The sequence below is a fragment of the Camelus bactrianus genome, chromosome 13 (assembly GCF_048773025.1).
Source record: "Camelus bactrianus isolate YW-2024 breed Bactrian camel chromosome 13, ASM4877302v1, whole genome shotgun sequence".
NCBI classification, from domain to species: domain Eukaryota; kingdom Metazoa; phylum Chordata; class Mammalia; order Artiodactyla; family Camelidae; genus Camelus; species Camelus bactrianus.
The window spans coordinates 62,572,037-62,859,300 of record NC_133551.1 but is presented as its reverse complement, the minus strand read 5'-3'; the positions used below and the strand labels follow the sequence as shown (position 1 = coordinate 62,859,300).

The window sequence follows — 287,264 nt, the reverse complement described above, 5'->3', positions numbered from 1 at the left end:
TCAGTCAGCAGCCAGTGTGGCATATGGTTTGTCACGTGTGCTTTCTCATCTCCAATGGCTTCTAAAACAGGCCTTTCTCTGGTCAGACTCTTTCTCAAGGACCCTGGAGTCAGGCTGCTTTTGTGAGGTCAAGATCCACCTCCCCTAGCCTGACCTGGCTCCCCAGTGGGAGCAGAGGGCCTGGCACAGTGCTGAGCACAAGGCACTTCAGTCACCTTGTCAGCTGATGGATAGAGCGATTGGGTGACACAGAGAGCCCACAGGACACAGCCCTTGTTGTGAAACGGCTCGTGGTTCCAGAGCAGGGAAAATTCCTTCCTGCCCACCTTGGGAGGGATGGGCTGCCTGAGGGTTGAGGAGGCTGTAGGGACAAATGTAGGTGTGGTAGGTGGTCACAGAATTTTCCAGTCCCTTCCCTTCTAGCCCTGTGACCGTCTCCACAGCCAGCTACCAGTCACACTATACACTAGAGTTCACAGCACGCTCTCACATAACGTGAGCCTGTTCTCAAACCTCACAGCGATACTTTGCAGGGAGGTGTGGATGGGAGGCAGCTTCAGATCCCAGCTCCGCCACTTACTAACCTTATGACTTTGGGAAATTTACTAAACCTCCCTGGATCTGGGCTTCCTTAATCTGTAAAATGGGGATAAGAATGGTCCCTCCATCATAGTGTGGTGGGAATTGGATGATGGTTTTTACCTTTGGAAGAACTAAAAATGAAAAAAAAGAATATTAAAAAATTAGGAATGCCTTACATAAAGATTATCTAGTCTGTTGCCCATTGGGTATATGACTTACCCAAAGTCACTCAGCTCATAGGTGGCAGAGCTGGGGCTCACACTCGGTTCTCCTGGTCCTGGTTCAGGGAGAGTACCAGGAGGTGCTTATTATATATTCCACTTGGTCTGAATAGAATTGGAGAAGGGAATCAGGCTGTCCTGCACTTTTATCATGCTTCTCAGGGACAGAAGAGGGCTTCAAGCTGGGGAGTGGTCCAGCACACAGAGCAGCAGTGTGGGATCTGGGCGGGTGGAAGGTAGCAGGGACCCCCTCTGATGTACTTGCATCCTTTCCAGCCCCCATGCCTGCCTAAGGTCTCCTCCCTGCCAGTCTTCTGCCGCTTCCTGTAACTTTCCAGGCTCCGAGTGATTTCCCAAGATGAATGCACCACACCTCAAATAAGCTGTTTGCCTAAATGATAGGATGCTCTTGGTTCATCCGATGAATGAATATTTATGAAGTCTCTACAGGGCAGACAACCCTATAATCAGGGCTGGAGGCTGGTGGTGCTGGACAAAAAAAGATCTGGGCCCGCAAGTATCTTCCAATATAGCAGTGGGCCCAGGAAGCAGTACTGGATGGATGTATTTCTGTCCCCTCCTCCGACTTCCTGGTTCACACACACTATGGTTCTTTTAAAATCACTGTCAGTCCCTCCACTTAACTCTGCACACAGTTTGGCTTCTTTCAGTCCCCAGGGGCTATCTGGCTGGGTGGGTTTAGAGACAGTCAAGAACAGACAGCTATTTAACATTCCCTGGGAGAGAGAGGAATGATCATGGGTTGTCCCGGGCAGTGAGTGCCAACTGGCTCTGTGTCATATTAATACCTGGGAGTGGTAGACTCAGAGAAGAGAACAGGGCCACCTCCACGCCCCTGGCTCTCAGGCCCGACCCAGAAAGCAGCTGGAGTTCTGGGAGGGCAAGACATCAGGCAGAAGGCTAGGATGCTTTTGGCTTCATACTGGACTCTTCTTGAGCCTTTGGTCTTCTTTGTTCTAAGTCATCACCTCCATAGGATGTGACAGATTTGAGAATGTGCTACTTTCAAGGCCTCTTGGGCCTGTATTGTTTTTCTTCTCTCCCTTAAAAAGAAATGAGTCATTTTATTATTAAACAAGTAATACACTTCTAAACAATTTGAAAAAGGGGACATGTAAAAAGAATTTTTAAAAACCATATTTAGACCCACCACCCAAAGTCAACCACAATACTGGTATATTTTACTTGAGTCCTTTTTACGGTATCATTTCAAAATACTTTTGCAGATACTCACTAAATATATATAAAACAGATAAACAACAAGTTTTTTCTGTATAGCACAGGGAACTATATTCAGTATTTTTGGTAACCTATAATGCAAAAGAATATGAAAAGGAATATACGTATGCATATGGATGACTGAAACATTATGCTGTATACCAGAAATTGACACAACATTGTAAACTGACTATGCTACAATAAAAAAAATACTTTGACGTTATGCTAAGTGAAATGAGCCAATTACAAAGTAACAAATACTGCACGATTCCACCTATATGTGGTATCTAAAGTAATCAAACTCAGAAGGACGTAGAAAGAAGACCAGTGGGTGCCAGGGACTGGAGAAAGGGGGAATGGGGAGTTGTTGTTCAGTGCATTATGGAGTTTCAGTTGTGCAACATGGAACGTTCTAGAAATCTATTATACAGCAAGGTGACTATAGCTAAGAATATTGTACTATACCCTTAAAAATTGTTGAGAGTACATTTATGTTATATATATTTTTCACAATAAAAAAATACTTTGTTCTTACATGATGGTTCTATACATGCTGTTTTTTATCCTGCCTTATTCACTTAATGTAAAATATTCAAGTAAATCCAAATTCTTTATGACCAATTTTTTAATGGCCACATAATATTTACTAGGTAGCAATTCTGTAATTTACTTAATAGTCTCCTTTTGGATATTTAGGTTGTTTCTTTAGTGAATAAACACAGATGCACTGAGCATCTATCTCATCTATAAAGGTTTTTCTCTCTTAAGATTCCTTGGGATAGTCTCCCTAAAGAGAAGACAGAATCAAAGGATGTGAACATACCCATGGCCCTTGATAGGCATTGCCACATTGTTTTCCAAAAGAGTTGTACTAATTTCCACTCTGACTAGCCATGAATGAGAATGGCATTTCACCACACCTTCGGCAACACCGGGGGTTATCCTTTTCTCAAATCTGGGCTGATTTGGTAGGCAAATATTTGCACCTTGTCTTAATTTTCATTCCTTTGATAATTAATGAGAAGGACCATCTTTCCAGGTGTTGGTGGATTGTTCATTCCTGTCTCCTAACCATTTCTTTCTTTCATACCTTTAGTTTTTGGAGTCTTCAGGGTTTTTCTTATGGAGTTGCATAAGATAGTCCTCCCAGGACTGAGTTTTTGATACATTCCACAGCCCTGCTTCCAGCCTGGGATAGTACATGCGCCATCTTTCCTCCAGTCTTTGGTGCCTCAGTGTGCCTCTCCCAACTCCTGCACCCTCTTCTTACTGGAGCTCAGCTAAGGCTCCACTTTCTCTCATAAGCCCACCCTGCTGGCTCCAATCTCTGTTTTTCTTTTCCTTTCCACTTCATTTATCACCATCAGGTTTTCACAATGTGGTCATGTTGTCAAAATCATTTGCATAGGTCTCTAGTGTTTCTCGGTGTCTTCCCTCCCCAGGGAGTGTGAGTCTCCCCTGCACTAGCCAATGCTTGGCACATTGAAGATGTGCAAATAAATGCACGTTGGATGGGCTTGGCAGAGACCTGCCGGCTCTAAAGCTCTCAAATTTCCTGCATCCTCTGCCCATGACACAGCAGGCCCATGCTTCCACTTCAGGAAAAGCACAGTGGTTTGGTGACAAGTGGGCTTGGGTTCGAATTCCAGCTCCTCCACTGGCTTAATGTAACTAAATTACTTGTACTTGGTGGGTTCCTGTTCCCTCCACTGGCAAATGGGATGATGGTTTCTACCTTACTTGGTGATATAAGGATTAAATAACAATAATTTGAAACAGGGTTTTGAACACCGCTTGGTATAAAATAAACACACACACACAAAGGAATTACTATTATTTCTTCACCACTAATGCATGTCTCTCTCCTCCTTCGGGAAACTTGGTCTCTCTGAGATGCCATCCTTACTAGTTTCCTACTGCTGCTGTGACAAGTTACCACACACTCAGTGTCTTAAAACACAAGTGTATTCTCTTGCAGTTCTGGAAGTCAGAAGTCCAAAATCAGTTTCACTGGCCTTAAGCAAGATGTCAGCAGGGCCACGCCCCCAGGGCCTCTAGGGGAGTATATGTTCCTTTCCGCATTCTGGCTTCTGGAGGCTGTCTGTGCGCCCCGTCTCAGGGCCTCTTCTCCACCTCAGAGCGTACCACTGCAACCTCTCCCTCTGTCCTCCTATCTCGTCTCTCATGTCTTTGACTATCTTGCCTCTCTTATAAGAATGCATGTGATTACACTGGGCCCACCCAGATAATCCTTCCATCTCAAGGTCCTTAATCACATCTATAAAGTCTCTCTTACCTTGTAGGGTAGCATATTCACAAATTCTGGGGATTAAAACTGGACATTTGGGGAAGGGACCATTATTCAGCTCACTATACCGCCCTCACAGCACAAACCTGCTTGATTTGTCCTCCCACACCTTGTGTACTTGGCTGTTTTGCTTCCGGCCAAGAAAAGACTAGAAGGAAAAATGAATGATCACTGAATGAGCCCTGTGGTAGCTGCTCTGATTCACCTGGGCATAGAGATTCTCATACTTACACAAGGAAATCAAGGCTCAGAGAGGCTCAGTGTTTGCCCAGGATCACACAGCAAACACCAGATAGTGCCAGAGTTAGAGCCCACCAGGGCTGCCTGGCTCTGGGGCACCACCTGGCTCCCTTCACCTCCCGACAAGTTTCCTCTTGTTTGAGGTTGTTCTATATTCATTTAAACTCAGTTCAACAAGCCAGTCTTGAGCGCCCGTCTTGGGCAAGACAGCATACAATAGACAAGAAGGTTTCCTGTAATTTGTGTAAAATTTGTCATCTGACCTTGACCTTACTTGACTTTTCCAACGTTCATTTCCTCCCGAGGAGGAGGCCATAGACAAAATGAAAGCCATGAGCAAGCACTTCGAAGAGGAGGAAACCCAAGTGGCTAAGAAAGGTCATGGAAAGAGGCTTCACCTCAATTACTAATCAAGGACATGCAAATTAGACCAACAATGAGAACCTCCACAGATCTCTTTGCCTCACCAAGTAGAGTCTGACCTTTGGGATGACGTGGCTTTGGGCTTTTATCTCTTGGTCAGCCCTACCTATCCTGAACCAGATGTGTATTCCACAAACTGTTGTCAACCTCAAATCCATCATCCCCAGATGATCTCAGAAAATGCCTGAGAGTTGCTATTGCATATTCATGGAAACCAGTACCTTCAAAAAGTATGGAGTATGTAGAGGGATGAAGTGTGTGGTAGGAAATGAAGTCATCTCTAGCCAATCCTGCCCATTTCCAAGGGAAACCTTTTTCTGCAGACAGGGACCCCGTCTGACAGAATTGTCTTCTTTATTTATCTGTTTACTCATTTATCATTTATTCACTTATCATCTCTATGAAGACCAGGGCCTCCTCCAATACCATGTTCACTGTATTGCCTGGTACCTAGTAGATGGTCAAGAAAAGTTTGTCAAATGGAATGAATGGATTGCTTCACTCTGGGTTTGGTTTTCTTATCTGGAAAGTGATGGGGCTGAACTTAGTGACTGACCCATTCATTCATTCAAAAAATATAGATTCAGCCCTTCTATGCTAGGTCCTTGCTGGATGCCAGGTATATGGTATTGGACAAAACAGATGACAGTCCCTGCCACCCTGGAGCTTACATGCCACCATGCAGGCAGACATCCACTAATTTTACACAATTAATATTAAAGAAACAGTTGTGGTAAATGCTCTGAAGGAAAAAAAAAACAGAGTCTTCTAAATTTAAAGTATCCTATCCCCTTATTAGAACTGTCAATCCTCAAATTTGCCTATTGGATGGTCAAGCAAATAGAGGTCTTTATGGCCAAGAGCTGCAGATCAGTTGAAGCAACTCAAATCCCAGGAGGCCAGTGGTCTCCCAGACTCCACCAAGGATTCCTTTCTCTTGGGGCTGCGGCCCCTCCAGCTCCACTATCAAAAGGCCAAGTCTCACCCCTGTCCAAACACCTTCAACAGTTCTCTGCTTCTTACAAGACAGCATCCAAACTCCTTAAACCAAAGGTCTTCTGTGATCTGACCCCAGTTCTTCTGGTCAGCCTCATCTGTCCCACATCCGTATTCCAACGATGCTGGGCTGACCCCAGCACTGCCACTCTCTACCGTGTGGCTCAGGCCTCTGCTCTGTCATCTGTGAGATGATTGGTTTGGACTAAGATGATCTTTAAGTTTTGTAATATAAAATAGTATAATTCTGAGATTATTTTCCAAACACATTCTTCTCTTTCCTACCTCATACTTTTGCCCAAGCTGTGCTGTCTGGAGTGTCCTCAGTTACCACCTGTGTGTTTATTTGATGATATTCTAGACTTGTTTCCTTTAAGAAGGGGCTCAAATACCACTCTCTCTAAGAAATCCAAAGAAATTCATTTCCTTTCTTTTTTTCCTGGACTTCAGGTTTTTGAATATTTATTTACTTTTTATTGAACTATAGTTGATTTACAATATTGTGTTTCAGGTGTACAGCAAACTGATTCAGAAATATATATATATGTTCTTTTTCAGATTCTTTTCCATTGTAGGTTATTCCAAGATACTGGATATAATTACCTGTGCTATACAGTAAATCCTTATTGTTTATCTATTCTATATATAGTAGTGTGTATCTGTTAACCCCAAACTCCTAATTTACCCCTTCCCCCCTTTTCCCCTTTGGTAACTTGTAAGCTTGTTTTCCGTGTCTGCGAGTCTGTTTCTGTTTTGTAAATAAGTTCATTTGTCTTATTTTTTAGATTCCACATATAAGTGATATCATATAATATTTATATTTCTCTGTCCAACTTACTTCACTTAGTATGATAATCTCTAGGTCCATCCATGTTACTGCAAATGGCAATATTTCATTCTTTTTATGGCTGAGTAATATTACATTGTGTGTGTGTGTATATATATATATATATATACATATATATATATATATATGCCACTTCTTCTTTATCCTTTCATCTGTCGATGAACACTTAGTTTTCTTCCATGTCTTGGCTATTGTAAATATGCTGCTATGAATATTGGGGTGCATGTATCTTTTCAAACTAGAGTTTTCATATTTTCTGGATATATGCCCAGAAATGGGATTGCTGGATCATATGGTAAGTCTATTTTTAGTTTTTTGAGGAACCTCCATACTGTTTTCCATAGTGGCTGCACCAATTTACATTCCCGCCAACAGTGTAAGAGGGTTTCCTTTTCTCCACATCCTCTCCAGCGTGTATTATTTGTAGACTTTTGATGATGGCTATTCTGACTGGTGTGAAGAAATTCATTTTCTATGTTTTTAGAATAATGTGCTTGGACCTTTATAAGGGTACTTATTACATTCCACCATGTGTAGCTGTGTGTTGACACTACAGCCTAGTGTTGGAGTGTGGGCTCTGAAATAAGATAAACCAAGGATCATAATCCCAGCTTTGCCACCTACTAGCTGTGAAAACTTGGAAAGTCTCTTAACTCCCTGAGCCTCAGTTTCCTCATCTGTGAAATGGGGTCATAACCTCCTACCAACAGTGTTGAACAAACTAAATGTGAAAATAAACAGAAAGCATTTCCCAGTGGCTAGCAAACTGAAAAGGCTACACACATGGACATTTTCCCCTGTTTCCCTCTAAGTCCCTTTATGACAGGAACAACATCTTATCCATCCCTGTATCTCCCAGAGAACTCAGAGAAAATAAGGAAGTGAAATAACCAGTGATTGCACACTTACTACATGCCAGCATTGTGCTGTATTCACATTGTTCCTTTAATCCTCACAACAACTGCATAAAGTGGGTATTATAATTATCTCCATCTTACAAATGAGGGAAGTGAGGCTCAGAGAAGTAAAGTGACTTACCAAGGCCATGCAGATAATATTTGGCAGAGCTGGGGTCTGAGCCCAGACTGTGTGCCTTCACAGGCCAAAGTGACTAAGTAATTCAACCACAGTTGTTCAGCACAGCTTAGCAGGTCCCTTAGAAACTACTCTCAAAGTGTATGGCAGTTGTCAGTTTAATTATGTTTCCCTCATGTTTCCTTGAGCACAGGGTCTGTGTCTTACTTCTCTTCATATCCCTGATACACCCAAGTATCTACAGGTGTGCCTTGGGCATGGACATGGATGGATGAAAGAATAAATGGATGGATGGATGAGTAGCTAGGTGTATGGATGGATGGACGGATCGATGGATGGATGGGTGGGTGGATGGGTGGTTGAGTCAATGGATGGGTGGGTGGGTGGATGGATGGATGCACAGGGAGATAAAACAATGAGTGGAAGGTCACAAGAGCCCCCAGATGAAATGCTCACATGCCAAGCATTCCTTTTTAATAGCTCTATGCTCCCTTTCCCAGAGACAGCCTTAAGGCCAGGCTCAGAGTGGAAAAAACTATGGGAGACAAATGGAGAAGAAAACACACCCCATGTGACCACCAAGCTTCTCTCAAAAAGTGTCGTCAAGATGGATGCAACAGTGGTTAGAGTCCAGCCACAACAGTCATGCCAGCCTCTTGGGTGCCACCATGGTGAAGCAGACTACCCAGGTGCCCATCAAGCACGAGGCCAGAGTTTAATTCATACTTTAGCTCTTTCCTCCTCCTTTCCCTCCACCAGCACCCACTGCCCTACCCCAATTCTTGAGTATAAGGAAAGAGGCCATGGGCTGGATTTTGCCATCAGAGCCACCAAACCCCCAGAGAGGGCGAGGCTCTGAAACTGGCTTTGGCCCAAGAAGTGGGTCAAAAGCCACTGCCTCATTACCGAAACAGTAGCAAAGTCCTGATTAAGCAAAGTCCTTAATCACCACGCTGAGCTGATAGCATCTCTGCCTCCCCATGATAGATACCCCGGGAGGAAGGGAGGAAACTGAGGGCGATGTGAACATCTCTCTCCAGCCCACACTCACTTGGAGGAATCAAGGAGATGGTTCATTCAAATACTTAGCTCAGAACCTGACCCATAGTAAGTGCTCAACAGATGGGGGCTGCAATTATCTGTGCTATCAATTGTCTCTAAAGATGATTAACTGCTCCTGAGGTGGCACTTCACTCTGGTTACATCTAGAAAGGATTTGAAGTCCATGGTTTTGAATCCGAGTCCATGTCACACCCTAGAGAGGTGAAAATAAAGATAAAAAGGAAAGACTGGGTCTGGTGCCAGGCAGTCTATGGATTTCTGAGCAGCTACTGAAGCCATGCAAGTTGCTGTATTTATTGCTATTATCTTGACTGCCACGCTTGAGTTTTCAGATGTGAAGTCAAGAGAACCTGCAAGCTTCTGTGAGTCTCTTATACTTCCAGAGCCTCAGTTTCCATCTCTGTCAAAGTCCTCCCTGTTGACTTGTTGAATGATTCGGTGAGTGCTGGCGTCCCCAAGCCTGGCATTGACTGAGAATCTCAGGAATAATGATACAAATATAAATCCCTGTATTTCCAGCAAGCCCTCAGGCAAATCTAATGCAGTGGATGGCAGCCCTGCTTTGGGGAACCGTGGAGTTGAGGTTTGTAAATGAGTTCAGCCCAGCTCTTGGCATGAGTGAGTGCTCAGTATGTAAGAACTATTGCTGTTACCAACAGCCTCTGTTATTCCTATTATCTGTTGACTGACTTTATAATTAAGTCTAAATCCATCCAGTGCTCGCCATGTCTACTATATGCCGCCTGGACTCCTGCACTTGGTTTCCTCACTTCCACACTTAGTCCCCCCCAAAGTCTAGTCCCCACCAAGCAGCCACAGCAGTCTTGTTTTTCAAATGGCTACAGTCGGATCTGGACCCTTAAAACAAAATCCAAACCCCTCCCCATGACTTGCAAGATCTTTACCTGTCTTTCCACCTCTAACTTGATCTCTCACTCAGTTCCAGCCACACCAGCCTTCTTGCTGTTTCTCAAACAGACCAAACTTGTTCTCACCTCAGGACCTTTACACTTGCTGTTTCCTCTGCTAGATCTAGTCTAAGCCTGGCCCATTCTCATTACTCAAGCCTCAGTTCAAATGTCACCTCCTCAAAGAAGGCTTTAATGACCACCCTTTCAAACATTGCCCCCAACATATTGCATTGTTTTCTTCATAGCACTGTCTGAAATGAACATTTTCATTTACTTTAATTTTCATCAGTTTATAGCCTGATCATTCCAGTGAGGAAGAGACTTTGTCTATTTTGTTCATTTCTATATTCTCAGTGCCTAGAGAAAATGCCTGGAAAATATTTATATATATCATAAATATCTTGCTGAATGAATGAAGTTATAATTAGTGTTGTTATTGTTAATATATTAAAATGTCTGTGGTAGACTAAGAGTAAAAGCCTAGTTTCAAACAGTAAGCCGAGATTCTCCTTTTTCTACAATTTCATTTCTAAAAGCATACACACCCAAGCACAATTATCCATACCCAAATATATATGTAAAAGTCTACAAGGGGATACACCAAAAAGTTGAATTTTCCTGTTTACAGTCAAGATGCACTTACTTTAAAATCAGAAATAATCTATAAAAAATTTCTATTTCCGAAAAACATGTTAAAAAACTTTTTTAACAAAGAGAGCCATCAACAGGAAAAGAAAGCTTACTGTACCTAGGACCTGGGCTTATCCTCTATAAATATCACATTTCATTTCATTTCCAAATTTCTCCCCGCCAAGGGGATGTTGAGCTGCCCCAAGGCAGCGTCTGTCCTGGCATTCAGCTCGAAGAGGAATAAAGCATAGAAATCTCACGATAAGGGGCGTTATGCAAGTTGGTGAATAGCATCCTCAGCTTCACCAGGGACACCGGCACATTCTTTAGTGGCTGTTCATCACACCCACCCTCTATAAAAACCGAGGTAGAACATTATATCACGGCTTAGCAAAGATATGTGTGCAAATAGCAAAGCTAAAGTAACTTGGGTACGTTGCTTAACACATGGCGCTCTCAGGCACTCCTGTAATGCTCACAGCAGCAGCGGGTTACGCTGCGTTCTAAACACTTTATACACATTAACTGCTTTAATCCTCATAGTAACCCCATGAGAGAGATCCTGTTATATGGTTATCCTCATCCTCATTTTGCTGGAAAGTTCAGCAACGTGCCTAAGCTTGCACAGATAGCAGATAGTAAAGATGGGGTCCAAACCCAGGTGGGCTGGCTCTGGCATCCTGCTATCTGTACCGCTAAGCAATAGCACCCCAAAAAGTAGGGGCTTCTGGAGCAGTTACACTCCCAGTGGTTCCTCCTCTCCCTGTCCACCCAGATATTTTGATGCTCAACCACTTTAATCATTCTAGATGGCTAAGTCCCGTATGGTACTGTTCTTTATTGAAGCATGGCTGAAGACACCTGGTACAGCAGGGTAGGGTGGCAATGTGGGTTTGGGGGACAGACTGCCTAGGGTTTGAACCCCAGTTCTAGCACCTTTCACGGTGTAACAGTTGACTTAACTGCTCTGTGCCTCAGTTCTCCCACCTAGAAAATGGGAGAACTCACACCTACCTCTAATTGGGGTTGTGGAGATTAAACGAAGTCATCACATGAATGTGCCTGTTCTAATACTGAGGAGGCATGGGATAAAGACGAGTTCTTCTCTGGGAGCAAGTCCAGCAGCCATCCATTCATTCGGCTTCGTCCTCCATGGGGAATAATCAGAATGCCTACATCATAGGGTGGTTCTAGAGATTTAATACAATAATGTACATACAGAGCTTAGCACAGTACCTGGTACATCCTCAGTACTTAACAAACGTTAGGTACCATCACCGTCATCATTGTGGTGCTGGCGTAACAAGGTGGGTAAGAATAGGGGCTCTCCAGAGTCACCCCACCTGGATGCTGGGGCGAATTACTTCACCTTCTAAGCCTCGGTTTCCTCATCTGAAAAATGGGATGGTAATAGAACTAAACGTGACAATATGTGTCATGCTTTGGCACACTGCCCTGCCTGCGATCAAGCCCTTAAATACTACACTCTCTAATGTATGCATACCCAGTCCCTGCTTGGTCCTACGCACCCGTTCTTTTAGGGCAGGAGTTGGACTGAGTCTCCACATGAGGGTCCTTGGCTTGTAGACCACCTGGCCCATGGCTGCCACACACTCCACAATAGAATGACGGGCTGTCCCCAGGAAAGCTAGCCTAGGCTCTGGCTGAGAGGGAGGGGGAGGAGAATCTGGCTTGAAGCTTGGGAATGAGCACATCCTGATGATTCTGTGCTTGGCAGACAGTGTTGGAAAGCTGAGGCCCACCTTCAGGGCAGGGCCCTGGCCCAAGGCCCAGAGGAAGCCCTTGGTCTTGCCGGCGCCCCGAGCATGCACCGGCTTTTTGCCGGGACAGAGTTCCCTTTGTAAGAAGACGGCAGCAGATGGCTACTCCTGGGTGGCGAGTTACTCACTGAAGGGCAGCCATTGACTTAGTAAATGGAGAATCTCCAGGCCGAGCCAGCTGGGCTGCAGGGCTGGTCTCCAGGCACAGGCACCTCAGGGAGTGTTACTGCACCAAGTGGGGGAACCCAGGGCCTCACAGCTCGGACCCCTCTGCCCCAAGATGCCTGGCCCTCACACAGAGCCTGAGGAGGGATAAGCCAGAAGCAGTATGGGGTCAGATCACAGCCATTATCCCTACAGTGGGGTTTGGAAACTTGGAGGAAGGGAGGGTCCTCAGAAATCCCCTCAGGTCCTCAAGTGAGCAAGTCGCAAGTGTATCTAGTCCTCACCATAATTCTCCAGGCAGGAATCATTATCTTCCCCTAGACGATGAGGAGCTGAGCTCAGAGAGGTGGAGGCTGAGTGGTCCAAGGGTACCCACCGACCCCGAAGCCCTTCTTGCTACCCAGCTGGGAGCTCCTGCTGGTGTTGACAGAAGGGAAAGAGTAAGAGTGATGAAGCCACTGTTTCATCCCACTGAACATTTCGTGAGCATTTACTCCATGACACGTGCTGGGCCGAGCTTCGTATGCACATTGTCTCATTCAATTCCAGCATGCCCCTCTCGATGTGGGTATACTGTGCCTCTAACAGATGAGAACACTGAGCCCCGTGGAGGGTTCTCATCCTGGGGCACACAGTTACTAAATCAGAATCAGAATTTGGACCCAAATTCCTCTGACCCCAATGCCAGGATCCTTTCTATCCGTTTTAAACTCTTCCACGTGCCATAGAACCTGGGAGAATGTACTTCACAGTCGGGGTGGTGGGTACACTGGTTGAGGATGGGGTGGGGTCGGGGTGCCCAGGGAGGGTGATAAGGAATAAGGGCCAGAGGAAGCAGGCTAAATGATGAATTATGACCGTATGTTGATTGAAGCAGGTTGATACCATCGCAAGCCTTTTTAAAACCCATTTTATTAAAGTATAATATATTTACAAACAGAAAAGAGTACATTACAGAAACATGTACCAATCATGAATTTTCACAGACTAAACACTCCCATTAGCATCTCGAAGAAGAATCAGAATATTTCTGGTGACCCAGATCCCTCGTGCTCCTGTCCTGACCACATCTAACCTCATCAACTAATCATGTCTGTTTTGTTCTTTACCTAAATGGAATCATATGTCAGGTATTCTTTGCTATCTGGCTTCTTTTCATACAATTTTATGTTTCTGTACAGCAAGTGTGTCCTTCAACATTTTATTTTAAACATTTTCAAACATCCAGCAAAGTTGAAAGAATTTTACAGTGACTCCCACAAATCTACCATCTGTCCTCTGCTATCAACACTTCACTGCCTTTGCTTTTCCTTCCTAAAAAGGTATCCCTCTAGCCATTCATTAATATGGCTATTTTATTATGCATGTCAAACAAAATTGCAGAATTCAGTACACTTTCCCTAAATACTTCTGCATGCATGTCATTAAGGAGTTTAATATTAGTTCACAGTGTTTATTCTTTTGATGTAAAATGTATATACAAGGAAATGCACAAATCTTGAGTGCATAGTTATTGAGATCTGATAAATGCAAACCCATGTGGAACCCCAAACCCTGTGAAGACATAGAACATTCCCATTACCCCAGAAAGTTCCCTCCTGCCCCATCCAAGTTGATACTCACGTTCACTACCTCTCACCCCCAACAACCCCATGTCCCTCGGCAAACACTGTTCTGATATTTTTCTTTTTCTTGGTGGGGAGAGGTAATTATGTTTATTTATATACTTTTAAAAATGTAGGAACCCAGGACTTTGTGCATGCTGAGCACGCACTCTACCACTGAGCTATACCTTCCTCTCCCGTGAGAGATTAGTTTTGCCTATTTCAGTTTATCTAAATGGAATCACACAGTATGCACTCTTTTATGTAAGGCTGCTTTCACTCAGAGCAGTGTTTTTGAGATTCATCCACGCTGTCATACATCAGTAACTTGTTCCTTTTCCTTGGGTCTTATTCTATCGGTAGGATTGCACTACACTTTGTTTACCTAACAGGGTGTCCTGTTGATGGACCCCTAGGCTGCTCCCAGCTTGGAACTATTGTGAAAAAGATGCTATGAACACTCTCAGACAAGCTTGTTTGGAAACCTATGCTTTTATTTCTCTTGAGTAAGTACTTGGGAGTGTAAGTCTTAAGAAATGGGTCACAGGGTAGGTGTGTGTTTTGTTTTTATAAAAAAAATTGACATCCTTTTCCAAAGTGGTGGTATCACTTTATACTGCAATCAACAAGGAATGAGTGTTCCAATTGCTCCACAGTCTTGTCAACATTTGGTGTTGTCAGTGTCTTTAATGTTTCCGATAGGTGTATGTTAGCATCTCGTGGTGGTTTTAATTTGTATTTCCATGAAAAGGCGGATACAGCTGCTTGCCAAGGCTCACAGCTTAGCAAGCAGAGAACCTGCTCTCTTGGACAGATTACATCCTGCCCAACGGTACATGGCATCCCTGCTTCAGGTTTTCCTATCTTACGGGCAAAGTGAAAAAGAGCCAGCCATTGAAGTACTGTCTTTATTTTAAAGACAAATAACATTTATAGTAGTAGAGAATGGCCTCTTCAGTCAGATTGCCCGGAATGGACTCGCATGTCAGCCTCACCACGTACCAGCTGGGGCGTGATGGGCAAATCCCTTAACATTTCTAATTCATTCCCTCAAATCTACTCATAGTTTGGTTGTGAAGATTAGTGAGGTAATGCACGCAATATGCCCAGCACAGTGCCTGACACCCAGTAAACACTAGTAAATCTTAGTTGCTTTGTTATCGTTGTGTCTGACTGGAAAACTTAGATATGATTATTGCAGAAAATCTAGAAAATAAATAAAAGTAGAAATTAAAGTCACCCTAAACCCACCACTCAAAGATAACTGGTATTAGCACTTGGTGCATTTCTTTTAGATTTTTTTTTTTTTTTTGAGTTTGAATATACTAAAATTTATTGAGACGAATCTTTGCCAGGCACTAGGCTAAGTATCTGAGTACTTCAATACATAATTTAAATTAAACCCTACAACCACCATTTTTTTTTTGTATTTCTTATATAAAATTTTAAAAAAATACAACCAGCAACATAGTGTAGATGCAGTTTCACATTTTCTTTACTATAGTTAACTCTGCATCATTAATGTCTTCCCACGCCATTGCATGTTCTTTAAATGTTCTACTCTTAAAGACTGTGTAATGTTCCAGCAACAGACGTACCACATTTGGAATGTGTCCTTCATGTATAAGGTGATAAAGCAGTAGGTTTGGAATCAGTGACTCTAGATACAGCCTTGACCACATGGAATGTTTGCTTAGGAAGTTTTTGAAACCATTGATAAACATTGCCAAATCGGAGCACCATGTTAAAAACCTATCTTTTCACTTTTCCCTGAACATACAAGCATAAGGTAATAAAAAATGGAAAAAAAAAAAAGTTGTGAAAAGAGACAATATATGAACGTGAAAAAATAAAAAATCAAAGCTCCTCCTCCCTCCCCTTATAATCCTACTAGTAAAGGGCAATCACTTTGATGTGCATGCTTCCAGACCTTTTCCCCAGGATGTATACAACCATAGACATTAGTGTTCTGGCCCAAGGGTGGGGGGCTTTGGAGCCTGCCCAAGCCCCGTTCCAGTCCTGGCTCTGCCATGTGTCACTGTGTGACCTTGGGCAAGTTAACTAGCCTCTCTGGACCTTGTTTTAAAAAGTCCCAGGCATTTGTTTCTGCAGGGATTTTCAAACCTCTCCAGGGCCCTCAACCTCCTCAACCCGGGATAGAATAAGGAGCGTGGAGGAAAGCCCACTCCTGACATTTGAGAGTTACCTGAGCCCCTTGGACCAGACTTCCCTGCTGAACTGCTTCCTCCAAATCCCTGCACCACGGGCAAGGTTGGAGCCCCTGAGGATCGCAGCAGGTAAATTCACCTGGGCAAACGGGGGAACTGTACAAATCGCTTAGGTACATGGGTGGCTCATGCCGAGTTCACCCAATCCTCACCCAGGTGGGTGTGGTTACCTGGGGACAGGTGGGTGTCTGGGCCTCACGTACCACTTGGAGACCCCAATCATAGTCACCCCGGGAAATGCCACTTAGTGCTTCCCTCAAAACAGCATCACCTTCTGCAGCCCAGGGGGTCAAGCTGTAGTTTTCACGATGGGAGGGGGTGACAGCTCACTGGACTTTTAAATAAATGTGGAATAAGTCACAGTGAGTGACCCTCACCTCACTTAGGTCTTCACCAAGAATTGCCAAATACCACCTTCAACTTACTCCTCTGGGAGCCCAGTCTCATCGGTGTTTTTATTACCTCTCAGAGTGGACCTTATCCAGAAACACAGGGAAAATCAATGGTGTGATTATTTAAACTAAAATCACAGGACATGCTCTGTTTTGTCTGGAGATTCTACAAAGCTGCCTCCTCCAGGAGGAGGGACCTGGGCCACTTGTTTGGTTTATTTACTTACCTACACACATCTGGCCCACTACGTCGCACTGTGATTCATTTCGGGAGTGAGAGATCAGATGGGACAGCATCCAAGGAGGAACGAGGCCGGGAACGGATGTAAGAATCCTGGAATCACCTTCCCGGTAACCTCGGAAGCAGGCTTCTCCTGTTTCCCATTCATACACCCTCTCCTTTATGATGAGTTTCCTCCCCAGAAACCTCATTAACCCTGAGACTTTCTGAACATTTTCCAAAGGCAAATAGGACTGGTCTTTTGGAGGGATGGGTGACAGGTCAAGTCTCCAGGAAAACCCCACAGGCTTAGGATGTAGCTTGGAACCCAGCGCAAGTGATATAACCTCCTCAAGCCTCAGTATCCTCACCTGCAAAATAAGTTTCCTCTTGGAGTGTTGCAGAGGTTCAGTGAAATGACTCTGTGCATTGGGCTTCCCTCCAGGCCTTTGCACATGCTGCTCCCTCTCCCTGAGACACAGTTCCCCTCTACCCACCGCAGCCCCTACCCCTCCACTTGATTGACACCAACAGTCCTTCCACCTGAGTTAAATGTTATTTCTTCGGAGAACACTCACAGCCTAGTCAGGCGCCCAGTGAAGAGCACCCACAATTCCTCCTACTTTTCCTCTGCAGCCTCATCACAGCTGTGATTTCAGTAACTCTGCTGTTTAAGTGACGCCCACCTCCTTGGCCCAGACTGGGAGCCCCGCAGAGGAGGGCTGGGACTGCGTGGCTCATGCCTCTGTCCCCAGTCCCTGCACAGGTCTGAGCCTCTGTTGGCTCTGAGGAGACACCAGCGTCCCTTTTGGAACCACGGCCTGTGGATCTGAAACCTCTAACACCAACCTGGAAGCCCTTAGGCTTGGCATCTTGTGGGATCAAGTTTGGGCTGAGGCCAAGAAGACTGTGGCAGAGGACTTGGGGTTCAGGCTGGGGTGCCTCGTGGCTCTGGGACCCAGGCTGAGCTCCCCTAGAACTTGGGGTTCAGTTGGTTCCCTGATTCTGTGGCCAGATTAGGGGTGGGCAGGCCCAGACAAGCCAGTTCTGAAGCATAGGCCGCTGGGGCGGGCCAACCCTGGGCCTCACCCACGCCGCCCTGTCCCCAGCGCACACACAGGCTGCTACATGCCTGGCGAAACTCAGAAGGCTGCCTCCCCCCAGCAGTTACACCTCATGTCCATTTTGAGAGAAAGGGAAGCATTTGGCAGAGAGAGTAGTTCCATCAGCCTCCTGCACCGAAGGGCAAACACACAGACACACAGGCTAATCATAAGCACGTACACTCACACACACTCCACTCAGAAGAAACTCTGGAGCAAGGTCTAGCCCTCTGGTGTGGTTTTTCACCAGCCCAAATATTTCTCCTTCTTGGGTTATGAGCTGAGGCGGGTGGGTGTCCTGATAAGCATGCCCAAGTGCCACAGGGACCTGGTGGTCTGTGTGCCCTGGGGAGTGACACTGAGAATAAGAAAAATGCCTAAAGCAGCAGGCTCCTCCAAAGCTGCCTTTCATCAAAGCCTCACTCTGTGCCAGGCACTATGTATGGCTCCGGGGATACAGCAATGAACCAAGGAGGTAAGAAGCTCTGCCCTTATGCAGCTCGTGGTTGGAGAAGACAGCTGATAAAAGCAATAGAGAGGTAATATCTAGAGCAGGTTAGAAGGTGACAAGTGCTGTGAAGGAAAATAAAACAGGAAAAAACGCGGAGCTGGGCAGGGGACTCTGAGATTCTAAACAGTGTGATCAGGAAACGCCTCCCCGAGAAGGTGACCCTGCATCATCTCATGCAACCTTCTTAACAAGCTCTTGAAGTTATTACTATTATTGTCCCCATTTTAGGGGTGAAGGAACTGAGGCTTAGTGGAGAAATGGACTTGCTCAGGGACTGTCTGCCTGTGAGGGCAGAACCGGGATTTGAACCCAGGCCTCCCTGATGTCAGAGCCCTAACCTGCCCTGAGATCCTGCCTCCCCAGTCCCAGCCTGCCCTGCCCCTCGGAGTGCAAGCCTGCAGGACCCGGAGCTGTGTTCAAAACTCCATCTGCTGGATTACCTGAAGAGGGCCTGGCATTCCTGCCCGGCATGTGCCTCCAAGTCAGACCTGTTTGGGCTGGACAGCCGGCCCCTGAAAAAGGTCTTTTGTGCTTTCTCAAAGGGCCTCACAAGAGGGTTAAACGCCCTCACATTAGTGCTAATTTGGGGCTGACTTTCCTATTCAGCCAGTGACAAAGCCGGGTGTTTGCACAAGGGCCTGAGGAATGGGACCACACGCACTGCCAGGGAGCAGGCTCCCTGCCCGCCGCCGCCCTGCCCTCCCAGGCACCTGTTTCTCTCGGCTGAGATTCCCAGTCTTCTGCACCCCCATCCGAATAAGCCTCTGCCCCGGCGGCTTTCCCGTGGAAGCCCTCTGGGGAGGAACAGAAACTCCATTTACAAAAGAGCCCATTGGACCCTGACTCAGTTATGAACCACTGTCGTGAACCCAAAATCCAAAAACGTAATAATGAAAAATGGAAAAAACCTAAATGCCCTTCAAAAGGCAAAACGGTTAAATAAATGAGAGGACACAGACACTGCACAGATAGTAACAAGAGTGGAGCAGTTCTGCGGGTACAGAAACACAGAAAGTGCCCTCCTCACTGCTGCACCAGGAAGAGAGAAAACTGCAAAATAATATATATAGAGTAAGGTCTTATATAGGTTAATTGAAAAACAGCCCTGAGGCTCTGTGGCTCAATGGATAGCACATTGGACTTCTAAAACACAGCCCCAAGTAGGTGCCTCTGACCTTTGATGTGATTGCAAACACCTCTGAGTCTGATTAAGAAGATTTTAAAATCATTCCACTTTGGTCAGAAAAAATAATAAAAATATGTTATAAATACTTAAACATGGAGCCTGAAACGAACATCAAACAGGTTAACGGGGAAAGAGCAATTGGCTGGGGGTGGGGATGGAGACATGAAGGCTGGTTTTCAATGTTTCGTTGTGTTTTCTTCTGAATTATTTTGGAAATTTTTAAAATAGTGGGAATATATGTGTATAGACATGTATTTATGTATGAATGTATCATGTGTGTGTGAGAGAGAAATACTTTTAATGAAGAATTCCCATTTTGGAATACACAACCAATCCTCATTAATCATGATTAGTTATGTCCTATCAAATTGCCAGAATGAGCCAATTCTGAACTGCTGCTCCTACAGGAAATACAGGGGAAAGTTCCCACGAGCTTCTGATCACATTTTCATCCGCTGATCAACATATTATCTTATTTTGATGTGTTTCTGTTTAAATGCATCTTATTTAATACAAATTGTGGACTCCCTAACCTTGACTCCCCAGCTCTGAGCCTGTAACTGGTGGCTGAGAGCACATGTGTTCTCCGTAAGGTGGGTCACCACCTTTCTGCTTTGGGAAACTGGACAGCACTTCAGCCCTACGCTTGGGGGCCAATTCAAACAGTGAAATCAGCAAGAAAAAGCACACCAAAAAAATGTGAAAAGCTTTTCACTAAATCGAGCACAAAAAGAACCCGGTGCTGACAGGTAGCAAGTGCTCCCAAAATGGCCCCTGTTACTATCACCATCACTGCCCATGATCTTGCCTCTGGGCACTGGGGGTTCCACTGAGGTTTGGAGAAGGGCTGTTTGCACCAGAGCTCCAGGCTGGCATCTTTTTCACATACTCTTTGTCCCATCCTTCTCTTCTCAGGCTGCGCCTACAAAAGCAGACAACAATCCGCATACTGGAAAATTGAAGCCAATAAAATTGCTTCATGACACCAGGCCGAAGGGGAGCTTTTCCCCCTTTGAAATGAAGGCCGTCTCCTCTCTCATCACTTCAGGTACGGCCCTGGGGCTCCGTGTTCTCAGCTCTCTCCTTGGGATTCCCATGAGACTGCTCAGCAACGATCCCTCTGGCTTATAGTTAACAGTCAAAAAAAGCCTCAGGCTCGGGACCAGGATGGCAACTCACCAGGGCTGGGCTGCCACTTACTCATCAACATTCCCTGTGCTCAGCACAGGGCCTGGCACAGATCTGTGCCCTGTGAAAGGTGATCAGCTGGAAAAATAGGGACCAAGAGTGAACTGAACTTCCCACCCTAAATCTCCTCCAACGCCATGTAGAAGGCAATGAACGTGGAAGAGTAGATACAGGAGTACAGTGTTACAGTTATGAGCTCAGTAAGTATCTCATGTTACTAACACTGTCATCTTAGTCTAGTGGAGCTAAACTTCCTAAATGGCCCTAAACAAATGTTTTCACTGTAATAAAACCACGAATAGCCTGGGAAAATAATGGGAACTTGAATTTTTAATTTTAAGAGACTTTTAATACTGGAGAGAATAAATCAAATCAAAAAAGAAAGAAACCATGAGCAGAGTTAGCACTTAAAATTTATTTGTGCAGGGGCAGGGAAAGGGAGGAACACCGGACAACGGGACGACCAAACACACTATCAGGTGAACCGACACATGAGTGAAATGGAACCACGGCGGCTCCCGCATCTCTGACCACCGCTGGAAAGGGAGCAAAATGAAACGAGCTGGCTTCGCAGAGCAGGTGTACCTGCTATGTGGCTGGCTCTGTGCTGTGCCTTTTGAGTGTGTTAACTAACCGAATCCTCACAGCAATCCTAGGAGATGAGCAGTGCTGCCCCCATCTTACGATGAGCAAACTGAGGCCCCAGAGAAGCAGAGCAACTTTCCCAACATCACAGGGCTCGTTAGCAGGGCAGCTGGACTTGACCCCACACAGCTGGCTCTGGAAGCTGCCCTCCAGCCACTGTGAGACACTGTCCCTCTGGGCTGTGATTGCTCTTGTCCCTCAGAGGCACTCCCAGGAGGCGACACCCTGCAGGGTGGTGTGAGGGTGGGGCTGTGCCCTGCTCAGGATGGTGCCCAGATCCCGCTGCCCAAATCACTGGATCCGGACTCCTTTGCTGCCACTTTCCAATTTCTCCACAGTCTGGTTCCAGCAGACCTTTCCAGTCTTATCTCCTTCCACCTCCTTTCCTGCACCGAATGCTGCACCCCTGCCCAGCTGCTCCCTGGTCACACCTGTGCGCTGTGCGTTCCTGACTCTACGTCTTTCCCACTGCTGTTCCTGCCGTGGCTCAGAATTTCTCCTGCCCCTGTCTATCGTGATCCGCCCCATGTCTCCAAGCTAAGCTTCAATGCCACCTTGCCTTCCCTGGTTGTCCCTGCTGGAATGCATCACACCCTGCCTGCCTCTGGGCATCAATAGCTATCTCTAGATCCTCCCCAACCCCTGCCCTCTCCCCCTCCCCCCGACATTCCCACCCTAAGAAATTCTCCTTAACCAGCAGCCTGGGTTGCATCTTCACACCCCTCCCTACCCTCCCCATCCCAGACCTTAGGAGGCTGGAGAGCAGGGAGCTTTGTCCGGCTTATGCCCTTGTCCCCACAGCCTGGCACAGCACCTAGCATAGTAGACAAACGTCCTTCTGGCCCCTTGGATACTGAGTATATTGGCAGTAAAAGTCAGTGACAGTTTAAAAGTCAACTGTTTCATAAGTCCATATTCAGCCACTAGCAGATAATAGCCTGCTGATGTCCCAAAGTCTTTAAATTTCAGGACTCCTTAAAGTTCCCTCAATATGCACCACTTTTCATCACACATCTGTGCCTTTGCCATGCTGTTCTACTATTTGGAGCGCTCTTTCCCATCTCAGTTGCTCCAAGAATCCAATCTCTGCAAATTTGGTTCAATGTCCCCTTCTCGCAGAATCCTTCCCTGACCACTCAGCGCCCTCCTTCGCCCCGGAGCTAGCCACTTCTTCTCTCGAGTTGTCTCTGCGCTTCACACCTCTCTGGGTGGTTACTAAGCTTACTGCTGTACTGCAGTGGATTTGTCTGTGTGTCTGTCCCCTGACAGCTCTTTGAGGCCACGGACATGTCATATCATCTCTACAGCCCCAGGATCAAACATGATTATTTTCAAGCATATTTAGGGAAAGACATCTTTCTCCAAAAAGAAAAGCTATGTGTGTTTCAGTGTAAAACAGATACAAGAGAAATAGTTCCTGCCAGAGTCCAGGGAGGGGGCCGGGCCCTGCCCATGTAGTCATCTCAGACCCTGCCTGAAGCCCTCCCTGGAGCACCTGGGCTTCTACAGAAGCTTGAAAACTACTGACTCAGCACAATGCCAGGAGCAAGGTTGCTGGCTCAACGAATACTTTTTTTTTTTTTGGTGGGGGGAGGTAATTAGGTTTATTTATTTAGTTAGTTATTTTTTAATGGCAGTACTGGGGATTGAACCCAGGACTTTGTGCATGCTAAGCACACACTCTACCACTGAGCCACTCTCTCCCCTTGCCAACAGATACTTTTTAAATGATTTGAAGATCAAATACCTTAAGGATCCCCAAAAGAACAAATTCCTTAGAGTGGAATTTCAGATACCTTGACTGGAATGGGGGACATAGTGGGGCTTCAGGTCAGGAATCAGGGGTTCAAGACAGCCCTGTCACTCTCTGGCTGGGCAGGGACCCCACCTCTCTGGACCTCATTTTTCTCATCCATAAAATGAGGAGAATACTACCTCGCCAGGACAGGGCTATAATATTCCTGGTGGTGGTGGTGGGGGACCGTATGCCCCTCTCTTCCCTATGATCACATCATTTGTGTCCACCTATAGTTTTACAGTTGACATTGATTGGCTGTGGACTGTCTCTGAGACTCAGTTTGCTCATCCGCCAAATAGGGATAAACAGTAGTTCATAGGGTAGAGAAGCCTTATAATGTAGGGGGCAAATATGTGGTTAGGCCCAGACTATCCTGCTTTGAGGCCTGGCTCCCTCACATTCCAGCCCTGTGCCTTTAAGCAGGTTAGGTTACTTAATATCTTTGAGCCTGTTTCTCATTTGTAAAAAGGGGGTAATAATAGAACTCACCTCATAGGATTGGATACATTCATTCACATGAGGTGCCTGAAAATAGTAACTGCTACAGACATACAAGCAACTATACCAGCCCGTGGGGCTGTAATGAGGATTATATCAGATCACACTGAAAATGTGCCCAGCCCAGAGCCTGGTATATGGTACGAGGTCAATTGACAGAGGCTTTTATTTAATATGAATTTAGCTCAGATTCAGCATATTACATGAGCGCTTGGGGAAAAAAACCAAATCTGGGCAGAAACTCCATGGCTTTCGATCTCACTCTGCAATCTCCTGTGAAAGGGGCCTGGATGGCTGCCCCACCATGTGGTTCTGGGTGTGTCCTGCTGCCTGACTCAGAGAAAGGCGCCCCCTCCCACCTGTTCCCCACCCGTCTCCCCCGGCACCCTGTTTCTGCCCGTCCATGCGGTGATCAGACTTGACCCTGGAGAGCAGCAAAGATCCTATCACTGCCCCAGGGCGGGGGGTGGCAGGAGGAGTTATAATTATGGGTTTCATTGAAATTGTGGATATGATGGGTACTGCTTTCTGCGGCTGCTCTAAGGGCTCTGTCGGGCCCCTCCCCCGCTCCTCCCGCCCAAGTGGCCCCAGAAGCCGACACTCCCAGGCCAGCAACTGCCTACTTACTATGTGTGCTAAGTGCTTTGTGTGAAGTATCTCATTTAATACTCACAAAGGGCATTATTTTCCCCATTTTACAGATGAGGAAACCGAGGCTCAGGGAGACAAAGAGACTTGCCCTAAAGAAGGTGGCCAAGACAGGCTCCAAGGTCTTTCTGGCTCTAGGGCCCACGATCTTAACCCCTACCTCAGTTTGCATCCCAAATGGTACGAAAGTCTAGTTGTAACTGGAGAGTTAGGAAACTGGGCTCTGGAGCCCAAGAGCCCTGGGTTTGATTCTTGGCTCTGACCTGTGTGATTCTGGACAGTCACATCACCTGTCTGAGCCTGGTTTCCTCCCAGGTTCGCTGTTAGGACTAGCTGAGAAAGTGTATGTAAGTGTGTGTAAGTGCCTGAAATAGGTAAGTGTTCCATAAGGAGTGGATACCATTCATTCCCTACTGCTGTTGTTGTCAGGCTGCGCGGATGAAGCTGTTGACAGATACAGACATCAGGGCTTTTAGGAAGCCTCTTGTTATTGGACATGCTGCATGTGACATTTCCAATTTCATCCAGATCCTGAGTCATGAAAAAGTGGACTGAGTCATGGGGTTCCCATTTTGCTTATATTAAGCCATCAAGCTGTGGGAAGTATAGGAAGCAACAGGATGCTGAATGGAAAGCAAATGCAAGGGATCTCCTGATTTGCTGTGTCAGTGGCATCCAGTGAACCTCTCTGTTCCTGAGTTTCTATTTAGATGGCTGCGTTGATCTTTTGCCAGGAGGTAGTGACCACAGGGTAGAGCCTAGAGCTCTCAGAGGGAGAGCGGTTTTAGAAGTCCTGGGTGGTTTTTCCTCGTTTCCCTTTTCCTGTCTCTTGTTTCCATGACAGATGCCCGGGAGGGGAAGATACGCAACTGGAGGACAGAAGGGAGGGGAATGCTATTTACTGATCTGGGAGCACCTCTCCAAGACTAAGCTCGGAGTCTAATCCTCACCTGTGACCCACTTCCCTCTGTGGCCCAGAGCAAGTATCACTCTTGCTGGTGGTGACTGTGCTATGATCACCTCCCTCCAAGTTACTCACCTCGCCCAGTGAGGCAGTAAGGAAACACCGCGCCCGGCATTGGGCACTCCCATGGCCCAGGCAGGGCTCCATTAATCCGAGAACTGAACCCTGGTTCCCATCTGCCAGGGCCCAGCCCAGCTCTGCTGGGGCTTCTTCTGTAATTTATGAGCTTCTCCACTTTGCCTGTTATTATGTTCCTCTTATTAATAAGCGGGCTTAGGACATTCAGGACTTCCTTAATTAATGCTTCCTCCTTCCTGAGCATTCTATCTTAGGATTTTTATAGGTCATTTACAGCCTTGCGAAGTTTGACATTGTACCAGGCGACTCAGTTTTTCCCCTGAAAAGGACAAGGTGCGGGTGGAGGAGCAGAAATGTCCAGCTCCTTCCAGCGGACAGACAGGGAGCTACTTCAGCTCAGGCCCTGGTGGACTCTTACTTCTGAGGACCACCAGCCCACCACCTCCTGTCCCCAGAGGGCAAGCACCACACATAACTAGGATGAAACTGGGGAGATTGTGTACATATGTTTCTTTTAAAACTCAGAGGCCTCAAACTTGATCTCCAAAGAGAAAAGGGTCCTATCTGGTTCACTGCTCTTTGGAGCTTCCTGGTTTCTGAGTGAGGTCTGCAGGGCAGCTTTTCACTTTTGAGCCACTTTTCCCTCAATTTCTGTCTGGTTGTGGTGGGCGGGGGAGGGTTGGAGGTGAGGAGACCCAGTCCCAGTGAACAAACACGCCTTTCTCTTCATTCCGTGGTGTTTGACACACTGGCACGCTTAATAAAACAGGTGGCAGGCACGGCGAACCCAGGTGCTGACTCAGCCGGCCACATCCCTTTCATCTTGGGCCTCGACTGTTTAACAGCCACGCTCAACAAGAGGAGATGGAGGAGTTTATCTCCTTAATATGCCACCCTGAAGCTGCTTGTGCTTAACCGTATTCATCTCCCAGGATGCTGGTGGGATCACTTCTGGTTATATTAATAACTCACCTGGTGTGCCTGAGAACTATTAATATGGTCATTTAAAGAAAACAACAACGAAGACAAAGCACTGATACTTTTTCTTTTGATGCGGCAGGGAAGAAAGTTTATAAACCACAGAATCTGGTGTGCAATTCCATTTTTTTTGTAGGAAAAAAAAATTCACTTATGGACAGAAAAGTTGTTTGGAAGGTTTAAAAGATTAGGCAATTGAATGATGGTGTAATGTGGTATTTAAACTTTTTAGTTATTTGTTACCTTTGGTAATTTTGAAAAATTTCCCCAACAAACATATATTACATTTGAAATAAAAAAAAAAAATGTAAACCCACAAACCCCAGGATATCCACGGTTAATCAAACCCAGGCTTAGCTTAAACTATCTCTGGGATTCAGACAAAAAAATCTAGATGTCAGCAGCTAATTTCCACTTTTATATTTCCTTCTTCAGTTCAGGTCCCTGCCCCTCAAGCCCAGGGGGTTGAAGCTAATGAGAAATTATTCTTCATCATTTGTGTTTGACTCTGTAGCACATTTTTTCCCTAGACCTGACTTTTTCCCATAATGAGAGCTGTCACAGAAGTACGCAGGGGTGGGAACGGCTGTCTTTCCACAGCCCTAAAATGTTTGGTTTCCCCTAGCCTCTGCTTTATCCTGAAAGGCAGGGGATTAGAACTACTGTACGGTTCTCAGAGGGGTTATAAAAATGTTCTGTTTAAACCTGGGTTGAGGCAACCGGAACCTTGAGTGTGGGGCCAGCCTTCCCTCTCCCCGCCATTCTGGGGCTGTGTTCTCTGCAGGAGACTGGAGCTAGCAAGGCCTCGGAGAGGGGCTTCTGTTACTAGATCTCTTCAGCCTTCTCGAAAATGGCCTGCCTCTCTCCTCACCAGGGGTTAAGCCTGGAAAGTCTCGGCATCATCCCACTTAAAGGAAGGAGAGGAGTTTATTGAAAAAAAAAAAAAAAAAGAGCTAGAAGTTCAGGAGATGACAACAGGCCATTTGGGAGTAAAACATTTGTGGTTGATGAAACCTGAAAGCTGACTTTGAAACCCCAGATGATGGTTCCCATGGGATGGGGAGAGATACCCTGGGCCCCCAGGCCCCCAGGTCCCCAGGCAGGGGTCAGCTCTGCAGGGCATTGCTCCTCGGATGTTCTCCTGTGCCTCCCTTTCACCCACCGGCACCAAGAACCACCGACTGCGAGGAGGGCCTTCCAAGTGGCCCGGTGCTCCCATGGGCCTGCTGCCCTGTTTCAGATAAGAGGCTCCCACAGCTTCAGAGGGAGGCAGCCTCCCAGGAAATTATATTCACCCCAAGGAAGGCTTGTGTGAGGAGGAGGGCTGGGTGAGAGTATTCGAATGAATAGCAGGTCCACAGTGGGCACTCAGAAAAATGAGTGAGTCTTATTAATTGAAGTAAGTCAGAGAAAGACAAATATCATATGATATCATTTATATGTGGAATCTAAAAAAAGATACACATTTTATTTACAAACCAGAAATAGATTCACAGACATAGAAAATAAACTATGGTTAGCAAAGGGGAAAGGTAGGGGGAGGGATAATAAGTAATATAAAAATAGTAATAAAATGTTACTACATATAAAATAGATAAACAACAAGGACCTACTGTAGAGCACAGGGAACTATATTCAATTTCTCATTATAAGCTATAATGGAAAAGAAAATAAAAAATACATATATACATACATATATATATATATATAATCTGAATTGCTTTGCTATACACCAGAAACGAACACTGTAAATAAAAAATAAAATCAATAAAAATAAATACCAAATACCTTCAATAAAAAATAAAATCTAATAAAAACGAGTGAATCTTGGAAAACTGTAGTTAAGAACGTGAACTTTGGAGCTGGTGGATCTGGGTCACATCCTAGTGCTGCCACTAACAGCTGAGTGGCATTGAGCCCAGGAGATCCAAGTGCCCACCACGTCGGGCTGTTGAGGGGATTAAGTGGAAAGCTCTTGCACGCTGTAGAAATGGAAGCTTAAAACAATAACTGCACAGCATGAGGGAACTGGGGGAGTGTTATAACTGCTCTGTGTCTTGACTGTGATGGAGGACACATGACATTTTGCATTCATCAAAACCCCTACAGAATGGACACCACAAAGAGTGAAGTGTACTTTATGTAAATTTTTAAAAAAAATTTTTAAAAATTTTATCTCGAAGATTCCTCCCGGTTTTGACATTCTATCCATCTCCTCACCTGTAGGGTGGACCTATTGTTGGAAAGGAATGATAAAATTGATAGGATTTTGCATCATCATTGGGAAAAAAAGGATGTGTGTGCTCTCATAGCTTCATTCAGTCACCTCAGTGTCTTAGTACCAATCTGCCTCTGGTTCCTTCAGAATTTACCAGGGCAAGGATGACCAAGGATGGCTACTCAGAGCCTCATGTGGTCAGAGCTGCACTGTCCAGTATGGTAGCCCTGTCACGTGCAACTGTGGGGACTTGAAATGTGGCTACTGTAATGGTGGAACTGAATTTTAAGATTTATTTTTCATTAATTTACATTTAAATGTGGAAACTGAATCAGTGTGAAGTATTTTCTTGTTAAAGACAATTTTATTGTTTCGGTAGGACTTCATTTTATTTTTAATGTATTGTATCATTAATTTTAAAAACTGAGATATAATTCCTATACCATTAGAGTCACCATTTTAAAGTATACAACTCAGTGACTGTTTGTATATTCACAAGTTTATGCAGCTATCACCACTGATTCTAGAACATTTCATCACCACAAAAAGAAATCCCATACTTACGAGCAGTCATTCCGCCATCCCCCAACTCCCAGCCCCTGACAACCACAATCTACCTTCTGTATCTATGTATTTGCCTATTCTGGACATTTCATACAAATGGAATCATACAAAATATGATTTTTCGTGTCTGATTTCTTTCCCTTAGCATATGTTTTCATACGATTTCCTTGTGTTGTATTTCATTCCTCTTTATGGCTGAATAATAGTCCACTGTATAAATGTACCAACTTTTGTTTATCTGTTCACCAGTTGATGGACATTTAGGTTGTTTCCACTTTTTGGCTACTAGCTCTTGAAAATGTAGCATCCAATTTGAGATGTGTTGTAAGTGTAAAACATATGCCAGATTTCAAAGACTTGTATAAAAAAAAGAAATAAGATCACTTACGAATACTTTATTTATACTGACAACACATTGAAATAACATTTTTTATATATTGGGTTAAGTAATATATATCATTTTTTAAAAAAGAGAGCCTCAGAACAAGGCAGGGGAGGTATGAACTGTTGAGGGGGAGGCAGGGGCCTGTCCCCCAGGATCTGGCCCTTCAGAGCCCCCTGCCCAGTCATGGGTCTGAAATGAGGAATGGGGTTCAGCCCCACACCAGGAGCTGCCCTCTTGGAGTCACTCTGCCTTGGCACCGAGGGGAGCTGCAGAGAGGACAAGTCCAGGCAGGAGCTGGTGGATGATCGTCCCCTGGGAGGGGATCTAGCATGGGAATTATGGGACAAAAGGGTTAATTGCAGAGGCCAGTGACAACAATGGCTTCTCTTGGCTCCTGGCCTGTGCCGGGTTGCAGAGTGGCTCAAGTCCCCACAGGAACCTGGGTTCCTGTTCTCGCCTGGGAACAAGGGCAGCGATGGCCAAGGCTTCTTTCCTCTGGGCACCAGCAGGCTGGCTCCTGAGCAGCAGCCATTGGGAGGCTGGAGCCCAGGCCCTGCTCTGTCACTACCTTGCTGTGTGTCCTTGAGCAAGTCCCTTCCACTCTCTGGGCCTTGTCAGATGAGGGAACTGGGTTAGATGATCTAGAAGGTGTTTTCCAGCTTTAGCATTTTAGGGTTCTGAAAAAAGAGTCCTGAGTTAGACAGACATGTGCTTAATCCTGGCTTTATCCTTACTGGCTGTGTAACTTCTCTGCTTTCCTCACCTCCCCATCTTTAAAGGTTTAAATCAGACAGTCATTGCAGACACTTAATGCTCACTATGTATCAAACACTGTCTTAAGTGCTTTGCACAGAGGAGTTTATTTAATCTTCCCACCAAACTCTCTAAGGCAGGCCTTATTAGTTCCACTGCTCAAATTCAGAGCAAGGGTTTTGAACCCAGAGTGCCCAGCTCAAAAGTCTTGTTTCCTTATATACGCACCAGCATGGATAAGGAGGCATAATAAATCCTCAATAAAGGTTGGAAGGGAGAGGGAGGCAGAATTCCAAGACTATTAAAAATACCTCTGGTGGAAACACTAGAAAGCTCCCCACTAAACAGCTGCGGAGATAGGGACACCAAGCCCAGAAGGATGAGGTGATGCTTCCTGGGCCACCACCGAAATGGTGACAGCGTGAAACCCGAGTATCCTGGCTCAGAGCTCCCCTAGGTATTTGAAACTGGAGTAGATCTCAAGTTACGCATACAAATCTGCTGGCAGGTAAGTAGCCCCAGCCCAGGCTGATCTCAGAACTTATCACCGGGCTGATTAATATAGGGATATCAGGGCAGTGCTTCCGGAAGTCCTTTGCCTTCCTCTGTGCCTAGTCTCTGAATTTCATCCGGGTACAATTCTTAGTTGTTAGGTTTTGCATTTAATAAGAATTGGCTGTTCGGGGTACTTGAAGTCATTCTGTCTTCTGAGACTCAGTTCAGACACTTCCTGCTTGTTTATTGTGAGCAGAACATGTACTAGGCATGGGAGCTACACGGAGAAGAAGGAACTACCTCCCTGCTCTCCCCTCCGGGAGTTCCCGGTTGAATCAGACAGACAGGAGAAATCCTCTTGCTCAAGAATAATGGCTTATACATGGACAAAAATGATAAAATCCAGTGTTGGTGATGGTACAGGAAAACAGCCACTCTCACTCCTTGCTGGTAGGAAAGGAACTCGGTACAACTTTCTGGAGGGCTGTTTGGTAACCGGAATCAAAAAATCATAAAATTGTGCCTACCCTAAAAGCCCCTGCATTTCCACTTCTTGAAATTGGCCACAAGGAAATAATTATGGCTGGGCACAAAGATTTAGTCATAGTTACACTCATACAGCACTGTTTATAATAATGAAATGCTGGATATAACCTGACTGTCCGTCAATGGGGGACTGATAAATGAGGCCGGGTCTTCCATACAAAGGTCATCATGGGATATGTGAGGTTGGAAAGAGAGTCCCATTGTTGGCTAATGGAAAGAAAAAAGAAGGTTACAAACAGCATCTATGGTGTGATGGCATTTTGGGGTAAGAGCACACATTATAAGAGCTAACATTTGTTGAGTCACTTTTAGGCATTATTTCAACCCTAATGACATAGATGTTCTCTTTGAAAAAATTATTAAAATAATTGTTTTAGTATCATAGGTGCTCTTTTTTATTATCATTTTACAATTGAGGAAATGAGGCCCAGAGAGTTAAAGAGACTGGCCCACATATATATAGCTAGGATTGGAGTCCAGTTGGAGAGGCTGCACATTTAATCACAGGGCAATGGCCTTCCTCTAAGCAGAGTACAGGGTAGGGAAGAACAACAGTGATTCTCTTTGTGTGGAAAATTATCAGTATTTAATTATTTTCTTCACTATATTTATCTGTATTTTCATTATTCCCCCCTCTCAATGACCATGGGTTGCTTCTGAGAAAAGAAAAATCATTATTTTATTTCAAATAACACTGGCCTGTTGAATTCTACAGATCGAAAGGACCAAAAGCTTGACCTGGAGAGAGGGTGTTTCCCTGGCAAGTCCTCCACCTGCCAAAGGGCTATTTCAAGCTAAGGGCAGAAAACCCTAAGGTCTGATCATTAGAACTCCCATGGGGGGACCTTATCCACAGCCAGTCCCCTCAGGCAGGATCCCAAAGCACAAGGTTCCAGCTGGTGGGTTTTAGTCTTCCTATCAGCCCCTGAATTCCAAGGCCTGGACTTCACCTGCAATTCAAAGGTGGGCACACAGGTCACAGTGGCCCCACTCATCAGGCCCCAATCCATTTCAGAAAGAGTTAGGCAAGAAGACCAAAGCAGGTGGCAAAGTTTCTTAAAAAACAAAGGAGAGATTCTTTTTTGTCTCAAATCAGCTAGGGATTCCCTAGGGTTACCACCCTCAGGGGAGTTAGCTGACTCTTTTTTCACTCCTTGGGCTGACTGGCTGCTGTGATAAGTGTTCTTAATGAAATTATCTGTCACAACTGCTCGCAGAGGACTATATCCTGCGTTTCCACCTTCCAAAAAAAGAGAGGGGTGGGGAGCAGGCCAACAAACTGATAGGGGGTGGGCGGGAGGAGGAGGAGGAGGCGGCAGGGATTTATAATCATAGTAAAAACAGCAAAATGATGAAAATAATAAAAACAACAAACATTTACTGAGAACTTACACATGCTGCATTATCGCATTGCATGAATCCTCTTTTAAAAGCCAAGAGGTAGGCACTAGTATTACACTAATCTTGAAGGTGGGAGAACCCATGCTGGGTGATATTAAATAACTTGCCCAAGGTCATGCCAAGTAGCTGACAAATGGTGAAGTCAGTGAATGGTGAAAACCCAAGTCTTCCTCTTGCTAAGGGCCCCCTTCCTGGAGCTGTGGGAGCCCCTCAAAGCCTTTACATTTCCCAGGAAACACACACACACACACACACACACACACACACACACACACACACTTCACATACACTTTTCAATTTCAGGGAATCTGATGTTTTCAAGTCTCTTGGCCAGAAAGATCTCACATTTCTCCTGGATTCATGGATGCCACTTTGGGGGCAGTCCAGCCTAATGGCATCGAGATCGGGCAGTCCTGGGTTTGCATTCTGTTTCCAGCACTCCAGGTTTCTGTGACTTTAGGCCTCAGTATTCTCAGTGTAAAATGGAGACTGATAATACTAAGACATACACACAGGCACACAATCACACAGTGACCACGAAGTTTGGAAACAAAGACACTATTAATTTGCACTATTAATTTGTATTATAATATAATATAGTTGTAAGATAACTAAACCAGTTACATTTGTTTCTCATGTTTTTCTGTTTTCAGACTTAATAGCTACTCTGTATTTATCTCATGGGGTTATGTGTGTATGTGTGTGTGCATACACATACATGTGTAAGCACATGCATATATATAATTAAATATGTGTAAGGAATTTAGCATACACAGTAGGTGCTTAATACACAATAACTGTTGTTGCTCTTTATTTTTATGAATCTGGACTCAACTCAATCTCTCGAACGTTTGCTGAGTACTTGCTGTGGGAAGCAAACAGACACGTACGTGACTAATTCTCACGGAAGGCTGTCTGTGCTAAGCAGTGTGTGCCAGGACAGACAAAGTGCTTTGAGAGAATAATGGACAAAGGAGTGGATTCTGGCCAGGGAGATCTAAGTGCACTTGTAAGAATTTTGTTTTTAGATTAAATTTACAATACAAGGAAATGCACAGATCTTAAATGTATAATTCAATTAATTTTGACAAATGTATACACTCATATAACCACCGCTGGAATCAAGATATAGAATATTTTCACACCCCAAAGAGCCCGTTTGTGTCCCTTCCAATCAGTCCCTACTCTCCAAAGGCAACCATCACTCTGACTGTTTTTTCATAACAGATTAGTTTTGTCTATTTTTGATCTTCGTATAAATGGAATCGTTCATAATGTCCTCTTTTTGTGTCTGGCTTCTTTCATTTAATATAGGTGGTAGGTTCCGAACTGAGCCTCAAAGCATTGATGGGAGTGAATAGGTAACAGTGGGGGCAGGAGAAGAAAGCTGACGCAAAAAAGAATAGCTTTAGAAAAGGCAGGAAGGGAGACACACATCAAGTGTATTTGGGGAGGTGATGTGACTAGAATAAGGGGTACTCAATGGCGAATCATGAGTAAGAAGGATGAAAAGGTAGGTTGAAGTTTTGTTTTCCAGGGTTTTAAATGCCAGGTCAAGGCACATGGACTTTATCCTGAAGGAAGCAGGGAGTCACCTAGGATTCCTGGACAGAAAGGTGGACTGATGAGGTCTGAATTTTGAGATCATACATATACAGCAGGTAGCATAAAATGGAGTAGGAAGAGTCTGGTGGCCAGGAGACCAGTGATTTGATCACTCATTCATTCATGCAAGCATTCATTCATTCACAGTCTCCCAACTTTTTAACCAAACAGCCTGTTCATTCATTCATTCATTCACCCAAAAAGTATTTATCTGGTATTGGGCTTTGGACTTTGATTATTCCCCATTACATTCTATCCCTGGCTTTGGTCCCTGGGATAGGAAGTAAATAAAAGTTTGGTAAACCCTATTTGTTGGTTGTTTCAAATTCTACTCCTCCTCATCCCCAATTCTGGAAAATCCTTGACTTTTCCTTGGAAGTACCATCCTCATCAAATCCTGTAAGAAAATCTTCATCCCCATTGATTATGTTATTTCCTGAAGCCCCTACTGAGCAGAGAGTGCCTTATTGTGAATGTGAAATTAGCCCAGAGAAATAGGAAGGTCAGTTTTATACTTTGGTGGAGGGCTGGGGGTAGCATTTCTCTGTGTTGCACAGTGGATCACTGGTTCTACAGGTTGTGATGGGTATATGGTAGAGATGAGGGGAGATGGTTTTTGGTCATCTCAGTTTGGGAAACCCTGGGTTGAAAAAACAAAATAGGGGGTTGAGGCTGAAGGAAATCTCTCTGTAGGGAGAGCTTTTGAGGCTCAGGGTAACAGCTAACGAATCCTCTGACATGACTTGAGAGAATTCAGAAGCAGGTTGTGCCCAGGAGAGTTATGGACTGCACAAGAAGGTAGAGCCAGAGCAGGGTAAAGCCTGCAGCTGTGAAGAAGAGGGAGCTCCTTCCTCAGGAAGGTACAGGGAAAGGAGGGAAGGAAGTGGACTTGAGCTGGGCTTAGCAGTTACACAGAAATAGGAAAAGGAAAGAAACTTCCCAGCTAGAAAAGGAACTGGCTCAGGGCTATTTTGGAGCCTGGAAAGGATATTCACATTGCAGAATTCTTACGGAAACTTTATCTTCAAAACTGGCTGCGGGGGATGATATAGCTCAGTGGTACAGTGCATGCTTAGCATGCAAGAGGTCCTGGGTTCTGTCCCCAGCACCTCCATTGGAAAAAAAAAAAACTGGCTGCGTCTGGACCTTGCATTTGCTGGACAGGAGGAAAAAGTCCATGATTACTGGCCACTGGACATGCCAGTGATTGGGAAACACTGCCCATCACAACATCTATCCCTAGAACCAGCCTCTTTCCCACAGACAGAGGAGAGAGGAGCCCCGAGCTCTGCCTCCTTCATGTTTGGCTCAGACAAGTCACCTCCCCTCAGTGGGCTCCAGCTCTTCTAGCCATAAAAGATGACCAGGTGGGTTTTCCAGAAAACAGAGTCTGAGTGTTCATGAAAGGTGGGCAGAGCTTCACCAACAAGGCTTCACTAAAATTTGCACATGAAATCACGGCGGCAGCTTTGTTCCAAAGTAACACTGGCCCTGGGTTCATGTCCCAGCCCCACCACTTACTCTGAGCGAATCACTTTACTTCTCTGGGCCTCCATTTTCCCACCTGAAAATTTAAAATCATATTTTCCCCCACAGTGAATGCAATGCTTTTTTAAAAGTAAGATAATGTGTATAAGATGTTTGGCACAATGTTGGGCAAGAAGCACTTCATAAAAGGTATCTCTGTTTGTTAGTTACCACCGATAAATTCCTCTAAAGCCCAATGAAGCCCAATGTCTCTGTAAAGGGAAATTTGTTACGTTAAAATGGTTAAGTGATGTTTTACTGTAGAGGGTAAAAACTGGTAGAACTAGTTGAAGTCAATTGCTTTTCATTTTCTGCAAATCCCACCCATCTCATCTCCCTCGGGGTTCAAACAGGGCCGGGCATAAGAATAACTCAGTGGGACTCACTGGGGAAGAACTCTTGTTCTTAGGGATGCTGAACACCTCCTCTATTTCTAGCATTTGTCTCCTGCTGGGGTGACTCAGACTGGTGGGCCAGGAAGGGGGGCAGTGTCAGAGGTCACCAGACCAAAAAAAAAAAAAAAAAAAAATGGAAAGAAAGACAGAAACCCTTCTATCTCCCTGGTGGGGCCTATTTTACAACAGATCAGAACATTCCCAGGCTCCAAAGGAAACATCCCTCCCTTGCCATAAACTAATCCATTCTGGTGGAGTGAAGGGTGACTCTTGCCCAAGGCACCAAAGGGTAAAATCCTGGGGTAGGATATCGGGGGGCTGGCTGGTTCCTTGTGATGCAGTTCATTGTGATATGGGCTTTGTTTTCTTCCCAGAGGCCTGGCTGTGGCTCCAGAAACATCTTGGGGTCTTTCAAACAGTTCCTTGGGTTGAGAAGGTTCAGCCTAGAGGCTGCTGGATGGGGTGGTTTTTGAAGGCGGTGTCAAGGTCCTGGGATTTGTGAAATGTCATCCTGGCAGATAAAAGCAGCTGGTACCAATTCTTCTTTCCTTCTGGGATACCTTCAAAGTCACAGTTCTTAAATAGCTAGAAGGAACCTAAGTGAACTTCAAACCCAAACCTTTCATTTCACAGTTGAAGAAACTGTAGCTCAGAGAAGGGAGTTAACTTGCTTAAGGTTGATACAGCCAATGAGTAGCAGACCTGGAACTCAGATCCCTGGATCTCTTGACTCTGGGTCTAGTATGCTCTCCCACTGCATAACAACAGCACTGGTAAAAACTGTGCCGGGCACTACAGTAAGTGCTTCAAATGCAGCTTCTCCTCATAACCACCACCCTATGAAGTAAATGCTATTATTCCCATTTTACAGATGAGGAAAGAGACTCAGGGAACAAGTTATGAAGCTCAGGGTAATAGCTAACAAAAAGCTGAGCCAGGTTTCAAACCTGGGTCTAGGGGGTCTAGAGACCTGAAGCTTGTCATCATTAACACTAAACTGTCTAAGGTAATATAAGTTTTTTAAGTTGAGAGCCTTAACTTTCAATACCCCCAAACCACCTCACGGGCTTCGGGGAACCCCCAGGGACTGGTGAGTGGGAGAGAGTGAAACATAAGCTCCCAAGCTTGTCCTATCCAGATGGGGCTGTCTGAGTTGTCCCTTAGTCCAAGGGCAGCCAAGTGAAATAATTGTGGCCCTATTCTGGGTCATCAGTCAATTCAGAGGCACCAGGAGTGTTGAAATAAGGCCAAAAAGCCAAAGCCACTGGCTAGAGAGTCAAGTCACTGTCATCTGCCTATCAAGACTCTTAATCTCCTTGGGGGTTTCCCCAGAAACCATCAATGGGTAATACTGTGGTTATCTGCACATGACCTAGGAGGGTACAAATGACTGAGTTTATTGTGAAAGGGGAAGAGGTTGAGGCTGAAGGAAGTATCTCTGTAGGGAGAGCTGTCGAGGCGTGACTCAGATTTCAAAGGGGCCTGGGCAGAGAGGAACACTCACACTTATGTTCCCTGTGAGGCTGAGGAACCCAGTGACTAACTTCCATTACCAAGCACTGGGCTGGGTGTCCTGGGTGGCAGAAGCAAAGGAACTGACAAGACAGGAATTCACTGTTTCCCTGGGAAGGCAAGATAGGCCTATCCCTAATGATAACAACAACCGCTCCCACTATCAAGGCTTAGGGTACAAGAGTAGTGTTAAGTGCTTTGCATGTGTTAACTCACTTAAAACCCTACAAGGTAGGAGTTAAAGATGAAGAAACTGAGGCTTACAGAGATCAAAGGACTTCCCAAGGTCACACAAGTAGTAAATGGCAGAGTCAAGATTCGAACTCAAGTAGTTCATCTCCAGCATGTAAGCTCTCAGCTAGATGTGCTTGACGATGTGCGCCTGTGCGCACGCGCGTGTGTGCGCGTGTATGTGTGCATGCGTGTGTGTGCGTGTGCTGAGGCAAGTGCTCTGCAGTACAGAGTCCTGCATCATCTGGCAACAGAAAGCTCAGGGGTTGAGCTTTTGAACCAAACACCCTGGGTCTGTGTGACCTGATGAAGGTCCTTCCCCTCTCTAAGCCTGTTTCCACGTCTACAAAATAGAGGTGACGACTGTACCTAAACTTTTGGGCAGTTTTAAGGACGGGGCAGGTAAAGTGCTTAGTACAGTCTGGCATATGGTTAAGTGCTCAGAAAATGAGAGCTACAATTGTAATTTTTAATGATTAAGTAAATCTCCATATTCATTGATGAATAAACGAATAATGCATGAACACAGATAGCTAGGTTGTGAAGAGGAAGAGACTCCAGAGCAATTGGAGATTGGATGGTGGGGGTGATAGAGCCAAATAAATGAGCCTAGTCTGGGAAGGAAAGCCGGCCACAGAATAGCACATGCCCAGGCAGCACAGGCAGCCTGTCCAGAGCGCAGACCGAAAGGTGAGCAGGGGCCAGTGAGGAGGGCTGAACTGATGGTGACCTCTGAGTGGCTGCCTTCCTGAGGGAAGAACCGGAGAAGCCTGATCTTGGTGCAAGACGTGGTTCTTAGACCCCTTCAGGCCACAGTTTCTAAATCATTCCCTTTTCCCTTCCCCAAGGATTGACCACCTAACCCCAAATAGAGGGCCTTAAAAGTCTTCTGGGCAGGACAGCCATGGATTCAGAAAAACACTCACCTGAAGGTCCAAGGTCCAAGGTCAAGCACCTTACCTCTGACCACAAGGCCTCTGCCCTCCCAGAAGGTACGGAGCCCAGAAAGCCCTAGCAAATCCGTTCCCCTTCACCACACCCCTCCCTCCAGCGAGATCAGATCTAAACAAACACCAGAGGCAGCCTTAGAAGGAAAACCCTTAAGGAATAGGAAAGAATCTTATACGTTAATTGTGCCTTCTTGAACCTCTGTGAGCCTGGAGCAGACCCCACCCGTCCCATCGGCTTCACCCTACCCCACCTCACTCTAACCTGGGAGGGCAGCCCTGAGCCCAGACACTCCTGTTCAGCACTGGGGTACCAGAACTCTCTCTGTCCAAGCCAGGCCTGGGACATTTTTCCTCTGAAGTTCCTCAAGGAAACCCTCACCTGAGCCCCTGTTTAAACCCTGCAGGTAGACGAAGGAGAGGGGAAGTGTATTTCCAGTCTGTTCACCACAGTGGTGGTAGGGATTAGCAAGTGTTTCTCGGTGAGGCTCTCTTTTATCTGGAAGTGGGCAGTATCTCGTTTAATGGCCCCTTTACAATGCAGGCTGGTGATGGCCCACAATAGCAGGTGGGCCGCTAGGGCCTCAGGTCCCTGGAAAGAGTGGGCCTCTGCGGCTGAGCCAGCTGAGTTCTGTTCTTTCCAGTGGGTCCTCTCCTTCCAGGATGGAGGCTACATTCTTCCTGGCACTCCTCTCTCCAGTCACCTCCTGTTCTGGCTGGTTCCTGGTAACAGAGAAAGAATCTCCAGACAGCACTCTGGCCGCTTCTTCCTTCTCAGCCCAGGGTAAGTCTTCTCTGAACTGTTACTGTTTAATAACTATAAATAGTTTCTTTTTCCCCCCTATTAACAGAAGAAATAATGTCGACAAGAGAAGCAAAAAGAATAAACTACAAATCACCCCTGATCCCACTACCCATGACACTCTCTGGGGTTATCTTTCCTGTTCCTTCTCTATTTGTACAAGTGAGTTTTAAAAATAGGAATAGACTAATTTACTAAAGGTAGAGTAAGTGAAAGATTTAAAAGTAGAGAATCAGACCTAGGTTCAAGACCAGCTCAGAGACCCCCTGGAAACAACCTTGGGTAAATCATTTCACTTCTAGGCCTCACTTTCCTCATTTGTAAAGTAAGGATAATAGTACTTACTTCACAGGGTCATTGTGAGGATTAAATGAGATTAAACACTGAGCCCAGTGAGTCCCACATACAGTAAGGACTCATTAAACACTAATAATTGCACTGTAAGCGTAGGAAGTAACTTCCATGATGCCAAGGGGCCTTCGGTAGCATCCTTTTGAACTGTGATTCAGTATCTAACTATATCCAGATATCTTAATTTACTTCACTGTGCCTCTGCTGAAGGGTATTTATATTATTTCTAATTTTTCAAGATTATAAACAATGCTCTGATGCATATCCTTGCAGGTAACTCTTTGCACACAGATTTTTTGCTTAGGCTAAATTCTTATGAGTGAAATTGCTAGATCAAAGGATGAGCTAAAATCTACAGCCAAAGTTTTGACTGATTCACACTCCCTCCAGCAAGGAGAGAGCCCGTTTCCCCTCACCCTTGCCAACACCAGGGTTTAGCATTTTCTTTTATCTTTATCAACTTGATAAATGAAAAGAAAAAACTGCATGTTTGTTTCCAGGGTTTTCAGAGACTTTCTCTTGGTTTTTTTAAGGGGAGCTTTCAGGATGACTTTAGACCCCATGACTCCTCGTGTTCAAGGAACCTCTAAGAAGGAATGTAGGTGGTGTTATTGGCAGAACTGTGATAAAAATCTAAAGTACAGAGTGTAAAAGGGCCTGGAGCCTGCCCACTCCTTAACCTGCCTCTTCACGAGCACAACTTCCAGGTCCTTTCATGCCTTCAAATCAGGGCCATATTCTCTAAGTAGGGTGTGTGGCCTTTCCTGCACGTTAAGTCCAGTGATGGGGCAGAGAAGAATATTCTGATGAAATACTTAGCACTTTAGGTGCATACCCAGAATAGTAATTATGGGACCCACAGGACCCATAATGGGTACCTACAGTGATGCTTTATCCCAAATCCGAGGTTCCAATCCAAACTCCTTTGCTTAAGGAGGGGTGCTTTCTCTAAATTTCAGTTTATTTATCACATGGGGCCAATAATACATTCTGCCCCCACCTCTCTGTGGCTTTAAACAGAAGAGATAAAGTATAGGAGGACACTTTGTAAACTGAAAAGTCCTTTACGCATAGAAGGGGCCGTTTTTAAGCAAGGCTGAGTGCTGTGACAAGCTGTGTATTGAGGCTGGAAACAGGTGCTGGGGGACCCTCTTCTAGGCTGGTGCTCACTGATACTACTACCTCTTCCTTGCCACTGGCTTTACACTGAGATCTTCTTTAATACTCTGGCTAACCCCACTGAGGGATGAAAGGAAACTGAAATTTACAGAACAAAGTCACTGGCCCAAAAGAATATGCTAATAAGGAGGGCAGGGATTCAAACTTTGGAGGTCTTCCCTAGGGCATGGGGGAAGAAGGCAACAGCTGATTTGCCCAGAATGTCTTGTGTAAATTATGTGTATTAATTCATTTTTCATTTATTCAACACATATTTACCTGGGACAGGTACCATGTGTGAAATTTATTTTTCCTTGTATAGTTTCTGCAGTCCAGAAGCTAATAAATCATTCCTACCTTGTAAGTGTTATCAATCAACCTATCTACTTTTCTTCCTTCCTGCCCTCTCACCTTCTACCTACCTACCCATCCATCCATCCATCCATTCCAGGCTTTGTTCCCAAAAGGTGCTCAGGAGGCTGAAAGGACTGTTTCCATGGCTTAGGGTCAGGCAGACCTTGATTTGATCCTATCTCTGTCACTAAGTAGATAGCCAAGTGACCTTAGATGGGTTACCTCACCTTTCTGAGCCTGCTCCTTTTCTGTAAAATGGGGATAATTATAATAACTACTTTACAGGACTCAAGAGAATTACATGATATGCATATAAAGCACCTAGAACTGTGCCTGGCATGTACTAAGGACACTGTGTTATCTCCTTTAATCCTCATAGTGATCATTTCACTGAGGAGGAAACTTAGGCAATGAGGGAGTGAAGTTGCTTGTCCAAAGTCTCAGGCAGTTGACTCCAGAGTTACTTCTTTAGTAACCTGGCCAACACTCCAGGAGTCAAGGCTGTCTGGGATGGATTATGTGATCCCATTTTACAGGGAGGAATGTGACAAAGCATCTAAAGAAAGTATCATAGAGTAAGTGCTCAATAAATGATAACAATTCTAATTAAGATCAGATCTGATGCCTAAGCTCACTGCCTAGAGCCTGAAACTTAGACAGCCCCCATTCTCCATTCATGCACCTCATTGGGAAGCTCTGAGCAAAGATTCTGAATTTTTACTATCTTTATCTCCACCTTGACTCCAGAAAGGATGTGGACACAATGATCATTTAGACAATGGGCATTTATTTTGGTTTAGTGACATTTAAACTGGGGTTGTGTATAGAACTTCTAATTACAAAAGCACAATCAATGCAGAAAATTTGGTTGGGGAGGAGAGGGGAGGGAAACAATTAAAATCCTGTCATTTCACCTGAGGCTTATGGGCACCAGATCCTCGGTGTGGGACTGGAGTGTTTCCCTCCTTCATAGCTTGGGGGGAGGGTAAGAGTTTGCTTGGTAAATGTTTTGGACACCTTAAAAAAATATCCTGTCATTTAGGCACCCGCAGAGAAGCACTGTTGACATTTGGGTACTTGTCCTTTCAATATTTTTATATAGATCGACAGATTTTCATTAAGTTTGGGGTAACCATGAAGTCTTAATGTGCCGGGAAAAGGAAGAGCTGTTAGCAGGGCCATCATGTCCAACAGTGCCAGTCCCTACTGTAAGCAGCACTGTGATTGTGCAGGGCGTAACCTTCACAGACATACAAAGCAGCCCTGGCTCTCAGTGCTTCCTTAACTCAGTGGTCCCAACCTTTACTCCTCCCCAACATACCAAGAATGCAACACTCTTTTGGACAGTGGCTCATGGGCAGCTGTGACCCTGAAAAGCAGAGGGAGGAATGAAAAATTGTGCCATCCTCCAGGGGCGCAGATCATAATGTCTGGAGGAAGCATGTTTCTTTTCCAGAAGTAATTTAGAAAAATCTAGCAAATCACCTAAGTGACTTAATATGCAACTCCACCCTTACAGTGACTCACTAATCTTGTCTCATAGAGAGGGAAACTGAGGCTCTGGGAATAGATTTACCCAGTCACACAGCTAGCAACTGGCCAGTGGTCAGGCAGAACTTGAACCTAAGACAAGCCCTAATTTAGTCTAGTTCTACAAGAATAGCTGCAGAAAGATAAGGGTTCAAATCTCAACTCTTTCACTTACTAGCTTTTGGTTGACAAATCACTTAACCCCCTGAGTCTCACTTTCTTCATCTGTAAAATGAGGTAACAGCTTCCTCACTGGGTTTAAATAAAAAATAAATGAGGGGGGATAAAAAGATTTTCCTAACAATTATTGAGTGTTATGTGCCAGGCACAGTACAATGCACTTCACATACATCATCTCATTTAATCCTCACAATAACCCTATGAGGAGGATACTATTTTTATAGCCATTTATAGGTGAGGAAACTGAGGCTCAAAGACCTTAAGGCATTTGCCCAACATCACATGGCCAGTAAGTGGCTGGGCTGGGATTTGAACCCACATCTGTCAGTCTCAGAGCAATGCTATCAGATAACATAGGTAATTCTTAGCACTGTGTCTGCAACATATAGACATGAAACAAATAGCAGCCATCATTATTTACTGTTATTACTGTGAATATAATTAGTATGTCACATATGATTGGCTGGTCTGTTTTCAATATCCTTTGCCAAGAAACCAAGAACTGGGCCAATCCAAGAAGGGGACGAGAACAGCCCGGCCCAGCCCGAGGGCTTGCCCACACTACACAGGAGTAGGAAAGGGGCAGGAGCGAATGTGCCTCCAGCTTAGGAGGCTTAGCTCCTGCTGGCAGGGTCTGGTGACCTTGTAAACTTATATCCTGCCTACCTATCCAGGACACTAGTCCCTCCATCCCATAGGGCACCTTCTGGAGCCTTCCGTGTGTGAAGACATAGAAACCCTCTGCCCCATGATTTGGGCCTCTGCTGATCTCTGCAGATGGGTGCGGGCAATTAAAGATGCAAGATCCAGAGGGAGAGGACCCATTTTAAAAAGCCCAGCGAGCACAGACACGCTGCCTGGAATCCCAGCCTCCACCTGAGCCCAGCCAGCATGAGTCACCCCCACAGCCCTTTACCTGTGGGTTGCAACACAGCTGACAGAAACTCCGCAGCCTTCCAGGAGGTGGGCACACAGCTACACAGACAAGTGTGCCATCCTTTGGGCTGTAGTGAGCTTTGCAGTTACAACTGGCACCAAATGGCCCTCCTGCCACCAGTCCCCTCTGTGACGTGGCTGGGTACCCAGGCTCCGCTCTCAGGTCAGATCCCAGCTCCAGCTCTACCACTTCCAGGACCTGCAGCTTGAGTGCCTTATTTAATCACTTCGTACCTCAGTTTCCTCATCTCTAAAACAAGGATGATAAAAGTGCCTGTCTCGCCGGGCTGCTGTCAGGATTAGATGAGATGATGTATGCAGAGACTTAGCACAATGCCAGACACTTGCGGTGCACTGAGCGCCCAGCACGTGCCAGACACTGTGGTAGGCACTGGAGACTCCACAGGGAACAAGACACACACAAGGTCTCTGCTCTTGTGGGGTTCACATTCTAGAAGGAGGGGAGACAGACAGTAAACAATTAGAAAGATACCCAAAAGGCATAAGGGCTTTGCAGAGAATTGAAATTCAGTGGTGTGATACAGTGATTGTCTACTTCAACAAGGTTGGCTCGAGAGGCCTGTTCTGAGAGGGTGGCTTTATTAGTAATTAGTATTATTATTTGTCAGGACTCCTCAGCTGTCCCCAACACAGCCTCCAGTGAGAAATCAATTTCTGACAGTTCTCAAACCCTGTCCCCCCTCTCCATAGTTCTGAACAAACCCCAAGAGGGCTCCTTTGAATTCCAACTTTACCTTAAAAACCTCATCAAATTGGCAGGAGTAGCTGACACCCCGCCTTCCCCTGAGAGAGAAAGGAGTGGGCCAAGGTGAGGCTCCCAGGAAGACAGAACAAAGAGATAATTTGCCAAAAGGGAAGGGAAGGGGGTGCAGGGAGAATAGAGAGAGAGAGAGGAAAAACAAAAGATACCAAGATCTTTGGCTTAGATTTAATTTCAGATTAATCCCAGTGGAAGTTCTAAAAAAAGCTCTAGCATCCTCCTGTTTGTGTTTGTGGATTTTCTGGGTTTACCAACCTTGCTCTTTATGGAAGACAGCTCATGGCAATTATTCTACAATTACTTAGTCTAACAGGCATTTGATTTCTCCTGTGTTTCCAATGCAGAGTGTAGTACTTACTAGACTCTGTGAAATGACTACTGGCTACCTAAGGCTTTAGAGGTGACTGATTTCAACCTTCCCGTCCCTTCAATGCTAGCCAGAGGTATGTGGTTTGCTCACATCTCATTCAGATCTGTATCACACAAATATAAAGGGTGCCTCCCACCCTACTTCCCCACCAACACACACACACACACACACACCAGACTGTAAACTCCTCCGAGAGTAGTGACCCTGTCTTTTTGGCCTCTGTCTCTCTAGAACCCAGAGTAGGGCCTGGCACACAATAGGTGCTCAATAAATGTCTGTTGAAATGAGGTCACTGATTTTAGCACAAAGGGACAGCCAAATTTGGAGTGAGATGACTGAAGATTCCAATCTCGGCTCTGACACTCACTAGCTTATGCCCTTGGGCAAGTCACATTACCTCTCCGGCTTCCATTTCCTCACCTGTAAAGTGTGTGTGTTGGGGAGGAAGGGAGTGTGGTGATAGTAAGATCTATCACAGTGGGTTACTGTGACAGTCAAAAGAAATCACTTGAATAACTGTAAAAGACTATTCAGAAATAAGATATCACTATCTTAAAGGGAAAGCTCTGGAAAAAAGAAAGGGAACTTATACAGAGAACCACAGGGGAAGATCTGCTCTCTCCTTTGAGAAATCCCCCGTGGCTGTGAAGTATTTGATGCTGGGCAGAGGAGGGGCCAGAGGAATTTGTGTGTAGGGGGGTGTTCCTGGGTATCCAGGATACTAACAAGAAACAGGGATCAAGATTTCCTTCAGCCAAGTATCTGTTTGTCCCTGTACTTTTCCTCTAGCTATCTTCTTTCCAACATTTTTCTCTCCTCCCTCCTCCCTCATCTCCACCCCCCACCCCCTCACCAAGGAAGGAATTGGCCAGCTCCACCCAGCTGCCCCCCCCATAGCTCCACCCCCAAGTTGGCAGGCCAAGAGTTAACAGCTGCACCTGTTGAGGTATACCTGCTGTCGCGGGCACCTGTACCTGTAGCCAATCAGCACCAGCGCTGCCAGGAACCTACCTGTCAGCAGAATCCCGACGCTGAAATCTCAACATAAATCAAACACTTCCCTGGGCAGGGAATGTCTGTGTCAGGCGAGAATTAGAGAAGAGCGGTCAGCAGAGCCTCGGTGCCCCGTGCCGATTGTTCAAGCCTGGGAGCCTGGGAGCCTGGGAGCAGGAAGATGTCGAATGAACTTGAGTGAGTAAACATCAGTGGATGCCTGGCGCTCTCCGAGCATGGAAGCTGGATGGGGTTTCTAGAAGGGGAAAGAGCAGGGAGGCCGGCGCCAAGATTCACAGAGCAATTTGTAAGGGTAAATGAATGGGCTGACGATCTCACTTTGACGTGTCGAGGCAAGCCCCATCTCAAGCTAAGAGCTGAGTGTTTCCCTGGGAAAATAGGTCCCCCCCTCCCCTTTCTCTCTCTGCTGAGCAGTTTCGAGCCAGGCAAGGAAACACAGGACTGAAACTGTGAAGGCTTTCGGTACCACTCTCTGATACTATGAAGGGGCCTTGGAAATCAGACAGCCCCAATCCCACCCAGGCTTTCTATCTTCTTGCCAAAAGGAACTTCTTTGAGGTGGTTCTAAGAACTGTCTTAGGCAGAGAGTTGGGTTTCTCTAAAGGGACTTGTTTGTTGGGCTGGAACAGTCCCAAGTGGGAAGGTTACAGTGTGCTGCTTCAACATAGGCACTTTTTAGTCAGCTGGACCTACGTTCAAATCCAGGCTCTGCTCCTCAGGGGTTGTATGATCTTGATTTGGACAAATCATTCAAGTGATCTGAGCTTCACTATTCTCATCTAGAAAATGGGTACAAGACTGTTCTATAGGATTCTTGAGAGAGTTAAGTGTGATGGAGGTTGTAAAATGCTGAGCACAGAGCTGAGGTCTAAAGATGCACTCAGTAAAACGTGGTTGATTTTACTCAGAGGCAGTTCTAAGGCTGAGGAAGCTGAGATGTGGTTTTCAGTGAGGTCATCTCTATTGCCTGATGATTGTAGGTGTCTTCCTGCCCACATCTGGGATTTGGACTCCCGGCTGGCTGATGCTTCCTTTCATCATGGGTCCCCAACTTGGCTTTCAGACCTCAGAGAAGGTGGGATGAGGCTGGGATTCTGGGCTGCTATAGCCTGGGTTCGGGGAGCTGGCAGAAGCCAGGCTTCTAAAACATAGACTATCTTCTTCCCGCACTCTCAGAGGTGAGTGAGCAGAGACGGATTGAACAATCTTTTTCTCTAGCTGCTCCTTAATAGATTGTTTTAAAGACTTGAAGGCTTGATGGCAGAGCAGTTGGTGGGTCTCAATTCCATGGTACTCTTGGATGCTCTTGGGTTAGCCAACTATGTTCATGGTACAGTCACTGGGCATAAGATTTCTCTTGAATGAGTTCCCAGGGGTTGACAATGTGTTAACAGCTGGAATAAGAATAAGGCCAGTGGAGCCAACACTTGGGTTCAAGTTCCCAGCTCTGTCACTAATTAGCTGTGTGACCTTGGCCAAGTCACTTTATCTATCTGTGTCAGTTTCCTCACCTGTAAATTATGGCCATATTGATACTCACCTAATGGAGTTGTTGGGGTATCCAGTAACTTCAGAAAAACAATTCATTTAAAGCCTCGAAAGGAACAATCTAAAATTCCCTGGTTATTTCATACAGAAATAATCAATCAGTGAGTATTTCTGAACTTTTTGCTTTCTATTTTTCCATACTTAGAAAACAAAACCTCTTGTGATGTATTTCCATCCCACTTCCATCTGCTGGTTAAAACAGCAGAGGCTGCGGACAGAACTGTATTCACTGGTGCCCCTTAGGGGGTCAGTGTCCTGAAGCTGGGTTACTTGAACAGAAAGGTTTCCTCCTTTTCTCCTTCTTGATGGTTTGAGTTTGAAGTCAGATCCCCTGACAGTTTAGACTTCTCCGCTTGGGGTGGGGTGAGGGGAATCAGTGCCTGCTGAGTAATTGCAGGCAGACTCTGAAGTCACCACTAGAGATTACAATGACAGAGTCTCAGTGCCTGGGGGCTCAACTGCCTTTACTGATAAGGCGGGTGGGTGGTGGACTCAAACGCTTGGCTTGCAAGTTTTGAGCTGCTGCTGCTGCTGCAGTGACCACAGTATCCCCAAAAGTGTTGAGTTAAGAGGACTGGTCTTAGAGTCCATCTCGAGCCCTGACAGAATGAACAACTCTTGCTAGGCCTTGGCGTAGCAGGAAAAGCCTGGCTTGCGTATGACTAAATTGTGCCACTTAGCAACTTTAGGACCCTGTAAATTTGCTTCTCCTCTCTGACCCTCAGCTTCCTCCTCTGTCTGTTAACGGCTATAAACACCTACCTGGCCGGGGAAACAGTGAGCTCCTGTATGTGGGCCACCTGGCCCGGAGGAAGAGCTCCACAAACGTGAGCCCTATTACTAGGAGGCCGGCTCTTGAGGAGCACGGAGGCCAAGGCAGTGGAGTTAAAAGCCAGCTCGAGGCAGCTGGCGGGTGGAGCGCACGGGGACTTTCATGTGGTAGGGCTGCCAGCGTCCGCCAGCCTCCGGGGCCTTCGTGAGCCGCCGGGCGCCTTCACCACCGGCTCCGACACCCCGAGGGCTAGAGCCAGTCGCAAGGGATCCTGGGGTGGCGGAGGGCACCGGAAGTCACTGCCCGACGACGCCCTCTTCTCGCGGGAAAAGAGCTCCCGAGGGGGCGGCGGGTCAAAGGCAGGTCGCCATCTTCGCAGTCGTTAAGTGTAGCGGTGCGCGAGGGCCTACTGGGTGTCCGTCCGGCCTGTGCTGTCTCATCCCGCCCGTCGAGGAAATGAGGGGTGAGAGATAAAGTGGTCAGCTCGCAGGAAGTCTGTCGAATGGAGCAGAGAGAGGAAAGTGATCGGGAATCGCCAGGATTCCCCTCTGCAGCCTCCCTGGGCTGCAGTCTGGAATCTTCTCCAAAGCCTTGGAGAGCTGCTACTGAGGGTGGGAGGGGACCTCCATCCGAGCTCCCGGAGCTCTGGGCTCCAGACTGCCTGCAGTGCTGAAAGAGTTAACCAGGAACGCCTCCTGCTGTGGTTTTGTGGTCGAAACCATGATTGCCAGGAGCAAATTTTTGTCGTGCACGGTGTGTTATTAAAAGTCGGAGCTACGCTGCTGGTGAATGAAAAGTTAAAAACCCTCATTAAGGCTAGGCTGTAAAACAGGCCGAGAGGCCAAGACGACCCTAACACCCTAACGGCGCAGCCCCTGCTGCTCGGCCAGCTGCCCTCGCCCTGGGATGGCCCTGTGGGTTCCTGGAGCCAGGAGGGTCTTCAGGGGTCCACACGGAGGAAGAGGGGAAGGAAGGGCCGCAGGGCTGAAACACAAATAGCATACTCGAAGTTGTCTTCGGTGAAAGCAAAAACAACAGCCAAGTCTTTATTGAGCGTTGACTTCACAGCGGACACAGTGTTCACCGCTTGATAAATACATCACCCCTTTACGCCTCCCGGCAATCCAATGAGGGATGGGAGTATAAACAGAATTTTGCGTAAGAGGAGACTTCAGCTTGCCCCAGGCTTCCCAAGATCTCATCTTAACTGAGGGGGCGGAAGGATGCCCCACACCAATGTGCCACCCTGCTTTCTACCAGCACAGATGTTGAAAAAAGGGAAGATATGCCAGACTGTTTTCGGTGCTTATGTCTGAGCAGAGGAATGCAGGTGAATTCTAGTCTCTACTTTCAGTTTTTCTGTATGTTCCACATTTTATATATTATTTCACAAGTCTATATTGCTTTTGAAATGAGGGAGAGGAGTGTCATTTTTAAAAGAGAGGTATTGGTTCATGGGGGAAAAAACAAAAAAAACAAAAAACAGTGTTCTCTAAGTGTGGTTGGTCCCTGGACCAGCTTCATCAGCATCATCACCTGGGAACTCCTTAGAAATGCAAATTTTCAGCCCCACCCTAGACCTACTGAATCGGAAACTCTGGGGGTGGGGTTCAGCAATGTGTTTTAACAGGCCCTCCAGGTGAAAATGATGCACGTTTGAGTTTAAGAACCATTGGCCTAGAAGACCTGGCAGAGGATTGAAAGGCAGGAGGTTCCCACATCCATTGCTGGCCTGCAGTAGAGTTACAGAGTCAGCAGGCTGAGAGCTTTGCTCTGGGGTCACATCTATGTTTGAGCCCAGCTCTGCCACCTATGGACTGGGTGACTTTTGGATGAGCTCCTTAACCTCTGTAAGGGTCGGTTTCTGCATGTGTAAAATGGTGATAACAGCCATCTCACAGGGCATGTGTGAGAATGAAAAGGCACCTATTAAGTTAGATCCTTTTGCTTCCCTTGTGTTCCCTCCCATCTCTGGAACTCACCTTTTCCATTTGTAAAATGGACCAGATAATCCTGGCTGGATGGCCCCCTCCTTCTATTTCTTTTACTTCTTTCAAAAGGTCAGAGGAACTGATGTAGTGAAGGTCCTGAAGGGAAGTTCTCTCACCAGTATTCAGTGTTATTTCACTGGACCTTCCTAGAAGGTCAGTAAGAATTGGGAACTTTTGAGGGCAGGGACAACATGTTATTTACCTTTCTGTCCCAGTACCCAGCATAGGACCTATTATAAGGTAACCCTCAGTGAACGTTTGTTGAAAGAATCAGTGAATTAATGAATGGAAGGATGTGGCACCCTGGGCCTAGAGGTGGATTGCAATTTCTTTCACCTGTCAATCGAACAGTACAGAAAAAAAAATTTAGGACAGTTGGGCAGGAAACCAAGAGGAGAATATAGCATGAAAGGAAAATTCCCATTGAGGGGAGAATTTTCAAAGAGAGAAAATAAGTTTCTGGTATAATTAGAAAATGGCACATAATTAATTTACCTGGAACTAGAAGTGTTGGCTGGAGCCTGACCGCCCTCAGCTTGCCCACCTGGAGCCAGATGATGATACTGGCAGTGCTTGCCCCTCTTTATCTGGGAATCTCCAAGCATCAGGTATTCTCTGCCACTAGGAGAAGGAGAAAGCTAGGCTGTGAGTTGTCAGGCAGTTTTCCGGTGTCTACCCCACAAAGTGGGTATTAGTAATAATAGTTCGTGGTGTTACATGCTGGCACTGTGCTCATCACTTTGCCTCCGTTATCTCATTGCATTTTCCAACAGTAATGCGTCACCACGTTGTAAAGATTAAACAAAACAATGACTAGAAATTGTTGGACCAGCACCTGGCACCTGGGAGGCCCACAGTGAACAGTATCTATCATAATAATTCTGTAAGGTGAGTGCGCTCATCTTCCCTCATTTTTTACAGGTAAGAAAAGTGAGGCACAGAGAGGTCAAGTTGCATAAAGTCACACAGCTAGTAACTAGCAGAGCTGAAACCGGAACCCAGGTCTGCATAGCTCTGGGGCCTACCCAGTTCACACTGCCTCATTCAAACTGGAGTCATTATAGAGCCATGCCCTAGGCTCTGTCATTTCCCCCATTGAGGCCCCCAAATGAGCCCCCAGCATGTGACAAGGCACATTTCACAACCTGTGCGCCCGGAAACCAGATGGGCCACTTGCAAGCACGACAGCCCTGGAGCACTCCTGTCATGCCCAGGGAACACCTTGCATGGAGCTGACTGAAAGATGATTCCTCTGTGAGCAGTTGTGGCAGGGCCTCCCTGTGGGTAATTAGTGAGTGTGATTGATCACTGCTGATGAAGCTGGGTGGCTCACAACAGGGTTTGACATGTCACTGGGTGTATCTGAGTGTCAACACCCAGCTCAGGCAGCCCCTGGAACTCTTCCTCCTCAGGCTGGAGGGAAATGGGGCCCAGATCACTGGATCTGTCCTGTGCCAGACACCTCCTTTGGGGGAGCTTGAGGCTACCCCCTTGGTGGTAAGTTTTCTTCCCCCTCCAGTAAAATTGAATCAGAGGCCTTTTCCATCTCTAAATTATTGAAATGCCTTTGAGATAGGCAGTGATTGAGCTGAGTACTGGACAGGAAGCTGAGGGACTTGAATCCCAATCCTGATATGTGCTGTGTGTCCCTAGGCAAGTCACACCTGCTCTCAGAGACTAGACTTATAAGTCTCTTTGTACCCTAACTGGAACCCAGAAAGCCCTAACTAGTGGCTGAGACACATTTACTTAGTCTCATTGGAAGTTTTAAGTGGCTCAGCCAGAAAGCACTAGGCATTTGAGGCTGAAATGATTTGGGATGAAACCCTATGTCACCATTTCAGTCTTCCTCCATCCTGGTGGCCCGAATGACGGTTGTTGGGGTTAGGAGGCTGAGTCTGACTGAGCATGGAGCAGCTGCTACCATACCCCTCCATGCTGTGGACCCAGAGTGAACTTCTGGGGAAAGGCCCCACCCACACTCGAACCCCCAGCTGGGTGATTTGCAAATCCCCACAGGCTAGGAAGGAGGCTTCTGGAAGTGAGGCCTATCAGGCAAATGCCAGAGCTCCTGTCTCCTGATCTTGTATCCAACTCTCTCCCAAATGGAGGAGAAGCCAGACCAAGGAGGCTCTGAGGAGGCAGCTCTGTGAAGGTTCTTGATGCTGGAAACCAGAGACCTCTGTTCTAGGCCTGGTGCCAAGAGATACCAGCTGTGTGGCCTTAGGCAAGCCAGTGGCCTCTGTGGCTCATTTTTTTCCTGCTATCAAATGGGGATAGTCATACCTTCTCTCCCTACCTTACAGGGGCGTTGCAGGCTCGGAGGTGATGACAAATGTGTGAGAAGCATGTTGAAAAATACAACACACTATGCAAATGTGAGAGATTATCAAATCTCAGCCTTGAGTTTCCTCCTCAGTGGGCTGGCCTTCCTTGAAACAAGGCAATATATGCAAAAAGCCTGGCTCACACAGTAGGCGGACAAGCTCTAGGAGCTATCCCAAGTTTATGCCTTTGATCTTGCCTTCCTAGAAGGTCCAAGATCCTCCCTACCCATCTTCATGCTCCCTCTTCTCTTCCACCCCTCTTCTCAACCAGCATCTAGTCACTCCCCAAAGTTTAGGCAGGTAAGAAGTCCTCCTGCTTGTTTTCCTTCATAGCTTTCTTTAGCTGATAGAAGCTGTTCATTTGTTTTTGTGGTCATGTCTGTCTTGCCTGCCACTAAAATGCAACCTCTGTGATCATAGAGATGATCTTGTCTTGGCCTAGGGCAAGGCCTGGCACCTAGTTTAATAAATGTTGATAAATATCTATTAAAATGAGGGATAGATGGTTAGCTGGATGGATGCCGCCCAGATTTATTGTTTTTCCCCCCTGTCTTCTACATCCCCTCTTGGAAACTAGTGGCTGACAGAAAAGTGACTTGTCACAGAGTTAAATCCCAGGAGCCTGGCTTTGTAACTCACTCGGCCAGTCCGCTGGAACAGGTCACCTAACATCTCTGTTGTCTTTTTCCTGGTCTGTAAAGTAGAGATAATAACACATCATGTATATTGGGAAGCTCCACGAGATAATGAATGTGAAAGTCAAGGCAAGGGGTTATTACACTGTCTCTTTTGTTTTTGACATGGAACCTGGTTCACAGACAGGAGGCTTGGGTAGGATGTTAATTTAAGAACCTCAGGCAGAGTCTCCTCTTTACTCTCATTTGGGGATTCTGAGATGATGATGGTCAGGGTGATGATGGCAATGATGGCTATTATTTACTGAGTGATTATTCTCTGGCAAGCTCTAGGCTAAGCACATTTCTTATGTTAATGCACTTAATTCTCCTAACAACCCATGAGATTATACCCATTCAAAGTAGCCAGCCTTGGTGACTCCATCACATGAGTGTGTTCTAATTTTCTTCACAGCACTTATCACTAACTAAAATTAACTCATTTACCTACCTGTTTATGGTCTGTCTTCCCCAATTAGACTGTAAGTTCCATGGGAGCAGAGCCTTATCCATCTTATTCTTGGCTGACAGATGCCTAGAAGAGTCCCTGACTGGCACACAGAAGACATTCAACAGACCAATTTAACAGATGAGGAAAAAGGCTCAGAGGGGCTACATGCCTTACCCAAGGACACACAGTTACTCGGGTCTGCCAGGCTATGACAGATGCTGGTCATACTGATGCTACTTCCTCCCATGGTGCTACAGATTCTTCTGTGCTGTGCCCTGGTGGAGATTTGATGACAAGAAGGCTGCCCAGGGCCAAGTCCTCTCCCCATGCCCTCTTCCTCCATTCCCCTTTCACCTTTGATAGCTGACTAGTTCTGCTTTGGATAGGGACACCAACAGAGAGTTTGTGGAGACCCCTGGGAAGGTGACTGCATAGATTCAAGTCACCTGGTCTCCCTTCTTTGTTCTGGCTCTGTCTCCCATTAATAGCTTACTCCTTCTTGGAACCCTTTTCACATCCCTCACCCATTTGGCCTTCAGTCCTCAATTCTAATCTTTAAGACAACAGGGAGCCAAAAGTTTTTGGATTTCAGGATTTGGCACAAAGGTCAATGCTAACTAAACTTATCCATAGCCAAGACTTTCTGGAAGCCAAATGCTTAGTCTTAGAACATGATGTTGATTGGCAGCATGAGCAGGCATGGAAACCAGGACACTAGAGCTCCCAGCTCCTGGCCAGAAACTCTTCCAGCCATCTCACTTCCTCGCTTAGTGCCCCCTACCTTGTATGGTTGGGATAAATACTTTTTCTGTCTTGCAGTGGAGGATTGGTTCATTGTATTCCAGAGGAAGGGAATTTCCAGAATTAAAAAGGCATTTGAAAGGAGACTAGCATGAGGTAAAGACCTGTATCTTGTAGTCTAACAAGTCCAGGTTCAAGTTGAGCCTCTGCCACTTACTAGCTGAGTGAGCCTGAGCAGGTAGGCTCAGCTTCCCCAGTGCCTATCCATCAGGGCTTTTGTGTGGAGTAGATGAGATGATGCAGAAAAACAGCTGAAATGGTGTCTGCCTGTGGTAAATGCTTGAGGTGTGGTAGCTGCTGTGTTTCAAGGAATCAGACTTTGGGATCCCAGTAGGATGGATTGGAGACCCTTGTAGGCTGAAAAAGTCTCCCAAGTGAGCAAAAAGCACTGTCTGTTGTTTCACTTCTAACACGACTTTATCATTGTCTTCTAAATTTTAATGTTTGAGTAGAGTAAGATAACCGATTCCACCTGAGTCAGCATATTGGGGCTGGGGCCCAGATCTGCCAGTGACTTGCAGGATGACCATGTCTTACACCATTTTGCAACCCCTGAATGTCTAGCTCCAAGCTGGGCTGAGAGCACTTTTTTTTTTTTTTTTTGCATATTACTCTTTTATTAGAAATTATAAATGAGAAATTATTTCAATACCTGAAGACCAAACTATAACATAAGATTCCATAGGCTCGAGATTTTTTACATTTGGGAAATAGTAAAGTATATCCTTTCTGTGGCATGGCAACATCATTCTTCTTTTATTGTATTAAGCAAGCGCTTGTTATGTGCCAGAGCCAGCTCTAAGTGTTTTTCATGTGACGATATACTCAATCCTCATAATCCTGTGTGGTGGCTGCTTTTATTGGACTTCTTTTACAAACAAGCATCAGTGCTAAGCACTGGGGTTTCCAATTGACTCAGAGGGTGGGGTCCACCAGGCCTTTCCTTGTTTCTCTCATGACCCCTTAGTTTGGGAGTTCCATTTAGGCCAGGACTGGGGGTAAGAGGTGGGGCAGCCACCTAAGCTTGCTTTTAAAGTTCCTCTAACCCCAGGCCCAAGAGGCAGCTGGGAGGGGCCTCTTCTCACCTCTCCATCTTAAGGCCCTTGATTTATAGCGGCAGAAACTTGGGGTGTGCCTCCCTCTCCGTATTTCTAGAGCAGGAAGGTTTCTGTCATTTCTCTTTCCTGTGTGACAGATCCCTCTCCCTCCCTCTCAGAGCCCAATACCCCACACCCTGGGGCTCAGTGGGATGGGAGACACTGCCCTGGAGGAAGCCCCTGCTAGAGTGCCGCCCTCGGCCTGCGGGTGCAGCCTGGCTGCTGTTCCCACTCTGTGTCTGAGAATGTAGGCTTGAGCTGCAGGGCAGCAGAAGGGCATTTCTTGTGGCGTGATTTGTGAAGGTCCTTGTGCACCCACCTGCTGCCACAGTGCCTGCAATTCCATAACTAAAGCATTTTTCAGTTTAGGTAAGGATTGCCCTCTTGCATTATGGTTAAGCAGTATGGCTTAGTGGAAAGAATGTGGTTTTGGTATAGACAAGCCTGGGTTTAAATTCATGGTTGTGTCATGGACTTGCTGGGTGATTTGGGGCATTTTCTTATCTTCTCCAAACTCAGGTTTCTCCATCTGTAAAATGAAACAAATGATCCTTACCTCATAGCGTTCTTGTAAGGAGCAGAGCTGTTGCGTGGAGGGTGTTCATATATAGTGTAGTAAATGGCAGCTGGCATCGTTCCTGTGTCTCTAACGTGAACTTATGAGACTTAACCTAGAAAAGGGACATTTGGACCCCAGGAGACCAATCAGTGCCACATCATCTCTGGGGCACGCTTTCCCCAAGCCTGGCTGTCCCCCCTCCCCCCATCTTCTCACCACCACTATCCTTCACACATTTTTTGTTCTAAAATGAACATAACAAGAACTTTCCCACCTCTATACCCCTGCTCACAGTTAAGAGCATGTTCTACACCAGTGATTCCCAAAGTGTGGTCCCCAGACTACCAGCATCAGCGTTACTGGGGAACTTAGAAATGCAAATTCTCAGCCATCCCAGAGCTACTGAATCAGAAACTCTAGGGATATGACCCAGAAATCTGTGTTTTAATAGGCCTTCCATGTCATTCTGATACAGCAAAGTTTGAGAACACTATTCTGTATTACTAAACCATCCTGCTCTAACTTGAATCCCCTCTGGGCCACTCACTAATCCACTAACTGGGACCTTGGACAACTCCCTTACTTCTCTGAGCTTCAGCTTCCGTGTGTGTAAAATAGGAACAATAATACTACCTGCCTCGCAGGGTTGCTGTAAGAATTAAATGAGATAATCCATTAAAAGTGCTTAGCTTAGTACCTAAACTGTGGTCAATAAAGATTAGATATTTTTATCATCTTGTCATTATTCTGTATTATGTCCCTATTCCTGGTCCCCTCCTCCTACATTCCTGAGTGATATAATCCCCCGTGCTGAGTGTCCCCAACTAAAATGTCTGCCTCCTCTGAAAAGTCTTTCCTGGTCTCTTTCCTTTGAGCCCATGTGGCTTGTATCTGTCCAAATTCTCAGTGCAGTGCCCAGGTTCTGCCTGCCTGTGTGTGCCCTGCAGCACTGTACTCCAGTTCCTGACATCTGAGGAGCTACTTGGGCACTCTACAATAAATGTGGGTCTGAAATGCCATTTCCCAAGACCAGTTTCCGCCTACGGGCTTCCTTCCTCTGGTTCTCGCTGTCCCTCGCCACACTCTGTCTAAACTGAAATGCTCTCCAGCCTTCTGTGTCTTTCATGGTCTTGAGGAGAATATGATCAGAAGAACTCATGCGGAGTTATCTGGAAATTTTATTTTTTGCAGCTTGTCATTGTTATTTCCCATCCTTGTTACATAATTCCCCTTGAATAAGTATCTACCATGGAAGCATTTTGTTGAATCTTCTCTGAAGCCTTGCAGGGTTGGGATTACAGTCTGCATGCTGTAGGTGAGGGAACTGAGGCCCCAGGTCTACAGCCTCTACGTGGTAACATTTGGTAGTGACCCAAAGCATCTAGCTCCAGAGTTCATTCTACTACCCAAGACTGCCCATTGGTGACAGAAGCAGTTTCAGGTTTTCAAAGCTGTAAACTCTGAATTCCTGGGCGTTGCCTGAGGCTACCATTCATGGCCCTTCCGCTGAAATAGCCTAAATTTGACCTTCCTTAATTTCAGTTTCAGATCTGTGCGGCTACTAAAGAACGACCCAGTTAACTTCCAGAAGTTCCCCTACACTAATGAGGATGAGGCCTGGAAGACCTACCTGGAAAACCCCTTGACAGCTGCCACGAAGGCCATGATGAGAGTCAACGGAGATGATGACAGCGTTGCGGCCCTGAGCTTCCTCTACGATTACTACATGGTATGTTTGCCATCTCTGGGCATGCCCTGCTCTGACTGAATGTGAGTCTTTGTTTTCAGGCCTCATGGCTCACCAGCCCACCATGACCACCCCTAGCCCCTCACTGTGTTCTTTCTCACCTCTGGGTCTTTGAACATGCAGTTCCCTCTGCCTGGCACACCCCCACCCTTGCTTTTCCCCTGGATAAACCCTACTCTCAGCTTTGGGTCTTAGCTTCAATGTCACTTCATTCATTCGCTGGAGGCGGAGGAGGCTTTCTGGGGTCTTCCATTCTGTGCCTCCTCTGGGCACCCTTAGCAGCCATCATTATCCTTGATGCTCTTTAGAAACTTGCTATTTGTGCATTTATTCCTCCATTTCCCCCATGAGCTCCTGGAGGACAGGAACCATGTCATGATCATCACTGAGTCCCTAGCACCCAGTACTGCCTGCCACACAGCACCCAATACGTATTGAATGGATCAGTGCCTTGGCCACACACACTCCCATCACAGCAATACCCCCAACCTACCATCTTCTTTCTGCCCCTGTCCCTTAGGTCATCCCAGATGCCCTGTCATCCCCACCTGCCTGTTCCAGCCCCACCACCTAGAATATACCTTCTGCTCTTGAATCCATTCCTTGCCTTCAGGGACCTTCCCAAGGCCCACCTTCTCTTGGAAGCCTTTCTGCCACATCATCTCTCCCTCTCCTGAGTGTCTCACTGTTATTCATACCCTTGCTGCCTTTATATGCAATGTAGCACCTGGGACAGACCATCTTTTATTGTTCTCTAATTGTTTCCAGGGCGCCGGCCTTGATTTTGGGAGACTGTAAGTTCCCGAGAACGGGAATTAGGCCCTCTCGTGTATGATAAGTGGGCTTAAACCAGTCAGCAACCACAAGTACATAACACAGATGACATCATCCCTCTTCCAGTGCCTGTGCCAGACACTGCTAATGGGTTACAACGTGTATTCTCACTGAGGGTTTATGAGGCCACAGAATCTTTTTCAACCTGGAACTACAGGCAGCCCCTACTCATCTGCCTGAATTGTCATATGACAGCAAACTTTCTTGCTACCACTGCACTAGGTGATTCCTCTAAGAGACTTTCCTAGATTTGAGGGTGGAGGACGTGAATAGCTAATTGTTTTGATAACTGAATCTGAACTTGAAGATTTAAAGCCATGTTGTAAATAAGCCCTCAAATTCACTGACTCAAGAAGTAGTTTATCTAATTACTGCAAGAAGGAAGGTAAACTCAGTAAATTCAGAGGCCAAGAGGGTAAGTGGTCTCAGATACAAGAAAGCCCCAAATTATCTCTCTGACTTTGGTTCTCATCTTGGAGTGGTATGGTTACCTACCTTACTTTTTCCCCAGCAGGTTGATAATGTCCTCACAGCATTTGGCCCAGGCTGATGGAAAAGAAATTTGAATTGGCTGCCTCAGTTTGGGAACATGATAGGAACCAGAATTCTAGGTTTAATTCTGGGCTTAAACTCCAGCCTGGGATTTACAGCTTGAAGTTGGACTATAAAATAGAATCCAGCACTATGGCAAGAGGCCATTCCCAGGGCCAGAATGGTGGGGACAGGCTCTGAAGGTGACACCTGTAATGGTTTATTGAAATGCAGTGTACCTCTGAGATAACACCTGCGCCACTCTCCCCATCCCAGAGCACTCTGGATTCAGAGCGGCCCCATGGAGAGTAAGGACATGGTCTAGTGGTATGGGAAGAGCACCAAGTTGGGAGTTTAAGACCTATTTGTACCACAAACTGGCAGTGGGCAATATAGTGGCTTTGGGCAATATAGTTCTAAAGGTGACCACTTCCCATTTCTTACTGAATGCTGGGCACTGTATCAGGCGCCTTTCCTCATGCTCTCTCAAGGGGTGTGATTAAGAACCCAGGCATTAGAGTTATAAGGCTGTGTCGGAGACCTTGTTCTGGCTTTATTAGCCTTAAGAAGAAGTGACCTGGATGCTCTAAAACAAAGCACTATTATAATTATAGTCTTGAAAGATAACTCTTATATGGTGCTCTCCATGTGCCAGGTGCTGGTCTAGGCACTCACAATAGTCCCCGGGGTTGGCATTACTATCATTATTCCTGTTTTACAGATGAGAACAGTGAGTTACAGAAAGGTTAAGGGGTTTGCCCAAGGTCACACAGCCAGTATGTGGCAGATCTAGGAACTGAAACCTGGATTCAGAGCCCATGCTCCTAATCACTAGGATGACAGAGCCTCTGTGGGCTTCATTTTCCTCATCCACATAATGGGGATAACAGTAGTAGACATCACAGAGTGGTTGTAGGGACTGAATTAGAGGACACGTAGAAGGCACCTAGCACAGGGCCTAGTGCCTAGGAATTACTCTATTAAAAAACAGTGAGCATTATTTTTATTAATAAATTTGCACAATCCCCTTGAAGTAGCTGTTGTAAGCCCCTGCTTGGCATATGCAGAAACTGAAATCTGAGAGAAGTGCAGTCATTTATCCTGAGTCCCACAGCACTTTTAAGTGGTAAAGCTAGAACTTAAGCCAGGCTTAACCTGACTCCAAATTCTATGATTCCTAACTGCTAATCTTGGGGTACTTCTTCCCAGTCTCTAACTTGGGACTCAGACTAAATGATGGCCTGCCAAATCAAAGGACTGGTGGGTTTTCTCCCAGTGACCAAGGTAACTCCTCTGCCTGGCTAAGCCCTCTGGAGTGGTTGAGGCTCCTAATAGCCAGATCTTACCTGAGAGCCATGCAGAAATCCTTCCTTCCTCTCCTCCCAGGGCCCCAAGGAGAAGCGGATACTGTCCTCTAGCACTGGGGGCCGGAACGACCAAGGAAAGAGGTAAGGCTCGCCCACACCACCATCTCTGCCCTTTGCCCTTCCCCACCCCCACCGCCACCTCGGGCCTCCTACCCACTGGGCCCACAGTACTCTTAGAGGCCCATTAAAGTATTTTAATCTATTTTAAAATGAGAAGAAAATAGTTAATATAATCCAGCCTGGGTTATATTTGTATTTATATCAATGCAATTGTAAAAGGTTTTTAAAAATACTTTTTTATGGAGAAAGGGCCTATCAAGGCAAAATAGAACACACACACACACACACACACACCACACACACACACCACACACAAACACACACACCTTAGATGCCTGCAGGCCATGTGGGCTGGAGTTTACTGAAAACAAACTTCAAAGCCATACTGGTGGAAGAGCCCTGAAGGAAGCTTTTCTATCCCAGCTTCACAAACCTCCTCCCTGCAGCCTTAAAGGGAGGGGACTTTTGGGTTCCTGTGCTGCTTTCCCCAACTCTTTTGGGTCTCTGCCTGGCATTAGTGCCTCAGGGCACTGATGTTCCTTTTCTTGTAGAAAGCAGCCCAGGCCATGCTCATGGCCAGATGGGCACTGGAAAAACCCTGCCCGCCTTTCTCCACTCCCCCCGCCCCCACCTCCCCGTGCAGGGCCTCTGCTGGGAAACCTTTTGTACTCCTCTCTGCCTTCCAGAAAATCCAAACTGCTAGGGCAGGCACTGTGGTTCTTGTGGCGGCTCGGTGCCCCTCCACTGCTAGAAACAGTGGGTTTTGGTGTATAGGACTTTTCTCAAAACTAACTTTAAAAAATGTTTTCAGTTTTTCCAATTATAAAGTAATACCTGTTTATAAAATACTCAAACTCTATCAAAATGTATAAAGTAAAGAGTTTCTTATAAACCTACTCCCCTGTTCCCCTTAATAGTTTGGGGTATATTCTTCCAGACCTTTTTCTCAACATCTATTAGCTTAACTCACGAATACCTACTCTTCCTCCCACCGTGGATGACTCAATACAGTTGTTTTAAAGTGGGTACATTTGACTCTGGATAAGAAATAAATAATTAAACTTTCAGTTTTTTAAATTACCAAGTACTGTAATGGTTAAAGGAGACATTTCACCCCAAACCCTGAGCCTTTACTTGGTTCTATTCTTGACACCCTCCTCCCTGCTCATCCTGTGACAAATTGGCCTGCTGCAGTATCTTGCTTCATGCATGTTAGGAAGACCTGACATTCCATTGGATTAAAAAAGGTCAGTGTGTCAGCATGATAGTCATTCCCCAGTCCAGCCAAGCTCCCTCTCCCGTCCCTCAGAGAGAAGAGATGCACCCACTGATTCTCTTCTCTCTCCCCAGGTACTACCATGGCATGGAATATGAGATGGACCTCGCCCCCCTTGAAAGTCCCACACACCTCATGAAATTCTTGACAGAGAACGTGTCTGGAACCCCAGAGTACCCAGATGTGCTCAGGAAGAATAACCTAATGAGCTTGGAGGGGGTTGTGCCCACCCCAGGCAAGGCAGCCCTCCTCCCGCCAGGCCCCAGCAAGCTGGAAGCTGGCTCTGTGGACAGCTACCTGCTGCCCACCAATGATGTGTATGATAACGGCTCCCTCAACTCCTTGTTTGAGAGCATTCATGCAGTGCCTCCCACACAGCGCTGGCAGCCTGACAGCACCTTCAAAGATGACCCACAGGAGGTGAGGGCCCACCCACGTACCCCTCACAGCATCCCTGGATATGTGCATATGTGAACAGAAAGAGAGAAGACAGTAAGGAGGTCAGAGCTTTGGAGAAAGAGTCCTTGAGCTGAGGCAGGGCTGCCATGTACTGTTGTCTAGGATGTATACTGTACAACCATCACCATTGTATGCAGTGGCCCTGGGCTGAGCCTCCAGCAGCCTGAGTTTGGTCATTTATTTTCTCTGGATTGTGTTTCTCTGCAGTCGCTGCTCTTCCCAGATATCCTGAAAACGTCCCCAGAACCCACGTGTCCAGAGGACTATCTGAGCCCCAAAAGGTAACTCAGCCACTCTGTACCCTTGGCCACCTGGGCAGTGGCCAAGACAGAGCCTCACACTGTCCCCAGAACAAGCATCATCAGTGAATGAAAAGAGGGGAGTGAAGGCACACAAAAGGAGGGAGAACAATTTTCACATCCATCCCTTTCCTGGGCTGTGACGGGGAGCTCAGAGTTCAGCACCCAGTTAGAAAACCAAGGTTCTGTTGTCCTTAGTCTTCCCTATAAGTTTGTCACCTCTTGGGGTCTCTGGTTTCCATTTTTCATTATTCAGCAGGATTGTGTCTCAACAAGGCCATTAAATAGAAACCCTAATGATGTGGAAACTGAGGCCCAGGGAAGTGGAGTGATTTACTGAGGTCACACAGCAAGTCCATTGCAGAGCCCAGGCTTCCTGCTGCACTGCTTTCTGGGATACTCCTGCCTGGGAGCCCAGCCTCACTATCCTGTCCCTTCACCCCGCAGTGACTTTGAGTACACCCTGGGCTCCCCCAAAGCCATCCACATCAAATCGGGCGAGTCGCCCATGGCCTACCTCAACAAGGGCCAGTTCTACCCTGTCACCCTGCGGACCCCAGCAGGTGGCAAAGGCCTTGCCTTGTCCTCCAACAAAGTCAAGGTACGTTGGCCCTGGAACCACTTGGGAAGTAGGTGGGGTGGTCAGGTCAGCCCTGCTGGCTGGGGACCCGGGGAGAGAGTGCTGTTAGATAACTGTGCATTGCCGTGGAGTGGTGGAAACTAAGCAGAAGGCTGGGGCCACTTGACCCAGGCTCTGGCAAGGGATGGGGCTGCCTGGGCCTCTCCTGAGGGTGGGGGTCACAGTGACTGCTGTGTTTGCAGAGTGTGGTGATGGTTGTCTTCGACAATGAGAAGGTCCCAGTGGAGCAGCTGCGGTTCTGGAAGCACTGGCATTCCCGGCAACCCACTGCCAAGCAACGGGTGATCGACGTGGGTGAGAGCCTGCCCAAGCCCTCCATCCCAGTTTCTCTTTCTCTTTCTCTCTCCTTCTCTCTCTCTCACACACACACACATGCATACGCACACGCACACACAGACACACACACACACACCCCAGTCAGGCCTTTCTTGATGTGCCCCTTTTCCCCAGCCTCCTCTGGCCTCTGTAGGACTTATTTTTGACTCCAGCCACCTGCCTGGTCCCTGTCTCCCTGTCTCCAGGTCATACCACTGTGGGGTTTGCAGGGATTTGCATCTGTTGGCTGGAAGCAGTGACCTCTTTTCTGTGTTGCTTTGGGATAAACAGGGCCCTGGGGACCCTAGCAGTGTCAGATAAATAGATCCCTGGGATGCTGGCGTGCTTGTTCCCATCAGGGGGCTTGGCCAATTGAGACACAAATGCATAAGATAACAGTGCAGGCAGCGGGTGATTTGGAAGGCTTGAAACAGTGCAGGGGCAGTTCTGCTTTGGGAGCTGGGACCTTTGGGCTTTGTCAGCAGGTAAGGGATGGGGTAAGGCCAGGTCCTTGTCCCAGGCCCTGAGATGGGTGGGAGGCACAGCCCATCTTCAGGTCTCCAGGTTCATCACTCTCTTCCTAGCCTTGTGACCTGTGTCAGCTCCCTTTCCCTAGCCTCAGTTTCTTCAAGTGTCAATTGGAAATCACCAGCTGCCCTGCCTGCCTACAGTGCTGTTTCTGCCTTGGAGACAGTGTCCTGGAGAACATGATACAGATAGAGACGACTCAGTGACTTATCTGACAGGCCAGGTAGCAAAGTGGTTGGAAGCCTGGGCTCAGGAGCCAGACAAAGCTGAGCTCTAGTCCTTGCTCTACGTTTTACTAGCTCTGTGACTCTGGGCAAGTGACCAAACTTCTTGGAGCTTTATTTTCCTCATGTGTAAACTGAATACTCACAGCGTTGTTGTGAGGATTAACTGCAGGCTTGCCATATTGTACGTGTTCAATAAACGACAGTAGCACTACCACTTACTTAATATTATGCAGCATTAGTAGTCCTGGTGCTGCTACTTTTACTGCGGCTATTGCTACCACTGTTACTATGATGATTACTTCTACTACTTCTTTATCTGGGAAATCTCTTAAATCACAATCCCAGTGAAAAATAAAAGCTCCATCCAAAAACGATGAAGGAATCCCTCTGGGGTTTGGGCAAATCTGCTTCTCAGGCTGGACCTCAGTTTTTCCATCTGTAGCCTGGGGCACAATAACCAGTTTCCTCCCTGGACTGAAGCAGGGTTCTTAAGGGAGAGGATATAAATCTCTGCCAAGAATGAGGCCCAGCCTCTAAATAATCCCTCCGCATGGTGCCCCCAAATCCCTTCCTTCCTGACTCCCTTCTGATCTCCTGTGGTTTCAGCTGACTGCAAAGAAAACTTCAACACTGTGCAACACATTGAAGAGGTGGCCTATAATGCATTGTCCTTTGTGTGGAATGTCAATGAGGAGGCCAAGGTCAGTGCTGGGGGCATGGCCGGGATGGGACTGGGCCACCTGGAAGTCCCCATCCTGGGAAAAGGGCTTGCCTGAACCTAGGATTGTGGTAGCTGCTCCAGTGAGGGCCTCAGTGGAGGAGGCAGGGTACAGAGAAGCACAGGATGTGAAGCCAGAGAGGCTGGGCCCGCACCCCAGCTCTGTGACCCTGGACCAGCGCCTTGGCTGGAAATGGGGTGTAACCATAGCACCACTGACAGGTTGGCATGAGGATCAGATGAGATAAATAAAAGGTAGAGCACAGCCTGGCACATAAGTGGTAGTTGTGTTTAACCCAGTCCACCCTTTTACCAGATAGGAAAACTAAGCCTTGTGCAAGGCCGCACAGCAAGCCAGATTCCCTGACTTGCAAGCCCATGCAGAGTGTTGCAGGAGAGGTGCTTTGGAGTCTGGTAGATGAGGGCTGAAATCCGTTACCTCTCTTCTTGAGCCCATAGGAAGGGATGAATAATCTGCCTCCTAGGGTTATGGTGAAAATTCCATGAGCTCACGCATGGCAGAGACGGGCACTGTGCCAGGCCCGTTGGAGAGGCCTGAGAAATGGAGCCTCTGGTGATTTTTTTCTTTTCTGTACCAGTGATTAAACCATTTAGTGCTTGAGACCAGTCTTGAACTCTCCTGTGCTTCAGGGTCCCTCTGTGTCTTGGTTTTCTGTTTGGACAAGTGGCTTCATGGAAAGGGCATGAGTCTGAGAGTTGGGAGCTGGGTGACCTTGGGCCTGTACCTTCACCTGCCTGGGCCAGGCTTACCCCATCAGACCAAGGCTGGGACTGCCTCTTGGCAAGGGCATTTCTGGCCTGGACAAGCTGGGGAGCTAATCCCTGTCCATGCCTTGCCTCATGGGGCCGTCCAGGCTGCCTGTAGAAATGGAGGTAAAGGCGCTCTGAAAACAACAGAGAGAGACACAAAGGCGAGGGATTATTATTATTCAAATGGACACCAGGAGTTGGAGGAGGAGCTGGGGCTTCCAGTTCAGGGAGGAGGGAAAAGAGTTTCGTGGGAAGGGAGAGGTGGGTTTCGGTGGGGATTTTCTCACAGCCTCTTAAGCCCCCAGGCCCGGGTCTTTCTCAGGTGTGAGCTGGGCGGGGGCTGCATTAGGGCTGAGCTGGCTGAGGGGGAGGTATGTCTGGCATGCACCTGGAAGCCTGGCCCCCAAAGCCAGGGAAGGAAGAGGGTCTGCTCAGGTACCACACCCCACCCCTACCTGTTCAGGTCAGGGTCATTTCCAAGGGAAATGTCCCAGCAAACAAGGGCTAGCCCAGAGTTGGGTCTGGCCCTGGTGCCCCATAGAGGAGTCAGCAGGTAGGCAGCCACTCAGTGAGCTGGCCAAAGGCTGCTGTCAGTCAGACATAGGCTTCAGATTGGGCTCCAGCTGTCCTGCTCAGCAACAGCTACAGAGTATCCAAAGCCACTCACTCTGTGCTCAGTTACCCTCACAGCCACAGGGGGTGGGTTTCATTGTCTCCATTTTGCAGAGAAGGAAACTGAGGCTCTGTGAGGTTAAAGGACTTGTCCAAAGCCACATGGCTTGACTAGCAGAGCCCAGCTTCCCGCCCCAGGTCTGGGTGGCCCCCCGTCCAGGCTCATTCTGCTCTGCCACCCTGCCCGACTCCCTGTGGACATTAGCAAGTCACATCCCTGCTGAGAGCTGCCGTTTCCTTGGCTGTAAAATGGGAGTGACTCGTTCAGCGACAGCTAGAGCTGGTGGTTGGGGAGCAAAGGTGCAATGTCTTACCCTCTGTGTCCTGGGGCCAGCAGGAAAATGATCTTCTGAAGCCGGGGGGAAGGGAATTTGGCCCTTCTCTACCTCCTTGCTCTGAGTTACAGAAAAACAAGCTCCTAAAGGACCCTTAAGCTCCCTCCTGGGGCCTTGATCATTTGGGCTGCCATTGGGAATCTAGTGGGAACTGCATTGTCCACTGGTCAAGACCTGGGCTCAAACTCTGGCTCTCTTACCCGCTCCCTGCATTGCCTTGGGACAGCTGCCATGCCTCTCTGAGCATCAGTTTCCCCATCTGTAAAAGAGAGGTGGTGGTGATGCTTGCCTTCCAGGGCGTTGGGAGGTAAAGAGTGCCCACCAGACACACAGTTGCTGTTACACAGGGTGGTATGGAACACCAGGGCTGGTGACCTGGGGCGGCTGTTTATCTAGCTCCCCCATCTGTCCCCAGGTGTTCATCGGCATCAACTGCCTCAGTACAGATTTCTCCTCGCAGAAGGGGGTGAAGGGTGTCCCCCTGAACCTGCAGATTGACACCTATGACTGTGGCTCAGGCACTGAGCGCCTGGTACACCGCGCTGTCTGCCAGATCAAGATCTTTTGTGACAAGGTGCTTGGGTGTGGACCTCCTGCTGGGCTCTGGGAGGGAGGGGGGTCAGCCCCCACCCGTGCAACCTCCCCAGCATTCTGGGAGTGTCTGTCTCTCTGTTTCTTGCTCTCTGAATGTCTCTCTGTCTTTGTGTGCTTGTCATTTGTCTGTTGTGGTCTCTGTATATTTTCCTCTGCCTCTGCATTTCTGTCTTTCAGCTCTCTCTTTCTGAAGATCTCTTTCTTAATCTCCATAAATAGCTCTCTATGTTTTTCTCTCTGTGTCTGTCTTTTTCATGTTTTTCTTTCTTCTTATCTCTCTCTGACTCCATTTCTCTTTTCTGTTTCTCTCTCTCATGGCTACACTGACCTCAGACAGGGCTGGGCTGAGCTGCACTGAGTGCTGGCAACTCCCCATTTCCTGGTCTCACTCTGGGAAGAAAGCAGCATCGGAAGGCTGGCCCAAGACCCTTGGTGACCCCTTTCCCCTTCTGCCCTGCAGGGAGCAGAAAGGAAGATGCGGGATGACGAGCGGAAGCAGTTTCGGAGGAAGGTCAAGTGCCCCGACTCCAGCACCAGTGGTCAGTGGGGCTGGGTCAGGGACTGGGCTGGGCTGGGCTGGGCTGGGCTGGGGTGGAAGGGATAGGAGCCTAGAGGGCAGAGGTCGGGGGCATGAGTGGAGGGACCTCAAGGCACAGTGTCTTCTTTTCCCCATCAGGCGTCAAGGGCTCCCTGCTATCCGGCTTTAGGGGCAATGAGACCACCTACCTGCGGCCTGAGACAGACCTGGAGACCCCACCGGTGCTGTTCATCCCCAATGTGCACTTCTCCGGCCTGCAGCGCCCTGGAGGGGTGAGGATCTGGGGCAGAGAGGGGGTCTTGGCCCTTAGGAGGTGCTGTCTTAGCGCAGACCAGTGGGGAAGCAACCTGCCACTCAGCTGGTACAGGCCAATTTAGATGTTGATAGGTCCTGATATTTTTTATATCAAAATGAAAATTCTATGAGACTAAAAACATGTATATGTGGTCATATAACTTTAGTGACTTTTTCTACTGAAGAGAAGAATGTTAATGAAGAAATGGACTTCATACCCCTTGAAATCTTCATGCTTAGAGCACACACAGAGGAGGTTCCTAATAACTGAGCCCCAGGATAGACTAGCCACATCAAAGCTGGGCTGATAATAGTGGTCACACCGCTCACTCTACACCAGGTGCTGCTCTGACTGCTTTCCGTGCATTACCTATGCATTATCTCCTTTAACTCACTGCGTCCTATGAAGTTGATCGTATAATTCTCCCTGGAGTTGTGAGGTGGAAATTGAAGCATCGAGACCAAAATTACACAGTACGTGGCAAAACCAGGATTGGGACCCAGGCAACCTGGCTTCAGAAGCAGTGCCCGTTACCACCAGTTACACCACCTCTCAAGACGGGGAGCCAGCAAACACCTTGACCATGCCAGCTGTGCTGGCATAGCCCTTTGCTGCATTGCCCCATCTCCCCTAACCACCGTCCTTTGAAGTAGAGACTATGATCTCCATTTTCCAGACATCACACAACAAGTCAGTGGCAGAATCAAGATCCCAGAGCCTGTCTGCTAGTTTGCTTCCATGTTAAATAATTGACTATTTCCTCCCATTGAGCTCCCCACCATTTAGTGGGAATGTTTGCAGAAATGGCCCTTGGTGTACAGATGTGTTCAGTACATTGACTTCAACAGTAAGATAGATTATGGAGCTAAAAGAGCAGCCAGTACTGATTGTGGCCTTGGCACACAGTTAAAGCCCTCTGTGTCTGCCACACCCCCTTCACTGCCCTGGCGTAGTTCTGTGGTCCCCATAACACAGGAGGCTGCATTAACCCACTCTCTCTCCCCAGCCAGAGGCCTCAAGTAGGGAGATGACCACTTGGGATTAAGGCACCCCCTTGGCCAGGTTGACAGCTCTTCTGTGAGAGGAAGAAGTGGGGGACCAGTCTTTGTACCTGTGAGCCCGAGAGAGAGGACCAGGGGAGTGGAAAGAGCAGAAAGCCCAAGTCTGGATCCCAGTTCTGCCTTCTGTGGTGTGATGCCCCGGGAGGCTCTGCCCTCCTGGGGCCTGGGCATCTTACCTCGTAGGACTTACGATGGCTGTACCAGATAGCACAGTGCCCCACACACATGAGGGTTCAAAAAGAATGCCCCTTCCCCTCCTTTTGCCTCAGCTCCAATTACCTAGTTATCACCTGTAGGAGGGTCTGCAGTCCCAGCCCTTCTGGTTATCCTGGGGCTCAGATGGGACTCGTTGATTCTGCCACCATTTCCTTAGCACCTCATATGTTCACTGAGTCCCTGACTCATCCAACTTGGGTTTGGTGCTTCCTTTCAACTCAAAATCTCAGTGCACTTAAGAAGGCTTATCTGAGCAGAGTGAGCTGAAAAAGCATTAAAGCTGCATCTCCCACCTTCCCCCCACAAAGATTCTTCATCTCAGAAGGCCTCCAACAGCTGAGGGTTCCTTGTATCTTCCTGCGTGTGATGGAAAATGTCTATTCTCTTCATTGCAGGCGGTGCTCTCAGCAGGACACGGCAGCTCCAACAGGTACGGGGAGAAGCAGCCAAGGGCCTCACCTCCCTGCTGGTCCCCCTTTTACTGCTCATATGCTCCTAGCCTGCCCTTCCCTTTGCTGCCCCCCAAGCCAGAGGCCGGGCCCAGAGGAAGCAGCCAGGAGACTCTATCCCCAACCCCCAAGCCAGATTCATGTTCCTTTCCCACTGAAACTGCCTGAGTTTTTATGGGTTTGTTTAATGTAAGAAGTTGGCGAATCTCTGGCGAGACATCTGCTTGTAAACTAGGAAAGAAAAAGCCTCTGAGATGGTGGAGCAGATTCGAGAGTAAGGAGGGGACGCTGTGCCTGAGGACTTAGGGGAATCCACCCCCACATGCCCTCCCCCAAGCACACACCCACCAGACCCCAAGAGGCCAAGGGAGGGGCTGGGCCCCTGGGCCCTTCAGCTCAGGAAGGGCCTCCACACCCCTCACCTCTTTCAGCCTCAGCTAGAGATCTACCAGAGGAGGAAAATGGCCTCGTGAAGATGAGGCAGGTATGAGAGGTGGCATGGAAATAGAATCTTAGTAAAGGGGAAAGCATTTATGGAGATCATTTGTTGTTGGTATCAGGCTCTTCCTTATAAACAAGAAATACTTTTCATAAGGTGCTTTCACACTGCATTATGTCACTTATCACCTCACAACAGCCCCAGTGAGTTAGGCAAGCAGGAGTTACTGCTCTGCCTTGTAGAAGAGGAACATGATGCCCAGAGAAGTGAAGTGGCCTGCCCAAGGTCACACAGCTATTGTGACGCAGAGGCAGGCCTGAACCTGTCTGCCTTGCTCCACAACTCACGGCCCTTCCTCTCCCACTCACGCCTAACTTGATTCTTTCAAAAAAGAATAATGTTGATGATGAACCAATAGGCTGTATTTATTGAAGCCCTACTGCGTGTCACACACTGTTCTAAAAGCAGCGTGCAGTATCTCCTTCAGCCTCACAACTTAACAAAGTATCATTATTATTACCATTATGACCCCGCTGCACATGGGGATACTGAGAAGCTGTCACCCAACTAGTGAGGAGCAGGGCTGAGAGTTGAACCCGTGTAGCCCAACTCCAGACCCTGCTACTTTAACCTCTGTCCCACTGCTTTGTTCCCACCCTCATGGGGTCTTCCTCACGTCTGGGGCCCCTGCAGACTCTGGAATCCCCACCCCTCACCCCGGGTTCCTCATCAGCCTCTCCCTGCCATCCCCACAGGCTGCCTCTGAAGCGCACCTGCTCGCCCTTCACGGAGGAGTTTGAGCCTCTGCCCTCCAAACAGGCCAAGGAAGACGATCTGCAGAGAGGTAGCCTCACTCTCGCCCCGTTTGTTCTCCGAGCCTTCCCCAGCCCCCAGCTCCCCGTGAGGCCTTCCGCAAAGCCTCAGACTGACCCTGGTCTGGGCAGCCCAGGCAAACCCACCCCAGCAGGGAGGGGCTGCTTTCCTCCCTGGAGCTGGGGCTGGGCCAGGGCTTGACGGTGGTGTAGGGGGGTCAGGAGGGCATCCAGGGTGCTTGGAGACACAGCCATGGAGTTGGTGGGCTTCTGCGTCCTCTCACCTTGTCGGACGTGGGTGTCCTGGGGCAGCTGGTAAGGCAGCAGCCTCATGATGTTGGGCACGTCCTTCTCACTTTTGCTCATAGGGAATACCTGGCTTTCTGCCTTTGACACTGTAAATCTGTAACTTCCTGGGATAGGGGGACTGTAGGTGACCATCAAGAGGAAACCAACTAGCTACTGAGATCAAAAGCTTCTAGCAACCTTGAACTGAGCCTTGCACCCTACTTGGTGTTTCCAAAAGTCACGTCCATACTGCCCACAACAACCTTATGAAATAGGGGGTGGAACCGCCTCCATTTTCCATCTGGATAAAATGAGGCTCAGTGATGTTAAAAGAACTTCTTCAGGGTCACATAGCAGGCAGCTGGCAGAGCAGGGATTCAAACCCACCAAAATCAGCAGAGTCTGTGTAAGTGTGTGGGACCTGCAGAACCAGGTGAGAAGTTTCCCACCTGGGCACAGACCTCAGCAAGGATTTGCTCTTTTTATAAAAATCAGTCTTATGTTACAAATAATGTTTTTTAAGTTTCTTCTACCCTCGTAGAAGATATTCCCTTGTACCACTAAAAGCCACCCATTTGCTTCTCAGTTTTGTTGTATGTGCGGCGGGAGACTGAGGAGGTGTTTGACGCCCTCATGTTGAAGACCCCAGACCTGAAGGGGCTGAGGAATGCGGTAAGAGACCTCGTGGATTCCGCCCTGCCCTGACCGGACCCCACTCTGCACTCCCGTCTTTCCTGACTCTTCACCATGAAGTTCTGATTTCCCACGGGAAGACCCTGGGAAGGAATATGCTGGAACGTTGGCTTTCTGGTAGCCCACCTGTCCCACCCCATCTGAGGGCACCTGTGGGGCCCAGCTGCTGGGGGTGTGCCTCTGAGATGTTATCTCCCAGCCAGAACCCTGGCTCCACCCTGGGAGTCGCACACACCATAAATCCTCCTTAATCTGATAGCTGCTGTCTGACAGGCCAGAGCTTTTTGTTGGCTTTGCAAACCTGTTTCTGTTTTAATGGGAATGAAACCCAAAAAGGCCAGGCCCCAGAGATACTCTTTTTTCTTTCCCAGAAGGCCTCATTCCTCCAGCTTGTGGTTGGCTGGTGCGGGGGCTGCTGGCCCAGGCAGCTAAAGGTGGTGTCTGGGCCAGGAGACCTTCCCCAACCCCCGAAACTGCCAGAGAGCAGGTAAAACTGCCCTGAACAAAACCCACAACTGCTTTGTGGTTCAGCTAAAAACGAAACAAACACAGCCTCCACTAGGGCCACCACTCAGAAAAGCCAGGTGGTTCCAAGATGTCAGCTTGGGGAAGGGAAAATGAACCAAATAATAACAGCTCCCTTTTATTGAAGACTCACTATGTGCCAGGCACCTTGTCAGGCATGCTGCATTTGCTTCCTCACCGTGTTCTCTTAACAACCCTGAAAAGTGGATGCTATCATGATCTCCTCACTTCCATAAGGAAACAGCCTCCTGGGGGTCAGGTGACCTGCCAGGGTTACTAGAAGTGACAGAGCTGGGATTCTAGCCCAGGCTCTCTCCACTCTGCTATGTTATCCTGTTCTCTCCACATAGCATCAGCTCTGCTTGGCTCACAAAAGGCCATTAATGTCACTAGAATATAGACTCAGAATCTTTGAGCTGGACAGTACCTTAAAGGGTCAGCTCCCCATCTGCTGCTCAAGCTTGCTCCCCAGTAGCCCTTCCAAGTGGGTGCCCACTCTTGACTTGTATACTTCAAGGATGGCGAGCTCGTTGCCTTGTGGGGCAGCCATACAAGGTAGTTGTCTTTGTATGGCGTATAGTTAGAAAGTTCTTAAATTCTTGCTTAGACTGACTTGAGATCTTCCTGGTAGCTTCCAGCCACATCCCCATTAAGTTCAGTAGTCTAAGAACTTTTCTTGCCTAGAGAGATCTCTGTCAAGGCAGAGACCAGCTAAGGAGCTGAACTGGCTCCTCTTCCTGAAAGAAGTAGATAGGATGACCTCTACCTGCAGCCTGTGGCCTGAGGTTCGCTGTGGCTTCAAGGCAGCTAGTAACACTAACCAGCAGAGTTTGACCAAACCTGGATGGTGCTGCGCCAGGACTTTGATGTAATCGTCTTAATTCCTGTGCAGAACCACCTGTTTGTACATCCCATTATGACACCCATTTTACAAATGAGGAAACTGAGGCTCAGAGAAGTAAGGTGACTTGTTCAGAGTTCTGCAACCCCAGGTGGTAGAGCTGAGGCCAGACTGGTTCTGTCTGCACCAGAGAAAACCTCAGGAGGCCTGGGGAGAAATGGGATGACTGGCTGTGTGAGCTCAGATAGGTCGCTCACAGGCCTCTGAGCTGCAGTTTCCTCACCTGTAGACTAAGTTCCAACGTTCTGGGATGTGATGGGGGCAGAAAGCCTGGATTCTAGGCCAGGCCTTGGGTGCATTCTTTATCTTATTCAAGCTCAGCATCCTCGCCCATCAAATGGGGTTAGTAATTCCTGCTAGATTGGGTAAATGTTTGGGTTATCCTCCACTCACAAGAGGGCAAGAGCATTCCTGCTATTCCACTTCTAAAATAATAACAACGACCATTTATTGAGTATTGACATTTATTTAGTACATGCCAGGAACTGTCCTAAGTGTTTTATATGGACCAATTCATTTAATTCTTCCAGCAACCTATGAGCTAGGCACTATTTCCATCTCCCCGAGTGGTTTGCCCAGCTGGTCAGCCAGCTGGTGAGTGGGGAGCCTTCGGCACTGGAATAATCCAAATGTCTGACTATAGGCAAGGGTTGAGGAAAATGCCCTTTGGGATATTTTACAACCACTAAACATGCTGTTTGTCAAGAGTTCATTGTGATGTGGGGAGGCTTATAATATACAACGGTAGGTAAAACTATCTAGGGGGGATACGTAAATATCCATGTACCAAAAGATAGGAAGGAATACCCCTAAATATTATTAGTATTTATCCCTGAGAAGCAGAATTGTGGATGATTGTAATCTTCTTCATTGTATTTTTCTACAGTATGGATAAATACTACTTTTAGAATCAGGAAATTAAAAGTCATGGTATCAAAAGACTGGTATAAATCCAGTTTTAGCAGCAGACAATGAATCCACTGCCATTCTTTTCCAGATCTCTGAGAAGTATGGGTTCCCGGAAGAGAACATTTACAAAGTCTATAAGAAATGCAAGCGGGGGTAAGTGCCCAGTACAGCTCTCCCTCCCCACTCCCCACCCTGCCACTTTCCCTCTAAAATATTGGCTCAGGGAGCTCCCAGCAGTTTTTCCCTGCTGGGCAAAGCTGTGTTTGTACCCGGCTTTGTGGAGAGGTAGAGGCGATGTGAAATTGGGGTGGAGAGTGCCCAGTCAGGCCACAGTCACCTGCAGACAGTGATCACTGTTGGAAAGGAAAGGAGAGGGAGACAGATGGAAGGGTCTTCATATACCATCTACCCAGGTGGAGAGGGAAGCACAGGGCCACATGTCAGAAGACCCAGGTTCTAATCCCAAGGGCACTGGATAACCAAGTCATTTGATTGTAATGGTACTGATGATAGTGACAGTCATTTTCTTGACCACCTATTATGTGCCAGGTACTGGGCTAAGTTTATCTTGTTTAACCCTCACAGCCACACCATGAGGTAGATACATTATCCATTTTACAGACAGGGAAACTGAGGCTCAGAGGTGCTAAGCAATGTTCAGAGGGGAGGAGCAGTGGAATAAAGGCACAGAGGCAGAAGGGCACAACAAAGTTGCTACTGGCTGAATCAGTGGTTCCAAGAAGGAAATGGCTGGCGATGACTCTGGAAGGGGAGTTGGAGCCCAGACAGGGATGCTCCACAGACCTCCACCTTTGGGTCTGGATGAGGCAGGAGGGAGTAAAGCTTTATCTTCCAGGGGGCCAGGCAGTGCCTGCCACCTGCAATGGGTGCCAGGGGATTAGTGCTAAGGACCGCGGTGCCTCTGCTGTCGGCCCAGGGTTGGGGCGGGTTGGGCAGAGGGCCACGTGCTGACCACCCTACCAGGCGTCCACCCTTGGTCAGAGCCAGTGAGCTGGGCCTCTGCAGCCCTTGCTGTCTAGGTCACTTCACCAGCCCAGCGTGGGGGCCCCTGGGCAGTAAGGAATTGTCACTGCCATTCGCTGCCTAGAAGACCTAAGACCGGGGTCCTGGGAAACAGCCTCAGGCCCCCTGCCCACAGCTCGGGCCTGATCCTCCAGCTCCTCTTACGAGCTGTTCCTGGAAGGTGCTCTGACTTTGCCCTGTGGCTGTTGTCTGTGGGCTCTCCTTTCAGAAGACTGCAAAGTGAGGCATGTTTTGTACTGGGGCTGAGGCCCCCCCATCCAGGCCCAGGGTCCGCCTCCTTCCTCAAAGGCTAGCCTCCCTCCTCCTCTCCCTCCCCTTTGGCTCCCATAGAAGGGTGGGGGAAGGTGTGCAGCCCCGTAGCCCCTGGGAAAGGATACGTTTGGTTTTGGTTGTATGAGTGTCTCGAGTTCTTTGTGTGTTTTTTTTCTTCCAAGTTTCGGTTTCAAACTGGGGCTCACACGCTCTCTAGAGTGGAATCCACCTCATAGCAGAGAGCAGGCTCTGCTTTGCCCAGACAAGCCTAGCCCCACTTCCCCTTCAGTGCCAGTGCCCACACCCCCTGGCTGCCACCCCACCTGTCACCGCCGGCTTCTCTTACAGATCCCACCACAGGCTGTGTTGAGGGGCTGGGAAATGCCTTTGTGTATGATCTAGGGGTCCGGGGTGTGCATACAAGGATGCCCCACCCCTCAGCCCCACGGCCTGAGTGGCAAGTCTTTCCCTTAAGCTCCAGCCAGCTATTTCAACCATAATTATAATAACTTCCATTTGTGGAGCACTTTGTACATGCCAAGCACTGGGTTAAATAACTCCTGAGCATCATTTCACTGACCCTTTGAATTTGGTATGATTATCTCTATTTCTACAGATGAGGAAAACTGAGGTTCAAAGTAGTCCCAGGGTCGCAGAGTTAGTAACCTGCAAAAGGAACGCTGGCCTGTCTAAAGCCCATACACACACCCACTATTTTATCTTGCCTCCTGCTTGTTCCTCTAACCACTAAGCAGTGTACAAATAAAGGCTGTGGCCAGGCTGGCCAATTTATTCGCCCAGCCCCATAGCCCAGGGCATCACCAGCGGCCTTTCAGAAGCACTCACACCCCTTACACCACCAACCATGAAAACCTCAGGCCTCGGATCGTCTGAGATGCCTAAGTGGGAAGAGTCCCCAAAGAGCCTCTTGGGACTGGAGAGGCCAGGCTCATTTGCTATCTCCCTCAGAGACGGTCTCTCTTCATCTGAGGAACAGGAAATTGTAATCGCTGGCCTAGTTTATTTTCACAGAACCCTCCAGAAAGTCCTCTGGACAAAGGTAGATACAATCAGCTTTACAAGCACTGCTGAGTGCTTGAAAGATTAACAAATACATTGTTTTTGCTGGCAGCTGGCCAGGGGTTCCATGCGAACCGGGATAGGAGACAGCCAGAAGCTGGCAAGTGACAAGAGGCCCGCATTCTGGGATATCAGTTCCTGACAAGCCCCTGCCTCTAGGGCCCAGCTGTCATTGACCTCTGAGAGGAAGGGGTCCGTGGGCCTGTCTGAGATCCCTTGTATGCGGGTGCGCACTCTGGGCCGGCTGAGAGGCCCTGCTTGGGAGTGGGAGGGAGGCGGCCTTCAAGTTCGTGCATGTAGGGCATTTACACAGTGCCCGGCACCTAGAAGCACTGTAAATGCCACAGTATGAGACAGACAAAAAACCCAATGGTCACAAAGCGCCCAGCCCTGGTCCCCTCTGGTCTGTTCCGAGCCTGCAGCCCCCAGACAAAGATCTCTCTGTGAAATGAACTGCTAACAGGACCCAGGAGAGTGGAATCTGGTCATTAAACGCTGGCAATCAGCACCCCGGCCTTGGAGCCTGAGCCCAGACCTCCTTCCAGGAAGCAGCAGCTGCTTGATGATGCTGCAGGGACAGCTGGACGTAGGCCATAGGCTTCGGCTCACCGCTGTCTCTGTTGTCCCTCCTGATGTGAGGGATTCAGGGGCACAAGGCCACCACCCTCCCCCCAACCCCGGGGTCCCCAGAAAAGCAGCCTCCTGCTTCCTGCCAGTAGTAGTAGTCTGGGATTCTCACACCCCGACTCCTGCCCCACTTAAATAATCTTGCCTCATCTGAACTCTCCTTCAGCCCTGGATTTGCCGTGTGCTAATTCCTAACTTGTATTTATAGGGTTTTTGTTTTTGTTGTTGTTTTCTTTAAAAAATGATGCAGTGGAAAGAGATAAAAGTCTGGATTCCGATTCCAGCTCTGCTGACCCTTAACTGTGACCTGAGGCAAATGACTTTGCTTCTTCAAACCTCAGCTTCCCCATCTACAAACTGGGCAGTACAGTTATAAGGATTCACTCTCCCCGGACCTCCTAGATTCTAAACACCTGGAGGGCAGGACCTCCGATCTCTGTGTGGCCCTTGTTTGTGTTTGGAGCGAGGCCCTGCACGTGGAAAGGCCTCAGCAGATGCTGGTGAGGTGGAGGGAGGGAGACATCCACCACCATCCCAAAGGGAAAGCTGCTGTGCTCAAGTCGGGTCCCCCCCAGTGGGTCCTTCACGAGAGAGGCAGCTCCTATTGGGGTACCCTTGGCTACAGCATGGCTTTGACCCCCAGCAGAGGGCCACAGTCACAGAGGCTCTGTCCCTCTCAGGTTGGCCCAGGTCCTTGCCTGAAGGCGGTTGAGGGGTGGGCTGGGGTGGAGAGAAGGTCAGGCCCCTCAAGTCCATGGTGCCATCCTTGAGATTTCAGCTCCCTGGGGTGAAACTGAGGGGGGCTTGTGTGGCTCCTGCCTCTGGCTCAGGCAGTCACGCCTGAGTGACATATCACAGCCTCTTGTTGAACCCAAACCTCACTGGTCCACCCACCATTCCTCCCACACTTGAACTCATGCTTTGTGTCTGAGTGCTCAGTCTGGCCTGGTGACCGGGGAGCACAGCATCTTCCCCATATCTACGTGTTTGTTGCTTAAAGGCATCCATGTGCGTACCTCCATCTGGGAGGTAGGTGGGTGTGGTCGCCAGCAGGCTTGGGTTTGGTTTGAGCTCAGCCACTGGGGAATTGTGTCCTCCCCTGTAAAGTGGGGCAGTGAATGCCCACCTTGCAGGTTGTTACGAGGGTCTGAGAGAAAATCTGAGCGGTGCCTCAAGAGCTAGGGGCGCCTAATTGGTAGTGAACATTACCGTCACCCTTTACTCAGGCCGTGTAAACAAAGGGCCTGTCACATTCTAACCATGTCTCTTCTCTTCCAGAATCTTGGTCAACATGGACAACAACATCATCCAGCATTACAGCAACCACGTCGCCTTCCTGCTGGACGTAGGGGAGCTGGACGGCAAGGTTCAGATCATCCTCCAGGAGCTGTAGAGCCTGAGCACTAACTCCCTCAGCCCTCTTGAAGTAGGCACCAGCCAGGAGCCAGCTGGGAAGGGGCCCCACGCCACACACAACCTCTCCTCATGCCTCAGTGCTGTTACTTGAATGCCTTCCCTGAAGGAAGAGGCCCTCGAGTCACAAACTCTGACATCAAGGCCAGGAAGGGGCCTGGGAGGTGTCCTGATCTGAACCCCCATTATGCTTGAATCTACTCTCTGAACTTCCTGCCAGAGCCTGCCCATCCAGAGACAGTCCCATCTTGGTTAACATGCCCAACAGACCATTTCCGCCTCAAGTGACCCTTCTCTGCAGCTGATCTCCTGCAGGCAGCCAGTCCAGGAGGGGGAAGTGGACCTGTGTCCCCAGGTGGACTTGACTCTTCATCCCATTCTTGATGCTTCCATCCACTTCAGACCAAGGATTTCTCACCCTTTGGTCAGTTAGTTAACTTGAAAACTCTTGATTTTCAGTGCAAATGACTTTTAAAAGACACTGTCATGGAGACACTCTCCTCACAGACTTCCCCAGTGCAGGATGGGAATCAGAGCGATCGACGGGAACAAAGTGGCCTCTGTGTGAAAAGACCACCACGCCTGCTCACTGTTATATACATTTCTTATTTACAATTTTCATTTATGTTATATATATATAAGTATATATTGTATATATATATGCAACATTTTATATTTTTCATGGATACATTTTTATCATTTCAAAAAATGTGTATTTCACATTTCTTGGACATTTTTTAGCTGTTATTCAGTTATACATTTTGTATACTCATATGGTATTTAGTAATAAATTCTACTTATGGATTGCTTCAAATGCTACACTTGTTCCTCTTGTGAAAGTCTTCCAGAAAGAGAAGGTGAAAGTAAGGCTTCTCTTCTCTGTCCTGTGAGCGGTTTGCCTAGGACTTGAAGGATGGTGGGCAGTGCTAGACCTGGTGAAGCAGAGGGGCCCCCCCCGGAAGGCAGCGAGTCCTGACGCCCGGCGTGGTCCTGGTGGCCTGTCCTGTGTGGCCCACAGGCTGAATGTCATGACCTCGGAATCAGCGATTGTGGAGATGAAGAAGTCCCCGGATGCCCTAACGAGGCCTCATGGTGGGGGGCAGTGCGCAGAGCCTGGGGCGGGGGTGGTATCACCTGAGCTCAAGTGCCAGTCCTGTCCCATTGCTCTCCACCGGCTCACTCCTCCTGGAGCTGGCTCCCAGCAGCTCATGGGAGCCATCGTGCCCAGTTCTCCCCAACTCTGCAACCAGTGACGTCATGTCGCTATGTCAGAGGGAGTGTTTACACCACAGGAATTGACAAATGCTACAAATCAGTGGTTATTTCCCCTAGAGGACAAGTGACAAGTCAGAGCATCCTTCTGTCTGTCCTCCTCCGGCTTACCGGCACGCCACCGTCTCTAGTCCTCCGCTGCTTTGGCTATAAAATGAGGGGTGTGGCCTACCTGAGTCATGGGGTAGCGCTCATCTTTAGAGCCCTGGGGTTCACTGGTGGGTCTCAAGGGCCCCCATGATGTGGGGGAAAGGCAGGCAGGTGAGCAGCCCTTGGACATCTTCCCCAGACTTCAGTTACGGCAGTTCTGCTTTCCTTCATTTTCTTACTAAGATTTCTCATAAACTTTTGTCTGAACTAAACTTTCAAAAATAGTTTGAAAACCATGGATGTCTCCAAGGGCCTTCCAGTGACAACCAGTCTAGAGTCCTAATTCCCAAGCCCTGGGGCCAGGACTTGGGTCAGGCAAGGGGAGCCCTAAGCCTCAGGTGCAAAAATTAGGAGGAGCCAAGAACCCAGTCACCCTAATGCAACTTTTGTTTGTTTGTTTTGTTTTTTAATTAAGGCCAAAAAACAAAACAAAAACCATGAAATACCAGACCTTTGAAGCCAGGATCAGTATTACTGGTGTTTGGCCTCAGGCTTCAACTTGGCGTGGCTGGCACGGCTGCAGGGACCCGTGGAGCCCCCGGAGTTGCCCTGCCCACTCCGGGCCTTGCCGCCGTGACATCATCCTGAACGTCAGAGCAGGTGGCTGCGTGTGAGGGTGAAATGGCGCTGGGTGTGCATAGCGGCAGCGCCGTGAGGCACGCCGGGCTGCCAGCAGCTGCTCGTTTCCTTCCAGAGCCCCTGGAAGCAGGAAGACGGTGTTGTTCAACTTCCACTGCCCTGGGATCACCTAGGCAGCTTTTATTCCTGCTGCCCAGACTGTAACCTAGAGCAATTAAATCAGAATTTCTGGAGTTGGGGCCCAGGCCACAGTACTTTTAAAGCCCCCCAGGTGACTGCAGTGCGCACTCAAGGCCAAGAACCACTGCTCCAAAGAGGCCGTCCTTACACAAGCCTTGATGTCTTTGTAACCCGCCAGTGTCTGCCTGGACAAACACGCACAGGGAGCTATCGGTGTCAGTGCAGAGCTCAGGATGGGGGCCAGCAGCCTCCAGCAAAGCCACTGGGCCCACTGCTCTCCCCTCCATGCAAAGAGAAGAGGTTGCCAGTGCCCAGGAAGCCCATCGGACATCAGACAGAGCCCTGCGAGGCTTGAGGAAATTCTGCCCTGCCCTCAGAGAAGGTCAGGGATAAAGGGCAGCTCCTGAGCCCAACAGTAGCCACTCCAGGATTGTCTTCCAAAGAGTGAAAAGGTGCAAGGAGTGAAAGTAAGTCCTTTCCAAACAGGGGTCACTTTAGACAGGCAGATGGTGGCTGGTGGACACGCCATCCTCTGCCTGCAGTTGGCTTTGCACGGTAGACAGACAGTGAGTAGTGAGGGGAGAAAGCGATGGATGAGGAGCGTAGGAGTGAGGGAATGAACGAATAATGAGATAATGAGGAGAAGGACGGGAAGGAGGGAGGGCGGGAAGGAAGCATAAACAGGTGGACAGGCAGATGGATGAACGGGGAGGGCCAGATGAACAGTTCGACAATTCCGTGTATTTACTAGACCCATGCTGCGCTAAGTGTGGTCCGTGGACCAGCAGTGTTGGCACCTCGGAGCTTGTCAGAAATTCACCTAAAACTAATACAACGTTATGTCAATTCTATGTCAATTATATCTCAACTTAAAAAAAAAGCAAAAGATATGTAGACTCTCAGACCCCACCCAGACCTAGAGAATCTTTTAGTGAAGTCTCCAAGTGATTTGCATGCACAATAAAATTTGGAAAACACTTTATTAAACTATCAGTGTATCCTAACCCTGACTAGACACTTTGTAATCATACCAAGAACTTTAGTAAAGATACCAATGCCCAGACCCAACCTCAGTCAGAGCTGTGAGCATCAGGCCTGGGCAGTCTGTGTCTGTAACAGCTCCTGAAGTGACTCTACTTACAGTTGGGGCTTGAGAACCACTGGGCTGGACAGAGCTGTGAGCTGCCGATGACATCTTCAGAGAGGGTAGATACAATCAAGACAGACCCTCTGAGCAGAGGACCTCAGCTCCAGCTGTGTCTTCTATGGCACTTGGATTCCAACTGGCCGAGAGCAGTCCTGTCACTCTCTTTCCAGGGTCTCCTCTTCCCTGACCCCATTTGAGCAGCTTCTAGAAAGAAGCTCTCACCTCTGTGCTCAGCCCCGCCGCTGGAGGAGAGTCCTGTCTTGTTCTCCATGCGTTCCCACCAGCCCTGCCCACAGGGACTCCAGGCCTGGCTGCTTCCAGCCCAGTGGTCTGCTAAGAACCCCTAGGGTCAGAGGGACCTCAAAACCAAGAACTTGGGGTCTGGCCCCATTGTCAAGAGTCCAAAGTCAAAGAAAGGTACAGCTTCAAGTGTCAGCCTTGAAGGAGTCTTCTAGACCTTCCAGCACCCAAGTGGACAACTGATGGCCATCAGAAGAATTTCCTTTAGCCTGAACAAAAAAATTTCAGTTTAACTATGGTTGCCAAGATCTCCAGTCCAGAGGTTTCACATTTTGAGATTTCCCAGACGCTGCTGAAAACTTTGCAGATGTGGCAGCCGGGAGCTGGCCCTGTGCTAGACGCCCCTTTAGGTGGGCAGCGGCCTCAGTTCCCGGACCCCCTCCTGCCTCTCGTGTTTTGTCCCCTGCCTTGCCCTTCCAGCCCGGGAAGTGCTTGACCTTGAGCCTCCAAATTCTGATCCAACTCTTCACCTCAGGGAGAAGCTGAGGACCCAAGCTGAGTGGACGGCAGCACCAGGTGTCACCTGTAATCCAGACCTTGGACGCACTTGGCACCGGGCTCCAGGCCACCTCCCAGTCAGTCGTCCCAAAGCGGTGGGGCACTTGCGGGAATCTGAGGTTCACAAAAAGGCCAGCTTTTGTGAGAAGTGAGAACTCAGTTTAATTGGACACGTTATTCCATCCTTCTCTCTCCCTCTTCCCCCTCTGCCCCCACCAAAGGCCAATCAGTGACCAGCTCTGGACTAACCTTCCGGGAGGAAAGTCACAGGAGAGACCAAGGGGGAGTGAGGCCCGAGGACGCAGGACTGTCAACAGCTGGGAAAGAGGGATGTGTGGTTAACTCCAGTTCCTCTGGTTCTTTGAGAATCTTTACCTCTTGCTGAGAGGGAATGACTTGGCAGGACAGAAAAGATCCATTAACAATCATGTCAAACTTGAGCAGAAGGTGAGAGGGGACGGAGACCGGGCCAGGGAAGGGGACAGGCCGGGTGAAAGTACGAACCTGCAGGTGCTCTTGAGGACCGCTGTGTCCAGGGCTCTGGCTCCACCAGGGTCCTGCCTGCATCTGCCCCCGGAACACAGAGCCAATGAACAGATGTGGTGGCCTCTCCAGAAGTGGGGTAATATGCTCCTGTGACCATGGTGACTGGCTGCTGCTCTTCTTGAGATGAGAGACAAAAGCCGAGCTGGGGGCAGGGGCCAGGCCAACCCTTCGTGTCCCTGTCACAAGTGCCTCTGGGCCTTCCTGGCTCCTGGAACTCCAGGAGGAGTCTGGAAGTCAAGGCGAGAAGTATGGGAGTGTGCTGGGGCCACAGCCCTGTGCTGTCTGTCCTGCGGTGCTCTCTGGGCCCCTGAGCCCTGGCCCAGCAGAAGGCTTCTAGACAGGGCATCTGCCATGGCTGCCTTCTCCTGGAGTCTGGGCTTTGGGAACCCCTGAGGTCTGGGGACAGGCACGCAGAAGCAGCCCCGACCGGTGCATGGAAGTAACAGAGGGGCTCAGCCCACTTTTCATTCTGCTCAGGAAACTACTGGAGTCGGTGGGGTGGGGTCCAATCTCCAGGGGGCAGTTCACGACAAGGACAAATGCAGCAGCCCAGTTGTAACACCAGGCTTGGTGGCAGAGCTTGCCCCAAGTCATCAGCCGACACACAGGAAATGCGTAGTCTCTGACTGAAACTTCTGGGGCACCCAGGTGGGCAGCTGGGGGCCAGGCTCCCCTTGAGCTCGCGTGAGGTGACTACAACACTGGGATCCATTTGTTGTCCTCATTGTAGAGAAAGGACAGCTTTCCAGGGAATTCCGGCTTGTACGTGGCTGTAGGGAGAGAGAGATGGCACTGAGAGGAAAAAGGCCAGTTCTCAAGGCCCTGGCGTTCTGTGTCAGAGCCAGCAGGCCTGTGGGGCCCTGTCTGCACCCACTGCGTCTTCCATGCGGGGAGACAGAGAGGAAGAGACTGGCCCAGGGGTCCTGGGGGCCCACCGCTCAAGCTCACCTGTACAAGGGGGTGGAGCTAGATGTCTTGAAAGAGCTGCTCTGGGGGAGCCCTGGTTTATTTCATGACGGACAAAGCATAAAGGGGAGAGAGCCCGGCCTCTCCCCTGCCACTCGCCCACTCCGGGTCTGTGTGCTCCTCGCTCTCTGGGCCTTCCCCCTCTGTAAGGTGACCTGGCCAGACTAGGGCCACGACCTAAACATTTTGAAGAATATGAACTTTTTTGACAAAAGCTATGGCTCCTTTCCCCGGAAAATAACGTCTGCGTGCTCCAAGCCTGCAGACAATTTCAGGGTCACAGACCCCCTGGAGCCCATCTCTGAGCCTCTTGAACAGTCACAGTCCTCGTTATAAGTCCCTGGCCTAGAGCATCTCTAAGAGCCCTTTCACCTTAAAAAAAAAAATGCAACAAAACTTTCATATTCTGATAGTCTAAGCTGAGAAGTCTTCTAGATCTACTCTAACCCCCGTAAACTGTTTGGCAAACAGCCTATAAATCAGGGGCATCTGATGGTCCAGGAATGACAAACAATTCCAGATTTGGTTTTTACAATCATTTAAAACAATCCTCTGACCTGGGCCAGGCAGGCCTGGCTGGGACGGCGCCGCTGTCCACCGGCTGGTGTTGGACACAAAGGACGCACTCTTGACGAAATGCTTGGGGGGCCCCACATAGTCCACGATCTCATACTGACCAGGGCCCGGAAGAGGCGGCTTCGGGGGCAAAGGCAAAGGCTGGGCAGAGAAGTTCAGGACAGGGTTTCTCCTTCAGAAAAGACAAAATGGGAAGATATCAGTGTAGTGGGGAAACAGCAGTTTTTAGACATTGCCAAGACCTGCCCAGAACCCAGCCATCTGCAAGGACTGGACATGGCTCCAGAAGACCTGTTTCCTCTTCCAGCACCACTGCTAGTGAGCCGGGGGGCCCCTGGACCTCAGTCTCCTCCCCAGCACAATGGCAGTCATAATAGTACTACCTCGTAGGCTTGTTGTCAGGGTTAAAGGAGATAATACACCTAAAACACAGAAGCCAGGACAGGGCCCAGCACAAAGAGGGAGCTTAGTACTCGCTGTTGTAGACAATGTCGGTGAGCTAATCAGGAATGCCAGGCGGCATTTATGCCATGTGCCAACTCTGATCAATTGGTAGTGCCTGGCTGGAGCTCCATGTAAAGAACTGAGGCCTCACTTGGGCTCTGCAGGGAGAGCATTGGTGATCTGCTTGTGATGTCTGCTGTGGCCAGGAAATGGGAAGAGGCATCCCAAATTCCAAGGATTTGCCATCCCAAAACTAGTAGATCTCTGGAGGCCACTCAAGCATTGACGTTCCAGAAACTTATTAAATATCCTTCTGGCAAAGCAGGGTGCAGGAGTGGAAAAATACTGGATTGGATGGAAATCAACAGACCTCTGAATAACGGTCACCGCTTCGACAGCAACTGTTTTCAGGTCTGTCTCCCCCTCCTTCAGGGAAGGGAGTCTTTCATGCCTGGTATTAAGAGAATAAATGAAAGGGAAATGGAACCTGTACTGCAGCTGCGGCTCTGTCACTAGTTCACTCAGGGGCTCAGTCTCCCCATCTGTAAGATGAGGGGGTGGACATGATGACCTCTGAGATCCCTTCAGCTGAGACGTCCCATCAGGCCTTGATTCAATCCACTGGGTTGCCAGGAGCCCTGGGGTTGTTGCGGGGATCACCTGCTCTCCTGCCATACTCTAGAAGGGCTGCCTGCTTCCGCTTCACACCTGAAGCTCCTTCCAAGGTCTCTCACCAAACAAGAAGATAAACCCCTCAGCGCACTGAACGGCCACAAGAGACTCACCCCAACTTGAAGCCGACCCATCTCAACAGAGGAGGGGACTGGGACTCGTGGCCGCTGGAACTCTGCTGCCCTTTGGCCAACACCTTCTGAAGTAGAGGTTCTTAAACCAGGAGAGCTAGAGGGGACCTAGAAATGTCTTATCTAATCTCCTTATTTTGCTAAAGAAGGTAGTGCCCCGAGAGAGAAAGTAAGTCCCCCAGTGCCGCAGAGCGGGTCAGTGGCAGTGCTGGCATCAGGACTCCAGCCTCGGTGCCCAGCTGCGTGGGGAGGGCATCACGGCAGAGGGGAAATGTGGAGTTTTAGAACCACACAGACCTGAGTCTGAATGCCACTCGGCCAAGTCCCTCGACCTCTCTGTTCCTGCAGCAAGGAGCAGTAACATTCACTCCATGTGAGGGAGTTGATGACCCGGCTAAAGGTATGCAAGACGCCTAGCAGGGCCCCAGCAGCACACGGTAAGTGCTCAGTAAAAGTAGTCGTTGCTATTACTACGATCCTTGCAGCACTGCTACCTGCTGCCTGGTCTCAGAGGAGCAATGGTGCCTCAGTAAAGGGAGACTAGGGGGCGCCTCACCAGAGTTACCTTGAGGCAGGGTGGACACCCCCACTGCCAGGGGAGGGCACTATCGTGAATCTGCTTGAGGTTCACATCTTGGGATGGAGGAACGGCTGGCTTGGATGCTCATATTTGGAATAGAGGTGCCCACAGGAAAAGGAGGGGAAGCTGCCTCCTTTCTTCCCCTCCAGGCAGCATGAAGAACCCATTATAGTGTGAGATCCACCACTCTCCCCTTGTAAATAAAGCTGGCTTCTCCTTGGTCTGGCTTGTGTCACCCGTTCAAAGCATCCATCAACAGAAGTTTGATGAGTGTGTGACTGGCATCATTGAGAGACAGGCTTGACTCCTGGAAGTTAGAGCTGGAATAAGCCAACCCGTGTACGAGGTCGCCCCATGGGACTGGAGCTTTGGAGAGTGTCAGCCACATGCCGGGCACTCTGGGGAGTCCCGACTGTTCTGTGCTGAGACAGAGCCTGGTGCTCCCGAGCCCTCGACAGTCGCCTGCTAGTGACAACTTTAAACAGCACAGGCCTCGCCCTCAGGCAGACCTGAGTTTGACTCTCCGCCTCCCCACTCACTCACTAGCGGTGTCTCCTCAGACAAGTCTCGCAGCCTCCCTAAGCCTTATTTTCTTCTTCTTTAAAACGGTGGATAATAATACCTGCTGCCCAGGGGCGTTATAATGACTAATGAGTGCTTTAAGCGTATCAAAAGTTTTTAAAAACGTGAAATGTTAGAAGTGAGAGAGACTAATTCTGACGGGGAGAATCCAGAAATCGACCCTAGAAGAGGTAACATTTGCCCTGAAAGGTAAGCAGGAATTCTTCAGGTAGAAAAGGTGGAGAAGGGGGCATTTCCCTGGAGGAAACAGCAGGGGCACAAGCTGGGGGGAGGGACAAGCTGCGGCTCCACATTGCAGGAATCGGGGCCCAGGAGCCAGAGGCTGAGCCTCCTGGGCTGCCTGCAACTCTCCGTCCACCCCCAATTTCTAGGTGGCTCTCTCGTGTTTCTGACCATCCCCCACCGTCACAGGCCCTGAGGAGGAGCTACAGAAAAGCTCCTACCATGGCCTCCCCATCCAGCCCAACCTCCGAGCCCCTGCTCCCAGAAACACCCAGCACGACACTGTCCAGCAACTCCATGCCTTTGTCATGCTGTTCCTCCCACCAGGAGCACCTACTTTCCCGGCAAACTCAGATTCACTCTCCACTTCCCCTTCCCTGCCTTCCCCTCTCTGCTCCATCGCCCTGGTGAGTCTACCGTCATCTGTAAACTCTGCGGTCCTGACCTGTGGGAGAGTTGCAAGAAGACACTAGACAATTTTTATGAGAGCTCTGAGCTCAGGGTAGCTGGCCCCTCGGTACTTTGTAGCCATTCTCCTTTGCACAAAACCCACTAGATTTTCTAGGCTGCTTCTTGCCTGGCTCTTTAAGGGAAAGGATAGTGTCTCCTCCATCTCTGAGGCCCTGGTCCCTATTCCTGAGACATTTGCCTAACTGCAGAGAAAAGCAGAGGGGTAGAAGCGAGTAAGGGAGCCCAGGCCTCTGAACTCCACCTGACAGTTTTCTCAGCATCTAGGGCTGGTCCTTCCATGTCACGGTGGGGCTGGGCCAGTCACAAAGGGCAGGCCGCATCAAACCCAGGGCAGCCACAGTGCATTGTGGCCGGGGCTTTTATGAGCCTCATCGTCCAGTTATAAAAGCCAACCTGGTCCTGCCCCGTGGAAAGAAAACATCTATCAAAAGCTCTGAGTTGAACACAACTGGATTAAGGGTGTTTGCTGCTTCCAATGTGAGCTGTTTGCAAATCGCCCGAGAATAATGAATGTCTCAAAGGACTCAGCAGGTCACCTGGGGAGGGCACCCAAGACCCTCGGGACACTCCCAGGCACAGATTCACTCTGCCTCGGGGATTCCCAGGGTTGGGAGGGGTAGAGGGGCAATTTTTTCTCGTCATTAAAGGGCAGCCGATTGCCTCTGGGGTGGAATGCAGTATCTGTTTAACAGGGTAGTGGGAGACAGATTACAGCCGCTTAGGAAGAAGCATCCCATATCTAATTGAAAATCCCAGGGGAACTTTAGGTGGGTCCAGCGTAATTACCCAAATTGGAGTGGGGCCAACAGGGCTTGCATTTTCAGCTCTGGCTGTGACAGGACAGCGTGCCTGTGCAAAACCAGTGGCTTGAAAACTCCAGGAAGCAGATCAAGGGTTAGAAGGATGTCAGTGGGTGGTTCACCTCCTTGCTGGCGTGAGTTGGAAGGCAGCACCTAGGAGGAACTATTTTGATCTCCAAAAGCCCTTACCCTCATGCACCCTGATCCACTGAGTCATTGCTGTGACGGATACTGAAAGCCTAAAGTGAAACCTTGGCTGATACTTCTCCTCTGAAGACCCCCCTGCAAGCTGATAAATCCTCTTAGCTTTTGAGTCAGCAACGCGGCCATAGCAAAGAGCTACTCTGTGACATGTCCTGGAGCCCAGAGTTGGCCAGGCCTGTGCCCCTCCGACCCCCAGCACAGCATCTGTCCTGCAGGGCCACTCCAGAAACATCAGGTGAGTGTTGAGGACTCGTTCACACATGTCGATAAAAATAAAGTCACACACATCGAAAGCTTACCATTTGCCAGACCTGATGAGTGATGTGGGTTATTCTATCCTTGCAAGCCCATTATAAAGTGGTCTTGCCCCAGTCTTCAGAGGATGGATTTGAATTCCCGGGGAGTTAAGTGACCCCCACTTCTGCTCCCAGGCTCCCAGGCTCCCAGGCTGGTGACTCGGGGAGGCGGAATTTCGGGCAGCATTACTTCCTGCGTGAGCTTATACCCATGCACCACCCGGCCTCTGCAGCCCAGCCAACCCCAGCTCAGGAGGCCAGCAAAGGTCAGTAACATGGGACCAGCAACTCCATTGGGAATTAATGTCTCCCCTGGTTCTTCCTGCAGCCTGAAGAAAACAGAGCCAAAATAGCATTCTTGCAAACCGCAACCCTACCCGAGAGTGGGGAGCTAAGCACTTTCAACCAAGCCTGTGAAACCCGGGCTGGCTGTTCTTCCGAAAAAGAAACCCAGGGATGATTCTCAGGTTCTCCACCACTGCTCCAAGCAGCCCCAGAGATCTGAATATGATTAGACTTGATGTGGACAAAGTCTCAACGTATAGAGGGGGAGGAAACCACACAGAACTTCCCTGGGGCCTGAGGCCCCCAGGGAGGCCCCCAGGGACTCCTACCTCTCTCCAGGGTCACAGGAAAGGAAACAGAATTTGAATTTGAGAGACTGGGGTCTGGATGCTTCTACCATGTTCAGCTGTGTCTGATCCTTATATTACATCCCTTTCTTCATCATTCCACAGAAACAGAGGGACTAAAATATTTAGAATAACCAACAGCATGCTTCAGTTTAATCACCGTGTTTTTAAACGAAATTACAGAATTCCCAACTTCAGCCTTTCCATGTCAACTCAAAAATACAGATTTTGGGACTTCCTCTGTGGGTCCAGGCTGGCTCCATGTTCACTGCCCCTGTGTGCTCTCCTGCCTGGTGAGCAGAGCTGGGGTCACAGAGTGTCAGAAATGGAAAGACCTCCCCTCTTTCCACACATGGAGGAACAAAGGCCCAGAGAGGCGCTGAGAGCAGCCCCAGGCCACAAACCCAGTCAACACAAATGTCCTGCCATGGAGCCTGGGGTCCCATCAACTCACCAGGGTGAACCCAAGTTTAAGAGACACTGGATTGGCCAGGTCTCTTTACTGTGGGCCTTCTCAGAGCCTTTAGTAAGCTCGTGTACACTGCGATGCTCCCAGGGACAGAGGGCTTGTATGTAGTGCTTCCTAGGTTTATTAACCAAGGATCTGCCTTTCACGAAGCATCACAGAGAGCCAGGACACCCCAGACACTCCCAGAAGTGCCTGCACTGCTGCATGGCCCCTGCCAAAAAGATAGCCCTGGAGGATGTGTGTGGCCACACATCCTTGGGGCCCACACAATCCAGCATGTTTGATCCAGCACTCTGTTGCAAGTTGCTCTGACTTGCTCTGGAATCGTGCTTGGGTGAGCCTGGCTAACAGTGTGTCTGGTGTTCTGTTTGCCTGAGCACCCCTCAGCCCTCAGCACAGATCCAGCATCCAGGGCCTGACAACTGACAGGTGCAAATGCCAGAAGATGAGAATAGTTCAAACCACTCGTCCAAACATGAACAAAGGCCGAGTGACACTACTCTGGGGAAGGCATTTAAACACCAAGTGCTCCCCACTCCCCTGGCACCATTTCCTGGAAGAAGCTTCCAGATTTAGGGTAGGGGCTTGAGCCACCAAACTACAGAACGGCTGTATTCTGTATCCTCATGTATCCTCTCTAGGGTATAGAATAAGAGCAGCTGAAATAACAAGAGTAATGGCTATTTTCAAGCACTTTCTCATTTAATCCTCACAGAACCCCTGTGAGCTAAGGTTCTTATCTCCACGTAGTAACATGGAAACGGAAGCTCAGGGAGGGGAAGGCTCTGCAAGACACAGAGCTGTGATTCACACTCGGGTCTGCTGACTCCTCTCACCCACTCCACTTGCGGGCACTGCAGGGGAAAGGTGGTGTGCGGTCGTGCCTGAAGCCAGCCTGGAGGCACGAAGCCCCTGAACGTTTGGAGAGAGCTTGTTCCTGGAGACTTTTCCGCACTAGTCCCCAGCCCTGCAGCCTGTGAAGGGTCAACCTGCAGGACCCAAGAACCAAAGGGCAGAAGGGACTTAGCTGGTGGAGTTCATCTGAGGCCTAAATCCTGTCTCCAGATCCCAAGTTGAACTCAGCAGGCCCATGTCTTGCCCCTCTCCCTGGGCTGATGGTCAGAGTGGACCCAGTGATGCCAGCCTGCCTGGGCTGCCCAGCCTTCTGACCCACTGTGACTATGGGCCCAGCCACCTGCCTGACCTCTGGAGGGTCCTGGGTGGCTATACCCCTAGTCCCAGCCCTGCTGGCCGGCCCTCTCAACAGCCAACCCTGCCTGGAGAGGACAATACAGAGCTGAGGTCTTAGAAAGTGGCAGGACAACCGACCTTGATGGCACTTAGTTCTCGAAGTTCTAGACCCATTTGAGAAACATTAAGCCCATGAGTGTTTGAGCCCCTGAGGGGAAAGTAACATTAAACGTACAGGACCTAAAAAATGGTAATGCAGATCCCTGTCTTCACTGTTAAAATTTGTGTTGAGTCACCATTTGTACCTACTATGTCAAATATATATTTTCAAACTTGAAAGGAACTTTGAGATGTATTATCCCCACTTTACAATTACAGGGGGGTTAGTACAGCACTGATGGTCACATAGCACGAAAACAGCAGAGCTGAGGTGCACATCTGGCAGGTCTGACCAAGACAAAAGACTAGGATTTTAGCCTATCAGTACAAAACTATGAGAGCTTACTGCTTCCATATAGCCTGCCACCGCCATGGAGATTTTATATTATAAAAATAGAATAATGTCAGCCCCAGGAGGGTACAGCATCCTGGGGGATGTTCTGAGCCTGGTTCCCAGTGGTACCTCAAGTTAGCTGTGAGGACTTAAGCAAACCTCTCGGCCTCACCGAAGCCTGGCCTCCTCCTCCATGAAGTAAGAATAATCATTCCCCCGATAGAGTTGTCATGATCATTGAATAAGAGGTCAGGCTTCTGGCATATAGTAGTTGCTCAATAAATATTATGTCAACAAGCATTTATTGAGCACCTGCTGTGTGTCAGCAAGGGACCGAGGAGAGCAACTTGGCTCGTGTCTGCCAAGCTGAGATACCCTTCCTTTTCTCCCCAGGTTAGGGTCCCTCCGCAGAACCACCTTTCAGAAGAAAGATTAGAATGATCAGGACTCACGGGATGAGAGTCTTTTTTTGAACTTTGGTGTGATCGTTCGGGTTGTAATAACCGGGTCCTGGGCCTGTCGACGTCAGGTTTAATCCACGGCCAGTTTTCGATTTGAAACAAGACATCAATATCTTTGGTGACTGCTTCACAAGAGATTCGTTGACATTATAATGCCCTGAGGAGAAAGAAATGTTAATACAGAATAAAGAACGCTTCTCAAATAAATGAAAAGCAGTGCCTGCGCCTGAGAATACATTCAATGACTACAAGGCAGTATCACTCTGGGGCCCACACTTTGCCTGCGCATTTTGACCCCGGCTTCCAAGTACTCAGAAATTAAGGAAATCATTCAACGCGGTGGAAAAGCTCTGAGCCTAAAGATGTGCACAACCCCAGCAGCTACAGTGTGAGAAAGGATGGATAGCCTAGAAGTCCAAGCACGAGGGCACAGGTATGGGAAAACAGCCCAATCTGGTGGAACGTCAGCCCGAGGGTGACAAGTACAAAGACCACAGAGCCACATGGCAGTGTTTTTGAGAATAAAGGTGAGTGAAAAAAGTAAATTAAAGCCTAAAAGTCTATACTGTATATACTATGACATTGATGTACAAATGGGTAAAAATAGGTGGGGACCCAGAACAGTGGTAAAAAACTATATTAGGGGTGGCTTTGTGAGTGGGGAAAATATTTCAAATTTTCTGAACATTGTAAAGTTGATTTTATGTTAAAGAAAATGGACTCTTCCATGACAAAAGAACTGAAAACAACAGCATGGGACATTTTAGCAAGATTTTATTGAAGTGGTGACAACCCATGGTGGCAAAGATGAGGAAAACAGATGTCTCACAGAAGCAGGAGGATAAATGAACTCTGTGCTGAAGGGCAATTTGGTCACAAATATCAAAAACCTTAAATATTTTACATACCTTTTGACTTGGCCATTTCACTGTAGGCAATTTACATAAGGAAATAATCTTGATTGTACACAAGCTGTGAGCTACAAGGATGTTTGCTGCCACTCTATTTACATGAGTCATCAGTTTAAACAACCTAAATCTCCAACTAGAGGGCATTTGTTCCTTAACTCATGGTATCACTGGACAATGGTATACTATGCATCCATTAAAAAAGGTGTTCTAGGAGGATTTTTAATGTCATTAAAAAAGTGTTCCCAATTATATGCTTAAGTTAAAAAAAAAAAAGAAAATAGGCAGAGGGTACAGCACAGTGGTAGAGGGTGTGCTTAGCATCCTTGAAGTCCTGGGTTCACCCAGTACCTCAATTAAAATAAATAAACAAACCAAATTGCATCCCTGCTCCCAAAAAAAAGCAACTAAAACAACAACAAAAAACAGCTAAAAATTACAAAAAAATGTAAAAAAAGGAAACAACAGATGGCCCTTTAGCAACATTTATAATATTGATATATAGCTCTCAAATTATCTTTGTTTCTTTTTCACATATATTTTTATTCCCTTTACCAAAAAAAATTTCTTTTAAAGCAATACTTGATTATAAAAAAGCTAAAAAGCAGAAGCAAGGGGGAAAAAGCATTCACGCTCCTGCGGCCCAGAGAGAGCCGGGGTGTGCTCTCCGCTGTGTCTGCTCCCCGTCTTTCCTGCGCTCCCTGGACGCGCTCTCACAGTGAAAATTCACCTCTGTAACCCACGTTTTCAGCTGACACTTTAACACAGGCATTTCCCCGTAACAACCTTTTTCTTTAAGGAGAAATAGAGAGGAGGACACTGGGGAGGATTGGGGACTTGTGCTTGGCACATCCAAACTTTAGAAAATCCAACCAGCCAGAGTGTAAAGGTGGGCATTTTGCTCAGAACTGAAGGCGGACCAGAGCCGGCCCTCAGCCCCTGAGGCCCGGCACCCGGATCAGAGGAGGCACAGCGAGGATGCCAATTATTGCTTAACATCTGTTTTTTTCCCCACAGGCAGACCTAGAGGTCAATGCAGATCGTTTCTCACAGAGGAGCAGATTCCCCAGGCTCTGGCTCCTGGCAAGTTTAAGGGACCTGGGGGAGTCCTGAAGGCACCAGGCATCGAGCTGGAGGCGGGGGTGGGGGCAGAGGAGCTATGGGACCCTGGGCTAGTGACCTGCTTTCTATATATGATTTTTGCCTGTAAAGTGGGGAAATAATAATGATAATAATAGCCCACACTCTCCGAGCACATCCGTGCCATGCAATGCTCCACGGGACTTTGAGAGTGTTCAGTGAGTGGACAGCCCTGGCCCACAGTAGGAGCTCAGCAGACTCTGGTGCCCACTTCTCCCCTTCCTGTTCTGTTACAAGGGGCTTGGGGCCCCTCAGGACCCAGGAGGGAGCAGCTGCCCATCCAGGGCTCACTGGCAGGACCTCTGGCCCAACCCCAGAGATGCAGGCTTTGTTCTGTATAAACAAACAAGGTGGGGTTTTGCCCATGGTGATGCAAGGCAGGGAGCTTTGGACAGGCTTAGCCTCCTAATCAGGGATGGTTTTCTTATTCAGCTTCAGACTGATCTTCTCAACTTTAATCTGGATTTGCTGAAATCTGACATGCGCTGCAATTTTATCCACACCCCCCCTCCAAGAAGTGTGACTGCAGAGGCAAAACTTCCCAGCTCCTCCTCTGGGGTCTGGGGTCCAAAGCTCCTCCGGGGTCTTCAGGACCCATCTGGGAAGATCTCATCTGCCCAGTGCTCCTGGAGTGTGGGCTGCTGCATGACCAGATCTCTCTGGAAACTCGTCACTAAGGCTGGTGCGGACAGGAGGTGTGAGGGCACAGGACAGTACACCACCGCTCCCCAGCCCAGCAGGGAAAACATTTGCAGGCAAACTCTTGGGTGTTCCCGAATCCTAGAGGCTTCGGAATTCACGCTGGGATTATGGGGGTAAGAGCTCCTCAGTCAGACACCTCTGACCTTAGGCCTGCCATTTATTAGCTGTGTGATGTTCAGCAAGTCACTTCAACTCTCTGAGTCTCCATTTCCCTACCTGAAACACAGAACTGAGAGTATGGCCCTATGAAGACAGATGTGTGAGGACTGCATGGAAAAACTTAGCTCCGAGTAGGCGCTCAGTAAACAGAGCTATTTCCCATCGTTTCTTGACATATGATGAAGTTGCCTTTAGGCATGGGAGGAGAGGAATATTGCACAAAGGAATATTACAAGGTGTGCAATAATCTTTGAAATATTGTCTAAGGATCAGGACAGAACGCCTCCCCCGCCTCCCCCGCCTCCCCCGGAGTCTGTGATGGGGTATGCACTTGTGTGCACTTCTAGCGTGAGAAGCCACCTCCCCACCTGGCTGCCCAAAGCAGGTGTGCCCAGTCTGAAAGGGAGGTCAACATGTTAGGCATACAACTCCTGCCTGCATCTCCTCTTCCCCCAAAGCCTAACTCCTTTCAAAGAGACTCCCTGTGAAGGAATGGGGGCCCCGCAGATCAGATCTGGTACATGAACCCTTACGTCAAGGCCAGTGCAGGGCGGCTGCTTACCTGGGGCAGGCCCTTTTTCAGTAATGGTGAAAAGTCCTCTCTGGGTTTTGGACATGAACCCGGCTCGGGCACAGACATTGTTTGTCTGCTTGCAGCAAGAGACAGAGGCCTGCGGGGAGAAAATAAGCACAGTGTGTGTGAAGCCTTCCCTTTCTTTGACCTTGTCGTTGTGCCTGGATGAGGGGCACCTGGGGGTAAAAATCAAATTTAAACCCATCCTCAGAAAATAAGCAGATATGAGCAGAACAGGTCACACCGGCTGTGCCTTCACCACCACCCCAGGAGTAGAGGGCAGTGAGTTTGTCACCACCACCAAGGGTCTGGGGACCCAGAGAGCACAGAGGATGCTGCCCTGACAGCTGGTAGACCCAGCTGGGGCTCTTACTCAAATGGTTTAATTTCTCTGAAATTGAGTTTTCTCATCTGTAAAATGGCTCGGATACGCCCTGCTGTAGTTGCTGTGGAGTGTTGTTGGGGTGGGGGTCGGGGGACAGGGGGTTGACACAAATCATCTGTGGGAAAGCGGTTTTTTTAAAATGTGTGTCATGCTACATATGAGAATTAGTTTTTCTTTTCTTTTTTTCTTTCTTTCTTTCTTTTTTTTTTTCTTTTTTTTTTTTTTTTACAATTTTTATTCTTTTCAGAACACTTAGTCCTCCATATTCCCACCCTAATTCCTCACTGCTCAAACAGTCCTACCCACGCAGGATCTGAGCTATACAAAGAAATTGTGTAATTTAAGATTATGATCGGGTCTGTAAGCACTATCTTGTCTCGACTTTTCTGGTTGACCCGGGCAATATACATTTGAGAGTGTCCAGTGTGTTCAGAGCTCTAAAAATAATTTTTTGGGGAAAAAAAAGAACTCTGAGATCATCCTTATGTTACACACGAATCATAAATATTTTAAATGCCAATTTGCAGTCAGTCTCCTGTATTCATTAGATAAAAGATGCAATAAAAATCGTGCCTGCAATGGCTGGGGATATTTACTGAATGAGTGAAACTATTTGCTGGGGCCAGGATGGTTTGATTTTCTGTGATACTCCTTTGTCAAAAAAAAAGTTTCTCGAGAAATGCAGATGGCATTTTGATTTTGTGTTGACAAAGGCAGAGGAATTTAACTTTTCCCAGGGTCCTAATGGCCAGACTGCATGCAGAGAGGGCAAACAAAAAGATCAGATGGAACGGGCTAATTACTGGACACAGGGAGAGGAGCCAGGATGCCGGAGAGGAGGTAATAACACGGTAGCAAGGGAAGGGCCTCGAACAGAGCAGTGGGGGAATCACGGTAAGCAAAGGCACAGAGGCCCTGACAGCCCTCAAAGCAGTGTGGCTAACAGGATTACCGCATTTCTTCTCCTTGCCAGTTGACTCAACCTTTGTTCTCCAGGTCTGAAAAAAGCCTCCTGTAGACAAAACACTACTTCAGCTTTATTCCTCACCCAGACAGAAAAGCAACTGAAAAGGGGGACATTTTTGTATACACTGAGTGTGTGTCACTGGGTGATCTCACCATTAGACTAAGAAAATAGCTCCACTGGCAGATTGAAAAAGAATGGAAACACATTTATTGTATAGTCAGGAGAAAAAATAAATTCCCAGATACAATTAAGTAGCAAACACACCTGTACTGTGGACAGCATGACCCCAATACTGAGGGAAGGACCAAGGCGGGAAGAGAGTATGAACAAAACTGCCCCTGGTTTTTGATGGTGGTTTGCTTTGGGGAGCAGAATTATTAGTTTCTGGTTCATGAATTTCTACAATGCTTGTTTTTATTTTATGATGAGCATGTATTATTTTCAGAGCCACATTAGGACAATAATGAACAAAAAAAAAACGCAAACTAAAATTGATCTGTTGGGGAACTTCATTCAACATCTTGTAACAACCTATAATGAAAAAGAGCATGAAGAAGAATATATACATTTATAACTGAATTACTATGTTGTACACCAGAAACTAACACAGCATTGTAAACCAACTAAACGCCAATAAAATGAAAGAAAGAAAGAAAGAAAGAAAGAAAGAAAGAAAGAAAGAAAGAAAGAAAGAAAGAAGAAGGAAGGAAGGAAAGAAGGAAGGGAGGAAGGAAGGAAGGAAGAGAGGGAGGAAGGAAGGAAGACAGGGAGGGAAAAAAAATTGATCTGTTGGCAGAAGGACAGAGTTCTGACTCGGGAAATGGTCATTGCTAGATTAACAAAGAAAGTTCTCCCTCCAAAGTCATAAACATTTACTGCATGCTTACTGCACACCAGCCTTGAGCCAGGCATTGGAGATATGGAGCTGGCTACCTCATTTATTATCTACATTAACACCATGGAGTAGATATATAGCCCCATCTTACAGATCAATAAACTGAGTCCTGAAAGGTTAAGAGACATGCCCAAAGCCACACACTTAGAAAGTGGCAGAGCTGAGATCTGAACCTGAGCCCATCCCTTAAGCATTAACCATACTGTTCTGCCTCAGTGACCACAAAGCGATGGGAACTGGCGAAGGGCTACACTTAAAAAAAAAATTCTCTGATATGATTTATCCTGTAAGAATCTAAAAAGTAAATGAATAGTGTCTGCAGATAAAGTACTAAATAATACACTCATTGTTACAGATGAGAACACTGTCCTGGAAAGGTTATGTGATAGGAGTGATTACAATAAGCACTGACCGGGGCAGTGGTCTTCCCACTGCTCCATGCTGACTTCCCGGTTGCACACATTTCCCTCTGGGTTCTGCAAATTCCCTAAGAGACTCCTGCACAGCCTCAGGTAGCCACTGGGTACTCAGCAAATGCTAACTGGTTCCCCCATTGCATTAAAATGCTATTTCCCAGAGCTCCCCACTTCTTTTCTATTTTAGTAAACCATCCATTTAATATATATCTAGCAAGTATATGCAGTGTTCTTACATTGTAATGGTTTGGTGCGGGAGTTTCAAATTTGAGAACTTTCTCGAAGCTTGGCAACTGGAACATGCTGGAACAGGAATTACTGAAGTCTTTCTTCGAAGCGAAACGTGACGGGATAGTGTATGCATTAGCTGCAGGGTATTTAGAAACGATGGTGTCCATTCGGGCTCGCTGTGAGAAGAGAGTCAAAGGAATCGGCATTGTCACATAATCTGGTGGCTCCAAAGGACACATGTCAAAAAGACAGTGCCCAGCACCAGGTCTAAAAACATTTTATAAAAGGGGAAACTCTGGCAGCTAACAATGATAAAGTGACCTTGGGCTTTGAGGATTTGCTCTTAGAAAATGCAAGCTCAGACCTGTGTTGACTTCTGTAAACTAACTCAAATTATTCATCCTATGTTTGGGACTTGGCAAAAATAATTTTGCCATAAAAGCATTTCCACCCAATCCTGTTTCAGTCCACTTACACTTGACTCATCAGCTGTTGGGTGATTTATATGATGGGAAGCCGTAGACTTTCTTCTTCCAACCTTGATTTTCTTTTGAGTGAAACCTCACTTTTTGTTTCTAAGGTTAAATAATCTGAATTTCCTAAGTAACAAGTTTGCTTCTAACGTCTTAAAGGTAAAAGGCTCCTAGGCTTGCCACCCACCCACGCCTCCCATCCCCCACCTAATCACTGATTTCAGAAAACCCCACAATATTTTTGCTGTTTCAACAGAACCAATCCTACTCTTTCCGATAAGCCATGATAAACTATTTTCAGTTAAACCCACACACATACACACACACACAGAATCAATGTTTGCCAGATGAGAAAGGACAAAAGCCATAAACACTGGTGATAACATCACCTTACCCTGGGATAGTATGGCAAGTATTGAGGTCTGATAAAACAAATTTTTTTTTTCATTATTTTATGGTTGAGAACATTGCCTTGGGTTTCCTCCGCTGGGCAGGGGTCAGTAACAACATAAGCACCGGAGGTGGGGGAGGCTGGGGGAAGGCACTGGTGCCCACGCCTGGTTTACGGGCCACCAGGGGTACGTGGGTGGATGTGCCACCAGAAGCAGGTATATTCTTGTCCAGAATCTCAGCTGTTCAGATTCTCACCCAGGTTCAAGTCCCAGCTCTGCCTCTTCCTCCTAATTGTAAGGACTCATCGATGTTCCCAGAGGTGACATCACCTGAGCCTTGGACTCACTTTACCTATTCATTTGGGCCAACAGTTAACCAAGTACTCTCCACGGGTTGTTGCACTGAATTATCATGACAACTCGCGGGGAGTGGATACTGTGATCATCCCCCCTTTACAGATGAAGACACTGAATTTTTTCAGCTAGCTTCCAACATTCTCACCAGGCAGTCGGCGTCCCCGATATGCCTCGGGTCAGACATCCCATGAGAAAAAGGAATGGGCCCAGGGGAGTCACGGGCAGCTTGCTTTCATTTACAAGATGAGCTGCCGATAAACGGCTGGGGGAGGTTTTAGCTCAGGGAGAATCACTGCCCGAAAGCCCCGATGCCTGACGGTGTAGGCACAACTCTACTCCCTCCTTTTAACTTCCATGAAGCAGGGTGGCGAGGTCAGCCCTTCCTTGGTGCTGCTGTTTGTAGCGTGTCTATCCTGAGCCACCCGACAGAGTGGGTAAGCGTGTTTTTCCAAAGGGCTATTTCCTAAAGCATGTTCTTGGCATTCCAGTCCTATGAGATAGGGTGTGTTGGTGGTAGCGGCAGCAGGCAGAGTTCCAGGGCCAAATACATTTGAGACATCTCACACCATGTTCTCACTTGGAAGATTCACAATACACGTTGGTGTAGTAAATACTCTAAGAAGGTCTGAATTAAAGAAACCTGTCTATTTGTGTTTAAACAGACTTTCCCAACCTTCTTCCATCATAGAATCTTTTTTGGTTTAGAATACCTATTAACATACTCTTTGGGAAAAATGGTTCTAAAAAATTCCCATTTGAGGCAAAGATTCAAAAAGCATCATAATAGAATTGGTCTCAGCGTCTAGCTAAAGTGAGCCTCACCCACCAACCCTCCGGCCCCTTTCTTTTAATTACCAGGACTATGGTCCCCAGTCTGGCCACATGCTGGCATTTATGAACCTCTCTCCAGCACATCCTAACTCTTCTCAAACCACTCCTGCCACCGTGCAAATATAGAGATGCCATAAAAGTCTCCCCCGACCTGCCTCATTTAATTTCCAAGTCAGCCCTCTGAATAATTCTGGAGCAAAGCTTTGGAATACAGAAGCTCTTCAGTTTATTTGGACTTAGACAGATGACAAGTCCTCTCAAAAGCTTGGGTACATTTGTTCCAACAGTCTTCAGGAAGTTTCTAAAATATATCAACCCACAGAGTTTTCTGGTCAGCCTCACCCAGAGTCACAGTCCTCCTGGCCTCCAGTGTCAGTAAGCAGGGCTATTTTTAATTCCCTCGGAGTCCTGGGATCCAGAAACATGAAAGTCACCAAAAGAAGGGGTGGAGGAATTAAACTCCAATCTAGCTCAGAAAGGAACAAGGCGAGTGGGGCCAGGGGTCTCTGGACGGATCTCCACCAACCGCGGAGGGCCCTGCTCAAAGATACAGGAACTTAAGTGTTCATACAGGGAACAATGTTCAATATCTCAGGGAACTATGTTCAGTATCTTGTAATAACCTTTAATGAAAAAGAATATAAAAACGAATATATGTATGTAGATGCATGACTGGGAAATTGGGCTGTACACCAGAAATGGACACGTTATAACTGACTGTACTTCAACTTAAAAAATAATAAAATAAAATAAAATAAAAAATTAAGTGTTTATAAGCGTAAATACAAATCCCCATATCTGTCACATCGGGGAGAGGAAGCCTGAACAACTCAGTGTCTGCCTTCTCTGGGGCTTGGTCTGAAGTTTACAAAGACCTAAAGGCTGATTAGATCTTGCCACATACACATCTTCCCTTGGGCTCCTTCCCCTCCAGACAGCTCGGCCTGATCCATTTGGAAAGTTACTGCACCTAAAACCTAGCAGGGAATTGATGGTGTGCTCTGATTCAGTGCCTCCTTTGGCACCAGGCAGGAATGGGCGGTGCCACTATTTGCAAAGATGTTCTAGAAGAGAAAACCAAGGTGTTGCAGGAAGTATTGTTTGTGACTCAGGTGGTAACAATCATAACTTTTAACATGTTTATAATGCTCTGCAGTTTCAAAGAGTATTTCCCTCATTGCAACGTTAATTTGCCCAGCGCCTCCAGGGAGTCTCCACCATATGAGGCAACTAGGACACAGAGGGTGACGTGCTTGAGGTCACATCAAGAACCCACAGCTGAGTCAGGATCGGGTCTTAAGTCTTGGCTCCTGTGCCAGGCCGTGGTGAGACGGCACTTCTTTTGCCCCATGTTTCTGAGTCTCTGTACTCGTAGGGCTTGGAGCAGAAGCAGAGGTAGAGGCGTGGTGGTTCTGTGGACTCACAGGGGGCATGCGCGGCCCCAGCGTCTTCGCTAATGGGGAGTTAACTCCAAAGTCGGTTTGCTCCTCGAGTATTCAACTCTGCCAAGCTCAAATTCCAATAAGTGGCTGCCTTCAGTGTGTCTTAAATGGTCTCTTTGTGTGGTTTAAAAAAAAAATCAACTCCAGGGTCAGGCATCATAATACATTTTTACAAGAGATTATTATAACTTTTAAAGGGACAGGCAGCACGTGTTTTGCTGACGCCGGAGCTTGGGTTTGCTTTCCTTTTCACTCTCCCGTCTCAGCTAGTCTTACCCTACTTTGACCCTTTTCCCTTGTTGTATCTATTTTTCTCGCCCATTGATAAATGTTCAAATAGAGACTATCCTTGCCCGGGTCTGGTCAGGGACGTTGGCACTTGGTTTAGCTACTTGATGGTTAGAGCCTTCCACAGAGACAAAGCTCCATACTTTACAAAGGAGAGAAATGAGGAGGAGAGGGATATTACTAAATGTCCAGCCTGCTGCCTGCTTTCTTTTTGGTCCCATCAGATTTCTCCATGATGAATAATCCAGTTAGACTATGGAAGGAAAAAACTCATATTAGGGCAAGATGTATAATAATAACATTTTCCTATGCCTGAAACTCTGAGGAAAGCATGTGCTAGTTCATTCCATGAGGACAAAACTGGTTTTGGATGATCAGGTCCTGAATATTTTTCTCACTTCTCTTCCCACTCTGGCAATGCGTTGCAGTGGAAAACATTACTTAAAGAAATAGGCTCCAATTTACCTGCATGAAATCTGAGGAAGCAGTTACTCTCCTAGTTGGAACCACGGGCCTTTGGGGAGAAGGGACTGGATGTCCAACATATGATTATGCAACGAATGAAGGAAAGTACTGGGCAGTTAATGCCCTCATTGGGAGAAGGGGTTCTTACCATGGAGGGGAAAGTGCACGTCCCTTTCTTAGACAACGAGACACTGTCGAACACTGGGGATTGGTGAGTGACGTTGTAGGATCCAGGACCTGGGATGTCATCCTGAAAGGGAAGAGAAACATGATGTCATCGGGATACTTTCAATTCCGTGGTGCTTTTCTGCAAGCTTTACATCCATTAACGCTAAGCCTTACTGTCATCCTCTGAGACAGGCACCACTGCCACTTCCCGGCTGACAGCTGGCTCCACCATTTCCTGACCTGCCGAGACACCATTTCGGTTAACAAGTGCTGGGGCTGGGATTCCAACCCGAGTTTGGGACCCCCAAAGCCCTTGCTCTTTCCACCATGGTGTACTGCATTCTAGAAGAACGCTGCTTAAAGAAATGAGCACAAAATGGGGTCCTGAGCATGGCGGATGTGCGGGTCAGCATGTGCTGACTGGGTACGCCAAACCCACGGCAAGGGAAGGGTGACCGACTTCATGCTAACCACACCCCACCTGACTCAGCTTCCTCTTCAGCCTTTCAGAAGAGAAACCAGGGAGTGTTTCTGTTTATAAAGCAAAATGAAACAAAAACAACCTTCATCCCAAACAAGACCATTTCTAACTCTCACACAAAGAGAGGCAGGCTCATGGGGCTCAAGTGCTAAGTGATGCAGGTATGTTTGGGAGGAACAAACAAAAGCTTGGTTTCTAAGCTCATTTCTGCTGTTGCAGGTAATTGGGCTTGCATCTCACTTCCCATGCTAGTCACCAGGGGGAGGTAAATGTTGACAGAGGTTGGCCAAGCAAGTGGTGTGAAATGATAAGGATGCTCCACTGTCTCCAGAGTTTACTGGGTGCCTGGTTGGTGCCAGGAGCTTTTAAAAGGTTGTCTCATGCTATTCCCCCTGTAAGGAAGGGATGCCCCCATTTTACAGATGGAGACACTGAGGCACATGGAGATGAATTTTCCCAAGGCCCAGCTGCTGTAAGTGGCAGCACCTGAATTCAGTGGCACATGATGATGTACACAAGCCTTGCAGTAAGTGGGAGTATTACCAGGTTCCACTTTAAGGGAAGTGGGTCCACAGCTAGTGGAGGAGAGCAGATTTGAACCCAGGCTGCCTGACTCATGAGCTTGTTAACTCCAACATCTGCCATCCGGGGTCCCATCTCCACCATCCCTACTACCACCCTCAAAGCAGAAAGAAAGCTTAAAGCACCATCAGGGCCTTCAAGGACTTTCCAGTCTGGCCCAAACAGAACTTTCCTTTGTGGAGGGGAGAGCTGATTCACCCAGCAGATCACCACCTGCACTCGACACCCAACTCAGTTTTCTGAGCCACTGGAGGGAGATGTCCAGCTGTGGAGAATTCAAGCTTTCACCTGAAACTGCTAGAGGAGGTGGATGGCTCTCCAGGAAGGCAATAAACACCCAACCTTTCACCTTTGGCATAACAGTTCACGTGACTAATGTTTCCCAACGTTGATGAGTTCAGCCTCTCAGCCTATCCCAGGGAGCAAGAATCCAGGTCACAGCTGCTGTGAACTCAGCCAGCCCTTGGCTTCTTGGCCAAGACCACCGCAGAAGGCAAAAACCAAATAAACAAACCAAAAAACAAAAACAAAAACAAAAACAAGGTTGGGGGGTGCTGTGGGGAGGGAGAAGGGAAGAGAACTGTTTATTTGAGCTCTGCTGACTGCCTGCTGAGTATGCTCTGGGCTGGGGCTAACCCTGTTGTCCCCTGTGCCTGCCTCACAGAGTGAGGATCAAATAAATCAGTACTTGTCCCACCAGCCTCATCATGACTTGCCTTCGAGTTGTCACAACAGCCTCAATGGAGCCAGGACCCCCCCTTGGGGGTTAAAGTCCTTAAGAGTGGGATCGAGCAAGAGCTGATTGGCTGCTCTGTTCACATCCCCCACCCAACACACATCTGGGCAACATTTGGCTGAAATGCACTTTGAGAGCTCTTCTGAAGGATCAAAGTCCCAAACAGGCAGCCTCTGCATGTGCCAAGGATGGGTCACAGATCAACATTCACTTGACCCTGGGATAGGTTTAGAGAGGTAACGAAGAGGAGGGGAAGAGGCAGAGCAGGGCATTTACCTCCTCACCCCAGACATCTCCTTAGGTAATGGGAGGCCCTAACGTCCCACAGCCTGGAGCCAGTCACATCTGCACACAGCCTGGATTTGCTAGTCCTGATTCCATAGATTTTGTCCAATTAATACTTTCAGGTTTGTTAAACCATTTGCAGGTTGGAAAATGAATTCTCTGCTGGGTCATTGGCTAAAGCCCAAACTCAAGCTGCCTTTTGACTGCAGGGATATTCCGCCTTGCTTTGGTCTATTTTGGGGGTGGTTAGCTAGTGTTCTTTCGGAGTGCACAAGATGAACGAAAACTAGGAGTTTGCTGAAGGGCTAGAGGTATATGACAGAGGAGGACACGCCTGAGGCAGAAGCAGAGCCCTGCCCCATGGTTAACTCACTGGCAAAACCACACAGGAATCTGGGGCTCCTGAGGGAACAATTTCCTTTTACAAGTGCCTCTGGTCTTAGGGCCTCAAGACAATGTGCCCGTCCACCCTGCTGACTTTATTGAAGGTTACAAAGCCTTTTCTCAGGCTGTTGGGGCCAAAGTGGTGAGAAGAGAATGGACCAGAAGCAGAAGAGTTGGCATCTGCCCCCAGGCCTGTCCCCTCACCTGTGAACCTGCAAAGAGGCAACTGGGGGGACCAAGCCCTGTGGTTTTCAATCGCACTCCAGGCCTCCACGAGGAACCCAGGGAAAGGGGGCCAGAGTTGGCAGCGGCTTCAGGAAGCAATTCCCCTTCACCTGCTCCACCAACAGGCCTCAGCATGAGATGCTGTCACAGAAGGGGCCCCTCTGCTGAGCCCAGGGACTTAGGGGTCACTGAAACCCTTCTGGTTCCAACTATCTACAACTCTGAGATGTGCCCCTTGTAAGACACCCTCCCTTTCTGTCCTCTCCCTTCCGTCCAACCTGCCCCTCCAACTCCATATACTTATGTCTGGCATCAGAGTTTCCATGTCTCTGATCACAGAGAAGGGAGAGAGAGGTGCGGAGTGTACTTCAAGCAAGAAAATGAACATGTTTTTGTTCAGAATCAGGGAGGAGGTCAGAAACGAAAGGTCCCTTGGAGCCCTAAGGGAGCAACCAGGAAAACGAGGATCAATTCTCTTGAGGAGATTGTTTCTTAGTGGCCTGGGTGAAGAGCAGGTGTGGGAGAAGCAGGAGCAGCTAGCACACTGGCCACTTGAGCAGGTGGAAGTGGGCACCAGGTCTCAGCCCATCGCTGGCCTGGCTGGACTGGGAACACACTCAGACAAGAGAAGCTAAACTCGCATCTTCAAAGCGTCTCTCGACAATGGTATCGTCTCTGAGAGCATCCATGCTCCTCTTGTGCAGAGCCCTGCTCTTCCTTAAACCTGGTATCAGCCCATTAGCAGCCCTTCGAAATCCTCGGAATGGCATGTGGGCAAAGACTCAACTCAATGAACATGTACTGAAGCCTGCTGTGCACCAGGGCTGGCACTAAGGCGCAAGGATACAGGCACAGCCCATTGGCAGCTATCATGGTCCAGGAGAGGGATGGAGGAAATGCAACACAACAGTGCAGGATGGATGGGACGTGTTCCCGTGACTCGATGAAAAAGGCAGAGACTTGAATTGGGGTCATTCATTCGATCCACTTTTGAGGGGCTCTGGAGTCTGGAAAGGACAATGACTGCTGCCCTAGCAGTTGCGGGCGGGTGGAGACCAGGCGTGCGCACCCGTCACCACCACGCCAAGCGGAAGGTGGTCGGGGCAGACAACGGGCTGTGGGCGTTCAGAGGGGGATGTGCTTGCTTCCGCCCCAGGCAGAGATGCCAGGAAACAGTCTGGGAGCAGCTGCCTGGGTCGTCCTCGCCCTGCCTGACCCTGGCTGTGAGAGCTGCTTAACCCCCTTTGTGTCTCAGGGTCATTATCTGGAAAGTGGGGATAATGACAGGACTGAGCTCACAGGGTCATTATGGGGATTAAAGGAGTTAATAAACGCGACGTCTTCCGGGGGAGCCTGGCACGCTGTCAGTGTTTGGTATTTCCGCATGCGTGTCCTGCAGACCCCTGAGGAAGTGGTGCTGCTGACTGATATGGACGATGTGGAGAGTCCAGAGTTCCAGAGCAGGAAGGTCGGGGAGACCCCACTGTGGTTCAAACGTGCAGCTGAGTGCACGTGTGGGGAAACCATCCCCTTGAACATGGTGGTCTCTGCAAACTGAACTTCCTTTCATTTAAAAGCCTCTGATGTATGAAATATCCCTGGTCCAGTACCTTATCAAGGTAATATGTGACCAGTACTAACTTTGTACAGTTTCATCACAAATTAAACACTGGCCTGCTCAGCACCAGGGAGGGTTGATTAACTGTCAGCCTGTGGCTGAAATTAACATGTATTTTTAAATTTCACAGCAAGAGGATGAGGTGACTGTATCCAACCAGTATTCATTCATTTGCGCCTAGAAGGGCTCCATCAGAATTCATTTAGAATCATGGAACAGTCACCCCTAGCAAGGTCCTACCTATGATAACATCCTTATTTTTAAGATGAGGAGACAGAGATGAAAAGACTTTAAGTGGGTGTCCTCAGTGTTACACAGCTTGGGAGACAGTGACCACAATCCAGAGTGACATGGGGACAGAATCGGGTGGCCGGGCTATGCTCTGGCCCAGATTAGGCATGTCTCTTCATGTACGCAGAGTCGGCAGCACATCTGTAAATAATTGTAAAATGTTCAGGGAAGCAGACTTCAATTCTAGCAGCCAAAATTGCCAGTCCAGACACTGAGCTCAGTGAAGGATTCCTTGTACCCAGCGGTCGGAGTCTTGTGGGGAGTGTGAGGTGGACAGCAAGGCCCTGATGTTTCTCTACGCAGTCGGACCAATAAGGTAAGAACGCATTTCAGAGGGCACCGATTCACTGTGTTAAAGATGTGCTAAATGGGTCACAGGGCCAACGTGAGGACACAACCGAGTTATGAGACCAGGCACAGGGTGTGTACGATTAATGTTCTAAGGGTGGTGAGATACCAGAGGTTTAAAATCTGCTTTGAATTGTATTGCCTCACTAAATTATTGGGTGATGTTAGGCAGGATTCTTAACTTCTCAATGTTCATTTCCCTCAGGAAAAATGAGAATAATGAGCATGGAATAAGACCTTTTTTGTCCTGTTTTCATAGCTCGAAGAAACTAAAAAATCATAATCATCCAAATTGTACATTTCAGATGAGGAAACTGAAGCCCAGAAAAGTCAAGTGACTAAAGGCACACGGCTAGTAACAGAGCAGAACACAGGGGACCTAGTTTATGGACTCCATGCCCTTTCCACAGAGTTCCATACTTATCTACAAAACTCTTTCAAATACTTAGATGAAAGTGTTTATGTTGTGAAACCAATGTGACCACATTAGAATCTAATTTCTGAGCTCTTTCCCTCTGTATCTGATGCTGCCTATAGCTTTGGCTGGCTGACACCTTGGCTCCTTCAGCAGAAACATTTCTGAAAAGCTATAGTACTTTAAAATGCCAACTGTAAAAGCCAAATTATTTGGTTTCTGGATGTGAGTCTTCAGAAGGAGATCATGTAGAATTGGGCCTGCACAGCTGACCTGATGTCTTCTGAGGGCTTTTCAGATACACGCTCTCTGACTTTCACAGATCAATTGCATGGCTCTGTAAACCACAAAGGGAGGTGTGGTGCGGTGTGTGGAAAGAGCATGAGGCTTTGGAGTGAGCTCGGCCTGGGTTTGAGGGCTAATTCTTTCAGCATTGATTCAGCAGATATTTACGCTGCGCCTCTTACGTGCCAAGCCCTGTGTGGTGCGACCTCGGGCGGGTCGTTTAACTTCCCTAAGCTTTGGTTTCCTCTTCTGTTAAATTAAGGTACTAAACCCTTCCTTTTAGCATTGTTCTGAGGATTAGAAATACGGTCTAAAAATGATTTCACACACAGTAGGGACTGGTAAATGGTGGCTGTTATTATTTCAGTTTGAGGCTGGGCCGCAAATATCCTAGAGATGGACAGTATATTACAGTTAAATTGACAAATAGAAAACCAGGCAAAAAAGAGACAGAGAGACAAATATACAGTTAAAACATAGACAGAGAATCCAAAGAAAAAAGAGAAAAACTGAGCAAATATCTTATTTATCACCTTTGGTGAAAACCTACAAATAACTAAAAATGTGTGTGTGTGTATGTGTGTATACACACACACCATATTCTTTATTATTTGCTTTCTTGGCATCCTAACCTATCAGAAGTGGAAAGAACTTAAACATTCCCCAGCTCAGTGTTCCTGTTTACAAAGGAGGAAACAGGCCAAGGGGCACGGGGACTGGGGAGGCCACTCAGCTCCTTCCTGACTCACCTGCATTCAGGACCCAGATTCCCCCCCACCGCTCCCTCTCACCATCTTGGCAAGGTGGTAAGATGAAAAGCATTTTTAGAATGCAGCAAAAGGTAACCCAGATCATGACTCTGCCAAAAGAATGTTATTCAAAAGGTCTTACTTAGTTCAACAGATAAAAGAATGAAGATTTAAAAACCTCTGATGCCTGCGAGTGGCATACCCTGCTGGTGACAGAAGAGTGCGTCCGAACTGGGCCTATAGCCAGTGAAATTCCAAAATAGGTGAGGACCCATCAGGATCCAAGCAGAACTTTCCAGATCAAAGAGGAAAAGAGACACAGATATTTGGGAAGAGGGAGAGGGTGGGGGAAATGCAGGAACAGTTATAAGCCATTGTTAAAGGAATAGGCGGGGCTATCGTCACAAAGGTAACTTTACATGTGTTAGACTCATTTATTTTTCCTCTTTACGTAATTGAAAGTCTTGTTATTTCCTCCCCTGTTTTGAGTGGGGGTGGGGGAGAGGAGGATTTTTACCTCTTACTTTTTACACCTGGGGTATTTTAATTTTTAATTTTTAAAATATATTTCTTCTTTTAAAAAAAAAGTTTGGTTTCAGGGTGGCCCCAGACATCTGGACATACTGTTTTTCCCTGGATTTAGTATCTTGGCAGCTCATTCTTACAATCCAGAGCACACAATTTGGAGAGGGTGCTGCAGCTCCTTGGAGGACACTGCCCTCTACTGGTCACAGGGACAGACGCACCAGCCAGACTCACCTGCCTGTCCCAGCCGGCTAACATCCAGACTGAGTAAAGACTCTCTAAGACAATGCCATTACCTCTTTATGATAAAATCTCCTGGCTTGACTATTAAATCCTTTTTTTTCTGATTCTGGAATTACCGAAGGCTGATATTTAACAGGAATGGAGGACTGTGTTGGATATGCAGCAGTAAAACCTAAACAAAAATAAGATAAAAATTAGCACAAAACAAAGAATTGACAAATGCATAAAACCCAGGGCTATATATTGTTTTATTTTAAGTGGAATAGAAGAGAAAGTTGCCTTTTGACAAGAGATAAACATGAAACTGGGTATTTTTTTTTTAAAAAGACCCCCTTGGTAATTTTTGGGTTTTCCCCGCTCCAGCTCTTAAACTGGTGAGGCTTGGTTCCATAGCTGAAGCATATTGTTCCAGGGAAGAGGATGGATCTGCTCTAGCCAAGGAGGGGGGACACAAAACCACCTGGAGCAGCCTTGGAAGAGGAGCCAGGTAGGAGGACACAGCAAGAGTCCTGACTCGCCCGGCCCAGAGGCACAGATCAGCAAAGCACCAGAAGGATTCAGAGAAGTCAGGAAATCCCAGGGCAGGGCCCTGGGAAAAACCTGGGTAAGTTTAGGTTTCTGCTTTGAGCAGACATTGGGTGAAAAAGCAGAATGGGATCATTTATAGAACACCAAGTGAAATTTATATACGTCGGGGTAGTGACATATAAATGATGTATAAACTCCCCCTCCACCAGCTCCCCACACGTGGAGGAACGTCCACGGTTGTTAAGACTCCGTGGGGAGCATCTGTCTGCATGGCAGGCTGACTACAAACTCTAACCTGTGAGTGTAATAGGATCTGATTCCACTTTTCCACATTTGGCTGCTGGCACTCTGCCTCTTCCCCCTTTTGCTCCACATCTGGGCAAAGTGATGAGAAGGCCTGAAATCTCCCTCTTTTGGTACCAGTAGGAAGTTCAGACCACGGCAAACCCCTGCCCTCACTCCAGCCTCATGTCCTAACCACAATAAAACCCCAGAGCCAGACTCCTTTCCCTGCTCTCTCTAGCCATGCTTGAACCAGATTAGGAAGTCTGCCCTGCTGTCCCCAGAAAGCCTCCTTGTGTGAGTAATAAACCTTCTCATATCTCCTCGATGTGTGTGTGGCACCAGCAGTCTTGACTTTAAGCCAAATTTGGGGGAGGGGGGGCCCATGCTGACTTGGCAAGACATCCACAACCGTTGGCCAAATGATCTCAGCATGAGAATCCTAACCCTCAGAGAAAATATGTGTGCAGAACTGGAAAAAAATAACCAAGACAAAGAACAAGGGGTGTTTCAGGGTGGGAGTGAGGCTGCTTGGAAATTGTCTTTAAGGCCATCTCTCAGTTTCTGAGTTTTTGGAAAAACAAAACTGCTTTTCAAAGAGGAAAGCCCCACACCATCAGGGACCTCAGGAGGTGTTTATATGAACCAGCTTGGAACCGATGTGGAAACTGAGGCTTAGAGGGATGAAGTTACTCATGGGAATCACAGAGCCATTCAGTAGAGTAGCTGGGGTTCTAATGAGCCCAGGCTCTTCAACTCTAAGCCGTCCTTCCTCTTCCAGGGTCTGGCCCACAGGAAGGACTCAATAAAAGAAGCAGTGAAAACATGGGGACAGCATGATCTAGCTTTCTTTGCCTGGGTTGAGGATGAAGCAAGTAAAAGAAGCAGGATATATGTTTGGTTAGAAAACATCTGGAGATATCAATAGATGGTATATTTATTCCTTTCCTCTCTTCTCCCTCCCTCCTACCCCCCCCCTTCCCAATTCAAGTGGGTGGCTGGCTCTGTATTTTTTCTCGAAGGAAGCTAGAGAGCCTACTAGAAAGCAGTAGATACAAGGCTTCCTAGCTCTGGATTCTAAAAGTCTAAGCCCACAGAACAACTGAGAGAGATTACAGAGGAGACAGAAAAGGAAGGGGGTTTATTTTAAAAAGGTAAAAGGAGGGACATTCCCCTGGGGGAAGGGAAGCTTCCTCTCTGACTGAAAAGGAGATCGAACACTTTGGCTTCTGCCCACAGCACAATGGCATGTATCACAGCTACCTTCTTGATGAGAACAACAGAAAAACAGGATTTTAAAAAACACTCCATGTAACTGAACTTCCATTTCCAAATAAAATGGAACCAGATTTGCCCTCCTAGCTGGAAAAAAAAGTTAAAAATGGACAAAATACATGAAACAATGGTTTTCAAGACATTAGACACCAGGCAACAAAGGATAGGGGTCCTTGGAGATGGGAAACAAATGAGGAAGCAAGAAGATTGCACCCAGATTACTGCCTTGAGAAAGTCTGCAGGCACAGCACGGAAAGGAGGAGCCCAGGTGGGGCCTGGGGGTCTTCTTGAGTTGAAGAGATAAACCTGGGAGTCCAGAAAGGCAAGACGGTGCAGAGAACTGGAGAAGAGAGGGCTGCGCAGAGAAGGAGTTCTGGAGACCTGCACTGGGTTCCCTTCAACCAGTTTCCTGGGTACTGATCAGCACATGAATGTGAGAAAACTACCCAAGCCTGGGGAAAGAATGCCCTGAAAGAATGAGAGTAAATGATGCCTGAACACTGGGAACAGGAAAAGGTCAGAGTGGAAAACCGTAATTCATGGAATACAAGGAGAATACGCACAGGGGTTTTGCCTCAGAAACAGGGTAAAATTACCCCTGGACTAAACGCTGCTCTGGGTCCAGCTCACAAAGCTTAGAAGCAAGACTTGAAAAGATCAGACTGTTTCCAAGTAATTTAACTGCATCCCAGAATAAAGCACAAGAATTTATAGGACTACTGAAATATACAGCACCCAACAGGTAAAAATATCTCACATTCAATAAAAAACTAATGGACGTGTGAAGAAGGAAGAAAATACAATTCATAATGAGGAGAAAATAGACAACTGATTAAAACCAACTCAGAAATGATACAGACGACAGAATATAAGAACATTACATTACTATAATAATGATTGTATTTGATATGTTCAAGAAGCTGGAGAAAAGATAGAACATATTAATAGGGACATGGAAGATATAAAAAAGATCCAAATCTAACCTCTACAGGTGAAAACTAAAGTGTCTGAGATTAAAAATATACTAGATGAGATTAACAGCAGACTAAATAGCACAAGAGAAAAAGACTAGTGAACTTGAAGACACTGAAATAGAAACTATCCAAAGTAAAACACAGAGAAAAAGGACTAAAAAGTGCAGAGTATCAGTGAGCTTCGTGAAAACTTCAAGGAGCCTAATCCACATGTGATCAGGCTCTCCAAGGAAGAGATGTGGGAGAGAGGAAATAGAAAAGAGATTTCAAGAAAAAAATGGCTGAAATTTTCCAAATTTGATAAAAAACCATAAACCCACAGATCCCAGAAAGTCAGTGAGCCTCAAGCACATGAAACAGAAATAAAACCAAACCAAGGCACATAATCACTGCAATAAAGAGAAAAATATTAAAATCAGGCAGAGAAAAAAGACACATTACATACAAAGAAACAAACATAAGGATGATAGCAGATGATTGTTAGAAACAGCATCTGTAAGGTACTGGAAGGAAAAGAATTGTCAGCCCAGAATCCTGTACCCGGTAAAAATATCTCCCACATTTGAAAGCAAAATAAAGACTTTTGAAGATATTAAAAGCTGAGAGAATTAATCACCAGCAAGCTGGAACTACAAGAAATGTTTAAAGGGAGTCCTTCAGGCAGAAGAAAAATGATCCTAGTTGGAAATCTGGGTCTACATGAAGGAACGAAGAGCTCCGGAAATGTAAATAATGTGAATATAAATTGATACATTTAGATATAAGTATAAAGTATAAATCGTTTTAAAAGTAATTGACTATTTAAAGCAGAATAATAACCCTGTATTGTAGGACCTATATGTGGAGGTAAAATGTTTGACAATAGCAGAAAGGCAAGGAAGGGAAAAATAAAAATAAACGGTGGTAAGGTTCTTCTGCTCTATGTGAAGTGTAATAATATCACTTAATGGTAGGATGTGATAAAGCTGAAGGTATGTATTACACACTCTGTGGCGCAGATCAGCAGGCTTGTTCTATAAAGGGCCAGACAGTAAACAGCTAAGGCACCACAGGCCATACAGTCACTGTCGCAGCTGCTCAGCTCTGCCGTTACGGAGAGGAAGCAGCACCAACGACAGATGGCCAGAGAGAACCGTGTCCCAGCAACATTTCATTTACAGAAACAGGCAGCAGAGGGGAGTGTATAGCTCAAGTGGTAGAGCGCATGCTTAGCATGCATGAGGTCCTGGGTTCAATCTCCAGTACCTCCTCCAAGAATAAATAAATAAACCTAATTACCTCCCCTCACCAAGAAAGAAAGAAAGAGAGAGAGAAAGAAAAGAAAGAGACAGCAAGGGTCAGACCAAGCTCAAGGGCCAAAGCTTGTCAACCTTTGCTCTAAAGTAACCACTAGCAAAACACTGCAAAAAGTTATTCCTGAGAAGCCAACAAAGGAGAGAAAATGAAACAACAACAATAAATACTCAGTACAAAAGAAGCCAGTAAAAGTAAATAAAGAACATATGGGACAAATAGAAAGCAAATCTATAGGTGGCAAATCTATAGGTGGCAGGCTTAAACTCACATTCTAATAGTCATACTAAATTTAAATGGTCTAAATATCCCAATTAAAAGAGATGGTCAGATTGGATAAGAAACACCTAACTATATGCTGCCTACAAGAAATACACTTTAAACATAAACCCAGGAATAGGTTAAAAGTAAAAGTATTGGAAAAGATAGACTCTGCTGTCAAAAGAAAGCTAGATGTTAATAGCAGACAAAGCAGATTTCAGAGCAAAAAATATTACCTGCAATGAAGGAGGTAACTTCATAACGGCTAAGGTGTCAGTTCCTCAAGAGGATATAACAATTCTAAATGCTGATACGCTCAATAACAAGAAATTCAAAATAAAGGAAATACAAACTGATAGAATCACATGAAGAAATATAACATTCCACAATTATTATCAGAGATTTCAAAGTCCCTCCCTCAATAATTTAAAGAAGTAACTAGAAGATCAATAAAGATATACAAGATTTGAACAATACTATTACCCAACTTGACCTGACATTTACAGAACAATCCACCGATCAGCTCTATACAACGTATTCTAGAAAACTGAAGAGAAAAAGACATTTCCCAAATGATTCAATGAGGCCAGCATTACCCTGATTCTAAAACCAGACAGAGTCGTTACAGGAGGTGAGGGGAATCACTACAGATCATTAACCTTCATAAATGTACAGGCAGAAATTTTCATTAAAGTGTTAGCAAATTAAACCTGACAATATGTAAAAAAGATAAGACACCATGATCAAGTGAGGTTTATCCCAGTAATCCAAAGATAGGTTAACATTTGCAAAACAACGTAATTCACCATATTGACAAACTAAAAAGGAAAGATTGTATGATCATCTCAAGAGATGCAGAATGGACTCATATAATATGCACTCTCTTTTTCTCTGGCTTCTTTCACTGAGCACAATTATTTTGAGATTCATCCATGTTGAAGTATCAATCCTTAATTACTTTGTATGGCTGAGTAGTATTCCATGGTAGAGAAATGTGACAATTTTTTATCCATTTTGACAGAAATTTGAATTGTTGCTAGATTGGAAGTATTTCAAAGAAAGCTATTACCAACATTCAACAACAAGTCTTTGAATGGACCAAAGTTTTCATTTCTCTTGGGTAAATACCTAGGAGTGGAATGGCTAGATCTCATGTTTAACTTTTTAAGATACTGCCAAATTCTTTTCCAAAGTTGTTGTATCTTTGTATGTCTCCACCATTAGTGTATGAAAGTTACTGTTACTTCACATCCTCATCAACAATGGGCAGTCTTTTTAATTTCAGCCATCTCATTAGATGTGTAGTGGTATTGCATTGTGGCTTTAATTTGCATATCCCTAATGACTGATGTTGAGCATTTCTTCATATGCCATTTGCTGTTTATCTTTTTTTGGGGGGGGGGTGAAGTGTCTATTTAGTAAGTGGAGAAAGCATTCTGTACAATTCAATATTCTCTTATTATCAAAAAAATGCTAGCAAACTAGGAATAGAAGCCAATTTCCTTAATCTGATAAAAGGTATCTATGACAAAGCCTACAACAAACATAATACCAAAAGCTTTCTCTTGAGATAGAGAATGAAACTAGGTTGACTGCTATCATACTTCTATTCAACACTGTACTGAAGGCCTCTAACCAGCATAAAGGTCAAGAAAAATAAATAAAAATATATAGATCAGAAAGGAAGGAAATAAAGCTGTCATTATTCATAGATGCCAAGACTGTATATGGAGAAATTTCAAAACAGCCTATAGACAACCTATTAGAGGTTATGACTGAATTTAGCAAGGTCAATATAGAAAAATCAATTAATTTTGTTTCTATACCAGCAGCAAACAATCAGAATATGAAATTTAAATTGTACCATTTATAATAGCATAAAAATCAAATATCTAGAATAGATATAAAGAAAATATGCAAGGACTCTACGTAGCAAACTAAAAAAAAAAAAAACATTATTGAGCAAAATTTAAGAAGACTTACATAAAAGAAAGGATACACACGGTAGGAGAACTCAATATTGTAAAAATGTAAATCAGCCCCTAAACTGATTTCTAGAATCAATGCAATCCAAATCAAAATGACACAAGGGATTTTTTTTTATAACATTAATGTGCTGATTCTAAAATTTATATAGAGATGAAATGGGGCCAAGATAAACATAGTACATAGTTAAAGGACTTACACTATTAGATTAAAAATTTGTTATAAAGTTACAGTAATTAAGACAGGGTGGTATTTGAAAAGAATAAGGACCTGCATATACACAGACACTTGATTTACAGCAGTGACAGCACTGCAGAGCAGCAGAAAAAGAATACTCTTTCAATAAATGGTTCTGGGTCAACTGGATATACATACTGAAAACGAGGATGTGGACATCTACTTTACACCATACACACAAACAATTCCAAGTGAGTTGTAGGTCTCGATGTGAAAGGTAAAATAATACAGTTACTAGAAGAAATTATTTGGGGATAGGCAAAGATTTCTTAAATAGGACAGACAGACTTACACATTAACTATAAAGGAAAATATTGATTAAATGGACTGTGTTAAAATTAAGAGCTTCTATTTATTAGCACACCATTAAGAGAGTGGAAAGGAAAGTCACAAACTGAAGGAAGAAATTTACTTTACTGACAGCCAACAAATAGACACATTTTTAGAATGTTATCAAGAACCCCTAAGAAAAGAAAAACCCAATAGAAAAAAATGGGCAAAAAACTTGAACAGTCACTTCTTCAAAGAGAATATCCTGAAAGTCAGCCTATATATGAAATGGTGCTCAATCTTATTCAAAGGACAATGCAAATTAAAACCATTAAAATGTCAGTGAGGATGTGGAGAAACTGGAATTCTTATACACTGCTTGAGGACATAAAACTGGCATAACCACTTTGGAAGACAGTTCAGCAATCAGCTAAGCTGATCCTAAACATACCCTATGACCCAGCAATTCTACTCCTAGGTATAGACCCAAGGAATATAAACATATTATGTCCCAAAAGAAATGAACAAGTATAGCTATAAAAGCTTTTAGTCATAGTAGTTCAAAACTAGAAATAATCCAAATGTCCTTCAGTAGCATAATGGCTAAAAAAAAATTGTGGTATATTCAAAGAAAAACTTCATAGCGATGAAAACAAACTAATGACTGATACATGAAATATGAAGTTAAATCTCTAAGACATGAGAAAAAAAGCCTGAGAGAAAAGAGTTCATACTGTATGATTCCAATTAATACAAAGTTCAGAAACAGACTAGGGTAAGGAATGAGATTAGCGGTCAGGAGAGCTGTAGTGTTTACATTTGCAGAGAAGGGGGATAATGCCTGGGAAGGGACAAGACAAGCGCTTCCGGGAAGGGACAAGACAAGGACTTCCGGGATGCTGCTGGTAGTCCATCTCTGGGTCTGAGAAGTGATTCCATAGGTGGTGGTTTCTTTGTGACCAGTCATTAAGCTGTATAGTTATGATTTGTTTCTGAATATATATATAAAAAGCTCCTAGTTAAAAGTGTTAAAGAAAAAGAGAGAGCACTAAATCAAAAACGGGAGGAAGAAATAGAGGTCCGGCTGTTGGTCTGAGAGCAGCAGGGATGCTAGAAGCCCACCAGAGAGGCAGTAATACCCCCAAGAGAAAAAGCAGTGGACTGAGTGAGGCTTTGGGCTGAAGTTTCCAGCCTCAGCAATGATTCCTAAGCCCCGGGGGTAGTCTGGGATTAGCGCACACTAATAAAACCAAAGGGAGTACATGGGCTGAGACAGTGGCGCTCTCTCACCAGTCTGGGTGGGTGACCTATGATCTGGGTGTCTCTCTCCTCCCTCACCCAGCCCCCCATCATCACAACACCTCTTTCTACTGAGAAAGATCAAAACCTTGAAACAAGGAGGGCATAGGATTTGTGCCCAAAATGGCTGGAGTTATACGTCCCAACAACCCAGCAGAATGGGGGCTTGGGTTCAGTTTTAGGAAATAAAGAAAGATCGCTTTCTCCTTTTCCCTCTCCTCATCCTTGCTTCCCATAGTTTCTTCCTAATCATCACCCAAGAGGGAGTGGGGGAACGACCAAAGCAATCTATTTGATATCCTTAAGGCTGGTCTTGTGGGCATAACCCAGGATTTACTGTAGTCCCCTAAATTTTGCTCTTCTGTACCAAAAGGGACATATATCAGGAGCTCTCTCCTCCCCACCAAAGACCTCTGTTATAAAATTCACTAAACCTTTGTGTACTTTGTTAGCCTTTCGGGAATATTTTTTGCCAGGATGTTGGTCTTTTTGTGTGGAGTTGTCCATCTTAGCAAAGTTCTATGATATATTCCATTTGCTTGATGAAAAACTTGACTACATGTTCTTCTAAGCACCTGAAATAGCAAAATACAGCATTTGTAGAGATCATTTCACATGCCTATTAATTATGTTGATTGAGTTCTGCTGTATCTGCAGGATAAACCAAGAAATCTTGTGGGTAGAGGCTGATTTTTACCAAGTTCTATGACCCCAAATCCCAAACATTGCACTACCCTCAGTGGGAACTCTGTAAGTGTTCACGTTGATGTTGTTTACAGAGCTCCTTAAGGCTCGAATTTTTTAAATTTATCTTTATTGAGATAACTGACATAAAACATAGTTCATCAGTTCAAAGTATATAATTCTAAGTTTTGGCAAATGTTTACAATTGTGTTAGATAACACCACAATTAAGATATAAATATATCCATCCCCCCAGAAAACATTCCCTGTGTCCCCTTGCTGTCAATGCCCTCCCAACCCTGGCATCTCGTAACCACTGCTTTGCTTTCTGTTACAATAGCCGCCTTTTCTAGAATGTCACACGTGTAATTATACAGTATGTACCGTTTTGTGTCTTTTTCACTTAGCACAATGCTTTTGAGATTCTTCCATGCGGTAGCATGTATCAATAATTTGTTCCGGTTGCTACACGTCCTCACCAACACATTTGGTGAGTCTTACTAATTTTAGACATTCCAGTGGTTGTATGGTGGTGTCTCATTGTCATTTTAATTTGTATATTTTCATGTGCTTGTTTGCCTTTTGTCTACCTCCTTTGGCAGACCATTTTTTTTTTTAAACAATTGGGTTATCTTATTTTTGAGTTGTAAAAGTTCTTAATATATTCTGGATACAAGCCCTTTATCGTAGGTGTTTTGGAAATATATGCTCCCAGTCTGAGGCTTGCCTTTTCATTTTCTTAACAGTGTCTTTTGAAAAGCAAAAGTTTTAACTTTGATCAGGTAGAATTTATCAATTCTTTTCTTGCTGTTTTTCTCTCTGTGCTTCATTTGGATACTGTATATTATCTTCAAGCTCACTGATCTTCCGTAGTGTCTAATCTGCTGTTAATCCCATCTATTGTATTTTTTATTTCAAATATGCACTTCTCATCTCTAGAAGTTACACTGGGGTTCTTTTAAAATCATATTTTCTATTTCTATCTCCATCTTGTTCATATTTTCCTTTACATATTTGAGCATATTTGTAAGATTCATAATACCTGCTTTAAGGTCCTTTTCTACAAATTCTATGATCTCTGTTATTTCTGGGACTGTTCTTACTGATTGAATTTTTCTTATTGATTTTTCTCTTGCACATATGTTATATTTTCCTGTATCTTTTCAGGTCCAGTAATTTTATATTGGACACTGAACATTGGGAGTTTTACACAGTTGGGAACTGGATTTTGAAGTATTTCTGCAGAGTGTTGCTTTTTTTTTTTTTTTCTGGCACAATTCTCGGCAACTTACAGACCCATTTCAGCTTTCAAGCTTTTTAAGCTTTGTTATAGTAAAGTCAGAACAGCTTTTATTCTGGGGATAATCTATCTCCACTACTAAGAAGTGATGTTTTCGTGGACTCTACCAAATCAACCCCCATCTAATACAGTGTCTCTCTACTCTGGTTTATGGGCAGGCAAAATATTCTCAGTTCTGTGTAAGTCCGTCCCAGAGATGGTTCAGCCTCCCGCTTTCTGGCAGTTCCTTCCCCAGTCTTAGTTTCTTCTCATGCATGGGCAGATCACTACTCAGCCAAAGGCTTGAGGAGAACTCTCTTCCTATTTCTGAAATTTTTCTGTGTAGGTCCCTCCTCTCTGATGTTCCACCCTGTAAGTTCCAGCCTCTTTGGGCTCCCTGAGCTCTGATTTCTATCTCCCCATCTCAGAAAGCTGGACTTCATGTGGGTTTCCCTCTCCCTGAACTGTGGCCCAGAAACTTCCCCCAGCACTAAACTGGAGTAATTATGGGGCCCACCTTGTGTTTTTCCTCTTTCAAAGATTTACAGTACTAGGCTCCCTGTTGTTCAATGTCTGGAAACAGTTGTTTCATATATTTGCATATTTTTTAGTTGTTAACAGCAGCAGCATTGATTTAATTTTCATAAGTTAATCTTTCATGAACAAACTTGAGTTTTATTTTGCTCACCTTTTTTTCATAAGGAACTTATACCATTTATAAACAGTAATAAATGAAGGATTGAATAAATGATGTTAAGCTTCACCAACCTTTGCTCCTTCAGTATTTATCCTTCACTTTATTCTATTACCCTCACAGCATCAATTCTCAATCATTTTTGGTTCACAAGCCATACTAAAACTTTAATATTTAATATAATTATTGGCAAGACACTCAAAGAAATTAAGAAATTAAAAACAACAGAAACTGGTCAATAATGATCACAGCACAATCACTAGTCTAGTTTACTAACATCCTTTAAGGTCTATAAAAGCAGCCACTGTTCACTTATCACCTTTCAGTGCTGTATTGTTGTAAGAATGATCAATTTCCCTAGCTGCAACAAAGCTGTTACTTTTTAAATGCATTAGTGTGCTAGAATTATGCATGATTAGAAAAAAATGTAAGCTTCCTATTATGATGGTAATATGTGCATATTGTCACATTTTTGAAAAATATAAAAAAATCAAAAAGATTTTGTAAAAACAATCCATATTTCTACCACCTAAGGACAACACTGTTAATAATGCTTTCCAGCCTTGTTACTGCATACCTGTGAAGCCAGGATGAGAGGAAGTGCAGCCCAGGTGTGAATGGAGCACTGCCCAGATGTTCCTCACTGTTGCACGTGCTTGTGCAACTGTTCATGGCAGGATATCATGGGTCTGGAATCTAAGAAAGAGCAATGAAAACACATCACCTTCCTAATCAACAGCATATGTTTAAGCAATTCCCAGGTGAGGGCCGTGCAGTGCTCAGTAGTATCCAGTCTTGTGTTCAAGGTTAATAGTCCTGGGTTCTGCCACTTAATAGTTCTGATTGTGGATGAGTCATTTGACCTTTTGAACCCATTTCCTCCTCCATAAACTGAGATTGATAACTGTACCTTCCTCCCAAGATACTTGTGAGGATTAAATACAATGATCCACAAGTAGTTAATGTTGCCTGGCCTACAGTAGGCTTTTACCAATATTAGGTAATAATATATATGCTGGGATAATAATATTAACAGCTTAAAATTATAGCTATCATTTCTTGAGCCCTTAACACTCCTAAAGCCTTGTGTAGACTACTTCACGCAATCCTTACAATAATCCAGTGAGGTAAAATGGATTTTCATTTTGCAGATGAGAAAACTGAAGTTCAGAAGGGTTAAGTGACTTACTCAAGGTCACACAAGAAGAGGTGGAATCAGGCTTTGAACCCAGGAAGTCTGCCTTCTGCTTGCTCTTAACCACTATAATAACCTCTAAGGCAGCATACGCTAAATGTTAACATGTTAAAATTTGACATTTACCACCCCTGAGTGTGTGTGGTTGGTATCTTAAAAGTTAGGATATTGCATAGACTTTTCAAGTGTAAAGCAAATATTTGAGGCTGTCTTGAATTTTCACAGAATTCTGGGGTTCCCCAGAACGCAGTTTGAAAATTCCTGAGACAGTTCACTTTTGCATAGTTCTAATTGTTAGAAAATTCCTGCCTATATCAAAGCTGATCTCTCTCTCTCTTTTTTTTTTTTAACCTTTCCTAATTTCAACCCTTTAAATCTGCTCAGAATGTCTTCTCTTCCACATTAGTGAGTTTCGAAATGCAGGTCATAGCTGTAGTCTTTTGTGAAGTTTTTGTGTTATGTGCATGTGTGTGTGTGTGTGTGTGTGTGTGTGTGTGTGTGTGTGTGTGTGTGTGTGTGCTGGGTCACAATAAAAAATGCATTTCTTACCACGCGTCATATTTGAAAAGTTTGAAAGCTACTATGACTTTGTGAAGTATATGAAGGTAGCTGTCATATCCCACAACCTAGAGACTCATCCTCTTCTTCACAAGGGACCTCTTCAGCTTCCACAATACACTTGAAATATGGGATTCCTCCCCTCACTACACTGGGCAGCATTCTCTGGCCCTGTCACCAAATTCTTCTGGGTCTCTCCTCAAACCATCTTTGGGACAACTTTCTTGACCACTCTCTCTTCAGAAGCACCACCCATCTGCCACTAGCCCCTGACCCTGCCTTATTTTTCTCAAAGCACTTTTCACTACCCAACATCATATTTTATACATATTAATTTGCTTATGATGTTCCCCAATAAAATGTTCATCACTGAATGTCCAGTCAGTTTCCTGGCCCATAGGAGTTGCTCAATAAATATTTGTGGATTGAATGAATGGATGACTACTAGAAGTAGACCTATCTTATCAATAATGTGTATAGATGTACTCATAATACAACTCTTCCCATCAGGAGCTACATTCTGTAAAGATTTGACTCACATGATTATAACTATAGGCATGTTTTAATTCTACCATCTCTATGTTTTCTAAAACCCTTTATTATTTATCTTATAGTATTATCACGTATTTCACACATTCATACATGTGTATTACTGTACAGAATATATCAATATATTCCTCACCATGTATACTGTTACCTTTATGTGAAATTTTATGGGATCTGCATGAGTAGTTTTGACTTTATGAGAACTTGATTGATTAAGTTATAAGGCTGGATTCAGTTATATGGTGCATCTTGGAAGTATTATACAGTTTTCAAATCATTCTCAGGTAAATAATCCACTTGGTATTTTTCTTAAGCTGAGAAAGCCTGTCAGAGGGCTGTAAGAAACTTTAGCAGCCAACTAGTGACTTCCAGATTCCAATCACACACTTTCCTTTTACAGATGGATAAACTGAGGCTCCGGGCAGGGAAGACGTTTGCAGAGGGACACTCAAGGAGACCGAGTGGACCTAGGATTAGAATTTAGCTCTCTATTAGCCATCCACTGCCCGGCACCAGAGCTCCCAAACGTTTGTGCACTCGCACCGCCTGGGGCAGGAGAGTCAGATGCACACGCCCCTCACCAGAGCTCTGTGGGTAAGGAACGTCCTGGTTATTATCACCATTCTTCAGGTGGGTACTCTGAGGGTACACCTCCAGGAGGAGCACCTCCAACGGCGGCTCTTCTGGCCCTCGGGGCATCACCGAACTCATGGCACCGAAATTCTGCACCCACCTGGCAAGCCGGGGTCTCATTGGGCGTCCCATGCGGTGCGCCAGGTCCTCCTCCTCACAACTCCGGGATCCGTCCCCAAACCGGGCCTGCTTCCTACCTCGTCGGGTCCCCTGGGTTGAATCTGGCCAGCTAGCCTCCTTATCGCTATGGCAACCACAGGCCTAACATTCTGGAGTCCCCTTTCTGCCCACCTCCTGATGAATCCTAGCTAATGGTGTCCTCTGTTTCTTTCGCGTGAAAAGTTACTGGCCAATGATCAGAAGCATTTCAATAACCGCAGGGAAGCTGCCAGAATTTTAGTGTTCAGTTTACCCACGTCAGGACCGGTGCGGAAACTTAATAGGGGTCTGTCCAGGCAACCCCTCAAAAACCTTGTGATAGTCCAAAAGCCTTAGAATTTTGCTCACTCAGAAATCCTACTTCAAGGAATAAACCTAAAAGAACTAACATTCATCCAAGCCCTGTTTTTAACCGCCAAAGAAAAAAAAGGCTGATAAGGGCAGCCATACAGTGTTCCTTGAGCCCCTCTTTATACACGTCAGAGTAATCACAGTGATCTTGTCACTCCCATGCTTAGAATCCTCTAAGGGCTCCCCTTTAAACTTAGGATGAAATCCAAACATCTACATATAAGCTGTCCCTGGCCCGTCCCTCCGATCGCAGTTCCTACCTCCCACTCCACAGAAAAATCTCGTACCAGCTGCGCTGTCCTTTGGGTAGTTCCTACAACATGACAATCTCGTTTTGCTCTCAGATGCTCCCTCTGAGCTCGCTTGGCGTCAGGGTCTGAACCACAACTAGCTTTTTCTCATCATCGAGGTCTCTGTCCAAATGTCATGTCTTCATCTGTAAAATGGGCGTAAGCCCAGTGTCTCACTGAGAGGATGGTTGAGAGGATCTGAAATAAAATGCACGTGAATGAAGAGGCAGAAGCCCCATGCACGTATTATTTTTTGATACAACCCATTTAAAAATTTTTAATTTAATTTTTAAATTGAAGTATAATTGCTGTACATTATATGTTACGTGGTACAGTATAGTGATTCACAATTTTTGAAGGTTATACTCCATTTATAGTTATTTATAGTTTTTATAGTTTATTTATAGTTATTATAAAATATTGACTATATTCCCCGTATTGTACAGTAAGTATATCCTTGTAGCAATTATAATTATTACAGTTGCACATTATGGAAGCAGTCACCAAGTGCTAGGCTTATTGGAGGACCTTAAGTATCGCTGAACTGCGGGCGTACTGGGAGGGCTGGTATATAGTGCTGCTAACAAGTGTTACAGGAGGGCAGGCAAGGATTTGTATGTCCCCGCGGCTTTAGGGGGGAACTGGGCCTTGAAGGAAGAAGTGTAGGGTATCTGGTGGGAGCGTGGGGTGAGGGAACAGCAGGAGCAAAGCAAAGGCCCGGCGGTGGCTCTGAGGATAAGGAGGGAGGACACCTGGCAGGCTGCCCACTTGTAGGTCGGGTGGAATGAGCAGTCACCTGAGCTCTCCAGACCGAGTCGGGGAGCAGGGTTTTGTTCCGACGTCCTGCTTGTGGCCGCTAGAGGGGACACTCTACAGGTGCGCGCATAGCTCCTGCTGGGCGCCGCCTCCCCAAGGCTCTCCCAGTACGCTTCAAGCAAGCTTCGCCGCCCAGCCAACGCCTGAGGGAATGTCCCGCCCACCCATCTCCTCGCAGCCACTAGGCTGCGCAAACTGCCAGCCAGCTTTTGACTGGCATGCAATCTGGCAAGTCAACTCGAGGCCTTTGAAAGCTACACACTGCAGCAGTCCGACAGCTCTGAGTTCGGGAAGGAATTAAGGAGGCTGTGCCTCCGGGTTGCACGAAGAGTCCAGGTCATTTCTCAGAAACCTCTGATAGGTGGGTCTTAGCGGAAACGCCGCCGGTGAGTAGTGATTGAGACTGATGGGCGCGGTTGAGGGGGACTGAGGGGTGGCTTGAATTCAGCCTTCGTTTCAGGAAAACCGAATGCATTTGTAATAATCTATCGTTCCCTAGTATAAATATCTTCCTTCTCGCTCTCAACAGGCTTGTCAGTTTGGGTCTCGTTGCCTCAGAATGCTTTTTCCATGTTCGCATCGCGGAGGGGGTCATGGGTTTCCCTTAATAATGGCGATGCTAGGTAGGCTTCACCAAATCAGGAAGTGAAATGGAGTAACTTCGCCAAGATTGTTCCTCTACACTTCGGCCCGGGCTTCTGGCGGCGATGGCAGATGGTGGAGTTAGCAGGTGGGATGACTGGAGGCATCCTTGATCTACGCTGGCCGCTGGAGGTTGTAGTTTCCAGCGCATTGGGTGGGGACAAAGAGTGTAACCCTTTAGTGAGACAAAGCCCAGGAAAGGGAAAGCGCTTGGTACATAGCTGGCGCTCACAAGCCAGAAACTGAATCGTCAGGTAGTGAGAATGGGCGTGTTTTATTTATTTTTTCAGATACAGCCAAATTCTAACACAGACCCGACTCTTCGCAGCCATGATGAGTCGGCTCTGTAGGTTGGTGAAGTAATTCATTGAGATGAGGGGTGGAGAGTGGAGTGGAAGCCATCACCTAGTGAATTATTTTTCGTTTTTGGTCAGTGACCCTGTGCTCACTAGTGGCTGTGAGGGTATCAAAATTAAAGGATGTCTTGCAACCTAAAGTTGGCTACTTGCCTGTAGGGCATATGTTAATCCTGGAAAAGTGTTCTGAAGTCAGGAAAAGAGTCGGTAGGCGAAGAATGTGTGCCTTATAAGGGAGGATAACTTGCAAAGAGTTTTTCCAAGGCTTTTAGTCCAAACTCCTACCCAGCTGAGGGAGAACTTTCTGTCTTTGCAGGTGATGATGCCTGAGAGGTCTGGGGGTTCCTGAGGCAGAGAGGGAAGCTTGCTTTTCAAAAGCCAATTAAATGAAAGCAAACACAACCACCACAAAGGAAAGCAAAAGCAGAAACCCACCTAGAGAAACCAACTGATCCAAAGGAGGTTAGGGGGCCTGGGTTCCCATCACCTTCTTGGCCAATCCCTGAGCTTTTTCTGATGTGCTGTGGGTAGGGCTGGCTATGTCGGTGGTATTTCTGGAGTTGGGGTTGATTTGACCTGAGTAAGCCATTCTATTCTTTTTTTAAATGAAGGTAATGGGGATTGAACCCAGGACCTCATGCATGCTAAGCACGCACTCTACCACTGAGCTCTAACCCTTCCCCACCCCACCCCTGCATTTTATTCTTGACTGTGGAGCAACGCAGTGCACCGGGTGCTTCACAGGCCTGTCTTTTAGCTGGTCATTAGGTATGTATGGAGGTCACCATGCCAGGCTCTGGGCTAGATCTCAGGAGGGAGCAACTGAACAGGGAATTCAGCAAGCAGCTTCCCAGAGTTTGTGCTGTAGTGTCTCTTCACCTCTAGGTTGAAAGCCTCTAAGAGTCTCTGAGAGATAGAGAGAGCCCTGAGTCACTCTTTCTTTCTAAGGCTATTATATTAATAACATTGAGATAGGGATACCCAAATTTAATACAATAATGCTTTTCACACATGCATAAAAGTATAGTGAAGAATAATTATGCTTTTCAAAATATTACAAACAAATATTCATAGGGCTTTACAGTCAGGGAGGTCTGGTTATGGAATGTGAGTTATAATGTTGTCTGATGAGTGTACCTCATGTATATATACAGAATGTATAACCTCATCTGGAGGCAGCAGTAGTAATTTAATTTTGAGGTCCTTATGACAATGTGAGACCTGGGCTTAATGGTCTTCATGCTGCCCCTGCACTAAACCCTGCTTCTGATGTCTCTTAGATGCTGGACATGGTATTAACCCTATAGCATATGACTGTGCTATTCACACCAGGACTCAGAATTCCTGGGCCTAGGGCTAGATAAGACAAGGAACTGGAAGCTACAGGAAAGACAGAAGGCAGCTTTCTGAAGCCTGGCAGAAACTTTGGCACGTAATACGCCCTCAGATATTTGTTGCTTGAATGCATGAGAAAAAGAAAGGAATATTCATGGGTATATTAAAGAATTAAACTGATAAGAATAAAATTAATACTAATAATAACTGAAATTCATTGACCATTTGCTGTACGTGCATTTTCCATGCATTATTTCACCAAATTCTCAAACACATGGGAGCAGAATATCCATATTTTAGAGCAAACTGGCTGAAAAGTTTAACAACTTGGCCAAGGTCAAACAGGTAGCAGGTCAAAAGCAATTTTAAATATTTTTATATTCAAATGAACATAGGCTTTGCAGGAAAATCCACATTTATATGATTTAAAAAAAAAATAACAAGACCTCAAAGAAACCCTTAGCACTGCAGTAAGGTGTTGTGGCCATGCCTCCCAGAACAGTAAGGGCATACTTCCTCTTTCTTCTCTATTTGGTGGAAAAGCTTGAGATGCCCTGAAAATATCAGTCCAATGAAGTTAACAGGAATTACCATCATTGCTGATTTTACTTGAGGCCACATTATTATCTGTACTCTGCAGATGAGGCAGCTAAGACTCCCAGAGGCAAAATGATCTGGCCACTTAGGTCTTCCCCATCCCGGTCCAGTGTTACATCCCCTGTGCTGGGCTGACCTCAGGAGCAGGCTAATCCTTCCATCTTCCATGGACATAACTTTTCTTCTCTTTCTTTCCTAAGTTGGAAAGCAGATGGTTCTATTTTTACGGTAGCGGAATTTTTTTTTTTTGGTGGGGGGAGTCCTGGAGAAGTAGATGTAGGCAGTGTTATACTTCTTATGTAGGGGAGCCTATGGAAAGGTAAGATTTAAATTAGGATATGATGGGAGGAAGGAAGCAAAGGTGGAGAGGAAAGGGGATTTTTAGAAACTTTTTATTTATTTTTAACACCTTTATTTTGGTATGGTTCCTGTACAGTTCCTGTACAGTACACATATTTCAGATGTACACTTTGATGACTTTTGATAGATGTATATACCAATGAAACCACTACCACAATCAAGACAGCTAACATTTCCATCACTCTCCAAGAGGTGCAATTTTCAAATTTCCAGTTTATCCCTTCCCACCCCCTTTACCTGCTGGTGACTCTAAGTTTGTTCTCTATGTCTGTGAGTCTGTTTCTGTTTTGTAGATTAGTTTGTGTCCTTTTTTTTTTTAGATTCCACATATAAGTGATATCATATGGTGTTTTTCTTTCTCTTTCTGGCTGACTTCACATAGAATGACAATCTCCAGGTCCATCCATGTTGCTGCAAATGGCATTTTATCAAAAGGGGATTTTTTAAGGGCCAGGGAAAAGGTTTTGAGGTAGATGAGCCTTATCTTTATGAAGTGGCCAAAGGCATGATACAGTTTTTCAAATGGGCTCACTTCCCATAGCAGCTTTTGTTTTGTCCTAACAGTATCCTCTTCTCGGGTGACAGAGCTGCGCTTAGTGTTTCACTGTTCATGCGTTTTTAATGTTCTTCCCCTCCCGCTAGAGCACCGCATGAATCAGGAGACACATCCCCGGCTGTCTGCCTGGGAAGAGATGTAGAAATTGGCACGTCGCTGGGTGAATATGAGGAAGAGGCTGTAAATCAACCAAAAGAGCCCTGAAGTGCTCTTTCGGCGTGAGAAGGCGATGGCTGGTGGAAGGGGGTGACCAGCACAAGGAAAGATGCCTTAGCAGCAGCTCCAGAGACCGAGCCAGGCCAGGTGGGATGCACCAAGACCACCATGGACGGAGCCCACAGCTCAGCGCTGCAGCTGCAGCAGCTCCCGCCCACTAGCAGTGCCAACTCCGCGAGCGAGGCTTCCTTCTCCTACAAGGCAAGACCTTTTATTTGGAGGTTTGGGAATTTTGCATTTTTCTAACAAGAAAGTAACATGGTGCAGCACTGGCTAACAGATATGTCCAGGGTCCACATGCCTATCAATGGCAGAAACCGGCAGACCCTCCACACAGAGGAGAAACTGTGTAATCAGAAGAAAAATTGTCATTAAAATATGTAAAAATAGGAAAGCAGAGAAATATTTTCAAAGAAATTCATTCCCACTTAGAAGATTTGATTTTTTTTTTTTTTAATTATCTGCCCCATTACTCAAAGACAGCCTTTGTTCATATTTCAGTACATTCCCTTCCTGTCTCTTCTGTTATTACAAATCTGGGATCAGATTAGACAGAAAGTTTTGTATCTTGGTTGTTTCACTTAACCTTGTTTGAGGAATATTACCCCATGCCACTGAGTAGTGTAGGAAAGCGTGCTTTCTGAATGATTGCCCAATAATCTGTTGAGCTTCTGTATCAAAATTTGCTGAACAGTTTAGGTTGTTTCCAATCTGGGGTGACTAAACAATGCTGCAGTGAACATCTCAGAGTGCATGCCCCTTTGCTATCTTTAAGAATTGGGCATCCCTGGGAGAGGCAGTCTCTCCCCAACCAGCAAGGTCACTAATGCCAGAGCATCGAGAATACAGAGAATAGGAAAATATAGTTAATAGAGTTGTCCCTGAGGTGAACGAATGCCAAATAAACAAAGGCGGAATCTAGGAAAACTCAGAACACTCTCTCTGATGAGGTTTCTAATAAGTTTCCATTTTAATCACAAATTTAACTCAGTTACTTATTACAGAAATATCTTCGTGCCAGAACAAAGATAAATAAGTCACAGAGACTCTACCAAAGAGCCTAAGAATTGAGGTGGCAGACAGGCATGTGAACAGAGGCAGACGAGCTGACCTAAGTACCAGGCGGGATAAAGGGAAATCCCTACTCTGCTCCTCCCTAGCTAAGTGACCTTGGCCACATGGTTTAGCTAATCCTCGGAGCTTCTGTTACGGGTAGAACGGTGGTAGTAATACCTCCCTCCATCCTTCATGCATCCATGGCTGCATGGATCAGTGAAAAAGCACCTAGCCCCGCGCTAGGCGTGCGGGAGGGGCTTGACTCAGGCTTGACCTCTGAAGGGTCTCGTGGTTACAAGCAGGATCAGATGAAGGTGCACAGAGCAGAGGAAAGAGGAGTTAATTTTACCTGGGGATAGGGGAAGGAGTTTCTAAAGGGAAGCTATCTCCTTCCTTCTTGATTTTGTTAAGGCTATTTTGGCTGCAAGGAATAAAAATCCATTTCAGAGAAACTGAAGCATAAAGAAAAACTATGAAAAGGCTACAGGGTAGCTCATAGAACCAGGGGCAGGAAAGGCAGTGGGGCGCCAAAGGTGCTAGAACTCTTACCCCACCTTCAAAAGGAGAAGGATCTGATTGGCCCAGCTTGGGTCAGGTGTCTACATTGGTCCAATCATGGTGGCTGGGGGCAGAGTCCTCCAGCAAACCTGGTTCCTCCGCCGTCACGCTGTGGGCCTCTCTCAGAAAGGTGATCCCGTGGGCTGGGCAGGCTGCTGCAAAGTCATCTCTTACCTCTGGGGAGAACATTAAGAGGCCCCCAAGTCCAGCTTCATCAGGGAGGGTTGAAGTTAGAAAACAAGAAGTCTGTGGTGAGTTGCAGCGCTGCCCTCTGCCCTACCCGGGATGGAGTGGATCCTGGTTGTTGGGGGTGGGTGGTCTGTGAAAGACAGACAACAGCCTGAGCTGCCCAGGAGGCAGCATCCTCGCGGGTCCCTGACTGGAGGCTTTGCCTCAGCCTGCAAGAGTCAGGCGTCAGTTTCTTCTATTTGGCAATAAGCATTTCAGCTGAGCACCTGCTGTTCCATGCCTGTGCTGGGTGGGGCGGGAGCTATAAAGATAATTGAGATATCTCCTCCTTGAAGGAGTCTAGGAGGGAGGTGGGGAAGCCATGTCCACAAGTATCTGCCCCCCAAGACAGAATCTGGCACAAAAAGAGAGATAAGCAGCGTGTTAAGAGTACTGCCTTTGGAACTGGGGAGACTGGCTTCCAGCCCCAGCTCTGTCACTTCATAACATTATAACTTGGGGAAAGCCATGTAATTCCTTCACAGGTCAGTATTAAATCCATCCTACAGGGTGGTTACGAGGATGACCTGAATTTACATTGCAAATAAGGAAACGAGCTGCCTGCGCCAGCACCTGTTTTCTGCCTGTGGAAATCCTACCCACCCTTCCAGCTCCAGCTCAAATATCACCTTTTCCATGAAGCCTTTGTCAGCCTTCCTGGCAGGAAAATAGAGGTCCTTTATCCCCAGTTCCATAGCCAGTTCACAATTACTGTAGGAATCATCCTCATCACAGTGGCAGCTAACATTTGCTGTGTTTACTATGACAGGTACTGTGTTAATTCTCAGGAAAGTCTCATAAGGTAGGTACTATTGTATCCCCATTTCACATATGAGGAAACTGAAACAGAGAGGTTAGTTAACTTGCCCAAGGCCACACAGTCAGTAAGTAGTAAAGCTGGGATTTGAATCAAGTCTGCGCACTGCTAAAGCCCTCGGTCTTACCCACCACTTCCTCCTGCCTGTGCTGTGCCAGGCACTCTGTGAGGCCCCTTCTCTCCCTGACACCGGTTATTAAGTGTTGAAATGGCAATTGTGGAGAAGGTAAACGTCAGAAAGCTGGCCTGAAGCCAGGTTACAAGTGTAGCAGAGCCTGTTAGCCAGCCTGCTGTATCCCTTGTTTTTAAATGTGAGTAACCCTCAGCGCGAGCCAGAACGCAGCGTATACTTAACTGTTAGCAGTTTTAAGCCCAAGGGACTGTGGGAGGTCAGTTTCAGTAGCAAGTGATAACAGTCTTGTCACCGTAGTATTTCAGTAGAGGCTGTTGTCGGCAGATGTAAAGCAGACATTGGATCAGGAGACCTGCTGAGGTTTTACTTGGGTACCCATGTCCAAGCAAGGTTTCCTGCCTCTGTGACCTTTGGCTGCTTTTCTGGGAATAGTTTCTTTTCTTTCAGAGTTGTAACTGGTGAAAGATCAATTCTTGGATCAGAGAATATCAGAGCCAGGAAGGTCCTTATCAGGGTTGCTGATAATAATGATGATGATAAAAATGAAAATTATAAAAATAATAGTAGCAGCTAGAATTATTTTAATATTTATTATATGTCAGGTGATGTTTCAACACGTCCCTTACTTCCTAAAACATGACAGTCCTGCGAGGGTTTACAGGTCAGCTCCATCTTTCAGAGAGGAAACTGAGGCTCAGAGAGTGAAAGTAATTCCCCTGAAGTCACACAGCAGTAAGTGGCAGTGGCAGGACCGGGTTAAGAAGGCTCCCAGTGGTGGCCCGCGGTGGAGGCACCTCGAACTGCCTTTCTCTTTCCTCCCTGCCAGCAGACCTGGACGCCATGATTTTACAGTTTCCAATGCTGAGGTCTGGAGGAGGAACTTAATGTCAGGGGCCCGGCTGGTTGTCAACTCAGCTCTGAATTGCCCTTGAGGGTGGTTACTAGGTGTGTGTTCACACCATGTAACCCCTGGGCCACTGACCACTTCTTTGCTTGACTTTAAATGCTCACAAAATTGAACCAGTCACAATTTCACAACTGTGTGGGGCATAATTAGCATTGACAAAGCCATTTGAAACCCTGGGATGAAAGGGCATTAAGTTATATTGCACTGTTACTAACCGTGTCTGTGTAGCCAGTTATTATGTGTGGAGATTAATGTGCTTGTGGAAATGGCTTTTTAAAAAAAACCGCGGCTGCCTGTGTCATTAGTGGGAATGTAGCATTTAGAAGGTGGGGGTCTTTTTTTCCTAATTTTATTTTGCTGCCTTTGAAGGACACCTCAGAGAGCTCAACAGGAGACAGTGTGGAGGAGTGATTCTCATCAGGAGACTGGAAGTCGGAACTCTAGCTCCAGATTCTCCAGTTCTCACCTCGGGCAGGTTATTTCACTTCTCTGAGCCTTCCTTTGTTCATCTCTAAACTACTTCCAGCTTCTGTGCTAAATAGGGCTCATAGTATTACCCACTTTATGGGGCTGTTTGTGGCCCAAAGGTGATGCACAGAAAGGGCTTTGTGCAAAGGGTTATATGCCTGACATATATATATATATATAGTACAAATTATATAAATGCTCCGTAAACATCAGACTTTATTACTATAGTAACCTTTTAACCTTGTTTTTGATGCTCATACTGGCTTATCCTTGTGCGTTGCACAATTTTCATTTCCAGGTTCCACCCCTCCACAGCCTCCTCCCTGAAACAGTATTGACTTGTCTGTAGTTACAGCTGTTTGTTTCTCCTCTTCATCTCTTTACCTCCTCTTGGTGAGCTATTAACAACACTGTCAACCTAAATAAACCTAGGAGGCAATAAACAAGCCAGAAGAGTTCATTTGGGATCAAAGAATTGCATGCAGTTCTGGGGCACATAGAGTCTCGGGTGTCAACCCAATCAGCATCCTGTTAGGGAGTAAAAGTCTGGGGCTCTTAAAGGTGAAGAAGGGAGGCTTGCGTTACAAGGAATTTTAATTGGCGTTGGAGGCAGAAGCTAGTCTTGGCTAAATGTGATTGAGTGCTAAGGCCATCACTGCGGGGGAGGGGGTGTCCTTTACTGTGACAAGCTGCCAGTGGTCTTGTAGAGTCCTTGGAATATTCATGGTTTTGCTCAATTCAGAAGTTCATGGTTCCTTCTGAGGAGGGTATATATAAGGTCGACGTCCTTAATGGCCTCCCAGCTCCATTTTAAAACCCCTTGACTTACGTGACTACATCTTAATGTCACATTTTGCAACGCATTCTCCAGCAGCCTCGTGGATTTAGTCCCATCCGAGGACAGCTTGATCTCTCTGGGTAAAGATAATATAGCAGCTACCAGTTATAGGTCGAACCATATGAAACCAGCACTTTTGTAGGTCAAAACTGGTTGGATATTGGCAGTTTCCTATGGTTCACCCCATTTCTAAGTTATTGAGCTCAGTGTTTCTCCTGAATGATCTCAGGAAGTTCATGCACCAGGTCTGACAGATGGGAGCTGTCATCCCAACTAGCAGAGGAGAAAGGAACCGAGCCTTGATGAAGCAGGTCTCAGCGGCCCACCCACCCTTGAACCTGCAGCTGTGTGACCCCCATGTGTCCTCTGAACAGCCTCTGCCCAGGTCTCAATTTCTGCACAACTTCTGGAGCCTCTTTCTAGCTCTCCTCTGTCTCCCACTAAGGTGATAAGGCAGTTTGAGGTGTTGTTGGAGCGGGAACCAGAATCCTTTTGTCTCCTGCCTGCCCAAGGCAGTTCCTGCAAAATCACTGCCAGTTAACTCTTTAACAGTTTACCCATTAGGATAGGTAACTGAATTATTAGCCAGAGCACCTTCCTGGGCCCGAGGTCTTTGCCTCCCATGAGGTTGAGGTCCTTGCTTTCAATCCTTAAGAGCTCCTTTGAAGGGCTTCCTTTGAGGTCCTCAAACTTGAACCTGTAAGGAAATTCTGTGTTTCCTCACACTTTCTTTTATTTGACATCTAAAACTTAAGACTTTTCATTACAAGTTTAAATATTCTCAAAGAATATAATTCCTGGCATGTTTAAAATACCGTTTTTGTTTTTTTTTAAACTTTCTCACACACTTAACTAAAGCCCCCGGAATATAAAGACCATGTCATATCTACCATCAGCCTTCTGAAAAGCCTCTTGAACAGTTGGGAATCTTACGTCATTCCTTTTCCTCCTTGAATTTGCATTCTCCTTCCATTCCCCCCACAGAATTTTATCCCCAAATTGTGTGTCAACTTAAAGAAAAATGCACAAACTAAGAGTTGTAAGTTTAAGTTTTATTCCCAGAACTTACTGAAGATTATAGCCCAGGAGATAGCCGCTCAGTAGCTCTGAGAAGCTGTTCAGAAGAGGCAGGAGGAGAAGCCAGTTTATGTGGGATTTCTGACTAGGAAATATATGCAGTCAACTGTATATCTTGGTAGAAGGTTACTGCTAATCACAAGGAACAGATATCTCAAGTTACTGATTTTAGTGCTTTCCTATGTACGGGAAGATGCAAGAATCTGGGTTCATTGAAATCCTTCCTGAGATGCACACCTAACTATCTGAGGGGACTGCTTGTCCAAGCACAGAGCATCCTGTTACTGTTCTAATTTCTTCTCAGAGTGCACTGTCAGTCAGTGATGGCAGCAGGTTAAACTCAATCCTTGCAGAATTGGGTTGAGCAAAAACACTCTTTGTTCTTTGTTTACATGTGTCTGTCTTTTAACACAACATTTTTATGGACACCTATCATACTTCCTTACAAGAAAGAATGTGGAGAATGTAACCAATTGTCATTTAAAAAAATTTCCTTTGATACAAGGTTCAGAGGTATTGATGCAATACAGAAATTTTTTATATAACTGAATAAAAGCAATTATGCAATATAAGGCTTCATCACAATTATTAAGCAAAAAATAACATTGTATTAGAAATGAATATCTGAATGAGAAGAATGAGACTTTATTTTCATTATTCAAGATAAATATTACTAATTGGTAGAATGAGATAGAGTTTAGCATCAGTTCTGTTGCAAGCTTTGGTTTTTATGGTTCAGAAGTACTGAGCTTCTTCACAGAAGTACCCGGAATGGAAGGAGTGTTGTTATAGCAGTATAGCTGAATTCTTTCAACTCCTTCCAAGTTATGTGCTAAAAATCATGTAGTGATAAACTATTTTTATTGACCTATCAGCTGAAAATATGATTATGGCCTCTATTTTTTTTCAGAGCAATGAAATAGACACACTTTGTTTTTAGATTTGTTTTTGCTTTTACAATTTCTGTGAAGTTTACCAAAAAAGCATTATCAATTATCTTGGTAACTTTTTGCACTTAGAGGCACATTGGGTTACCTTGATATATCCAGAGGACTGGGAAAATTGAAATATTATTAATTTTACTACACCTTTGCCCTTAGTATTATAATATATATATTTGACATATATTTTAATTATAGAATATAATGCAAATATTTACTATTAATAATTATAAATGCTTTATCCCATGCTTGAATATATTTTTGTCGAAACTTAAAACTGTAGGTATAACCTACTTAACAAAGCTAGTCCTTATTGTCCAAACATCAGTTAAATCAGACCCTCTGCTTTCAGAATATCCTAAGAAGGGCCAGAGTGTCCCACTCTTATGTCATGCCTTAACAGGAAGATGTATGAGAGAGGGAGAGAAAATAATTCCTAGGATGGGCATTTATCACTAAAGAAATCTCCTACAGAATAAAATTTCAAAATTCCCCTTGGTTTCTTAGTGGTTTTACAACATGGGGCAACACACCAAGGTAAGATTCTACAGGATAAGCCTTTCTTTGATAAAGTGGGAGGAAGTTATTGAGAAAAATGAGAAAGGGGACTATAGGAAGCTGGCAAAGAGCCCAGAGGGAAATGAGGATATGGCGACTGAATCCCTTAAGCTGTCAGTATCAGCAAATCCTTCATAGAAGAACGTCTCTGGGGCCTCCCATCTGAAGGGTATGGCCCTCTAGACCTTGCCACCCTGATTTCTCTTTTAGAAATGATTCTGATAATGTCACTCAGAGCCTCCCTGTTGTCTCCAAGCCCAAATCCAAATCTTTTGAGACAAAGAAGCCCCCTCGCAATCTGGCCAGCCCACCCCTTAAGCCTTATCCCGCTACACTCTGGTTTCCCTCCGTCTTCCCTGGACCCCTGCCCCAGCTACATAGAAGCCCTTGTTGTTCCTCAGGCTCTCAAACACACATCACCTTTTACCTCTCAGTGCCTTAGAGCCCATTTTCCCCAGGGTTTTATCCCTCCGCATCACCTTCTTCCCATTCTTCAAAGGCACCATGTTCGTTCCTACTTTGGGGGCTTCCCATGGGATGCAGAATGGCTTTCTCCACCCCACCCCACCTCTCTAGGTCTTCAGATCTCCCTCTGAAACCATTCCTCAGAGATGCATTTCTAACCTCTCTCAATCCTGGATCTCCCTACGCACTAGGTCAGGCCCCTGTGCTTCTCTTAAGTAGCTCAAAGTGCAGTGTGATTAAATAATCAGGTGTTTAGTATATACTCCATGAGGACAAGGACAGCTCAGTGTGCACGTTTACAGATAGTGCATGGCACACGCTAGGCACTGAATGAATGAATAAGTGTCTGTCATGCCATTCTCCCTTCCTCTGTATTTTCATTGCTCTTAGACGCATCACTAATATATTGTAATATTTTAAATGTCTGTATTCTACACTAGCCTTGGAGCCTTTGAGACAAGAACCAGTTCCCCAACCCTTGATAACTGTTATTTATTGAATACCTTTCCTGTGTAAAGCATTGTTCCTAGAGCTTTATATATTACATAGATTGACATAATAGTTAAGAGCATGGGCTCTAATGTCAGACTAACTGGGTTCCAGTCCTGCTTCAGCCGCTTACCTCATATCTTCTTTACCTCAGTTTCCTCACTGTAAAATTGGGTAATAATACCTATCTTACAGGGTTGTTGTGAGGATTAAATGAATTAATATGTATGAAGTACTTAGAATAGCACTTGGCACATGGTGTTCAATAAATGTTGTTGTTTGTCATTTTTGTTGTCATCATCATTTCTTATGTTTACAGCAAGCCTGGTCTGTCAGTTTCCAAAGGCTGAGCTCTCTCTGGTAGGCATGACTACCTCCCTCTAGCACATGCCTGGCACATAGGAGGTTCTCATAATATCCTATTGTTGGCTGATGGATGTTTCTAACTACGATAGCTAACATTAATTGAAGACTCTGAGAAGTCTCTCACAAATAAATCTGTTTCCCCAAACCCTCCAAGTTGTTCCAGGAACTGTGCTTCATTGTTTCCATGAGATTATCTCATTTTATTCTCATAACCACCCTAAGAGTAAGCACTCTTTTTGTGTGTGTGTGGAGAGTGGGGGGAGGTAATTAGGTATATTTATTTATTTTTAGAGGAGGTACTGGAGATTGAATCCAGGACCTTGTGCATGCTAAGCATAAGCTTTACCACTTAAGCTAAACCCTCCCCCTGCCATAAGCACTCTTAATATCTCTATTTTATAGTTGAAGAAACAGATGCTTAGAGATAAGCCCAAATCATGTGTTTATGAGTGATGGAGGCGAAATTTAAGCTGAGGTCTACCTGACTCCAGAGCCTGCCTGAACAACCCCCCACACACACACACTTGTTGTGTTGAGCAGTTCTTTAGGAGTATGGTGTCCTCCCAAAGTTTCCAAGAAATTCTGTAGTCCTCTACAGTCCACCCATGTTGGTTGAGGGTGTTGGTTATGCTCAGCCTCATGCTGAGTGTCATGTGGATGGTGGAAGAGCAGGCCAGGCATGTAAAAAGAACTCAGGCTGGAAGTCTGAGAGCCTGGATTTTAGTTATGACCCTACCACTGCCTTTGCCATATGACATTGAGCCACATAGTTCCTTGTGTCCAGGATGAATTCTTCTTTTGAAATTCCATCACTTTATCAGAACTTCTCTCTTACAACATGTATCCCATTCTTCCTTCCCCCCCCCCCCATTTATTTGTGCTCAGATTAAGCCATTTATTCAGGAAACATAAATTGAATACCTTCTATTGATCAGCAAAGATAAATGAGACATGGAGAACCCAAAAGAATATTTTTAAATGAAAGGAATGCAAAAAGTAATGAAGAAATTTGTAACAATAATGTCATAAGGGGAAGAGGGAGAGATGAAACTATATAGGAGCAAAATTTTGTATACTACTGAAATTAAGATGGTAATTGAAATCCTCAATATAATCACTGAGAAAATACCTTTAAAAGTACGGTAAAAGAAATGACAAGGGAATTTAAATGGTGCACTAAAATATATCTGTTTAATGCAAGAGAAGGCAGTAATGGAGGAATTGAGGAACAAAAAGAGGCATAATAAGATACATAAGGAAAAACAACAAAATGGCAGAAGTTCTTTTTTGGCAGTAATTGTATTAAATGTGAATGGGTTAAATATTTCCAATTAAAAGGCAGAGATTGGTAGAAAGGATTTTTTAAAAACATGATCTGGGTATATTCTACCTACAAGGGACTCACTTTAGATTCAAAGACACAAATGGGTTGACAGTGAAAAGATGGGAAAAGATATCCATGTACAGTAACCAAAAGAGAGCTGGAATACCTATACCAACATTTGACAAAATAGCCTTTAAGACAGAAATTGTTATGAGAGACAAAGTAGGACATTATATAATGATAAAGGGGTCAATTCATCAAGAAGATATTAATAATTGTAAAATATATGCAACCTAACAGAGCCCCAAAATATATGAAGCAAAAACTGACAGAACTAAAGGAAGAAATAGTTCAAAAGTTATAGTTGGACACTTTAATACCCCACTTTCAATAATGGATAGAAGATCAGCAAGGGAATAGAAGACTTGAACACCATAAACCAATTAGCCCTAACAGACATCTATAAGACACTCTACCCAACAATTATAAAATACACATTCTTCTCAAATGCACGTGAAACAGTCTCTGGGAAAGTGCAGATGTTAGGCTACAAAACAAACGTCAAATAAAAGATTGAAATCATACAAAGCATATCACGTGATTACAATAGAATGAAATGAGAAATCAATAACAGAAGGAAATTCACAGCACCAAAGAGGGAAATTCACAGATATGTGAAAATTATTAACCTGTGGGTCAATGGAAAAATCAGAAATGAAATTAGAAAATACTTGAGACAAGCTGATCCTAAAATTCTATGGAAATGAAGGGACTCCAACTAGCCAAAATGATCTTGGGAAAAGAAGAACAATGTTGGAGGACTCTTCCCGTCTTGATTTCAAAAATTGTTACAAAGCCACAGTAATCAAAACAATGTGGTACTGGCACAGGGGTAGGCATACAAATCAGTGGAATATAATACAGAGACCAAAGATAAACCAGTACATCTGTGGTCAATTGATTGTTGACAAGGGTGCTAAGACCACTAAGGAAAGAATATCAAGTCTTTGCAACAGATGCTGCTGAGACAACTGGATCTCTACATGTAAAAGGATGAAGTTGTACTCCTTCCTCATTTCATGTAAAAAAATTAATTCAAAAAGGGCCAAATACCTGAATATAAGAGCTGAAACTATAAAATTCTTGGAAGGAAACATAAGTATAAATTTTTGTGACCTTGGATTAGACAAGTGTTTTTTTTTTCAATATGACACCAAAAACACAAGCAACAAAAGAAAATAATAGATAAATTAAACTTCATCAAAATTAAAAACCTTTGTTCATCAAAGCACTCTGTCAAGAAAGTAAAAATTTAATAATCCACAGAACAGGAGATAATATTTGCAAATCATATATCTGACAAGGGTTTAGTTTCCAAATATGTAAAGAAATCTTACAACTCAAAAAGACAAAAACATCAATTTTAAAATGTGCAAAGAGTTGCACAACATTGTAAATGTACTAAATGCCTCTGAATTGTATGCTTTATGATGGTTAATAGTCGGTTTTATATGTGAATTTTTTAATAGGCAGAGGATTTGAATAAACATTTCTCCAAAGAAGACATACAGATAACGAACAAATACATGAAAAGATGCTCTACATCGTTAGTCATTAGGGAAATGCCAAATTGAAACCACTGTTAGATACCACTTCACACTCATTAGAAAGGCTATCAAATTTTTTTAAAAGGAAAATAACAAGTATTGGCAATGATGTGGAGAAATTAGAACCCTTGATTGGTGGGAATGTAAATTGATGCAGCTTCTAAAGACAAGGCAGCTCCTCAAAAAGTTAAACATAGAGTTACTAAATGACAGAGCATTTCCACACTCCTAGTGGAATATACCTGAGAATTGAAGACATATTTTCATACAGCAACGTGTACGAGGATGTTCATAACAACATTACTTATGATAGACAAAATGTGGAAACGATTCAGATGTCACTGAGGAACAGATATATTTTATATCCATATAATGGAATATTATTTGACCATAAAAATGAATGAAGTACAGGTTTATGCTATAACATATGAACCTTAAAAACATTAGGCTAAATGAAAAAGCCAGTCACAAAGGACTGCATATTATAAGACTCCATTTATATGAAATGTCCAGAATAGGCAAATCCATAGATAAGAAATTAGGTTAGTGGTTGTCAGGAAATGAGGGGGAATGCTAATGGGTTTGGGGTTTCTTCGGGGGATGATGGAAATGTCCTGGATTTAGATAGTGGCATGGCACAACTTGATGAAAACTGAACATTTTGAATATTATGTGGCAACTCTGGAAATCAGATCCACACCCCCCCCCCACCGCCTACTTGTTGCTGCTGCTTGTTGTGGTTTGTTATTGTTTGCTTATTTATTGATTTATTCTTAACTCTTTTGGTGAAGTCTGTGTTTTCTGTTGTATGTGGCCCACTGAAGTGTGTGTTTGTGTGTCTGTTAGCTTGGCATCAGCTTGTGTTTTAATAGTTTCCTGAAATGCCTAGAGCCAAAAAGAGACAGAGAGAGAGAGACAGAGAGAGAGAGAGAGAGACAGAGAGAGACAGAGAGAGAGAGAGAGACAGAGAGAGACAGAGAGAGAGACAGAGAGAGACAGAGAGAGAGGGAGAGAGAGAGAGAGAGAGAAAGGGAAGGAAGGAAGGAAGGAAGGAGAAAGAAAGAAAGGAAGGAAGAAAGAAAGAAGGAAAGAAAGGAGGGAGGGAGGGGTGGGAGGAGGAATAGATATATTTTATATCCATATAATGGAATGAAAAACCTCTGACAGTCTTTGCAGACTGGGGCACTACTCCCACACTTACCAGTCTATATACAGTTCTGCCTTGGCCTTTACTTCCTGCTTCTGCCCAGCCTGAAGGCTGCCAGAGGTGAAGGCTTAGCATCTTCTCAAGCATCTTTGGAGCATGCATCCAGCCCTGGGTATTTGCATGGCCTTCTTGATTCCCCAGGATCCATGGAAGCTTTCAAAAGCCCTCCCTCCACATGTCTTCTTTCCCAGTCTCTTCCTGCCCAGGCTTTTTCTGTCTATTGCTCTTCTTTAGTGTGCCCCTTGCCCCAGGCTGCTGCAGCCAATATTTGTGCCTTAAATGCTTTGGCAAAAGCATCCCAGAAGCTGTCCCCCCAGCCCTGGTGTTGCTCCAAGTCAGGCAAAACAAACGCAAGCCCTTGTGCCATTCCTTCAGGGAGCCACCAGACAGGCCAGAATCCACAACCACAATTTTAATAAGTTCCATATTGCTCCCTCTGTCATCATGACTGCCACAGGCCTGGACTGTAAAGGATGGTTGGCAGGCAATTTAAAATGCCACAGTGCTCTCTTAGCGTAAAAGCAACTTCTTCTTTCCTCACCAAGCTTCCCCTGGTTGTTATAAGTCTTTAACTAGACTCCAGGGTTCTATAAAAGTTGATTCAGTGTTTGCCAGTTCATTCGTTGTTTTCTGGAGGAATGGATCCCTGGAGCTCTCTATTCTACCATTTTAAATGGCATCACTTACAACATTGTGAATATACTAAAAACCACTGAATGGTACACTTTTAAAAGGTCAAAATGCTGACTTTTATGATTTGTGAATTTTGTCTCAATAAAAAAGGTAATGACGTTAAATAAAGATATTCTGGGTTCATAGAATGGCCTTAAAAAGCATTTAGAGCCAGGCATTAAAATGGGAAGACATTAAAATACGTTTACTGAGCAAAAAATGGAATGGAGGCCAACCAAGCAGTAGAGTGATGCATACTCAGATCAGATGGATAGTCAAAGCCACCACTGGTAAATATCTGGAATAAAGTCACATCTTGAAACTGCTGGATTGTTAAGCAACCTTGGTCCACTAAGGAAGCACATCGTTTAGCTATTGCTGTGTAACAGCAAACCACCTGGAAACCTAAGGAGCTAAAAACAACAACCATTTTAGTGCTTACACAGTTCAGGGGGTCAAGAATGTGAATAAGATCCAAAAGAATTGAAGTCAGGATCTCAAAGAGGTATTAGTTCTCTGTTGACTGCAGTCATCAGGATGTGGAAACAACCTAAATGTCCATTGATAAATGAAGAAAGAAAAATGTGGTACATGCGTACAATGGAATATTACCCAACCTTAAAAAAGAAGGAAATCCTGTAATGTGCCACCACGTGGGTGAACTCTGAGGACATTATGCTATGTGAAATAAGACTGAATGTGTCCCCCTCAAAATTCATATGTTGAAGCCATAATTCCCAGTGTGATGGCATTTGGAGATGCGGTGTTTGGGAGGCAATTAGGTCATGAGGGTGGAGTCATCATAAATGGGATTAGTGCCCTTACAAGAGACCCAGGACAGAGCTCTCTTTCTCTACCATGTGAAGACACAGCAAGGAGGTGTCCATCTGCAAACCGGGAGAAGGGTTCTTACCGTGAACAGAATTAGCCAGCACCTTAATCTTGGACTTCCCAGCCTCCAGAGCTGTGAGAAATAAATGTCTGTGGAGCCACCCAGTCTATCATATTTGTTAGAGGAGCCCAAATTGACAAAGACAATAAGCCAGTCACCAAAGGACAGATACTGCATGACGCCACTTATATGAGGTATCTTAAGCAGTCAAACTCTAGAATCAGAGAGTAGAATGGTAGTTGCCAGCGGCTGGGGGAGGCGGGGATAGTGGCAGTAGGGAGTTGCTAATCAGTGGGCATAAAGTCACAGTTATGCCGGATGAATCAGTTCTACAGATCCGCTGTGTAACATTGTCCCTATATAGTTAGAATTGGATACTAAAAATTTGTTAAGAGGGAGTATCTTATGTTAAGTGTTTTTACCGCAATAAAATTTTTTTAAAAAGAAAGAATTTGGGCAGGGCTCGGCAGTGATGGCTTGCCTTTGTGTCTTTCCTCCACGTGGTATCATCTGTGGTGCCCGGCTGGGGCTGGGGAAGGGGCTGGGGCATCCAGGATGGCCTCCCTCACATCCGGAGCCTCAGCTGGGGTGGCTGAATCAGCTGGCACTTGGCCAGGGTGGCTGTGCCTCTGTCCTCTCTTGGTGTTGAGTGGGCCCACTCATATATCTGTTTGGTCCTCCACATGGCCTCCCTCTCTTTTTATGGATAGGCTGGACTTAATTACATGTGGCTGGGTTCCCCTCTGAGCAAAAGCAGAATGTATAAGGCCTGAGCTCGGAAATCGCAGAACTTCACTCCTTGCTCATTCTGTTGATCAAAGCAAGTCACGGTCCAACCCAGATTCAAGTGGTGAGGGAAAGAGCCCCTATCTCTTGAGAAGGGGTTGTAGCACGTGTATGCAGGGATGGGAGGAATTTTTGCACCCATCATTGCAGTTTACTACAAATGGTAACCCCAACTTTGGGACAGTATAATTGTGAAAGGATAGTGGTAATTGTCCTGCCTCCTCTGATACCTACCACCCCAGCTGGCGGGTGGGGCTGGGGGTCAGGCTTCGTTACTGCCAAGGCAGAGGCTGGGTGGGGAGCAGAAGTCCAGGCTCTCGTGATCTCTACTGACACTGTGGGGTGAGGAGGAGTGCCACTTCATCACTGGCCACTGGCTCCCTACTTGGCCTTCTCTGGTAGTCCCAGCAGGAGAGTGTGGGGCCTTTGTTACAGCTTCAAGAAGGTGGACGAGGTGGGCCATTTTTTTTCCCTGCAGTGTTCAGAGTACAGCAGTTATTGTCTGAAATTTTTCTGTCTGGCTTGGCTGCTCATCTCCTGGTTCTGCAAGTAGACAGCAGGCTTTTCTTGGGGCTGCTTTTGGTCACACCTGTTGGTGTTTCCAGGTTGCCAGTTTCTTCAGCTCCAAGTCTGAGGTATACGAGGCAAGAAGAAAACTCAAGGAACTCCCCACCATGTGGTTCCTCAGGTCCCAAGGTCCCTAGCCTGTCTGCCTTCTTCTCTCTACCTCTCGGTCTTCTTAATGTTTGTTTTATATATAATGTCCAGGGGTTTTAGTTGTGTATAACAGGAAGCTTAGGAAATAGAATGTCTATTCCATCTTTGTTGGAAGCAGAAGTCTTTTAAAATTGAAAGTTATAGGAGAATTTTATTGTATATGAAGAGCATTGAAATGTTAAAGAATATTTAAGATTCCTTATATTCATTAAGTGCAGTTTATTAGACTTATAAGAATGATTTAGTTCCTTGTTAAGGCTTTGTTTCCAAAAAACTAGATTTGAGATCTGTTATTTTAATAATACAATTCTTTTGAAAACCAAAGTAAATGCCATAGCCTTTTTTGTCTACAAAAGCTGCCCCTCTAAGAAAGGGAGGGAAAACATGTTTACTAGGAGTTGGACTAATAAAAATAAGCATATTCCCAAACTGTGTTCCATCAAGTCTTGACTCTTTTAGGCTCTTTGGCTGCAAGTAACAGAAACTAGCAAAAAAGATTTGGGGACTGCTCCCAGAATAGAAGGAAGAGCTGGGGAAGCCAGCTTCAGGAAGGACAGGAACCAGGAAGGCTCCAGGGGTCTGACTTGTCTAAGCCTCATCTTGGGCAGGGATGAACCAGCCTTTTTCAGCCTTTGTGTTTCTTAGTCCAGAATTTTGGTCCCAGGAAGAGAGTTTCTGACCTGCCTGGCTTGGATCAAGTGTGGTTCGGGTCACAGGCCCATCCTTGTTTAGGGGAAGAGAATGAAGCTCTTTAAATGACAGTCCCAATAAGACTGTCCAATGAGAACCCCCTGGGAAGATGAGGCTCCATTAATAAGATGGCAGATAGCATCCCTGCCTGTGTTTCTCGTATAAATTCTAATTTCTGAAGGTAGTCTGCGCAAACCATGGCAAGTCCATACATTAAGAGGACTGGTAGAGCAGATTTAGGCCTTAGCAGGTCATTGTGACCAGTGGATGAAGGATGGTGCCATCTGGTAGCATCCCATTCTGGGTGGTGTTCTGTAAACCAGCAAGGCAGCCAGGTCAAGCTTGCATAGTAAAATTCCAATAGAGGGTCTGGGGTGGGGGTGGGGTGTGGCTTTGTGATGGGTGTTGCTTTTCTGGTTTTTCTAGGGAACAGCAAACAGATGGGTTCAATATGTCCTGGGGCCCCTTGGCTTAGGCCCTGCTCATGTCTGCTCCTGTGAACTTTCCTTACAGGAAAACTTGATTGGTGCCCTCTTGGCGATTTTCGGGCACCTTGTGGTCAGCATTGCACTTAACCTCCAGGTAAGTTTCCACCACCAGCACTGCCTGGGGCTGATAGCCAAGATGTCTGGTGCAGGCCTAGCTGCCTCTTCTCTGGGATGTTTCCCACTCCATCCCTGGGCTGGGACAATACCCTGTGGGTTGTTCCAGAATCTCTTTAGTTGTTACCCTTACCTCACCCCCACCCCATTACTCCTCAACTATGAAGACAGTGCTCTTCATTACTTAAAAGTCTCTGGGAGTGCCCTGCCCCACAACCCCTCGGCCCAGCTGAGCTCATAGCACCATGGGAACTGGCTCCACTAGTGTACAGGTGCAGCTGGAGAGCCAGGAAGCCAGCTGTGTGTTCGGGGTGAAGGTTGTTAAAGCCCCTGGGGGTGGCCTTCCACTAGTGGGGCTGGAAGTCAATGGATCAATGCCCCAGGCTCCCCATCATTGGGTAGGATGATTCTGAGGGGAGTTCACAGGGTTTCTCTAAGGGTCCCCAGTGGAACTGAGCCCCAGTTGCCCGAGGCACTAACTCACCCATGAATGCTCTCTCCATTGGTCCTCTTCTCTTCCCTGTCTCACTTGCCCACTCCCTGACTTGTGCTTCCTGGAATCACCTCCCAAATCAGCTACTTACTCCCAAGCCCTTGTTTCAGGGACGACTTCTGGGAAACTCAGACTAAGACTTGACACCTACCAACAGGAAAAATCCCACAGCGCTACCCAGCTCCCGGCTTCAGGGAACCGCCCTCCCTCTCTGGAGAGGACACACGACCAGACCAGGACCTGGTACCTGTGTACCTGGTACCTCTCTGCTCCCATGCACACACGTGTGTGTGTTTCTGAGGCTATGTGGTCTCTTAGCAACTTGTCTGGTTCACTCTCCTCTCTCTGCAGACCAGCACTTCTGCTTACACATCTGCGCCTCTGCAGCCCCCATCGTGATCCTCCCCAAGTGGCAGATGTGGCCCTATAAGTCAATGTGACTTTCTAGGTTTCCTTAGTCACTGCCTCAGTGTCTGTGTCCCAACTTCACATTTCCAGAATAAAGAACATTGTCCATGCTTGGGCAGGTATCCACCCGAGGGAGGGCAGGGTCCCCTAATAACCACAGGGAAGCTGCAAGCATTTTTACAGAAAGGTGTGTATCCGAGTGGGCACTCTGAACTAGGGGACTCCTGGGCATTGCTGTTAGAGGGAGACGGTCAATCTGAGGGCCGGGCCAACGTGGGGGTCCTTACATCATGGCTCCCACCCCAAGTTGCTCATTGCCTGTGATAAGCATCAGAAATGCACATTCCCGGGCCTCACCCACACCTCCCCTCTGAGGGAGGCCCAGACACGGATATTTTCAGAGCTTCCCAGCCGGTTAGAGAACTGCTGTCATAGAATAGCCATCTAAGCACTGCTCTGCTCTTCTCTGAGTAAGGACACCAGAAAAGCCCCACAGAGCTCCCCAAACTATTTTTAAAAGCCAGGGGTGGATTTAGGATGCGTGCATCACAGCATCTTTCCCCCAGACATCTGGACGAATCACATTTTTTTCTCGGATTTCTAGAAGTACTGCCACATCCGCCTAGCAGGCTCCAAGGACCCTCGGGCCTATTTCAAGACCAAGACATGGTGGCTGGGCCTGTTCCTGATGCTGCTGGGCGAGCTCGGCGTGTTTGCCTCCTACGCTTTCGCTCCGCTCTCCCTGATCGTGCCCCTCAGCGCAGTCTCCGTCATAGGTAAGACCGGTCCCCCCCCACCCCTCCCCTGGGACCCACCCACCTGTGTGGGCAGTGTCACTGCCAGGATCAAAGACACTCATTAAACAAATCAGTTTCCGCTTTGATGTTAATACCTAACACTTACAAAGGGCTTCATACACAGCGGGCCCTGCTCTGAGCTCTGTACAGATACTGGTCATCTAGTCTCCTGGCAGCCCTTTGAGGGAGATTCTGTTATTATCCCCATTTTACAGATGAAGAAACCAAGGCACAGAGCGGTAAAGTTCCTTTCCCCAGATCACACAGCTAGTGAGGAGCAGGCCTGGGCTACGAACCAGGCTGTCTGCCTCTAGATTCTAAAATTTAGAAGGTTTATCAGAATTGCTTTTTATTTCTGCTACAGAAGGAAGATAAACCTTACCCATTCATCCTAGCACTAAGCTTTCACAGAGTTCAGATATCTTATGCCTCTAAGAAATGCACATTCAGCTTATTCTCTGATCTTTTTATATCAACTGATACCATCTTTAAAATATCATTAACTTTCTCATCTGCCATTTTTCTATGATTTCTGTAATCCTGAACCAGGGTTTCAGAACATTTGAACCAACTAAAAGACAAAGGAGTTTTAATGTCCACGAGGTCACAAATAAAATACAATTTGAAAAAAAAAAATTCTTCTCTTCCTGAATAAAAGATGTTAGTAGATTAGTGGCCAATAATAGCTTTTTGTACATAGGAGCAGGGACAGTGAACGTGCTTTGAAATCTTTCCTTCCATCTCAATGGCAAGCATTACAATGCCTAGAAGCTCGTCCCTCCTCTTACAGGAGAAAGTCATGTTTTGAGTCTTAATCCTCCTGGAATTAAGAGGGCCTCTTCTACACCAGGGATGGCATATGTGTGGTAATTATGTGCCCCTCCTGTACCCAAGGCAGACATCACTAATCAATCATAGCATTCCTTCCTAGTGAGCCCGGATGGGCCGTCCGAGTTCTCAGAGCCTCAGGCAGTCGTTACCAGTTACCAGGAGTTAGCAAAGGAGGAAAAATCAATTTGCTTTCCCTGATCCTGTTTATTAAAAGCTCCTCTTTTTCTTGACCAGGGTTAGCAGCCCATGTAATGACCGAGGTCCTCAGGCATGCTGTGTTCTTCCCCACACAGTATTGTTTCAAAATATAATTTGAGTGCCTTCGGTTGAGACAAGTAGTCTGCCATAGTCTCCACTTTTGCCTCTTGTTTTTCATCTGACCCACCTTCCACATCTGTGTTGTTGCCCAGCCCCAATAGGTATTTAGATTTGTTCCCTACCCATTACTGATCTATGCAAAGGGCTTTCAGAATCTTTATGCACAATGAGGAGTAAGTAGCTGGTGACTAAGTGCTTTAAGTATTAGTCTTCGAATTTTAATAAGGATCAAATAACCAAATTCTTAAAAGTAGGCTTTTTGTAATGATTCTTCTGTGACTTCAGATTATGGCCACTGGAAATTAAGAGGCTCTGAGAGTTTCTTAAGTTTCTTAAAATAATATTAAAAGTATGTGAATATTAAAATAATAACCACCTCTAATCAGGCACCCATTACTTATTAGTCATTGTTCCAGGTACTTTAATAGTAATGATGACAATAGCTTAGTTACTGAGCAAACGTTTACTGTGTGACAAATGACTTGCATATATTATCTCATTTAATTGCGAAAGAGTCAAGGAGAGAAAAGAACCGGGGGGGGGGGGTGGGGGTGGCGGGGGGCGGATATCACAGGTAGGCCTTGTAGTGGAAGGGGCAAGAGCTCTGGCCTCCGATAGTCCTGGGTTCGAGCTTAGCCCTTCCTGGCCAGCTGCATGATCTTTAGTAGATCCTTTATCTCTCCTAAGCTTCAAGGTCCCCATTTTTCAAATGGAATCATGACAGCGCCCACCTCAAAGAGTGACTATGCCAGAAATAACTGGAGTAAGTTGCCTATCACACAGCGAACATTCAACACCCGGTGCTCCTGGCCTTGTAGGAAACCCTCAGGGAGGCTCAGAGAGGAGTTTCTGTTTCTAAGAGATGGAGTAACAAGAGCCCGAGCCCTTGGGGGCATGAGTGAGAGCTTAGGAAGTATCAAGCCCCAATGCAGATGAGCCAACCCGGAGGGTGTGGGCGAAGGGACTCCATCTGACTGATGGCAGCCTCAATTCTCTTCTCCCTCTGCTTTTTTTTTTTTTTTTTTATAGCCAGTGCCATCATAGGAATCATATTCATCAAAGAAAAATGGAAACCTAAAGACTTTCTGAGTAAGTTCATGGATTTGAGCCTCTGTTCTTAATTTTATGCTTGTGCTTTTTTTTCATTATAAAACCAGCTCACCCCAGTTTAGGGATCATCTGTCTCCTGCTCCCCGATGTGTATCCGAAAATACACTGGTTTGGTGAATGAGTGGAGAGATGAAGAAAATGGGTAGATATGTGAGAAAGCAAGTATAATAAAATGTCCACTTAGAGTCTAGGCAGTCGGACTTTGGGGGCTTGCTATACAACTCTTTCAACTTTTCTGTGTGTCTGAAAGTTTTTAAGTACAAAATGTCAGGGAGAAGAAGGTCCTGAGATGTTGCAGACACGCAGCCAGGTTTGGGAACCACTGTTCTGAATCATTGGTGTGGAATAAGAGCAAGATGGGACCAGGAGGCTGAAAAAGAAAAGCATCTTACACTGAAAAAGCAGAACTACTGCTCAGTAAACGATGCCACAAAGACTAAAAGACTCAGAGTGATTTGCAGTAATCCTCCTTGGGAGAAGAGAGGGGCTGGGCTGGTTCTGAGACTAGTGTAAAGGTTTATGTCCCTCCTGGAGTCACTCTAGGTAGTCCTGGAATTCAAGACATGCCAGTCCAGGCAGTGCCCTATGTGAACTGAAAAAAGATACCCCTCTGGGCATCTGTAGTTCTATGGGCACATGCCTTGGTGAGAAAAGCATGGTCTAGATTTTAGCCCCCCTCATCCCTTCAGCTAGGTGCCCTTGTTCAGTGAGCAACCTGCACAACTGTACGTAGCTGTCCTGCTTAAAGTTCCATTAAATTCAGCACACATTCATCCAGCGCTAGACCTGTGCTAGACAATGCAGGCATGTTGATGAGTAAGACTTGTCCCTCCCTGTCTGCGGAAAACTTAAGACAATAGACTTGCACAGAACTTACCATGTTGTGTTTAGCCATGGTTCGTTCATTCATTGAGCAATTGAACAACCGGTTTTTGAGCACTTTATAAGGCCTAGAATGAAAATAAAAGATATTTAATGTGGTATCACATTTCCTGGAGATAGTAGAATGAAACAGGTATAGTTGGTTCTATCACAGAAAAATCCAGAGGCCTATGGTCACCATATGTGCATCTGAGAAATCACAGCCCTTTTCAGCTTGCCCAGGACTGGACTCACCTCCAGAGGCTTTTCACCACTCCACGGGGTTCAACTGGAATGTGACAGGGTCCTGGGAAAGAGTCAGGAGACTCTTGTCTTTCACCCAGGAACAGGCCTCCTGGGCCACCAATGGTCTCTGACAGGCCCGTGGGTATTGATAGTATTTAAATAGTTCCCTTGGGAATAGGTTAGATGGCCAATTGGGAGAGGATGAGACAATTTTAAAAGGTGCGTGGTAGGCTCTGAAGGTTTACTTTTGAGGTTTTTGTTTTATTTTTGTTCATTTTGCTCGACAAGCTTTAGAATGTTCCTTGTAAAATGCATGTTCAAACCACAGTGTAATACCAAAATGACTGAAATGAAGATGAAAAAATGGTGCAGTTTTACTCTCATACTCTACTGGTGGGGGTGTAAACTGATACAGCCTCTTTGGAAAACCAGTGGACTACTAAACTGAACAGCCACATACCTGTGACCCAGGAATCCCACTCCTAGTTCTGTACCCAACAGAATTACGTATGTATTTTCCAAATGACATGCACAAGAATGTTTCTAGCAACATTATTTATTTTAATCCAAGACTGGAGGCTACTTAAATGCCCATCAACAGTATCATATGCACACATGGACCACCCTACAGCCTTGAGAATGAAGGAACTACCTCCACACACCACAATCCTGATGAACCTCACAAATATAGTCTTGTGTGACCACAGACATAAGAAGACATACTGTATGAATCCATTTGTGTAAAGTACAAACCCAGGCAAACTCAGTGCTGGCAGAAGTCAAAGTGTTACCCCGGGGGGTGTCTGGTGATTGGAAGGGGACACGAGTGGGGATTTGGGGGTCCTGCTAATGTTCCATTTCTCAGCCTGGGTGCTGGTTACATGGTGAGTTCACCGTGTGAGAATTCATCAAGCACTTTTTTGTATGCATGCTACACTACATTAAAATTTTTTTAAATATTAAATGTGATTTTTAAAACATTTTTTCAAGTAAAGAAAACCCCCCAAAATACAAACCATAGCAGGTCATCATGTGCTGCCCCGGAAGCACGCGCTGTCCTGGGGCCTGCGCCTGCAGTGAGCCCTGTGACAGCCTCCCCCTCCCTGCAGGGCGCTACGTCTTATCCTTTGTTGGCTGCGGTCTGGCCATCGTGGGCACCTACTTGCTGGTGACATTCGCACCCAACAGTCATGAGAAGATGACAGGCGAGAACATCACCAAGCACCTTGTGAGCTGGCCTTTTCTCCTGTACATGGTAAGACAAGCATCTGGTCCTTCCACCTGAGATGGCGGGAGTGGGGAGTGAGCCCCGAAAACCGGAAACCTGAATTCCCAGCAAGAGGGGGCTCACGGGAGTCGTGCTGCTGTGTTTCACAGCACTGAGCACCGTGCTTGTGGAGAGCGTGTAGTTCCTGGGGAAGTGCTTCTTTTCACTTGCGTCCTGAGTAATGTCTAAAGCTGCATGTGTAGTGTGATAGCTATTTTTTAGAGGTATTTGTAGGTTTGTACATTATCCCTAAAGGACTGAATAGAAAGACAGAAATTCCATCAGTGGTTGTCTCTGGGAGATGGAGTTATGATTGTTTTTATTTCATATTCGTCTTCACATAGCATCCATAATTCGTATAGTAAGCATTTAAAACTTTTATGGTAAGAAAAAAAAAAGTTAAAGATTTAACAGTTATAGGATGTTATTTTCTTCTTTTTGTCCAGTATCACACAGCTGATGGAAGCATGAGAGATACTGGAAACTTTGTCTCCCAAACCCCCAGCCAGAGCTCAGTCCTCTGTCCCAGTTACACCCCAGTTAGGTCTACAAATAGGCTAATGAAGGCAAACATCTAAGGTATTTGATGAACTACTGGTATATTCCTGCTCCATGCCCGGCACCACGCTGAACACTTTAATGTATTGCCTGTCAATGAAAATAATCAGTAATGGGAATAGAGAAGAATTTTATTTGAGCCACCCTAAGAACTATAGCCGGGGAGACAGCCTCTCAGATAGCTCTGAGGAACTGCTCCAGAGAAGCACGGTTTTCAGCACAGTTTTCTATCCTGTCAGAACAAAGAACATCAAGTAAGTCAGGAATACAGTCCTTCAAGGTTTAAAAAAAAAATCAGCACATACACAGCGAGTCAGTATGGCCTTGGTACCTGGGAAGGGAGTCTGATCATCAAAGGAGAACCAGCACTGGCATCCCGGAAAGGAAGGCATTTAATCTTTATTTTTAACATGGACATTCTTTACCTCTGGTCAGTATGCCCTATTCTTTAATAATTAAAGCACATATACCATATATGTTTGATAGGACTCAAACAGGCTGTTTGAGTTAGCATAAAATTGGAGTTAAATCATTGATAAGCCAGAATGACTTCCCTGTACCTTAATATGTGAAAGTTTATTTCATCACATTTCAGACTCTCTCAACAGTCCTATAATGTAGGCATTTTTCTCCCCATTTTATGGATGAGAAAACTGGATCTCGGGGTTGGTGAACTTGCTCAGAGTCCTGTGAGAGCAGAAATGGACTTGACACCTGCCTGCCTGGCCTCACGGGCCACCTTCCTTCCACGCCTGCTGACAAAGGTGTTCTCTGTTTTCCCTTGACTCAAGCAGCCTGGGGCTGCTTCAGGAACCCCAGAATGTCCTTTTTCCTCAGATTGCCCACAGGGTGGAGGATGGGTCTCCCCAAGTTTGGGGCCTGGTTATCTCCTTACCCCCAGCCAGCCCCAGCATTTACCTGGTGGCCATAGAGAGGTGTCTGCCGGGCAGACCCATCTCTTCAGGAAAAGTTTGACCTCAAAACACAGACTTTTCTTCCAGGGAGTCCAGGACTCGAGTCTGTTACGTACCATGTAGCTTTAGCCCAGTCACTTAGCCAGATGCTCTGCCTCCTTCTCTGTAAATTGGTGGGGGTCACTGGACCAGAGACAGGTGACAGGTGGGAGACAGGTGGGAACAACCCAGCACCTGGCCGATGCTCAGTGGCCAATTCAGTTTGTCTTCCTCCATTGTAACTGTGAGGTGGTGCTGCTAGCTAGAGAGATGTGGCCAAATCAAGTTCAATAAATATTTTCTGAGTGTCTGCTATGTGCCAGACACTGTGGATTTAAAAAATAAATGAAGGTGGAGGATATAGCTCAAGTGGTAGAGCACATGCTTAGCATGCACGAGGTTCTGGGTTCAATCCCTAGGACCTCCTCTAAAAAAAAAAAACCTAACTACCACCCCACCAAAATAAAATAATTAATACTATAATAAATAAATAAAATGTTAAAAAATAAATAAATAAATGAGACTGCTCACAGAGCTTGTGGTCTGTCAGGAGGCAACAACCATACCCAGCCATCCCGCCATAGGATGCCACGTGCGTTTCCTGCGTGCATTTAAGCGTCATGAAGAATGGCTGGAAAACTGGGCTCCCCTCTGCCCCGAACGCATACATGAAGGCTGGGAATGTTGATGGGTAACTAACTGTACATCTGCTTGATGGAGCATTCTGCAACCATTAAAGATAATTATGACAACTTCATAAAACATGAAAATTGTTTACAGCAACGAAAACCAGCCCAGCACAAAATTGTGCTTTGACTATGATGACAAGTAGGTAAAATATGTATTCACTGTGACAAAGACAGGAAGAAACAGGAAAATGAAAACAGCTGTGTTTTATGGTGTCTAATTATGAGGAATTAAAAACATTTGTTTTTCTTCTCAAAATGCCCACGAATGTTTCTGCATTGGTTTTTAATGATAGATAAACTTTGGTAGGAGGTTGGGGTGGGCAGGCGGAGCTGAGCCATTGTCCAATGTTTCTGCTTAGGTTTTGCTGGGTGCTGGGAACGGGCTTCGCCTCTTGGGAAAGTGTGGCCAAATGTCTGGACCTTTAAGGAACAGAAAGGACAGACTGTGGATGCAAGGCCAGGGGACTTCCAGACTTCAGAGTTCACAAACTTATCATTGTCTCGCAGTTAAGATTCTTCTGACTGAGCACCTGCTAAACACCAGACACTGGGCCTCCAGCCTTTAGGCAGTGTAGCCTAGTGGGAAAGCCCACGGGCCCTGGAGCCAGACTGTCCAGGTTCAAATCCTGGGTCTGCCATTTAGTTGGGATTGCACTAGTACCTAGTTCGTAGAATTACTGTGCTGACTTCATGAGCTGGGTAAAGATAAAATGCTTAGAATAGAACCTGGCATATTTATGAGTTCATTAAAAGTATAAGCTGTGATTATGGCCCTGCAAGAACTATTATCCCTATTTCACAGAGGAGGTAACTGAGGTTTAGAGAAGTTAGATGACTTGCCCAAGGCCACACAACTAGTTCAGAAGGAGATCCAAGTTCAGAACTGGGCCTCCCTCATCCTACATGTCCCCTTCTTTCAACTCTAGCAAGCCGCACACATCGGAGGCTTGGTTAGGGGGCAGGTGGCATGCATACTTTTAAACAAAGAGCTCTTCTCCTCGACGAACAAGTGTCTCCCTCTTTGACCAACTCCCAGTCTTAATGGGGTTACCCATGGAACAGTGAAGTGGGAAGAAACCAACTCAGCCTGATGAATGTGGACCGTCCAGGACAGGGTGGACGTGAGGCCAGAACCTGGCCTGCAGAGCCCTCCCATGAGGTGAACTCCTGCTCAGTGTTGTCCAGGGATTAGAGAGAGTTCCTCAGCATTCCTTCCATTTCCCCAGGGTATCCATCAGTGGTTTGGGAAATGCCGGGGGTTTCAATTCCCTTTCAGCTCTGAGGGCCTGTGACTGTGAAATCAGCAGCCTGAACTCCAGCCCCACTCACTCGGGTCTCCCAGTCTTGCCTGGGCCCCCTGACCTCCCCCCTTGCTGCTGTCCATAGCTCGTGGAGATCATCCTGTTTTGCTTGCTGCTGTACTTCTACAAGGAGAGGAACGCCAACAACATCGTTGTGATTCTCCTCTTGGTGGCATTACTTGGTAAGTGAGGGTCTGGGTGATTGAGTTTTGTCGCCGCCAAGTAGCACCAAAAGGAAATATGGGCTTTGTTTACCGAGCCGTGGCCTCTGGACCCAGGAGCTGCTGGAGGCCGGCTCAGGCTGGTCCGTCTGCATCAGCAGCTGCAGGGGCTGGGTCCCTGCTGAGTGGACGCAGCTCTTGGCGGTTCCCTGGTGCCGCTGGCTATGTTCAGTGTCCTCGCTCAATTCCTAGTCTCCTAAGTGCCGGGAAGTGGGCTGCAAACTGGCTAGAGCAGTGAACCAGACAGAGTGCCGCCCACTCTTAAGGGAGGAAATGACAGTAAATGAGTTGACAAATACATCGAAAGTGTAAGTTTGGGCAGTGACAATTTCAATGAAGAAGAAGAAAGCAGGGTAAGGGAGGCGGGGATAGGGTTATTTCAGAGACGTCAGAGGTGGAGCAAGTCCCAATAACTGAGTCTCTAAGGGTTCATGTAAAACCTATCAGAGGTTAGGAATTAATTCTAGATTCAAAGGCAAAAATTGATTTTAGGGGGAGCATGGGGGTGGTAATTATGTTTATGTATGTATTTATTTAAATGTAGGTACTGGGGATTGAAGCCAGGACCTCATACATGCTAAGTACACACTTTATCACTGAGCTCCACCGCCCCCAAGAATTGATTTTGATTTTACTCTTTCTCTCTCTTTTTTTTTTTCCTTTTAGAGGCATGGGTGATTTGGGGGAAGTGGCTCCTAAATCAGATTGGGGCAAGACTCTAACCCCACATAGGTGTGATTTACTAAACAGAGCTGTGAGAAGTACCTGTTCTGGGGAGGGAGGGGAGGAGGTGCAGCCCTGCTGCTGCCTCTTAGTGCCTCTCCCTGTTGAAGCCTTGCTGTCCTCTACAAATGGGCAGTGAGAACACCCAGATCTCAGCGGGGAGAGGAGATGCCCCGAGATGAGCACAGGTGCCCAGTGTGTGTCACTTCCCTGTGCCCCTCCCACAGCAGGCCCCCACTCCAGCCACAGGCCATAAACCACACAGATGCGCGGCATCATAGGACAGGGTTCCATTATTTTTTTTTTAAATAGCTTCACTGAGATATAATTTATATACCGTAAAGTTCACCTGTTTAAAGTATACAATTCAGTGATTTTTTAGTATATTCCCAGAGGATGCAACCATCATCACAATCAAATGTTAGGACATTTTTGTCACTGTGCCCCTTAGCAGTCACTCCCCGTTTTCCATCCTCCCAGGCCCTGGCCAACCACTAATCTACTTTCTGTCTCTGTGGATTTGCCTTTCTGGACACAGTATACACACAGAATCATACATTACGTGGCCATTTGCCACTGAGCATAACGTTTCAGAGGTTCACTCATGTCGTAGCATGAATCAGTAGTCCGTTCCTTGATGATTTCATTTTCACAGTGGGTCGGAAGATCACGGTCCCAGAACGTCCTCTCCCGGTGAGCAGCAAGGCCAGAAGGTTCTGAGGCACGTCGGCCGACCCCCTCCCGTCCCCTCCTCACTGACAAGGACAACTTGATGAAAGTGCCTGTCTTAACTGGCTGCCGATGTTTGAAAACTAGTCTAAGCGGTGGAGGGGCCCCGAGCCGCTGTGTATGATGGGCTGTTGGCAGGAGAAGGCAAAACAAGCAGAAGCTGAAAAGAACAGGAAGGCAGAGCAAGGGGCTTCATTTGTGCCGTACCTGGGAGTTTCTTGTAGCTCCTGCTTTGGCAGGGGGTCCAAGAGTCAGAAGTCGTGTCTGCCCCACTGGGTAGAGCAGTGGTCTCCATGGTGATGTGAGCAAGTTGGTCCACTGGATGTACAGGAAGAACAGATACTAGAACTGAGATTTATTTCTATCTCTACCTTTTAAATATATTTCCTGCACGTGTTTTGTAACATACATACCCCGTAAGCACAGTATTACGTGGCTGTAATCATAAAATAAGTAAACATGTATTTGAAGAGTATGCACATATGCACAGGGGTATGCCTTCTAAAACGTGGAGATCTCTGGTCTAAAGAAGTGTTTTTAAAAATACAAGTGAGTAAGCATTTTAAAAGACCCCCAAGAGCAAAAAACCCTCCTGAGCTCTTTCCACAGCACACGTTTTTCCTGTGATTGCTGTGAAAATGATACTCAAAAGAAGCTCACTGTTACGTTCAAAGATTGTTTTGCATCTTGCTGTTACTAGGGAAAAGGGGTGGAAAGGAATAAATTTGGGAGTTTGAGATTTACAGATGTTAGCCACTATATAGAAAAATAGATTTTAAAAAAGTTTCTGCTGTATAGCACAGGGAACTATGTTCAGTATCTTGTAGTAACCTTTAATGAAAAAAATATGAAAAGGAATATATGTATGTGTATGCATGACTGGGACATTGTGCTGTACACCAGAAATTGACACATTGTAACTGATGGTACTTCAGTTAAAAAAAAAATTCCCAAAAAGATTTGTTTTGACTTCCCGCACATTGTGTTCCAGGCACGGTGCTGCCACTCTGGGGTTCAGAGACCTGAACTCACTGCCCTTTCTTGGTAGAGTTTCGAAGGGACGTTTGGGAATATCTGTTGGGTTCTTGCCTTCCTCTCTCACGGGAGATGCACAAAGATCCACTGCAAAGGGAGGGCATCATCTCACTGAGTCAATTATTGGCTTGGCTCCACCAGCATTCCCTCCGTCTTTTTTACCGCATCCAGTCCTTGGGGTCAGACGCTGACTTTCAGGGTCTGACTCCCTCCGTGTCTCCAAGGCTCGCACACATTCCTGTTCAACCCTCTGCAGGCTCGATGACTGTGGTGACGGTAAAGGCCGTGGCTGGGATGCTCATCTTGTCCATACAGGGGAACCTGCAGCTTGACTACCCCATCTTCTACGTGATGTTCGTGTGCATGGTGGCGACCGCTGTCTATCAAGCCGCGTGAGTTACAAGTCCTTCTCCTGCTGGGCCTCTCCATGGGGATCTCTTCCATCTTCTGGGCCTGGTTATATTTGTTTTTGAAGCCACAGGGAAGGCAGAATGTTCAAAGGCCAGGGTGTGGCACCCACTGTGGAGAGAGGGGCTGCTAATATGCTGAGTTATCACCTGGAGGGGCCCCTGTGGCTTGTAAAGTGGTGTATTTTTCACTCTGCCTCAAAGTGTGAGAACCATGAATGGAGCGACCTCACTTCTCATCTGCTCTACGGCAGGCGTCCATTTCAGGGACCTCAGGGAAGCTGTGCTGTCTCCAGGAGGCCCCTGTTCGTCTGCCAGGTGGCAGACAGAAAGTTGTTGTTTCTTGTCCTCAAGAAACCTTTCCAAGTGGAAGAGCAAGGTGACCATTTCTCCCTCAGAAGCAGCAGTTCTGAGGGTGGGCCTGGACCTTGTTCACGCCTGAGCTCCGGTGCCTAGGAGAAGGCACATGAGTCCTGCGTGGGGCCAGGAGTGGGGACGGTGCAGGTTTCAGTGTGGTGGGTGGGGCTGGTCAACCCCGGGCAGCTCAGGCCCTGGACTCCAGCACCAAGGCTCACTGTCCACCAGCAGCACCTCCGGGGATCGTGGGGGTCACTGCCCGGTGCCCATTGTAAGCACTGCTCTCACTGCCTTCACGTGAACTTGAATTCATTTGATTCCCGCAATTGTGATGTTATCCTCATTTTGCATATAAGGAACTGCAGCAAAGTGAAGTTAAGGGGCCAGGAAGTGGCAGAGCTGAGACTGGAACCCAGGCATCTGGCTCCCTGCCCATCCCGCACCCCTCACCCCTCTGCCCTACGCCTCCTCCTCCTCTTCTCTAAGACACAGATTCCTCATCCAGAAATAAGAGGAGAATCACAGAGACTCAGTACGGCCCCCAGGATAACATCCAATAAACAGCAGCTCCTTTCGTGACAATCACTCCTGTCACTTTGTCAGTTGTCTCTATGCTTAGTCCTGCTGCAGCGATTTCGGTGCCAGGCTCTGTGCTGTGCCCTCCAGGGGTTCCAGAGGGGATCGGTGCCCTGCCCACCTCGGAAGTGTCTCACTCATGCAGTCAGCATGCATGTACCGAGGGCCTGCTGTGTGCCGGCCGTGATGGGCCTTCCGCAAGCAGAGAGATGAACTGCAGTCACTTAACTATTTTTTAAAACACAGTAAAACCATTCAGTTTCATTAATTAACATATGTTAAGTTCACACATAGTCTAAATGAAGCCTATCGAACGACACTGTAGGATCCTTAATCAAAATACAGATTACCAGCATTCAGAAACATTCTTGTTCCTCTGATATAATCATCCGAGAATTGTGTTTATATGGTTCACAGAGCGGAGGAGCTCACAACCCTCGTCGGGGGACAGCCCAGGAAACAGGCAATTACAGTTGGGTGGGAAGTGTGTTGTGGAGTAAGCAGCTATGCGATAATAACCAAAATGCTGTGAAGAGAATGGACAAAGAATATATCCCCAAAAGATGGAGGGTTACCCTGGATGGAGATTGTAGTGAGAACGTGATTGTTGAATTAAGAAGAAAATTTATTTAAAAAAATTACAACATAAGGCAGAATGTGACCAGTACTGTAAGAGTTCCTTGGAGTGTTTAAGAGACCAAGAATGGCTTTTCGGTGGGTTGGGGACACAGGGGACACAGAGGTGAGGAAAAGGGCATTTCGAACGATAGGAACCACGGGGACAGGGGTGTGAGACGGGGAAGGCATGGCCTGCGCAGGGGACGGGGCTGGGCCTCGGGCTGAGTGTCCAGAGGAAAATGGCAGCAAAGCGTGGACCCCAGCCTGGGGGAGACCCAAGGCTGGCATCTTTGTAACCCAAGGAGTGTCCTTTGTGCGTCATCTTTGTATTTCAAACCAAGCCCGCTGTCATCGGCTTTCACCTCCGCCTTTCTGACATCCCCACCACCCACTGACCCGAGTGCTCCTGTGTTGAAGGTTTTTAGGTCAAGCCTCCCAGATGTACGACTCCTCTTTGATTGCCAGTGTGGGCTACATCCTGTCCACGACCGTCGCCATCACAGCAGGTAAGCCTGGCTGGTGGCTAGATTTCTGTCTTCTACCTTGACAGCAGGTATACTACCCTAGTGTGGAGGGAGGGGACGCTGCCTCTGTCTGAAGGCCAACTCCGCTGACTTGTTCTACCACCACAGTTGTAGATGGTTTCGTGGGAAAAGTGCAGAATTTAGAGGCAGGGAGTCCTGGGTTTGCACCCCTGCACTGACACAGAGCTGTGTGACTGTGGGAAAATCACTTCACCTCTCTGAGCCTCAGATCCACATTCATAAAATGGGAGTGCTAACATTTACCTCCTAGAATTGAAATATGTACAATCCAAATGTCGCCAACTTTGTACTGCCTGTGTGAGGTTTCGTTTACAATGTGTACCATCATCTGCTAGCTCCACAGCGTCCACTGGCCAAGTGACCACACATTTCTGCTATGTAATTTTTAGAGATGAATGTATACATAACAGGGGCTCAGTAAGCGATCATCATCATTATTACATTCCCCTTTTCTTCTACTTCACCCTTGTATTTTTTCTTTTTCTTAGGTGGCTTCACAGGCTGTAAGCATATCAGTGTTTGTTTGTTTTTAGTTGGCAATGGTGGCTAAAGTTTTAGAGTAGAAAGACCAGTAAGAACCAGTGTGCCTCCCTTTGAGGAAGTCCTGGCCATAAAGCTGCATGCTTTGCCCCTCACTTTAGACAAGTGGTGCCCAAATCCTGCTCACGGAGGGAGGAATCAAGAGGGCACCGACCCTGCCAGGGCCAGCGCTGTGAGTGGTACCAGGGTTGGGGTGGAGCATTGCCCCAGAGCAGCCAGAAAGCTAACCTAATGCAGAGATGTAAGTTGTGGTCAACAACTTTGGTCCAGGCAGGGTTGAAAGGAATAGCAAACACCGTGATTGAGCCAGAAGTTGGGTGGGGAATCCGGAGCTCCGGAATACTGCAGGAGGTGCATGGAGGCAGAATGAGTCCAGACGGATGCTGGCCGCCGGGTGAGGGTGCAGGCCCGTGCACTCTCGTGCTGCAGGGCTTGATGTCTGCTGGCCGTGTGAGGTTAGAGAGTTTCGATGGCTTAAGCACAAAGCCTTGGTTTTCCATCTTAAGAAGGATGGGGGAAAGGAGAGTGTAAAAACTGGTAAGTAAGGTCAGTAGATAAGATCATAGTGTCACTTTATTGGGAAATGCTGGGTGAAGAGTACATGGAAACTCCATGCTATTTTTGTGAGTCTAATATCTCAAAATAAAAAGTTAAGGGGGAAAAAAAGATGGCAGTAAGAGGGGCTTAGGAGGGGGAGAAAGAAAAAACAATGTTTCCCCAAATGGCTTTTACTCCATTCTTGTAATATCTTACTAGGTGCAGTCATAGTATTTTTTGATCACTTTGGTTTCCTGCAGGGAAGAGAGCTTGGCCAAATCCTAGACAGACTGGCGAGTGTAGTTGATCTGAAAACAGCTCACCTGTGTTTTCTATCGTTTGCTGCTGCAGGCGCGATCTTTTACTTGGATTTCATCGGGGAGGACGTGCTGCACGTCTGCATGTTTGCACTGGGGTGAGTCCCAGCCCACTCCCGGGCCCCAGGTCGCGGCGCGTAAATTCCAGGCGGGTTGCCCGTCTCCCCACTCCGGCTTCAGCCTCCCAGGCAATCCTTTAGAGCCAGAGGCGCAGTCGGCATTGGGAGCTCTGTCCCCAGAGGCGAGCGTGTTACTCCCCAAAGGGCCTTTTCTCCTTTTCCTTTCTTCTTTTGGGCTTTAACCGCCTTATCACTTTGAAAACATCGTATTTTGACACATGAAGACTCACAATCTCACCTCAGATCAAAGAAACGCATATTGAAGCTACACTAAATGTCATCATTTTGCAAAAGCCAATAGGATGGGTGACGTCCCATGTTGGCAAAAGGGTGAGGAGACCGGCTGTCTGCCAGTGTGAGAAGTTCTCTAATGTGGGAGGACAATGTGGCAATACCAGTAAAATTTTTAAATGAGGATCCATTTCTAATCATTTATCTTGGAAAAGTAATGGAAATGGGACATAAAGATCCATATATGAGGGTGTTTATTAATTTTAAAATCAATTGTGTAAGCAAATAATTGGAAGCAACCTCAGTGCCCATCAGTAAAATATGGGTTAAATACATTATATTATGTCCATGTAATTACTGCCACTTTGAAAAATTGAGGCCAGTCTGTAGGTCCTGACATAGAACAATGTCTAAGATGCATTAAAGTTACATTTTTTTAATGTACAGTGTACCCTATGATCCAGCAAATCCACTTCTAGATATAGACCCAAAAGAAATGAGTACATATATTGACAAAGTGATTTGTACATGAATACTTACAGTAGCTTTATTCATAATATGCCCGAGTTAGATACAACCTAAATGTCCTCAATAGGAGAGTAGGAAACAAATTACAGTGTGTTCAGACAGTGGGTTCAACACAACAGTTAAAGATACTGAGGAGGAAGGGCATAGCTCAAGTGGCAGAGCGCATGCTTAGCACGCACGAGGTCCTGGGTTCAATCCCCAGTACCTCCATTAAAAGTAAATAAATAAGTAAACCTACTTACCTTCCTCCCTAACAATCAATCAATCAATCAATTAGTCGGACTCTCAGGTCTGTTCCAAGAAAAAAGAAAAATATTTTTTAAAAAAAAACCAACAACTAGTACACACAATGAAGTAGATGAATCTTGAAAACATTTATTGGGTGAAAGAAACCAGACATAAAAGAGTACACACTGTAAGACTGAACTTACAAGCAGTTCAAGAACAGGCAAATCCAATCTGTGGAAGTCGGAACACTGGTTTCCTCTGGGGAAGGGTTAGCATCAATTGGGAGGGGGCACAAGGAAACTTTCTGGGGTGGAGGGGATGGAAATGTCTTCCCTCTTGGCCTGGGTGGTGATCACACGAGTGTGTACACAAGTGAAATTCATTGAGCTCCATGTCTAGGGACTGCGCATTTTCTTGCATGTAAATTATACCCCAATGTTGAGAAAGTGCGCTTGTTTATCCAAGCTCTAGGGAAAAGAAAAAAACAAAACAGACTCTGGAAGAATACACATCTATTGGGGGTGGCGGAAGGGACTAGGGGAGTACAGGGGCTTTCCAATTTTTGCTTTCTCTGCTCCTGTATTGATTGAATTTAGGCCATAAAAAACTTTTTAAATTAAAAACATTTTTTTTGAAAGGTAAGGTTGAGATACAGGGTAAGTGGGGAAGAAGAACAGTGAGGGTTTTGCCCAAGAGAGCCTAATTTGTCCTGACTGAGGCTCGTGTGGGCCGCATTGGCTGACATTCATCTGGTGTCTGCTCCCTGCTGATCTCAGGGCCGCCCAGCAGCAAGCCTCCTCTACAGCCTGCAACCCTCTTTTCCCTTTTTTCCCCATTACCCAGGTTTGAAAGTATCCCTCCCAACCTCACTCTGGCCTTCCCTCTCTTCCTCCCTTGCTTGTGCCCCTCAGGTGCCTCATCGCATTCTTGGGCGTCTTCTTAATCACACGTAACAGGAAGCGGGCCATTCCCTTCGAGCCCTATATCTCCATGGATGCCATGCCAGGTAACGTCAAACCCCACGTCTCCAACTGGCCAGCCCATCCCTATAGAATGACTGCTGCTTCCTGCTTCAGGAGGCAAGCAGCCTCTGGGTTTGGTACAGGGATGGCATGCTGTGCCGTTATGGTGTGACTGTCTCTCTCTCTCTAATTTTTTTTGGTTTTTTGTTTAATCTCAGTTTGGAGAAGAGGAGGCAATGGCTGAGGCACCTCAGTTGGTTTTGAGCACATCTTGCCAGTTCTCATGTCTGTTTGGGGATCTTTTAAAGACAGTCCGAAATCACACTGCATATAATTATGATCTGCAGCACCAGGCTTCCTGCCTGCAAAGGGAAAAAAACCCATTCATCTAAGCGGAATGGAAAGATCAGAGAGAGGAAGGAAGGCAGGATGAGTGAAGTTCAAATACTGTAACCTCACCCCTTAGATTCCACAAGGGAGTGGATTGTTCTGGAAATAATTCCCCAGGGAGCTAAGGGTTCACCCTGAGAAGCACAGGTTCAAATGGCAGGAACATAAATGTGCCAATCAGCCGAGGACTGCACCAGAGGGAGTGGCGGGGCTTGTGGAGAACTGGAGGCTCCCTGCCCAGCCTCAAGGGATTCAGACTAGAAAAGTTAAGACCCTGGGCCAGCCCCATCTAGGGTTGCCGACCTAAATTCTATTATAGGGTGCTAGTGACCGCTAGCTTTCATTCTTCAACTCAAAATTAATTTTTATTTTAGCTACACAAGATGGAACTCTCTCCAAAACATCATCTCCCAGCCTTCACTAAGACAGCAGTCACAGTGCTGGTGCAAAGTACTGCTTAATACTTAACACTGCTTAATAAAGTACTCTGGGAGGCAGGCGTGTTCTCAGGGCTGACTGAGGTGCCCCTGCTCTAAGTGGCCCCAGGGTTTGTGTGTCCACTTTTTATATTATTTCCTCATCTCTTGCTATTAAGCTGTTTGTTGTCTGTCATTCGTGCTGTGACCTGCGTATAGCGGCTCCGTGTCAATCTTCTCATTTGACCCAAGTTGTTCGAATCGTGTAGAAAATTAATATAAATAAGCTCCGAATTGGGGCCTTAAGGTTTCTCCCAGGAGTTAAGTGCATGAGCTTTATTTAGTGCATGGACTTTGTAAACATCTAATCTGGCTGCTCAGATACCTTTTTTGCTTACTTCCTTGTTTCTCGGCTGTGTTCCGGATAGATGAGGGCGCTGGATAGCTGAATTCCAGATAGGTGAGGTGTCAACTCTGTGTGGGCAAGTATGTGTATGTACACGTGTGTTTGTGTGTTTATCAACTGTGTATGTGCATACGTCTATATGAATATTTGCATATGCATATATAGAGATGTATTTTCTGGTAGAAGGTAGAAGGTAACCTAAGGTAATCTTACACATCAGTGTTCCGTGGTCTGTTTGTGGATGTGGCTCTCGCTTCTTCTTTGTGCCTTGTGATTGGTGGGAAGTCGGACTTTGGAGAAAGGAGACCCTGCCCTCTTGCTGTGGCGTATCAGGATTTCTGAGTAGACATGGGTTCGTACTATGAAGAGGAGCATGGGCTTGGAGTTCAGATGACCTGGATTCAAATCCCAGCTCCACCACCTACCTGCTGAGCGACCTTGGGCACCTGGACCCCCCAAGGCCTCTGCCCTCACTTGTAAATTGGGGTTCCTTTTCCCAGGGTTGTGGGATGATAGGTTAAAGACCCCCTCGCACAGTGTCTGGGACCTGGTAGATGCCTGGTTGCATTTGGTTTCATTTGCCTTTTGCTTTAAAAAAAAAACTTTGACGATTTCAAGCACTTGTTTGACCTGATGGCAGGTAGAACATATGAAGAAAACTGCTTACACAGAGTTGCTTTTCAGCTGGTTTCCCTGTTTGGCATCAGGACCTTGCTCTTGGTCTACCTAGAATAGTATCTTCACAACTGACCAGTAGCCATGGTTCAAGAAGCAACAAATTCCAAAAATCCACTCTGTGTCACAATTGGGAGAAGCTTTAAATAAGCCTTTTAGCATCCAAAAGACTTCTAGAAAATGAGAAGGAGAAAAGCAGTCCCTGAAGGCTGGGAGCTGGCCTGGCTCCCACAGCTGGGCCTTGGTGTTCGTGGCTGACCACAGAGCACTTCACAAAACATCATCAGACAAAGTCACCGTGTGACTGTGATGGATCAAGACGCAAACAGGACCACTCCGTTATCATGTCCAAACACAGGCAGAACATGAACATTGTCCAAACCACAAAAAAAGAGCAGCCATCCCCCTAACATGAGTGACTGCTGCTTCCTGACCAATCGCAGAGTTAGTGTCCAGCTAGTCTTCTTTCCTTCTAGGTAAGAATCATTAGGATCCCGTTATAGGACTATCCCCACTTCCTGACAGCAGCCATCCAAAGCAAAGCCCTGCTTCCTTCAACCCTCCCTGAATCACCTAACACAAGCCAAATCTTGCAGTAAGTCCTTTCTGATACCCGCGTACTGAAACACTCCACAGTGCTTATGGTGAACATCTCCTTCATCGCAATGCGTCAAGAAACCCAAATTTGTTAGACTGTGGGTGTATTCCTGGTGAGTTTTGGCTAGAGACCACTGATAAAATTAAACTGTGCCTGGTAAGCCAACTCTCTTCCCTGAGATATAGGCAACCCCTCATCTTCTCCCAATCTGCCTCCCCCACAATCCAAACGACAAACTCTTAAACTGTACCCTTCAAATTCCCACCTGTGCAAAGTGGAAGCAAAGGGCCTTCCACAGACTGGGTCTCCCCAAGCCACTTGCAGAGTGGAATGAGAGCACAGGCTTTGCTATCAAATCCCAGCTCTGTCTCTCATTAGCTGTGTGACAAGTTTACTTTACCTCTCTGAATCTCTGTGTTCTTATCCAGAAAAGGAGGATAGTAGCATACTTCTGTCATAGGATTTTTGAGGATTAAGTGCAGGTGTATAGAGAGTACACACAGCATTCTGGTTAAGAGTGTGGGATTCAGAATTTAAACCACCTGAGTTTGAACCCTGGCACTGCCACTTAGCTTGGTGACCTCAAGCAAGTTCCTTAACCACCAGCTGCCTCATTTTCCTAATTAGTAGTTGTGAGAATCACATGAGATAAAACTTTATAACGATTTAGACTAGTGTCTGCCACCAACTAAACATTCAGTGCTCATCAGCCATCATCATTACTGCTACTGTTGTTACTATTACTGTTTAAAGCACTCAGCCCAGTGCCTAGGGCATATGAAGCAGTCAGATGTCAGCTGTTACTATCACCATAGTTTCATGGAAGATACTTTGCATTCAATTTCTTATGACTCAGCCAAGGGCTAAGAGAATTTGAAGGATCTTAATTCCCTACCAGGAAAAGAATTGGCCTCAGAGGAGACCACATCCCACCTGGCTAGGGGAATTGTAGAACACGTTTACAGAAATAACTGACTAAAGTCTTTGCCCTCAAATGTAGGTAGAAATCCAACATGAGTATGCACAGAATAAGCAAAACCGCACCCTACGCCATATGTGGATCAGGGATGTTAGGGTTAAAGGTCAGAACTCTCCCTCTGAGCATTACAAATACACGGTGTCACCATCACATATTCGTGACACAAAAGTTACTCTCTCTTCTCAACAGTATAATGAAGTTTTCTGGATCCTGATTTCATTCAGCAGAAAAGCACTGGCATCTACTACGTTCAGCCACAGTGCTGGTTCCGCTCCCCCTATGGCCCAGACATTCCCACCTTGTTCTGAGCCAACGGGTGTTTTCTCTTGACAGTGGCTGGTCTGTGTGCATATTTCCTGAAGGTTCATCCTTTGTTGCTTAGCAACCGTTATATTTCTAATGTATATTTATGGGGCTCTTTTTTCAATCTAAAGCATTCAGGAAATTGACAATGACCATGATTAGCTCCTGAGCACGGTAATTAGTCTGTGGCGGGATAGAGGAAGCTACGGTCTCCTTTGGCCCCCTGACCACATCATGACTGAGGAGGGGAATGGATTTCATTTCAGGTATGCAAACCATGCATGACAAGGGGATGACAGTGCAGCCTGACCTCAAAGCTTCTTTCTCCTACGGGGCCCTGGAAAACAATGACAACATTTCTGAGATCTACGCTCCTGCCACACTGCCCGTCATGCAGGAAGAACATGGCTCCAGAAGCGCCTCCGGGGTTCCCTACCGAGTCCTGGAACACACCAAGAAGGAATGAGCCTGCCTCGAAGGAGACTCACCTGCCCTCCATTTATAGCTGCTCAAGCCGTGCTGACAGTGGTTCAACCCTTAATTCTGAAACTTGGCTTTCAAGTCTTTTTTTTTTTTTTTTTAATCCAAGAACTCTATGGACAAGGATCTTGAAAAGCCTTTGACTCTGGCAAAGAGTAGATTATCCTGGTCCTGGAAATTTCAAATGATGAGGATGGGGGTGGGGGTTGAAAGCAGTATTCTAGGTGAGGGGTATGGAGTTCAGCCCAACCAGTTTTGCAAAGTCTTTGTCATCTTTGAGGATGGTGACTGAAGCTTCCCCCAGTCAGTGACCAAAGGTGGCCACATTCTTCAGAACTGAAACAAGGCCGAGATTCTGCTCTTACTTTCCAAATCCACTGAAAGGCTGGAGACCGCTAAGTCCAGTCTTCCCCCACCTCCTGTGCAGACCTGATCTCTACCCGGCTCACTGATTCTGTACCTGTGATAACACTTGTGTCACCTTCACATGGCATGGTGAGCCAGCCCTGGGTGTAACATTCTGTCACTCGCCTGTTAGACGTGCACATCCGCTTTCTGATTGTGCATTTCCAGCGAACATGTGCTTGATGTCTTTGTACTGGATCTACCCTGAAAACTAATTTGGTTTTGGTTCTGTGAACTACATGATTGCTTTCCTCCCCAATCCCCCAACCAAAGAAACTGAGACCTAAGAGAAGGGGAAGAAGAAGAAAGACAGGAGCAGGGGTGATGAGACTTCCGCCCATAAAGGAAGAAAAATCCCTTTTCATTTTGCAAAAGGTGATTGCATCACTTATAAAAGGACAGACAGGCAACCTGGCTGTTTCCTGTGTATTTTCCTGCACATCTGGTTCCCTCTGGGAGAACCAGGGGTGCTCATTTCAGAGACAGCCTCGCTCACTCTCCTCCGTCCTCTCCTTTCTACATCGACAAACCAAACCTGAGTCATTGATTAACTTCCTTGGTGTCGGTAGACTCTTTGGGTCCTCATTCCTGAGCACATATATCTGGGAGAAGTAAGCCTTCTCAGAAATGGGGCTGCTGTGTCTGGCCGGCTGCATACACAAACGTCTTCCCCTAGACTGACTGTGTACTATTGAGAATGGCAGATAAAGCTTTGCAAACTCTCATGAAAATAAAGCTCCCTTAGAGAGTTTATTTAAAATGCAGATTCCTACACCCCAACCACAGACACACTGATTAAGTGGGACTGGGACCAGGCCCAAGAGTCTGCATTCTTAACTGACAGCACATGTGATTCTGGGGCAGGTAATCCAAATATCACACACCTTGAAAGCCTGATAACTGAGAGGAATGGTTTGCTAAAAGCCCGACACACCCCTGCTGGGAAGTCGAAATTACCGTTCCTGGTTCCTCTTGGGGGTTCATTTGGCAGGCCGAATAATCCCCATAGGGTTTATGGCATTTCTCCATCCAGTGATTACTCACTAGAACTACACTTAACAGCTTTCTTAGGCAACCTGGAACCAAGAGGCAAGATAACAGTGTTAATAGACCAGTGTTGATAGATCATTAACCTTTATGGATTGTGCTTAATACTGATTTAGTACCTTGACTTCAAAACCGACGTCTGTTTCCTGTGATAACCACTTCTCTATTGCGTCTTAACCACTTCTGTATTGTGTCTTACATGCCTAAGAAGGTAACAGACAGTGACTTTTTTTCCTTTAGGATAGGTGTCAACTTAATTAAACAATATTCATGAGACACTTACTCTGTGTTAAACATTTGGATGGTAAGGGTTACAAGAAAAAGACATGGTTTCTGCCTCCAGGCCAGCAGTGGGAGACACAAACACCCCAGTGCAGCAGCAGACCACAGAAAGTGAGAGTTATGGAGGCCCTGCTAAAGGTCACAGGCCCCGAGCCCAGAACTGGGTATTCAAAATTGGAGATGATTTTGGCTCCACTCATTGGTGGGTGGCAACTAAAATCTAGCTAAGATTTGAGCAAAGCAGAGAAAGTAAAGTGATCACCCCTGGGCAGAAGGGCCAGCATTTGTAAAGGCACAGAGATGGGTTGGGAGGTATCAAAGAGTGAGCCAGGATAGGTGGCGGGAGAGGAGCCTGGAAAGATAAGCAGTGGAGGTGGAATCTTGGAGAGACCTGAATGCCTACAGGGCATGGGAGCCATTGATGGTTCATGAGGAAGAGAATGGCAGGATGAGCACTGATTGGAAAGTAGGCCTTGTGCAGTGTGGAGGAAAAGTCTAAAGGGGTGATAAAAGCCACTTTTCAAGATCAGGCTGTACGCTGCAAGAACAAAACACTTAAGGGGAATTAAAATCCAATTTTGCTGCTATTCAGATTTTCCAGGCAATGGTTCTAAAGTGGGCAAAGAGGGGGTGTGAAGGCCAAGTGGATAAAGGGAAGGTGAGCAGGGAGGCCGTTCACATGGGTCAAACCCAGGTGATCACTCGGCATACTACATCCTCCCAGCCTTCCTCTGCCCCCTTCCCATTGTTCCATTACAGGTCTCTTAACCTCCAGCCAGGCAAGAAAGATGAGTGGATAAAAGTGCATCATAATCTCAGGTCGGCTGACGATCGTGGGTTCAGTGCTGCCTGGGAGCTGCTGCGGGGGCCTGGGCAGCTTCCCTGCCTTCAGCTTTAGGGCACTAGCAGCATCCTCCGAGTACTGGAAGCTGAGTACCGGAAGCTGAGTACTGGAAGGCTGCGCAGTGTTGTGGTGGTTTCCCGAGTGGAAGCCAAGTTAGGTCATGTCGTCAGGCAAGAACAGCTGAAGTGGAGCCATGGTCTCCAGAATTCTGACTCTCTGTCTCCAGCGAGCATTTCCCCGTCTTTGTCCCGGAGTGTAAATGCACTGTTTGCTAGTGACAGATAAGCAGCACTTGCTGTTAGGACAGGATAGGGAGGACATCAACTTTCCATTCACTGCCCATTTCATTTTATTTTTTTTTATGGTTCTCACTGCCCCCCCACCCCCTCAAGCCCTCTTGATTGCTACAAGCAACATGACACATCACGCTTCTATCTCCTTCCTCGCAGCCAGTATCTAAGGCCAGGTTACCAAACTTGGGTTTAAATGTTCCATTTGTTCTCTGGCTTCCTTTCCCTACTCAATTCTGTCCCTCTCTTCTAAAGGCTGGGATTCTGGGTTCCCTAATCAGACATTAGGACCAGTTCTTCACAGACTGATGCCTGAAGGTTTTAAAGAGAGCTTAGCCCGGCTCCACCCGCCTCCCCACCCTCCTAGGAAGCTGCAGGTCTGATGATGTCATCACATTAAGCTTAAGGCCATGGGAGGTTTTTGCAGGATGGAACTGAACATTGGGTAGGAAGGCAGGACTGACATCTCCCTTGCTTTTCTGGTGGAAACCAGGCAGCTTGATGGTACAGTGTGGGTCCAAGATGTCCATCAGGGTAGTGTTGGGGAACCTCCAACCTGCAGCCTGGTGAATTCCAAATCTGGTCCAAGGCTGGCTCATAAGCAAAACATCTTAATGTGTGTTTCTCTGAGAAGATGTGTAAGTGAAGTCACCTTAGAATATATTCTATGTGGATGCTTACATTTTGTTAATTTAGTGACTAATATATGGCATGTCTTATTTTTCAAAAAAAATGTGTGTGCTAGGTGCAAATAACATTCTGAAGTGGTATTTAATTAAAAAAAATCCATGTGACACCTGTTGAGTTTGAGTCTTATGTTTGGTTAATACTTTCTAGAGTTATCTAGAACAGTGCTGTCCAATAGAACTTTCTGCAATGATGGAAATGTTCTATGTCTATGCTGCCCACACGGCAGCCACTATCCACGTGTGGCTACTGAGCACTTTAAATGTGGTAAATGTGACCTAGGAACTGGATTTTTAGTTTTATTTAAGTTCAGTTATCTTAAACTTAAATATCCACATATATCTAGTGGCTGCTGTAGTAACAGTGCAGATCTCGAGATGCCCTTTGATTACAGTTAAGGCTGAATGAAGCACTTTTTTTCCCCCTGCAGTAGTGAAGAGCACAGACTCTATGGCCACTCCGCTTAGGTTTGACTCCTAGCTCCACTACTTAGTAGCTGTGTGGCATTGGACAAGTTGCTTAAACTCTCTGTGCCTCATCTATAAAACCAGAATAGTAACAGTATCTACCTAAGGGTTATTATGAGGGTCAGATGAGTTAATAAAATCTTAGAACTATGTCCAGCATCCCATAAGGACATTAAATTATATATAATGAATGTTTAATGATTTTTCTTAAGTAATTCTAAGCACACATGTCTCTCTTCATTATAAGTTCCAATCTACAAAGGCAAGTGTGGAATAGTGCCTAAATATTTATTTATACCTACACACAGGATAATGTCTATATACTCACATGTTTAATAAGCACTTATTATATGCCACACACTATACAAAGACCTCATGAACATCTCAAGTCTCCTTAATAACAATCCCATGAGGTAAGTTTTAATATTACCCCCATTTTACAGATGAAGAACCCAAGTCTCAGGTCCTATAGCTGGTAAGTAGCAAAACCAGGATTTAAGCTCAGAACTGCCGAACTCCAAAACCAAAGTGTGCAAGTGCTATAGACTGAACGTTCATGTGGCCCCCAAATTCCTGTGTTGTACTCCTAATCCCAATGTGATGGTATCTGGAGGTGGGGCCTTTGAGAGGTAATTAGATCACGAGGGTGGAGCCTTCATGAATGGGATTAGTGCCCTTATAAGAAGAGACCAGAGAGCTGGCTTGCTCTCTCTCCATCTCGCGAGGATACACAAGAAGACATCTGTTACACCAGGTGGAGGGCACTCCCCAGAACCTGATTATGATCTGGCACCCTGATCTCAGACTTCCAGCCTCTGGAACAAAAGAAATGTCTGTTGCTGATAAGATACCCAGTTTATGGTGTTTTGTTGTAGCAGCCCAAGCTGATTAAGACAGTATGTCATTAAACCCACACACTTAACGGTCAATTAATCTTCTATAAAGGAGGCAAGAATATACAGTAGAGAAGAGACAGCCTCTTCGGTAAGTGGTATTGGGAAAGCTGGACAAATGGTGTTGGGAAAGTTGGACAGCTGCATGTAAATCAATGGAGTTAGAACACTCCCTCATACCATACACAAAAATAAACTCAAAATGGCTTAAAGACTTAAACATAAGACAAGACACTATAAACCTCCTAGAAGAAAACATAAGGCAAAATATTCTCTGACAAATCTTAGCAATATTCTCCTAGGGCAGTCTACCCAGGCAATAGAAATAAAAGCAAAAATTTAAAAATTGGACATAATTAAACTTATAAGCTTTTGCACACCAAAGGAAACATAATTAAACTTATAAGCTTTTGCACACCAAAGGAAACATAATTAAACTTATAAGCTTTTGCACACCAAAGGAAACTAAAAACAAACAAAAACAACCTACAGAATAGGAGAAAATATTTGCAAATGATGTGACTGACAAGGGCTTAATATACAAACAGCTCATACAACTCAGTACCAAAAAAACAAAACAACCCAACCAAAAAAATGGGCAGAAGACCTAAACAAACATTTATCCAGTGAAGACATACAAATGGCCAATAGGCACATGAAAAAATTCTCAGTATCACTAATTGTCAGAGAAATGCAAATCAGAACTACAATGAAGTATCACCTCACACCAGTCAGAATGGCTATCATTAAAAAGTCCACAAACAATAAATGCTGGAGAGGGTGCGGAGAAAAGGGAACCCTCCTACACTGTTGGTGGGAATGTCATTTGGTGCAGCCATTATGGAAAACAATATGGAGATTCCTTAAAAAACTAAAAATAAACTTACCCTGTGATCCAGCAATTCCACTCCTGGGCATATATCCAGAGGAAACTGTAATTTGAAAAGACACACGCAGCCCAATGTTCGTAACAGCACTATTTACAATAGCCAGGACGTGGAAACAACCTAAATGTCCATCAACAGATGATTGGATAAAGAAGATGTCGGGGGTGCGTGTGTGTGTGCGTGCGCTGTGCGTGCACGCAATGGAATACTACTCTGCCATAAAATAGAAAGAAAGAATGCCATTTGCAGCAACATGGATGGACCTGGAGATGGTCATACTAAGTGAAGTAAGCCAGAAAGAGAAAAAAATACCATATATCATTTACATGTAGAATCTTAAAAAAAAATGACACAAAGGAACTTATTTACAAAACAGAAACAGACTCACAGACATAGAAAACAAACCATGGTTACCAGGGGAGAAAGCGGGGTGGAGGAATAAATTGGGAGTTCAGGGTTTGCAGATACTAACTACTATATATAAAACAGATAAACAGCTAGGCCCTACTGTACAGCACAAGGAACTATATTCAATACCTTGTAGTAGCCAATAATGAAAAAGAATATGAAAAGGAATATATATATGTATGTATAACTGAATCACTATGCTGTACACCAGAAACCACACAATATTGTAAACAGACTATACTTCAGTTAATAAATAAATAAAAGCTTAAAAAAAAAGACAGCATGTCATTAAGCTCTTTTCTCTGAGCTCTAAGCCAGCCCTTCTAGGGGATGGCTTTGGGATGCTGGGACTGAAACCACCTTTCTGCTTTGCCAGCTGCTCCCTGTGAGGGCCCTATGTAGCTGCAGGGGGAAGATGGGGCTTGCACCTTCCTGTCTACTTCCGGCTCCTGTGCACACCACCCAGCAACACTGCTTCACTCTAAGACAGCATGAGTTGCATCAGGTTTTGTAGTTCTTTCCAACTCTTGCACAACCAGCCTCATGGCAACCCCTCAGCAACATCAGTACCCTCTTCTCAGAGGTGTGGGGCCCAGGTCTACTGTGCCCTCCTCCTACATATACTTTTTAAACAGCTTCATTGACATAATTCACATACCGCACAGGTTGCTCATCTAGATTGTGCGATTCAGTGGTTTTTAGTATATCCATGGATATTGCAACCATCACCACCACCAATTTTAGAATATTTTCACCACCTCAAAAAGAAACCCTGAAAAGAAAATAACAGGTGTTGGTGAGGATGTGGAGAGACTGGAACCCTGTGCATCACTAGTGGGAATGTAAAATGATGCAGCCCCTATGGAAAACAAAACTTTAAAAATACAGTTAGCATATGATCCAGAAATGCCACTTCTGGGTATATACAAAAAAGAATCAAAAGCAAACAGATATTTGAATATCCATGTTCACAGCAGCATTATTCATAATAGCCAAAAGGTGGAATCAACTCAAGTGTCCATCAACAGATGGATAAACAAAATGTGGTGTGTACATACATACAACGGAATATCATTCAGTCCTAAAAAGAAGTAAATTCTGAGATATGCCACAACATGGGTGAAACTTGAGAACATTATGCCAAGTGAAATAAGGCAGACACAAGAGGACAAATACTGTATGATTCCCTTTATATAAGGTACTGAAAAGTGGTCACATTCATAGAAACAGAAAGAATGGTGGTAATGAGGAGTTATTGTTTACTGGGTACAGAGTTTCAATTTGGGGAGACTAAAAATGTTCTGGAGATGGATGCTGGTGATGGTTGTACATCTGAGTATATGTACTTAATGTTACTAAACTGTATACTTAAAAATTGTTAAAATGGTAAAGGGGGAGGGGTAAAGCTCAGGGGTAGAGTGTGTGCTTAGCATGCAGAAGGTCCTGGGTTCTATTCCCATATCGCCATTAAAAAGCACAACAAAACCTAATTATCTCCCTCCCCCCCACACACACAAAAAGATAAAAATGATAAATTTTATGTTATGTATATTTTATCACAATTTAAAAAGAAACCACCCTGTACCCTTAGGTATCACCTCCTCATCCTTCGTATACCCCCATCCCCACCCTCCGCCACTGGCAACCACTGATCTGTCTTCTGTCTCTGTAGATTTCCCTGTTCTGGACTTTCATACAAATAGAATTATACAATATGTAGACTAGTGCGACAGACTTTCACTTAGCATAATGTTTTCACAGTTCATCGAAGTCGTAGCATGTATCTGTACTTTGTTCCTTTTTATGGCTGAATATCCCCTTATCCTCTAAGTTTTAATAATTAAACCTCTTCCTTTGGTTCCTTTCATCTTCAGAATGGAAGCTGCTTCCTGCAGTCACTACCTCCATGATCCTTTAGCATTCTTTTTACCTGTTTAGTTACTAGTTAGTAACTTTGTATCTAGGTATCAACTCTTTATATTCAATTTTTTCTATTTAAATCACTGGTGTGATTTCTGTCTCCTGATCAAACCCTCACTGATAGTCAAAAAAAAATTCAAAAGAATTTGAATTCCTGGGCTATTTATGCAGCTGCCTATTTTTAATGTTCCACTTCCTCCTTGGCTGTCTGTGCCACACCCTACCCTTTCCTGATTATGCTTATCCAACTTTTACTATCCTCCATCCAACTGTAGCTCAAATTAATCAGGAAATAATATTTCCTCAGAACAAATTCAAGGACTGCAACATTTAAAGAGCTGCTCCTTCCAGCGTGCAGTAACACTGTTGTTCTCCAACCCACCTGCAGTTAATTCTGCAGCCTCAAATTCTGCAGGCAAATAGAACTGATTCTTTGTAATTCAGAGGAACATAGCGGGATGAAATCTCAAACAGCATCCAGGCTTCAGAAGCCACTGAAAAGACGTACTTCCATACTCAACCCTCAAAATTATGCAGGAGTGGGTTTTTAAAGACATATTTCTCTTTATAAACACGTAATAATTATTAATTGCACTATTAGGATTTTATAATTTGTCAGGAGACTTTAAAACAACAGTTCATTTGAAGAGGGGGAGGGTATGGCTCAGTGGTAGAGTGTATGCCTAGCACGAACAAGGTCCTAGGTTCAATCCCCAGTACCTCCATTAAAATAAATAAATAAATCTAATTACCTTCTCCCCCTCAAAAAAAAAACCCCCCAAAACAGTGCATTTGATTATTCTGTATACCAGAAATTGACAAATTATAACTGACTATACTTCAATTTAAAAAAAAAAAAAACAGTTCATTTGCGCCTCAATACCATCTTATGAGGGAGGTACCACTGATATTTCCATTTGGCTGAAGGGGAACCTGGCATAAAGCATGTGAGATTAGCTCAAGGTTAAACAACTAGTCAGCAGCATAACCAGGTTGTGATCCTACATTTTTTAAAGACTTTTAAATAAAGTGCCTGCAGCCCTGAGACTAGCTCTCTCACACGCTGCTGAAGTTTGAAGGTTGTGAGAAAGGGGTGCAGGAAGGAGGCAGTATAAACTAGTAAATCTTTCCTGAAAAATATTTGGAAATATGTGTACCCATTCCCTTACAGATAGTAGAATTCATGTACCCTAACAGTTTCTATTAACAGCTAAATAACCCAGAAGTGTATATGTACTGCTTTTATATATACTAAATTGTATATATACAAAATAGTGGGTTAAATAGATTCTTTAATAATTAATAGTAGATTCATTGGAAGAAGAATTTAAGTTAGTCTTACTTCATATTTTTATACTAACATAAGTTTCAACTGAACTAAAGTGGTAAATGAAAAAACAGAAATCATCAAAAATGAAGGTTACTGTAAATTAAATGTCAGCGGGGGGAAAGCAAGTGAAGAAATGACAATGTAAAAGATTGATACTTTTACATACAAACAAAAATTTTAACACATTTGTGTACCAAAAAAAGAAAAAATCCAAAAAGGAAACTAGAAACTGAGAAAATTTTCACTATCTATAATATACAAGATATCATTACAGTCAATCAAACAATGTTAATAGCTCAACAGAAGAATGGACAAAGAACTTCAGCGGTTTTCAAATGAAGTGCACATAAAAAATGTTCATTCTCTTGTTTGGTTGGTTTTGGGTTTTTGTTTTTTGGTTTTGTCTGCTTATCAAATAGGAAGGACTTTTAAAATTAAGTACAATACTCAATATTATTTAGGATGTGACAAGGCATATATTGACAATATGAGAGTTGGTACAACCTTTCTGAAATGCATTTTGTAAATTTCCAAAGAGTTTTTAAAATGTTCATGCCTCTTTGCCTAGTAACCTCTTCTGGGAATCTAGTCTAAGGAAATAATCATAAATGCATCAATATATTTATATATAAAGATATTCATTGCACAGTTAACTATATAAGAAAAAATTCTAAACAAATATTGTTTCCAACAATGAATGATAAGATAAATAATGAAATACAATGCAATATTATGCAGCTGTTAGAAAATACATTTTAAAATAGATTTTAAACATACTGAAATGCTTGCAATACAATGTCAAGCAAAATAAATAGGACATCCATATTAAATGATTCCAGGGAGGCCCCTAACCACTTCTGCTTTGGAACTGCCAGATTCAAACAGGTAAATGCTAAAAGAAACTCTTTTTTTTTCCCCCAAAATGGAATAATTCCAATGATATACTTAATCTTACAAAAAAGACTGACAGGAAATACACCAAAATATAGAATAGTGGCTATCTCCAGAACATGAGGGTGTGAGTGATTTTAATTTTCTTATTTATCCTTTTGTTTTCAAACTATCCATAAAAACCAAGTCTAGTTTTTACAATGGGAAAATTTTAAATATCAAAAATCAGCATCGCTCATCTTCCAATCAATGTTGAATGTGGTGCTGGTAAGAAGCACAATATATTTAAAGTAATGAAAGAGAGGCATGAGTCAGTGGGTCAATGGTAGAGCGTGTGCTTAGCGTACATGAGGTCCTAGGTTCAGTCCCCAGTACCTCCATTAAAAAAAAAAGTGATGAAAGAAAAAAACTACAACCAAGAATACTCTACCCAGCAAGGCTCTTGCTCAGATTTGACTGAGAAATCAAAAGCTTTACATATCTTATAGTAACCTATAATGAAAAAGAATATGAAAAGGAATATATGTATATATATGTATGACTGAAACATATGGTGTACACCAGAAATTGACACAACGCTGTAAACTGACTATACTTCAATAAAAATACATAAATAAAAAAACAAAAGCTTTACAGACAAACAAAAGCTAAAAGAATTCAGCACCACCAAACCAGCTTTATCACAAATCCTAAAGGAAATTCTCTAAGTGGAAAAGAAAAGGCTACAACTAGTAACAAGAAAATTAAGAAATATAACTCACAGAGAAAAAAATGTGACAATGAGTGTGTATATGTCCATGAATGACTGAAAAATTGTGCTGAACACTGGAATTTGACACAACATTGTAAAATGATTATAAATCAATAAAAAAATGTTAAAAAAAAAAAAAGAAAATTAAGAAATGGAAAAGCTCACTAGTAAAGGCAAACATACAGTAAGGGTAAGCAATCATCCACACACAAAGCTAGTAGAGAGGTTAAAAGACAAAAGGACTCAAATCTTCTGTATCCATCATTTAAGAAAACTGAAATAATACCAAGCATCCTTTCCGATCACAATGCTATGAATCTAAAATCAACTACAAGAAAAAAAAATTGCAAAAAACACACAACACCTGGATGCTAAACAACCAACAGGTCACTGAAGATATCAAAGAAGAAATTAAAAATTATCTAGAGACAATTTTTTTAAAAGGCTACTTTTTTTCTATTTAAAATGCATTAATGCTATGTAGCCAATGAAAAGAGCTGAGGTGGATTTGCATGAAAACAAAGACCTGGTCTGCTTTGTTCACTGTTACCTTCTCAATGCCTAGAACAGAGCCTGGCAAATAGCAGAAATCTAACAAAGTGAATGCTCCCTGAATGCTCTTCTGTGCCCCTTTCCAATTAATAATACACATCCTTCAGATGCAACCACTATTCTGATGCTGATCACCATAGATTAATTTGGCCTTTTCTTGAACTTTATATAAATGGAATCATACATCTATAACCTTTGGTGTCTGCCTTCTTTTGCTCAACGAGTTTGTTTTTTGTTTTTTTTTTTGAGATTTATTTATGTGATGTGTATCAGCAGTTCATCCTTTTTATGGCTGTGTAGTATTCCATTGTTTGAATATACTATAGTTTGTGTATCCATTCCTTTTTTGATGAACATTTAGAATATATCCAGTTTGGGGATATTACAAATAAAGATGTTAAGAGCATTCTTGTACAACTACCCCCGCTTTTTGAACATGTGCTCACATTTCTCTGGAATATCTATCTAGGAGTGGAATTTCCGAATCACAGGGTAGGTGTATATTTACCTTGAAAAACTGGCAAATAGTTTCCCACAGTCAGCTGTCTCCTTTTACATTCCAGCAGCAACACTTGAGTGTGACACGGAGCTCTTTTACCACTTCAATTAATTCCACGGCACAAACATAATAAGGACTTTTTAAAGTACTGACTTCTAAAAAACAAAAAAATTTTTTAAATTTATTTTTTAATGGAGGTATTGGGGTTGAACCCAGGACCTAATGTGTGCTAAGCATGCATTCTACAACTGAGCTATACACAGACCCCCAAAGTATTGACTTTTAAATCTATTCAAATAAGAAAAACAAAATCTGAAATGAAATAGCCTGCCTGGAAATTCTCCTGCAAGGCAAGAAATGAGCTACTCAGGATCTACAGCATAATCTGACAGGTTCTACATGAGTTTTTCAGGACAGCAAAATGCCTATCTACCTTGGCACAGGTTCCAATGGATTGAGTCACAAGGGATCAATTTCTCTCCTTTCTTCTCTGCCTGTAACTCGAACCTCACAATGATGAGGAGGAGAGGCAGGGAGTGTTAGAAACGTGAGACTACATAAAGTTCATTCATGCAAGCCCTTATTACACACTGTGGACACAATGGTAAGAGGGAAGACGTGGAAGATTTCATGCTTGTTCTTGAGTTGCTCACAACCTAGTTGATGGATACAAGATGGCAACTCTTCCTCTGCCCACCATGTAAAGACTGATGTTGCTCTGAATTCTGCCCTTTGCCCTTTTTGTGTTTTTTTTTTCCCCCACATGCTCCTCCTGGGTCATCTCACCTGAGCCAATGATTTCAACTACCCACCACACCTCTGTCCCAAATCCCCACGCTTGGTCTGAGCTTACTCCCAGGCTCCAAACCTATGTTTTCCAACTGCTTCCATCCCAAGTCCTTTCTAATGTTCATAACTTACATATAATTCATCAGTAAATTTTGTTAACGTTACCTTAAAATATCACCAGGAACATACTATTTTTCACCACCTCCCTCCCTATGACCCTTGTCCAAACTACTGTCATCTCTGGTCTGCATCATTGCAATAGCTCTACGAAACCAGAATCTCTATCTTATCACTGTTGCCTGCTCTTTATTCATTTCCTTTCCATTCTGTAATAGAAACTTAAATTACCTCTGGTGAATGTAACCATCAGGGTTCCAGCAGAAGGTTAGTTTGAGGTGAGTTTGGTAAGGGTTATATATAAATGTGTGGACAGAGTTGAGAGAAACAAGAGGGAATGATGGTATGATACCCTGAGGCTGCCAACAGAAGGGAGCTATTACCATCTCTAGGCCAAGAGAAGAGAGACTTTACTAGAACTAGGAGAGGGAACTGTATGAAGAGGGGCACCAGATAGAAGACTCAGTATATGTGTGTAGCCAAACTGCAGTGACCTAGAAGAGAAAGGGCCAATGCGATCATACCCTAACTTCATCCTCCTCCAATCCTCTGAACTCCTTCTGATGTCTTCTATTGGATAAATTCAACTGTAACCCAGAGGCTGCACGTATAGCTCGGGCTGGGGGTTGTGGGTGGGGGACCTCAGCTCTGCTGTCCCCTACCCTGGCACTAGCCTAGCTTCCCAGGCTGTTCTCAGGAAAGCAGGCTTCCTGCCTCCTTCCTCTAAGACAGCAAATCTGGGACAACCTGAGGGAAGTGAGGTCGCTCCCACTTCCAGTCCCTGGCAGAGACTGAGACTAAAGTATCACTTAATAAAGACCCCCCCAAAGCACCCCCCCAAAAAAAACTATAAGCCAAAGAATAAGAGACCCATTGAAGTAGTCCATACAGGTTAGCCTCCTGAGGCACAAATCGGGAAGGAAAAGGTTAGAGAGTAAATCTAAAGGGAGCAAAAGAAAAAAACCTCACCAAGGAAGGCATCTTTCTCCAATTCTCAGTCCATGAGATTTAAGAGCTGCTGACCACACCTTAGCTCCAGAAGTTAGCATGTGACCCAGGTCTGCGCTGTCAGAATATTCCATGCCCCTTCTGAAGAGAGTGGCTTAATGATACACAAATAACCCAAGTTAGACCAACAAGATGCAGTCCTGAGACTTTTGTTGGTAGCGTTGTGGAAAAGAAACTCTCTGCTGGTAAGGATATGATTTGAACTTGTAAGCAGTCATTCTGCCATCTCATGTGGAAAGGCAGCCTGAGAAGGAATTCGGCACAAAGAAAAATAGAGTTAAGGAATGGAGAACAAAGACTGAATCCTAATGTCATAATTTTAAGCCCCTAGATCCAGCCATGCCTGAAGCCCACAACTTTTCTGAGTTACATGAGTCAATGAATTCCATTTGTTGCTTAACCTGGTATGAATAGAGTATTACATGCAAAACAAAAAACAAAAATAAAAACAAAAATAAACTCTTGTTTAATAATACTTATTCCAGAGGCCAACACAAGAGCATACCTATAAATCTCTAAATATGCTTTTGTGTCTATAGAATGCCTTTTCCCATATTCTCCACCTAGAAGACTCCTACTCAAATATCCTATTAATGCAAAGCCTTCCCTCAGTTTTCCAGGTAGAATTCCTCTTCTTCCTCTGCTTTGTCAGCACTTTGCAAATGTCTCTACTAGTGCATAGATAAAGTTGTATCACAATTAGTTTACTTGTCTGTCTCCACTATCTGTGAGCCCCTGAAAGGGTAGATTTGTGTAGCTCTTATCCTTGCAAGCCCAGCATCCAGCACAAAGCCTAATACTTCAGGGAAACTGCGAGTTAAACAAGGCTACAATCTTAACTTGAGGACCTCTCAGAGCCATTTCTGTGTTAAAGTGCATTAATGGATCCTCAAGCAGGGGTACAGAATGCAGCAGTTTCCAAACCTGTTTGACCCAAAAACTCAATTTTTGCTGAAGTTGCTGTGTTCAAGAAATTTAGAGAAGAAAAATTACTGTGGTTCTTAGGATGACCTTAATGCAAGAAGTGGCTCTCAATACATATTCATGAAGCGAATGAAGGGGAGAATTTGGTGGGAAGTAGGGGGCAGCAGGAGCAATGAACAGGAAGACAGAAGGATGAGCCATTGGACATATCTCTGTGATGGTGTGAGGTCAAGTATTAAAGAATGACTGAGACCATAATGCAACCCCATTTCCTTAGTTTAAATCTAACAAAGACTAGATGTATTCTACACACTTTAATCCTTCTTCCTGCCGCATAATCCAGGGGCTGGGTGCCTGACAGCATGACTGCCTTGATTTTGACCTTCATTTTGCTTCACTTTGCCTCTGAGGGGGCTATGTGTGAGAGATCAGAGCTGATTTTCTTCTAACTGCACACCGTTAAGACAAAGTCCTTTCCTGTTCTGTGCTTCTGTTTTCCTCTCTGTGAACTAAGGGAAGAGACACAGGCTCCCTTCCAAGTTTGGCTCAGATGCCTTGTAAAATCTTCTTCTTCACCACCATCATCATCATCATCATCATCATCATCATCATCATCATCATCTGCCAAAGGAAGCCCCAGTCCTACCACTATAACTGTGGACAACTCATTGAAAGGTTTATGCCCTTGCTTTTTCTATTTGTAAAACAGGCATAATTATGGCCCACTGTCTCTCGAGGGTTCTGAGAGAATCATGCAGGACTGTGCGGTGAAAAGTGTTTTGCAAACGTAAACTAAAGCATTAGAAATATAAATATTATTAATGTACGTGTGATGAAGAAGAGGAGGGAGAGAGGAAAGAGGAGGGGGGAGGAGGCAGAAGAATCCCACCGTGGTTCAGAGCTCAGGATACGGAGTAGCATCCGGATGCAACCTGTAGCTTAGCTACCTAACTAGGGGCCTCTACTCGGGCAATTAAGCACATGGAAGTCCTCCTCATCTATAAAAGGATAATAACGTTCGGTTCGTTGGTTACTGGGAGGTTAAATGAGGTAAATCTTGCAAAGCACGCGCGCGGTGCAGTGTACATAGTAACTGGCCCTCAGTAAATGTTCATAATATTCCTACAAACTATCCTTGCGACCGACATGATGGGGCCAGAAGGAAAAGGAGATAAGATATACCTGGTCACAGTGCAAGACGAGAAGATCGCCAAAGGTCCTGTCGTCCGGGATACCTAATGGCCCCGCCCCAAGGCGACCGCCCAAGCCCCCCACCTGTGGGGTACCAGAAAACCCCAGCGTGCAGGCCAAGTGCGCGCGCGCGCGGCCCGGACCCACCCCGCCCCCGCCCCATGGCTGTACGCGAGGGGCGGGGCCGCTTCCTGCCGGCGTCGGGGCCCGGCGCGTCCCGGCCCGGCGGCCAACCTGGGGCGCCTGCGCCGCGCGCGCTCGCCGGAGTAGGGGGCCGCGCGGGGCCGGGCTCGCGCGCGCGACGCCGGCAGCCTCGTTCGCCCAGACGCCGCTGGCGCCGCAGCCGAGGCGGCCGCTCCCGCCGGCGTCGAGGGCGTGGCGGCGAGGCTGCGGGCGGCCGGCGCCGCACTGACTTTGCCCCGGCCGCCGCCCGCCGGCCGCCGCGTCTCCCCAGGCCTGGTCCCTCGCGGCGCCGGGTTTCCCACGTAGCCCGTGCTGCCGCCCCGGCCGCTCCCTGCCTGCCTGCGGCGGCTACGCGCGCAGGTGAGTCTCTCCGAAGGGTGGGCCGGAGCCCAGCTTCTCCGAACTGGCTCGGCACCCGGCACTGGGCAGGGTGGGGGGGGGGGGCACAGGGTGCGGAAAGGTAAATTAAAAAATTTTTTTAAAGAAAAGAAAGGAAACAATCTGCAGGTGCACAAGACCCTGGAGATGCTGCGCCTTTGCCTCCCGGGTCCAGCCCCTCTCGAGTCCAGGGTCTTTTTTGGGAGCTCTCGGGTGGTGTCTTGCAAAACAAAACCAAGAAAATTGTCCTCTCCTCTCCCAACGATTGCTTGACTCCGAAAAGCTGACAGGCCCAACCGGCTCCTGAAGGCAGAAGGGTGCTGTGGGTAAAACAGGGACGACCACAAATTGGAAGTCCCTCCTTTTCATTTGTTCTCCCTCCTCCGTGATGCGCGGGTAACCATCTCATTACTTATTCCGTAACTTCTTGAAACTTGTCTATCTGCTTCCATCTGCTACCTGGACCGGTAGACCAATAGTGGTCTGTTTTCTGATTGCTTCGTTCTAGCTTCCGTGCAAAATCTGATCATCTCCTTCAGGGATTAGGAGTCCAGTGCAGAGAGCTTTTCAGATCCGTGTTGCAGATACAAACTAGGATTATTTAAAGTGACGTTTTAGTGTAGTGCTCAAAGCCAAAAGTATTGGCTCCCTCTTATTGAAAGTTACCTAGCACACCACATTTATCTGAACTTTTCATAGAAGTCTCTGCATTCATTAGAAGTCTTTGATGTACAGTTTAATAAGAGAAGCAATTGACTTATTTGTCGTTGTGATTACATATGATTTAAAAGGATTAGTTTTAAGACTTTCAGTAGCTCAGTTTCAAAATATTAAATTATAAAAACACAATATTGAGACTCAGAATGTAGATGTTCGTGTATCACACAAGTTCGTGGGTTTTGGTGGGGATTTATATTGGTTTTGTAGAAATGGATTTCTGATGCAGGAAGACAGTGAAAGGCCTGAAAACGGAGAGCCCTTCCTTTAGCCACGCTGTCAGCTTTATGTTTTACGGGGTTGGCAAACCTTTTCTTTTTTAGCGTGGGAAGAGATTTCAGTTCTTTTCGGGAAAACACGGTTTTTCCCACTGTTGAATTTTAACATTTGTAAAGCTTTTAAACATGTGCATGTTAAGGGTTACAAAGGAGTACAGATTTTGTATGGTGCTAGAGGGTATATTAGTTGAAAGACTTAAGCAAAAAATCATGAAAAATAGCATGGTTTGGAAATCCAACAGTCTGAAGCCTGTGAAATAATGGAAGCTCTAAAAAAGTTCAGTATCATTTGTTATTTAGACCCAAAGGGCCGCAGAAGGTGGAGGTCAGACAGTGAATCTCCACTTTTCTCCTAGAATGTAGAGGATACAGGAGGGGAAATGAATTATATACAGTGAAACAAGTAGCCTCAGTCTTTGTATCCCTACTTCAGTTATTCTTTAAAATCTGTTATTTTCATATGTTCTGACAGTTGGATTTTGTTGTTGTTATTTCTCTCACGCTAACAAGTACTTCACTGAGCCTCAATAATTACAACAGGACCAATTCTAGATTACCTGGGAAAAGAAACTAGTCATTGAAACATACAAAATTCAAAAATCTAAATTTCACGTATTTTACTTGACTGTTGCCCCATTTTTTCTTTTACCACAGCTACTGAAATAGTAAGATTCTTCCTATAAGTGGTGAATGAGGAGGAAGTAGAAGATAGAGGCTTGCATGACAGCTTTTTGGAACCCCCATATTGACAATCCTGAGGGTTTTTTTTTTTTAAGAAATTTAGTCCAAATTTATAATTTAGAAGTTTTAAAAAATAATTTAGTAATTCAGCAGCATCCGTATTTTCCTCATTTTATATATGAGAGAACAAATGTACTACAAAAAGCCAAGTGGCTTTTCCAAGTTTACGCAGCAGGGCACTTGTAGAGCTGGAGATGGGGTACTTGTTTGCTTCCAGTATTGATCAGTAACATTCTGAGCACATCAAAAATAATAAAGTGTATCTAACTAAGGTATTTTAAATATTCACCAAGTTGAGAGGCATACTATTTGAAAAATTAGTTTTAAAAAAAATCCTCCAGGAGGAGAAATTTACCTTTTCTTGATGAGAATTTAAAATGCAAGGTTAAATCCATGTGCTTGACATTTTGCCTTGATTGGTTACTTTTGTCACAGGGCTTGTTGTAGCAGAGCAGATGGTCATGCTACTTGGAGTTTTCCACTCATTTGATGTTTCCATGAAGAAACAATTTGCCAGAAGCCAGCCACGGCTACAGTTGTGCTGGAGAGGATGCTAAACCCTGGTTAGCACAGACCGTTGCTTACAGAAGCTGGTGGATATTGGTTCAATCCTTTCTGTTGAACCAATCGATATTTCCCTGGGTTAGTAAGTAAACTGAGGGAGAGCTTCGTCTTGTAGGAGCTGGAGTGGGGCAGAGTTAGCAACAGCTCCAGTAATGCCAGCATAGAAGCACTGTACTTTGCCATTCTGTTCTTTGCATTAATAAAACCATACTACTTTTTAAGTACCAGCTGAGTTACCTTATAAGATGATTTCTTTACAGATGTGCTGGGATTGTCCTTTCCACTGGCGGATCTGATCATATTTCTCTATTCAAATCTAGCTGTATTTGTGATGTCAGAAAATTAGGAAACGGTCGACGATGTTGACTTAAGCTATACCTTGCCTCCCCCCTCCAAATTTCATGGCAAGCCTCTAGCAAGAGAACCATCATCCGAAAGATAACGTCTCTAATACTGTGTGTGCTGAATTACGACGTTAAAATTCTGTGAAGCCCTTAAAAAGTACACCATAGCCTTTTTTCAGCTAGCTTTGGTTTTAAATCTTTACGTGGTTTTGTGCTGGAGCCCTGACTCTACTGCCAGGGGCTGCTTTGGAGCTGGTTTTATTGATAGGTCTGCAGTGGAACAATTTTCTTGAAATGATACAAAGTGTTAGTTTTATTTTTGGATCCTTTTTGTTGCTTGAGATTAGATCATTTGTGTATGTATTTTTCTCATTTTATTATTTAAATATCAGTTCCACTGAAGGTTCTGATATTATTGGGATCCTTTCAGCCCAACGATGCATTGTGCCTATAAAAAACAGTTACTGAGCACCAACTGTATGCAAAGCATTATCCTCAGCACTTAGCATGTATTCTGCTATTTAATACTTCTAACATCCTTCTTAGATAAGGATTATCATCACCGCCACTTTATAGTTCAGGAAATAGAAAGGAAGGTAGAGTAATTTACCTAGCATGGAGTAGTCAGGGGCAGGGGACAGAGTTTAAATCTAGAAAAGTCTGGCTATGGAGCCTGAATCTTCCTGAGATATACTTAAAGACTGTTCAGAGTTGTTTGCAGTTACTGTGATGTTTCATCAATCCATCCTTTTAAAACATATCAAATATACAGTAATGTATAAGTGAAGAAAATGTGACAATACTGTAAAGATTATTGAGATATTTTGGGACAAAAGGCAAATAATTTAACAATAATCTAAAAAAGTTGAAGGGAAAATACCTCTAAAGACATTATAGGGGATAACTGACAATTTGAAAGTAGGCTCTGATTTAGATAATAGTGTTATATCAATATTAAATTATTTAATTTTGATAATTGAACTGTGGGTTATATAAGAAAGTGATCTTGTTCTTATGCACTGAGTTATTTGAGAGTAAAGGGAGCATACCCTATCTTAGTCTCAATGGTTCCAAAAAATTTATATGTATAAAAGTGAGAGAATGATTTTTTTTAATGCACAAAAATGTAAGGAATTGATAACTCTAGGAAAAGTGTGTACAGAAATTCTTGTGCTGTTCTTAAAACTTTTCTGTTTGATATTCTATCAAAAGACAGAGTTACCCAAAAATGAAGGTACAAAACAGGAAATGAAGGTGTAACATTCTAAGAATTTTTTTTTAAAGTCAGCTGAAGGATTGTTTCCTGTGCTCTGAATTTTTCCCCCTTTTTAGGGGTTGGAGGAAGGAACTTGAAACAAACAGAAAATCTTACCAAAAATAGCTTGACTTTCTCAAATTTCAAAATCTAGCGGTTCAGCGGTCCCCAGCTCTCCAACCAAGCCCAGTATTTTCCTCACCTCTTTGTAATGGGGAAAGGGGAGGATAAAAACATTAGTGCCTCGAAGAAATAAGAGGTAAAGCCAGCCCACTTTTAGTGATACCAAAAGTTAAACTGGGATGGTTATATCATTTCCCTGCCTAAAACCTTCAATGCCATGCTGATATTGACTGATTGTTATGTTTGGAACCCTACTTGCAAGGCAACCTGGCCCATATGTACATTTCTCACCTTGACTCAGGCCTCCCCCACCAAACAGGATGCACTCTGGCCACGCCAGATCTCATGCTCTTGTGCATGCTGATCTTTTGTCTCCCTGTCCTTGTCCAGAAACTGTAACACACCCCATTCTTCTGCTGAAATTCTGTTCATCCTTTAAGGCTAACCATGGCCGCCTTTGGGAAGCTGTCTCTAATCTCATGCAGAATTAGATTTTCTTTTGTCTGTGCTGCCATATCGTTGGGTAAACACAATGCTATCTGCTTTCACTCAGCAGCCCTTATGAAGCACATACTGTAGCTGGAAACTGTGCCAGGGACCTGGGATTCAGAGGCACTCACGCTCTGGTAGCTAGGAGTGATTTGTAAACAAATAATCATAAGTATGTAACAGAGAAATGAACCAAGTGCTGTGAGAGCCAGGGTCTCTACCTGACCACTCAGTCTTGAAGAAAAGATTACATTGAAATTTACAGTGAGATACCATTTTTCCCTCACTGGGCACCTTTCCAGATTAGAGATTTCCAGCACAATAATCTACTTAAAGGAATATGTTGAAAACAGTTGTAGTACCTGTGAGCTTCCCAATATATTCAATGGAAAGCTAAAAATACAATTCTAGAACCGAGGAGAGAGTTGGAGTCTGGGTGCATTAATCATATAGATTAGTGATTTTCAGCATGCATGGGCAGGAAAGACCTGGGCGAGTTCGGAATCTCTTGGGATCACGTAGTTCTTTAAACCACCATCCCCTTCAGTGTCCAAGACTGCTCTTGCTTCCCCCTCAGCTCTGGTGGCATCCTTCCCGGCGTAAGAATAATTGTATGAAATGAGAGACAGTATTGATAGACACGTCTTGTGTGTGTGAACCACAGGGAGGCAGGAAACCAAGCTGAGAAACACTGGTGGTGAAGTAGTTAAAGGCTTGGGTGTGGATCAAACCACCCAGGAAGAGGAAGATGAGGAAGAGGCTGGGGTTGAAACCTCAAAGAGACCAAGTTGTAAAGGGTGAGTGGAGAAAGAGGAGCCAGTGAAAGAGACAGCGGGGAAGGATAGAGCCCGAGAGGGAGGGAGGCCCGACACAGAGAGGTCCCAGGGTGAACAATGGGTGGTGGGACCTGAGCTGCAGGGGTGGGCTGAGGCGCGGAGGCGGGTGCCACCCTGGAGAAGGTGCTGCTAAACCACGAGGCCAGTTTCCGCCAGAAGGTGGTGGCCCAAGTCCAGCTGCACTGAACTCAGGAGTGACTGGAGTTGAGGACGCGAACACAGCAAATACAGGTTCCTTTTTCCAGGAAGCTAGCAGGACAGGTGAGGCCAAGACAGGGAGGTAGATGAGGGGAAGACAGAATCCAAATGGAAGGTTTTCTTTTTTCAAGCTTGGGGGTGGGGTTGGGGCCGGGAATCTCAAATAGGTATGTTTGCTGAGGAAAAGGAACTTGTGGACAGATGCCAAGTACAGGAGCCAGTTACTGGAACAGGGTCCTTTTGGAGTGGTTAGTGCTGTTGAGAAGCAATTCTTGCTTCGTGGGAGCTCCTTGAGGATAGAAGCTGTGTCTTGTTGGTCTCCCAACTCCCCATACCTGGCACACAATAGACATTCGGGAAATGTTTATAAAAACAGGTAAAGATTTTACTTTTTATGATTAGTCTGTCCTGATCTATACAGTGAAATAACAGGGTGGGAGGGAGGATCACCGTTTTTATCCTGTAGTTACGACTCTGTACTGTACTCTGCATGAGCAATGTGTTTGTGGCTTTAAGTTCTTTGAAATAAAAGAGAAAATCACAAATTAGGTAATACTGAGGTAGTAGCAGTCATGCTCACCTGGTTTTTCTGTGCCTGATGGTATTACTGAAGTTCCATTTCAGTGTCTTGAAATGTGTTTTGTTCAAGGCACTCTGTTAGGAGGTGTGGAGTGCAGTTCATCCGAAGAGACAAAAGTGCACACAAATAGTCCTGTAGACAGACTCTGTTCCATTATTGAACACCATCAGCTCCATGCCTTGGGGTTAAAATGAGTGATTTTTTAAATGTTCAGAAAAAGGACATCTTTTTCATTGTCTTCTGTCAGATTTGCTTATTGTAAATATTTCTGATATTAGCAGGGACCAACTTTATGCAGAATTTTCGGTTCTGCATAACTTAGTTCTTTGAGAGTATATTCAAAAAGAACACATTGGTTTTAAAAAGATAAAGTCAGCTCATTGCAGACCATATTTCAGGATGCAGATGGTGAGTCAATCAGTGTGGGTTTTATTCTGCTGTGCCAGTTTCAGTGTTGTAGACCTAAAACCCAAACAAATATGTGAAGGCAGTGCTGGTTCACATTTTCCTTCCTGCTGCTTGTAAACTGGTGTACATATTGATAGTATCTCAGTTTGTGTTATACACCCCATTTCACTAGGAAACTTTTGGCCTTTTTTTCATAATATGTCTTTGCCAGTGAAATATATTATGTAAAATATGCTAAGCAAATCAAATTAGAATATATAGAATTCATTTATAAGGACTGTTAAGAGTTAAATTAAACGTTGATTTATTGTCCTGAATAAAATTGCTTCATTTGATGAATTGATTGGAACATTATTGGGCCTTCAAAGTCTAATCTCTGTTGTTTTCTTTTTTTAACAGTAGATGCCTGGTAGACACCTTAGAACTTTAAAAACGGAAAAGACCTGCTTTTAGGGGATAATGCTGAGGGACACTATGAAATCTTGGAATAATAGCCAGTCAGATCTCTGTAACAGTGACCAAGAAGAGGAAGAAGAGATGATTTTTGGTGAAAATGAAGATGATTTGGAAGAGATGATGGATTTAAGTGATCTGCCTACCTCACTATTTGCTTGCAGTGTCCATGAAGCAGTGTTTGAGGTGCAAGAGCAGAAGGTAGGCACGCATCCTAGCTTTCCCTGCCTTTGGTAGTGTGTTGAATGTGTGTGGATTTGGGGAAACAGCAGATGGCTGCCCATGTGTGAAGTGTGTTACTGGTCCCTGAGAAGTGAAGAAGTGTGCCTCACACTTTAGGCATTGCTGCATCATTTTTATTGTATTTTATGAGACTGCCAGTCTGGAACAGATAGGAAATAATTAAAATCCAGTCCTTCCCACAAATATTTTGCAAGGCACTGGTTTATAGTGACCTCTGGATCAAGTCTTATTAATTCATCCATTTATTCACTCAGTCATTCATTTTTGGAGCCTGTGGTTAAAGAAAAGCTAAGTGATTTTTAGCCCGGCTTCCTATTACTTGGAAGTAAATTCACAAAACAAGGAATTATTTTAAGCCTTTTTCTGGGGCTAATCACATAACTAGAACTATCTATGATTTCATTTTGACAGAATTGTTAGTATTTCTTGTTTTATTTTCTACAACCTGACTGGGGCAAAATGATTGAGTTTATTTTTTTAAAGATTACTCTTTAGTTCATTCATTATTTACCTGGAGAAAGAGAGTCCAGCGGGTTTCTTTTTTTAACTCCCATCGTGACCTCACAAAAGCCTATGGGTCTCAGTCCTACAAAAGTAAAATATTTCTGCCATCAGCATGAGTTTTCCATGTTCTAAGACTTTTCTCAAAATCCTATCACCATCCCTTTGAATTTGCTACCGGTGCCCTCAAAGTATTTTCCATCCATGAGTCTCTTGGGGCAGAATTCACTATAGTTTGACTCAGTACAGGTTTGAGCGCCTCTAGTGTGTAAGGCACTGTAGCAGTTTCTTCAGGGGATAAAGCAGAAATTTAAACAGCTTCTGCCTCCGAGAATATACAGTCCTGCAGTGGAGATGATACATAATTTGATGTAAGATGGAATACTAGTGCCATTAGAAACGTTCGAAAGTACCAAGGTAGCAGAGGAGAGAGGATCACAGCCAGCTAGGAAAAAAGACCTCACGGGGAGATGGCATTGTGGAAGAGCTGTGTGAGTTGGGTAGGAGTTTAGCAGGGAAGGGAAAGGAACTCCCGCCAGAGGGAACAGTATGAGCAAAAGAGCTGAATCAGGGAGTAGCAGGTGGTTCTATGTGGCTGGCACAGAGGTAAGGTGTAGCCACTCAAGAGAAGTCAGTCTGGATAGATGAGTACGGGGCATCCTGCGACCTCAAGGAGCTTGTCCTTCTGTGGCCAGTAGTCTCAGTGAAGGAGTGACAGTCAGAATTACATATTAGGAAGATCAGCCGACATCTGAGGGCAGAGGGGTGACAGGAGAGCCAGAAGGAGGGCCCGTTGGGGCTCTCGCAGGAAACCAGCCTAGAGTCACAGGAGACCTGGAAGGGGAGCACGGAGAGGGATGGTGGCTGCCAGTTTTGTACCTTTAGGGTTTGTTTTCATTTTCAAATGGCTATTTTCTTTCCCAAGTTCAGTCACAATGCAGAAATGTTGAAAGCTTTCTTCCTAGTTTTCTCATGTTTTATGAGCTCCGTATTTTCACATAATTTAATTACGTTAACTTTGTTGTTTGTTGTTGGGAGAAACCACATGTATCCCTACGTTATCTTAAAATTCCTAAGAAACCTCACAATCTTAGCTACTCCAACTTTTTCTTTTTTAACTATAGCCTTGGGTTTTTTTTTTTTAACTTCCCAAAGTGGGGAATTCTTGTCGGTTTTCATTTTTAAAACTATTTGAGTTTATATCTAACTGGGATTTATATTGGAAGTCATTATCAGCAGAAATTCTGGTAGGAGCTCAGTGGACTTCACATCCCATACAGTTCTTAGTCATAGTAAATTACACCGTATGAAGGCCTTGGTAATATCTGAAGCTGCAGCGTATGAAATGTTTATGTAATAAGATTGTATGTGGATCATTAATTGGGTATAAAGTGTAAGGAGAATCAAATGTTTTCTTTACATTTTTCTTCTCACTATCCGTGTCTTATTTTGCTTTAATTTCTCCTGGAGTAACCTCTTAGTGCAGGTCATCTACATATATGCAAAAAACAAAGCAACACATAAACTTTTCTGATGGATTATGGACAAAATAATCCTGACTGCAGTTAAATGCTTTATTTTCAGAAGAATTTCAGTTTTTTTCCTGACTTGATAAGGTTTTTGCCTTCATAACTTTCTGATTGCTGGCATGAGCCTTTTCCCTCTCCTGAAAGGGAGATTGGATCACACAGGTGCCACTTTAAGGTAAAGGTGAATCTTCATTTCTGATTGCTGGATTTTGGCTCTACATTTCCATCAGTGTTTCCTGAAAATTGTGCGAGGTGGGGGAGGAAAATAAAGAATATGATAAACTGTAAGAAAAATAAACTGAAGAAAAGGCTTATCTTGTAGTTTCTGTTTCTGCAGCAGCGTGGCTGTTGGTTTTGTGCCTGTGCTCAGCTAATCAGAGGCTCCATCCAGAGCGCTGCAGGTGCACTGCCTGATTTTTCTGTAACAGATTGGGATTTGTCCCAGTGTGATTTTTATTGACCTGTCATTTTTAACCAAGTTTTCCCTTTCGTAAAATAAGGAAAAATTAGACAGGGCTTCTGATTTGAACAGGAGAGGTTTTCAAAATACAGTTTAGGTTTTTATGATGGGAGAAATTGGGCTGTTTTCTTCTTTGTGCTTTAGGTCTGTGTGCCTAAGGAGACTCAATGATTGAAAGCAGTGTTCCAGACAGGACTGACTTTATAAAGAATACGGCTTTGGGGTCATAGTCTCTTCACAAAGCACTACTACCCTTTGTATGTAAAGCTATTTCTGCTGACTTACTCACCATGTGACATTTGATTTGTTTTTCTAATGACAAGGTTTGAGGTATATTAAGACATCTCTACTTGCTCTCCTGGTCCTGCTCTTTGATCAGTGACACTTGGCATCTGATACAGTTCCCAGAGCAGTATAACATCTGTTAAATGTTTGTTGAATGAATGGATTCTATAAAGTAGTTATAGAGAATTAGTGATACAGAGCTGTGGTGAAGAAACAAACTTAAGAACTGAGTGAGGTTAAGTAGTACATAGGAGATTTAATCTGAAATTACGATTTTAGATGCACTGGCCCAGATTCTTCAGTGGTCTGTAAAATTATATGCATGATGTACATCTTTCTATCAGGCATTTGGTTTCTATGCCCTCCATTTAAAGAACAGAAAATGTTGCTTAAGAAAAGTAAATGATAGTTGGAGGTTAACTGAAATAAACTGATTATCTGGTCTTCAGACTTAAATCAATTGTCAGGTGTTCTGATACAGTCTTCAGTCCAGAAATAAATCCTTTAAGGAAAGTAATTTTTTTTTAAATTTGGGAAGTGAAAGAGGAATTCAAAGGAAGAAATTTCTGTTACAGTGAACTGCATTTTTAATAATGCCTGGAACATAGTAAGGTTTCAGTAAATATTTGTTTGATTGACTCTGTAATGCCATTCTGGACAAGAATTAGTAAATATTTGGTTACCTTCAAGGCTAGATTAAATACTGGAGAATCACAGAAATTTAGAGCTAGAAAAATCCTAGTCAAGTCTCTTTTGTACAGTAGGCTCAGAGCAAGTGAGCTTGCTCTAGAACCCGTTTTTCACTTCTACGTTGAAAACTACAAAACATTGCTGAAAGAAACTACAGAAGGCACAAATAAATGGAAAGACATTCATATCCATGGACTGGAAGACTTAATGTTAAGATACCAATACTGCCAAAAGTGATCTACAGATTCAGTGCAGTCCCTATCACAATCCTGTGATGTTTCCTGCAGAAATAGAAAAGCCATCCTAAAATTCATGGAATCTCAGGAGACCCCAAATAGCCAAAATAGTCTTGAAAAAGAACAAAGTTAGAGGACTCATACTTTGATTTCAAAACTTAGTACAAAGCTATAGTAATCAAAGCAGTGTGGTACTTATATGTCTATTGTATCACAATTTAAAAAAACAGGGTGGTACTGGCATAAAGATAGACCTGTTTGCCAGTGGAACAGAGCAGAGTCCAGAAATGAATTCTTGCATATGTGTGGTCAAATGATATTCAACAAGAGTTCCAAGACCATTCAATGGGGAAAGGACAGTCTTTTCAACAAATAATGTTGGGAAAACTGGATATCCACATTAAAAAGCATGAATTTGGACCCTTACTTAATGCCATATACAAAAATTATTCAAAATGGAACAAAGTCCTAAATGTAAGAGCTTAATTTCTTGGATATGACACTAAAAGCACAGGCAACAATAGAAAAAAATAGATAAATTGGACTTCACAAGTTAGAAACGTATGTCATCGGAATGTATCCATAGAAGTGCAAAGGCAACCTACAGAATGGGGGAAAATATTTTCAAATCATATATCTGGTAAGGAATTAATATCCAGAATATATAATGAAGCCTTAAAACTCAACAACAACAACAAATAGCGAAAACAGGTAGTAATGCAGGTCTTTTTTTAAAAGAAAGTGGCATAAAGTACAAAGTGGCATAAAGCAAACTTTCAAAAAGTGGGAGATGCCTGTATTGGCATTTCTTCTGTTTCAACCTAATACTTTGTGTTTTTATATGTACTATTTCAGAATTTCTCTCTATTTGCAGTTAACATGATTGTCTATTTTAAAGAGGAATCTACATAAAAACTGTTAGAACTAACAAGTGAGTTAGGAAGGCTGTAGGGTATGGTGTCAGTATACAGTGTCAGCTGTATGTCTATACACTAGCAGTAAACATTTGGAAATTGAAATTTAAAAACAGAACCATTTACAGTAGCACCATGAAATGCTTATGAGCCTTGCTGTTCATTAAATATGTGATGAATAAAAAACTGGGAAGATTATTTGCAGGGTCAGGGTACCAATGCTACCCAACGTTTATGTTGAACCCTCATAAATTAATTTTAATAACCATGTCTTTCCTATTTCTTTTTTCCTAATCTGATTACATTTCAGTTCTTGTAAGTTTTATAGATCATATTATATTGGGATAGCACAACATAACATATGTGTGTGTGTGCGTATGTGTGTGTGTATAAATTTAAAAGTAAGTGAATAAATAAAATATGTTGGCAATGCATATCGAAATACTTTTACTGGTTTGGGTGTACAAAGAACTTTTTTTCCTAAACCATTTGAAGAGTAAGTTGCCACGGAGTGGGTATAGCTCAGTGGTAGAGTGTGTGCTTAGCATGCAGGAGGTCCTGAGTTCAATCCCCAGTACCTCCATAAAAAAATAAAATAAAATAAAATATTTAAAGAGAAATAAAAAAATATTTTTTAAAAAGACTAAGTTGCCAGCAATGGTGGTCAACCCCCCTCCAATATTTTAATATATATTTTCTACAAACAGGGCATCTTCCAGGAGAAAAGGCAAAATTCAGGAAACTAACACTGACACATTACATCCTTCTAATCCTCCGGCCCCATTCAAGTTGGCCAGTGGTTCCAATAATGTCCTTTATAGCGAAAAAAAAGAGAGAGAGAGGGAGAGAGAAAGTCCATCCCCTTATCACATGGTGCCTTCAGATGTCAGGTCTCTTTAGTCTCTTTCAGTCAGAAACAGTTCACAGTCCTCCCCGCCTTTCAGAGTGCTCACACTCTTGAGGACTGCAGGCTGGTTATTTTGAAGCATGTCTCTGGGTTTGGGTTTGTCTGGTGTTTCCTCAGGATCAGGTTCAGTTTGTGCATCTCTGGCAGGAACATCACAGATGTGATGCCGTTCTCTTCTCACATCCATTTTTAATTTGTCCCATTACTGAGGAAACTCACCTTGAGCTCTTAAGGTGGTGTCCCCCAGGTTTCTCCACTGTCAAGGTGTTTTCTCCTTATAATGAGTACGTGCTTTGTGGGAGGTACTTTGGAGCTCTAAATATCCTGTTTCCCCATCAAGTTTTAAACATTTACTCCTATCAGTAAGATATGTGGTTTCCTATGTTACCCAGTGGTTATAATCTATTACGGTCATGATTCTGTGCTCACTTCTATCCCAGGTTTGGCCATTGGTTGCCCCTTCAAGGTGGCCTCTGTGTCTTTTTGACGGGTGCCCATCACACTTTGAGTATCTCTTTAAACTTTCTAGCACAGTAGAATATTCCAGAATTATCTTGTACTCTCCCTGCCCCAGCTCTGGAATCAGCCGTTCCTCCAGGGAGCCCCGATGCCTTTCAGTGGGGAACAGTAATATTTAGGAACCGGGAGAGGAGTTTGCTGTCTGTGCCCAGTGCTCTTGGAGTCTCACGGTGCCCAGGCTTCTCGCATGGAGCCAGGAACTATGTAGATATGTACATATGTTTGCATACATACCTGTGTTTAGACTTACACTTCCAACTCCAGTCCAACACTAAAGAATTGTTTCTAGTTTTCTCCCTTGTCAAATTTGTAACTTCTCTCACAGTGAGAAAACTAGCTTCCATATGTACTTGTTCAATCCCTCCCTCTGTATCAACTTAAATTGAATCACGACGCACCCCCTTTCCCCTGTGGACACCCTCCTTACCCTCCTGTGTGCTCCAGCATCCTGTGTCCGGTCCCACCCTGCACTCAGATCCCCCCCCCCGACTAAAGTCCTCTTCACCCCACCTGGGTTCTGATACCCACACGGGCGCCTTTCTTACCTGCTTCAGGACCCAGTGTCCTGTGCTGGGCCGCCCTCCTACGGATGCATCCCTGGGGCTCTAGTACCCCAGGCTGGACTGCCTTCCTGCATAGATCCCCTCCTCAGCCTTCTCATACCATCAGCCTGCCCGTCTGCTGGGGTACCCCCATCCTGCCCTGCTCTGGGCAGTCTTCCCACACTGCCACCCTGCTTGCTCCACTGAGCTTCAGCACCCTGTGCTGGGCTGTCTCTGCGTGGGCACAGTGTCCTCATCCATGTCAGGCTCTTGCATCCCATGCCGGGCCAGCCTCCCTTCCTGGTGTCTGCCTCTTTTAACCCACCTGGGCTCTGACACCCTACTCCAGGCCACTGCAGCTCCCTGCCGCCCATCAGTGAGGACACACCTGCCTTACTTGGCCTCACCTAGAGGCTTCTGGACTGAATGTTCAGGAAGAGGAACGATGCCTTCTTCTTTTAAAGGAACAAATCATACACTTCCTTCCCAGACTTGTTTCAAGTTTACATGGCATTAACAAGATGGATCCCTAACTTGAAAAATCACCTTCATCCTCTAATCTCCATGAAGAAAACACCACGGAAAGAAATGAACATTCACCCTGGAATAAATCACACAATGAGCATTTGTTCCTTGTTTTAGCCTCAGCATCTAAGATAGCACCTGGCCTTACTGAATGAGTGAGTGAGTAGGTGAACAGTGAGAAAGAATTTACCCCAACATGTTCACATTAAGATCTAGATGGAGACCAAAGAAATGAAACACAACTCCAACTGCTAGTCTCTGAGCACATGGACAAGCCGAGAACGACACATCTTTTTGGTCTTTGTGTGTAACTGACCATAGTGAAGAAGGATCATGTCTTGCTCCTCTGTTTTCACACGGGTTGTGATAACTTCACATCAGCTGTTACCATTTGTTTTAAGTGGCTTTTCATTCTTGCATGAATACGTGCATAGTAAGCAACTTCAGGGCCATCACCAAACAGTTGATTTTTAAGAAATGGAAAACAAAACGATAAAGTTAATAGGCAAGAATAAAAGCCACTGACATGAAAACAGTGTATTTTTTAAGTATGTACAATTCCACTATGGCTACAATTAAAAAAAAAAAATGCCTGCTATCCTCTCCCTCAATTCAAGTCCAAGGTTGTAGCAGAGTAACAATACTGTGTCATAACAGAGCAGTGTCTGTCCTCTGCTTCAAAGGCTCAGGGTCAAAGATCAAGTTCTGAAGAATCCTGGGAAGGTGGACACTGATTCTGTGAATTAGTGGTGCCCGGTATCACCCATTGCTCCTGCATCTCCTGGGAGGGCATGTCTCCTAGGTGACTCCTCCATGGGCTTGATGCATCTGAATTAAACTAAAGGACTGTTGGGAAAGGCAGGTTCTGATTTTCCCCTGGCGACCTCCATAGTCCCTGCTGTCTGCTTCACGCCGCATCATCACGGCACATTTACCTCCTTCCAGGGGAGTCCACATCATGCAGCAGAGCAGCTGCTTTTGTGACCACAGAATGGCAAGTGGACTGTTGCAAAAGCTCTACCTATTTCTGATAACAATAGTAATACTCCCAACATCTAGTCTTAAGAGCTTTAAGTGTTCCTTCTTTCTATCAGCAATAACCCAATAAGGTGAGTTCTATCATTATCCTCATTTGATGGATAAGGAAACTATAGGCACAATGGTAGTGAGTAACTTGCCCAAGGTCACACAGCTGTATAATAGATTGCCAGGAGTCAAACCCAGGCAGTCGAGCTCCAGAGTTCTGCACTTGATAAGTGGCTGGTAAAAACCATAAGACCTGGCTGAAGTTATCCATGCAGGTTGTGGATTCCTCCTCAGGCCTTCCTTTTGTGGTCCACGTTTGAAGAAGTGAGCCGTCTGTTACTGGAGGCAGAAAGGCGCATTTTATCCATCCTAAGGCCAATAAGCAGAGAGCTTCTGGTCCTCAGGAATGGATAGCGTGTACTTATGTCCCCCTCTCAGATTCAGAGGTGGGTTTGGTACTTGGTCATCAAAGCCAGTGCTCGGTCACCGAAGTCCCAGGAGAGATACCACCATGTTGATGATGTTGAGTCTGGGCCATCGGAGCATCTGCAGGCTGACACATGCTGTTCTCCCCACTCCAACAGAAGCCTGAGGCTAGATGTGAAATTCAACCTGAACCTGGACTTCCCTGCTCTTTCCTGCTCTTTCATGGGCAGGGAGAACAAGAAAGAGGAAGTGAAGATTCAGGTGGATGTCCTGGAGAGAGGAGTCCTCACGCAGCTGGTGTAGGTATCTGACCCACTTTGACAACTGAAGCCTGAGTACTTGGAATAACAGTCTGGCAGCTGAACCTGTTTTCCTTGTTCCTGGAGAAATTCACATGGTTTTTTAGGGAAAGAATTGACTTGTGTTTTTCCTTACCAGTGATGTTTTAGATCAAAACTGTATGTTTGCGCCCAGGTGCTTGGATGGGTTTGAAGTGTTTCATGGGCTGTTTTGAGCCTTTGATGAGATAATTGCCCTGTAATCTGACTGCCTTTTCAAGATGCCCATCAACAAGAAAGTAGCTCAGTGGGGTGGCGAGAGGACACGCTGGGCAGGAGACGGAATTCTCTGCTTCACCATTTGTCCTGTCTCCCTGCTTCTGTTCCATCTGCTCTTTCCTCCAGGGGGCCTTGTAATCTGCTGCTCTGTCTTCTCTGCTTTTTTAGTAAACAACTAAACAACCTTTAGGCTAAAAAGAAAAAAGACACAAGCCATTGCTGCTGCAGAGGGATGGCCAACAGCTGGGACCTCATTAGAAGTTCTCATAGTTATGGTTTTGAAGATTGTGCCTCTTTAGTAGATGTCACCCAGAAAAGTCCCCTGAAAAGTGCTTTGTTCATTGATGGGCTGTGGGGCTTGAGTATCATTGATTGAGTGCAGTAAGTACCTTTGTCACTTGAAAATAGTGTATGTGAGTGTGGCGGGGAGGTGTGTGTAAAGACTTCCCGTAGAGACCCTGAGTCCTGCCTAATCAGCTTAACTGTTAATGTGATTGGTGGGAGCTGTGGTTATGGCGCTCATTCCCCTCCTGAAGGGCCAGGCTGTGTTTTCTAGGGCTTTTGAGGTGAGCAATTAGGCACTAAACTGCTTGAAAAATGATGTCTGCATTGTGTGCACAGCTTCTATGCGAACACAATCAGAGTCTTTTCCAGTGTAGCCATGGGGGAAAAGGGAGAACCAACGGCCTTGCCTCTGATATCGGTGAAATTGTAGCCACTGGACTCTGGAGAGATGGGATGTTCTATCTCAGATTTAAGAAACATAGAAGGTGAAGATCTCTTGCCTTAGGGCTCCAAAGATAATTTGACTGCTGAACGGACAGAAACATCACTTCTCTCATCAGTGAAATTGTTCCTTCTCCAGCTTAATGTACAGAAATGATGGGTGCCTCAGGACTCTGGGGTCCCAGGCAAAGGATGCAGCAAAATCATTTTCGTAGTTTGTTCCTGGGTGAAATTGGTAAACCTCGCCTTCTCTGCTTCGGGCTGCGGATCAGAGAGTGGAGCAGCCGTAGTTCTGGAAAGGTCAGGAAATATGCACTTGGTTGCCATCCTCATCCTGGAACCCTACCTTCCCATCAGACCTCCACTTTTATCCCTCAGTGATTTTCGTATGCCTGTTGCCCAGCTACAAATTACTCTTCTTGAGTTCTCAAGGCAGTTGTGAACTGTTATCCTTTCATACTCTAGGTGCCAGGCATTCGTAGTCATTTTTACTGCTAACTTATTTGCATGGGTGATTTCAGCTTGCGAAGGCAGCTCAGGTCTACATCGTGTGGAACACTTACATAACAGGAAAAGCCTTGGCTTTTAGGCCAAATTAGTTATGTTATTCCTGTAGATATTATACTGCCAGAGGGGACTACCAGGTGACCACCGGAAAAGTAGAGTGGTCATTGATGACTTTGGTTTTATGAGGTCCACATGTGCAGCTGTCACCCTTTTAACAGGGTGATGTCACTTTTATATCATCAGAGAATTCAGAAACTTACCAACGTGAATTATTTGTAGAACAATTTAAGGAGAAAAAATGATGATTTGGTTTCTGAATGAGTTAATATTTGTCACAAGTCATTTGTCGCAAGTCATTTTCAGCCCATGTTCATGGATTAAGTCCTTTCCTCCTGTGTGCAGTCTTCTAAATCCCTTTTGTGCTAATGCAAGGTTGGCAGGAGCAGCCTCAGGAATCCACGTGTTGGTATCTGTGGATGTATGAAGGGCAGAGCTGCTAGCTAAGGCTTCTATCTTTTTCTTCAAATAGGAAACAGCTGTGATTTTGCCCCCACATTAATTTTTCATGTTTTCTACCTACCTCATGGCTCGAAGTCACATATTTCATAAACCATGTTTATGCCACATCAAGGGGAGACTGCATGGGAAGGAGCTAACAAAACTTAGAAAAAGTCTCATCAACTCTTGCATGGCTTCATTTCTTAAATAATTCTTAATCATTTCACAGATGTTGGGATTTAGAGAGAGAGACCCATATAACTCAAGGCGATCATCTGCGTGTTATATTCATTTACACTATTCTAGAGTGATTTAAAAAATGTTTTGAAACAAAATAGGAAGAAGGATGTGATTATCAAGTAGCTATGTAGTTTGCAAGATAGCTTGTGTTACTGTTACTATGAAAAATTCATTGTTGTGAGGAATTAGGAATAAATACACGGTCCTTTTACCTTGGACAGGAAACTGTTTAATGTACAGAATTACAAAATACTAATATTTCATAAACCATACTTAACTAGTTTTTCCTTAGTTTCCATTTCCATTGTATTCAGTGTTGATGTTTTTAACTAGCTCATGTGGGAATTTTAATATTTACTTAGTATACAAAATGTGTTTAAAGTAAGCGTCTACTAAGAATTAAATGAAATGTGATTTGACAGAATCTCAATTCTGACTTTTTAAAAAGTGACAAAGCTAGCCATTCTTTGAAATAGATGCTGAGAAAACTATGAAATGCTCCCAGGAGTATTAATAATTATTAGTATTTAATATACTTACATGTTCATATTTCTTTTTAGGAACTGATGTGCTATTTAAAAATCTTTATATATGATATTTTATTTGTCCATATTTCTTTAATATGTGGAAATAATATAGAAAATAATAGGACTGAGCTTAAAGTTCACCTCTCTTTTTAACATTTGAAATCCAGCACTTAGGACGTGGTCTGGTATGCCGTTGATTGTTTAATATATTTTTTAAATGAATGAACAAAAATACTAATATAATTTTTAGGATTTACACCTCCTGAATAATAAGAGATATTTGAACACTAGGAGAATAAATATTAATGCACATGTCATTTTATATTTTATCAAATTGGAGAAATATTGCAAAGTGGTAGGTAATGTCAAGAGAAGATAATAAATGAAAGAATGTATGATTTTCACTTCACTTTCAACAGGTAATTGAAAGATCTTCACATAGACCAAAAAGCTGATGAATAGGTTCCTTTTACTGCATCACCATTGGCAAGCCTAGGGAGTATTTCTAAGGGTACTGAGAATTTTCTTAGGTATGTTTTGTTAGACTTCACTTATGAAACTACTGCATAAAGTGACTGGTAAAGAATATTTAATGTTGCTATTCTCCTGATAATTGAAGTTTTTTCACTATCCCAATTTATTAGCAAATGAGAAAAGAACCATTTTTTTTTCTCAGCCATTTAGAATCACTCAAATATTGTTCTGCCTCTTTCCTGCTCTATTCCATCTCAAATACTTAGGGAATGTGTATATCTAATTTTGCTTTTTGCCAAAAAATGCTATTTTTGTGGAATCACACACTTTCAAATAAACCTTGAGAAAAAGATGTTACTGTTTTGTCTTCATAAGAGAGAAACTGTGGCTGTAAGATACTATGCTTCTTGGAAGAAGGTGCTAAATGCATATTAGTGTCTTTTGTAGAAATTCCACTCAGAAAAAGAAAAAAAAAATCAATGAAAAGATGGCAAAAAAATGAGATAAAATGAACATAGAAAACCAGAGATAGTAGATAAATTACGATGTTAAATGTCCAAAAATATCAGTAATAATAACTGAACCAATTCCTCCACTTAAAAGACAATGATTGTCAAACTGGATTTATTTACATGCACATCCTTTAAGGAGGTATGTTTAAAACATAAGGACATAAAGGCTGAAGTAAATGATGAGAATTGAGTTCTGTGTAATAGGTAGTTGACCCTTGAACAACACAGGTTTGAACTGCATGGGTCCACTTAGGCATGGATCTTCTCCAGGACACACTTACTAAGGTGCTACCCGATCCCCGTGGTTGGTTGACTCTGCGTGTGGAACCGTGGATAGGAAGGGCCCCTGTAAGGTTATGTGTGGATTTTGGGCTGGTAAGGGTTGGTGCCCCCGTCTCCCATGTTGTTTAACTGTATAGCCAAAAGAAAGCTAGACCAGCTGTACTAATATCAGACAAAACACTTTAAGGCAAAAGACATCCCCAGAGAGATAAAGAGGGCTACTTGCTACCTAATGATTAAAAATTCAGTTCACAAGGAAGGGAAAATAATTCTAAACTTGTATGCAGACAATAGCATGACATAACCTTAAAACTGATGAAGCAAAAATGAGCAAATTAGAAGGAAAAATAAATCCACCTAATAGTGGGAAATTTTTACAGACCTCTCTTGGTAATCAGTAGTTCAAACAGACCCCCTACCAAAAAAATCAGTATATAGGATTTCTAAATAACACGAGTTAATATACTGGACATCTTTACAATACTGTACCCAACAGCTCCAGAAATACATTTCTAGCACACATAGAAGATTTCTGAAAATTGATGACATATTAAATCAAAAGCGGGTCTCAGAAATATTGAAGGAATATTATCACAATGGATGACCTCCTCTGATCATACTGAAAATAAATTAGATGTTAAAAAGATAACAAAAACTCCCATCTATTTGGAATTTAGGAAACATCTAAACAATTCATGAGACAAGAAATCATAATGGAATTTAGACTAAAGTATCTAGAATTGAATGGCAATGAAAATAATGTCTATTAAAATTTGTGGAGATGGCTAAAATAATACTTAGAAATGTATATTCTTTATATGCTTATAATAAAAAGGAGAAAAGTTGAAAAATGAATAGACTAAGCATCCATCTTAAGGTGAAAGAAAAAGAAAAACTCAAGAAGAAAGAGCCGAAATTAATGAAATAGGGAGTTAAATACAGAGAGAGCGAGCCAACGGTGTCAGAAAGGTGATTTCCTGAGGGTAAAGGGTTCTCTCCACTTATTTGGATCTTTAATTTCTTTCAACTATGTTTTATAGTTTTCAGCACACGGGGGAAAGGACAGTCATTTCAACAATGGGTGCTGGAACAAAGGGATAGCCATGTCGGGGGAAAATGAACTCCAATACTTGTCTCACATACAAAAGTTAACTTGAAGTGGATCATAGACCTCAGTTTAATAACTAAGCTATAAAACATCTACAAGAAACATAGGAGAAAATCTTAGTGACCTTGGTGATGGCAGAGATTTCCTAGATGTGATACAGAAAGAACAAAGTGTTTTTTTAAGTCAACAAATTGGATTTCATCATATTTTTTTAAACTTGCTTTTTAAAAGACACTTCCAAAATAAAAAAGCAAAGGCAACATTTGAAAGACACAGATTTGGCAAAGGACATATCTAGAATACATAAAAGAACTCTTACACAACTTAAGAAGATAACCCAAGTTAAAAGTGGGAAAAGACTTGAATAGACACTCTACCCAAGAAGTTATAGACATAGCAAATAAACTTATGAAAAGATGCTCAGTATCAGTAGTCGCTAGGGAAATGTAAATTAAAACTTCAGTGAGATAATACTGTACACCCACTAGAATGGCTGAAGTTAAAAAGACTGGCCATACCAAGTGTTAGTGAGAGGGCAGAGGGGCAGAGCTCTGGAACTCTCGTACACTGTTGGCATAAATGTAAAATGGTACAACCACTTTGAAAAACAGCTTAGTAGTTGCTGAAAAGTTGATCATATACCTGTCATACAGTTCAGCCGTTCCACTCTTAGGTATTTCCCCAAAATCATGTATCCACCCAAAACCTGTACTTGAATGTTCCTGGCAGCCTTATTTGTAATGGTTCAAAACTAGAAACTACCCAGATGTCCGTCAACAGGTAAATGGGCAAACATCCTTACAGTAGAATTCTACTGGACCAAGAAAGAAAACAATGATATGGACCTCAAAGTGATTGTGCTCAGTGAAAGAGCCTGGACCCCTCCCCACCCCCCACCAAAAGTAAATTTATATAAAATGCTAAAAAAATACAGTCTAATCTAGAGTGATAGAAAAAAAGATAGCGGTTACTGACAAGGGTGTGGGGCACCTCATACACATCTGTTCTATGTTGAATAAAGACTTGGTGTTTTAAAAAAAAAAACAAAAAAAAAAAAAAAGGAAAGACTTGAACATGAAAAAACCCCATAAAACTTTGAGAAGGTAGTCTGGGAGAACATCGTGATCTCAGAGTGGAGAAGGATTTAAGACAGAAAACAAGAGGAAAAAGTGGATACATTTAGTAATGTTCAAATTTATAACTTAAATTTCTCCAAAAAAAAAAAAAAAAACCCACCACTGTGAAAAGAACGGGGGAGAAAAATACTTATGGCACAATAATTGACAAAGCATTAGTATCTCTGTAGAACTCCCATGACTGAAAAAAGGTAACCCAATAGATAAATGGGCAAAAGATCCGAGCAGGTGTATCATATCAAGAGGAGTCCCAAATGGCCAATAAACATGAAAAGAGGTTTAACCTCCTAATTGAGACAAATGTGAATTATAATCAATATTAGAGCCCACTTCACATTCCCTACTTCATACTGATAAAAATTTAAAGGTCTCTATCAAATGTTGGCATAGATATGAAGCAACCAGAACACATATTCACTCTTAGAAAGTAAATTGGTACAAACATTTGGGAATCTGTTTGTCGTCATCTACTAATGTTAAAGATGTGCCCGTGCTGAGTCCCAGGAATTCCACTTGTAGTTTGTACACCAGAGAAACTCATGCATGTGGGTACCAAGAATGTTCATAGCAGCACTGTAGTAGCAAAAACCTGGAGGCAGTCCAGATTCCAGCAGCAGTAGAGGAATTGTGGTATGGCTCTCCAAGGGAATGCTATACAGTCGTGCAAAAGATGACTCAAGTTACAGCAGCAAGGAAGACTCTTAAGGACAAAATGTAAGGGAAAATATTAGGAACAAAATGCAAGTTATAGAAGAATACATACAACATGGTTAACTCTTTAAGTATACATATAAAATGTTGTAAAACTATAAAGAAAAGCAGGGGAAAGATAATTCCAGAAAATGGTTACTTTGAAGCAGCGAAGAAGTAGGATGGAGATAAAAACTCTGGCTCACTGAGGACTTCAAAACCATAGTCTTGTTCTTGTATAATTGGGCGTGTTTGTATCGTTTTTATATTTTATATTTATTGATTTTACAACTGGAGTCTATACAATAGTTACTAAAGTTAAAATAAGTGTAAATTGTAGAAGTTAGCATATGACTAATAGCATACCTGCTCTCATATACCTGCAAGAAAAGAGTGATTTTTGGGGAGGAGGTGGGAATCAAATCATAATGAGTTCTACCTCATCACTTAGGTTTGATGATTTAAATTTCCTCTTGGTTAAAGTTTTTCTCCACCCTCCCACCCCATTTTCTCTGCCCTGCTGCCCCTCAATTTATAGGAGAGATTTGAAGCACTTTTCACCATCTATGATGACCAAGTTACATTTCAGTTGTTTAAAAGCTTCAGAAGAGTCAGAATAAATTTCAGCAAACCTGAGGCAGCAGCACGTGCTCGAATAGAACTCCATGAAACAGACTTCAACGGGAGGAAGCTTAAGCTGTATTTTGCACAGGTACTTCATTGCAAAGGACAGTGTTCTCCAGACTTGTTTTTCTCCATCCAGAAACACTGTCAGTTCACCATTTTCTCTGTTATTATATCCGAGGTTTTTGAAATGAGCAATCCAAATCAGCAGGTCATGTAACAATATTTTTTTCTTTATTTTACAGATATATACTTTTATTTATTTGTTTATTAAGCATATTTACTCTCTTAACTTGTTTTGCTTAGACTAACAGTTGAAGGAATTCTCTTTTCTGGCAGCTTTTCTCAACTGGGGTTGAGAGGGTTAAGCCCTAACACTTTAGGGTCAGTGAGTTAACTTTTCTGCACATCTAGAATGACACTTGTGACATGACATCCTTGGGAGAAGTGAAAAAGTAGTCTCTGCAGTCATTTCCATGCTCTGTGACTCACACGAGGCACCCACTGAAAATGGCTCCCAGCCCAAGGGGTGAGCAGGGATTCGGCATAGCCCTGTGCATCTTAGACTTTGGAATTGCAGAGCATCCTGCAGGTTACCAAGAATTGGCCATACTTAACTGTTCTAATCCTACACTGATAGGACTCTGAGAAACCAATTTTTTCTTGGAAGAATTAGTGAAATAAATAGACCATGTGTTAAGTGCACTGTTTTATTTTCAACAAAGCACTTTTTCCCTTGGTCTTAGCTTTCAAAGTGGAAAAAAAAAAAAACAATTTTAAGGGGTTTGTTGTCTCACTCCAAATGAAAACCTATGTTTGGACATTTCTTGATGGAGATGATGGAGACAGTATAACCTAATCTCTTCCAAAATTGGGATTCAGTGCTTATTACCACTCTTGGTCATTCATCTAGTCATCAGGTTGTTTTTCTATTCAGCTAATATTTATTTAGCACCTAATGCTCTGTGCTGGCCACTGAGTGTTCAAAGATGAATCAGACAGAACCAGACCCAGTCACTGGGAGATACAGACTCTTTTTAAATTGAAATATAGTTGGTTTACAGTGTTGTGTGAGTTTCTGATATATAGCATAGTGATGAGGTATACATTTATATCTGTTCTTTTTCAGGGGAGATGTAGACTATTAAAGAGAAATTTTTAAATTTTTAATTTTCTCCAAAGAGATGTTATAGTTAATGTAAAGATAAAAATGAAAAAATAGCCCAGTCATAAATTTGAAGTGCCTCCTTCCCTGCAGGTACAGATGTCCAGTGAAACACGGGACAAGTCATATCTACTGCCACCCCAGCCTGTCAAACAGTTCCTCATCTCCCCCCCAGCATCTCCTCCCGTGGGATGGAAGCAGGGGGAAGACGCGATGCCTGTTATAAATTACGATTTACTCTGTGCTGTTTCCAAATTGGGACCAGGTAACAAACTTCTGTCCTTCCTGTTTTTTTTTCCAAGAAACTTTTGTAGTAAAGACCTCATTCAGCAGTTTGTGTTCTAGCCAACAGGTGATAACATGAGTGGCTTGGAGGACAAAGTCAGGCAAACCTGAGTTCAAATTCTAGCATTTGCTAACTTTGTGATCTTGAGCAAGTTACTTAGCTTCAGTTTTCTGAGCCTCTGTTTTCTCATCTGAAATAGGGACCATAATAGCTACTTTTCCACATGGTTATAAGGATGAAATGATATATGTAATAATCAGAGTGCAGTTTTTACTGCTACAAATTCTAGTACGTAACAGATCATTAGTGAATATTAGTTGCCGTCAAAATTGTAGACAGACAACTTGTACGTTGAATAGTATTGCAAGGAATTGGTAGTGATACCACATCATCCCTTCCAGATTCTTCTCTTGTATTTATTTTTTATTTCTTCTGTTCCTTCCCTTTAATTTCTCTAACTCCCTCATCCCTTTAAACTAATACAAGAAATCAGTGCATTGTTCGTTCACACTAGTTGTCCACCTAAAATAATGTTATGTTTTTTATAGGGGGTACGAAAGGCATTTTGAAGGGAAGTGGCCAGTGGTTTTTTAGATATCAGAGCTGTATCTTGGATCTCTGAGGTCCTTGGAACTTTACAGGTGTTTCCCACGGGAAAACTGGAACCCATTATGAAGTTAAGCAGATACGCTTGTGTTGTTCATAGAACAGCAATTAGCATTTATACTTTAACTTCCAAGACCTCAACACTTCACTAGATAATTTCTTGAAATGCCAAAACTTTATAGGAACCTTAAAGCGTCAAATCTCTAATGCCAAAACAAGATAAAGTACCCTGACATAGGATTTAAGGATTGAAAAACCAATGATCAGCTATTAAAATGTGTGTAGAACCAGAAGTTTCAAGGGACAAAACTCTTCCTTCTCTGTTTATCTCCACAGGAGAGAAATACGAACTTCACGCAGGCACTGAGTCCACACCGAGCGTGGTGGTTCATGTCTGTGAAAGTGAAACTGAAGAGGAAGAAGAAACAAAAAACCCCAAACAGAAAATCACGCAGACACGGCGCCCCGAACCTCCAGCCACCACGCTGAGCGAGCCCCAGACCTTCGACTGTGCACTGTGAGGCCTTGATTGTGGGGCGAGGAGCTGCCAGTGCCAGCACGGGGTGGGCTTGGATGGGGGACCCCTGCCAACCGCTCACCATCTCGGCAAGGCGAGGAGGGAGCAGGATGTCCACACTGTGGACGGGGTAGTACAGAGAAGCAGCCGATTTTGCCTGTTCAAAATTATAACTGACTGTTCTGAACAGCACTTTAAATTAAGGGATTAGCCCCCAACACTGGCAACATGTTGATCATTTTTAAACAGTAGCAAATTAGGGAAATGGCTACCCGCAGTTCGTTTCCCTGACTCGGTATAGCATCGTACCCAAAATGAAAACCATATTCCTGGAGTGCAGTACCATTTTCATTTGAGTGATCTAGCGTGGGTGTTTTTGTTATAGTATATTGGCTTCCACTTAATCTACTGGCCAAAGGTTAATTGCTGTTCAGTACACATGGAGGGTTTTGCACGAAAAGAAACCTGAAGTGTAGAATAATTTACAGAAGATCATTTTTCTCAAGTGGTTTTTTTTCTTTAGCTTTGGGAAAGAAATGCCAGATTCACTTTGACTGTCAGAACCGAGTGGCCCCAACGTGTGCACACTCCTCTCGTCCCTGTACTGTCACTGGCAGAGGAAAGGGATGCGCCGTCCCTCCTCAAGCTGCAGCTTTGGAAGCTTGACTGACTATGACCTCTGGTGGCCACCGCGCCCTGCCATTTGTGACCATGTCCTGGCCGGTAGCGTTCGACTGTCTCCAACCACCAGTTGAGGTTTTTTCTGTTATACCTATTTGTGTGTTGTCATTCACAGACTATACATTAGACAAGGTAATAGTAAGATTTTCTGAAGACCATTTTTAAATTGTCCACTTAAATCTTTTTCAGTTGGCTTTGAAAGAAAAGCCACACACCTTTTTTTTCTATGAATTAGGGAGAGATGGGGCAGAAGAAGATGGTTTCGTTAGTCAGACTTTTCTTTCTGGTGTAACTTTTTTACCCTGGCCTCCCATTGTCATTTTCCGTTAAAACAGAATTGTTTCCTGCTGGTGTTTCGGTGTATCCTTGAACCTGCTGAAGTAGAAGCAGGCATCTTATTAACTCTTTGTGATCCATTCAGACTTCAAAGTCCCTTTCGTAGAAAAGTGTTGTAACTAAGAATGCTTTGCTTTGGGTTAGGTGGCTCTGTTGATTCTCTGCACACTCTGAGGTTTTCTTTGTGTGGCAAGAGTCTGGAGCTCCCTGGGGTATTCGTGAAGGGACATGTGAGTTTGGACTAACACACCAATGTGGCTGCCACTACAAAGGAAGGAAAATGCAGAAATTCAGGCCATGTGCTGTCTGTATGTTTTTGGTAACATGTTTCTGTGATTTAGATGTTCTTATTGTGGTAGAATTTATTTCTGATGTCTTAACTTTATTGCAAAAAAAAAATCTATATTTTCCTTCCCCTCAAGTACTCTGAGATGATCAACTCTTCTATTTGTAGATACCCACCACTGCTAAGCCTCAATGTAAATTCAGTTGAAATTTGTGATTCCAAAAGCAGTTTATTAAATTCATCATTTGACAGTTTAACTGGCAGTCACTTATTAAATTTACTTTGCAGTTCTAAATTCAGCCTTTTGCCAATTTTTAATCTTATCTGGGTGCACTACCTTATCACTGCAGAATGGACCCTGTAAGTCAGGAAATGTGTGTATTTTCAACATTTGGAAGGGTTTGAATCGCCTTTTAGGTCATATTTTACCTTTGAAGTAATTTATTCATTGTCATTTTCTAAGTGATCAAAAGTCATGATATTTTATTATTTGGCTTGGCTTTCATGCTCTACCTTCCAGTTAAAGAATACTCTATCCCTAACTAAAACTTTCTTCTAAAGTCAAGTAATGCCAATTACCTGAATTTTTCTTTTTTTTTTTTTTTGAGTGTTGAGTAAATTGAAGAAAGATTTAAACCAAAATTAAATATATATTAAATAATATATATTTTATGTAATATGTAATTATTTAATATATATTAAACTTTTCTGAGTGGAGAACATTAATATTTTCATTTTTTCTAGTATAGTACTTCCATAAGGTAAACTCTGTAAAAAACAACTAAATGCCCATTAACTTTTTAACATTGTGAAATCAACCACATGTTATGGTCTCTGTCCTTTTTTGGTTATTTTGTATCCAGTTCACATATCCATCTTGTGAGAGGTGAGTCTCATCCATCTTTTTTTTCAAGTTCCTTTTAATAATTTTATCTGCATTTTTTTCTTCTTTGAAATCAAGTCATTGCTTAGATTTAACTGATACTACAGTAGCCATGTTTTCTATAGAAATCATAACATCCTCTCAGGAATCAATTTATTGAGACAGTTATGAGGAAAGAAGATGATGTTTTTGGTTAGGAAAAAACATTTGTGAAGGGTAAGAAAACCAAAGCACTTAATAAGGATAGTTGATGGAACCTGTGGCGCATTGGCTCTCATGTTCTTGCTTCTTTCAACTCACTCACCTGACGAAACCAGAAGTTAATCCATTTAGTACTTGTGGGAGCATCTGCTAGTTTAAGATGCTAAGAGGCAGAAACGGTAAGAGCAGTTCTCTTACCTGAGAGCGCTGAAAATCAGGTGGAAAGCAAATGAGTCGTTTCACATTCTGCTCCTTCAAAATGGTGTACACTAAAACCTGTCAATAACGAAGAACCAAGTAAAAGCTCCTGGGAACTTTCAAGTTCAACGCAAAGGTTTAAATATGCTTTGTGGTTGATGGGGTGTTTGAATTAAAGAGCTGCAGGAGTTAGAGTCGGGCTCAGCACCTTCGTTCTTACAGTTGTTTGTGTTTCCCATTCACATTAAAATTCCATCTTTTAAGAATGTTGTGATCTAAAGTGGGAAGACTTGATTTCTCAGAATCTCAGCTACAAAGCTGCAGGTGACTTTGGAAACCGTATAGTTGTGTTACTCGGACTAGAAAACAGGAGATGAGACTTGCTGCAAAGTCCATGGAAAGGCAGCCCCGGTTCTAGAATTGGCATTCATTCCCAACTCGCAGGCTAGGGCTTTCTCTACTTTTTCTTGCATTAGCCTCTTAAAGACACTCAGAGACAGTGAACCCCAGCCACAAGAAGACAAAAACAAAAAAGGAGAAAGTTATTTTTCTCCTGTTGGGATACAATGAATAAGATAAATCTTATCTGATGAAGTCAGTGACTTAGCAGTTTTAATGAATGAATTTGATGTTCCATGTTTTGTGTTTTTGTTGTCACTGTACCATTGGGTTTGGAATCCTTTTAAATAATGTTATGTTGATAGGCAGCAGCTGCGCTGACATTTAATCCAATATGAGTTTGGAGTGGAGTGACACTCTCACTCACTGCTTGTAAACTGGAGTCCTGTTAAATATTGAAGCCTGACCGTGCTTCATATTTTTGCATAGACTCTTTTACAGACCGTGGCTTTATTTTTTAAAGGGAAAATTTCAAGCATAATTAAGCAATGGAAAATGTCCAAAATTCTTTGGTGCGTCAGGTTCACTGTCTGCTGGCACCCTTTCTTTTCTACACAGTTGTGTACTTCATCCCTGTCCTGCAGGTGAGCGTGCTCAGTCTTTCCCTTCTTTGCACATTTGCAGTTATATATTCCAGTGTGAAAGGAAATAAATTACTTACAATAAGTGTGACAATAAAAAGAAACGAAAGACTTGGCAAAATTGTTGCCTCCTAGCTGAGGAGGTAAGTCCACATTGTAGAACCTCACCTTTTAAAAAGTTAAATAAATTTAAAGAATAAGATTTATGAACCTTGTCCAACAATTTGATAAATACATGTTTTTTAAACTTTTGTTGGAGTGGAGTCACACAGAACCTCTTCATTTAAATGCTGTTATTTTTTAAATCATGAATTGGGAGAATGGTAATAATTTGGAGAGTGTTGTTATCACCAAATATACAGTCAACAGAGCAACTGAAATTTGCAACAAATCCTAGGTTCACTAACTAAAAAAATTATGAAAATGGTCAAGTATAAAATAGTAGTTTCTGGCCATGGCTAAGAAGAACTAACTAACCTTAGGTTGAGTCAGTGTCTCTGTCCATTTAAATGAAAGTTTAAAGACTTTTCACTTGACTAGCCATGCGGTCTATCTTGTAAACCTACATTTCCTCTTGAAACAAAACCATGTTCTTCAGGCTCTTGGAACTCCCTTGGAGAGAGGCTGAAAGTCCATCCTTGTTGTGAGGGAAGACTTATATCTATGCAGCGAATGTGTGTTTTTCTGTATTGTTGTCTATTTAGTCCCCAATCCCTCTCCTTCACGTTGGGGACTGAGGAGGGAGGGGCAAAGGTGGCTGATCTCGTTGGTGTGCTGTTCGTCCCACTGCTTCTCCGCCCAGGGGGCCCCAGTGCTTTCGTGTCTGCTGCACTGTGCGTATTCTCCAAGTTTAAGGAAAGTTTCTCCATCATTTCACTTCTGTCTTATTGAACCCAGGGGTTGAACTTACTGTTTTATCTGAACATGTTTGTGATCTTATGCTGCATTCTGGGGGCACATTACTTTCCTGGTACTATAAACTGTAGTGGGTATTATTGTACTTCAGAAAGCTCGTCAGTGCTTCCCGTCTGTGAATTCCACGTTTCACTGTGCTTCAAGTGGTGATTCATAGTTTGTAGCCCTTGGTTATTTGTCAGCTTTGGCTCTTCCATATTTTGGGGACATTTAAACATTCCTTGTCCTATCGTGGTGACAAAAGCAGAATGTCATTTTGGGGGGAATCTGTGATTAATTGTAACAAGTTTTGTTTTTAAAGCTAATAAAGTTTAGTGTTTTGGTTTTTTTTTTAATCAATCCTTTGAATTGAGTTCTTTGTGTGTAGTATTTTCAATAAGTATCACTTATGTGTAGGTAATAACACAAAAAAGGCAGACAAGTGAAATACTGTTTGTTCCCAGTTGAACATCAGTGCTGTTTGTACCAGAGTTAAAGGTGGTGACTCATTGCCAGCTGTGGAAATAACCACTCTGGTTTGTGTTCCTCACCAAGAAAACTGTTTGCCGCCGTTTGCTCCTCAGTTAAAAATGAATTATTCTTATTAAAGGTTTATTTTCTGTCTTGGTTTAAAAAAAAAACCCAATCAAAGTTTTGAAGCTAGAAATGACTGTGGAAGTTATCTAGTGCTGCACTGACTTTATATATATATATATATATATATATATATATATATATATATACATACATACATACACCCACTGAACTCTGCTCTTTGTTCAAATAAAATCATATGTAAAGCCCAGTGTAAAACAGATTACCCCCCCTCAAAAAAAAAGACAAACAGAGCTGCTCCTTTTGAAGGAGACAGAGGGTGGGGAGAGACCCAAAGGCCCCTCCGGCCCCTGTGAGAGCTCCCAAAACAGTCCAGAACACACAGATCTAGTTCAGTGGCCTCCACGCCCCGCCCTCACAGCCCCTACTCACATCCCTACAAGTAAACGGCCCAAGAGGCCTTGCCAGATTCCCACATCTGGATGGTAGCCCACCTGGGACTAAAATCTTAAGTTTCTTGCCTCTGTTCCCAGGTCCTTTTTGCCACACCCTCCTACTCTGTTAAACTAAAATCATTGATTTTTCAGGAAAAAACATGTTAGGATTCAAAGATTCTTAAAATTGTGTTTTTGTTTATTTCTTTGTTTTAATAGAACTCAGAGTCGCTGTGGACATTGCAGTTTTCACAGATGTGCTTCAAGCTGTGTTCTGGGGGGCGGCCTCCAGGTGGAGCTGAGCCTCCAGTTGCCTTCACTCTGCTTCTATCTGTTGTGCACAACGGTCTTAGAATAGGATTTCACTGGTGCTAAGGAGTCCTTGGCTAAAACGGCAAGTTGAAAAACTGCTGCAAATAACCTAAAGATAAAGCATTGTTTTAATACAGAAGAGAAAGTACAATAATAAAGGTTTAAGTAATTTACCTCATAAAAATAGACTGACTTAAAAGTTAAATTCAACAATAAATGTATCATCACCAAGAAACATGCTAGAATAGATCTGAGGAGTGAGAAGTAACCCACTCTGCCTTCATTGAACGCATCAAAATATACTTCTAATCTAGAAGGAAAAAAGATTTAAATTCTTAAGCTTATAGGAAAGATCACAAATCTTGCCAAACTTCCCCTTGTCTTGAGGCACAGAAGGTATAAATATGAGTAATTTGTAGATTAGGCATTTAAATCGAGTGTCTCAAAATTTGTTATTTGGGAAATGTTTGTGGTCTGAAATATTTGGAAAAGTTAAACAGTTTCTATGTTGCAATGCTTCTAGGAACTTTTAAATTTGCACATTCTGAATCTCCAAGAGGATATGCTGTATTTATCAAGTTTAATAAACTATGGAACCCTTTTTACCCAGAAATGTTTCATTGCACTGGTACTCGAAGAATATTTAGAGAAACATTCTACTAAAATCCTGACTTTAGCCGTAATCAGTTAAAGGATAGGTTTGCAAATTAAAATGTCTTTATTAATTTCTCTAAGCAAGAGTATTTTTAGATTGGGGCATCAGAAAGAGCCTGCCTGGTTTAATGAATGGGAAAACCAAGTTAATGAAACTATTGGAATCTCTAAGAAGGTACAGCAAAGTTGCCAAATATAGTAATTACTTAGAAAAATAGGTAGTGTTTCCTTCCACTATCAATGGCCAAACTGTAAGCAATAAGGTACCATTCATAATTGCAACAAAACATCTGTGGAAGCAAACCTTCAAACTCTAATAAGAATATGGGTAATTATCATAAGTATATGCTCTTAAATGGGGTAACAATATTTTAAGAATGTCAGATTTTCTGCCCATTAATCTATAAATTTAATGAAATCTCTGTCAAAATGCCAGCCATATTTTTTATGATAAACTCATTAAACTTATTCTAAAACTTTTTTGGGAGAATAAAGAAACAAATAGTTAAGATGACCTTAAAAAGAAAAAAGTTGAAGACATGCCCTACCAAGTATGAAGACAACCTACAAAGTCAAATGACATCAGAGCAAGAAAAGGCAAATAAACTAAAGAAAAATAATAGAGACAACCCATGTCTATGTAAGAATTTAATATACAATAAAGTGCCCTCATAAATAAATGGAGAAAGGCTTAGATTGTCTAGTAGATAGTTGGGGAAACTGGCTTAGCATGTGTAGGCAAATAAAGATTGGTTCCCCATCCAACACCACATACACAGGTGGACTCCAGAGGAATTTAAGACCTAACTATAGAATGTAAAACTATAAATGTAACAGAACAAATCGTAGGAGAATGTCATTGCGACCCAGAGACGGGGCAAGACTTCATGAAACTTTAAAAGCATAGCTGTCGTGTAAGTATAATTTGATCACATTGAAATGAATGATTTGGGTTCCATGAAGACTGCCATCGACAGTGTTGACCGTAGGGAACAGATTTGCAGTCCTAACATGGGATAACTATAATACGCAAGGAAATTTTGGAAATCAAAAAGAAAAGCAGCCCAATAGGAGAACGGGCTAAAGGATACAAGCAGCAATTGACAGAAAAGGAAAAAGTGAGCCTGTGAAGAGACACTCTAGTCCGGTAATCAGGTAAGCGTAGATTAAAACAAGATGCCACTTTACACTGTTGGAGTCTCAAAAATGTAACAAGCAAATAAAGCTAAGTCTAGCCAGAGGGTGGGGATGTAAGAAATCTGATAGAACACTGGTGGGAATGTAGACTGGTTGAGTTATTCTGAAGAACTATTTCCCAAGAGCATCCCAAAGACATTCTCATACAGGTCCATAAGGAGGCATCTTGAGAATGTTCATTGTGCCATTATTTGTGGAGGCAAGCTGGTGTCCCCAGCTGGGAAGTTGGCACTGTGGAGAACTATAGCGCAAGAGGGTAACCATATACACAACAGCAGGGATGGGTCTTAAAAACAGAGCTGAAAGACAAAAAGTGAGAATCAGTAAGGTGTATAGAATAGTTGCATGACGTGAATTAAAATGCAAAGATGGTGATCACTGCGCAAGAATATATACAAATAAAAGATACACATTAAACACATAGGTACATATGTAAGAGGCACCTTGAACGGGTTAATGATGATGATGTGCCGTGAACTGAGAAGTCTGATTTACTAGTAGACTTTACATAACCTTTATATAGACTTTAAGAAGCTACTAATACACACCTCAGTCTCTTTCCTCCCTTGATTCTACATTAAGTTTAGTTATGGTATTTTTCTTTATTATTGCTCTAGAAGAAAATAGTTTGCTGTGATTTTGTTTAGGTGAAATAGAGATTTTATTGGAGATACTTGTGCCTTGTAGGATAAATATTTCAAAAAAGTATCAGGTACTGCCTGTTCTCTCGTTGGATGTGTGTATATAAATGCTTCCCCCAAGTAAGTGACATAGATTCTTTACTAACCCATACTCTCATATGGATAGAAAAAATATACCCACCATTCATGGTTCTCTGAGCTACAAATAAGCAATGGCACGTGGTTTGACTCTAGACTTACCATTTCCTCTTGCTTCAAAGAAGTAATCAAATTATTTCTTGGCCTGGTGCTGTCTTTCTTCAGTGTGTTTTGAATAATTGAGATTTTGAATGGAGAATTATACAATCTTCTGTCCTGAGAGATCTTACCAGGCCTCTTGGCCCCAGGAGAGTTATTAGACCAAAACTGATTTCTCAGAGGTTGCCTGCATGAGTCCTGTGAATAAAAGGTCTTTTATGGGCCAAATTTACAAGTCTTCTATTACTTATTTCCTTTATAACTTTAATCATCTCTGAGACTATTTATTAGAAATTTCTAACAGCTGTTGGAAAGTCTAGAATAGAGAGTTATCTCTTTTGCAAATGAGAAGCAGCCCTTGGGCACTGATTTACCAGCGCCCCTGCAAATTCTAGATGAATTAGTGAGTTCCATTGTGAAAGACACAGCTGTCCTCCAACTCAGTTCCAGTCTCCAACTTCCCTTAACTATCCACACAGGAATGGAGTACCTTAAAAATGTGTTTCCCTGAAGAGAGGTTTACTAATTGTTCATGCTGGAGAAAATTAAACTGCAGGTTTAATAAAGCTCCATTACAGAGTATATTAGTTATCTATTACTGCATAATAAATCAGCATAAAATTTAACAGCTTAAAACAACAAAACATTTACTATCTCACAGTTTCTGAGAGTCAGGAGTCTGGGGGTATCTTAAGGTGACGGCTCAGGGTCTCTCAGAAGGTTACATCAAGGAGTCAGCATGGCTGCAGTCACCTGAAGGGACTAGGGGACCCGCCTCTGAGCTCACTCACATGGCTGTTGGCAGGAGGCTTCAGTTCCTCACCACAGGGTCTCCCCATAAGTCTGCTCACAGGGCTTAGGGCTGGCTTTTCCCAGAGTGAATGCTCAGAGAGAGAGCCCAAGGTGGAGACTTTTTATAACCTAATCTCAGAAGTGACATGCCATCACTTCTGCCATATGCTGCTGGTCACGCAGACCAACACTGGTAAGGTGTGGGAGGAGAGAGAGGTGCTCGTGCAGTCCTGAGAGGGGAACGTATAGCTCTGCACGCCAAGAGGAGGAGTCGAAAAGGTACAGGGTTAGAACTCTCCCTTCAGCTCTCAGCTCTCCGTACCTCTGCGTCTCTTTGGTCACTTCATCCCCTCTTACTGCAAAAAGGACTTTTCCCTCAGAATAGAGACCACAGCAGCCAACCACTCAAGCAGAAGACAAACTTTCTAGAATTCCAACCTAGGGGAGGATTCTGATCAGCCCATCCCTGTGGCCAAGTCCTTTACCCCAGAAAGGGAAACAGAAGAGGGGCAGACGAAAACACCATGGAAGCACTTCAATATACTGATGAATTTCATAAAGCCTAGAAAGTGAGAGCATTTTACTGAATGGTGAATCCGTCAGATTTTAGCAATTGAACAGATAAGCATTGTTCGTTTTTTATCTGGTCTTCATTTTTCACCATCCAACTTTGATTCCAGGTGAGATACGAGGAGTAAATTTTAAGTGAGTCTTATAAACATACCCAAAATAACGTGTGCTATGGAGGTTTCTGACACAGACCTTCCATGATAAGTTACCACAGAATCTCTTGGGATTTTGACGTCAAGTGACAGCACCAATGTCACAATCTTCCATGTTCCACTGAGACATGTACCGTACAATCAGAACCCATAAAGAACGTCATTTTATCCCTGCTCTAACCTTTTGAGAGAGTGAGTCACTTTATATTACGATTTCATGTATTGCCCCTATGGACATATTTAAAGATCCAGAGAAGGAAACATCACAGCTTGTTTTTATTTAGATTTTCTGACTGTGTAAAGTGTTACTCACACTGTATCCTTCCAGTCTTTTTTTCTTACTGTAAATTTTTATTCACAAGTTTGCAAAACTATTACCAGTATCTATTTCCAGAACATTTTCATCACCTTTAAAGAAACCCTGCATCTGTATAGTCACTACCCGGAGTCACACCCATTCTTTCCTCCCCCGAGCCCTTGGCAACCTCTAATTTACTTTCTGTCTTACAGGTTTGCCTAGTCTGGACATTTCTTATAAATGGAATCTTACAATATGTGGCCTTTTGTATCTGGCTTGTTTCATTTAGCATATTTTTAAGGTTTATCCGTGTCACAGCATGAATTCTTCATTCTTGTTTGTAGCTGAAAATATTCCACTGAAAGTATAGAGCACATTTGGTGTATCCACTTGCCAACTGATGGATTTAAGATGTTCCCACTTTTGGGCTGTTATCTCTAACGCTCTCATGAACATCGCGTACAAGTTTCTGTGGGGACATATGTTCTTAGTTCTCTTGGGCATATATCTCGGAGGGGATTGCTGGGTCATGTGGTAACTCTGTTTACCACATGTGAGCAACTGCCAGACTGTTCTCCAAGGCAGTTGCACCACTCTACATTCATACCAGGAGTGTATGAGCGTTCCAGTTTCTCTGCATCCTCACCAATTTGCATTGTTAGCTTTTTGATTTTATCAGTGTTAGTGGTGTCTCATTGTGGTTTGTTTTTGTGTTTGGGGGAGGTAATTAGGTTTATTTACTTATTTAATTTAATGGAGGTGCTGGGGATTGAACCCAGGACCTCGTGTCTGCTAAGCAAGCACTCTACCACTGAGCTATACCTTTCCCCACCTCACTGTGGTTTTGATTGGCCTTTCCCTCATGAATAATGATGTCAAGCACCTTCTCCTGTACTTACCCTGAGCTAATTAGAGAAACGTCTATTCAGCTCTGTAATGGGTTGGTTGAATAGTTTCCCCCTAAAATTCATGTCTACCTGGAACTTGTGTATGTAACCTAATTTGAAAATAGGGTCTTTGCAGACATAATTAAGTTAAAGTAAGGTCATACTGGATTAGAGTGGCCCTGAGTCCAATCTGACTGGTGTTCTTACAAGAGGGAAATTTAGACTTGGACACACACAAAGAGAATGCCATGTGGAGACAGGAAAAGAGATTGGAATGATGTTCTGTAAGCCAAGCAATGCCAAGGATTGCCAGCAATCACCAGAAGCTAGGAGACACATTGATTTAAGACTTCTAAAGCCTCTAGAAATGTGAAAGAATGCAGTTCTGTTGTTTTAAGCCACCCAGTTCGTGGTAATTTGTTACAGCCACCCTAGGAAACTAATACAAGCTCCTTTGCCCATTTTTAAATTGGGTTGTTTGTCTTTTTATTCACAACTTCATCTTATAACCAGAACATGCTGCATAGGACTTAATTCTTTCCCTGCAGTTATATTTTTTAACAAGAGTCTGATTTATATCACTAGCTTTAAAAGCAAATTTTTGTATTTTGGTTTTAAAAGACTACATTTGTACGTATTTCTTTATGTTTATTTTTTTCCCACTTGTCCTTCTATCCTAACAATGACTTTACGCATGTGTTCTTTTATTTGTGGGGAAAAGTTACACAATTTGTAAGGAAACATGAGTGAGAAGAGAGAAAGTCTGAATGTGGCTGAGCTCCTTTGAGTAAATGCCTTCCTCTGTTCTTGGCTCTCATTCATTCATTCATCCATTCATTCATTTATACAACAAGAATCTATTTTATGTCTCCTCAATAGATGACAAAAGCATCAATTTTTGCCCTTGAGTGTGTATTCCAGTGGGGGAAACCAGACATATAAACAGATATTTCACCGTTATTCACAGAGTTAGTTACTGCTGTAGACTGAACACTTGTGTCCCTTCAAGATTCATATGTTAAAATTCTACCCACCAACTCTACAGTATTAGGAGGTGGGGCCTTTGGGAGGGAATTTGGTCATGAGGGTGGACCCCTCATGAATGGGATTAGTGCCCTTATAGAAGAGACCCCCAGAGAGCTTCCCAATCTCTTCCACCATATGAGGGTACAGCAAAAAGATGGCTTGTCTATGAACTACAAAGCTGGTTTTCACCAAACACCAAAGATTTATGGAGTCTGCACAGGTTAAAAGTCTTGCCAATTTGAGTCTTCCTTCAGGGAAAGCAGGTTATTTAACCATTATATACATTTGGGTCATAAAACAAAACATGTAGTTGAGAAGTAAAAATAAAAACCAATCATACTAAAAGAATTTTCACTGGAGGGAACTCTTAAAATGTGGCTTTCATGTAACTGGTTTAGGAGAGGAAAACTGTCCTCACATATAGTGCAAATATCACAGTGGGTGATAAACATTCAGAAAACACATGTGACCTGGCAGAACAGGGAGAGTTTGGATAAAGAAGCATAAAAGAAAAGCATACTAATATTTTTAAAACATAGTATCAACAACTTTCATGTGACCTTGATCATGTGCCTTTGCCTGTCTCAGTTTCCTGATGTGTAAAATGGAGAGGCAGCATCTGCCCTGTTGTTAGACTCAAGTGAGGTGATGAGGTGCATGTGCAGAAATTTTATAAATTGCAAAGTGCTGCACATATATAGGGAATTATTATATTACATCCAGACACTAACTCCTCCAAGACATAGGACATAGCAATCTTGTGTCTCTCACAGTGCCTAATTCAGTTCCTTGTCCCTTGTGCAATCTCAGTATGTGCTTACGTAAACGAATTCACACATGGCTGAGTTAACGTGTGTCCCAGAAAAAGTGACTTCCACTCATAAAAAAAGTTTAGCAAAGGCAACTCTGTACATCAGGAGGAACTTTCTAGAAGCAGTACGCTAGTTTCCCAGATGACAACTATCTACAGAAAATGTGTTTTTAAAATTTTATTTATTTTTTAATATATGGTTGATTTATAATGTTTCAGGTACAGCAAATTGATTCAATTATATATATATATATTTGAAGTATATACTGAAATACACATATATAGAAATATATTCTTTTTCAGATTCTTTCCCATTATAGGTCATTACAAGACATTGAACATAGTTCCCTGCACTATACAATAGGTCCTTCTTGTTTATCTATTTCATATATAGTAGTGTGTATCTGTTAATCTCAGATCCCTAATTTATCCCTTCCCTCTCCTTTCCCCTTTGGTAATCATAATTTTTTTTTCTATGTCTGTGAGTCTATTTCTGTTTTGTTGTTTTGTAAATAAGTTCCTTTGTATCATTTTTTTTTTAGATTCCACATATAAGTGATACCACATGATATTTGTCCTCCTCTGACTTATTTCACTTAATATGATAATCTCTAGGTCCATCCATGTTGCTGCAAATGGCATTATTTTACTCTTTTTCATGCTGGTATGCTGAGTAGTATTACATTTGTGTGTGTGTATGTATGTATATATCACATCTTTATCCATTCATCTGCCAAGGGACATTTAGGTTACAATTGTCTTGGCTATTGTAAGTAGTGCTGCTCTGAACATTGGGGTGCATGCATGTTTTTGAATTGAGAGTTTTCATCTTTTCCAGGTATATGCCGAGGAGTGAGATTGCTGGATCATATGGTAACTCTACAGAAACTGGGTCTTATTTTTAGCACTGTAGTCATATATAACTGTAAAGACGTGTCTGTATTAATTAAACAAACAAACTTAAACTAGCTTTAATACTGAATATTTTCCCAGATCACATGAACCTGAAATTCATTCGGCTTAGTTTCTACTATATTTCTGAGAATTTACATAAGCACTTAATTTTCTTTAAGCCAATTAAATAAAGTTTTTTACAAATTAATTTTGGCAACAAAGGTTGAAAATATCACATCTACAAGACACACATCAACAGAGCAAACAGAGAACCCATAGCTCCTGTTCCAAAATTTCAGCCATGAATCAGGTACAATAATAGAAACCCCACAAGTTACAAAAGAGGTTGGATTCAAATTGGGTTTCTGGCAGACGGAACAAATCAAGGTCATTTGTTCAGACGGCTGAAACTTTTTCTACTAATATTTGTGGAGAAGACAGTTAAGATTAGCATTCGTCCCTGAGAAGTCAAGTTCCAAATGACTTTTACCCCCTTTTGATTTTTTTTTCTTTTGATAAATTACCTTCTTGAATTTTGCATTTTTAAAGAGATGGCCTAGAAAAGAGTTCCTGGGGAAGACCAGGTAGAATATTTACATCTCAAAGGCACCGGGAGAGAATTGCAAGGTCCTAGGCTTTGATCCATGGTGAGTTTATTTTTTAGATGGTGTGATGAATGAGGACATGGAAGTGCATGATCCATTGAGGGCTCCTGTTTGTCAGAGGTGTCAGGTTTAGGTGTTTAGGTTAAGGGTTTTTTGGTTTGTTGTTTGCAGGCTGGCTGGCTTGCTTGCTTGGGTGTTTTGCCTGTGGATGTCCAGTGGCCCTGATGCAGGAAAACGGATGTGGGGCGTGAGGAGGGCCATGTCCCAGGTCTCAGCTGAGCCCCTGGGACATGCCCCACCAGGAGTGGGTCCTTGGCTTCATGCAGGAAGGAATTCAGGTGCAAGCCACAGTTGAGTAAAGGTAAATTTATTTAGAGAGATACATACTGCATAGAGTGTAAGGCAAGAGAAAGGCAACGAAAGAGGTGTGGGAAATGGGTGCTCAGGTAAAAGTAAAAGTAGGTACACACTCCATAGACAGAGTGTGGGCCATTTCCAAAGAGGAAGGAGTGAAAAAAGCCACAAGGCATGGTGGTGTCAGTTTTTATGGTCTCAGTAGCTTCACAGGCCTACAGGTGGGACCATTCCAACTGCCCTGGGGAAGGGGCTCAAATTACCAGGATCTGGGCCACTGCCCATTCTTTGGCCTTTTGCGGTTAGCCCTGGGACTGTCATGGTGCCTGAGGGCATGTTATTTATCACGATGTTACAATGAACATATAATGAAGCTCAAGGTCTACTAGAAGTCAAACCTCTTAATCCTCAAGGCCAACCAGGAGGTGAATCTTCCACCATTTTGGTGTTAAATTGCTGTCATTCCTTGAGTGTCTGTGCCCTGCCCCCTTCCATCCTGTCTCAGCCCTGCTCCTGCTGGAAGAAGAGGCTTTTGCACATTTGCCAAATTTCAGCTGGGCTTTGGGCACATCTGTTTGGGTCTCCATTCTATTCCACGGGTGGAGTCTCTGCTTCCACCAACATCAATATCTCCTACAAGCCTCTTAAGATAAATGGGGAAGATTTGGGGAGTGGAAAAAAAAATGATGGGCTTTGAATTGTTACTGGAGTCATACTTCTGGTCCGGAAAAGACTAGATTTGTAAAACAAAGAATTGGGTGGCAACCTAAATGATATCGAAGGACTGACACAACCATCCACCTATGTTTTTCTTTCCCTCTGGGTACATTTAGTTCCTAGCTTAAACATTGTAGACTCTGAGAAATTTTCTGGACCCATCCAGGCAGAGCTAGATGATATGCTGTCTGGTTCTCAAAGCCTCCCTTGACTCTCCCTGGAAGTCTAGGTTAGGTCTCCTCCCATTTAACGGTGCTGGAGGCCTCTCCCACCAGGCTGTGAGCTCCACTGGGACAGGAATCATGTTCCTCTCATTCATCACCACATTCCCATGGTGCTTGGTACACCAGCATCACTTGAAATCAGCAAGTGCTGTTGAATTGGGTTTTACTTACCTGCTCAAAATTCTGTAGTCAGGACTATGTCTCTATACTCAGTGCCTATACTGTGCTTCATATCAGTCAGCTCTGGATGATGGATGGATGGATGTGCAACAGGAAAGAAGAGGGCAGGGCACAGCCCTTCAACAAATGACACAACAGTGAGCACCAAGATGGTGGAAGATTCAACTCCCAGTAGACTTTGAGGCCCAAGATGGCGGGAGATTTGACTTCCAGCAGACACTGAGCTTCATTATACGCTCATTGTAATATATTAATATGTAAATGACACTCCCATAGGCACCATGACAGTTCCAAGGCTGACCATAAAAGGTCAAAAAGTGGGCGGTGGCCCAATTTCTGAGATGTGAACTTAGCAAAAAATCCTCATGAGAGAGAAGGGATGAATTGGGCTGTGAGGAAAGATTAAGCCTCAGGTAAGTAGAGATAAAGAGGAAAGATTCTGTAGAAAAGAAGAAGACCTAAGCAAAGGAGCCGTAAAGAGCAGAGTCCCTGAATTGGTCTGGCCTGGACTTTGCACAATAAAGAAACAAGGCTGGGGTCAAAGTTGGATTTGTGGAGGATTTGAACTTTGCCCTGAGGGTTGATATGGTATTCAGGAAGGGAGGAAGTAAAGGAAAATTGTGTAATGTGGGGCGGGAGGACAGTTGGTCTGGCAGCAGTGGGTGGGATACCTGTAGCCAGGAGCAGTCAAGCCCAGGAAGGAGACTTCTGACAGAGTCCAGGTAGTGAGGATCTCTGCAAGAGATGCCAGGACCCAGGTTTTGGAGTCAGACAGACCTTGGTTCAGATGCTGATTCACCACTGTGCAATTTAGGGCAAACTCCTAATCCCAAACTGTATAATCCTCAGTTTCTTCATCTATAAAATGGGAATAATAAAAATAATACAGTAAGGGTTAGTGATGACACTTGTAAATCACCTAGCAGTGTTCTGGTATCTAATATGCTCTAAATAAATAAATAATAACATTATGAATATTTGGTGGCTGACCTGGTGGGAGAAGAAAATCAGACCAATTTCTTTTTTTATTCCCAAGTTCCCAATTTATCCCTCCCGTACTTTCCCCTTTCCATAAGTTTGTTTTCTATGTCTGTGAGTCTGTTTATTTGTTCTGTAAAAAAGTTCATTTTTATCATTTTTTTAGATGCCACATATAAGTGACATCATATGATATTTGTCTTTCTCTGTCTGACTTACTTCACTTACTGTGATAATCTCTAGGTTCATCCATGTTACTGCAAATGGTATTATTTCATTCTTTTTTATAGCTGAGTAATATTCCATTGTGTATATATATGTATATACCACATCTTCTTTATCCATGCATCTATTGATGGACATTTAGGTTGTTTCCATGTCTTGGCTATTGTAAATAGTGCTGCTGTGAACATTGGTGTGCATGTATCTTTTCAAATTAGAGTTTTCTCCAGATATATACCCAGGAGTGGGATTGCTGGATCATATGGTAGCTCTGTTTTTAGTTTCTAAAGGAACCTCCAAAAAAACAAAAAAAAAAACAAAAACAAAAAACAAAAATGTAAAGGAACCACCATACTGTCCTCCAGACAGTGGCTGCACCAAATTACATTCCCACCAACAGTGCAGGAAGGTTCTCTTTTCTTCACACCCTCTCCAGCATTTATCATTTGTAGACTTTTTGATGATGGCCATTCTGACCAGTGTGAGGTGATACCTCATTGTAGTTTTGATTTGCATTTCTCTAACAATTAGCGATGTTGAGCATATTTTCATGTGCCTATTGGCCATCTGTGTGTCTTATTTGGAGAAGTGTCTGTTTAAGTCTTCTGCCAATTTTTTGATTGGTTGTTTGCCTTTTTTTGATATTGAGCTGTATACATTGTTTGCATATTTTAGAAATTAAGCCCTGTTAGTCACATCGTTTGCAAATATTTTCTCCCATTCCATAATTTGTCTCAGACCAACTTCTTTACACACAGAGGATTACTCTCTCTACCTCTTAAGTCTGAAGAAAAAAACCTTTCCTTGAAGGTTTTATATTTCCTTACAGTACAAAAGCACTAAAGATAACCACTGGGAAAATATTGTCTTTGGTCAAAATCTAACCAAAGAGCCACCAAGTTTTACAGAAGAGAAGCAAAACTTTGAAGAACTATGTTCTTCCCAAGGGCACTTCTAACAGCAGTGACCTCAAAATGCCATTCCATGATCAGTTGTGTAAAAAGAGCTCAAAGGATGCTTTGTTTCCTGAACAATCTGCATCCTTGATTTACAGGCATCCCTCAATTGCTGTTATTCATTCCTGATAATATTGCCCCACAACAGCTCCCATGCTAGGCTATAGTATAATCACAACATTTTGTGTTCCAATCATTATGGGTTTAATTATTAATGATTATAATTAATTTGACATTTGTACCTGTGATTTTTTAAAGCATTTTCACATTCATTATCTCCTTTGGGCTTCGCAGTAACCCGGAAGGTTAGCTAGGCATGTATGATTACTATTTAATAGACAAAAACACAGTTGTTGAGAGAAAAAGAAACTCAAGGTAAGTGCCTGAGGAAGGCAAGAAGGAAAAGCAGGAAATGATGTGGATCTTGAGAAGAGGTGAGCACACAGGATAAAGAGGAGGAAGGAATGGCTCCAGGCTTGGAGGAAATGGGACACAGGAAGACAAAGTCATGTGTGGGGCAACATCAACCCTTCTAATGGGCTCATCTCAGAGACAGCAGTCAGCTTTGAAACAGAGCCTGCCTAGGGCATTTGGAGAAAGTTCACAGAGGAGATGGTATATAAGCAGAAAGGGAAGATTTTAATACGTATCTTAAGAGATGTGGTATACAAAAAATAAGTACAGAAAATAATAATTTAAATAAAAATAAAGCATTTAAATTACATATTATATAACATATATTGCATTATATAAAATATACATTGTATAATCATAGAATATAGTATTATGATGCTTAATTATGTGATTTATTATCTATAATAGATTATGGGTGTATCTTTATATATAATTTTGTGCCCTCCAAAGCACATTCTTTTCATGCATGTATTGAACATCACTAAAAATTATCAAGTATGAGGCCACAAGGAAATTTTCAATAGATTACAAAAAGCAGAAAACTCATTGTCTTCATTTGTTCAGGTTGCTGTAACAAAATAGATAGACTGGATGGCTTGTAAACAACAGAAATTTTTTTCTCACAGTTCTGGAGGCTGAGAAGTCCAAGATCAAGTCACCAGCAGATTCAGTGTATGGTGAGAGGCCACTTCATGATTCATAGACTTCTATCTTTTCACTGTGTCCTCATATGATGGGAGGGGCAGGGGATCTCTCTGGGCTGTTATTCATACAGGCACTAATTCCATTCATGAGGGCTCCACCCTCATGACTTAATCACCTCCCAAAGCCTCCACCTCCAAATGCTATCACTTTAGGGATTAGATTTCAACATATGAATTTGTGGGGGTGAGGGGGACACAAATATTCAGTCTGTAGCACCCATATGCCACATTAACCATAATGTAATAAAATTTGAAATTAGCCACAAGGACATAGAAAAACACATCTAACTACTTGGGAATATAAAACTACCCTTCTAATCCCAGTTCTTTTGTTAAAGAGGGAAACAAAACTGTTTTTGGAAATGAACAGTTTCCCTAGTAAGACCTGTGGGATGTGGCCATGTTAGTATTCAGAGGAAAATGCATAGTAGCTTTAAGTCCATTTACTAGAAAACAAAAAGATCTAAGTGTAACTAACACATTCAACCCAAGAAGCTGGGGGAAAAAAGAACAACAAAATGAACCAGAGCTTACCAGAGAAGCAGGATTTTGACAAAGTGGAGTTGGAAGGAATGGCTATCAAGACAGAGGAAACAAAAGCCTAAAGATGGAAAAGTGTTCAACATTTGAGGGAAGAAGAGTAGTTGTTTGAAGGGTTGGGTATTAATAGGTAAATAGCAGGAGACAATGCTGGAGAGAAGAGCTAAGGCCAAACTAAGGCAGGCCTGAATGCTGACCTAATGACTTTGTTCTTGATCCTGAAAGCAGTGGTGAACTGGATGTTGGAAGGTTGTTCCTTCAGCAGTGTGCTAAATGCTTTTGGAATTACTTTGATCTTGTGCCATGGCCTCTGAATTCGACTATCATAAGCTCTTCTGTGTTTTACATCTGACAGCAAAGGGCACTGTCTTAAAAACAAATTTTTGTACACTTCCTGTTTGACCAATGTTATATTTGGGGTGCTGCCACCGGTTTCTCAAAGCTGGCTGCTTCCCTGGGATCCCAGCAGCTGTCCTGTTGGATGATCATTCACTACCTGCCCCAATTTGTGAAATTATTTTTCTCTGGAACAGGCTCTAGTTTCACTGGTCATAGGTTTTTACACCTGAGACCTGTGTAGGAAAGAGGCAGTTGAAAGCCCAGGTTCTAATCTGGACTCCTCCTGGCTCCCCAGGTGACCATAAGCATGTCCCTTTCTCATCTGTGAAGTGGGGAGAGCTGGACTAGACGACACAGTCTAAGGAGACACCTAGAAGAATGACTGGCTCCCCTTAAACTCAGCCTGAGGGTATTTAATGGGAGTTCAGGTAAGGGATGGAGGAGAAGCATGCTGGAGGATTTGCGTGCTTAAAATTTTGAAAAACATTGGGATTCAGAGTTAAATTGCTGTGCTTCAAGTCTTGCCTTCATGACATCTTGGCCACATCGTTTTGTGGCCCCTCCTTCCACCTTCCTGCAGGCTGGACTATCTCCCTTACGTGAGGGCTAAGAACCTGTGTGATTTCTCAGTGATGGCCAGGCTGTTGATCGTTCCAAATTCAATTTCTGTTATGGACTGAATTGTGTATCTTCCCCCGTCCCTCAAATTTATATGTTGTAAGTCCTAACCTCTAGTAAATCAGAATATGATTGTATTTGGAGATAGGGCCTTTAAAGATGCCACGTCAGCCCTGGGAGGGAAAGAGGTACTGAGCCACACGTGGTGACACTGTGCCTGGGAGAGGAGAGATCTCAGGCCCAGGTACAGCCCCTGGGCAAGTCACCCCCTCTCTATGGTCAGATGTGGCTTTCTACCCTGGTCACACATTAGCATCACCTGAGTGCTTATAAAAACACAATGTAAATATCTGGCCCCACCCCCAGAGACTCTGGTTCTAGGGACTCTCCAGTGTGACCTTGACTTCTGCAGTTTTTCAGAGCACCCGAGCGATTTCGGGGCACAGCCAGATCCCTGGGCTAGAGGATGTCCGAGCTCCCTTCCAGCCCCAGGCCATGATTCAAGCTGACTTGGGTTCTCCATCCCTGGATCACCACATTCACTGAGCCTTTAGGATCTCTGTAAATGCTTTCATTTAACAAAATGTTCATTTACAATATCATAGTTACTCTTTATGTTTTGACAGCCCATTACTGTTTGAGGAAGTAATTCTACGAGCATCAGCTCATTCAATCCTCATCATAACCCTTTGGGGTGGGCAGTGGGCAAATACCACTGTTCCACCTCCCTTTTATTTTTCTGCAGAGCACCTATCACTTTCTGACATGCCATGTCATGGGCATATTTATTTTTATTGATTCCCCCTCACGTCAGAAAGTAAGCATCATCAGGACAGGGGTTGTCTCTTTTGTCCATTGCTAGCACACAGCAAGCACTCAGTAAATATTGTTTGAATGAATGAATCATGGAAGAGTAAAGCCCAGAGAGGTTAGGAGATCTATCTGAGGTCATACAGCAAGTAAACAGAGGAGCTTCTGTGCATGTGTGTTCTTTCTGCTCTGCTCTGGGTTTCCTAGGGTGACTGTAACACTAGGGTGGACCCAGGAGGTATCAGGGCAGACAGAATCCAGTGGCGGAGTTAGCTGCAAACGCGCTGCCTGTTGCCAGGAAATGGTCCCAGAATCCTAGATAAAAGCACAATCTCCTTGCCAAGGTGAGGAAGGGCAGCTTCTGCTGGTGGCCAAAGGGCTTAACTTGATTTACAGCCTCTCAGTCGTTTTTCCCTTGTTATCCAGTGAAACTGAATCCTGGGGTTCCTCAAAATGTAGCATAAAAATGAGAAAGCTACCTGGTAATGACCTGGGCTGGCTTTTTAAAGGGTCAGTCATGAAAATCAAACTTACCACGGAGCTGGAAAAGGCCTCAGAAACCAAACAGTTCAATCTGCCATTTTACAGATGACAAAACAGAGGTCCAGAGAGACCAGGTGACTTGCTGGGGGTTACAAAAGCTGACTCAGCTTTGGTCGCTCTCTTCTTTCTTCACCTTCCATCACCCAGATGCCCAAAGCTGAAACGGGAATTAACCTGAATGCAGGACAGCAGCTCAGAGGAAGGGGTGCCTGCCTCCTCTGGATCACATCTGGGTACTTCGTTTATCTGGGGAACTCACACGAGAAATTGCACCGTGTGCTCTGCAGATAATTGAGAACCATGGCTTCTGGAATGAAATAATGCCATTTACAGCAACATGGATGGACCTAGAGATTATCATATTAAGTGAAATAAGTCAGACAAAAAAAGACAAATATATCACTTATATGTGGAATCTTAAAAAAATGATACAAATTTTATTTACAAACCAAAAATAGACTCACGGACATAGAAAGCAAACTATGGTTGCCAAAGTGTAAAGGGCAGGGAAGGGATGAATTGTGTTTGGGATTCACAGATACACGTTGCTATATGTAAAACAGATAAACAGCAAGGCCCTACTCTATAGCACAGGGAACTATATTCCATTTCTTGTAATAACATATAATGAAAAAGAATCTGAAAAAATATGTATGTATGTACATGTATAACTGAATTGCTCTGCTATACACCTGAAACTAATATTGTAAATTAACTACACTTCAATTAAAAAAAAAAAAAAAGAACCATGGCTTCTATGTCTTTTGGCTTTTGCTGTTCCCTCCACCCCTTGGCTGAGAGGCAAGAAATTGATTTCAAAATCAATTGGCCTAGGTATGTTTGCTTCCTCGTTTTTGTGTGTGCTGGATGAATCAGTGCTGACTTGGATGTCTCTGGATTCATAATTTCCTGTGCTTCGTCTCCCCCTGAAATTGCATTCTAGTCCTACCTGACATTTGTCAGGTTTCCCCAGCAACCATCTCAAAAGCCATAAACAGCAGATTAAGGCTTCGAGGGCAGAAGTAAGAGACTGCAGAGTCTCAGGCAGAAGATAAAAATCCAGGGGCTCCAAGGCTGGTTCGCAGCAACACCCTCTGCTAACAAGAAAGGGAAAGCTAGCTCAGAGCATTTGGTTATTTTCCATGTGGAAAGAGCAGGTTTGGGGGCTATTTTTAAATCTCCAAGTGCCTACGGATCCATATGGTACATCTGAAACAGGGGTGGTTTGTTGGGTAATTTTATAAGCCATTTTCATTGACTTATAAAACTGTTTTACATAAATATTATCTCTACAGAAAATCACCACACTTTATTTACATTCCGCCAAATTTGCATCAAATCTTAATCAGTATACGGACACACATTTTATATAACTGTCAGAGTCTGCATGTGCCGTTTCATTTTATATTAATACACTCTTTTGCGACAACATACTCTTGTGTCTCCTCTACTCTCAATACCCTGCTTACTCCTGACACTTCTGGTCACCAAATGTGTGTGTTTGGGGGAAGAGGTTCTCACACCAAGTAATTCTGAGACACCAGCTGGGTGTCCTACAATTTGACTCAATTCTGACACTATCTACCTGGAGTTGGCATCAGATCCCGCAGGTTAAGGGCTCAGTCCTACAAGACTGGCCCTCACTCCAGATGCCAATCAAAGGTCCAGGTGATCACCTGTGCTTCTAATGACCTGGTACAAATCAGAGGTTCCCATGACCCGCATCTGCTCAAGCCACTCACAGAACTTGGGAAAACAGTTTACTTACTAGATTACTGGCTTATTACAAAGGCTATTAAAGGAAATGAATCAACAGCCAGATAAAGAGATACATAGGATAAGGTCCAGAAGGGTCCTGACCACAAAAGCTTCTGCCTCTGTGGACTTTGGGGTCTGCCACCCTCCCAGCCGCATGGACAAATTCTTATTAACCAACTGGGAAACTTTCTGAAGTCTGTCCTTTCGGTTTTTTTATGGAAGCTTCATTATATAGGCACAACAGATTAAATCTTGGTCATTGGTGATTAATTCAACCTCCAGCCCCGTCCCCTCCCTGGATGTGTGGCGGGGAAAGTAGAAATGAAAGTTCCAACCCTCTGATCACTTGGCTGTTCTGGCAACTGTCTCCCATTCTTAGGTTATCCAGAGGCTGTCCAAAAATCACCTCATTAATGTACATACAAGTGTAGTTGAAAGGACTTGTGAATCACAGCAGATACTCATTTCACCTTTATGACTCTGAAGCTATTTTAGGAACTGAGAATAAAAACCAAATATTATAAGGAAAGATGCCCCTATTGCTCTGATCACTTAGGAATTATAGGGTTTAGGGAGCTGTGAGCCAGAAAGCTTGGATGAAGACTAAAATATATATTTCTTACTATAAAGCACAATGTCATGTACACACGTCTCCTAGTTGGAAACACCTAGGTCTGCTGCCTCTGTTATAAAGCAAGATTGGCTTGGCCAACCTCTATCACTTGGAATTGTGATCATTTCTCATTTTTACATGCAGAACATCACTTGATAATCCTTTTGCCTGGAGTGGCACCTTAGATGACCTGTCCCTGGTTTGCCCAAGGAATAACTCAAGGCCAGTGGGTCAGGGAGGTTCTGGACTGGGAGCTAGGGGACCTCTGCCTTTACCTGGACACGTTTCCCCGCTTCCCTGGGCTCACTGCAGGTGTAAGATCCAGGGGAGACCTGAAGGTTTCTGAGTTGTATCCAGCTCAGTAGAAGGAGGGTCAGTGATTCTGGTCATGGAAGCTTCTGCTGTTCAGGACATGAATTGACTCATCAGTAACCAAACCACCACATGGCTTTCATTGAACTTTCCTCTCCATCAGTAATTCCTCTCTGCCTGTCCTCCAGAATATATGCCAAATCTGCCCACTTCCACAGCCACCCCCTGTTCCACACCACCTGTCAGCCGAGGGGGGCTGACATGGGGTTCCAGAAGGTGAGCAGCCCAAAAGAAAAAATGTACGAGGAGTTGCCATACTGCCAGACAGACTTCAGCAGGAGACATCATGAGGTTAACAACACTTTATTCTATTGCCACAGGGAGGAGCGTGCGCCTATGATGCGCCTGTCCTGCTTTTTATCTTTTCTCTGCCAGCACATGTGCAATGTGAATTTCTTTGTTCATTAGGCTTACAGAATATCTCTAGCACATGCGTACTTCTATTTTCTTTGTTCTAAATCTTATATAATTGACACATGTGTACGGCAATTATTTACTGCATACTACAAACATGCTCTGATTGTGGCCTTGGGTCCCACGGCCTTAACTCATTGCAAGGCCAGCTCACACCACCCTTCTACTTGGGCTCCCTTGATCCCTTCTTCTCAGCCAGCCAGATGGTCTACTGAAAACATAGGTCAGGCCACTTTCTTCCTTAAACTCTCCTGTGGCTTTCCAGAGTTCCTGGAATGAAATCTCCTCACTTTGACATGTAAGGTCTCATAGGATCTGACCTCTGCCTGCCTCTGACCTCATCCTGTCCGCTCTGCCATCCACCCCAACTCCAGTCAACCACACTGGCTTTATGGGCTTTCCCTCCATCTGGAATGCTCCCCAGCCCCAGTCCCTCCTGCACCTGCCTGTTTGTCCTTCAGATATCAGGTCACTTGCCTTCTCCCAGCAGACGGTCCTTACTCTCCCCTCCCTTTCTGAAGAAGCCCCAGTCCTCCCACTGATAATGATCAAAGACAGATGTTATTTCCTTCAGAAAACTTTTCACAGACTGTCTTTCTCTCTGTTAGCATTTTTTGTGCTTATGTATCAGCTGTCCCCATGGGCCCATGGGAAGGTGAGTTCTACAGGGTGGGGCAGGGCCCCCACTGACTCTGCCCTACCCTGCAGAGTGCCTGGCCTATGGTGAACATTCAGGAGGACTTAATGAATAAATAAACTGACACATGAAGGTTACCTAGAGCCTTTTTATGCTTCTGCCTTGCTGGGCTTGGCTTGTGTGTCTGACCCTGGTCAACTCCTTTGGGGGAGGCTGGTGAGAGGAAGAATTGTTACCAAAATGAAGGCAGGCTTGCTTACCTGACACTAGCAAAGCCAATCTACTGACACCAGAAAGTACACTGTTTATTGCAGGGCATCAGGCAAGGAGAATGGCAGCTAGGACTCAAAAGGCCTGAACTTCCTTGGCCTTCGGGCAAGGAGTTACTTTTTAAAGTAACATTAGCAATAGGGTCGCAGGGTACTAATCAGCTCAGGGACATTCTTCTGATTGTCTGGTGGTGAGGTGACTGAGAGTTGTTTTTCAAATCTCAATCATCAGCCTCCGTTTCCAACCAGTGTGGGCTCTACATGCTTGTGGTCGGCATGTAATCACCATGCTCCTCCAGGTTGGGGGGTGGTCTAGTTTCTGCAGAACAACTCAAGGACAAGTGTCTGCTTGTTATCTATATCCTTTCAGGAAGAACTAGGAGTCCTGTGACCCTATTTTCTAATCATTAACTACTTGAGTCTGTTCTTTAGAACTCAGGAGAGGCCCAACAAGAAGCGGGGGATGGTACATGGAGGGGCTTGTGCCTAGGAAGGCCCTGCAGGGTCCTGCTGGGTTTCAGAGTTTCATTCCCAAATCCCTCATGGTAGGTGTATGCAAAGTCATTCTGACATGGCTAGAGTCCTGTGGCTTGGCTTGATTGGTCTGGGAGAAAGCAGAAGGTTGACAGAAGGCTGAAGACCACTGAATCCCTCAGAGGGGGACCTACCCAGGGATGCCAAGGTCCCCTTTGTGTCAGCATGTCCACCACCATCCCCAGCCCCCATATATTTTAATATATATAAAGTATATATTTTAATATATTTCAATATTAAGCATATTTAATAAATACATAGTATTTATTATTATAAATAATAATTCTTCCACTTATCTAGCATTTTATAAGCATTATCTCATTTTTAATTCTCACAACTCTATTGAGATAAGTATATTATCTTCATCCAATCGAAAGAAACTGAGTCTCAGAGAAGTTAAAAAAAATGCCCCTATCTTGCAATCAGTAAGCAACGGAGTCAGGATTGGAACTCGAGACCATCTGACTGCAGAGCCCTTGACCCCACACACAACCCAGCAAGAGCTTCTGGAAGCGTCTCGAAGTGGTCTCGTAGATCTCAGGTCTCAGGACCAGAGCAATCTCTCCCCTGGCTCCCTCTGCCTGCTGCCTTCCTTCACAGCCCCTGTTTGGTGGACATATTTGCCTCTCCCACCAGAAGTCAAGGATTGTGTCTCAAGTTTTTGGTAAAGAAATAGAATTACAGAATTACACTTGTTTGTATTATTATTATTGTTGGAGTATAACTGATGTATAATATTATGTTACAGGTGTACAATATAGTGTTTCACAGAATTTCACTTCTTAAACAATTCTTGCCAATAAACACCACCTGAGTTTCCTTGGAAAACACTGCGGACTCATCCTCAGCCAACTTGGGAGGAAGTTATCAAGGCTTTGACAGCATCTCATAGGCACCCAGTTTGGGCAAAGCAACAGCCCCACACCAAACACTTTCTAGAAGTAATTTGAAACAGAATGAGGAAACCCGGTCTGTCACTCACCTGCTGTTGTGACTTTGGGCAACTCATCTCTTCTTCTGGGGCCTCGGTTTCCCTGTTTGTGAACAGAGATGGGTTGGGATTCCCATAAGATCTCTTCCCTCTTTAACTATTGACTGAGGGCCCACTGTGTATCAGGGAGAGAGTGCTGGGCTGCAGGCATCTGGCCTTAAACCAGTCTGGTGCAAGAGATGGTCGGATTTTACTGGCCGGAGTTTCTGACACTTGCCAGCCCTCAAACCGCCTGGGTTAACGTTTCTGTGATTGTCTAGACCCCAACCTCCTCCCTCCAGTCACTCTTTAAAGACACACACACACACACACCCGCTGCAGCTCACACCTAGCCTGGTGTATTTGTAAGGCCCCTTCTCCCCTTCTGCTCTGGGAGACGTGGCCTGGTGGACCGAGCACCCGGGGTCGGCGGCCAAAACTGGAATCCCAAGAAGGACCCAGGCCCGGGAGAGGCGCGAAGCCACCACAGTGAGGCGCCGCCACGCCAGTGTCCCGAGCCTGGCGCCCCCAAGGCGGCCCCAGAGCCCGGGGACCGAGGGGGCAACTCGGCCCCTCCCCGGGATCACCTGCGCGGGGCGGGGCGAGGTCGAGGGCGGGATCCCCGGCGGGTTGAGCCTGGGCGTCCGCGGTGGCGCCGGCGGGAGGCCGAGCAGGGGGCGGCCGGCGCGCGGGGCTTCTCAGAGCAGGTAGGAGGCTCGGGACACCGGGGATGCCGGGTCTGCGGGGACCACAGGAGGCCCGGCTCAGGCGCGGCGGCTCGCTGTCCACCTGCCGGCCGCGCTCGGAAGAGGCGAGCCCAGGGAGCGGGGGTATGGGGTGCCAGTCACGTCCTCACCTCCGCTGGAGGAAGTGCCTGGGGTCTGAGCGCGAGGGCTGTGGGCAGCGGTCGAGGGTAGTGGGAGGGAGATCGACCATCTCCCGCGGACTCAGGAGATGGGGATGGGGGCATGCGTACTGGTGGCCGGAGGGCAAAGCAAGCTCGACCCAGTGCGCAGAAGCGCCCTGAGCGCCAGCCTGCATTTCGGGGTTGATATTACTGGCATCCAGCTGGCAGGTCGCTTCCTCCTCCCACCGTCATCAAGCCTCCGGCAGGGGGGCCAAGACTTCCCGAAAGCCAGCTAGGTGGTAGAAAGGATTGTGAATCGCTCAGAACTTCTGTTGTCTTCATCTGTGAAATGGGTGTCTTGTTGGGTCGGCTAGTTCGGAGGCCCCTTCTGGAGGAAGATCTGCCCTTTAAAGAGATGGAAACCCACAGCAGGAGGAGGAACCCAGGTTTCTAGCTCAGATCAGCAAACTCAGCTGCTTCCAGGTGACTCACTGGACTAGCTGCTCCAGAGGAAAAAAGCAGGGACTCTCCAGTTCTGTGGTCTGGGTACCCTGGCAGGGGAAGGACAAGGGTGTGTCAAATACTAGCGCTGCCTTAGAGGGACCAAGGGAGCCCTGTAGTTTGGGAGAAGGAGCCAGAGTGTTCCTTAGAGGAGATGGGACTGAGTGGGGCTGGGAAAGAAAGCATAGTGCTTAAGAGCTGGTGCTTTGGAATTAACCTGGTCATTGGAATCCCTGCCTTGCTCCTTAGGCAGCTGATAACTTGATCTTGGGCAGGATCCTGCATTTCTCTACTGTTCCATTTGATGTGCTCCTTAAACGAAGCCATTTCTTTTGACAGTGTGTCAGATAGTCCATGTAAAGTGCTTAGTACAAGGTCTGTATATAATAGGCACTCAATAAATATAAGCTGGTAATTTCCACCAGACTGAAGCTTCTTGGAGACAGGGGCCATGTCTATATGGTTCACCACCATAGGATGCCTGGCAAATAGCAGGTCTCACTATGTATTTATTGAATGAATGAATGTTGAATGAGTATGTAGTATAACACTTGGCATGTGGTAAGTAGTCAACAAATAGTGAATTTAGAGATGGCCAGATGCTAACAGATGGATATGCACATAGAAGACAGTGGTCTGAGTGGCTGGAGCGGTATAAACATGAGCCCAGTGGGGAGGGTATAGCTCAACAGTACTTAGCTAATGCTTAGCGTGCATGAGGTCTTGGGTTCAATCCCTAGTACCTCCGCTAAAAGAGAAAAAAAAAAAAAAAACCATAAGCCCAGAGTAGCAGATTCAGGGTACCCCCTCTTATGGAGGGAGGGGAGTAATGTGATAAACTCAGGCAGAGCACAGAGGTGGGGGAGGGCACACAAAATTCTAGAGTCCATAGTCCTAGCAGCCACGTGGGAGTAGATGAAGGAGCTGGAACTCTAGGTAGGTCAAGTAGCTTTCCCAAGTGTCCACCCCAAGTTACAGGGGTGAGGGGAGGGGAGGGCTGGGGGGCCAAGAGACAGCAAAGGACTGTGGGTGCCTGATGGGAATGGAAGATGAAAAGGGAAAGGGGTTCCCATGGTCCCTTTGTCTGGGAAGGACATTCTTCACCTTGTCCTGCTGTCCCCTGGCTGCTAGTGAGGTAGCTGAAGGAGGCAGGGCAGTGCCAGGTGGGCCAGCTCCTGGGAGTGTGGTGAGCCAGGCACATAGTGCATGTGCTGGGTCTCTGGGGGAATCTGCTGTCATCATTTCAAATCAACAGCTTACTTTCATGGTGGGTTCCCGCACCTCTTATAGCCCAGTGCACTGTGGCCCCTCCTGCCTCAGGTGGGGAGGGAGCTGCTCCTTGAGGTGGAGTCGCTCTTAGCAAAGTTAGGGGCCTCCAGCTTGTCTCACCTCCTGGCAGGCAGTTTCATGGGATTCCCATCTCCCTGAGGTGACAAGGACTATGTGAGAAGCAAAGAACAGAAGGGGAGGTGAGAGATTTAGAGGAACACATCAAGAGGAGATGGGAGGCACTGTACCCCTCAAAAGAGCCAAGTTCAAAGCTTCCCCTCGTAACACTTTCCATAATTGCTCATAATTATTTAATATCTGTGTTTTCCATGGACTGTAAACTTTATGAGAAAAGGGAGCAAGCCTGCCTCCTTCCTAGCTGTATCCCCACCCATGACAGTGTCTGGCATGTAGTGGGTGTTCAGTGAATGTCTGTGGAATGCACGAACCCAGGCTGAGGACTGGGGCTCTTGGCTTTGAGAGAGGAGAGCTTTGGTGCCCCTTGGAGAGCATCTCCTGACAGAACTGATGTAAGCACCATGGGTTCTTTTCCCCTGTCCTGTCCCCACCCCACAACTTGAAGGGTGTGACCCTTCTCCCCCATCACATGTATGTGCCTCTGCCCTCTCTCCCACCACCATCAATGTCTTTTCTTGGGAAAAAAAATCCACTTCTAGTAGACATTTGCTGTGCTGCCCTTGATAATCAGACCCCAGGGGATCCCTGGGGCTCCGAGAAGAAGAAAGCAATGTCCAAGCTGATCCCCATCCAGTTGCTCCTGGGATGCAGGGTCACAGAGTGTAGGAGCTACAGGGACCCTTAAAGGTAATAGAAGGCTCCCTCCATTTAAAGGTGAGGAGACTGGGGTCCAGAGAGGATGCAATACACTCAGTCAGTGGAGAGTTAGGGGGGACCTAAAGTCTCCTAATCCAAGTGCTTTGTCACTGCAGAGGGCTGTGAAATTCTCTGGGAATTGTAAATGCTGCAACACTTTCCTTTACTTCCAATCTTCTGATTAAATGGAATGGAAGGTTAAAAAAAAAAGAAAGGGAAAGTGGATTTTAAGTTGCCCAATAAACCTTTTTAATTAAAAAAAAAAATCCTTCATACGGGATGAAAATAAAGAACCAGTTGGGGGGGGGAGTACAGCTCAGTGGTGGAGGGCATGCCTAGCATGCACGAGGTCCTGGGTTCAATTCCCAGTACTTCCGTTAAAACAAACAAACAAACAAACCTAATTACCCTCCAAGATTTTTTTTAAAAAAGAAAATAAAGATCCCAAATTATATAAGTATTCAATTTACTTTTTAAAAGATATATGTTTGATATTGGAGAAAAAAGAATCTGAAACTGGGATCTCTCTAACCTGGCCAGCAGTGCCTGTGCTAAGATGCACCCTGCGCACTGCTGGACGAGGGCTCAGAAAGCAGCTCAGAAGCAGCGGCGCGTTCGTTTCTCCTGGACAGCTTCCAGGTGCCAAGCATGCTGCCCCTATCAGCTTCCCCATCTCCATCCGTCCTGCCTCCTGATGCAGTCGTTGGCATCTGGGCGGCTGGCATCCCACTCTTTGCTTTGGGATCTGGCGGGGTGGATCCCTCTTGGTCTTCTCTCAAACGAATTCCTTATCAGAACCATAGATCCTAGGTGGGCAGGAGGAGGCAGGAAGAGAGGAAGGGGTCTGAGCCAAGGCAAGAGCCTGCCAGCGAGTCTCTGCGGATTCCTGAGCTGGGCTGGGTGTAGGTAAAGCTGAGCTGGTAGGGCCAGAGTGTGGAGCGGGACTGGAACCTCTCATGTGGTTTGAAACTCCCAGGGGTGGTGGCTGCAGTTTGGCCTAAGGAAGGAAAGGAGGGTATGCCAATCTCTAAGACAGAGGGGCCTGTTGAGAGGGGCCTCCTGCCCTGGCCGGCACTCCTGAGCTGTTGGGGCCCTCAATGGGGCTGCCAGATCCTCTGGGATCTGCTGGGCGGCTTGAGGAGGTGGAGGGGGTGGTGTGGGAAGCACCTGGCATCTCAGGGTTCCGTGCAGACCCTGGACAGCCAGCACGCCTTGCTCAGCCCAGGGCAGCCTTGGGCAGGAGTGCCAGCAGTGAGGATGGGGCCAAGGGCGGGGACCCAGTCCTCTGCTTTTGAGCTGTGAGATCTAGTTCAAGCCACCTCACCTCTCTGAGCCTCAGTTTCCTCATTTATTTAAGAGGACACTATCCACAGCACTCACTTCATAAATATTAGTTTCCCTTCCTCGACGGAGAAACTTGTCTCTTGGGACCTGCTGAGCTAACTTTTGTGAAAAAGAAGCTTCAGGATTTTAAAATTCACTCATCATTCATTCATTCACTCACTCATTCCACACTTTCAAGGCTGACACCGGCCTGCAGTGGAGATTCAGAGACAGCTCTTTCTACTGCTGTTGGTGTGGTTTCTTGCAAACCCCCTGCACACATGGCCTGGCTTGAAGCTTCCATCTGTTCCTCCACCTGGGGTTATCTCTTTCAGTCTGTTGTGCAATAAAAAGCAATTGTGTAACTTGTTCCCCCACTGCTGTCCCTAATCCCATAACCCTCCTCCAGGTCTGCTAAAGGTTTATTTAGCCTGCAGGTCTCAGAGGAAACCAAACGGTTAACTCCTGTTTGCTGAGAGCTTGCTAGTGCCCACACAGCGCTAAATGCTCCACATGCCTCAGTCCCTGAACACCCACGGCAGCCCAGGAAGTGAGTAGTGATGTTCCCTTGTTCCCTGCTAAGGTTCAGAGACCACTTCCTGGCTGTCACAGAGGTTCGGACTTCCTGGCCCTGGGCAATTTTGCCTTCCCAGGCCCCTTCCTCCACAAAAATGTTAATGGTTATGTTAATGATGACATTGGCATATTAGAACATGTTCCTCAACCTAAAAGTTCCTGTTTTCTTCTGATTTTGAAAGAAATGAGGACAGTTTTGTGAGCCCCTGGAAGTACTGTGGGCCATGAGCACCCTGTCTCCTGGGCCCGGAGGAGACAGAGGCCCTGCAGCTGAGGAGAAACAGGCTGAGATTCCAGCCCACACGGAAGTCCTAGCCTCCTTCCTGTGCTGCTGTTCAGTCATAAACAAACAAACAAACAAACAAAAAGCAAGCAAGAAACTGCAGGAAAGGGACTAGTTACCTGAAAACTTGACGCCTGTGGTGGTATTAATAGTTCTGTGTGGAAAATGTAACTTGGTTTGTTTATCCAACTCCCCGACAACTCCCACTCCGTGCCTTGCTACTTTTTGACCAGATTTTTTCTAAGAGCCAAGCCCACTCTATTCCCTTTTGTGAAAATTCTAGATGTCCCACCTTGGCCTTCTCTCCAGTCTCAGGTCTTAAGGGTAACTGGTTTGCCCTGAGAACTAAGGGGGATTCATTCATCTTCTAGAAGCAGCTCCAAGTCCCTATCTCATCCCCAGTGACAATGTCGTTGGTCATAGTAATAATAACAACAGTAATTAATATTTCTGAGAGCTCTTAGTGTGCTGGGCATTTGCTAATCACTTGACATGCACTGTCTCCTGAAAGCCTCAGTAACCCTATGGATAGATACTTTTATCATCCCCATTTTGCAGATGGAGAAACTGAGGCTTAGAAAGACTGAGCTGCCTGAGAGGCGGTGCCAGGATAGGGACCTCAGTAGGGAACTAACCTGAGTCTGTTAGTGTGTTGTCAGAGCATGACCTCCGTGAGGCCAAGGACTGTTTCCCACTGACTCCCTGGTGCCCAGCACAAGGCCTTGGTACAGACACACTTTGGGTGTGGAATGAATGAATGCTGGACTGACTTCTTCACTGTCTGCTCTCTAGAGACGCTGACTTGCTTCGGGTCCCTGCTCCTTGTCTGGGGAGTGTTACTGACTCCTGCTTCTGTAGTGCAGAAATTGGCAGCTGCCGCCGAGGGAGCCTGGAGCAGCTCAAAGCCCCTCGAGAGTGAGGAATCAATCAAAACTGGCATTCACTCGCCCATCAATGCCCCTCCAACCCCAGTCCCCCAACCCGGCCTGTGGCATCCCCCTGGAGGAGTCTACCTCCTGCCCAGGCTGCCCCTCCCCAGAACTCAAAGGGGAAGCATGACAGACACGCAGGCAGAGTGCCGGCCAGAAAGGGGTGGCCAAGGGAGTCTGTGTGGCTCTCAGCCCCAGGGCTCATCTTTTCCTCTCCTAATGCCTTGCGGCCTTTCCCAGGGCATTTTACGGGACTGAGAGTAAGTACTTCCAGGGGAACTTGAATTCACCCACCAAAATAATTAGACACCTGAGAAGCACAATTACTCTAAAAGAAAGACAATAAATCAAACTGCATACACCTTATTTACGATTGAAGCAGGTGGACCAAGATTCTAAAGTAAAGCATGATAATTATACTGAAAAAGATAAGGGAAGAAATTCATAAAATAATGCAAGAACAGGAAGTCATAGGAGAGAACCAAGTCAGAAGATTAGCTATGAAAGATAAAATATTTAAAATAAAGGAGGACACGTGGTAGATGGCATAAATATCAGGATGGATACCGTTGAATGAACAACTAAGCAGTGAAGAGGAAAATCAAACTGAGAACTGTCCCGAGAGGAAGCAGGAAAAGATAAAGAGATAACAAACGACAATGAAGGCTAAGAGAGATGGAGAGTCGAAGTCAGTGTGCCGAAAGGAGAGAAAAAGGAAAGAGAATTGGGAAACAGTGAAGAAGTAATGGAGATTAAATGTTCCAGGTTAAAGGAAAATGAATGAATTCAGATCGAAAGGACTCATGGAGTAGCCAACAGTAGAACTGAAGAAAAATCCATACACAGATATTGTGGTAAAATTGAGAATATGGAAGACAAAGAGGAAGAGCAGAGAGAAATAACGTCCCTTACAAAGGGGCAAGAATCAAACTGACATTATACGTCTTGATAACAACCCCTCCTTTTTTCTGGTGGGGGGAGGTAATTAGGTTTATTTATTTATTTATTCTTAGAGGAGGTACTGGGGATTGAACCCAGGACCTCATGCATGCTAAGCATGCGCTCTACCACTTGAGCTATGCCCTCCCCACAGCAATCCTTCATAAAGGAAGTCAAAGAGTAATGTTATTAAGAATTGAAAGGAAAGAATCCTTTCCATCCAGAATTTTAAAGCCAGCCAAACTGTCATTCAAATGTGAGGTCATACTGAAAATATTCTTGGGCAAATAAAGCCTCAGAAGATGGAATACACAAAGACCCACATTGAAAATACTTGTGGAGGAAATACTTAAATAATAAAAGAAACAAATGCAGGAGATGCTGCAAGAGCTATGGGAAGTCAGGGTGTTTAAGTCAGGGGTCAGTGCAAGAAACAGAAGCGGAACTCGGCATTTTAGGCAGGAAGGGATTTTATGCACCTAATTCCTTTAAAACATTGGAAAGGCTGGAGACTCATAAGACACTGCACAACTGGCCAGACTGGAGGGCTATGGCACCTGCCATAATCAGGAAAGGGAAGAAACCACAGAGCTGCCCAGAACTGCTGAATTTAAGGGCACATGACCATGGCCATGTGATCCAGGGATCCAGAAGCTAGTACGCTGTAACTACCCAGATTCTGGAACTCAGTCTGGCTACAAATCTGGTTACAACACTTGCTCATCTTTCTAACAGAAGACCAGCCTTGGGCCCAGACACTTTGGGAGGTAACGCTGTCTAGCTAGACTGTAATGACTTTGATCTGTTTTGTTGAATTCATTTTGTTACCTTCTATTGATGGCAAGTGACATTGGCTTCCTCTTTTCAGACATGATAGAACATTTCTGTTTAGAATACACTTTTAAATGTCTTAAAGGAAAATTAGGTCCTGCAAAGCCATTGTGATTGGTGCCAACAATTATGATAAGTAGTCCAAGGTGGTAGAGGTGACCTGGGGAAGAGGTGCAGTTGCATCTCATGACAGAGGAAGGTTTAGATTGGTGTAGAGTTGAGAAGAGAGCACTGGACCCAATCTGCTGATTATTGGTCCCTGTGTAACCAGTGGCTCCAAGGCTTAGTGGCTGCAACAATTTACTGTTTTCTCTTGTGGCTCTATAGTTTGACTGGACTCAGTGGGGAGGTCCTCACTTGGGGCCTCTCATGTGGTTTCTGTCGGATATTCACATCTGAAGGCTCCATTGGCCTGGGTGTCCACAGTGGCTCCCTCATGTGGCTGCCTGGGGCTGTCAACCAGCACATCTAATTGTGGCCTCTGCACGTGCCTTGGGCTTCTCACTGTGTGTCAGCTGGGTTCCAAGAGGGAGGTTCCCAGGAGCAAGCATTCTGAGAGGCAAGAAGCAGAAGCTGCCACTTAAGGGCTATATCCAGACCTGCCAGTGTCACTTCCACCGTGTTCTAGTGGCCCCAGTAGTCACAGGGTCCGCCTCCATTCAAGTGACTAGAGAAACAGACTCTACCTCTTGAGAGGGGAGCATCCAGATCGCTTTGCAGAAGAGCTCGTGGAATGGGAGATATTGTGCGGGGTTTAGGAGACAGGAAGTCACTCATTCCCCGCCTAGGGTGAGGGAGAAAGGGAGGAGAGAAGTGCTGGTAGACAAAACTGGAAAAGGTTCATGGCAGACCTTGGTTGATGAGACAGAGAACAGAGCTTTCTTCTGTAGCCGGCCAGAAGTGATTGATGGTATTGGAATCATGGAGAGACACCGTGCAGAAAGGTCTCAGCAACTCTGTAATTCTAATTCCTGCTTCAACAAGAGGGTCCCCCAGGAAGAAGACTGGTAGCTTCTATTCCTTTTCAGTAGTATATCCCAGCACCATGATAGAGTGAGAAAACAAAACAAAACAGAAAAACACTGACCCAAATCCACAAGCATTTGTTAGACAATTATTGTATGGCTGGTGCATGGCCAGGCCAGGCACTGTGAAAGGAAGTCTACGATTTATAAGCCACTGGACTATCCTGGAAATTCCAGTATTTCTGCATTCATTCTATAGCGTCTAGATCTCCTCATGGATCCAAAATTCTTTGCTAGGACAAGTGTCCTGGTTTTTGACCAAAAAATTATGGTGCAGGTCCAAGTGCAAGCAACAGAAGAGCCCAGAGGAGGGGTGGCTTGCCCCTGGAGTCTGCGTGGAGCTGAGCAAGGGGCTCTGATGGCCATCAGCAGAGTTCAGGGAGCCAGAGCCCAGGGACTGAAGTGCATGTTCAAAGCCAGCCCATCCCAGGGCATCTGCTGAAGCCCATCTGTTCCATGCAGCCTGTATGTGAGCATGGGTTCATTCCCCAAGGAGCTCCGAGAATAGAAGGGAAGACAGAGCTGTCTACTAATTACAACACTCTCATGTGATGAGTGCTGTAACCAGAGTACCTAGGAAATGCTGTGAAGTCTCAGAAGAGACTGGCCTACTTGAGATGGGTGGGTGGGGGAGCTTTGGGCAGGTCTCGGAGAAGGAAACCAGCACTTATTAAATAGTGCCCAGTATGCATCAGGCACTCACTCCACTAGGGATCTGACCTGCATTGCCAAGTGACTTATGCATGCAAAACCCCTACAAGTGCCTGGTTTATACAGTAAGGCTAAGTAATTACCGCTTCTTATTAACAGTTAGTATCCCATTTGATTGTTGCAGCCAGGAAAGAGAGAGACAGGAATCCCAAAGCCCAGTTTACGGATGAGGAAACAGGCTCAGAGAGGTTAAGTCACAAGTCCAAGGACACTCAAGCCAGAATTCAAGTCCATGTCTAACTCTAAAACGCACACCCCTCTCTGCTCTACCACACTGCCATTCCATGGGAAGGCAGGGACATTCCAGGAGAGGGACAAACCCTGTCAAGAAAGGGGGTGGACTCAGTAGGCCCATAGAGCCAAGGTTCAGAGTGTGTGGATGCCAAGATGGGCTGGAGAGGAGGGAGGAGAGAGGTGTGAAGGGCTTTGAATGCCAGGCCAGGATACAGGGAGCACGCTTTGTTCTATCCGCTGGGAGAACTGACCCAGGGTTCCCCGATGCCCCAGCTCACACTGTAATCTCACCTCCCAGGTCACTGTGGTGAAAACTTGTCACTTGCTGTCCATATCCTTCAAGTCAGGGCTGGGCCTGAGACACGGGTCTCCTGACTCCCAGCCTGGAGCTCACTCCTCACCCAGCTTCCTCCTTTCGGGCGGTACTGTTGACTCAGAACCTGAGCCTGGGCAGAGAGCACAGGAATATTTATTTATGTCACTGCCAACCCTGACTGCTGAAGGCCCCCCAGGGATACCTCACCAAGAAGTTCAGTTATATAACCCCAAGCTGACAGGGCCAGAAGGAGAAATGTTTTGTTTTGTTTTGTTTTTGTTTGTATTGTTTGGGGGGGTAATTAGGTTTATTTTTAAATTTATTTTTAATGGAGGTACTGGGGATTGAACTAAGGACCTCATGCATGCTAAGCACACACTCTACCACTGGGCTATACCCTCCCCCTGATAATTATTCTTTTTTCCTCAGTCTTGGACACACTTTGAAACTGTGTAGCTTGACATTTGCCTCTCTTCTTCCTCATTTTATCGACCTGGGGTCTCCAGGGATCTTGGTGGTTATAGGTCAGTCGTTGATTTTAGCCTTGAGTCTGGTGAGGCTGAGGGTTTGGGGAGTTCTTCCTAGAGGCCAGGGAATGGGGAGAAAAGAATAATCTCAAAGAGCTGCTTTATGCCAAACACCCTCCCAGAGGCTTTATATTCACAACCTCATTTTACCCAAACAGCAACCCTATGAAGGAGGTCCCTTTTATTACCTCCATTCTACAAAGAGTGAAGGCACAGAGAGGTTAAGTAACTTCCCAAAGTGCACACAGCAGAGCCAGGTCAGGAGCTCTGACGCTCCTAGTTTTCAGACATCTCATGTGAAATTCATGACATAGGAATTCTGGAGAGAGCAAGGCGTGCTAGCATCTCCCTGGAGAAGAAGTTTCTCCATAGCTGAATCCCCAAACATCTCTCACATCTAATCTCCATTCTGGCCTTCCCTAGACACTCAGCTCCTCTGTGCTGGAACCCTCACTGTCCCATCCCTCTCACCAAATCTTACACTTCCTTTCCCGAATGTGTTCATCCTCACCCCCACCTCCCAGTCTTCACACCCACTGTTCTTCCCAGCTAGAATGTCACTCCTTTTTCACCTTACAAAACCCCAGCAAAATATTATTATTATTATTATTATTATTATTATTATTATTATTATTATTATTATTATTATTATTATTTTATAATAACAACAACAGAGCAGAAGCTGTGGAATAGAGTCATTAAAAGAATGAATTCTGGAGTGTTCTGCCTGGTTCCAACTAGGTTCATCACTTTTACTGGCTGTGTGACCTCAGGCTAGTTAGTTAACCTCTCTGGACTTCAGTTTCTTCACCTGTAAGCTGGAAATAATGATACCCAGCTTACCAGTAAGATAGAGATAAGCTTATGGGGTGAAATGAGTTATAAAAATAAAAGTCAAAATGATACAAATAAAAATTTATTTGTAAAGTTTTTAGGAACGTGCTTGGCACATAGTAATTGCTCATTAGGTGCTTATTCTTATCATCAAGTCTTCAAAATGTAGTGCAGACTCTGAAGTCGGAGTCCTTGGGTTCACATCCCACCTCAGTTTGTGACTTAGATAAGTTACTTAACCTCTGTGGGCCTCAGCTTCCTCTAGAAAAAATTTGAACAGTAATATGCTTAGGGTGAATGAGACCATCAAAAAGATGCAAAGTACTTAGAGGGCTTGGCACTAAGAAACAGGTAAATATGAGCTATTATTGTATTACTGGGATTCAGACCCAGATCACCCTGATCCCAAAGCCCAAGGGTTTAATGACCACAGGGTACCACTCAAATTTTGGCTTTCTGGGCAGCCTGCCCTCTCCCCCAGCCCCCTGCCCAGCACCCTCTCCCACTCTGAGCTCCAAAGCACTCACAACCTGTCTTGTGTCTTAGTGTCACAGCTGCACTACTGGCGGCCACATGTGGTGGGAAAACACACCCCCAGTGACCCATGCTTGGTCCCTGCTCGATGCTGTGGTTCACCCAGCAGGGCCCCACTGCTCATTCACTTAGTGGGTATTGAGTTCATTCAATTACTATGTGTTCATACCTGCAGTGTGCCAAGCAGTATTCAAGGCACTAGGGATTCAAATGGTGAATAAAAACCGACACATCCCCAGCACTGATAGAGCTCAGAGTCTAATATGGGACACAACCATTTATCAAGTGGAAGATACAAGCTGCATCCAGTGGTGAGAGAGGAACACAGTGCTGAGAGGGTTAAAGCATCAGAAGTGTCAGTAGGTGAGGAAAGAGTGCTCTGGCACATGCAAAGTCCCTGTGGCAACAATGGGACAGAATGACAGGGCTGAGCTCAGACAACAAGGAGACTACAGGGATCTACAGGATCCAGATCTTGTACCGGAGACTTGTTGGCCGTAGTAAGTTCTAGTTTTTAAAGATCCTGTGGCTGTATCATGGAGAAGGGTTGCAGAGGTCCAGAGCAGAGTCAGTCATGGCCTGTTGGGAAGCCATGGCAGCATCCAGGTGAGAGAAGACCTGCCTGGACCTGGGCAAGGATGGGGATGATGAAGGAGATAATGAGACAGTTTGTAAGAAATGAAGATAAATCTGAAAGGGCTTGATGATAGAGGTGACTTTAGGTTTCTGACTTCAGAGGATACATGGATGGTGGTGACATCTGTGATGGGGAAGCTGGTGAAGTACTGGGGCACAACAAAGCACCACCTGGGCCCTCAAGAGGCGGGTAGTCCAGCTGGGAAAGTGGACATGCAGTAACAATGACGATGGTAATAATAATAGCTGATTAAGCGCAGGATTTGAACTCAGTAGTAGTCCAGCGCCAGAGCCGCCGATGTAACACCTGCACCATACAGCCAATGTGCCATCAACTTCATTTTCTAAGTGCCTAATAGGTGCCAAGAACTGTGCTAGGCACTGGGATGTCAGCTTTGAGGGAGAAAGCCAAGTGTCCTGCTCTCATAGGGGAAAGAGATGGGTCACATACAAGACAGTTGCAGCTGGCGGTTGTTTTTTTGAAGAAGGTTAAAGAGAGTAAATGAGACAGTTCCTGGGATTGGGGGAAAGAGATAACCTTAGACAGAGACAGAGTGGTGACGTTTAAACTGACACAGTAATAGAATTGCATAATCACACAGTTAATAGTTCAGAGCCCCAGGAGGTAGTAGGGGGTGGGAGTGAACAAACTTTTTGAGGTGGCTTTTTTTTTTTTTTAATCATTGAAACATTTGACATACATTCTAGAAGTGTTTGAAGGTTTGGGTTTTGAAGTGTAAGTAGGAGTTCACCAGGCAGACAGAGTTAGGAAGTCATTATAGACAGAAGCATGAATATGAGCAAAGGCAAGCATGCTAGCGAATGTGTGTGTGTAGAACACAAGCTCTTTGATATCTCTAAAGTACAGTTCATAAGCTCCATGTTAGCTGAAATGCCAGGCCTATGCTGTTTCCTTTTTGTCTCCAGTGTTTAGCAGCACCATCTCTAGCACATAGCATATGATTAATGAATATTTACTGAATGAACAAATGCATGAACTAGTGTTGGTAGGAGAGGCAGTAAAGAGAGAAGGACAGAATAAACCAGTATTTTTCGATATAATATGAGCCACGTATGTACTTTTAAATGTTCTAGTAGCCACATTAAAAAAGTAAGAAGAAACATATTAAACTTTATAATATATTTTATTTAATCTAATATTATCAAACATCTAATCAGTATTAAAAATATTACTGAGCTATTTTACACTATTTTATTTTGTGCTAAATCTTTGAGGCCCCGCAGGTATTTTACATATATAACGCATCTCAATTCAGACCACATTTCAAGGATTCCACAGCCACATGTGGCCAGTGGCTACCATATTGGCAAGCACAGGCCTAAAAGCCACTGGGCAGTAAAAAGATGGATTTTATTTGTCTTAGCTGATGAGAGGCCACTGAAGGTCCAGGCTGAGGTGAGCAAGTTCAGATTTGTTGCTAGAAAGCTGTCTGTGGTGGCTGTGCAGTCAATGGGTTTTGAGAGTGGAAAGGCCCTTTCCATCCTCTGGGGTGGAGAAGTCACACTAAGGACATACCCGACTCTGTCTGGCTGTGGTGTGATTGGGGTGGAGAGAAGTGCCTCGTCCCCAGCTAGGAATCTCCCTCCTTTGGCGAATGTCAGAGCCTGAGGCCCCCAGCCTGCCATCAGCCACATCCTCCTCTGTGTCTCTGAGCTTCTCTTTCCCGGGGCAGTCAGTGCTCCCTGTATAGTGTGACATCTGCTCTGGTTTGTGGGTAAACAGGCATGGCTGTGGGCAGCTCCGTGAGCAAATGAAGTACCTATTAGCGTGTTTAGCAGCAGCCCCGCCTGGCCGAGCTCAAGACACATCAGCCTATGGCGGCAAATGCTGGCTCCCAGCCCCAGTGCAGCCCACCACCCCCAGGAGTACCCAGGGGCCCTGGTGTGCTCAGCCCCTGGCACACACCCCTCACACTGCCTTCCTGCTCACTTCTGTATTTCCTTGGACCCCAGCCTCACCCTTGCCTTGCGTGTTCTGCACACCCTAAAAGTCGCTTCCATATCCCCTCTGACTCTTCAAGGAGGCAGGGTGGTATGCTGGGAGGCCCTTGGTTTGGGAAGCAGACCACTGGGTCCCCACCCTGCTCTGGTAGCTCTGTGACTTTGGGGCATTGCTCAGCCTCTCTGAGCCTCTGTTTCCTCAGGTGTAAAGCAGAATGAATGTGATGAGGGTTAAATGAGATAATGAATGTGAAGTCCCAAGCACAGTGTTAGGCACAGAGGAGGTCCCAACGGGAGCAGTGGTGACTGTGAGTGGTAAGTGCTCGCCTCCCCCACCCCAGCTCCTTGAGAGCCAGGCCCAGCTCACACCCCCTGGGTTCTCCCAGTCTCCACAACTGCCATGCTCCTGCGGCCCGTCAGCCTCTGGTGACAGGGTTCACATGGCATTGACACTAAATGTTTGGCAAAAACCGGACCTGTGGGCTCAGCTCTGTGGGATGGGAAGCATCAATGATCCAGGGAGAGTCTTCAAAGAGGACACTGGAAGCCCTTCCCTGGGCAGGTCAGCACTGAGGACCCTGAACCCATACCAGGCTGACTTCCCCACTAGGTATGGCAGACACAAGGCCCATAATACTTTAAGCCCCTCCCTCAATGTTTTAATTGCTTTTAAAATAAGGAGGGAAAAACCCAACTTTTAGGGTAGAAGAAAATATTTCCATTTTTTTTCTCACATCAGAAAAAATAAAATGTTTAGAGCCCATGCAAGTTTATTATGGTGGGAACGGCCCACAAAAGCCACGCTGCGGCCCTGACCAACTCTTCAATCGTCAGACGCGTTTATTGGGCAAGGTACTTCCCATGGGTTCTTATTCCTTCCTTATGATTCTGTGTGGCCGCTCACACATCTTTCTTTCCCTGAGATGAGGAAGCTGAAGCTAGTAGATGGTAAAGAAGTTGCCTACAACTTAACAGAAGTGACAGAAGTGGGATTTGAACCCTGGTCTACCTGAGTCCAAACGCTTTTTTTCTCCACATCATGAGTATTTGCAAGTTTACCGTTTGATTTGATTTGGTCCTCGCAGCTTCAGGGTGGAATAATCAGCCCCATTTTAGAGCTGAGGAAATTGAGGCTGGAGGGGAAGGGAGTACCTGCCTCGCAGTCAAAGAGAGTGGGGAAATGGCCCCTCCTCTGGAACCCCCCCTCCTGCCCCCTCCCCTGTCTAAAACCTTTCCTGTTGGCCCCACCGACACTGTCTCCACCCTCTGCCCTCCCTGTGGTCACTCTCGGTCTGGTCCGGCCACCCTGCACACGTGGCTCCCCTGCCTTTCTTCCTGCCCCCCTTCCTTTGTCGGGTGTCCTGGCCCATAGAGGGGCTGCTCAGGTCTGCACAGCGTCTACATCCCCCCTCCTAACCAAGCTGGGGGCTGGCGCTGCCATCTAGGAGGGAGGGAGAAAAGAGAGAGCAAAGGTGTCGATGAAACCGTGGGCCCCCAGACAAACTCCCCTCTGTATCTCAGGGCCTGTTGTGACTGGCTGTGGGCCAGCTCTCACCGCGGGCAGCGTGAATGGCTGGGATTGTTTCCCCACCTCCTGTCCTGTCTGCAGTCCAGCGCCTGCCAGGCCTGGGCTTGGGCAGGAAAGGGGAGGGGTGTTCCTCCTGGAATGGAAGGTGTGGGAGGCAGGCCAGCCTTGGGGAGGGTGAGGGGCCATGTCCTGAATCAAACTGGGAGGCAGGAGAGTCACAAGATGGAAGGAGCCTGAGAGGGAGGGACGTCACCAGGTCCCAGCTGTGCACTTTGCAGGAGAGCAAACTGAAGTTCAGACAGATCTAGTGACTTGCCCAAGGTCACACAGCAAGTGAGTAACAGAGGTAAGACTTGAACCCTGGACTCCTAACTTCCGGCCCAGGGTTCTTGTCCCCACATCAGGCCTCACTGTTGGGGTTTTGGTGGTGACCCTGTTAAACAGGTGAGGTAATGAGCACCATAGCCCAGGACGCTGGGACTCAAAAAGAGAGCGTCACATGATAAGGTTACGCAGCGCTAGGCTTCCCCGAAATCTATAGTAGAGCGCAGATACTCCAGCCGAGGTTACATCCTTAACTCGTCATTACAAACACTTTGAGGTTAGCCAAGCCCTTGGAAAAGGTGGAGGGAGAGGCAGAGAATCAAAAGCAAGACGACTGAAAGGTAGCATTAGGGGTAAACTCAGATTAGTGAGTTTTTAAAGAGGGCACTGGACTTAGTTCATAAAAATAGTAATAATAAAGGGCTGGCTAGCCAGGAGCACTGGGGGGAAGGACACCTGGCTCCAAGGAGACTTGGGTTTGGAATTTTCCCTGCACTCCCACCCCCAATTTTTTTTTCCTCCAGAAGTTCACAATGGCCTATGCATGGTTACACAACTCAGTTACATCTCTGTGTTCTCGCTTTAATAGGTGGCAGTTAAAAGTAACTCAGAAACGTCAGTTGGTGTGTTTTAGAAACTTAGTGCAGTTACCACAGCAGGGAGTTAGGGGCAAAGCTGAGGGGGAAACGCAGGGCTGGGTGGGAGGTCATCACGCCCTCAGGGGTGGAAACCCCAGCCTGGGTTCCGTCAGGTTCGTTGTGGTTCTTGCTATTGTTGTTACTGGTCTTGTCTGGAATGAATCAGGAAGAAGTTCTGGAAAACACACCAAATGTATCCTCCTGTCTGAGAGTGCTGGGAGCCTCGCCAGCCCTCGGTTTCCCCTTTTGTAAGGAGAGGGCCATGGACTCGGCAGTGTTTAGACTGGCTTCCACCAAAGTCTATGATCCCAGGAGTTGCGTCCTGGGACCATCACAGAGGGTGCGAGGAGCGGCAAAAGAGACATTATGTGGGGAGGAGTTTGGTTCCTTAAGGCTTTTGGGGGAGCTTAACTTTCCATCATCAGTTCATCCCCCAAACTCTTCAACAGAAGTGTAGATCTTTCAGTCTGGAAAAACACATCAGAAAACCTACCGGCTTCACTTTTCCTTGGCTGGTGGAATCCCCCTGCGCCTCCCTCCTCCCCACAGTCGGGCTGGCTCCCCAAGGCTGTCGTGGGGTTCCACCCTGGGCGCCCTCTGGCCCCTGGATCCTATGAGCTGCTCCTTCCCTCCTCCACTTTGGTGGCGTGTGCCCTCCGGGAGCATCCTGGCAAAAGGTGCACAGGGTGGGGTGGATTTTTTGTGAAGCTTAGTATGCCCCCAAATGTGGTTCTTCTGCCCTTACGCTCAATATTGAGTTTGGCTTGCGATCCATTTCTAGGCTGGAAATTATTTTCCCTCAGAATTTTGGAGAATTATCTCAGAGCTCCTAATGCCGCCGCTGTCAGATCCACTGCCTTTCTGGTTCCATCTGAGTGTTGATCCTTTATTGGTACTTGACCTTGTTTTTTGTTTTTAATCTATAGATATATGTTGTTTTAATCTATAGATGTGTGTGGGATATTCTTTATGTCCTGTATTCTGAAAGGTCATGATTGTGAACCCCATGTGGGTCTTTTTTATTCATTGTTCTGGGGACCCTGTGGGTCTTCTCATTCTGAGAATTCATGTCCTTCATTTCTGGGAAATTTCCAGGTATTCTTTGGTAATTTCCTCCTCTTGATGTTTTCTGCTAAATCATTTCTGGAATTTTTCTTATTAGAGTGTTGGACCTCTTGGAGTAATTTGTTTTTCCCTATTTCTCTCTCAGTCTTTTTTGTTCCACTTTATGGGACATTTTCTCAACTATCTTCTGATGCTTCTATTGAATTTTAAAGTTTCTTTAATCATGTTTTTAATTTCCTAGAACTCTTTCTTGCACTCAGAATATTCTTTTCTTATAGCATCCTGTTCTTGTTTTATAGATGTAGTAGCTCATCTCTTGAGGATGTTGAAGTGTTCTTCTGCCCTTTGTATTGTCTCTGTTTGCTTTATTTTTTCCCATTTTTTTTCAAATTGAAGTATAGTCAGTTTACAATGTCATGTCAATTTCTGATGTACAGCATAATGCTTCAGTCATACATATACATACATATATTCCTTTTCATATTTTTTAAATTATACTACAAGGTTACTACAAGATATTGAATCTAGCTTCTGTTTGCTTTAAATGACTCCCTCTCTTCATTTGTTTGCTGTCTGTTCATCACATTTGACACTTTTACCCTCAGAGGTCTGTTGACCCTTGGCTCTGTTCCTTTTTAAGAATAAGGCATTAGAGCTTAGTCTAAGAACCTAGCACAATGCTTCTCACTAAATGAATATTTGATAGATATTTGTTAAATAAACAGGGAAAGGATAAACAACAAGGTCCTACTGTATAGCACAGGGGACTATATTCAGTATCTTGTAATAACCTATAATGAAAAGGAATATATTTGTGTATAACTGAATCACTATGCTGTATACCAGAAACTAACACAACATTGTAAACCAACTACATTTCAATAAAATAAATAAATAAATAAAAATGGAAAGAAAAAAAAGAATAAGGTATTAGAAAGCTCATTAAAAGGGGGGGTGGTTCATGGGAAGCTCAGAGTAAGGAGGCCAGATTGTTAACTAGTGGCCTCCCCATTGGCTGGTTGGCAGGAACTGGGTCATTTCTTTGGGGATCTGGAGGTTCCTATAACATCAGTCAGTAGCTGTCATTCTGTTCTCTCTAGCTGCTCAGTCTTCCCAGAGCGTCTAATTTTCTGCCTGGAGGTTGAGCCTGGTGCCTGAGGGGGTTAAAGGGACTAGATGCTGGTCCCAGGACCACACTTTGGGTGGTCAGGGTCTAGAGCAGTGCCGTCCGGTAGAGCTCCATGCAGTGGTGGACACGTTGCAGACCTGTACTGATCAACACAGGAGCCACAAGCCTCAATGTGAGATGTGGCTTGTGTGACTGAGGCACTGAACTTTTAATTTTACTTAATTCTCCTTAATTTCATTTAAATTTAGATGGCTACAGGTGGCTGTCATCGTGGACACTGCAGGTTTACCTTCTGATTCACCGCCTGTGGAGGGTGAATTTAGCATATTCTGCAGGCTGATGGGGGCCCACAGCAGGGAGGACAAAGGGAGGGGATGGAGTTGAGCTGCAAACTTCTCTTTCCAGCCCCTTGGCTTTTGGTGGCATCTGTGGAGTCTTCCTGGGGTTTCTTCGGTGCCATCAGCTTTTGTTGGTTTCCCCAGTCTGCTGGTTTGGGCCTCAGCCTTTTCCAGGCTGCTAAGTCACAGTCAGCCATCAGCTTTTCCAGCTTTCAAACTTGGACTGGCCTCTCTCCAGTGTGGTTGTTGTTTCTGGTTTCCCTTTGGCCCTGTGGATTTACACATCTTGATTCCTGTACTGTCATTCATGTCTGGGATGGGTGGATTTTAGGAGGAAGCAGAGATGAATTCTTGTGTTCCGTCTGCTCTGTTTGACCAGAAGTCCCTCCTGAGTTTTTTTAAAAGATAAAGATAGATCCCAAACTTCATTTCTCTCAAGATGAAGCAAACCAGAGTTTGTCCTTCTTACTTGTTATTTTCCTGTGGGCCGAGAGAAACCATCTCTGAGTCACTGCAGAGCCTGAGAGCTGCTGGAAGGGGTCAAAGGCTCTGCCTGTCTTGGGGGAGGGAGAGCCCGGCTGGCCCACTTAGTGTGTTTTCTCCATTCTGTAAAGAGATTGGTGGGCTCATGGAGGGGCCAGGCAGCCGAAAGGCATCCTTGCAAACTAGAGCTGGGCAAGGAGTGGACTTACCAAACTAAAGACGTTCTAAGCCCTGGCAGGGAGGATATTTAGAAAGGAAAAATTGAGAATGGTGACCAGTTAACTGGGCACATCAGTCCCACCAATGGGAACAAATCCTGGCCGGCAGGGCTGGAGTAGGGTGGTCCTTCAGGAAAGGATGAAACCAATGCATTTGTAGTTAGGTTGCAAGTAGGTGCTGAGACGTGAAATCATTTTGTGGGGCAGGGATAGAATCAGGCCTGTCCAGTCGCCTTCTGAGCCCACTCCTCACTCCCCATTCCCCTACCCAGCTGGCCCCGTGTCTCCAGGACTCCTCCTCTGCCCCTCTCACAGCACTTCTCACATGCTCCTTCCGCAGCTGTGCTCAGGCCTGCTCCCTGAACATGTCTGATCAACCCCCACACCCCCACAGCACTGGCCTGTGGGGTACATGTGTTCAGTCAGTGCAGGGCTGGGAGGCAGGTGTACAAACCTTGGGATCCAACAGATAAGAGTCTGAGTCCTATGCCCTAGGCTGAATAATGTCCCCCTCAAAGATATCCACGTCCTAATCCCCCAACCCTGTTTCTATGTTACCTTACATGGCAAAGGGGACTTGGCGGGTGTGATTAAGTTAAGTGAGGCAGGGATCCTGGATTACCTGGGTGGGGCCAATGTGATCACAAAGTCCTTCTAGGAGGGAGGCTGGAGAGTCAGAGAGAGAAAGGCACGATGATGGATACAGAGATCAGAAAGAGTGAGATGGGAAGATGCTACACTGTCAGCTTGAAGGTGAAGGTAGGGGCTGCAGGCCAAGGAATGCAGGTGGCCCACAGAAGTTAGAAGAGGCAAGGAAATGGTCTCCTCTAGAGCCTCCATTGGAGCCATCTTGATTTTAGCCCAGTGAGACTGATTTTAGGCTTCTGACCTCTAAGTTACCAGAAAATAAATTTGGATTATTTTCAGCTGTAATTTGTTACAGCAGCCATAGGAAACTAATGCATCGTAGCTCTGCTTTACATTAACACTGAGACCCTAGGTGAGTTACTTAACCTCTCCGAGCCTCAGGGGTATTTTATCTGGAAAACAGAGATAATGTTAAACAACAAGGTCCTACTGTACAGCACAGGGAGCTATATTCAATACCTTGTAGTGGCCTATAAGGAAAAAGAATATGAAGAGGAGTATATATATATATATATATATATATATATATATATATATATATGTATAATTGAACCACTGTGCTGTACACCAGAAACTAACACAACATTGTAAATTGACTGTACTTCAATTTAAAAAAAAGAAAACAGAGATCATGTATGTGAGAAATTAGATATGAAGTACTTGGTAACTGACACAGAGTAAGCACCTGATCCACGGTAGCGGCCCTGTCTGTGGTTCCCATCATCATCATTGTCGTTACTGGTCATCTACCCTGAGATGTAAGTAAAGACTGGATGTTTTCCTGTTTGTCTAGACCTTCCTGGATAGAAAGGATAGAAGAGACAGGCCTATAGCTCTACCCCAGGAGTTCTCAACCAGGGTCGACTTTGCCTCCCAGGAGACATTTGGAAATGACTGGAGACATTTTTGGTTGTCATGAGTGGTGGATGCTACTGGCATCTGGTTGGAAGAGGTCAGGGATGCTGCTGAACATCCGGCAAAGCACAAGATGCCTCCACAACAAAGAACTGTCCCGCCCAAATGTAAACAGGGCCAAGGCTGAGAAACCCTGCTGTGTGCTGAGGTTGCTGAGGTTTTATGATGCCTCCTGGGCTCAAAATATCAACAGGTAGTAAGAAGAGTGAGGAGACTCCTGTACCAGCATGGCTGCTGACCCTCGGAGTGCCCCCAGGAAAATTGCTTACCTCCTAGAAGGCTTGGCAGCCACCACAGTTTGCAGGTAGATCTGAATCTGAATTCAGCACCTCCACTCATTTGCTGTTAAGACTGTGGGCAAGTCCTTAACCTCTCTGAGCCTCCATTCCTTCCCAGCAAAGTGGAGAGAAAAGACTTGCCTTGTTGTATTGATTAAATGAGAAAACATGTGAAAGCACAGTGCTCGGCACTTCTTGGCATCCCTTTGGATGTCAGTTCCCTTTCCTTCCTGACCGGAATGTTGGGGTGGAATGGGTTTCCTCTGACATGTTCATTTAGGGCATAAACTCTTGAACCTTGTGCCTTGTCTCCCTTGGGGACAGCAGGATACCTGGAGATTCATGTAGGAGCTCAGGCCCAGTCTGAGGACACTTGAGGGCTGGGCCCTTGGCCTGGACCCAAAAACCGAGGGGCAAATGGAAGGCACAGGTCATATTTCAGCTCTCGGTCAGTCTCAACCAAGACGCCCACTGGCCTCTTCCTCCCTCCACCACCTGGCACGGCCTGTGCCACCTTTTGGCACTAAGGATAAATCTGCTTCCTGACCACTCTCATCTGAGACTTCTATTTATAACTCTTTGTACATGAAACTTATCAGACTTGCAGGTCTTGGGCTAGAAGCTCCTTGAGTCACCATTCTTTACAATGTGGGCCACAAAAATCAGAAGCAAAGGATATTCAAGCCAGAAATTGATAGGTGAGTAAAGAAGACTTAATAGACGCGGTGGGCCTGGAACCCCAACTCTCAGATCCGCAAGCCACTGCTTTTCCCATAAGGCTGAACTACGATACTTATCAGCCACCTCTCTGTGAGCAAGGCTGGGCTAGGCATGAGCCCCACTAGATATTTACTGAAGGAAAGATTTTTAAGGGAAATAATCCCATTTCTCATCCGCTTTGCCCGAGCTCTAGAGATGTGATCCCAGTGGCCCTTCTTTGAATCAGCTCAGTGCAGTGTACATGGTGGGCTGGTTGAATGAATGACAGGGAAAACGGACAGAAGAACAGGTAGGGCGATGAATGTGGGTGCAGTGGATAGGTGGGTGCATGAGCAGATAGGAGAATGAAACAAGAAATGGACTTCCTAGTTTCTGGGAACCAACTACAAGGAACGTGTATTCGGTCTGTAATTGTGTATGGCCCCCACTTCAGGGAAGCATTATTCCAGTTCAGACCCCACCTCTGGGAGCTGTGACACACAATGGGACAGAGCCAAGCACAGGCAGGGCAGATGGAGTGGGAGAAGGTGATGTGGAACCCAGCAGGAATGGAGAATGTGGGAGGGGCAGACAGACTGGGGTGACTATGTGCTCAACAACACATTTGGAGGTTCCTACGGGTCCCATATGAAATGCTGCTGCCATGTCAAAACCCCTCTGTGGAGTTCTCTTTGGTTTGTTCCAGTCTCAACTGCCTTCTAGGAAGGATTCCTGCCTTCCAGCCTGAATTGTACACATTGTCTTCCCACTCCCAATTCCCCCTGAGTCAGTATCTACAAAGAAAGATGAGCTTTTGGAAGACACTGGTTCTTGGGTTCAGCTATGAGTGGCTGTTCCATGGAATAGAACCACAAGTTGGAACGGCCCTTAGAGATCATCTCCACAGTAGGCCATTTTTACAGATGGGAAAACCAAGGTCTAGACAGGAGAGAAGACTTCCCAAAGTTATATGGCAAGTGAGTTGCAAAGGAGACCCAGGCCTCCTGATTCTCACCCCACCTTATGAATTCATTATTGCTCTTCCCCTGCCCACTCAGTGGCCCCCATGCCCTACCGGGCCTGTTAGGATCTTTGCCTCCCTGGGGGTGGTTTCACTATTTCTTCTGTTTCTGTCCTCATTGGAGATGGAGGAAAAGATTGAACCCTCTGGAAGTTCTGGCAGATCCCTTCTCAGATCCCCTCCTTGGGACACTGTGCTGCCTGGTCTGGCTCCCCAACCTCCCTGTCTGTACCTGAGCTTGACCACATGCAGCAAACACTTGATTCAAGTAGAGAATGGGCAGCGTGAGCTCCAAGAAGAGCAGGGAGAACATAGACTGGGGACAGAAGGGAAAGGAGCAGAGGGAATGGGACTGACAGATACCGATCACCCACCATCCACCAGGCACTGTGCTGGGCAGTTATGACATCTCATCTATTCTCACAACCCCACAAGATGGGGAGTGTTATTCCTGTTTCACAAATGAAAACACCAAGGCCTAGAGAAGTGGCTTGGCTTGTAGAGCTGGTGAGCAGGGAGCCCAAGGTTAAAATCCAGGTCTACTGGACCCCAAAGGCCTTGCTGGGTCCTGAGCCCCCAGACGATGTGCTCTGTCACAATGCTGTCAAGAGATCTCAGGAGCCACCCAGCAGGAGTGACAAGGTCAAGGGCTTAATGCAGAGTCCTGCACTTAAATTCAAAAAGACAGCGGCACAAGAGTGCAATGGAGTTCTGGTTACTAGACAGCAGCTCATCATCTTATTGTCCCCGTTCACAATGCGGCTGTTACTGCCTCATATTTCCACAGCACTCAGAGTTTAGAAAGTCCTTTCACTTAATGATCTTAGGGCTTTGACTGACCATAAACAAATATAAAAGTCTGAAAAAGGTTTAGGGGGTATACCAACAGGGTGCGTGCAGAGCAGTGTGCTGGGGCTGCCTGTAAAGCTAATGAGATATTTATTTGCATTAATCCAGTTTAATATCAATAGGTTTTGTGCACAGCCACTGTGCTAGAGGTATCACATGTTTTATCCCATTTAACTCTCATACGACCCTATGGAGTTTGTAATTCCTGTTTTACAGATCAGAAAACTAAGAACTGAAGAAAGTTGACTGAGGTCACACAGCTAGTAAATAACAGAATTCAGGCTCAGGTCTGATAATTATCTAAAAAGAAAAAAGTCATTCTGGACAGTTCAGGCCCCCTCTGGAATCACGTGTCCAGTTTGGGGGTTATATTTAAGGGAGACATTGACACAGAGAGAAAAGAAGAACCCACCCATGAGGGACACGGTCACTCTAAAGATGATTTGAAGGAGCTGAGAATATTTATCCCAGAGAAGAAAATCATCAGAGAACATACAACTGCTGTTTTCAAGGGCAGAAATCTCCTCTGCTTAGAAACATGTTAGGTTCCCACAACACTAACGGACCATTTGCTGGTTAAGTTCAAAGGGACATACTATAGCCACCTGCTATCGCCACCTGCTGGTGGGAGGTAATATTGTTGTGCTGATTGCAGCTCGCATAACTGTTCCACCCATCCAAGTCTGAGTTTAACTTTTCATACACAGAAGAAGTGCTTTTAAACCTGATGGCTGTCATGTGTAAGAGGTAGCAGATTACCTTTAGGGGAAGAGAATTAGGATCAATGGCTAAAAATCAAAAGGGGAGAGATTTTGGTTCCAAAAAGAAGGTTAATTTTCTGATAATTGAAACATCCCAGTAACTCAAGGGACTGCCTGGGAGTAATGAGGTTCTTGTCTGTGGAAGAGACCAAGTCATGCTGAGCCTCCCATCTCTGAGATGAATGGGAGAAATTAATCCCAATGTTTTGGTGAGTCTCAGGCTTTCATGGCTTACCTATTCTGAGTTACAGTTGGTCATTTGGGTAGGGGTCTACCAGGGTTGAGAGTATCTTGTTTGTCTTATCCAGGGAGGAACTTAGATTAGGCTAGAAGGAGGGAGGGTACCTGGAGGCAGAGCAAAAGGGGGAGGTATTTTGGACAGGTGGAGTCTGGTAATATATATCCTTCAGATATGGCCCTGACACTTGCCCAAGGAACAGTCAGAGAGGAGTGGCTCAGTGAATAAATGGTCATGACCTTCCATCACTTCCTGAGCTGACCTCCCACACAGGGCCATTCATAAACAACCCAAGGGAACAACACTTCCTTGTATATTCTGCAAATGTGATGAAGGCTCTGCTGGAGACAGAGGTTCAGAGTGTAGCCAAGGGCAGGGACCAGTCAGGTAGGACCAGTCTGGGGCAGGGCTAGATAGAGGACTCTGGCCTGAGAGTTTTCTCATCAAAGCCCTACGTGGATTTGGGATGCAACCGAGTGAGTTTATGGAACAGGGGCTGTGAAATCAGAGAAACTCAAGCTTGAATCCTAGTGCAGCTACATATTAGCCTTGTGACCTCAGATTGATTTCTTCTCTGAGTCTCAGTCTCCTCATCTGTAAAATGGGCACAGTGACTGCACCCTCGTAACCAGATAGGTATAGAATTAAATGAGACCTCCCACTGAGTGAAGTGCCTGGGGCACATAGTATATCATCATCATCATCATCATCATCATCATTATTATTATTATTATATTAACCTGTCGATGAGAATCAGCCTCACCTTCCTGTACATTCCCCATTTTCAGTGACCATGGACCCTGGTCATGGGCTCATTTAATACTGAAATCCCCCTGCTGGACTGCACTTGGTTAACAAGAATTGCTGGGGCCCCACACATGAAAACACCCACATCCTTGGCCGTCAATGTTCCACCACCCTCCCTCCCACCTTCTCTGATGTGGCAGGAACAGAGATGCAATTGAGAGACCTCAGTTCTTAGATGAGGCAAGATATGTTCCGGGATTACTCCGTGTTCTCTCAGGAAGAAGAGTAGCCGGGCCCATCTGAAAGGGAGTCACACCTGGAACTTGGCACCCAGGCGGTCACCCTGAAGGACCTGCAGAGGAGCCTGTGTCCTGCTGGCCTTAGGCGGCTCCATTACTGGCCAGTATGTGTCTGTGTGTGCATGTGTGAGGTTTCTGTAGTGGCTGGGCATGGACTCCCCCGGATGTGTACCAGGGAGCAGGTGGTGCAGAGGGAGGGAAGGTACAGGCTTTGAAGTTTGCAAAGCTGGGTTTGTACACCAAGCCTGCAGCTTCCAGGCCATATGAGCGTGGAAAGTCTCAGAGTCCTCATTTGAATCAAGGGGAGGAGAGAAACTAGTTTACATGGCATTTGCTAATTAAATCAGAGGGTGGATTAAAACATATCCGGCACAAGGTCTTGGCGTGTGGCAGGCACTCGGATGGTGGCTTCGGTCATTTTTGTGCATGTTGGCTTAACGGGGGATGTGTCCGTGGTCGGGTTTGGTTTATCTAGGGATTATGCCATGTCTCTCTCCTGAAATGACCTTTGATCACTGGCCACCTGTTTGCCTCTCTTTTCTGTTTTTAAAAGGAATTGCGAAAAGGCATTACTGGTGAGTCTTCTCAGCTTGATGTTGGTGAGGACAGAAGCAGTTTAGGCAAATACTTTAAAACTCTTTATGTGCTGAGATGGGGAATGTGGGGGGAGGGGAGGGTCAGGCACCTCTCCTTGGGAGTGGGAGCAGGGTAGGGGGGTGGGGGTTAGGGAAGGCTTTTATTCCATATTCTCATATTAGTCCATATTTATTTTTATGGAAAGAATTTGTTTTCCTTTTTTGAGCTCCAGATCCACCTGTCTCTAATTAGTTCAGCAAATATTTACTAATACCCACAAAAATACTAAGAATTGCCATTTACTGAGCACTTAAAAGCGCTTTCCATACTTAACCTCTAACCCTCAGTTCCCTTGGGAAAAGCTACCTCATTTTACTAACAGCCAACCAAGCTGGGAGAAGTTCAGTTACTCACTCAAGTCCTGCCACCGGCAAAGGTGAGAGGAGCCAGACTTATTATCTAGGGGAGGCAGATGGATGTGAAAAAGAACCAGAAACAGTCACTACCTCAAGGACCTGACAATGAACATGGAAAGTTAACTTCCATACACAGCAACTGAGCAACAGGCTGGGGTGGTGCTTCTTTGCAGAATGCTGCCAGTGGCAAATGGAGGGCAGGATGGCTAATTCTGTCTGGCCGGAAGTCTTCCCGGAGGTGACTGGGCTGAGTCTTGAAGGCTGTGTTCATTTTGGAGGTGGGGGAAGGGTATATAGCTCAGTGGTAAAATGCATGCCTAGCATGCAAAAGGTCCATGAGGTCCTGAGGTCAGTCCCCAGTCCCTCCGTTAAAAATAAATAAATAAACTGAATTACCCCCACCCCTCCCTGAGAAAAACCAAACCAACCAACCAAACAAACAAAACCCATTTTGGAGCTGGAGAGCTGGCAGTGTAGCATGACCGGCCAAGTCAGGCCTGTTTAAGGTGGTCGGGTGACAGGAAGCCCAGCCAGGATGGGAGGTTGGTTGGTGTGGGGAGGTCCGGCAGAGCCACACCTGGAGGGGTCCTTGAGGGAGCCTGAGGATCTGGTCTTTGGGAGGAGGGGACAGACAAAGCTGGGGGTGGGGGGTTTAGGCAGAGTCCCAAGGCTTCAAGGAGGGCAGAGAAAGTAAAGGCAGAGCCATCCTGTGGTTGACAGGGCCTGTCCTGTCCATACCCGGTCATTCTGAGGCTCCTGTTGGGGACTTGGAGGGGTCGGGGGACAGGCCCACAACCACCAGAGCCCCTAGCCTGGTTGCAGATGACCTGACCCCAGTGGAGCAATGCTGACCCCTGTTTCCATAGTGAGCTGGCTGAGCCGAGAGGGCTGCAGCCCAGAGGCGAGGACTCTCAGCAGAGGCCCACTGTGAGGACCGGGGAGGCCAGAGCCTGGGGCAGCAGCCGAGACAGCAAAGACCAGGAATGGCGGGGGAGGATGGAGTGGTCCATTGTCCCAGCAGTTTGGCAGAGGAGCCAAGAGTCTGAAACAGAGGGTGGAAACAGCCAGGGAAGGGCTTTCACTGCCAGACATAGAAGGGTAGGTCCTGGGGAGACGATTGTTTTTTGAGCCCCAGAACGCTGTGATTAAGACCACAATCTCTGTCTCTCACCAGAATGTGAGCTTCTGGAGGCCAGGAATTTGTCTTTTATTTCACTAGTATCCCCAGCACCGAGCGCAGCATCAGTCACTGAGTAGATGCTAGACTGTATCTGTTTATTGAATACATTCACCCACAGTATACAATGTTTATGGCTACATACCTATGTAGAAAACATTTTAAAACTGAGGAAAAGAATACACAGTAATGGTCAAGGTAGTGGTTACTTTGGGGAAGGGAGGAAATGGCATTGAAATGCAATAGGAAAGGAAATTCAACTGTTTTTTTTTTTTTTTTTAAAGCAAACTGAAGAAAATATGATTGCAAACCTTTGTTGAATCTGAGTGGTTCATACATGACCTATTACATTATTATTCATAATTTGAAAATATTTCTTACTTTTAAAAAGGAAACAAATTTATGCACAAATATTTTGTTAAATGTATGGAATATGTCTTCTACAGAAGATGGAATAACTGTGATGAGGCCTTGTGGCTTCTTAGGATTACAAATAGACCTGGATAATCCTTCCCTTGACGGAGATCCTTCGTGGGCTTCTAAATTGTCAGCCATTCTCGAGCAGAGAAGCAAAGCCTGATTTGTTTCCCTTCTTTTCTTGTTGCCTGTGGTTCAGGGTAATTGTTTGTAATATCATTACCTAGAATGTAATTCTTGGAGGAGACTCTCAACACTCGTTTCTCGTCGTGTGACATCATACCTCCTGACTCACTCCTCAAGTACAAGACGACAGGATTGTGAATTTTGATTCCTCTTGGTGTCAGGGGAAGAAGACACACTGCGCACTCAGACTGTTTGGGTCCAAGCTCCACATCTTCTTAGCTGTGTGACTTTGGTCCATTCACTCAACCACTCTGAACCTCAGTTTCTCAGCTGCAAAATAATGTGATGATTGAGAGGATTAAATGAGGTGGTAGATGTCATGTGTGACGGCACCTATGACAGCCTGGTGTGGGGGAGATGCTCTCTTCCCATTGAGGATTTTGTGCAACCGACCTGTGTTCTCTCTCCTCTTGCTGCACCCCCCACCCCGCCCCAAACCATGCTCATCCTTCAAGCCCTGTTAAAATTTATCTCCTTGAAATATTCTTCACAACCCAATGGCTCATGTCACTGACTGTTTAATAATCATAGTTTTTTCACCTGATTTTTTCTCCCCTCCTTAGATTGTAACGCTTCTGAAAGCAGGAATACCATTTCAGGTGTCATTGTAGGGTGGCCAGAGTCCCACCAGCATGAGACGTAGACACCCGGGGTTCAATTCTAGTAGATAAACTTGGAGCTCCAAGTAGCACCGAGGACTTCAGTTTAACAGTAAAATGTCAACAATAACCTGCCTCATACAGTTTGTAGAAGATCAATTTAGACATTCTGTGCAAAACATAGTTAGGAAGAGTTTAATAAATATTGTTGAGTGAATTGAAACTGCTTTGAAAAATGCAGTTCTTTACAAACGTCAGACCTGATTTTTAATTCCCCATAATGTATAATAAAAAGAACTTGTGTTTACTTGCTGGTAAGAGAAACTGCATACTTAAATCTTTTCTCCAGTCATCCAGATGAAGACCAACAGAGCCACCATACAGGGATAATCAAACTTACTCTGGCTTTAAACAAAATTTCATCTTCCTTCTCACCAGGTCGAGATGACCACAGCCACCCCTTTGGGGGGTACCACCTTCTTCTCATTGAACATGACCACCAGAGGAGAAGACATTCTGTACAAGAGTAAGGTCAACTTGGCTGGGCAGCCAGGGGAGGGAGGGTGGGACAGGTATCCTGGTCAGCAACTGGTGTAGAGGGCAAGAGGTGGGCTCTGGAGACAAGCTGCCGGGTCTCAGTCTCAGTGATACTGAGTGACCCTGAGCGCATGACTTCACTGCTCTGGGCCTGTTTCCTCATCTGTAAGTTGGGGGTATTAACGCAGCTACCACATAGGTAGGCGTGAGGGGTAGAGGGGATAATCCACGTAAAGAGCTTAGAAGAGCCTCCGTGCATGTGAAGCATACAAGTACCTAATGAGTATTATTATTACTACTACTTCACTATTATTTTCTTTAGAGAGTTTGGGGGTTTAGAGGGCAATGGGGATTCGAATTTCATGTAAAATGTTCCAACATAAGTCACCTTAAAATGCAGCTACGTTTTTTTAAACATCTTTATTGTGGTAGGAGTCCTATACAGTAAACTACACGTATTTCAGATGTACAATTTGATGAATTTTGATAGATGTATACACCAAAATGCAACTACTTTTATATTATTTTGGCAAAGCAAAAACATCCCATTAATTTACAAAGGAGTAAATGAATGTGTGGGAAGATTTAGTCCTGGGGAGACATTTGCCAGGAACAAGGGGTCCCCAGAAGGAAACATTTGAGGACCACTCTTCAGAAAACCAATTGATTGTATTGGGTGAAGTTTGGATCCATTTCAGTCATCTCAGGTGACTTGGTACATACCTCTGTGAATGCAACAGGCCTCCCGACTCTGTGTTCACTGTGCTGAACAGTGAGAAACAGCTCCAGGCTGTAGTCCTGGCAGGAAGCTGGATTAATGGCAGGACGTGTCTCTTCCACGGAGACCCAGGAAGGGTCGCTCTTGAGACAGGGTCCCACATGTTAGGCCGCTCTTTGCTGGGTGAGGAGCCCTGCCAAAGTACGTCTCAAAACATTTTTGAAGGGAAATGCAGGGTAGAGAGAATCACTGTCAGCAAGAGGAGAATTAATACTGCTTTTATTTAACTAAAAGTAATGGTTCGCAACTAGACAATTTTGCCCCCTAAATAGGGTTGCCAGATTTAACAAATAAAAATACAGGACACCAGTTAAATTTGAATTTAAGGGAAGCAATGAATGGTTTTTTAGTATAAGAATGTACCATGCAATACTTGAGACATACTTAAAAATTATTCATTGTTTGTCAAAACTCAGAATTTAGATGGGTATCCTGTATTTTATCTGGCAACCCTACCACCAGGGGACATTTGGCCATGTCTAGAGACATTTTTGGTTGTCACACCTGGTGGGGAGTGGGAAGAAGTGCTGTTGGTATCTAGTGAGTAGGGGCCAGAGATGCTCTAAACACCCTGCAATGCACAGGACAGCCTCACAACACCGAGTCATCCAGCCAAGGCTGAAAAACCACTGGACTCCCCAGGAAGGAAAGATAAACAAATTACTCCATAATGGATTTCCCACCCCTTCCCTTTTTTCCTCCCAGTCTTTCTTTCTATGAATAATTGCACAGTTTTTTTAAGTAAACCTTTTATGAAAAAACATTACATATATTTGAAAAAGTACACAAATTATAAGTGTACAGCTGGATAATTTTCACAAAGTGCACACAGCTGTGTCACCAGCCCCCAGATTAAGATGCAGGCCACCCTCAGTGTCGCCGAAGTTCTGGTGCCCCTTGCAATCACTATCCCTGACCCCTCACTCCAGGGGACCCATCGTTCAGACTTCTACCACCATAGATTAGTTCTACCTGGTTTTGAACTTTGTATAAATGAAATCATACCATGCACACTCTTTTGTATCTGACTTCTTTTGCTTAATGTTATGTTTGTTTGCACATGTTTTAATGGTTGCAACATAATGTGTATGTGTGTATATAATATATTCTATTTTCCATATTTTATATCTAAAGTGTTCCATATACCATAGTCTTCAAGTCTTTATATCATTATTTAAATTATAGTATAATATTTCTATGGGATAAGTGTGCCATAGCTTACTTAACTATTCCCATATGAAGAATATTAATAATGTAATAAACATTTTCATTCATACAGTTTTTTTCTGTATTTGGGATGATTCCTTGTGATCAATTGCCTAGAATCAAACAGATTGGTTTGAAGTATGAATCTTTTTTAAATGATTCTTGAGGTTTTCAGTGTCAGTTCTGGCAAGGATACTGATCTTGAACCTAAACCTAAAATGAGAGTTTGACTTTGGGACTGGCAGCTGATATTGAAATTAGAATCTGAGATATTAAGCTACAAGGACATTCATCATAGCCTTGTTTTTAATAGTGTCAAATTAAACACAACATGAATGTCCTCAACAAACAATTGGTAAACAAATTATGGCACATCAAAATGATGGAGTACCATATAGCCTTCAAAAGTCATAAAGAAAAATACATAATTACATAACAAGATGATCAGGATGTTTTGTTATAAAACAGTACATGGAAATGATTCCATCTTTATCAAGTGCATATTTTTCCATATTTGTGAATACTTCCTTAAGATGGATTTTCAGACATAGGATTAATAAGTTATTCAGAAAGATGATAGATATTTAATATGCGTATGTGCAAAAACATGACCACATTTGTGAATGGAGACATGTAGACTATCAGTGGTCCTTGGGGCAATGAGGACTTCATCCTCCCCTTCTTTTTGGCCTGTATTTACGTTTTCAAAATTATCTACAAAAATCACGTATTACTTTAACATGATCAAAAAGAGGGAAGGGTGTTTTGCTGGCCTGTTTCACAAAAAAAGTTTGAAGCTATGTTGGGGCTGATAAGAACAGGACTTGGCCAAAGGCAGACTTTTGGCAGGTAATGTGCTAAGGATGTGGCCCTCCAAGCCCCACGGGGGTAGAGGTGCACTGCAGCTATAGATGTGACTGTCCTGGGGACAGCAGCAAGTGTCCCAGGACATCGCATTTCCTCCTCCCCTTGACCCAGTGAGGATGTGAGGTGCCACGGTACGGGTACCCCTCAGTCTCCGAATCCTTCCCTGCAATTCAGTTGGCACATTTGCCGTCTCTGCTCCTTTCTTCTTGGTAGGTTCTGGAGCCATTGTTGCTGCCATCGTGGTGGTTGTCATCATCATCTTCACCGTGGTTCTGATCTTGCTGAAGATGTACAACAGGTATGGGATGCCCTGGGATTTGGAGCTGTCTGGTCCCTTCAGTAATGTCAGAATGGATGAATGATGTCAGAATGAGTCCATCGTCAAATGCTCTAATCCTCTGTGGGTCCTTTTTTGATGTCTGTTCTGCTAGAAAAACTTGACAGTGACCAAATACTTTTGTACTTGGAGAAATATTTTTGAAAATATCATAATGATAATGACCTTGAGCTCTGTGGTAAACTCTTGTATGTAATTTACAGATAATAGAGGAATGTTTTAATCCTCTTCTTTTGGGGAGCCCTCTGCTAGGTTGTACTGAGTGAACCACATGAGTATTTGAGGTGACAAACCCTGGAATGTACGTACTCACAACTTTACTTTCTGGGGCCAAATAAGAGGAAATAAAATAATAGAAATTGATCACAGAAAGAAGAAATGTTGTGATATCACCTTAAGTGTTATCACCTCTAGTCACAACTTTGCTAGAAGGTTATTCTTTTCGGAGAAGAAATGAAAATTAAAAAACTAAACACAATTGCACCACCGAAGACCTGGAAGCCATTGAAAAAAATGATATCGTAAAAAGGTATTTATTGATGCAGAAAGCTGTTGACAATGTATTGTCAAAATTTACAAAGCAGTATGTACATCGTGATCATACACGTGGGTTACACACATCACCACCCCAGGAAGGCGCAAATGACACACAGCAAGATGTTAACAAGCAGTATGTCTGCATAATGGCATTGCTAGTAGGTTAGTTGGTTGGTTGGTTTTTGCAGGGTCAGAGGTGTGCATCTCCACTCATGCATTGTTTTTGTAATAATATGAATGTTATGTATAAAGGTAGCTAAGAGTTACTGTTCTCCTACTATGTGCTGAGCATGGTTCTAATCTCCTTACGTGTATTAACTCATTTAATCTTCATAATAACCCCACAAGATGGGTACTTCTCTATCCCCAGTTTTATAGACGTGCAAGAGGCACAGGAAGATCAAGTAAGATGCCCAAGTTTACTCAGCCCTAAGTGGCAGATTTGGGATTCAAACCCAGTCCATCTGGTTTCAAAGAAAATACTTCCACCAGTACACCAGTATATTATAATGATGATGATGATGATAATAATAATAATAATAATAATAATAATAATAATAATAATAATAATAATAATAATAATAATAATAATATTTCAGACATCATTTTTTAAATCTTTGGGGTATCACAATTTGGGTCTGTTCTAAACCAGGAAGTGGCGTCAGACCCCGATGTCTGCCCTCCATTCCTCTCCATTATTGCTGGAGCTCTGAGCCCCACTTCTAGTTTGTAATTTGAATAGAGACTTCTCCACTCACCCCTCCCTGTTTACAGTGACGCCTGGGCTGGGAACTGAGAGACTGGGGTTCCGTCTTTGGTTTGTCAAAAGCAAGCGAGTCATTTACCCGTTCTGTGCCTCAATTTTGTCATCTTTAAAATAGGAGGATCTCCACGTGTGATCATCATGTCATGGTTACACTGAAGAATGCCCTTGTTCTCAGGAGTGAAGTGGCATGTCTGCAACGAACTCACAGATGGTTCACAATTTTTAAAAACTCTGTGTATGTGTGTGGGTGTGTAAATAGGGAAAGGGAAATAAATCAAGTGTGGCAAATTGTTAACAATTTGTCGACTTCAGAGAAGGGTATGCACGCATTAATTGTACAATTTGTGCAACTTTTCTGAGGATTTGAAATTTTGAAAAAAGACATGATAGGTCAACAAGATGAAATTTCACCTGGACACTAGACTTACTGATTGTTGTTAGCCCCTGAATTTTATGGCACGTGAAATGAAACCTAGGATGTCCCTTGTAAGTATATTCTCTTCTCAGCTATGTGAAAAGTTCTTAAATATTTCCAGCAGCAAACTCAGCAAACATCATGAGGCTGCAAAATGTAACTTACAACTCTGAACAGAAAAAAACATAATATCTTCGTTTGGTCATTAATAGCCACCTATCTGACACTTTACTCATTCATTAATAGGAAAAAATAAAATTAAGTACCTAACCTAAGTTAAACAAAAAACTGAAGGGACAGACTAGCTGGTCTAAGATCTCTTCTAGCTGTAAAATGCTGTGGTTGGCAATTAAGCAACATGATTTAATGACCATCTACATTAATCTCCCCACTGAAGCTATAGTCACAGCCCGTTCCCCAGGACATATGGGGGATGACTTAACCGTGTGTGTGTTTCATTATAGGAAGATGAGGACAAGGCGGGAGCTGGAGCCTAAAGGCCCCAAGCCAGCGTCCCCTTCTGCCCTGGACCCAAACAGCAACAGCAGCCAACACCCTGCAACTGTGACCTTCAGCCCTGTTGAAATCCACGTGGAGACTCGGTGACACCCACCCTGGAGCTGTCTCGGCCACTATCCAAAGAGCCTTCAGTCAAGACCAAGAAGCACATTTCTCCGCCGGCAGCTTCATTCTAAGTTCCTTCCAGTCAGGTCAACAGGGGCATCTCTTATGCGACCCCTGATGCTTCAGGCAACCCCTAACCCCATCCTGCCCTGCCCCACCCCAACTCGGTCCATATCCCTCCTGCCACCCTTCCAAAAAACTGTGGAACATTCTTTCATCATCTGAGGAGGTAGAGCTATGTTGGGAATCCACTGATGTGGGTTTGGTGGTCTCCCCCCAAACACAATAGCTAGACAGACAGACAGACAGGCAGACAGCCCGCCCAGGAGTCTTCTGGTCTGGAGTCAGGGGTCAGGGCATGTTCCTGAGAGAGTCTGCCCTGGGATTATATCAGAATAAGGACCATATCCACAGCTTTGCAGAGCAAAATATTCAAGCCCATAGTCAGGCATTGGGGAACTAACTTGGACTAACTAGCCAGAAAACCAACTTGCTAATTTAGAACTTGTTTTAGTACTAGATGACCGCTAGCACCACATGACAACTGGTCAGCACATTTCCCTCTTTAGGAAAGGTTATGGGAAGAACTGGAGTCTTCTCCAAAGGCATCTACTTCTTTAGCGAATAGTCAGATAGAAGGCATAGGATGACCCTGAGGAAGGAAGAATGGCTTCTAGGTTGAAAGCTTGTTGCAGTGTCCGTGGGCCTGGAATGAGCCTGGCTGCTGGTCAGGGTCCTTCTTCCCCCTCCCCGCCCCCGGGGCTGGATTAACCTTGACTCAGTCTCACTTCTCGCCTTCCTGATATTTGGACTTGAAGTAGTCCTCAGTCTTCAGTTATCGCCTTGCCTCCAAGGTCCAGTGTTTGGAGACTGATTAGATTACAGTTCTATTTGTGTTACCTCTGCCCTTCCTGGTCACCTTGCAAAGATTCAGGACATATTCAAAATACCACATTCACAAACCCTTTCTCTGGACAGAGATCATCTCTTTGACTCCTTAGCCTGGAGAGCAATCTATTAACAGGGGAAAACATTTTGGGATTAGGAAGACTTGCCTTCCAAGCCCCATGGTTGTGTGGCTCGGAAAAGTGCCTTGACCCCTCCGTATGCTGTTTCCTAACCATGAAATGGGAATAGCATCTGCCTCACTGGGTGCCAAGTCAAGGACTTAGTAAAGCAGCTCGGGTGGTGCCTGGCACCCAGCAGATGCTTTAAAAATGGGAGCCAGCATTATTATTACGGATTTCTTCCATTGTTAGACATACGTTTGTTCCCATTTTAATGAATCTGAAATTAGAATATGTCTTAAAATTGATGAGTCCATTCATGAGGTTGTCTTTTTTTTCTCTCTCAAAAAGCTGATTTTTAATCAATTATATGTTTTACAATTGAAGACATCTTGGATACAGGTAATAAATCTGTATTCTGTTAGAGAAAGTGACACCCTCTGACACTCTACTTTAAATTCTAGGAGTCTCTCTTTCTTGGGGTTAGAAGTCCTTTTTGAGGGAAAATTGAGGCTCCAGAAAGTAAGAAGCCTGACTGAAGGTCATACAGTTCATGTCATCCCACTGCAAAAGTGCTCCCTTGACTGTGGAGAAATACTGGCAAATTCTTTCTCCTCAGACATCTTTTCTCCTAACTGTGTTTAAATATCCACCAAGCACCAGATACTTTGCAAAGTGCTTTCCCATAAGTTATCTCATAGGATCTATTTTTCTCAATAACCCTGGAAAGTATTATTTTTTCCATTTGCCAATAAGAATTTCAAACTCAGAGAGATACACTCTCCTAAAGTCACACAGCTAGCAAGTTGCAAAGACAAGACTCAAACCCAGGCCTCTCTGACTCCAAAGTCCATCTTTTGGTGATGTCACACTCTTCCCTAACATCCTGGCTCAAAGAACATGGATTCTTTTGTGAGATGAACAAGAGGAGGACAGGCTTGTCCATGTGTCCGAGTGGAGGTCAGCGGGTCTAGCTTCCACACCCTAAGTGGAGCAAAACCACTTTGGTAGCCTCCTTTGAGCCTCCAGTTGTAGCCACCAGGGGCCCTTTCTGAACCCATTCAGGCTCTTAGGAGTCCTGCATCATTCCTCCTACTACTAAGGCCAACGAGCAAAGGATGAGATGGCCTCGAACCAGGACAAAGCCATTTAATGACTCAAACCCCAGATAGATATGTTTCCCAAATGTATTCTTCTTTAAAAAAAAAATTGTTTGGAATGTTCTAGCCCTAAAACCAAACTCTTCTGCCCACAGTGGACTCTTCCTGGAATGACTAGAGGAAGTACCCTCTAGTATACGTTCTTTTGCTAAAGAAAGCTTGGAAATGAAAGAGGGGGAGGTAGAGAGGTTGTCGGGGAGGCAAAGAAAAGGGTGATAGTGTTTTGTTTTTGACTAATGAAGATAACTCAGTCATCATCCTTTAAGGGCTCCTGTGTACCAAGTGAGGTGCTACTAAACACAGTAAGTCGTGGCCCCTGCTCTCACAAAGCCTGCAGCTGGCCTCCTGAGGCAGGGGTTGTGCAACACTGTCATTATCATGTTTCTGACAGGTGCCTTTCCTAACCAAGCAGGTGCTGCCTTATTGGGTCACTGAATCAGTAAATGATATTAAATGCTTAAAGAAAAAATGTCTAAAAATAAAAAGGTTTAAACCAAACATTTGTTTAGTTGATTTCAATTAAGTTCAGAGCTGACAGGTACCTCTTCTAAAAACTTCCTTTCCCTGACAGTATAAATAGGGCGCTGCGGGAAAGCCGGAGCTGTCTCAAACGTTGCGTTCTCCCTTCTAAAGGATGGAGGAAAAGTGGGTTGCCATCAACAGACCTTTCCGTGAGGTAGAAACCTTGCTAACTTGATTAAAGTTTACCAAAGGAATCCTATCACAGCCTGCTGTGACCATCAGGCATGCTGAGATGCCAAGATTTGGGGACTCCCAAGACTGTGGGAGGCATTAGAATGGAACCCAAATTACCAATAATGATGTTTCCCACTAACTAAGCTCCTACTGGGTGCCAGGTATATACTGAGCCCTTTCTACCCACCAGCTCCTTTAACCATTACCATTAGCCATCCTTATTTCTATTTTTTGGATGAAGAAACAGGTGCAGGGAAGTAGCTTGTCTTTCGGTGATGGCAGTGAACATTTGTCCTTCTTTTGGACGTGTTGAGTTCATTTGGCTAGTCTAAGAATTAAATGGACACAAGACAGATTAACGAGAAGGAGAAAATTAATTCATATGCACAGAGGTCTCATAGAAATGGGAAATGGGAACCGTGAAGTAACCAAAGCAGGCTGTTTATGCAAGTATCAGTTTCAGACAAAGGAACAATTATTTGTGAAGGTTTAACAAAGCAAAGGGGCTCATGCTTTGGGTCGCAGACTAATGAAGAAGTAACAATGTTTGTATATACAGCCGTCTTAGCCTTGAATTCCCTAACTCTGTTGATAAAGATGCTTTCTGTCCTCTTGGTACAGGGAAGATACTTTCACATGGGAGGTTTATTTCCCACTATCAGGGAGAACAAGAGGTGCAAGAGAGGTGTTTCTTTTTTTAATATCATTTGTTTCCCACCAGCTATCTCTCAAGTAACTTTAGTTCAAAATAACCAATAAGCCATTGTGGCATATATTGGGGCAGGCTACTCAGAGGTCCAGCAATGACCGTTCCTGTGTTTGGGAAGTCCTCTACTTTAAGATGCAGGACCACCTCCTGCTATAAAAGCTGAAAAGGCCAGACACTCATTTTCTTGGAGTCCCTTGCAGCTAGGGTGAGGTCACATGACCTAGACTCTGCCAATCAGATGCTCCTGCCACGGACTTTGAATCCAGAAGTCGATAACATCAATGGATATAGGAACTGTGCAGAATCTGCTCTGGGGGCAGGGGTGTTGGTACCTCCATCTCAAGAGGTGGCCACATCAGGGCTTTGAGCAGCGGTGGCAGGGCATCCATGAGCCCAGACCCAGTGTCCATGGAGCTGGCTATGTGCCCAACAAGGACAGCCATGAGGTCCACACCAAACTAGTTCTGTAGTGTGATTTGAAGCATCCTCCCTGGCATCACGTGTCTGAGCCTGGTGCTGGCCTTCTAGAAATTCCAGTGACTACCTGATTCCCTTTTCTGCTTAAACCATCAAGGTCACATTCTGCTGCTTGTGGCTCAGCTCTGTATGGCTGCAGGGTACTTACTCATGGCCACCCAACACTCTTGCTCTTTTTATGCAGTTGCTTCTAGGTGAGTGCTCAAAGGACCCCCCCACACACACACACAAAGAGCTGTGAAATCACAGAGGCTGTAGAGTTGCCACCAATTACACGTATGCCAGAGACTTTGTGACTTTGTGAATGATAATGAGGGAGTATCTTCAAAGAACCTGGAAGAATGGGTAGGATTTTTTTAAGTTGTTGCTGGTTTTTGTTTTTTTTTTAATTGGAGTATAACACACATACACACACACACACACAAACTGGGCAAATTGTGTAACCTGCATGAAAACGAAGAAATAAAGAATTACCAGCACCCCGGCAGTCTCCCTTTTCCTCCTCCTCTTCTGCACACCTCCCACAAAGAGCACCCACTACCCTGACTTCTACCACCACAGAATAATAGAAGTAGAATTATAGTGTAAAGTCTTGATTCTGGCTTCTTTTGCACAACATGGTATTTGTAATATCTGTTCCTATGGTCACCTGTAGTTGAAGATCTTTCGTTCTCATTGTGGTAGCATTTCATTGTGTGACTGTAACTACATGTTATTTATCCATTCTACCGTTTGATGTACCTTAAGAGTTGTTTCCAGTTTGGGTCTGTAACATGCAGTACTGCCATAAACATTTCGGTGGTCATCTGTATATTTCTGTTGGGAATATTTCTAGTAGAGTAATTGCTGGGTAATAAGGTATGTGTATATTTAGCCTTTGTCAAGAGTACCAAATCGTTTTCCAAGGATTTGCACTAATTTATAGTAAGGTATGCGAGTTCCAGCTTCTCTACATGTTTCAATAACACTAAGATATTCTCAGGCTCTTTCATTTCACTTATTCTCATGTGTGTCCAGTGGTCTCTCATTATGGTTTAATTTTGTATTTCCCGATAATGAATGGAACTGATCACTTTTTCATATGTTTATTGATCATTTCGATTTCATTAGGTTTCATCTTTTATGAAGGTACCTTTCCATTCATCTGTCCATTCTTTGTATTTGGTTGTTTCCTTTTTTGTTATGGACTTGTATTCTGGATATAATCCTCTGTCATTCTGTGGCTTGCCTTTAAAAAAAAATAACAGCTTTATTGAGATATAAATTACGTGTCATCAGATTCACTCCTTTAAAGTACGCAGTTCAGTGGATTTTAGTATATTCACAAAGTTGTGCAGGCATCTCTACTATCCAGTTCCAGAAAAATGTTCAGGTCACTTGTTCCTTCTCTCTCGCTCACATTCATAAGTGCACACCGGGCACTGCAGATACAATGATGAACAAGACAAATACGGTCCCTCAAACAATTAAACAAACAACTACAATAGAGAACAACTGTTCTTCTGACAGGAGGAAGTTCAGGGCGTAATGTGAGCTTCTTCTTGGGGCACCGAGCTCAACCCCAAGGCTGGTGCGTCGGGAAGCAGGCTCCTTGGAAGAAACAACATCTATAGTAAGAGAGAAAGATTGAGCAGGAGGGAGCAGGAGAGGAGTGGGAGGAGAGGAAGAGAGATAAAGAAGACAGCTCTGCGGGAGAGAGAAGCTTCAGCTGAGCAGATGTTGGAGGAAGCAGTGGGAGATGGGTGAGGAAAAGGGAAGAGAGGCTCCAGGATGAAAGATCTCTAGTGTCTCGCTATTTTAAAGGCAGTGCGGAGCCACAGAAGGTGCTGGAGCACGGGGGTGACAGGATCGGTTCTGTGCCTTAAGGAGATTAATACTGCTAGAAGTGCAGGATGGATTGGTGTGGGAGAGCCCGGAGGCTGGGAGAACAATTTAGAGTCTATTGCAAGAAGTAACAGGAGCATCTGTGAATCCGTTAATTTTAAAATGCCTTTTCTAAATAGCCCTCTAATTGTGAAGTTTTGTTCTTTTTCTTTTTTAAGTAGCTCTTGGTGGGTGTGCAGTAACCCAACAAAAATGTCTCCAGGAATCGACTCGAGCCCACTGGATGGGAGCACACAGCGGGGCATTGTGTGGGTTCTGTAGCCCTTTGTCCCAGGACACCCATTCCCTGCACAGAAAATTTCCTGACAAAAAAAGCAAACTGCTGTGGTTCAGCAGATACTACTGTCCCAGACTGACAGTTGGCCCACATTTGGAAGAAGCAGGTAAAAACAAGAATGATCTTCAGGTCCCCAGTGACATGAAACCCTCTGTCTGATCCCAACACAGGTATTAGCAGAGAGGGACCCTTCCCGGCTCAAACTCAGTCTCTTGAATGAATTTTACCTGGGCCCCGATGCTCTTAAAGTATGCTGCAGTGCCTTCACTGATCTCAGAGAAACACAGCAAAATTTATTCATTTTATGAATGTATGCATATCCAATTTATTCATTCTTTCCAGCCTTCTAGTTCTTGCCTTAGGAGGCTTATGGAGTAAAAGAGATTTAAAAAACATTCATGTCTGAGTATTCATAACCTTGAATGGAAGAACCTGTGAATTGGGCAGTTTGCTCTGCATAATAAAGAACAAGGGTTTGGGGGGTATAGCTCAGCAGTAGAGCACACGCTTAGCATGCTCGAGGTCCTGGGTTCAATCCCCAGTACCTCCACTTAAAAAAATAAAAGATAAAGAACCGGAGGGGAGAAGAGGGTGATGTTGGTTTGGTTTTGTTCTGTGCTTTTGCTTCTCCCTGCCCGACCCCTAGCAAAGATAGTTCTCCCATTCTCTCCAATTCCTGGCGCGCTTTGCCCGTATAGACCCCTCCTTAGTTCATGTTTTCCACTTTACCCTGAATCCCCACTCCTACTTTTCTTCTCCCCTGTGGACACTCCTTTTAATGTATTTAATTTGTCTCATTAAAAACAAACAAGTGAGAACTTTCCATTGACCATACAGGCCCCTTCAGGGACTGGGTCACCTCTGCTTCCTTGCGAGCAAAATTCTTCAAAAGTGCTGTCTGGGGAACAGTCCTGGGAAGAGTCTTGGGGCCAGTGTGGATGGGGACAGAATAGAATGGAGGAGGGACCACAGAAGTGGACAGAGGGCATGAGTGGAATACAGCAGACCCCACATAGGTATAGAGTTAAAGATGGGTGGAGTCACTGTCTCTGTCGCTCTGGTCAGCTCGATGTCCAGAGGCCTGGGGGCCCCCACGGGGTGGCTGTGGGGACTGCAGTACCACCTGAGGGCTGCTCGTGGCCAGACACCAGGGTCATGGAGACCTGCATGAAGACCTACATGAAGACTTCTATGGTCACAGTCACAAGAAGGCGCTCCAAGTGGACTTCCACCAAGGACAGTCATGCCTATGCCCATGGCCACACTCACAGGAGCATCTGGCATGGGCACATCCATGGTCATGACCATGGACATTCACATGAGGATTTGCATCAAGGCCATAGCCATGGCCACTGCCATGACAGCCCCTCCCACAGAGGATGAGGACATGACCATGAGCATAGCCTATGCTCTGGGACCACAGTGCCGATCTCTGCAGCTCCATTTTCCTTCTTCATCCTTAACCCCAAGGAGTCCAGTTCCCCAGCACCGCTCTCCACTTGAGATCTTACTCAGCTGTGCTTCAGGTGGGCTTCTGAGAGCTATCTTCACCCACCTCGTCCCTGCTGCCCAGGAAACTCATTCTTGCCACCCCCTGGAGCACCGTGGGAGGGTCCCATCCTGTCTGTGAAACTGCAAGTCCTCAGTGGAACTGTCACCTCTTTTTGTGAGACATGGCAGGAGGACAAGCAAACGCTCTTGATCACACATGGAAGTCACTGACATGGAAGACAGGAGCATCCTTCAAAGGAAAAGCAGAGCTCAGAAGAAGAGGAAAAGGAAGCCAGGCTGGGGGATGGGGAGTTTCTCAGAAGAGGAGAGAAAGGGGAAGTGCCCAAGGATGGGCCAGGGAGACCTCAGAATTCTGAAAAGGAAAAAAACATGTTCAGACCTGCATGTGTTGGGGGACTTGAATCTGGCTGCTGACTGGCCATGGTACTTCATTCCAAGCGGATAGGGGGCTGGGATCCTGACCACAGTGACTGTCCTGCTACAGGAAGTGCCCCATGAAGTTGGGGACTTTGCCTTGTAGGTCCAGTCTGGCAATAGGGGCACTGGTGGGTGCAGCCTGTGCCCTCCTAACTCACGGAGGGGCTGTGGGCAGTGAAGTGCAGGTGGGCGGGTCCTGGCTGGAACTCTTGCTGCTTTCCCTATGGCTCAGTGATGTTCCATGTCCTTGTTGCCTGAGTTGTTGAGAGAGACTTCACCATTGCAGTCACTCTGGAGGGGCTGAGGCTGCTGGGGCCAGTTGTCATGATGGTACTGATCGTTCCCCTCATGTGAGAGGTAGGATACATTTCCCCCAGCCCCAACCCAAACTTCTAACCTCTAACTCC

At 44.9% G+C, this 287,264-nt stretch overlaps 5 protein-coding genes, 2 long non-coding RNA genes and 1 pseudogene across 25 annotated transcripts; 5 read left to right on the top strand and 3 right to left on the bottom strand.

Moving 5' to 3' along the window:
- The first annotated feature begins 46,463 nt into the window (after nt 1-46,463).
- GRHL3 (grainyhead like transcription factor 3) lies at nt 46,464-80,490 on the top strand. 3 transcript variants are annotated; one of them, XM_010957344.3, is made up of 16 exons: nt 46,464-46,713; nt 58,299-58,485; nt 61,255-61,316; nt 62,646-62,991; nt 63,238-63,311; nt 63,777-63,930; nt 64,152-64,263; nt 65,646-65,740; nt 67,951-68,109; nt 68,590-68,668; nt 68,806-68,939; nt 70,635-70,669; nt 71,883-71,971; nt 72,814-72,899; nt 75,344-75,408; nt 79,537-80,490. In XM_010957344.3, the coding sequence occupies exons 1-16, from the start codon at nt 46,697-46,699 to the stop codon at nt 79,649-79,651; spliced, it is 1,809 nt and encodes a 602-aa protein (XP_010955646.1). In that variant the 5' UTR covers nt 46,464-46,696; the 3' UTR covers nt 79,652-80,490. The 3 variants fall into 3 exon arrangements, with proteins under 3 accessions (XP_010955646.1, XP_045374382.1, XP_045374383.1); XM_045518426.2 differs by lacking the exon at nt 46,464-46,713 and adding an exon at nt 49,254-50,186; XM_045518427.2 differs by lacking the exon at nt 46,464-46,713 and adding an exon at nt 51,627-51,735.
- Nucleotides 80,491-82,813: 2,323 nt separating this feature from the next.
- Nucleotides 82,814-120,449, bottom strand: STPG1 (sperm tail PG-rich repeat containing 1). 2 transcript variants are annotated; one of them, XM_074377157.1, is made up of 8 exons: nt 120,343-120,449; nt 111,547-111,665; nt 104,307-104,408; nt 99,916-100,086; nt 97,005-97,113; nt 93,525-93,690; nt 85,867-86,057; nt 82,814-85,113 (listed from the first exon to the last, which is right to left on the bottom strand). In XM_074377157.1, exons 3-8 carry the CDS (start codon nt 104,307-104,309, stop codon nt 85,037-85,039), a joined length of 717 nt encoding a protein of 238 aa, XP_074233258.1. In that variant the 5' UTR covers nt 104,310-104,408; nt 111,547-111,665; nt 120,343-120,449; the 3' UTR covers nt 82,814-85,036. The 2 variants fall into 2 exon arrangements, with proteins under 2 accessions (XP_074233258.1, XP_074233257.1); XM_074377156.1 differs by lacking the exons at nt 111,547-111,665; nt 120,343-120,449 and adding an exon at nt 104,501-107,789.
- Nucleotides 120,450-127,327: 6,878 nt separating this feature from the next.
- Nucleotides 127,328-174,978, top strand: NIPAL3 (NIPA like domain containing 3). Of its 7 annotated transcripts, none has more exons than XM_010948071.3 (12): nt 127,328-127,463; nt 131,035-131,365; nt 148,474-148,542; nt 150,068-150,239; nt 152,439-152,498; nt 154,736-154,881; nt 158,480-158,576; nt 161,359-161,494; nt 163,478-163,566; nt 165,034-165,097; nt 167,017-167,111; nt 171,101-174,978. In XM_010948071.3, the coding sequence occupies exons 2-12, from the start codon at nt 131,273-131,275 to the stop codon at nt 171,298-171,300; spliced, it is 1,221 nt and encodes a 406-aa protein (XP_010946373.1). In that variant the 5' UTR covers nt 127,328-127,463; nt 131,035-131,272; the 3' UTR covers nt 171,301-174,978. The 7 variants fall into 7 exon arrangements, with proteins under 7 accessions (XP_010946373.1, XP_045367431.1, XP_010946372.1 ...); XM_010948070.3 differs by having other exon boundaries at nt 127,337-127,488; XM_010948072.3 differs by lacking the exon at nt 127,328-127,463 and adding an exon at nt 127,622-127,832.
- A 2,196-nt stretch (nt 174,979-177,174) lies between these two features.
- Nucleotides 177,175-187,642, bottom strand: LOC123614847 (uncharacterized). The gene is made up of 4 exons (XR_006722318.2): nt 187,488-187,642; nt 185,343-185,625; nt 183,477-183,622; nt 177,175-178,296 (listed from the first exon to the last, which is right to left on the bottom strand). It is a non-coding gene; the product is annotated as an uncharacterized LOC123614847 (long non-coding RNA).
- Nucleotides 187,643-187,763: 121 nt separating this feature from the next.
- On the top strand, nt 187,764-219,120 carry RCAN3 (RCAN family member 3). 6 transcript variants are annotated; one of them, XM_074377160.1, is made up of 7 exons: nt 187,764-188,039; nt 190,229-190,356; nt 194,990-195,244; nt 204,005-204,145; nt 211,642-211,815; nt 212,986-213,157; nt 214,121-219,120. In XM_074377160.1, the coding sequence occupies exons 3-7, from the start codon at nt 195,050-195,052 to the stop codon at nt 214,303-214,305; spliced, it is 867 nt and encodes a 288-aa protein (XP_074233261.1). In that variant the 5' UTR covers nt 187,764-188,039; nt 190,229-190,356; nt 194,990-195,049; the 3' UTR covers nt 214,306-219,120. The 6 variants fall into 6 exon arrangements, with proteins under 6 accessions (XP_074233261.1, XP_074233260.1, XP_074233263.1 ...); XM_074377159.1 differs by having other exon boundaries at nt 190,229-190,435; XM_074377162.1 differs by lacking the exon at nt 190,229-190,356 and having other exon boundaries at nt 194,993-195,244.
- An 807-nt stretch (nt 219,121-219,927) lies between these two features.
- On the bottom strand, nt 219,928-242,229 carry LOC141579628 (uncharacterized). Of its 5 annotated transcripts, none has more exons than XR_012511386.1 (6): nt 242,004-242,229; nt 239,071-239,196; nt 236,416-236,581; nt 230,972-231,158; nt 222,794-229,046; nt 219,928-220,170 (listed from the first exon to the last, which is right to left on the bottom strand). It is a non-coding gene; the product is annotated as an uncharacterized LOC141579628 (long non-coding RNA). The 5 variants fall into 5 exon arrangements; XR_012511387.1 differs by having other exon boundaries at nt 222,794-222,988; XR_012511390.1 differs by having other exon boundaries at nt 239,071-239,193.
- Nucleotides 242,230-242,540: 311 nt separating this feature from the next.
- NCMAP (non-compact myelin associated protein) lies at nt 242,541-281,383 on the top strand. Its single transcript, XM_074377164.1, has 4 exons — nt 242,541-242,698; nt 273,090-273,177; nt 276,253-276,337; nt 278,559-281,383. Exons 2-4 carry the CDS (start codon nt 273,096-273,098, stop codon nt 278,698-278,700), a joined length of 309 nt encoding a protein of 102 aa, XP_074233265.1. The 5' UTR covers nt 242,541-242,698; nt 273,090-273,095; the 3' UTR covers nt 278,701-281,383.
- Nucleotides 281,384-285,997: 4,614 nt separating this feature from the next.
- On the top strand, nt 285,998-287,211 carry LOC123614844 (zinc transporter SLC39A7 pseudogene; annotated as a pseudogene).
- The last annotated feature ends 53 nt before the right edge of the window (nt 287,212-287,264 follow it).

Coding starts and splice junctions, on each gene's coding strand:
- GRHL3 (XM_010957344.3), top strand. Junction 63,931..64,151: donor TGTCCTCCAACAAAGTCAAG/GTACGTTGGCCC, acceptor CTGTGTTTGCAG/AGTGTGGTGATGGTTGTCTT. Junction 68,940..70,634: donor GCCTGCAGCGCCCTGGAGGG/GTGAGGATCTGG, acceptor TCTTCATTGCAG/GCGGTGCTCTCAGCAGGACA.
- STPG1 (XM_074377156.1), bottom strand. CDS start 104,581: ATGGTGTCTCGGCAGGTCAGGAAATGGTGGAGCCAGCTGTCAGCCGGG. Junction 97,114..99,915: donor CCGCACCAAACCATTACAAT/GTAAGAACACTG, acceptor TTCTCCCCGCAG/GCCTCTGTCTCTTGCTGCAA. Junction 86,058..93,524: donor CAAAAAAAGACTCTCATCCC/GTGAGTCCTGAT, acceptor TCTTTTCTGAAG/GAGAAACCCTGTCCTGAACT.
- NIPAL3 (XM_010948071.3), top strand. CDS start 131,273: ATGGACGGAGCCCACAGCTCAGCGCTGCAGCTGCAGCAGCTCCCGCCC. Junction 150,240..152,438: donor CAGCGCAGTCTCCGTCATAG/GTAAGACCGGTC, acceptor TTTTTTTTATAG/CCAGTGCCATCATAGGAATC. Junction 165,098..167,016: donor GTCTGCATGTTTGCACTGGG/GTGAGTCCCAGC, acceptor TGTGCCCCTCAG/GTGCCTCATCGCATTCTTGG.
- RCAN3 (XM_074377162.1), top strand. CDS start 195,050: ATGCTGAGGGACACTATGAAATCTTGGAATAATAGCCAGTCAGATCTC. Junction 204,146..211,641: donor GGAGTCCTCACGCAGCTGGT/GTAGGTATCTGA, acceptor CTCAATTTATAG/GAGAGATTTGAAGCACTTTT. Junction 213,158..214,120: donor TGTTTCCAAATTGGGACCAG/GTAACAAACTTC, acceptor TTATCTCCACAG/GAGAGAAATACGAACTTCAC.
- NCMAP (XM_074377164.1), top strand. CDS start 273,096: ATGACCACAGCCACCCCTTTGGGGGGTACCACCTTCTTCTCATTGAAC. Junction 273,178..276,252: donor AGAAGACATTCTGTACAAGA/GTAAGGTCAACT, acceptor TCTTCTTGGTAG/GTTCTGGAGCCATTGTTGCT. Junction 276,338..278,558: donor TTGCTGAAGATGTACAACAG/GTATGGGATGCC, acceptor GTTTCATTATAG/GAAGATGAGGACAAGGCGGG.